The sequence below is a fragment of the Mustela nivalis genome (genome assembly GCF_964662115.1).
Source record: "Mustela nivalis genome assembly, chromosome: 16".
Taxonomy (NCBI): Eukaryota; Metazoa; Chordata; class Mammalia; order Carnivora; family Mustelidae; genus Mustela; species Mustela nivalis.
This window is the reverse complement of record NC_139035.1, coordinates 63936152-64219922: the sequence shown is the minus strand read 5'-3', so window position 1 is coordinate 64219922 and position 283771 is coordinate 63936152. Positions and strand designations below refer to the sequence as shown.

At 46.1% G+C, this 283771-nt stretch overlaps 7 protein-coding genes, 5 long non-coding RNA genes and 3 pseudogenes across 32 annotated transcripts in view; 7 read left to right on the top strand and 8 right to left on the bottom strand.

Moving 5' to 3' along the window:
• The window catches only part of NHLH1 (nescient helix-loop-helix 1), a 5562-nt gene extending 1146 nt beyond the window's left edge, over positions 1-4416 (top strand). Inside the window, exon 2 of the mRNA XM_082703852.1 lies at positions 2107-4416. Within this exon, the coding sequence (XP_082559978.1) occupies positions 2279-2680 (402 nt within the window). The 5' untranslated portion in view covers positions 2107-2278 and the 3' untranslated portion in view covers positions 2681-4416. The remainder of the gene's footprint in view (positions 1-2106) is intronic.
• Positions 4417-12660: 8244 nt separating this feature from the next.
• On the top strand, positions 12661-12871 carry LOC309849726 (large ribosomal subunit protein eL38 pseudogene; annotated as a pseudogene). The gene has a single exon. The product of its transcript is annotated as a large ribosomal subunit protein eL38 pseudogene (transcript).
• Positions 12872-18654: 5783 nt separating this feature from the next.
• Positions 18655-20972, top strand: LOC309849971 (cytochrome c oxidase subunit 6B1 pseudogene; annotated as a pseudogene). The gene is made up of 2 exons: positions 18655-18667; positions 19848-20972. The product of its transcript is annotated as a cytochrome c oxidase subunit 6B1 pseudogene (transcript).
• Positions 20973-26390: 5418 nt separating this feature from the next.
• On the top strand, positions 26391-50913 carry VANGL2 (VANGL planar cell polarity protein 2). 10 transcript variants are annotated; one of them, XM_082704324.1, is made up of 12 exons: positions 26419-26741; positions 30298-30436; positions 31057-31169; positions 31264-31353; positions 31958-32145; positions 40158-40418; positions 40559-40679; positions 43038-43645; positions 44325-44461; positions 44937-45072; positions 46583-46814; positions 47511-50913. In XM_082704324.1, the coding sequence occupies exons 6-12, from the start codon at positions 40348-40350 to the stop codon at positions 47769-47771; spliced, it is 1566 nt and encodes a 521-aa protein (XP_082560450.1). In that variant the 5' UTR covers positions 26419-26741; positions 30298-30436; positions 31057-31169; positions 31264-31353; positions 31958-32145; positions 40158-40347; the 3' UTR covers positions 47772-50913. The 10 variants fall into 10 exon arrangements, with proteins under 10 accessions (XP_082560448.1, XP_082560450.1, XP_082560453.1 ...); XM_082704325.1 differs by lacking the exon at positions 26419-26741 and adding an exon at positions 26957-27131; XM_082704327.1 differs by lacking the exon at positions 30298-30436.
• On the bottom strand, positions 33374-36251 carry LOC309850416. Its single transcript, XR_014304227.1, has 3 exons — positions 35259-36251; positions 34680-34915; positions 33374-33448 (listed from the first exon to the last, which is right to left on the bottom strand). It is a non-coding gene; the product is annotated as an uncharacterized lncRNA (long non-coding RNA).
• Positions 50914-55010: 4097 nt separating the features above from the next.
• LOC309850408 lies at positions 55011-78957 on the bottom strand. The gene is made up of 3 exons (XR_014304220.1): positions 78659-78957; positions 57075-57293; positions 55011-56168 (listed from the first exon to the last, which is right to left on the bottom strand). It is a non-coding gene; the product is annotated as an uncharacterized lncRNA (long non-coding RNA).
• Positions 68134-68833, bottom strand: LOC309849737. The gene is made up of 2 exons (XR_014303869.1): positions 68460-68833; positions 68134-68352 (listed from the first exon to the last, which is right to left on the bottom strand). It is a non-coding gene; the product is annotated as an uncharacterized lncRNA (long non-coding RNA).
• Positions 78958-93789: 14832 nt separating the features above from the next.
• SLAMF6 (SLAM family member 6) lies at positions 93790-129634 on the bottom strand. 9 transcript variants are annotated; one of them, XM_082704305.1, is made up of 8 exons: positions 129126-129634; positions 106461-106793; positions 102231-102491; positions 101693-101815; positions 101412-101450; positions 100281-100360; positions 98636-98710; positions 93790-98264 (listed from the first exon to the last, which is right to left on the bottom strand). In XM_082704305.1, the coding sequence occupies exons 1-8, from the start codon at positions 129169-129171 to the stop codon at positions 98217-98219; spliced, it is 1005 nt and encodes a 334-aa protein (XP_082560431.1). In that variant the 5' UTR covers positions 129172-129634; the 3' UTR covers positions 93790-98216. The 9 variants fall into 9 exon arrangements, with proteins under 9 accessions (XP_082560431.1, XP_082560432.1, XP_082560434.1 ...); XM_082704306.1 differs by having other exon boundaries at positions 100281-100357; XM_082704307.1 differs by having other exon boundaries at positions 96978-98244.
• A 9200-nt stretch (positions 129635-138834) lies between these two features.
• Positions 138835-164624, bottom strand: CD84 (CD84 molecule). Its single transcript, XM_082704312.1, has 8 exons — positions 164433-164624; positions 150768-151118; positions 146565-146816; positions 146111-146230; positions 145446-145478; positions 143144-143241; positions 142092-142151; positions 138835-140504 (listed from the first exon to the last, which is right to left on the bottom strand). Exons 1-8 carry the CDS (start codon positions 164476-164478, stop codon positions 140439-140441), a joined length of 1026 nt encoding a protein of 341 aa, XP_082560438.1. The 5' UTR covers positions 164479-164624; the 3' UTR covers positions 138835-140438.
• On the top strand, positions 149639-161362 carry LOC309850411. Its single transcript, XR_014304223.1, has 5 exons — positions 149639-150025; positions 151539-151665; positions 156125-156219; positions 156842-157654; positions 160468-161362. It is a non-coding gene; the product is annotated as an uncharacterized lncRNA (long non-coding RNA).
• An 8425-nt stretch (positions 164625-173049) lies between the features above and the next one.
• SLAMF1 (signaling lymphocytic activation molecule family member 1) lies at positions 173050-206001 on the bottom strand. The gene is made up of 7 exons (XM_082704313.1): positions 205331-206001; positions 197903-198241; positions 195817-196104; positions 186678-186776; positions 184027-184100; positions 176882-176974; positions 173050-175475 (listed from the first exon to the last, which is right to left on the bottom strand). Exons 1-7 carry the CDS (start codon positions 205404-205406, stop codon positions 175425-175427), a joined length of 1020 nt encoding a protein of 339 aa, XP_082560439.1. The 5' UTR covers positions 205407-206001; the 3' UTR covers positions 173050-175424.
• A 2187-nt stretch (positions 206002-208188) lies between these two features.
• Positions 208189-208347, top strand: LOC309849713 (ATP synthase subunit epsilon, mitochondrial pseudogene; annotated as a pseudogene). The gene has a single exon. The product of its transcript is annotated as an ATP synthase subunit epsilon, mitochondrial pseudogene (transcript).
• A 22312-nt stretch (positions 208348-230659) lies between these two features.
• CD48 (CD48 molecule) lies at positions 230660-254790 on the bottom strand. The gene is made up of 4 exons (XM_082703091.1): positions 254314-254790; positions 235985-236281; positions 232718-232984; positions 230660-231034 (listed from the first exon to the last, which is right to left on the bottom strand). The coding sequence occupies exons 1-4, from the start codon at positions 254393-254395 to the stop codon at positions 230955-230957; spliced, it is 726 nt and encodes a 241-aa protein (XP_082559217.1). The 5' UTR covers positions 254396-254790; the 3' UTR covers positions 230660-230954.
• Positions 252808-254204, bottom strand: LOC309849994. The gene is made up of 2 exons (XR_014304007.1): positions 253890-254204; positions 252808-253017 (listed from the first exon to the last, which is right to left on the bottom strand). It is a non-coding gene; the product is annotated as an uncharacterized lncRNA (long non-coding RNA).
• Positions 254791-262830: 8040 nt separating the features above from the next.
• Positions 262831-280000, top strand: SLAMF7 (SLAM family member 7). The gene is made up of 7 exons (XM_082704319.1): positions 262831-262934; positions 273234-273566; positions 274986-275258; positions 275471-275587; positions 276508-276611; positions 278014-278082; positions 279028-280000. Exons 1-7 carry the CDS (start codon positions 262880-262882, stop codon positions 279097-279099), a joined length of 1023 nt encoding a protein of 340 aa, XP_082560445.1. The 5' UTR covers positions 262831-262879; the 3' UTR covers positions 279100-280000.
• The last annotated feature ends 3771 nt before the right edge of the window (positions 280001-283771 follow it).

Genomic DNA, 283771 nt, shown 5'->3' with positions numbered 1-283771 from the left:
CCCCTTAACACTCCTCATAAGCAAAGCTTTTCCCAGACCTTTCTCTGCTGCCTCACCCTGACCTCCTCTGGTCCGAGGGACAAACCAACCTCACCCAAGTCCTATAATAGGGTCCCCAGGAAGCTGTCAATGCCTCCCTCCGCAGCAGACCATATCCGATCAGAGGGTGGGCTATGGGAGGACTTGGAGTGGGAAGCTGACTGTCATCCCTTCCCCTCTTCTTCTTTGTGGTGTCACTGAAAGCACCAGGGAAAGGCACCCACCGCCGAGGGTGTTGGAGGCAGAGCTAGAGGAAGGCGCTGGTCCTGAGCAGGGCCATCATGGCCAGAAGAGATAGAAGCCCCTGACTCTAGGGGACGGGAGGTAGAATCAGGTGTCTTTGGGGGTCACGGTGGGCTGTGGGGGGCCAGCAGGGACTGAGCTGGGGCAGCTGTGCCGGGCTCCATATGTCCCAGTCCACTCTACAATGGGTAATCTGCGTGTGTACCCCTCCCCCGCCCCCCCCCCCAGGGGGCAGCAAGGCTGGAGAGGGGCCCGGGGAGAGAGAATATGGCAAGGCCAGGGCTTGGAGCTCTCTCACAGCTGGGGAAGGCTTCGAGCCATGGCCATCCTCTCCTGAAGATGTGACCACAGTCATGCTCAGTTTTCTTTTTCTTCCTCCTTATTATTACAAAAATGTTTTTATGGTTAAAAAAAAACCAGGTAACATAAACATTTACCATTTTCAGTGTACAGTGTGGTAGTGTTAAGTCTATGCATACAATGGTGAAACAGATCTCCAGAACTTTTCCAGCTTTCAAATCTGAAACTCTACGCCTTTGAACCACACCTCCTCTTCTCCCCCGACCCCGCTCTTGCCCCAGACCCTGGCCAAGTGCCACTACACATTCTGTTTCTCTCAAGTTGAGTCCTTAGATCCCTTGTATAAGCGGCATCATACAATAGTGGTCTTTTGGGGACGGACAGACAGGCTTATTTCATTTAGCATAATGCCTCAAGTGTCATCTGTGCTCCAGTTCCTTTTGAGGGCCAAATAGTGTTCCACTGACGGTAGAGGCCACATCTTTACCTGACCATCTGCCGCCGGACGTCTGGCTTGTGTCCATATCTTCACTCCGGGGACGAGTGCTAGAGCGAACGTGGAAGGGCAGAGAGCGGTTCGAGATCCTGATTTCCATTTTGGGGGGCTACCACCCAGAAGTGGGATTGCTAGATCATCTGGTAGTTCTGGTTTTAATTTTGGAGGGGTTTTCCACGGTGGCTGCACCATTTTGCAATCCCACCAACACACCGCACGGTCCAAGGGACTCAGTGTCTCCACATCCTCACCCCACCTGTTCCTCGGTTTTTGTTTTGAAAGTAGCCGTCCTCCTGGGGGGTGAGATTTTAGCTCGTTGTGGTTTTGATTTTCTTTTCTCTGATGACGAGGGATGAGAGGCATCTTTTCATCCTGCTGGCCATCTGTCTATCATCTCGGGAGACATGTCTGTTCAAGTTTTTTGCCCTTTTTTAATTGCTCTGATGTTTTGTTGTTGTCGGGGTTCTTTCTAATCCTCCGGATATTCACCCCTCATCAGATACAAGATGTGCAGGGTTTCTCCCGTACCTTGCCTTTTCACTCTCCTCGTGATATCCTTTAACTTACAGAAGTTTTCAAGTTCCACGTGGTCCCGTTAGTCTGGTTTTGCTCTCCCGTCTTCCTGCCGGCTCATACGCAAGAGATCACTGCCAAGTCCAGTCCAATGTCACGAAGCTTCCCCTTGTGTTTTGTTCTAAGAGCTGTCTAGTTTTCCGTGTTTAATTCTTCTGCTGGGTTATAGCCTGCAGTCCTTACCCCTTCTCACCCTGCTCCTTTCCTGTTGCTCCCTTCCGGGATTCTCTTCCCTTCTTCCCATCTTCCCTCTACTCCTGTACTTGGGTCCACCTGCCTGTCTCTCCCAGACGTCACCCCTCCCACGTTTCTGGCGTTCTCCCCGCCCCCCTTACAGTACCTCCCTGCTCCCAACACCTGTCCCACCTTCCTCTTGCCCTCCCGACCTCGGAGCTGTCCCCTAATTACCCTAATAACTCCTTCTGCCCCAGTCAATTTCCCCTTCTCTCCTCCAGGCTCCGGACTGGAACTCTGACCATGGGACCTTGAAGTGGCTCCGACCTCCTCAGCTCAGTGGCAGACCCCACTCCCCCAGGCCCTTCCTGCCCCTCCCACCACCAGCTTGCGGGCTCCCAGAGGGAGGGGTGGGGAGGGGACCGCGATCTCACGGGGCAGGGGGCTTCCATCATGATGCTCAACTCAGACACGGTGGAGCTGGACCTGCCTCCCTCCCACTCAGAGACCGAGTCAGGCTTCAGCGACTGCGGGGGCGGGGCGGGCCCCGACGGGGCTGGGCCTGGGGTTCCAGGAGGGGGCCAGGCCCGGGGCCTGGAGCCGGGAGAGCCCGGCCGGAAAGACCTGCAGCACCTGAGCCGGGAGGAGCGGCGGCGCCGGCGCCGGGCCACAGCCAAGTACCGCACGGCCCACGCCACGCGGGAACGGATCCGCGTGGAAGCCTTCAACCTGGCCTTCGCGGAGCTGCGCAAGCTGCTGCCCACGCTGCCCCCCGACAAGAAGCTGTCCAAGATCGAGATCCTGCGCCTGGCCATCTGCTACATCTCCTACCTGAACCACGTGCTGGACGTCTGACGGGGCCTGCCTCCAGCCTCGCAGGGGTGGGGGTGTCCCCTGGCCCCTCCTCCCCCTGCATCCCAGCAAGGCATGGAGTCCCGCAAGCCCCAGGCAGGGTGACCCTGCTCCCCCCACCCTTCATCCCCCCCGCAGATGCCCCCCCCCCACCGGTGGCTAACAAAAGCCTGACCTCCTCTTTCCGACCCCTGGGTGGGGGCCCCTCCCCCACGGAGGGCGATTCTCCCGCACCTCCTCCGGGGCGTTTGTGGTTGGGGCCCAGCTGTTCAGAAATATTTGCCTGGATGGTCCGTGTAGGGTTCTTAATGGGGTTCCTAAGCCGTCTCCCTAGCTCTCTCAAGGTCTGCTGCCTGTTCTAACCCCAGGACCAAATTTCCAGAGACCCCAGACTCTGTCTGTCTGTCTCCCATCCTCCTCCTCCTGCCTCTGGGAGGGAGGGTCATAGGCAAGGGGAGGGGGAAGGCTGGGCTCCAAGTACATCTCGGACATCTCTGCCTGGCCCTGTTGGCCAGAGGGACAGGCCCGGGGCAGCTCGGGGTCTCCTGAGAGGGCTCCTGCCAGGGGAGTCTCAGAGCAGGAAATTAGGGGAAAAGCTGTGCCCGTTTTCTCTCGTGTTCCTGAGGCTCAGCGCAGACAGACCTCGGATCTTACTCGGTAGTGCGTGCCTTGCCCTCTCTGAGCCCCCTGCCTGCTCCCACCCAGCCTCCCGATTTTCTCCCTTCCTGTGTGCAGCCGGAGAGGGGGAAACCTAGATCCCCGAGGAGGGGATGATGGCCCCAGACTCAGCCCAGAGACTCCGCAGAGGGCCCAGGCAGTGGGTGGGCCAGATCTCACATCTGCTCCCTCCATCCCAGCCATCTAGGAAGATGTGCAAAACCCACCCGCCTTCCTCCCTCAGGTGCAGGGGGGAGGTTCTCTTACTGCCCCCTGGGAATGCTCAGCTCTCGGGGATCTAGGGCCAGTTCATTATAGCTCTATTTTTTCTCCTTTCTTAAGCTTGTCTTCAGCAAGGGAAGTCACCCCGCCCCACTCCCCACTCCCAGGCTCTCTGCGCCTCCCTACCAGGTGGCTTGGCCCCCTCTGCTCCCGCAGCCCAGGATCAGTGGGGAATGAAGGGCAGGAGGGCGGGTGCAGAAGCAGCAGCTCACAGCCCTTCCCACGCCCCCTCCTCCCCAACACCAGACTCCACGCTCTACAAGGATATTATTTATTTACGTATTTATTTATTTATTCATCTATTTATTTACTTATTTATTTATAAATATTACTATTTATTGCCGAGTTATGCACTTTGGGGTAGAGCAAGGGGGGTCCCGGCGGTTCTAGCTGGGTCTCTCTTGCTTCCTCCCTGGTTACTCCTTTCCCTTTCTTACTCCTTCTACAAACTCCAGGTGTGGGGTTTGTGTGCAAACTCCAGCTGCGAACTCTCTGCTCACCAAACTCATATGCATTCCTCAGATCCGTCTGTCCGGACACTGAGTCCTCTGGGACGGTACCCTCCCCTCAGCTCCCCGGCTCCTGGACTCTTCTGTAGCTTTCTCTACCCCCGGACAGTTGCGCCCCGTCCCGCCTGCCTCTTACCTCGCTCTAGCCCTCTCCCGCGACCTCTCACTTCTTCCTAATGCCCCCAGCTGCAGGCCCCCAGGGTCTGTGCCCTGAGTCCTTCGTGTGATCCCCCTCCCATTGCATTTCTGATTTCATATGAAAAGAAAAATTAAAGTGACCTCGTTCTAGTACCAGGTATGACTGTGGGTCATTCGACTAGCTTGAGAAGCTGGCGTAAGCATGGAGGGTCCTAGGCTTTGAAAGCTTTTCTGATGGGGCCATGAGAGCTCAGTATGATGGGCACAGGGCCACAGAGTAAAGGGGTGCAGTGAAGGGTATCAGACACAGGTCCCAGACCTCCGCACTGTGAGTCCCATGTTCCTCCATCTTGGTATTCATTGAGTGACACTTTCTGACCCCTCTGACATTGTGCTTCTGCTCTGCTCTCTCTGAGCCTGAAGAAGAGCTCACGTTCTCAGGGGAACCCAAGTCACACATGTGTCTGTAGGTCCACACTACTGGGGAAAGCCATGGCATGAAGTCTGTCTCTCCTCATTGTTGTCTCTGAACTGGGTCAGTGTTCACTGCAGTTTGTTCTTGGCCCGGTTTGTGTTCCCCAACCTGAAGATATGGGGGAGAACGTAGCAGAGGACCTGGGATTCCGAAAGGAATAGGAAAAGGGATAAAAAGGAGCTCTGAGAGAATATCAGAGGAATCCTGGAAGAGACCCTCCAGTCAATTTACAGATGAGGACACTAAAGCCCGGAGAGGAGGCGGGGCCTTGCCCAAGGTCACACAGCCAGTTGGGGTACAGAAATGAAGTTCAAACCTAGGTTCTTTATGTCCTGTCCTGCCAACGCCCTGCTTCCCTGAAATGACCCAGACTGCGAGGGGGATTTCTGGGGGCCTCATATGTTAAAAAGAACCCCAATAAATCAGAGAGTATTCCGTTTTGTGGCCAAGAAGGCCAAAGGTCTGGAGAAAAATTTGCAGTAGGAATAGCTGAAAAACTGAGGCTATGTGTCTCCACAAGAGCACGTTGGGGGCCACATGGTCCTTATGTTTACATATTGAGAGAAGAAAGGAAAGTAGGACATGCTGGGTGGCCCCGGGAAGCAGAACTGGAACCAGTAGGGGGAAGTTAGAGGAAACAGATTCAACCCCGCAGCTGGAGCTGTCCAGCAAAGGAAGTGCCTGCCTCGACTAGGGCGAGTCCAGACAGCCCCGGGGGAGCGCGGAGCACAGGCAGAAGCCCTCGAATACTTTCCTGCCTCCGTGGACCATTGCCTAGGGAAACTCAAGGATCCTTTCCAAACTGGAGGTCCCCTGGGAAGTCTGAAGGCAAGCAAGGGGACGGAAATGCTGAGACACGTCCGGACCCTGAAGGTGCCCTTTTCCTCCCTGACATCGGCAGCAGGAGGGGGTTAAGTAAGTTCGACTGGGGGAGAAACCGCCACACACCTTCCCTTCCCTATTTGCATTAGACGAAATGTGCTCTGCCCAGAGCCTAGCAAGAGGGAGGATTGAACAGAGACCAGGGAGAGTCTGAGGACTCTAGGGCAGGAGCTGGAGGAGAGCATGCCGTCACTAAATGGCCATCACTCAATTCAACACCTTCGTTCTGAAGGCAGGTAAGCTGCAGTCTACAAAGGCCATGGGACTCACCCATGCCAGTGGGCTGGTGTAGAACCTGTGTCCTCCATTCCTGGCCCTGGAGCCTGGTGCCTTCCCCTGCATAGCAGCATGGCGCTCTGAGTTCCCTGCCTCTCTGCTTGTCACTCTGCCCCGCTGGAAGGCAGAAGGAGGTTCCTGGGCCCCTCTGCTCCGGGATCCCTCAGGGCCGGGGGGTGGGGAGAGGGGGCAGCTGCAGCTGTTTGGCTAGCTCCAAATTTCTTCAGATAATCAATTGGCCTCGGCTGCCGCTCTGCTCCACAGGACTGGAAGCTGGAGGTGGGGAGTGGGAGGGGGAAGGGGCAGGGGGCCAGGCGCTGGGAGAGGGGACTCTTCTGGGAAACCCAAGTCCCCAGGCTGAGGTTGGAGGGAAAGTGGGAGCTTGGGGCTAACACCCAGGGAAGGAGGGAGGGAATGTCAGAAGAGGAGACAGCTGGGGCCCTCATTCCCTGTGCACCCCCCGCCCCTCTAAACCCAGCAGGTGGGCCCGGGGGATGGGCCAGGGGCAGGTGGGGGCACTAAGCCAGTGGGACTTGAGCACCTCACCCCTTCTTTCCTCCTCCAGCCCCTTCCCAACACTGTCGGCCTCTTCCAGCTGTCCATGCCTTCCTTCCAATTACGCAGGCGCTGCCCCACCAGTGCTCTGCCCCTTCCTCAAGCAACCCCCACCCCTGTGGCAGAGCCCAGCAGGCCCAAGGGGCTTGAAAGTGGAGGAAAGGCTCCTAGCCTCTCCTCCCCCTACACCTACACATACACACACACACACACACACACACACACACTCACTCTCTGGGTAAGCTGCCAGGCATATGGCCCTTTGTGCCACATAATGGAGGCCCTGCCTGTGCCCCTTTCTAGGCTGGGCACGGGGGCTCCTCTCCCTCCCCTCGCTCACCTCCCTTCCTTCTCCATCCTTACCGCAGGGCCCGCCTGCCTGCGCATCCTCTTCTTCCTCTAGCTGGACCTCCCCTTCCTCCAGCTCCCTGCCTCTTGTTTGCTCACTTGCTTGTGTCCTTTCCTGGGCCCCTGAAGTGTGGGTGAGGCCTGGGTACAGAAGAAAGAAGGGGAAGGCAGGTCACTGTCCTTGAAGGCTGGTTCAGAGAAGGAAGCCAGAGGATTGGCGGGGGAGAAGGGAGGCAGTGCTGGGGTCGAGGGGACAGAGAGCCCGTGGCGGGCAGACAGAGGACCTGAGTCCAAGCTCCAGACTCACCTGTGCTCTTTGTGCCACAACAAGCAAACCCCAGGTACTCCCTGCATCAGTCTCCTCAGCTGTAAGATGGGGACTCTATCAAGATCTGCCTCACAGGGGTATTCCAAGGATGAAACGAGGTCATCCCGGCAGGGTTCAGCATGACAAGTGCCCCCTAAATGACACGGTGAGGGGCAGAAAGTAGCAGGGACAACCTGTACCGTTGTACAGTCTGTGCACTGTACAAGGTGCCAGGCCAAGACGGCGAAGGGGCCTGACACCTAGCCGGAGCCACCGGTCATGCCAAGGGTGTCAGTAAGGACGTCCGGGGATGAACTTATAGGAGTCCAACCGCAAACTCGGAGTGCTGACAACCTTGGAAACCGAGACAGAGTGGGGAGGGCTCGAGAAGGTTTTGGGGAGACCCCCGAAGGGGCGCTCCCTTCCCTCGTCTTCTCTGGAAAGCAGGGAAAGGCTGAACTATTAACAGGCTACCCCCATCAAGGAGACACAACGGCCCTGGAAAGCCGGGAGGAGGGAGAGCTGGGGCGGGGGCGGTGGGTGGAGACGGGACCCGGTGCGGGAGGAGGGACCTCTGGCTCTTGCCCCGCCCCCGGGGTCCCCGCGCGTCGGCGTCGCGGAGCCGCCCTGACGATCGCTTGTAGAACACCGCCCCCTGCCGGCCGGCCGCGGCGCCGCCTCGTGTCCGTCTCGGGCCGGAGCCGCCCGCCCGCGGGGAGAGGTGCGCCCGGACGCCGGCGCGGGGGAGTCGGGTGCGGTGGGGCTGCGACCGGGGACTCTGCTGTGGTCAGAGTTTCTGGGAGGAGGATGGGACGTGGCTGCTGCCCCGGGAGGACGAGGTCTGGGATTCGTGGGTGGTTCGCGGACGTGTGTTACCCACGTGCGGGCGGGTTCTCCCTGCCGGTGTCCACTTCATTCGCTGCGTGTCCGCGCGTGGCGCGCTGTCCCCGGGGCCGTGCTCGCTCCTCTGCGCTCCCGGCTGTGCGGACACACGTGGGCTTGCTTCTCCGTCCTTTCCTGGGGGGCCGTCTGAGTGTCGGCTTGCAGGAACGGGGAGCTGGCGGTGGCTTCATGCTCTCCCCTGACCCCCACTGTAGACCCCTGCCTCCCACCAGCCGCTCGGCCGCCTACAGCGGACAGTCCTCGGACGGCTCCTGCCCCGTTTGGGCCAAGCTCAGAGCCTTGCTCTGTCTTTCCCCGAGGTTCTTGAGCCTCCTAAGCGGGGCGTCGGGCTTGGTGCCCAAGTGAATGAAGGACCCTGAGCCCAGAGCCACACCTCCTTCTTGTCCTCACTGGCGTGGAACCTCCAGCCTTCTTTTATTACCGTGTGGCTGTCCCCTTCGTCATCAGTCTCCTTCTACTCACTGCAGCCTATGTTTATGAAAGAGCCAGCGTGGGCCAGGCACTGTGCCAGTCCTGAAATACCAGGCCGTGGCCGGGGAGGGGTGTGGGGAGACAGACGTGTGAACACACACTCCTGAGAGTGAAAAGCACAGGCGAGGACTGGAGTCCGGCCAAGGAGAAGGATGGACTCAGAGGCGGGGCTGGTGAGGGACGGAGCAGGTCCGCAGGTCCGAGACCAATTTTGAAAACGGTAAGGGCGTGTCAGGTCTGCGCAAGGGCTTGAAGACAAATCTGGGATGGCTGGCAAGACCCCTTCACAAATCGCCTCCTCTGAGTGGGGACACTCACTCGGCAGCTCATTGCCCAGGCCCTCCTCAGGAATTCCCTTGGAGGAAGACAGCTGCCTTGTCTCAGGTTGTGCTCCCTCCCTAGGGCAGCCTGCGTGCAAGGACTGGTGGGTGCGGGTTACAGAGTCCCTGTCCAGGGGCAGCCAAGAAAGGCCAGCTGTGCTTGCACACCCCCCCACCCCCGCCCACGATGGCCAGAGGATCACATTTCAGCTCCTCCTTCTGCTCCCTGCAGCATCTCTTACACCTAACAGGTGTTCCCGAGAGCGCACCTGAGAGGGCTGTCCTGCCCAAGAATCCCTTTCCCAGAGACCCCTACCTAAGCCGGGACAGTCCAGGTAGAAGGCACGGAGGCCCGAGGAGGTTTTGTGAGCTAGAGTGCACTCTAAGCAGTGTGGTTTGTTGGGACATAAAACGCAAGGGGCTAGTGGGACAGGAGAGTGGTGGAGAGTGACCTGGAGAGGTAAGCAGGGACGTGTCCGGAGAGGTCGCCGTGGTCATGCTTCTATGGGGCCACGTAGCAGTGGGAAACGGGGAGCTGTTCCCTAGTAGGGCAGATACACACCATCAGATGGACAATGTAGACACGTCACTGTAAGAGTGGTTGTGAAGAGAGTCGAGCTAGGGCTCAGATCTGTGCAGGGACAGTTTTGGGAGGCTATGACAAGGTCACAGGCAAGGTCACAGGCAAGGCTATGGCAAGGTCAGCAAGTGAAGACAAGAGTCTGTATTGAAGCAGTGGGAGGGAATGGAGAAGAGAGGACAGACTGAGGAAAGCTGTTTAACCTGGGTTCAGTAGGGCTGGGTGATGGCTTAAACACAGTGGGCTAGCAGGGCACCCCAGGTGTCCAGTGTGGAAGTCTGGATGGACAGAGATGCTCCCTTCCAAAATAGACTACAGAGGAGGGGAGACGTGCTGGGAATTGTTGGGGCATGTGGCCGTGGTGGCGACATTCCAGGGAGAGTGGGACAAACGTATGGAGGAGCCTTCCATGGTGTGGCCGGGGAGGAAGCTGCTCTCGGCGGTTTTGCCGAACAGCTGGACCTCTTTACCGGGACGCCTCCCAGAGATCTGCGGCTCCCTGTACCCCAGCCAGGCGTCCCTCTCCTCTCCTTCCTCAGCCCCACGTCTCCCCGGGTGTCCCTCACATGAATAAATGACACCCTCCACATTCCGCTGCCCGGGCTGTCCCATTTCCGTCCCTCCTGCACTATCTCTGCGCAGGAAACAGATGTTCAGAGATTCAGGCCATTCAGTCCCGCTGCGACGGACTTGCCCCAGTGCTAGTGCATAATAGTGTTCAATAAATGGTGCTTATATTAGGGTAATCATTGCTTTTAGTACCTTCCTCTTTAATTTGCTGAATTGTCCTCCCAACATCCACGTTGTCATTTTATTTTATTTTATTTTATTTTGAAAGATTTTATTTTTAAGTAATCTCTGCACCCAACGTGGGGCTGAAACTCACAACCCAAAGTTTAAGACTCACACGCTCTACTGGCTGAGCTGGCCAGGACACCCAGTGCCTGTTACCATTTTATCTCGAGAATATGTAATTGTTCACATAGTCTAGCCCGTTTGACACTTCAGACGGGGTTCTCATGAGTTATTTCCCTCCAGAAACTTTGTCTTATCTTTTCACTTCACTGGAAATCATAGGATTTCTTATTTTATCTCTCTATCATCTATCTATCTATCTATCTATCTGGAGATGGAGAGAAAGGGGGGGGAGAGCACCCCAGATTTCTCATTTTATTTTTTTAAATTCTATTTATTTTTAAAAAAATTTTATGTATTTATTTGACAGAGAGAAAGAGAGAGGGACAACACAAGCAGGGAGAGCGGGAGAGGGAAAAAGCAGGATCAGGAGCTCGATCCCAGGATCCGGGCATCATGACCTGAGCCAAAGGCAGACTCTCAACCAACTGAGCTCCTCAGGAGTCCCAGGTTTCTCTTTTTTTTTTTTTTTTCTCCAGGTTTCTCATTTTTTTTTTTTTCTCCAGGTTTCTCATTTTTAAAAAGTGTTTCAAAAAGTACCAAAGTAAGATATGCCTATCATAACACATTCAACCTATACTAAATTGTCTGGACTTAAGGAGTCCCTGGGTGGTTCAGTCAGTTAAGCATCCAACTTTTGATCTCAGCTCAGGTGTTGATCTCAGGGTAATGAGTTCGAGCCCTGCCTTGGGCTCCATGCTGGGTGTGGCTCCTACTTAAAAAAAAAAAGAAGGGTAAATGTATGACCCCTACGTACTAATTGTGTAAGTCTGAATTGCACTTCCCTCCCCAAAAGTAATTCATATTAACCATTTGGTCTGTATTCTTTCAGACTTTTGCAATTTTTGCAAATACATATATAAACATGTAGATGCATGCATTTAAAATTATACTCTACATTTACCACTACACTTTAACTTAGTATGCACTGCTGCTTACTTTTTCTTTAACGATACATTATAAATATATTTTTATATCTATATATATAGACTAACTTTACTTTTTAAACTTCTACCTAGGACATACGTATTATAATTCATATAACCCTCCTCCTGCTGACATTTAAGTTCATTCCAATCTCTTGTTAGGAATAATACGGCAGTGCACCACACTGCTCTCTGCATATGTAATTGGGCACTTATGTGAGCACTTTTGGAGGGTAGATTCTTAGAAATGGAACTGCTGGATTAAAGAGAATATACCTTTTAATTTAAAAAATTTTTATTTATTTAACTGAGAGAGCACAAGCAGGGGGAGCAGCAGGCAGAGGGAGAAGCAGACTTCCCGCTGAACAAGGATCCGGGGTGGTGTGATGGAGGGTCGTGGGGCTGGATTCCAGCACCCCAGGATCATGACCTGAGCTGAAGGCAGACGCTTAACTGACTGAGCCACCCAGGTGGTTCCCCCATCTTTAAAATTTTGATAGATACTTCCAAACTGCCCTCCCAAAAGTCCTTATCAGTACAATTCTTCCAAACAAACATGAGAAACTACTTTTCTTCACACACTTCATAGCAATGATTAGTGTCATTCTTTTAAATATTTTTCCAATTCAATGCACAAAAGCATATTGAGTTTTTCTTAATTAAGGTTTTCTTTATTTGAGATTGATGATAATAGTTTCATATTCTTATTGGATGTTTGTATTTCTTCTGCAAATCGCCTATTCTTTTCCTTGGCCTCTTGAAAAAAACTGTTTAATTCGTTTTCTTCATTTTATGCTACATGTTTTTCTCTAAATAATACAATGTATTTTAAGTAAAACGGGGGTTTTTGTTCTACTTTTGTTAAGCTGGTATAATCAATTAAATCCCTCAGTTTATGGCACACTAAATAATTGGTCCACGTCTTCCTTTTAGTTGCCTCTTTTCCCATCCTTGCTCCCTTTTTCCTTGCCACCCCTGACACAGATTTATTTATGCACTCATTTATGTAGTCATTCGACTCTCCTTTCACTCCTATATCCACATATATAGGTGTCCCTGATCAATACATTGTATTATTTTGTGTGTTTTGCATCTCAGGACAATCGTGTTGAATAACATCTCATTCTGTTTTCCTTTTCTTTTCACAAACATTGTGTTTTAAAATCCTGTTCTGCTTTTGCTGTGGAATGGTTAGATCCTGGGATGGAGGGCAGAGCACAAGGAACAGAGTTAAAAGGATTGCAACAGAGCTGTAAGGTGATGGACAGAGGGCAGCTCCACTTGAACACAGTGTAACATCGAGACTTGTAGCACTATGTTGCACACTTGAAACTAATGTAACATTGTGCATCAACCATACTTCAATAAAAATAAATAGGTAAGATTGAAATGTCAAAAACTTCTATTCTGGCTTTCGGTCCCCTATGCCCCTCATAGCCATGCATTGCAAGATTGAAGAACTCAAGGACTTTCTTCTCAGGGCCAGGTGAAAGGATGTCAAATCTGTCAAGATCAAGAAAAATACGGATAATGTGATGTTTAAAGTTTCATGCAGCGGATACCTTTATACCTTGGTTATCACAGACAAAGAGAAGGCAGAGAAACAAGCAGTCCCTGCCCCCAGGTTTGGTTGTGAAGGCGCTGAAATGAACATGGCTCACTGATTTTGTGGCAGGGTTTCACAGTTCTTGTCTCACGGAGTCCAAGAATGAATCTTGGGGACAAAAAGGTGAAGTGAAGTGGAAGCTTATTAAGTGAGGGTGAGAACAGAAAGGAAAGAAAAGAGTTCTCTAGAGCCAGAGGGGTCCAGAAGGAGCTGCCACCGAGGGCTTTAATGATAGGTCTTTTATAGGATACAGACCAGGGAACCTGGTAAATTTCTTATGAATAGCCTGGCAGATTTGTGACTATCATGTCTATTTAGAACACCAAGGTGGACTTGTAACTATCACCAGCAAACAACATGTTCTTGTAAGTATCATGGGAATTTCTCCACATCTGGGATTTCTGTGAGCCTGGTTACCTATGCCCCTGAGGGACCCTAATCATGGCTCCCCCTACCTGTCTCTCACTACCTAGCCTCACCTGTCCCTTACTCAATTTGAACTGTATCAAAATTTTAAAAATTTAAAGCACACCCACACCCACACCCAACTTCTATTCTGCTTTTATATATGAGATGGTATTTAAAAATAATATATGGTGAACTAGTTCATTCTTTTTTTTTTTTTTTTTTTTAAGATTTTATTTATTTATTTGACAGAGAGAGACCACAAGCAGGCAGAGAGGCAGGCAGAGAGAGAGAGAGAGGAGGAAGCAGTCTCCCTGCTGAGCAGAAAGTCCGATGCGGGGCTCGATCCCAGGACCCTGAGATCATGACCTGAGCCGAAAGCAACGGCTTAACCCACTGAGCCACCCAGGCGCCCCATAGTTCATTCTTTAAAAAAAAAAAAAAACTTTATTTATTTAACAGCACAAACAGGGGGAGCAGCAGACGGAGAAACAGACTCCCTGCTGAGTGTGGAGCCCCATGTTGGGCTGGATCCCAGGACCCTGGGATCATGACCTGAGTCAAAGGCAGAGGCTTAACTCACCGAGACAGCCAGACGCCCCATGCTTGTTTATGATTTTGCCATAGTTCACATGTCCTGAATTTCAATTCTCTGTTATTAGATAAAGACTTTTTTTTTGCTGGTAATATTACTGACTTTTATTTTTTAAGACGAATGATCTTTTCCTTGGCCTCTTGAAAAATACTGTTTAATTTGTTTTCTTCATTTTATGCTACATGTTTTTCTCTAAATAATACAATGTATTTTAAGTAAAACAGTGTTTTACTTAAATTAATTATATTTAATTACTTAATATAATTACATAAATACTTAAATTAATAAATTAAACAGTGTTTTACAAAAATTTTTGGACTCCTTTTTTTTTTTTTTTAAAGATTTTATTTATTTGACACAGAGAGAGACAGCACAAGCAGAGGGAGAGGCAGAAGAAAGGGAGTAGCCGGTCATGACCTGAGTTGAAGGCAGATAATTACCCAGCAGAGCCACCCAGGCACCCCATGGATCATGCCATTAGTGTCATAGCTGAGAAATCTTTGCCTAGCTGAAAGTTGCAAAGATTTTCTCTTATGTGTTCTTCTGGAAGTGATGTTTTACATCCAGGTTTGTGGTCAATTTTGAGTTAATTTTTGTGTATGATGCCAGGTATAGATTGATGTTCTCCTCCTCCTCTCTTCCTCCTTCTTCTTCTTCTTCTTCTTTTTTTTTTTTTTTTTTAAGATTTTTATTTATTTGACAGACAGAGGTCACAAGTAGGCAGAGAGGTAGGGAGAGGAGAGGGGGAAGCAGGCTCCCTGCTGAGCAGAGAGCCCGCTGTGGGGCTCGAGCCCAGGACCCTGAGATCATGACCTGAGCCGAAGGCAGAGGCTTAACCCACTGAGCCACCCAGGCGCCCCTCTCCTCCTTCTTTTGTTTTATTTTTTTGGCATGTAGTTATCCAACTGTTCTATATTGAAAATACCATCCCTTCTCTACTGCATTGCCTTGGAACATTGGTCAAAAATCTATTGACCATGTGTATGTAGATGTACTTATGAACTCTCTATTTTGTTCCAGTGATCTGTCTTTTTTTATGCCTATAACTATACTATCTTAATTACTTGAATTAATAAATAAATCTTGAATTTTTTCAAGTCTTTCAGCTGTATTCTTCTTTCTTTTTTTTTTTTTTTAAAGATTTTATTTATTTATTTGACAGACAGAGACCACAAGTAAGCAGAGAGGCAGGCAGAGAGAGAGGAGGAAGCAGGCTCCCTGTTGAGCAGAGAACCCGATGTGGGGCTCGATCCCAGGACGCTGGGATCATGACCTGAGCTGAAGGCAGAGGCTTTAACCCACTGAGCCACCCAGGCGCCCCGTGTATTCTTCTTTCTTAAAGTTGTTTTGGGTGATCTAGGCCCTTTGCATTTCCATATGACACTTAGAATCAGATTGTCAGTTTCAATAAACATTGCTGTTATTTTGCTTGGGACTATATTAAATGTTTAGATCAATCTGGGGGAATCGAAGGCTTAATAATATTGAGTCTTTCAATCCATGGGCAATATGTATCTTGCCATTTATTTATGTCCTTTTCTTTCTAAGGTTTTGTTGTTGTTGTTTATTTTTTTGTTTTTGTTTTTGTTTTGAGAGAGCACAAGCAGGGGCGGGGAGGGACAGAGGGAGAGGGAGAGAGAGAATCCCAACCAGACTCCCTGCTCAGCATAGAGCCAGAGGCAGGGCTCAGTCTCCTAAAACTGAGATCATGACCTGAGCTGAAATCAAGTCTGATATTCCACTGACTGAGCACCCAGGCACCCCTCTTTAGGGCTTTTTTCATTTATCTGAGCAATGTTTTGTAGTTTTTGGTGCACATCTTTTGTCAGATTTATCCCTAAGGATTTTATGGGGTTTTTTGATGCTATAATCAATAGTATTTTTAAATTTAACTTTTGAGTGTTCATTGCTAGTGTTTGGGGTTAAATTGTGTGTCCCCAAGAGATATATTGAAGCCCTAATCTTTGGTACCTGTGAATGTCATCTAATCTGGAAGTAGGGTCTTTGCCGATCTAATCAGAGTTAAGATGAGGTCAGACTGGAGTAGGGTGGGCCCTCCATCCAATATGATTGGTGACCTTTTCAGAAAGAAACTTGGACACAGACATGCAGAGAGGGAAAATGACAGGAAAACCCAAGGGGAAAAGACAGCCGTGTGAAGATGGAGGCAGAAACGGGAGCGACACATTTGTAAGCCGAGGAACACATGGATTGCTAGAAGACGCCAGAAGCTCAAAGAGGAAGGAGGGTGTGTCCCCTAGACCCTTCATTGAGAGTGTGGTCCTACCAATACCTTAGTATCTGACTTCTAATATCAGAACTGTGAGAGAACTAAGTTCCTCTGTGTTAAGCCGTCCCAGCTGTGACGCTTTGTTATGGCAGCCAAGGGAAATTAATTCAACTAGTACGCAGGGACACGATTGATTTCTGCGAATTGATCTTATAGACTGAAAACCTGCCAAACTCAGTTGTTCGACCTAGTAACTTTTTGTAGATTCCATTGAATTTTCCATATAGATGACTATGTCATCTCTGAATAAAAACAAGTTTTCTTCAGGGTGCCTGGGAGCTCAGTCAGTTAAGCATCTGCCTTCAGTTCAGGTCACAATCCCAGATCCTGGAACTGAGGTCCACGTCAGGTTCCCGCTCACTGGGGAGCCTGCTTCTCCCTCTCCCTCTGCTGATCCCCCTGCTTGTGCTTTTTCTTGCTCTCTCTCCTGCTATCTGTTGAATAAATAAATAAAATCTTTAAAAAAATAAAGTAAAAGACAATTTTACTTCTTCCTTTCCAGTCTGGATGCCATTAATCTTTCTTGCTGTATTGCGCTGGTTAAAGCCTCCAGTATAATTCTGAAGAACAGTGGTGAGAGCAGATATCTTTGCCTTGTTCCTGATCTTAGGAGGAAAGTATTCAATCTTTTACCATGATGTTTTTATATGATCTTATTGTAGGGGCGTGTGTGTGTGTGTGTGTGTGTGTGTGTGTGTAGAAGCCTTTATCTGGTTGAAGAAGTTTCCATCTTTTCCAAATTTGTTGAGAAGTTTTTAAAATCAGAACTTTACATTGGATTTTTGTCAAATGTGTTTTTGATAGGTATTAAGATGATCATATGTTTTCTTGTCTTTTCTTTTTGGTTTTTCTTTTTTTAAGTTAGAAATGTTTCAATGTTTCAGGTGTTTACTGTACCTTGCATTTTTGGTCATGATGTGTTATCCTTTTTATATAATATTGGATTTGACCTACTAAAATGTTGTTAAGGGTTTTTGCATCTGTGTTCATATGCAACACTGGACTATAGTTTTCTTATAACGGCTTTGTCTCATTCTGGTGTTAGAATAACGTCAGCTTTATATAATGAGTTGGGACATATTCCCTATGCTTCAATTTTCTGAAAGAGTGTGTGCAATTGGTATTATTCTTTTTTTTTCTTAAACATTTGGTAGAGTTTGCCAATAACACTATTCAGGTCTGGTGTTTCCTTTGTAGGAAGGTGTTTGTTTGGTTTTGTTTTTTAAGATTTTATTTATTTATTTGAGAGGGCATGAGCAACAGAGCACAAGCAGGGGGATGGAGAGGCAGAGCCACAGGGAGAAGCAGATTTCCTGCTGAGCAGGGATGCCTGATATAGGGCTTGATCCCATGACCCTAATGATGTCATCACATGAGCCTAAGGCTGACTGAGCCACGCAGGTGCCCCCTTGTGCCCTTGTGGGAAGTTTTTATTTTTTATTTTTATTTTTATTTTTTAAAATATTTTATTTATTCATTTGACAGACAGAGATCACAAGTAGGCAGAGAGGCAGGCAGAGAGAGAGTAAGAAGCAGGCTCCCTGCTAAGCAGAGAGCCCGATGCGGGGCTCTATCCCAGGACCCTGGGATCATGACCTGAGCTGAAGGCAGAGGCTTTAACCCACTGAGCCACCCAGGCACCCCTTGGGAAGTTTTTAAACTATAATTCAACCTGCTTAATAGCTTATAGGGTGATTCAGGGGATCTATTAGTTTTTGAGTGAGTTTGATATTTTATCATTTTATTTTTATTTTTTAAAAGATTTTATTTATTTATTTGACAGACAGAGATCACAAGTAGGCAGAGGTAGGCAGAGAGAGTGGGGTGGGGGAGGAAGCAGGCTCCCCCCCTGAGCAGAGAGCCCGATGTGGGGCTCGATTCCAGAACCCTGGGATCATGACCTCAGCCGAAGGCAGAGGCTTTAACCAACTGAGCCACCCAGGCGCCCTGATATTTTATCATTTTTAAGGAACTTTTACGTTCAACTAAGCTGTCAAATGTTTTGCATAAATTCTCCTATTATTCTTTTAATATCTTTAGAATCTGTAGTGACATTATCTCTCTCATTCCTGATATTAATCATCTGTGTGTGTGTGTATGTGTTTCTTGTTTGCTGATAAGTCTGGGTAGATTTATCTATTTTTCCTATCTTCTCAGTGAACCAGCTTTTCGTTCTTAGTTTTCATTCAGTTCAAAAATTTAAATTTTCTCTTTGATTTCTTCTTTTACCCATGAATTATTTAGAACAGTGTTGTTTAGTTTCCGAGTATTTGGGGATTTTCTGGATAGTGTTCTATTATTGACATATAATTTAATACCTCTGTGATCAGAGAATATATTTTGTATGATCTCATTCCATTTATGTATGTAAGTATGTATTTATAAATATGTAATTTTTAAGTAGTATCTACATCCAGTGTGGGGCTCAAACTCACAGCTCTGAGATCAAGAGTTACATACTCTACCAACTGAGCCAACCAGGCACCCCAGATCTCATCGCTTTAAAATTTACCAAGACTTCTTTTACAGTCTAAGATATGGTCTATCTTGGTAAATGTTCCATGCACACTTGGAAAGCATGTGTATCCTGCTGTTATTGAGTGGAATGTTCCATAAATATCAATTAAGTCAAGATAATTGATGGAGTTGGTCAAGTCTTTACTGATTTTCCGCTTACTTGTCCTATCAATTATTGAGACACAAGTATTGTCATTTCTGATTATAACCGCAGATTCATTCATTTCTCCTTACATTTCTATCGATTTTTGCTTCATGTACTTTAAATCTCTGTTATTAGGTACATAAATACCTAAAATTTATTGTTTTCTTCTTCTATTTTTTTTAAAGGTTTTATTTTCAAACAATCTCTACATCCAATGTGAGACTTGAACTCATAACCTCAGCCAACTCAGCCAGCCAGGTGTCCCTCAAATTGTTATGTCTTCTTGATGAATTGACCTGTTTATCATTATGAAGTGATCCTCTTTATTCCTAGTAATACTCTTTGCCCTGAAATCTATTCCATCTAGTTTTAATATAGCCATTCCAACTTTATTTTGACTGGTGTTAGCATGGTATATATTTCTCCATTCTTTTACCTTTAACTTATTCATGTTTTTATATAATGATAGGGATTTCTTGTAGGCTGTATATAGTTAGATATTACTTTACAATCCAATCTGACAAGCTCCTCCTTTAATTGGTGTGTTTATTTTTTTAAAGATTTTATTTATTTATTTGAGAGAGAGAGTGAGTGAATGAGAGAGAGAGAGAGCGAGCGAGCACAAGCCAGGGGGAGAGGCAGAGGGAGAAGCAGACTCACTGCTGAGTGGGAGTCTGCTATGGGCTTGATTCCAGGACCCTGGGATCATGACCTGAGCCAAAGGCAGATACAACCTACTGAGCCACCCAGGTACCTCTAACTGGTGTGTTTAGATCATTTACATTTAATGTGATTATTGACATAGTTGGATTTAAATTTTCCGTCTTGTTATTTGTTATCTATTTGTACCATCTGTCCTTTATTTCTTTTCCCCTTCTTTTCTGTCTTTTTCTTAATAATGTAAATAAGTGAAATCCAAAATAGAAAATATGGCACGAGAATTTCAGAGAAAGATTTGGGATTTTACAGATCACACTGATGGTGTCAGGAGCGGCTTAATAGAGAAAATATCAGGTCTTAATTCCACTCTGGGCTGACCCTGGCATCCTTGCTGAGGGTCACATTGAGCTGCGAGGGGCTGTAAGGGTGTCTTTAGAGTCAGCACCAGGACAGAAGACATCAAGACCAAAATCAAGAACCACCAGACTTCCCCTTTTGACAGCTGCTTCCCCAACCAGAACCAGACAAGGAACTGCTGGCAGAACTACGTGGACTTCCCTGCTGAGAGGACACAATGACTACTAAAGGGGTGATGTCTCTGTGTGTGAATGTACCGGCATGAATACAAGTCCTTGTGTCCCACATTCTGGGTATAAGCCTGGGACGACTGCTGGGAACAAGGCACGTTTCCTGGAAATATCTGAACTGGCTCCATCACCTCTCCTCTCTCCTCCATCGTTCTCTCAAGGTGGTGAAAGGGGACCTGGACATTTGGTGATCCCCAACCTGGGATCCTGAGCCAAGGCTTAACTAATAATAAATACTCCTTGGAAAAGTGTAAAACTGTGTATGACCAGGAAGAGTGCTTCAGGATGATTTTTTTTTTTCTGTTTTGTTTTCTTTTATGTTTTTAAACAGACCACATTCTCTATAAAAAGAATAGGGAAAATATCATTTGAACTGGGTCGGGGTGATGGTGGATGGAAGGCACACCATGTTGAGGGAATAGGACGAGCAAAGGGGATAGAGACCAGAAAGTAGGTGTTTGGATCAGGAGAGAATGGATTATCCAGATGGTCAGAGGAAGAGTGGCAGCAGAAGATGTGGAAGGTACTTGTGTTATTGCCAGCTTCCTGTGGACATCCCCACCCTGATGGCCTGCAGATAGCTAAGACACCTGTCAAAGCAACCACATTATCTGCCTTCGAACCTACTCACTCTCAGTAGCCCATAATTTGATGTATGGCATCACCATTTTCTTTAATATCTATACCAGAAGCCTCTGAGTCATCTTAAATGCCTCTTTGTTCCTCAACTCTAACCATCCCACCCATAGGTCACCTCTCAAATTTGAACTTTCCTTTCTCTTCCCCTGGTCTTGAACCCAGCACATGCTTGCTCTCATTCTTGTGCTCTCCCTCTTTCTCTCTCTCTCTCTCCCCTCAACTACCGCATTAGCCTTCTGTCTCGCCACTTCTAGATTCTTCTACCTTCCCACCATCTTTCACACAGGCAATAATTCCCTGTACCCCCTGAAAATGGATATGAAATTCTATGTGTGTTTTTCCTGGGGGAAACCTATAGCTTTCATTAAAGTGTCAAAGACAGCGACAGTCCACAAAAAGCTAAGAGTGACTGCCTTGTGTCTTTATTTCAAATGAAATTATTGATGCTCAGTTAATATAGTGCAGTCGACAGACTACTGAATGAGAAGTCAGGAGACCTAAGGTGCCTGGGGGGTTCTGTTGGTTAAGGGTCCAACTCTTGATTCTGGCTCAGGTCATGATCTCAGGGTGGTGAGCTTAATCCCTGCATCAGGCTCTGTGCTGGGTGTGAAGCTTGCTTAAGATTCTCTCTCTCCCTCTCCCTCTGCCCCTCCCCATTCCTCTCTCTATCTAAAAAAAATCAGGAGACCTAGGTTCTAGCTCTGGTGTTACCACTAACTTCCTGTTTGATTTGGGGGCAATGTGTTATGCCCTCTGCATCCTTTCCTCACTTGTAAAATAGAGAACGATCTCTGCCAGTCTCAAAATGTTATTATTTTATGACTTACAAGTAGATTCCTTTAACATCAAATATTCCACAGTGTATCTCCTCTCAGGCTCTTCTCCTCTGTTCTGTTTCACTAGACAAACATTTACTGTCTTGTGCTGTTACTGAGCAAAGCTCTGCATTTAGAAAATAAATAAAGCACTGTTTCTCCCACTTCAGAAACTCATAGACCAGCTGGGCAGATGGATATGTAAATAAGAAATTACCATACAATGTCATAAAATGCAGAGCTCTGGAAGCACAAAGGAGGCCCTTTGGGGGAGGGGCATCTAACTTTGCTTGGGAACATTGGGAGGCCTCAAAGAGGAGACCACAGCTGAGTCTTGGGGGAGGGACAGAAATTTCTGAGCAGAGAAGGTGGGGGAGGACATTTCAGGCCCAGGAAACACCACCTGAAGGTAGAGGGAGGCAGTAACCAGTAACAGCGTCCCAAGTTGGCAAAACCACCCACACATGAGGCTAGTTTGAATGTCCGCGTGTTGAAGGCTTGGGCTGTGAGTGCACAGGAGTAACAGGACAGAGGGCTGGAGGACAGAGTGAGTCGAGTACTCGAGGCCCTTACACAGAGTGCCAAGAAGTTTTGACCTCATTGTGGGGAACTATTGGATTTTTTGAAGCAAGGGAATGACCATCTGATTTCTCTTTCTCAGAGAAAGCACGCTGGCCACGGAGGGGAAGGTACATTGGAAGGGAACAACACAAGTTTGGAAGTGGCAAAGGTCTGAAGAGCCAAGGGGATGGGGGATGGTGGGGGAAGACCATGTGTTCCCTTTATCCTATCACCCCCAAAGAAGAGCCAAGTTAAAATGTCCAACAGGGTGTTGGAAATAGGAGTCTGATGCTCAGAAAAGGGATCTGGATTTAGGAGCAGGAATAAGTAAGCACTGATGGAAGGCACGAGAAAGACAATGACAGTACTTTGGAAGAGCCTTGTAAGGTGAGGTGTAAAGGGGCCAAAGGCTGAATCCTGGGAAATATCCGTGTCTAAAGTCAGGAGGAGGAAAGATTGAGAGGTTGGGTGAGAAGCAGGAAGCCAAGAAGCCAAGGGAGGAGGGCGGGTGGTGATGAGGAATCTGCTCCTTCCAGAGGGTTCGATGAGAAGGAGAGAAGTGGGAGGCCTGCAGCAAAGGGAGCCTGCCGGGGGGGGGGTGGTGGTATCTGATGTTGTTGTGCCAGCTAGGCAAGGATGAGCCAGGAGGCCCAAGTGAGAAACAGGAGAGACGGGGAAAACAGGTAGACGCAGGAAGGGACAGTATCTAAGGCGAACCTGGGGATTGTCGTCCTCGGCAAGGACATGGGGCTTTCATTCTGCCAAGGAAGGAAGAAAGCCATCAAGAGTTTGATTCAGAGGTTCTCACGGTAGAATCACCGAGATAACACAGACACACACACAAAAAGCCAATAGTTGGGTGCACCTCAGAAATTTCTGGTTTAATTACGCTGGGATGGGTCCTGGGCATTGGTATGTTTTCAGAGCTTCCCAGGTGATTAAAATCTGCAGTCAAGGTTGAGAACCACTGGTTTAATTGTAGGTAACTTTTTAGATTGGTGATAACAGGATGGGGTTTGAGGAACCTCGCACTTGATAAAGGTTGGATGATAGGGGACGGTAAAGGTTTGGGAAGGTGAGAACTAGAGAAAGAGAAGGAAGTTAGAAGGGAAGGGAACATAAAACTTAGTGACTTACGTGCCATCCATGTAGCAATGAATGAGGCTCAGTCCTTGTTCCCAAAGACACCAGGAGCTTAGGGAAGAGAGAGAGACACTTCGCAACAACCCTAGGATATCACTGAGTTTTTAACCAGTTAAGATGTTTTGCTGTTTTGTTCCCTTTCTCGCTAAAAGTGAAAAAAAAAAAAATCCAGCTGTTTTACAGTATAGACTGGATCCAGAAATACTTCTGTAAGCACTGAGAGTTGCCTTTCTAGGAAAGTGGGTGCTCGTGAAAGAGCTCTAATTATCCCGGGAGATAGAACTGTGCCCGGTTTTATCAGCAGGGCTCCAAGAAGATGATGGTTCTGGCTAGGATGTGGGCATTGCTGGGGTCACCTGTACCTGGGAGTGGGCTGAAATCGCTCATCACTCAACAGTGAAAGGCTCTGACGGCCATCCTGCTAGGATGGGAAGCTTGTGTTTAAGCAAGGTCCTAAAGATACCCCTTTTTCAACAGTGGTGCTGGGAAAGGGCCCTGCTTTTCACCAGAGTGGAAGACCAAACATTTGCCACTGTGGTCTGTGCCTGACTTCTGGGAAGAGCTTTGTCCTCACTGGAAGCAGGCCCTTCCCCCAGCTGGGACTTCCCTTTAGAGAGTGTCCATTGCCACGGCTCGAGCCTTTGGGTATCCTCTCTGGACATGCAGACTTCACGGCTCCTGAGAGGCCTCCGGTCAGCCTGTTCCAACCGTCCCAACTGCTTGAGGCCCATGATGGGGGGAGGGGCTGAAAGAACTTCTGCTGAGAGCTCTGGTTTGGCTAGGAGCCCCTTCCTTGAGCAAGATTCTAGAAAGCACTAGGAATCTTATAAGGTACATAACAAAGAGGGGAAGTTTGAGAATTGAGGGCGGCATGATGGGTATACAGAGGGGGTTCCTTCTGTTACCTTATTCGTCCCATTTTCTATAAACAGGAATTGAGCAGCTGCCCATGTCCTCAAAGCTAGGAGCTGTGCTTTTGAAGTTGTTGATAATCATCATCATCATCATCATCATCATCGGTTCCACTCTATTGTCCTTCTGGCTCCTGACCTCCCTCTGTCACTGTGGGTTGGGCCTCTTGGGACAATTCCAGCTGGATGTCACCTCAGTGTCCTCTTCCCTCCTAGAGTTAGGCTAGGTCCCTTGGGCCCCAGGATACATGGACCTTCTCTTTGGCTCTACACTTCTTCCCTCTGTGAATCCAGATGGGTTTCCATTCCAGGGGTGAGCAAGGAACGTAGCACAGAGAAGGGCCACATGGGACACATCACACTGCTTAGACTGAATGTTGGGCTTCTCCTGTGGGAGCCAGGGCTTTCCATGCACAAGTAGAATTGGAAGCCTCCAACCTCGCCCTTGCAGAGGAGAAAGGAGACCCCGAGTTTATTCCGGCTGACCTGATCTGTTGACATCCCGACTTAGGTTTTGGCTGTAGGTGGGGTCCGTACACAGAATGATCTGTAATTCCCATGCTAGAAGCCCTGTTTCCGATTCATTGGGCCTTTTTGAGGCTTGTGAATCAGGCTACCGTCATATGAACATATTCACGCTGAAGCTAGTGCAGCCTCAACACTGGGTCAAATTATACACCCGCTGCCTTGCACTGGGGGCGTGCTCGGGGCCGGGCTGGGAGCTCCTACACCGGCTCTGCCTCACTTTCCCTTTCCCAGCTCTTCTGCCACATGTCCCTCATACCGTGCCAGGACCGCGGGTACAGCCTGGTGCCGGGCGCGTGACAGGCCGGGAGCACCGGGGCTCGCACAGGGACTTGGGTACCAGAATGATGATCCTGCATATGGCAAGCAGTCTTGGTACTGAGTCACTTGCTCACGCGTGGCGTAGGATGGAGAGGCGGTGGAGAGGAGAGGCAAGGGCTAAGAAGAAGGTGCGTGTTTCCGAAGGTCTTCCAGCTTTGAGCGCTAGCAGTGCAGAGAAAGGTGGCTCTGTGCTTGCGGTTAGTTAAGCTAGAATGGGCAACTGTGAAGGATGGGCTTCAGTGTCAGAGAAAAAAAAATCTCATCAGGGAGGAGCAGAAATCCCAAGTAAGTGAGGAACCAAGGCTGAGAAACTTCTTCCCTTGGGACTTCTTGATCACAGGGTTGGGTGAGAAGGTATCAGGACTGAAAGTCCGAAGATGTTGATATGCTGAGAGGACCCTCAAGCGAGAAGCACACGAAGGTACTTTTGAAACATTACTATTCTAGGTAAGCGCAGGGTTGCACAGCAGTAATAGGATAATATAATAATACTTAAAGCTTTTGCTCACTCCAAAGGGAATAGGGACTTCCCACAACCCAGGCTTTCATGATGGGGGAGACTGTTGGTGGGTTCGGAGCTCCTGGCCCGCTTCATGAAGCCCAACTGGTTCCTTGAAATGCTCCAAGGCAGAAATGCCCCAGTTGTGTGGGATATTTTGTGATACCTACAGTCTCTGTCTAGTACCCCAACTCCAAGGTATCTGAATCCCCCAGGGTCCAGAGCTTGTGTGATTGGGCTTAAGGACCTGATAGGCCTTTGGAGGTTTCCTGGGAGGAGCGCCCCTCTCCCCTCCATACAAGTTCCCTGTCCTCGCGCCTCCCCCGCCCTCGCTCCCCGAGGGCAGGGTTCCCTTTGTAATTAATCCCTACGCTCAAACCAGAGGGGAGGAAAAAAGTGTTAATGAGGGAGCGTCCCATACTGCCTGGGCGGTCGCCGCTCGCAGCTAGAACACCGAGTAATTAAATTATTTTTGGAAGGGGGGGTGGGATGCGGTGGTGCTGGTGTCAGGGAAATCCCCGTATGCACGGGAAGCGGGGAGCTTCTCCTGCCACTAATTAAAATCAGAAATGACTCTCCCTTCTCGCAGCCCTGGGGGGGGGGTGGGGGAGGAAATCAATCTTCCCACGTCCCAGATTGGACTCTGTGTCGCCGGGTCTGTGGCCCGCAAGAACGCACACCTCCATCCCCGGGGGGCCCGGGGGCTCCGTCTCTCACCGGCGGGTCGGAAAAAGGCGCCCCGGGAGGGAGGGGCTGTGGCTGGGCCTTGGCCGGGGATGGAGGCCTCCCGGGTCACCGCTCGGGGCAGGGGTCGCCGGGCCGCGGCCTTCCTCCGGGGTCGGGAGGACCCCGCGCGTCCGGGGCGGCCCGCCGGCCGGGGAGCGGCGGCTCCGGGAAGAGCCGGGCCGCAGACAATGGGCGCGGCGGCGGGAGGGGCGCGGCGGCGGGAACAGCCAGGAGGCGGCGCCCGGGAGCGCGCGCCCCCCGCCCCCGCCCCCCGCCCGCTCCCCTGCCCGTCCCCTCCCAGCTCCGCCCGCGGCTCCGGTGCGATTCCCGGTCCCCGCTTCCGTGCTCCTGGGCCCCGCCATGGGAGCCTGAGCGCCCCCATCCCCGGCCCCTGCCCCCGGGGCCCCGAGGGGGACAGGCAGCGGTCTGGGACGCAGAGGGGGTGGCCGGCTCCGGAGCCCCCTCCGCGCCGCCCTCGCCCGCGCTGCCGGTCCGCGAGCACGGAGTTCGCCGCGACCCGGAGCGCTGCGGATACAAAGGCGCCGGGCCGAGCCCACCGGCACTTGGCGGCGGCGGTGAGTGCGGGGCCGCGGGGGCGCGGGCAAAGTTTGCCAGAAAAAGAAAGGAGGACGAGAAACAGGAAAGGAAGACGATCGTGCGGGGGCCCCGGGGGTGCCCGGCCCGTGGGCGGGCGGGATGGCTGCTGGGGGACGGGGCGGGGGCTCGGGGCACCCCCTTCCGGTCGGTTTTCCCACCGCACGGCGGAGTGGCCCCCCCCCCCAACTTTGCGGACGGCGGGGGGCTCGTGGGGAGGGGGCGGAGCCCGGGCCTGGAGAGCCAGGGACTTTCCTGGGCCCGGGGCCCCGGCGGGGGCCTTGATGATCCCGGGGGAGCCGGCTGAAGCCCGAGACCGGGAGTGTGTGTGGAGGTGAGGGGAGAGGCAGTGCGAGGATCGGAGTCTGGAGGTACTGGGGGGGGGGTGTTTAGGGGTGCAGACACACCTTCAGGAGTGTGGGAGGGTCGGGGCAGGTATGCATTCAGGGTGTAGTGTGGAGCCTGGGACCGACCGAAGGAGAGCAGAGGGGGCGTGTGTTGCTCGAGGCCAGGGCTGGCGGGCACCGTGGAAGGGGGGCCCAGGGACAGGGGCCGGCGACCCTCTGCCCACTCAGATGGACCCATTTGGGGGGCCTGGGGGCTCTGCATTAGTGAGTCTTAAAGCATCGGTGGAGGCCCAGTGTGCGTGATTGTGTGTGAGTGTGCGTGTGCGTGCGCCGGAATGTGCTGCGTGTTTCTGCAGGTGGGCCCCTGGGTCTGGAGGTGTCGGCGTTTTCGGCGTTTTTCTGTGGCGGCGTGTGCACCCGGGTGGTGGCATGTGCACCCGGAGAGCGGCGGACCACGGATCGGCCTGTGCCTGGCTGTGCATTTATGTGGATACTCGGGCGAAGGGGCGTGTGTCTGTGTGTGTGAACTGCACAGGGGTTTCTGGGAAAGAAGGGTGTAGGTACTGAGGAAGGTGGGTGTTTGAGAGCAGAATGGGGCACACCTGGGTAGGTAGGTGTGCGTGCACCTGTGCAGCGGAAGGGGGGCGAGCGAATCCGTTCTCTAGTGTGGACCCTGCCTTGATGGGTACGTAGCAGTCTGGGTACTGTCTTAGGCGTGTGTGGGTTTCTGAGTGTGTTTTGGGGGTATATCCTCCTGCCTCTGCAGGCAGATTTTCCTGGGAGAAAGCCCGAAGGGACAGCTGTCTGGATGCTTCTGAAGCTTCTCGGATGTGGCTTTCTCGGGGGTGCGAGGGGAGAGCTTTAAGTATCCAAGAACAAGTAGGAGTGAGTGGGCCGTCGGAAGAGGTGCCTGTTTGGGGAGGTGGGTTTTTCTAGAAAAGGGCGTATATTGTTGGGCATAGAGAGCAGGGGTTCTGGCTGTAGTCCTAGAGGAATCGGAGGCCCTGGAGGGGTCCGGGAGAGAAGGAAGAGGGGCCCCCCTCACCACATTCTTGGTTCTCCAGAGCCCAGGCTCAGCCCCCTAGGCCACAGTTGTCTTGGAAAGCGCCCTGCCGTGGAGTCCTTGACTTCAGAGCCCACGAACTCTGCCCTGCCTCCAGGACCCTACGGTTCCTGAGGACCTGGGATTTTGGTACGGGCTAGAGGCCAGAGGAGGCCAGAGCAGACAGCCTGCTGGAGGGATGAACAACTGGGGGAGGAACGGGGGGCGGGGGGTCTGTCCATGGGGTTGAGAAGGTGGCGTGGGAGCTTCGGGGAGCCTGGGGTGGGGGGATGGGGGTTCCTCAAGCGTTTCTGCAGGTGCGTCTGTGTGGAGCCCTTAGTTTCCCTTTTCCCTGGTGAGAAGCGTGGCGGGGGTGGGGCTGTGGTCTGGGGCCCGGTCCGAGGGTGAGGACCAGGAGCTGAGGCAGTGAGGGGGCGAATGACTGTGTGTCGGGGAGAGAGAGGGTGGGCACCCCTTGGAGGCCGTCCTCACCATCCTGGTAGTGTGGCGGGGGGTCACCACTGGGAAGTGGGTGTACCTCTCCCCACAGAAGCAGTGTGTACCCCTTCTGCCTCTCCTCTCTCTTGTCCTTTCTCTTTTGGGGTGAAGGGAAGGGGCGGATCAAGCACGCTTTGTTCTGCCCTGCCCTCCCAGACGCTGCCCTGTCGCCCGCAGCAGTGAGGGGGAGCCGCCCAGTTTTAGGGGCTAAGGTGGTGACCACGCAAGTTTATCAGGGTCTCTGAGGAACTACACTATTGGAATGTCTGACTCCCTAAAGGGCATGTACCATTGGAATGTTCTTTCTCTAGTCCCCGGGGCTCCCTAGCTTCCCTAAAACTCCGGGATGAGGGTAGTGGGAGTTAGAACATGTTGGGACTAGGGCTGTGGGCAGAGCAGGAAGGACCAGATGCGTGATACCCCCAAGCCGGACACCTGACGGGGCGGGCTCCTGTGGTGAGCAGGGCTCTTAAATCTAGGATGGGGGGTTCAGGCTCTCTGCGTGCCGGTGGGGCGTCCTCCCAAGGAGGCGGTGTTGTGCTCAGAGGCTGGCAGGGGCCTCTCTGGGACCAGTGGCCACACTGGCTCCTCCTGCCCCCTTGTCTTGCTCCTGCACAGTCATTCCGCCGATTCCTCCAAGACAGGCCTCTCTGGTGTGGCCCTCAGCAAATTCTGCTCCTTCAGAGTCTGAGGAAGGGCCCCCTTTCCTGGCCCTAGAGCAGGACAGACTTTTTATCTGTTTATCTGGCTTCCCAGAGGCCCTTCTGGCTAGAGGAGGGGTGTGTACTTGGCTACCAGAAGCGTTGGGGGGAGAAGAGGGATGAGCTCGGGGACTCTCCTCCTCCCCTCTGAGTTGTAGGGACTCCTCTCTGCTCTGCTGTGCCTTCTGCCCCCAGCAGCTCCCTACACCCTCACGGCGTTGCTTGGAATTAGTCCTTCATGGTGCCCTAATGTGGGGCAAGTTCTTAAACCCCACTCTTTAGCCTGTTATGTATCTTAGGACACCGTCCTCCAACCCCAGATGGGGCGTTCCTGTAGGAACCCCAGGCCCCCAGTGATGTCCTTGCCTGGCTCTCGGCTTGCTTCTGCTTTCTCAGTTTTGCCCCTTCCTAGTTCTGAGACCTCAGACAGAGGAGGTAACTTTTTGAAGCCTCACCCGTAAAACGGAGTTAATAGTACACCCTACCTCTTTGGTTTACGAGGCTAAGTGAAGGCACGGAGAGCCTCCGCACGGCGCCTGGCTCCTAGGGAGCGCTCGGTGGAGTGGTTTGGGGTCTCGCTGATCATGGTGGGGGGCAGCGCTGAGTTGGGGAGCAGAGCGAGGTGTTGGCCCGGCTCTCCTGGCCGACCACGTTGGGCACTGCCCGCTGTCTGCCCGGCGCCGTGGGAAGCGCCGCGGAGAGGGGCGGATGAAACGGGCTTTCACAGGGAGACATGCGGAAACACGTCGAGCTGCTGCAGCCCCGTGAGTGCCGTGTGGAGGTGTGTTCCGGAGGCCGCCGGAGCCTGGAGCCAGAGTGCTCGGCCCTGCGGTGGGTGTCCGGGAAGGCCCTGGAAGGAGATGTGCCATTTGCTGGCTGTTTTTTTGAACAGGTGAAACTCACATAACATAAATTAACCATTTAAAAAACAAAAGATTTTATTTGCTAGAGATAGCGAGAGCGAGAGTGCACAAGCAGTAGAGGGAGAGGGAGACGCAGGCTCCCTGCTGAGCAGGAAGCCCGACGCGGGGCTGGATCCCAGGACCCTGAGATCGTGACCTGGATGCTTCGCGGACGGAGCTCTTCAGGTACCCCTGAAATTGACCATTTTAAAGTGCGCGTTGGCATTTAGTACGTTGGCAGTGTTGTCCAAGCGTGGCCTCTGTCTGAAAGCCTTTCCCCCACGCCGAACGGAGACTTGTCTGCAAAGCGGTTGCGCCCCTGCTCCCGGCAACCACCGGTCTTCATTCATTCAGAACATTTACCTGTTCTGATGTTCCATAGAAATGAAATTATACAACGTGTGACCTCTTCTGTCTGTCTGTCTGCCTTCGCTGGGCTCCTCCCTGTGAGAACAGGTGTCAGAACCTTAGTCCTTTTCACGGCTGAATCGTATTCCATGGTGTGGATGGACTTTAGCAGGATGGATAGTATGAGCCGGGCAGACGGGGCGGGGCCCGCGGGGGCTCTGCAGGTCCACGCTGTGCGTGCCGAAGGATCGGGGGTGTTGCTGAGCGGCACGCAGCATGATACTGTTGGATCTTAGGTTACGGTGGGGACCTGGCCTCAGTTTCCCTGCCTGTAGAAGGAAGTCCCCTGAGGTTGGTGGCGTTGGAAGCAATAGGGAGGGAGAGTCTGGGATCCTGTTGCCCTTCGCAGGGTCTGCGTGGAGGACGGGACTTCCTTGCCCTCTCCTCATCTTTCCCAGGTGGCTCCGTCCTGTTCACATCTGCCCTCGTCCCTACCTGTCCTTCAGCTCTACCGGACGCCAACTTCCCCATCTCTGAATTGACCTGATATTTCTTCTCTCACCGTCTCCAGGTTGGGAGCCTTGTTCACGGGGAGGTTTTAGTAGCGGAGGTCAGGGAAAAGCCTGGGGGTGAATCCTACTCAAAACACCCCCCACCCACTGCAGACCCCCCCGCCCCCTCCAGCCTTCCCTGCTCTGGCCGGCCTCCTGGTGACCTGACCCAGACGGCCCTCCTGTGATCCGGAGAGAAGGGAGGTGGGTCCAGGAGAATCTCCGTCCCTTGCTCCACGCTGCTTGGTTCGGAGTAGGAGGCAGAGGCCTTGTGTGGCGGGGCCCTTTGGAAATGAGGTGTTGCTGTGTCTGTCTGGTGCCCCTGGCGAGGCTGGTAATTACAGACAGGACGGCCGGGAATGGGTTTGGGAGAAGCAGGCTTGGAATCAGCAGAGTCAAGGACCTCGTGGTAATCAGGGTGGGCCGTGAGGGGAGAGGAGGGAGAAGCTGGGGGCTGGGGTGGGGTGGCAGACGTGGGGTCCCCTTCCCCAGCCCCTGCACACACAGCCGGGCTTGGCACCTATGGGAGAGTGGGGGGCGGGGTGACTGGAGCCCGGCCCGGTCTCTGCAACCCGGTCTCTGTAAGTGTGGAAGGAGGGAGGAGAAGAGGGGGATGGGGGGACCTGGGCCAGCCCCGCACCCTCAACCCAGGAAGGAGACAGAGCATGGGAAGAGGGGTTCTGGCTGCTCTCTCAGTCAGTGCTTGGCTGTGGTGGAATTAGGGTGAGGTCCGGGTCCCCGGGGGCTGGGGCCAGTGCTCTAGCCAGAGGAGATTCCGGCTTATTCTGGCTGGGGTCTTTCTCACAAGGAGGCCATGGGAACCGGAAGTGGGACCATGGCAGGTGCACCCTTGTAAAGGATGAAGAGGTGGGAACTGACGTTTTATTGTTCCCGACTCCGTGATGTTCTGTATACGTTATTTTGTGGAAAACTCTTCACCTTCTGCAGTAGGAGCTCTTCCTCCATTTCACTGGCCTGAACACGGGTTTAGAGAAGGTGAGCGGCACGTCCCCGGGGGCTGCGCTGTGTCCGCCACACTCGGCTCTTCCGTTTTCCACAGCGCCCCTTCGCCCCTGCCTCCTTCCGGTGGAATCTGACTTGCTCGTTATTGCCTTTAATCTTGAACTTGAATAGCTGGCCCGTCTCCTGGAGGGTGGACACGAGTTTCCGTGGCAGCTCCAGGAGAGACGGCTGCGCCTGAGGCTGGGCCTGGGGGGTCTCCTGGAGGAGCAGCACCTCCTGGTCACGAGCCGGGGGCCGGGCTGCAGCCTGGGCAGAACCTGTCCAGGGGCCGGCCTCTTCCTCTCTGCGGGCCCCTTCACACGTGGCGGGCGCTGGCTGCTCCAGCCCGGGGGGTCTTGTCTGTGATTGGGAGGGTCCTGGCCCTTGTTGTCTGTAGTGTTTTCCAGCAACCCCCAAAATATCCCTCGGACCTCCACTTTCACCAGAGGGCTCCTGGCTCCCCGACCCTGGGCGGAAGATAGTGTGAGTCTGGGGAGGGGCCTCTGGCTTTTTAGGGTAACTGGGGGTTGGACGGGAACAGGTGCAGAGCCCGAGGTGTGAATGCGGTAACTTAAAAAACAACCGAGTGTGAACAGAGACACTTGTTTTGTCACGTGCTTTGTTCCAGGACGGGAGGTGGCAGATAGAAGGGCTGGGGTCCACGTGAGTTCCTCTGACCCCGGCTCCTTCGGAAGAGGGAGACCTCAGGTGGTGACTTAGTCAAGATGGTGGAGGTCGGTTGGTACGCAGGCCTGTCAGCTGGCCTGGTTTTCCTCTACAGGAGCTGGGTCATTTGCCGGATCTCGGCCCCTGGGTGTGTGTGAGGGGAGGGTTTCCAGAGTGGGGAGAGCCAGGCCTGCCGCCCGCGCCCTCTGTCCCGCCGCGTCACACCGTAGGCCCGCCCTGCTGCTTCTCCCGTACAAACCAGCTTTCGGGGTCTGTGGCCCTCGCTCCCAGCTCCCCCACCACATGTCAGCCCGAGGGCCGCTGGATTCCCCTCCCCAAGTAGCTGCTTGCCACCTCCTGCTCCATGGCAGAGGCTGGGCGAGCAGGCTGGGGGCCTCCTGGAGTCAGGGTCACGGGGGGCCTACCTGAGACGGTAGGCTACGGAGAGCAGCGTTTTGTGTTCCGCAAGGCTGGGGGTGTGGAGCGCCCAGGAGCTGATCTGTGAGTAGCCTGCTCACCTCCCGGGGTCCGCCTTCTCCTGTCCCTGAGGACAACTCGAGGTGCCTGTTTTTCTTCTTGGCTCTTCCACAGCTCACCTGCTGGGCAGGTAGGGGCCAGTCCTTCGCCCCAGCTGAGGGAGGGAGGAAGAAGTTTGGAGCCTGGCGGGTGGGAATTGTGGGGCCAGCCCGTTGGGTGGAAATGAAACCGTGATCCGGGCACCTAGAAGCCCTGGCTCCCTTCTCCCCGTGCCTGGCACCCTGTCTCCCCTCTGGCCCCCAACCTGGGACAGGTGCCAGAGTGATTACTCACCCTTTCTGCAGTCTGCCCTCCCCCGGCCCAGGGTACCCTTCTCTGCTGGCTGAGGCTAGGGAACGGGGTGCTGGGGTGTGGGTGCATGGTGTGTTGGGGGACAGAGACTTTCTGCGAGCAGGGTTGGGGGTGGGGGAGCCAGAGAGGAAGCCAAGCAGGTCTCTGCAGAACCTGCCTGGCCAGGGCGGGTGGAGCTGGGTGGGGCAGGCAGGAGCCCGTTGAGGTTTCAAAGGGGGCTAGGAGTGTGGGTGTATGTGTGTGTGCGTGGCAGTGTGTCTGTGGATATGGGAGGGTGCCTACCTCTCCCCTGCCTGAGATGGAGGAAAACTGAGGAAGTAGAGGAGCAGCGCTTGGCTCTGGCTGCCCCAGCTCCTCTTCCGTGAGATGCAGCCTCAGGTGTCCTGGCCAGGAGCCCGGTGTGTGGGCTCTCCCCAGTGGGGCTCCTTGCACGGGGTCTGGCCGTGTGCATCTGCGCGAGAAGCACAGTCGCCACGGGGACCCAAGCACAACCGTCCCTGCTTTTCAGCCCAGGGAGGAGAAGGGTCCTGCCCCCGCCCTGGGGCTGGGAGGATGGTGAGCTCATGTCTGGGGCCGTCCTGGGAGAGTGCCTGGTTCGTGGGGGTGCGGGGGTGCGCCCCAGGCTGGCCCTTTCCTCCGCCTCAGCCCTCTGAGATCCAGCTGCTCCCTCTGGTCTCACCCAGGGACACTGGGACCCTTTTCACGTGCAGGAATGGGGAGCAGCCATTTTTTGGTCTAGGGCCTGGGTCTGTTCCTGGCCTTTCTCGCCTTGATTCTTCTTGTGATGGGGAAACCCAGCATGGCCTCCTGGGACGGAGGGCTTGTCCACCACTGGGAACTGGCTGGGGACTGGCTGGGGGAGCGTCAGGAGCCTCAAGTGGGTGGGGGAGGGCTGGGGCAGAAACCAGCCCTTGGAGGGTAAGGGCTCTGGTCTGCGCTGTCTGGGCTTGGGCCTGTCTGGTCTGTCCCTTGTCACTGGTGAGAAGAGCGGCTGGGGCAGGGGTCCATGCGAGTTCTCCCCATCCCGGCCTTACAGACTTGGCCACTCCGAGGACCAGGCGTGTCATGGAGGAACCTGGTGTCCCTCTTGAGAGGAGCACGCAAAGCCAGAGCTTTAGTGAGGTCTGACGGGGGAGGCCAAACAGGCGTGCCCGAGATGCGGCCGAGGTGTCTTTCTCTGGGATGCGTGTTTTTATCTTGGAACATAGGGTTGCCTCTGGAAGGCCGCCTTCCTCCAGGTTAGTGCTGGATGGGTCCATGCAGTTCCCTCCTGGGAGGAGGGGAGAGAAGGGAGCCGGGTCTACATGGGCCCAGTTAGGGGTTCTCGTACCTTACTGTCCTGTGCGGCAGCCGGATAGGTCACCACATTCACTGCCACCCCACCACCAGTGGTTGCCAGGGTCTGGATTGAGCACACGGATGAGTCTCATGGCAAAGAGGAGACACCACCGGTCTGAAGACTTTGTGTCTCTGCCCTGCCCCCACGAGCCTGCTGACAGGGAGGGTGCTCTGTCTTCCTTGACAGATTTCTAGTTCTTTGGACACTGGGTGGGGAGGTAGGACCCTGTTGCCACCCAGGAGGGTGGCCAGCCGGCACTTGGCGTGGAACTCACATCGATGTCCTTGGGCAGCGGGGCTGTCGTGGGTGACGCTGAAGGGACCACGGGACCAGGGCACTCACACGTCCACACCTAGCTGTGGGTGGAAGCAGGAAGGGGGAGGCTGAGGCCGTCAGACCCAGGCTCTTGCGTGGGACCACAGCCCTTTAAGGGCCAGTGTCCACAGATTGCTCTGTAGGAGGGGTCCAAGGAGGCGATCACGCTCCTTCCTTCCGGGTCTCGGATGGAGAAGAAGAGGAGGGCCCTCTGTCTCAACAGTGGGCCTGTCGAGAGCGCTGCCCCATCAGAGTCAGGAGAGCTGTCGGCATCTGTCCTCTTGCCATCCTCTTCCCGCTGCAACGGGAAGGTCCAGCCCAAGCACCTTCCGTGGTGCAGCTGGTCTACTGCCCTGTCTTCCCTAGAGATGAGGAATAACAGGTGCGCTCTCTAGTACACGTTTGTGTTCGGTCCCCTCCGCGCGCGCACCTTTCCTTTCCAGGCTGAGTCACGCCCCCAGCCCCACCCACACTGCTGCCCCGCCTCCGTTCCCCACCCCAGGCCTGAAGGAGCTGGGATGGGGTGGTGGGGTGGCCCTGGTCCAGATGGCGGGTGGAGGAGGTCGTGAGCCTAGCCGCCTGGTGGCTGGCCGTCGGTCCCCAGCACCCGCCCCACAACGGGGTGCCTGTGTCCGTGGCCAGTGCCTTGTCCACCTGAGCTGTGCCTCTGAGGGGGGCAAAGGGGCAGGGTCCCGTCTCAGTCTCCCTTTGCCCAACACCAGCCTCCCCCTCTGTAACCCCCCTGCCCCCCCCAAGCCTTGTTCCCTCTGCCTGTTGCCAGGTTCTGAGTGTATTTTTTCCAAAGGCCTCTGATTGTTTCCTGAAGAAACCCGATCCCAGGGCTCAGACAAAAGCTGGGGCTGCCAGAGGAGAAACCCCATTCTCTCCCCTCTGTCCCTAACCGCGCCCCCCCACCTTCACAACCTCTCTCGCTTTGGATGCTGGGTATGGGTTCCAGGACCCGGCTGCCATCACCTAGGCAACAGGGGGCTTTGGTTGCCATGGTGATCAATGTGGGAGAAGCTGGGCAGCCGGGACAAAAGCCCCCACATTCCCCCCCACCCCTCCCCCCAATCCCCTTGGGATGGTACTGAGACACATTCCATTAATTTTATTTCTGAAAGGCCTTTTGGGGGGGAGAAGGGTCTTGTTTTTGTGACAGGCTCCCTTCTCTCCCTCTCTCCTCTCTGGCCTCCTTTTAACCCCAGATAATCCATGGTGGGTTTGAGCAGGGAACCGAGTGAGTGTGATGTGCGGCGGTGGTGGGGGCAAGGTGGACGCAGTGGGACACGCTTCCCTTTCCCAGCCTCCCAACCGCAAACCAGTCCCCCCCCACCCCCATCCACACCGGCTCTTGCTGCCCTCCAGGTCCACCTCTGACATTTCCACTTGTTGGTCTCATCCAGGGCTCCCCTCCCCCACCCTCTTCCCTGGGAACCCGCCCACCCGGGAGACCCTGCAGACCCCCGATTCCTGAGCTGATGAAACAAGGGCAACTTCTCCCCTCGTTCTTCCTCACCTCCCATCCCTCCCCCGGCCTCTCCAGACTCGGGTTAGTTCCCCGGGTGCCCGGGGTACAGCAGGCAAGGTTCTGAGGAACCGGGCTCGTTCGGGCCACTCTGGTAGGGGAAGGAGGAGCACGTTCGGATGCTTTCTGGGGCATCTGGAGTTGGGTTGGAAGGGGTGGGTGGAGCAGGCCAGGGGAGCAGGGCGTATGCTGGGTCTTTAATACACGGCTGGGAGGAAGGTAAGGGCTGAGGCTGAGCAGCTCCGAACAAAGGGCTGGGAGGGGCTGGCACCCTTGTCTGGTTTGAAATTTATCTGTAGGAGAAACACAATGGCATCGGCTTCCCTCCTGGGTGTGTTTGAAGTGGTCCTGGCCAGGGCTGTGTGTGTGTGTGCGTGCACGTGTGAGACTTCTTTATTTAGTAGTCCCCACAGCAGGATTTATTTATACCACCTCTCCCCCAAGTCTCAGAGGAGGTGTCTGGGGATCGAGCGTGGGCGACCCTGGAGCCAGAGCGTATTAATTCCTTAACTAATTCTAACTGAGCCGTACGGAGAAGCATTTCACCCCAGGGTCCTCACGGCAGCCCCATCAAACACGCATCCTTGTTTTCCTGTTGTACTGATGAGCCTACCAGGCTGCAGAGCACAGAGAAGTTAGGTAACTTGCCTGTGGTCACGGAGCAGGTGGCCGGGAGAGTTGGGGTTTGAATGCGGAGCCTCGGACGCGCGTCCCCGGCTCTTTGTGCCACTGGCTCCGGGAGACGTGAGCATTAAGGGCAGGATGGAGAGGGTGCGGAATCCAGACCCAGGCGAGGGCAGGTCTGTTCCCCTTCATTCTCCACCCCCTGTCTGGAGCCCACCTGTTCTCTTGAACCTCCCGGTGGAGTTCAGGTTTGGGGACGAGAGTAGGCTGCAGACGGAGGGCGGGTACCGGACGTGAGCCCGGAGGAAGGGTTCTCGGGAGCTGGGCTGCAGGAGCCCCGCGTGTCGTTTGTGGACGGGGTGCCTGTTCATGGCAACGGTACTGAGTAAGGGTTCGGCTTGGGTTGAGGCTCTGTGTCTCTGTCCCCTAAACGTGTGTCAGTCATGTGCTTGCCTTGACGTGGGGCTGTTGACAGGCATGGCGAGGCCATGGGGCTGCCTCTAGGTAGCTGGTGGGGGGCCAAGGAATGGCGGGATGGGTTTCATCTCCCACAGTCGGGGCGGGCTCCCTGGGCGTCAGAGCAGCGGGTGCATTCCCAAGGTCAGTGCCGGTTTCTTGCCGCATGCCCCTGGGAGGGGGGCGGACACAGCCGGGTCTCGGTCGTGCTTCCGTGCTCCAGTTGCCGAAGACCTGGCTTAGTTGGAGAAAAGTTAACAACGACACAAAGGCAAGCCCGTTTCGGTTCTGAACATCGTTGACTTTATGACAGCATGCGGCCTCGAAACGCCCTCCTGTGCTTGGCGCCACGGCAGCCCTTCTGGCCCTCCTGCTCCTCCGGCCGTGCCTTGTCAGCCCCTTTGCCTGCTCTTACATCCTGGGACTCGCAGATCCCCCGTACGCATTCCTCTTCCCAGGGGTCCCACCCATTCCCACCTTGTACCCCGTCAGCACCTCCAGCTCAGACTTTCCCAGGTCTGGCTCCTCAGGAACCCTACTGCCTCTCTGTCCGCCTGTCTCGTGGCCTTGAACTCAGCCCATCGGAGACGGAGCTCATGGCCTTCCTCTTCAGATTGGCTCCCCCTTCCCCACGTGACAGCACCACCATCTACTCTCTTGCCCGGGCACCCCCTGCCCTCAGCCAGACCCCAGTGGCCCTGCTGATCCTACCAGCACGTCTCCCAGCCGGCTGTTGTCACCTCCAGGCCTGCTCGCCTCCGTCCGCGTGTTCCCACGTCTGCTCTCCCCCCAGCCCCTGCCCGCACAGCTAACATCCTTCACAGGCTTCCCCTGGCGCTTGGAATAAAACGTGAGCTCCTCGCCTGGCCCAGGATCTCGGATAAGCTTGGCCCCTGGCTCCCTGTCACCACCCTTTTCCTCAGCTCCAGTCCCACTGGCCGTTGCTGGTCCTTGATAGACACCGGGCTCTGCCGCCCTCGGTCTTCCCGGGCGCGCCTCCCTACGGTTCTCCACTCTGCCTGGTTCACTGCTGCTCTCCTTGTAGGCTCAGGTGTCCCGTTCTCTGAGAAGCTTTCCAGAAGCACTCAGTTTCTGGTCGCGGCCCCCGAGCTGTCCCTCCTGGTTTTTCGCTCCTTTCCTGTCATCACTGCAGTGGTTAGTTACTCGTATTCCGGTTTCCTTGGTCAGTGTGCACCTGCCCCACCGGCCCGGGAATGCGGTGTCAGGTCCCCGCCGTACCCCCGGGGCCTCGCGGGGAGCACAGTGCACGCGGTCCCTGAGAGTGAGACCACGGGCTGGCGAGTGAGGCTGGGAAATGCGTGTGTGCGTGGCAGAGTCGTGCGTGCGCGACAGAGGAGGGACAGAGGAGGGGCAGAGGGGAGATGGCACCATGTTGACTGCTGGTCGCGGAGGGCTGGGCTCTGGGGGCCCCGCAGGATGTGGGTGGGGGTTGGGGAAGCAGGAGAAGGAAACGCTGGCTCTGCTCCGCGGAGCTTGGAGGTGACCGTGCAGAAAGAGCCCGCCGCCCGGAGCACACACAGCCAGGACCTTGCCTCGACCTTGCCGTTCACGGACGTGAGGCTTTTAGAGAATGGTTCCTGCTGCCTTCTACTCCCTGCTTGCTTCCAACGTCATCCACGGTTTCCATTCCTGACCTTGTCCCCTAGTCTGTGTGCGTGCACATGTGCGGGTGCACGCGCGTGCACACACACACCCCGTCTCTGACCCTCAGGAGGAGCCGCCAGCTTGACCTGGTTGTGTGATGTAGATGCTGGCAAGATGGTGACAGGAGCCCTCCTTCTGTGGGCATCCTTGGAAGCTGTGAGTCAGGGGACAAGGAGTTGAGGGGGAAGGAGAGGCCTGGACAGCAGCCAGCTGCTTTCTGCTCTGTGAGGTCTCTGTTGCTCCAGCCTGTCGGCTGGCCAGAACCTGCTCTTTCTGAGCCTTGGCTTTCCTGGCTGAGAATAAGGAAAGCGTTGCCCTGGCTCTTGGCCCCGGGGCGTGCAGGGTCGGGTCTTTCCTAGTGGCCTTTGCCGGCCGTCTTTCCTGTGCCCGCTGGCACAGCCAAGGAGTGCTCTTTGTAGGAGGCAAGGTCAGAGGAACTGGGCGCGCTGGACAGAGCGCGAACCTGGAGGGACTATTCTGAGGTCATGGCGAGGCCATCTGCAGCTGCCCTTTGGGGACGGTCCTCTTCTCGGCCCTGACTTCCCAGGGAGCTCCGACTGCTAACCAGCTGCTTCCTTTTCTCAGGAACGCCGCTTGATTTTCTCTGAGACAAGCCCACCCGTCCAGCAAGATAGAGTCCCTCAGGGTGACGGTTGATTTCCTGAAGGTGCCCCTTGGCCTGAAGAAGCCGGTGCTGAAGGAGGCAGCTGTGGGGCCCCCCAGAAGGCCCCAGCCCGTGGCCCTGGAGCGCTACAAGGCACGGCGTTCGGACGCCATGGACACCGAGTCCCAGTACTCGGGCTATTCCTACAAGTCGGGCCACTCCCGCAGCTCCCGCAAGCACAGGTGGGCCCGCGTGGGGGGGATGTGCGTGGTGGAGGGTGTGTTGGGGGTGCGTGAGAGGTGGGTGTGCACGGGGGCTGCTGAGAAGACCCGGGTCCCCCCTCTGATCTTCTGTGCCCCGCTCGCCTGGCCTCCTGCTGCAGGGACCGCCGGGACCGGCACCGCTCCAAGAGCCGCGATGGGAGCCGCGGTGACAAGTCCGTGACGATCCAGGCTCCAGGGGAGCCCCTGCTGGACAACGAGTCCACGCGAGGGGATGAACGGGTAAGCCTCCGTGGGCACGGGGTCCCGGCCGGGGGACTTAGGGCTGCTCCGTGAAGCGGGAGGTCCACTGATGGGGCGGGGCCTGGAAACCTGGGCTCTTCGGACAGAGGTCCTATCAGGGAGGGCATCTGGTGTCACACCTCCTTCTGCTGGTGTCCCAGGGTAGGACCCTGCTTCAGTAGAATTCAGGGAGTTTCTGTAGAGATCCCTTTGGAAGCAGCAGCCTCTGCCTCCCGGTGTCAGAGAGGTAAGGTGACCTGGGCTGTGTCCTGGGAATCGCCTGGCTCCTCTGGGCTGAGGCCGGCCAGGCGGGTGGGCTGGGAACCGCCAGCAGGAGGGCCTTGCGGGGCAGGTGGGGTCTGAAAGTGTGGGCGGAGTTTCCCTTGAGCCCGGAGGCGTGGGCACGACCGCGCCCTCTGTTGTTCACCTGCGGAATCGCGTGGCCTGGTCTGGAGGGAAACAGGTGTGGGCGGAGTCAGCGGAGAAAGGACCGGGAGGAGGGGGAGAAGGCGCTGGGAAGGACACCCCAGAGGGCCCGTGAGCGGGTTGCTCCTGCTCTAACCTCTGTGGCCCACTGTGCTCGCCAGCAGGGAGGCCAGCAGGCAGAACGCTGTGCTGGATGAGGGCAGAGGTAGGATTTGAGGTGACTCTGGGGTTGCCTGTGTCTCATGTGCCTCCCGAGCTTCCTTCTGGGGCTGGAGACTCCCAGCCCCCTTCCCCTCACAAGAAATTTGTGTCTGACATGGGGACTTCCTGGGTCTTGGGAGCAGATGAGTACCGGAGGGAAGTATTCTTTCTCCCTCTTTCCCAGTCCTGTCCTCTCCCTGAGACCTGGCCTCCCGAGTTCTTGAAGGGGCCCTGAGACATGGTCAGCTCACCTGCTGTGGGGGAGAAGGCTACAAACCCCTGATGCTTGGAGAGGGTAGGCAGCGTGTCTGCGGGTCAGCCTAGAGTGGGGGCTAGACCCAGTTCCTCGAGCTCAACGTGGTCCGTGCGCACACTTCCTTTCATCAGATCAGACTCTCCTCCCGTCCTTCGGAAGGCCCAGTCACTGACCCTGTCTGGCATCTTCTACACCCCCCAGTCGGTGTCCTGGTCCTGAGATGCTGTCCCCGTGCTGTCCAGGAGTGAAGGGTGTGGGCACTGATGGCCACTGGGGGACTGGAAGCTCCTCTGTGGGATGGTGTCTGGCTGCAGCAGAGATTGCTTGAGTGAACCCCACTCTGAAGGACACTGGGGACCTCAGCCCGTCTACCCCCTTGCGTCCAGCAACAGGCAGCTGCTGTGCTGCGGGCCGACCAGAGAACCGGGGTGGCCCTAAGTGTGTCCGTCTTCCATGCCCTACACCGATCACTTGCTTTCCCCCTCCTTGCCCCCCAGGGTCCTCTGGCCTTTGCCACGCTGCTTTGTTTCAGGTCACCCCCTTGGTCAGAAACCTAAAGTGGCTCTCAAGGTCTGGGGGGTAGGTGCTTCTAGCTTAGCCCAGTTTGCACGTGGCCTGCTCCCGCTCCAGCTGGCCGTGCCTGACTCTCCTCCTGGTACGCACACCTTGCACGTCCTTGGGGCGCCTCAGCTCCCCCTGCCAGCCCCCGAACGTTCGAGCAGTCCACGGGGGCCTTGTTAGAAAGCAGGTTCCCGCACAGTGGGCATGGGCTGGGGCCCGAGATGCGTGTTTCCAGCAGCTCCCAGGAGGTGTCCGCGCTGCTGGTCCACAGACCGTGTTATGGATATACAGGACTTAGGGATTGTTGAGTGAATTCAGTGATCCTCAGTTTTGGATGAATGTGAAAATCATCAGGTTTTTGTTTTTTTATTATTATTTTAAAGTTTCTGTTTATTTGAGAGAGAGCGTGAGCCAGCGTGAGCCGGGGGTTAGGCAGAGGGAAAGGGAGAAGCCGACTCTCCACCGTGGGGAGGGCTGGACCCCAGGATCCAGGGGTCATGACCTGAGCTGAAGTCAGATGCTTAACCGACTGAGCCACCCAGGAGCCCCCAAATCATCTGGGTTTTTTATAAAAAGGTGGTTTTCCTCTTGGGTGAGATCTGGGCATCGGTGTTCTTTCCCGAGCTCTCTGCTGTGTGCCCTTTGGTCCAGGTCTCAGAGGTCCCAGCCCTGCAGGGGCCAAGCTTGGCCAGAGTGGATCTTGGTAATGCTTGGGTGGTTGCACACTGGCTGATGGCCGTCTCTTCTCTCTTGTGCTGGCTGTCTGTCCGCCCTCCCTGCCCCTCCTTCTTTCCCCTCCCCTTCCCCATCTCCCCTGTCTCCTCTCCTTCTCCCCTCCTCCCCCCTCCATTCTCTTCTCCCTCCGGCTCCTCCTCCCCAATCCCCCTTCGATGCCTCCGCCCCTCCTGCTGTAGGATGACAACTGGGGGGAGACGACCACAGTGGTAACGGGCACCTCGGAGCACAGCATCTCCCACGATGACCTCACGCGGATCGCCAAGGACATGGAGGACAGCGTCCCGCTGGACTGCTCCCGACACCTGGGTGTGGCGGCGGGGGCCACGCTGGCACTGCTGTCCTTCCTCACGCCGCTGGCTTTCCTGCTGCTGCCCCCGCTGCTGTGGCGGGAGGAGCTGGAGCCCTGCGGGACGGCCTGTGAGGGCCTCTTCATCTCCGTGGCCTTCAAGCTGCTCATCCTGCTGCTGGGCAGCTGGGCCCTGTTCTTCCGGCGGCCCAAGGCCTCGCTGCCGCGCGTCTTCGTGCTGCGCGCGCTGCTCATGGTGCTGGTCTTCCTGCTCGTGGTGTCCTACTGGCTCTTCTACGGCGTGCGCATCCTGGACGCCCGCGAGCGCAGCTACCAGGGCGTCGTCCAGTTCGCCGTGTCGCTGGTGGACGCCCTGCTCTTCGTGCACTATCTGGCCGTCGTCCTGCTGGAGCTGCGCCAGCTGCAGCCTCAGTTCACGCTCAAGGTCGTGCGCTCCACCGACGGCGCCAGCCGCTTCTACAATGTGGGCCACCTCAGGTGTGGGCGCGGGCCTGGGGGGGAGGCTGGGGGTCTGCAGGGCGCATGGGAGAGAGCCGGGCATGGGGGCGGCGGTGAGGAGCTGGGGGGCCGCAGGCCGCAGTAGGGACTTTGCACGTGGTAGGTTTTCAGCAGCACAGGGTCCCGGGGCAGGTGGGGCTGGGAGTTGGGAACCGGGAGAGAACAAGCAGTGAGCCACTGGGGACCTTAGAGAGGGCTGGACCAAAGAGGAAAAAGGTGTGGGGCGCGAAACCAAGCCACAGCCTTGGTGAGCCCTCAAGTGCGCAGTTGCTGGGATGAAATGACCAGAGGACGGTCTCCCAGAGGGAGAGATAACGGGGAGTTCCTCTGCCCCTCCCCCTGGCCCATGCGGAGTTATCTGGAGCCCCTCCTGGTCCCGGAGGGAATCTTGGGGGACTCTTGGTGGTCCTTTGTGGGGATCCAGGTCCCGTGTCCTTTCTTCCCTGGGCTTCAGTGCAGCAGGGAAGGTCTAGCAGGCCCTGCCCCCCAGGGAAGGCTTGCGAGCCTGGGAAGTCGACCTTGGGCCCTGAGCCGGGCTTCTTGGAAGCAGCTTGTCCCTGTGCTTGTCCTTCCTGCCCCGCCGACCTGCCCTGATGTCTCCCTCCCCGCCCCCCTTGTCCGTCCCTTCTCCCTCCCCCTCCCGCCGTCTCCCCCACAGCATCCAGCGAGTGGCAGTGTGGATCCTGGAGAAGTATTACCATGACTTCCCTGTCTACAACCCCGCCCTCCTCAACCTGCCCAAGTCCGTCCTGGCCAAGAAAGTGTCTGGCTTCAAGGTGTACTCCCTCGGAGAGGGTGAGCGGCCCTGCTCCCCTGCCCTCCGGTCCGTCCGTCCCAGGCAGGGCGCGGTACCTGCTCCCCGTTTCTCTCAGCCTTTTCCCTTGCTTTCCCCGGTCCCTTTTCTTCTGTCATTTCCCCGGACTCCAGGTGGCTGCTTGCTGTCCCCCCCCCCGCCCCGTGCTGTGGCGCATTACCCCCCGTCCCCCCATTCTGACTTCTCTGCTCCCCAGCCCTGGTCCTGAGCCCTCAGCTTTCGGAGCTCCAGGTTCCCCTGCACCGGGGGAGCACGTGCAGGACTCCTGCCCTCCAGGGCCCTCCTGGTGGCCGTCCTGTGGGCCTCTCCCAGCCGTGGCCAGGAGGGTTGGGGGTGCCAGCAGTCGGGGTGGGCACGGCCTCCTGCGACGTGTCAGGTTGCCATCTCCAGACTTCCTGGGATGGGGAGCGAGCGCGCTGGGAGGTGACTGTGCCTGTCTGTCCTGCTCCTGCGCAGAAAACAGCACCAACAACTCCACGGGCCAGTCCCGGGCCGTGATCGCGGCGGCTGCTCGGAGGCGGGACAACAGCCACAACGAGTACTACTACGAGGAGGCAGAGCACGAGCGGAGGGTGCGCAAGCGGCGGGCCAGGTGGGTCTGGGCGCCGGCCGGGTGCGGCTGGGCATCTGTGCCTGGCACGAGGGCTGCAGACTGAGCGTCTGGTCCCGCGGCTGCCGGGACAGACCCCCGCGCTGTGCGCCGTAAACCCGCGCACGCTTCTCAGCTCACAGTCCCGCAGGTCAGGTCCTGGGTCTGTGGCAGGCCAAAGTCAGTAGCTCTTGGAGGCCTGCTCAGCGGATGGTACCTTTTACCCGCAAAACATGAGGTTCTGGCGCTCAGATCTGGTACATTCTGCCATTCTGCAGTACTGTCCTCACTCCTCCCTTTGTCCTGTCCGCATTATTACGTACGCTTCAGTCAGGCCTGAAGAGTCTTTCTTAAGTACCTGCTGCTGCCATGTCCCACCGCGGCTCGTTGGGATTTCCATGGGGCCTGCGGCAGGAGAGCGCCCCAGGATCTGACCACCCACTGTGCCCTCTGCCCCTCCTTCAACGGTCTCCAGGCTATAAGGGAGGAAGTTATCCCTTCTGTCCTGACATGAGGCTGGTGTCCCCTGCCATAGGTTAAAGACCAGTAGTGCCATTTCTTTTTTTTTTAAGATTTTATTTAATTATTTGACAGAGAGAGGGAGAGCGGATGAGTGGAGGGGTGGAGGCAGAGGGAGAAGCAGCCTCCACGCTGAGCAGGGAGCCCAGTGCTGGCTCGATCCCTGGACCCGGAGCTCATGACCTGAGCCAAAGGCAGATGCTTCACCAACTGAGCCACAGGGCACCCCGTATGCTTATAACGCAGATTGACTTCTTTCTGCTGCTTCCCCTTAACACAGTCCTTGAGATGCACCCCTGCTGCGGCGGGTCCGGCGTGAAGCTTCTCATCGCCGCACCCACCGTGGGTCACGGGTGACTCCCGCCTCCTCGGCCGTATTTGGATTACAGTCCTCTTCCCTCTTTGCCTGTCTCGATGGACACGGACGTTTTCATTCTCTGTCTGGTGGCCAGGTCTCTAGCCACCAGTCTAGCCACTAGTCTGTAGCCGTCCAGGTCTCTTGTGAATGGTGGGCTCACCTCGGCCATCCGGCCCTCGTGTTCTTGCCTTTCTCTCTTCCTGGTTTGTAGTCAGTTCCTTGCAAACCCACCCCCCAGACGGATGTCAGTGTTGCCCCTGCTCTGTGCCTGTTCATTTGTTGCCCAGCAAAGTGTGACGGCGGGGGGGGGGGGGGGTCTCGGACAGCACGGCGGCTGCCCGCGAGGCTTGCTGCTCTTCCTGAGCCCGGGCCCTAGCGGTCTCCAGCTCTGACACTGGACTCCCTGCGCTCCGCTCCCGGAGCTCTATAGCTCTTTCCTGCCTTGCCTCCCACCTGCCACCGCACCGTGTGTGTGCACGCCCCCCCTCCCCCGCATAGCCCAGCCCTTGGCTCAGGTGGGTTTGTGTGCTTCCGGGTCTCCACCTCGAGCCCTGACCTCACTCAGGCTGCTGGAGGGCTGGAGCCGAGGGAAAGATGGGAGGTGGGCGTGTGGTCCAGGCCCCTCCTGTCCCCCAGGCTTGTGGTGGCGGTGGAGGAGGCCTTCACGCACATTAAGCGGCTGCAGGAGGAGGAGCAGAAGAACCCCAGGGAGGTGATGGACCCCCGGGAGGCGGCGCAGGCCATCTTTGCCTCCATGGCTCGGGCCATGCAGAAGTACCTTCGCACCACCAAGCAACAGCCCTACCACACCATGGAGAGCATCCTCCAGCACCTGGAGTTCTGCATCACCCACGACATGACGCCCAAGGTAGGCCCACCCTGCCGCCAGCACCCCGCTTGCAGCACCCCGCTGCTCCCTGCTCCGCCCACCTTCCTACGGTGCTCTCACCGCACCCGCCCCACGGCCCTGCCCCCCCCCACCCCGTGGTCTCGTCTGTCATCCCTGCCCCCCCCATCTTGGCTCCGAGTCAAGTTCCCAGGTGCTGAGGAGCAGGGGTGGCTTCTGGACTCTTCCGGGGCCGCTGAGACCTGACTCCCATCTCTGCAAGTTCTGTGCGGTCGCCGCACCGAGTCCCCCTGCCCCTTCACCAGCCCCTTTGAGCTTTTTTTGAGCCATTACCCCCCACCCTCCGCTGTATGGTCAGCCCCTAGAACTGCGTCCTGAACCGCCCTCGGCGAGCAGGGTGACAGCCTCCGTGAGAGCTGATGGCAGGGGAAGGAAGAACCAGGGAGGGCTTGTGGCCTACCCTGGTGCAGGCAAGTGGCAGGGCGCAGGTCCTGACCCTGGGGCACCCCCCTCTTCTGTGGGCTCCGCTTCCCCGTGTTTCGTACGAAGGTCCGAAGCAGAGGAGCTCTGCCCCTTTCTGCTCTGTTGTAGACGGGGTGGAAGCAGAGCGTGAGCTGGGGGATGTCTTGGTTGTCTCTGGAAGCCGTGCCCCGGGCTGGGGGCATGAGGCGGTGGGGGGGTGGGACCGACGCCCATGCAGCCCCTGGCCCCCTGCAGGCCTTCCTGGAGCGGTACCTGGCGGCCGGACCCACCATCCAGTACCACAAGGAGCGCTGGCTGGCCAAACAGTGGACGCTGGTGAGCGAGGAGCCGGTGACCAATGCGCTCAAGGACGGCATCGTTTTCCTCCTGAAGCGCCAGGACTTTAGCCTGGTGGTGAGCACCAAGAAGGTCCCCTTCTTCAAACTCTCCGAGGAGTTTGTGGACCCCAAGTCGCACAAGTTCGTCATGAGGTTGCAGTCTGAGACCTCGGTGTGATGGAGCCGCAGGGCCGGGGCGCAGGTCCCGCGGACGGGGGCGCGCTCGGCCCCCGCTTCTGCCGCCCTTCGGGCCCTGCCCCCGTTTCCTTTTACTTGAATTGAGCCCCACCCATCTGCCCCCTTCCTCCTTGGTTGCCCCACGGGGGCCTCAAGAGGCCCCTGCGTCGTCAGCAGAGCCTGGGAAGCGCGCCCTCCGTCCCCAGCCCTCACTTGGTGTCATCGTGCAGGAAGCCCTGCCTCTCCCTCTCTCCCTCCCGGGTGGCGCTCTCTCCTGAGCCCCCAGCGCCCCCCCAAACCAGGTTCTGGTAGCAGTTTCCGCCTGTGGCCCCGATGAGGTGTCCCGGGGGCCCAGACATGACTCCCGAGAGCCACCGTGCCAAAACTCCTCCAGACGGGGTGTCGTCCGCGCCTCCTGCCCACTCAGCCGGCCCGGTACCATCGCTGAGTCCTCGGGACAGGGTACCTGTGCGTCCCCCAGACTCGGCCCGGGGGTCTCCCTGCCGTGGTCATTGTCGGAGCCTCCCCCGCACAGCCACACACATTTAGAGCAAGGGGGGATCTGCCCTTCACCCCTAAAGTGTCTGCCTTCCGTCTGAGTCACACGGTCTTCTGGGGCCATAGCCGGACGAGGCGGAAACCCTCTGTGACCACCTTTCCTGGGCCGTGGAGGTCGGCGCCTTCCCTCACTGGGTCGTGCTGGGCAGCCTCTGAGGGAAGGATGGGAGCGATCTGGGGAACATCGCGGGTCCCCACCCTGAACCTGCCTGTACCCTCGTTCGCGCCTCGCTGGGCCAGGCTTCCCCTTCCTGGGGCAGGATGGCGAGCAGACGCCAGCCCTGATTCAGGGGCTTGCCGCCCACGACCCGATGACCCCTGCGGTCTTAGACCAACGCTTTTCTTTCCTCCCGACCCCCCCACACCCCCGTATGTCTTCTCTCCGCGCCAGGGACCTGTTGCCTCATCTCATTTGGGGGGGAGCCGGTAGTTCCTCCTCATCCCCTGCCTTAAGCCCACTTCTTTGCCTCAGGGGTCTCTTTTCCTTGGCTGGCCAGGGTCCCCTCCTGTCTCCCTGCCTGGTTCTCTGGGCGCTCGTCTCTCTCAGTGCTGGGGGGAGGGGCCAGGATCGCTGCCTTCGTGGGTATCTGTCCCTCGCCCCGTCGAGCTTCTGTGGTCTCTACGCCCGATCTGAATTCTCTAGAGTTTAGGTCTCTCTTTGAGCAAAATTCACCGGTCTTCTAAGACATATTTTCAGTGTAAATCTGAGCCTCTCATTCAGACGTGTAGTTTTAGCCAAGGGAACTGGAACCTCCAGCCGGGATCCCTGTGGCGGACCATTGGCGGCAGGGCTGGAGGGTGGCCCCCGGGCCGGGTCTCTGAGTAACTCGCCGGGCCCCTTGCCGGCCCCATCCTCGGGCAGACTCACTGGTTCTGGACACGCGGAGTGCCCCCTGGGCTCAGATCCCCACTGGTCTCTGGCTGGGGAGGCTTCCTGCCCGTGGAGGGGCAGCCCTCGTGTTGGCCATCCTCTCTGAGAAAGCACATCTGTGCACCCACCGCCTCCCAGACCAGGGCTCTTGGGCGCGTGCTGACCGCTGTCCGCCCGGCAGTGGGTTGGAGCCTGACGCTGGCAGCACCCGAGGGAAAGGCGTCCTGTCCTGGGGGTGGCGGGAAGGTATCTTTTCTTATCTGCAAGGACCGGGTTTCCGAGGAGTCTCTCCTGGGTCGCATTTCTAAATACCTCACTATCCTGGAGAATGGGGCCTGGATGGTGGGCGGGAGCGGGGGCTGGTGCGACGGGCGGACCCAGCTGGGGCGGACCGAAGGTGTCTGGGATCCTCGTGGTGGCCCTACGTTAGCGGTGGGGGAGTGTTTCTTTTCAGAACCTGCCATGTTTTTAATCACTGTGATTTTTTCATTCCTTTTTCTGAAAACAAAAAGCAAACTTTCCCCCAACTCTCTAAGCACTAAGGGCTGTGACTGAGAACGGTAGCGTTTTGGTCCTTTGCGTCGGAACTGTGGTATCTTTGTCTTCTTTGACGATTATTATAATAATTATTATTATTTTTTAAAATGTCAGGATGAGTTGTCAAGTGTTCGGCTGTGTGTGTCTTTTGCTTCTCCGCACGGGGAGCTGTCTTCATGCTGTGAACTGCTGCGGGCCCAGCCCCAGGGGCACTGTCCCGCCTGCTCCGCCGCTCCGGCCATGCTGGGGTTTCTTCCTCTTCTCCTGTGGGGGCCGCACCTACCTGTGGCCCCTCACCGCTCCCCCAGGACCCCGGGCGGCCGTGTGGCCGGGTCTCCAACGTTCCCCAGCTGCCCCGCCCCCCCAACCAGGCCTTCCTTGTCATCACCTTGGAGCGCCCCGGGGACGCTGCTCGCCAGGCCTTCACCTACCTCGCCGCGCCGCCTGTCCCCATGGGTCCCATTTCTCTCACACGACCCTTCACGCTCCGTTGACTCGTTTTTTCTTTTTGATCCTTCTTTGTTTCTGCCCGTCTCTGTCCCATCGGAGCCTTTCATCTCGCGCTCCACATCCCAACCCCGCCACGGTACCTGTGAAGAGACAGTGGGACCCCTCAGAACCTTCTCATCCTAAATACCCCTTCCCAGAGTCTACGCTTCTCTCCTCTGTGGGACCCGAGGAGCTCCGTCACCCCTCCGCGCGGTTCGTCCATCCGTCTGTCTGTCTGTCTGTCTGTCTTCTCTTTCCCCTGCCCTTCCCCCAGGGCAGCATCTGCTGATGGATTCGGTCCTGGTGTGTGACTGTTGTGGTCTGTTGTTCTGTGCGCGAAAGGAAGGGGGCTTGTTTTGGGTCCCTTCCAAGTGAGATTGTAAATGTAGAATTTGCCACTGTTGAATCTAGGTTTTTCTTTTTTTTCTTTTCTTTTTCATTTGTTTCTTTTTTCTTCTTCTTCTTTTTCTTTCTTGTTTTTCTTTTTTTGGGTTACAGAGACCTTGTGCATGCATGTAGAAAATTGTAAAATGTAAATTTTTTTTTAATATATAAAAAGCTTGTTTTTACAGTTTGCAGTGGATCGAAACATAATGGCAATTTTAGGTTTTTTTTTCTTAAACATAGGAACTAAAACTGTACAAATTTTTTTTATATAAAATAAAGACATTTGACTTTTGTGGGGGCATTCTGCTGTTTTTCTTTTTCTACTGGAGCAGAAGTTGTTGGGCAAGTATGTGCTCCGCGTCGGGGGAGAGCGGCCAGCAGGGGGCAGTGTGAACTCACCATTGCTCTGCTGTCCCCCCCACCCCTCGCACCCCTCCCCCCGCACCCCCCCAGGCTCTTGAGACTGGAAACTACCCGCTCCAAACCCAGATTCCAAGAAGGGAAGATTCGGCTCCTCCCTGGGGGTGGGTAATCAGGATAGGGAGGAAGGAAAGATTACCTTCCGGGTGGACCCGGAGTATTTTCAGGAAGTTGGTGATTTCAGTCAACAGTGATATCTCGTCAAATCTCACTGGGAAAAATTCCTGAAGTATCTCTCTTCTAAATATCTTCTCTCTCTCTCTCTTTTTTCTTTAATGATTTTTTTTTTTTTTTTTAATTTGAGAGAGAGAGAGAGCACAAGAGGGAGGAGGAGGGTCAGAAGCACTCCCCACTGAGTAGGAAGCCCAATGGGGGGCTCCATCCCAGGATCCTGGGATCATGACCTGAGCCCAAGGCAGACGCTGAGCCCACTGAGCCCCCCAGGTGCCCCTCTTCTAAGCGTCTTCTTGTTCCTGCCATTCTCTAATCTTTCAGGCATGGCACAAAAAGAATCTTACAGCAATAGTCATTTATTTAAGATGGAAGCATTCAGTTGGCAGGATGCTTATAGCCAAGCACCAGAGTCGCTATTAGGAGATCAGGGTCCTTCTCTCAGCTCTGCCCAGGCCCCCGCTTCTCTGGGACTTTGGGCGCCAGGCTTCGCCCACGAGCAGCCTTCCGGGATTAACAAAAAGCAAGCAAGCAATTGTAAGCTCTCTTGGGAATTGACCCATTTCCCAGATTCCGTCTTCTTCTCCCCCATGCACACTTTGCCAGGCTGAGGATGCAAAGACAGAAGACTCGGGCCTTGTTCTGCAGGAAGAGCCAAGTGCACACGCGGCCCCAGGCTAGATCGCTCAAAGTACCGGTCCAAATGCTGCGTGCCTCGTTCACTGGCAAAGCACACACAGGCGCTTGCTGGACTCCGAGCAGCTCAGGGAGCCTTCCTCCAAGAAATTTCCGGAGTTTGCTGAAGAATCAAGTTTGGGTGACACAGTCTCCTTGAGCGAAGGGGCTTTCTCTGTTTCTTTCACCAAAGTATTCCTGGGATCGACAGCGTTCCTCACGTACGGTTCACGCTCAATAAAAAGAAAATTATTGAATGAGTAATGAATTCAAAAAGCTAACCAAATGGTGGGTCCCATGACAGGGGTCGTCTTTTTCTTCTCCCTTTAAAGTTGTGCTCCCATCTTTCTCGTGGGAAAATGAATAAAAACACTCGCCTAGAACTGCCATCCCCGGCCTCGTGACTGTCCTTCGGGGAATTAGACTTGTACTTTCACTTACGGTTTCCAGTTCACTTCGAAGCCAACTTTTGACTTACCGTGACCAAATTTCTGCCCTTTCCCGCTTCTGAAATTATTCTCGCTCTTCGAGGCGAAGCACAGCAAACACCTTGGTCTAGTGAGGCTTTATTCAGCGCCGGTGATGCCCCCAGCCGTGTCTTTAACCTCCCAGACCTCCTCCTCCACTAACATTGGCCCCAGGAATGAAGAGATTTAAGGCCAGGTCTCAGCACTTGATCTGCGGGATCCTATCTTCTCTTGGGGTTTGCTGAATGAGGAAGTGATAGCCCTGACCATTCTCAGGGCGCAAAGGGCTTTTGTAACTGCTTAGAGGACACACTTTTTCCATAGAAGTGCTTTCCAAATCACTCAAGACAGAGTCAGCTTGGGCGCTGTCGGGATAATACCGGACTTCTGGACATTTCTGGCCAGACGTGGTTTTCCAGCCTTTGCCCCTGAAATGAGGCCAAAGGGAAAACCCAGGGCTGGGGCTCTGGGCGGGGGAAGACATGAGAATCTTTAGATACAGTTGTCTGCAAAACCTTATATACATTTTTTGTTTGGGTTCATTTAAATGTCTTCTAAAGAACTAAAAACCAGCAGCCTCACAGAGCTCCTGACTTTTTATATGTTACTTTAAGCACGGATGGAAATACTCCTCCAGTTGGTGGGAAGGCTGGGTGGAGGAAGTGAGCCTCTGGAAAACGATCACAGCGTAGTGCACAAGCGGTCATGGAAGATGCTAGAGAGAGTAGAGGACCTCCCGCATTGTAGAAAGAACTTGGGGACCAGTTATCCCTGTACTAGCTCTCCATTTTCTCTGTAGATGGAGAATGGGGTCTGTTTCCCTCATTACACAGCTCAGGGCGGACGTGATATCCCAAGAACCCATAACAAGAATTGCGGAACTGAATTACGTGTGGAAAAGGAAGCAGAGGTACTGGCCATGTTGGGAAACCCGGGAAGGCACTGGCTTCTCTCATTCCCGTCCGAGCAAGTTTGGGGGACATACTGTATGCTCGGCAATGACATACAAAGATAAATAAAGCCTTGCCCCTCCTCTAGTTCATGGGACTTTGCCTAGTAAAACCACAGAAATTTTATTATTTTGTCACCTGTTTTCAGCAACCCAAGGAAGTCAACTTTACCTGCAGATGGGACACACTGAAGCCAAGATTTGGGGAGAGTGTTGAGCCTGGTGGGTAAGCCGCTGGATGTCATCACTGAAAAAGAGCCATCTGTACCCTCCGGTGTCCCGTAATGGGGACCGCTTAGGCAGAACAGGGTTAGAGGACTAGGAGATCTTCTGGGTCCTGTCTTTCCTGCTTGCTTTATGGGCACAGTCCATTCTGCTCCCTCACCCAGGACACTGTGGTTGCAAGTGAAGGAATTTTTAAGTGAAATTACTCTGTATGAGACTCTAGTCATGGATATGTGTCCGTATAAACGTGTCCAGATCCACAGAAAATCCCAACACCAGGAGTAATATCTAATGGAAGCTGGGGGACTTTGGGTAATGATGTGTCACTATAAGTTCAGCAGTTGTTATAAATGTGCTGCTGTGGTGGGGTGAGTGGATATGGGGGGGCGCCTCTACCTGTGTGGGAGGCAGGATGCCTTTGGCAACTCTGTACCTCACCAGTTATGTTACTGGCAAAAGATGAGTCTGAGAAGAGCAGAGAATTGCAATCCAGGACTAGCGAGCTGTGGTGAAAACCATAGGCGAGTCCAACAAACCTAGGGGAAAAGCATTATTTTTATAGAGAAGAGGGAGGAGTTGGGAGGGATTGTTTTGAACAAAAGTCCATTGGAGAGAAACAAGAGTTTAGGATAATGATGGCTTCTCATTGGCTGAGTTGCCGGGGTGGTCGATTTCTTGGAGATGCAAGTCATTTTTCCCATTGAGGCCTGTCATTGATAATTCTTTCCAATTTTTTTTTAAAGGTTTTATTTATCAATTAGAGAGAGAGAGAGAGGGGCAGAGGGAGAGGGAAAGGGAGAAGCCGCTCTCTGCTGAGCAGAGAGCCCACTGTGGGATTTGATCCCAGAATCCTGAGATCATGACCTGAGACGCTTAACTGACGGAGCCACCCAGGAGCCCCTCCAATGAGATTCTTCTGTTAGGGTCTGTGAGTGACAATTTTTCCCATATTTGACATTGAGTGGTAGGGCTCCCCCACCACACCCTCCTTCTAGCCCCCAGAGTCCACTTCAGTGAGGTATCTCTTTATTAATTTTCACACTGTGAACCTTAGACTGCTCTGGACAATAAAGTCTGGCCAAAAGGTAAAATGTCCAGTTGTAAGATATGTAGGGGCATCTAATCCCAGCATGATGACTACGGACAACACTGCTGTATGATGTACTTGAAAACTGCTAAGGAAGCAGATCTTAAAAGTTTCCATCCCAAAGAAAAAGTCATTTTTCTTTTTTTTCCTTTTTTCTTTATTCTTGTGTCTGTGTGAGTTGATGACGGGGGTTGACTAGACTCCCTGCAATCATCATTTCACAATACACTGTGGGTCAAGCAGTTACGCCGGGCACATTAAACTCACATAGGGCCACAGGTCCACTATATCTCAGCAAAATGGAAAGGAGAAGAAATAAGATTAAAAAAACCCAAAGCAAGCCTACCGTAATTTAGTTCCAGATATGGATCTAGTAATAAAAGTAGTAGTATGGGCTCTTGTGATTCAGGAAAAAAAACGTGAAAGTGTCTGCTGTTTCCGCGGGATCCCTGGAGGTGTGCTGTGCGTGCGAGGAGCTTGGAACTCCGATAAAACCTCCGGGAAAGGAGGGTCTGGTGTTCCATCCACACATTGACAGCTGGAAATTTGCATGAATGGGCTTGAATGTGTCAAGGAACAGGTGGTTTCTCTTAAGGGCAGTTTTTGTTCCTTTCAAGTTCCCGTTAGTGTTTGTTCTGTTTAACACAGAATGTGTGATTTTAGGGTGAGATTACTGCCTTAAGGAGGTGCTGCTGCAGGAATAAGCTTTTGTTATCAGATGAGTAAGCCCCGGGGGTCTGCTGCTCTGCCTGGTGACTACAGTTGACAACACTGTGTTGAGTACCTGAAATTTGCTAAGAGAGTAGACCTTCCGCGTTCTCACCACTCTTGTGCGCGTGCGCGTGCACACACCCACGCGCGCGCGCACACCCACATACCCACACACCCACGCGCGCGAGGTAACAGTGTGGTGACCGATGTGTTAATTTGATTGCAGTCATCATTTCACAAAGTATACATGTGTCAAAACCTGCTGTACACTAGAATACAAAGAATTTTGTTTGCAATGATAAGTGCGAGATGGAGCACAAAACAACCTCGCCGTCAAAGGACTAGTTTTTGGAATCTTTTTAAAAATTATTTTTGAAATTTAAAATCAATTTAAGTAACATAGAGTGTATTATTAGTTTCAGAGGGAGATTTCAGGGATTCGTCAGTTGCATATAATACCCAGGGCCCATTACATCACGAGACCTCCTTGACGCCCATCCCCCAGTCCCCCAGTCCCCCGCCACCTCCCCTCCAGCACCCTCCATTTGCTTCCTAGAGTTAAGATCAAAGGACTGCTGGTTTACATTCTAATATGGAACCTGAGACCTCAAAATGAGACCCAGTTAAAACGGAAGTGTTCCCTGAAGATGTTCTTTTCAAGGACTGGTCAGCAGTTGGGCCCTTCTGGTTGGGAGCATCTTGAAGAGTCTGATACCAGTGAACCAGTTGGCTGGGCTGGAAATGTTCCGGTGATTTTTATTCTGTCTTGAAGTAGGTTCTGATGCCGATTCTGATTCAACAGGTTTGGGATCAGGTGTGAGATTCAGCACTTCTAACAAGCTCCTTGGTGTCTTAGACACCAGGTTATCAGAAAAAAAAAAAAATAAATAAATGAAATAGACTGGTGGCTAAAACAACAGAAACCTATTTTCTCAGAGTTCTGAAGATGAGAGGAGGGTGCTGGTGAGGACTCTCTTCCTGGCTTACAGACGGCCACCCTTTCTCTCTCTTCTCACTTGGCGGTGACAGGAAGCTCTGGTCTCTTTCTTAGGAGGACACTAATCTCATGTGGGCTCTAGCCTCATGACCTCAGCTAAACCTCAGCTAAACGTCTCCTGGATGTTCCAGTCCAAAACCATCACAGATGCTTCAACATAGGAGTTTGGTCCCAACACCAGATGCTGCCTGGTGATGTTCCACAGAACTTCTCTGACTGATAAGGCCCTCAGAGACACCGTATTCCTGTGACATTTTGAGGGGCCCAAACTTGCCTTACTTAACACTCAGGTACTTGATCCAAGAGATCAAAATTGTTAAGTGACCTAAATTTCATGGATGTAGTAAATAGTTTGGTAAAGTCGTTGTTGTGCCTATTGTAAGATGGCACTCTGTGTCTCAAGTTGTCACTTGTGAGATTCTCAGATGTTGTGAGATGGCCTTCTGTGTAGAGTTTACACATGAGTGGTCCCATGGATCTCTTACTGATTCAATGAGATGATCATAATGACATAAACAAGGGCCAATCTGGTGAGATTTTAACATTAAAGCTCACAGAAATGAAGGGAGCAGCTTCCAATATTAATTATCTTTGACCTCAGATTTCTTGCCAACATGATCAACAGAACAGAGGAAATTCAGTTTTACCAAATATAGAGAGCTTCAGATAAGATGCCCTAATGTGTTACAGTATTTATATTAATTGCAAAGGCTATAGGATGAAAGTAAACTGTCATCCTATATCAATAAATTGGAAATACCTTCTCGAGTTTCTTTGTCAAAGTCTTTGTGATTGTGACACAAACTTCAAGATCATCGATCACAGTTGATGCTGCTGCCTCATCTGTGTCCAGTGTTTTTCACTCACTGAGCCATTCAACGAAGACTTGCTGAGTGCTTTATGTGCTCAGGGCTATGCTAGGTGTTAGTGATAGGGCAATGAAAAGTACAGATGTGGTCTTCATTCACAGACATGGTACCTGAAATAAAAGTTATAAGTGAATCTATTGTTCTAAGAATAAAAAAAGAAAGAGAGAGGAGGAGTTGGAGCATCAAATGCATCCTGCTGATATACACACCAATTAGTCAATACTAGGGAAAGGATAAACTTTGTGGCAATGCCCCATGTAAGACCATGGAGTCCATCCCTGTCTTGGCTCCTGCTCAGTGGCCATGGTTCGTCCTGAAAGCACGGTCTCCGCCTTGCCAAAGCTTGTGCATAGCTGAAACATATTTGACCTGTACCATTTGAGGAAAATTCTCAAATGTACCATTTGAGGAAAATTCTGAGTTACCCATTTGCAATTCAGAATTTTTTTCCCCTTGAATTTTTCAGCAAGCCACATGGAAACCCTTCTTCCCAGAATTCCTGGCATGGCACGTATGGTGGCTAAGGAGATGCCCAGGAAAGCCTGCTGGGTGCTGCTGGTAGGACCCCCACAGAGTGTTAGCAGCTTGGAAGGTCATTGTTTGTCCAGACATTCTACTTCTATCAGTGAATCAAAGGGAGACAAGGTTTGGGGGATAGAATCAAGCCAGCCACAGGAGAGCAGTTACAGATAAGAATGGGATTCTATTCATTTCTAGCACCCAGTAGATCTGGTTTGGGGACTGAGGGTGGTCATCTGTATGGGAATATTCCTTTTTAAAAATATTTTAATTCAATTTAGCTAACATATACTGTATTATTAGTTATTATTAAGGGTAAAGTTCTGTGATACATCAGTTGCATATAACAGCCTCCTCAATGCCCATTCCCCAATTACTCCATCCCCCACCTCCCCCGCTCCAGCAACCCTCAGTTTGTTTCCTCAAGTTAAGAGTCTCTTATGGTTTGTCTCCCTCTCCGTTTCTATCTTATTTCATTTTTCCTTCTCTTCCCCTATGTTCATCTGTTTTGCTTCTTAAATTCTACATGAGTAAAATCATATGGTATTTGTCTTTCCCTGACTTATTTCCTTTAGCATAATACCCTCTAGTTCCATCCACATCATTGCAAATGGCAAGATTTCATCTTTTAAAATATTTTATTTATTTACTGTGTGAGAGAGAGAGAGAGAGCAAGCAGAGGGAAGGGCAGAGGGAGAGAGAGAATCACAAGTAGACTCCACCCTCAATGCAGAGCCCAATGCAGGCTTTAATCCCACAACCTTGAGATCATGGCCTGGGCTGAAATCAAGAGTTGGTCACTTAACTAACTGAGGGGCAACCAGCTGCCCCAAGGTTTCATTCTTTTTGATGGCTGAGTAATATTCCATGATGTGTGTACGTGCGCGCGTGTGTGTGTGTACCCCATCTTCTTTATCCATTCATCTGCCAATGGACATCTGGGCTCTTTCCATAATTCGACTATTGTGGGTTTTGCTGCTATAAACATTGGGGTGCAGATGCCCCTTTGAATCACTATGTTTGTATTTGTATCGTTTGGATAAATACCTAGGAGTACATAGGCTGGGTCATAAGTTAGCTCTATTTTCAGTTTTCTGAGGAGCCTCCATACTGTTTTCCAGAGTGGCTGCACTTCCCACCAACAGTGTAGGAAGATTCCCCTTTCTCCATATCCTCGCCAACATCTGTCATTTCCCAACTTGTTAATTTGAGCCATTCTGACTGGTGTGAGGTGGTATCTCATTGTGGTTTTGATTTGTATTTCCCTGATGCCGAGTCATGTTGAATACTTTTTCATGTGTCTATTCGCCATTTGGATGTCTTCTTTGGAGAAATGTCTGTTCATGTCCTCTGCCCATTTCTTGATTGGATTATTTGTTCTTTGGGTGTTGAGTTTGATAAGTTCTTCATAGATTTTGGATACTAGTCCTTTATCTGATCAGACATTTGCAAATATCTTCTCCCATTCTATAGGTTGCTGAGACAGGTCAAACAAATAAATTAGCACCCTGTCTGTTAAGTACAGAAGTAGATCGAGGAAACTGGGAGTTCTGAAGAGACAGAACCAGATGTTGTCCCTTCCCCCTTATCTACATACTGTCCCTGGGGAACCTCATCTGGTCCTTTAGCTTTAAATGCCATCCTACACCAGGTAGCCCAGCCAGGTGATAAAGAGCTTGGGCTCTGGGGTCAGCCTGTCTGGGGTTTTCTTCTGCTTTTACCACTACTGGTTGAACAAACATGGGGAAATTTTCTGTTTCCTCATCATTAAAATGAAGACAATAGTACAGTGCCAACCGCATAGGGATTTTGAGAATATAACTAAGGAAACATTCATAAATTGCTTAGAGAGTGTCCAGCACCTTATAAACATCCGATAGATGTTCATTGTATGCCAAGTCCTCCCAAATCTCTATTTCTTGTCCTGATTTCTCCCCAGAACCTGGATCCATAAATCTTAGTCACAAAGACATCAAAGAGTTGTTTCAAACTCAATATGGCCAAACAGACTGGTTCCCTGCTTACCTCTGCTTCTTCCCTGGTGATCCTGTCTCATTCAACACACCTCTGTCCATCTCCTCACTCCATCTAAAAACAGAGGAATGATCCTTGACTCCTGTCCTGTCTTCTTTCCCCACATTCATGTCTCTGGAACACGCCACACTCATTTTCAGTGAAGGGCCTTCCCATTAGGCATTCTCTGCCTGGAATGCTTACCACTTGATCTTTACTTACAAGGCTCTTGTCATTCAGCTGTCAGCTTAATGTCACCTCATAGAGAAGCTTCCTTTAAACAACTGTCAGAACTGTGAAAGATAAAGATAGTGTTTCTCTCTGGGGCAGACTGCAATGACTCAACCAGACTCTTGAGGATGGTTCTGTGCCAGGAAGCAAGGCTTTGCACTTATTTTAGCTTTAAGTGACTGCTGGTGGCCCAGGCTCAAGGAGCCAGACTTCCAGTTTTGTCTACCCAAAGCTTGATTTCTCTGCTCCTGATACCATGACTTTGAGCTCTGGGGGTATCTCGGCTAAGTGGCTGCTGCTGGGGGGCTGCTGGGACACTGCCACCAGCACACCCTTCTTCCTCCCACTCAGAGGAAGATGAACAGCAGCTAAATGCCGTCCGGCACCTTGCTTCAATCTTAACTCTTGACCCTCAGCCCCACTGACAGGATAGTGGGGACCCGTGCTCCCCACCTCTTGCCCATCAATGGGGTGAGAGCGTTTGCTTCCAGATCCCAGGGAGCCTCTCTTAGCTCCTGACCCAGCCCACAGTGGGCCCTCGGACTTCCTCCTCCAGGAAGCCATATTTCTGTCAGTGTCTTGTCCTCTTTGCCGAAACTGTTAACAGCTGTCAGGATCTGAGACTTTTTTCCGCTCACAAGCTAACGAGTTTGCCTGCCACTGTTTCACAGACGCTGACAGAAGATACAAGTGTCCTGGATCAGAGACAAAGGACTTGATCACTCATGGCCCAGCTGGAGGCAGGAATGCACGTTTGCATTGGCTCCCCTTGCCTCTGGGGCCCACGGGCTGATGCTGAGATGTCCCGGCAAGTACTCTGCTTGTCGTCGTCGCAGGTGACAGCTGAGGAATCCCAGTGTTGTCAACCACATGTATATGAGAGGGTCTCCCTACTCTGACCATTTCACATAGTTTCCTAGTCTTTCTTTTTACCAGTCTTCAAGGTTCTTCTTTGACGTCTCCAACCAGAGGGCCCACCTGTTAGATGTTACTCATGGCTCGTGCAGATAAGGACCTCAGGCGGTCTCCTTCCAAACACCGGACTGTCCGGTGTGCTAGCTGGGGTGCTTCCCAGCGGAGAGGTTTTCTCTCATGCCTGACCTCGAAGCTGTCCCCGAGTGGGCTGGAGCAGAGCGGCCGTTCTCGTCCCTCGGGTCGGGCACGGAGTTCAGTCAGCCCCGCGCATCTGCTTCCTGCGTTAGCCCATACTCACCAGGAGCCTGTCGGTGTGCGGGAAGGGCAGAGCCGGACAAGTGGACGGAACCCTCGCTAAGCCGCCTGCTGATGCGGCTCGCCCCGGCCCTCCGCACCTGTTCCACTTCTGGTTTATAATGGATGATGTGAGGCACATTCACGTGGATCCTCAGTGGGGAACGTTCGCGAGGGGCAGTTTGTGTCATGGGACACAGCCCGCAATGGGCCCTCGCACTTCCTCCTCCAGGAAGCCATATTTCTGTCCCAGGGCGGATACCCAGTGTCCAGCAGCTCCCAGAAGCAAGCCTGCCACGGCTTTGCACCGCAGAGGGGATGTCAGCACGAGGGGCCAGCAGTTCACAGCAAACCTCTAGGGATTTCAGACTTCTAAGGGGGGGGGGGGGATCAATCTAAATTCGATTACAAATTAATTGAGAGACTTCAGGCCCAACTTTTTATTTTGTAAAAAAGGCAACAGAGACCAAAAGTTTTAGTTATCATTTAAAAAGTTGGAAGAAATGATTTTGTATTCTCCACAAAGTTTTTTTTTTTTTTTTGGAAGATTTATTTATTTATTTATTTTGAGAGAAAGGGCAGGAGAGCACAAGCAAGAGGGAAGAACAGAGGGAGAAGGAGAAGCAGGCTAGCAGGCTGCGCGGTGGGATGGACGCGGGGCTCCATCCCAGGACCCTGGGATCACTACCTGAGTCAAAGGCAGACGCTTAACCAACTGAGCTACCCAGGAGCCCCGAAACCCCACAAAGTTTTAATATTACTCGGTAAAATAAAAACAGGAGAGCCAAATTTAAATTCAATTTCACTTACACTTCTAGAATTAAAATGGACTTTATAATAAATACAATTATTTTGTGAGTTTGGGGTTATATTATGACTCCTTCTTTTTCTTGTGTTTGCCACAGTGTGAAACACAAACACACAGCATGTTAATTAATTCAAAACTTTGTGTGTCTATTTTAACAAAAAACTAGATTGTATGGAACGATCTAAATTTCTTACCCTTGTCCTCTAGGTCAAGTACCCATTATTTAAAAGTATGTAAATATAAACATAGTTATAAGAGACTACATTGGGTTACAATTTAAATAAGCGATATCTCTTTTTAAAAGATTTATTCATTTATTTGAGAGATAGAGAACATGGCAGAGGGGCGGCAGAGAGAGAGGGAGAGAGAATCCCAAGCAGATTCCATGCTGAGTGTGGAGCCTGGTATGGGACTTGACCCCAGGACGCTGAGGCCACCACCCAAGGTGAAACCAAGAGTCAGGTGCTCAAGCGACTCTGCCCCCCAGGATCTTCTAAATAAGTGGTATTCATATATATTGGTTCTTTTATATAAATCTTAGACAACATTGTCATGACCTGAGCCGAAAGCAGAGGCTTAATCCACTGAGTCACCCAGGTGCCCCATTTTTTATTTTTTAAAATATTACTTATTTATTTATTTGACAGAGATTGCAAGTAGGCAGAGAGGCAGGCAGATAGAAAGGGGGAAGCAGGCTCCCTGCTGAGCAGAAAGCCTGATGCAGGACCCTGGGATCATGACCTGAGCCGAAGGCAGAGGCTTTAACCCACTGAGCCACCCAGGCACCCCTTTAGCAACTTTTAAAGAAATTAAAATTGAGAGAGATTCAAAAGAAAATAGTGCCTAGCCAGCACCCAGTGCTTGTGTGTGTTTTTAGCCTCTACATTCTTATCTACTAGAAGCACTTCTGCAAAACATTCACATTAAGAGTATCAGTCACTGTATTTTCTTCTAAAACACTTGATAAGATTATATTTTGTAAGTGAGAATTTGAAAGGTTTAAATAAATAGTCATTAAAAATATTGCTTTGGGGGTACAGTCGGTGCTCAGTCGGTTAAGTGTCTGCCTTTAGCTCAGGTCATGATCTTGAGGTCCTGGGATCGAGCCCCATGTCTGTCCTGTCTGGGCTCCCCGCTCAGTGGGGTGTCTGCTTTTCCCTCTGCCTCCCTGACACAACTCAGGCTCTGTCTCTCACTCTCAAATAAATAAATAAAAACTTTAAAAACTGTATTGTTTGGACTACCAGATAATGTGACAGTCGTACAAAGGTTGTGAAGTAATAGAGAAAATTGTGTATATTTACACAGGTCTTGCCCCTGGTTCCTGACCCAGAACTCCTAAATCCCTTGGAATTTCCTGGGTGACAGGAGTGTCTGTTCTAATGAGGTGCTTGGTGGGGGGGGGGGCTCCTGGATGGGGCCTGTCACCAGGAAGACAGAGCCCTTGGTCAGCCCCACTCCCATTCTCTGGAGCAGGGAGAGAAGCTGGCCCATGATGCCTCTGTGATGAAGTTTCTGTAAAAATCCTGAAGATACGGGGTTCACAGAGCTTCTGGGTCGGTGAACACGTTCGTGCGTCGGGAAGGTGGTTCCCTCAAACTCCACGTTCACAGAAACCGCCCCCCACCTCGGTCCCATAGATCTTCATTGGGCTGTTTTCATCTATATCTTTTAGGATCATCTGTATTCCCTAATAAAGTGGTAAATGTAAGCAAGTGTTTCCTGAATTCTAGCAAATTCTTGAACCCCGAGAAGGAGTCCCGAGAACCCTGACTTACAGTCGACGGGTCAGAAACAGGGCTGAAATCCCAGGACTCGGCGGGCCGTCTTGTGGCCTCTGCCCCTAACGTGGGGCACCTAGAGCTGCCCTCGGGTAGACAGAGCCAGACCTGGGCTCCATCTGGAAGCTTCTTCGCTCAGCTGCTGTCGGGGAGGACTGCCCCGCGGTGGGGAACCCCACATGCCTGGTGTCAGAGGTGAAGGACTGTGAATGTGGCGGTTTGGGGAGTGACAGATAAACGGAAGGACTGGGGTTTTTTCCTTTACAAAGTTCACTGAAATTTTTTTAATGCATAAAATTAAGTGCTTTTTAAAACAATTTTTTTTAATTTAATTTTTTTAATGTGTGAAATTAGGACTAGCCGCTGAAGAAAATTCCCCTGTGGTGTGTGGTTTGTGCTCTTGGGAGGTGGTTCAAAAGAGTCGTTGTGATTGTTTGTGCCTCTGGATTCTTCCCTGGGGGGCAAAACACGGCCTCACTGGCCCCAGTGCTTTTGAGACAGACTCTGGCTACGGGTCGGGGCACCTCGTGAATTGTGAAAAATGGGCATTTCTCATTTCTGGGTGAACGAATGTGGCTCAGGCTCCTTTTTGACTTTCTGTTTAGGTTGTTATGAAGCAGTTAGTTTGGTTAAGGACACCTCCGGGGCTGTGGCCATTTCTCTTCACAGTTACCGTCGCACTTAGCGTGACAGCGCGCTCCGTTCCCGTCACCACGCTGTCAGATACTGCTCTCCTCCAAAGCCAGATGCCGTATTCAGAATTCCTGGAGGTTAATATGGTGTTTGGTTTCATTTATTTTATTTTTTAAAGACTTTATTCCTTTATTTGAGAGAAAGAGAGCACAAGCAAGGGGAGTGGGAGAGGGAGAAGCAGGCCTCCTGCTAAGCAGGGAGCCCTGTGCGGGGCTCGATCCCAGGACGCCAGGATCATGACCTGAGCTGGAGGCAGAGGCTTCACTGACTGAGCCCCCCAGGCTTCCCTCCCTGCCTGTTTCTCAAAGGAAGGCACCAAATCATCGACACAGAATTTGAAAAAATGAGCTGGCCAAAGGTCGTGCCAGTTTCCTTATCCAAACGACAGAGGCCGGATGTTCCGCCCGTCATCTTAAGAAGCATGAGTGTTAGAACGCCTAGAAGGCTCGGCCTCTTTCCGCACCAAGTATGAATGGGTAGGCCCATGACCAGTGTGGTCAGTAAAGGCCAGACACTGTGAAACATCCAGGGGATGGATAATATGAGGGTCAATTATTAACAGCCGTTTAGGGCAATTCATGCACAGGGTCAGGAAGCCCTGATTCGGCGCTTTCAAATCCATTTGCATTCCCAGAAAATACTGCTAAGGTTCTGCAGGGAGGGAGGGAGGGGGTCTAATCAAGTCAAGCTTTAACACGGCCTCTGTTTTAATCCATGCCTGTTGTCCTAAGGCTATTAATAGCATCCCTAGCCATCTAAGCAACTGATTGTTACTCATTTCATTTTTTCTTTCAATGCTGAGATTAACAACCCATCCACATTTTCCCTGAGATTCAGACCCGTGGGGAACTTAGAGGAATCTGGAAGAGTGTCCCGAGACCCAAGGACAGCTGGGAGACGTCCTCTAATCCTACCAATAAAATCCAAACACTTTCCAGACTCGTTCCAAGTAAGTACCATCCTACAACAGCTGCAGTAAGAAATCCGCAGCAGGACAGCACTCCCCTGCCCATTGGCTTAAAAGAAAGTCTTGTTTCTGACTTCATTTTTGTGTCCCTAAAAATCTTTTTTTTAAGATTTTATTTATTCATCAGAGAGAAAGAGAGAGCACAAGCAAGGGGAGCTGCAGGCAGAGGGAAGAGACCGCCTGCTGGGCAGGAAGCCCAATGCGGGACTCGATCCCAGGACCCTTGGATCATGTCTGAGCTGAAGGCAGTTGGTTACCTGACTGAGCCCCCCAGGTGCCCCAGTGTCCTTAATTGTAACCTTGAGTTCAAGAGTCTCAGGGTCGTGCTAGGAGGCTGGGCCTAGGAAGACCGTGGTTTAATTCCTTGTTGAGAAGTCGCGGTGCTGTGTTCGCAGCTGACGTGTGTGAAAGGAGGTGCTGATTCTGTCCCAATTCCTGGTGGCTGCTCGGCCTCCCAGGCTGTCCTGGTGCTCAGTGAGGACAGACAGACGTAGACACGGAAGAAGATGAAATAGCTGTAGGGCTTTGCATAGAATCATGTGCATTTTCAGAACATGCTCAGATAATTTTCCTTTTGCCCCTTTCTGGAACTCTGTGAAGAAATGTGGAGGAAGAGGAGGAGACCAAATCACGTGACTAATGCAGACCGTTATTTACAAGGGCCAGGCATGGTTCTAAGCTATTTCTGTAGTTACGGCGGCTTCATTTAAATTCACAGATGCTCTTTACGACAACTCTGCAAAGTAGGAACCACCCCCCCGGCTGCTTTACAGATGAGGAGACCGATGGGCCAATAAATTATTTAATCAGGTCACAGAGGCGCCGCTCCTAAGTGGCAAGGCTGGGATTCAAACCCAGAGCCCACCTGTCTTCGGGCCCTGGCACGGAACAACCGGTCGACGCTGGGTCTATAGAGACAGGGGTAAAAGTCTTAGAACACAGTTTAGAACCCAATGAGTTATCTTAGAATCTAGGTTTCCCAACTCCTATTCAATAACTTCTTTCTTTCTTCTTTTCATTTTTTAAAAAAATTATTTATTTATTTTAGAGGAATAGAGAGAGAGAGAGAGAGCGCGTGGCAGGGGTGGGCAGGGGCAAAGGGAGGGGGAGAGAATCCCCTGCAGACTCCCCGCTGAGCACAGAGCCTGATGTGCCGCTCCATCCTCACGCCCCTGGGATCACCCCCTGAGTCCAAATCAAGAGCCCGAGACTCAACCAGCTGGGCCACCCGGGCGTCGCCCCTTCTTTTCGTTTTTTTTTTAAATTATGAAATATGTCGTACACAGATCATACTGTATAAACACATATAATTTTATATCGAAGCATTTGAAATTGTCAATATTTGCTTAGATTTGACACATAAAAATGGCAATGTCATGATTTGATATGCTGTACGCTATTTAATGACTCCAGTGACCCTTTCTCTGCTGGAAAAAGTTAAAGCAAAGAGGAGTATAAACACCGTCCAGTTCAAAGAGAGCATTGCCTCCACGTACGCCCCTCCCCGGGACACGTCCCTCCTGTCCGTCTGGGTAACACTGCGTGAGTTTTGTGGTAAGCATTTCTTTTCCTCGTGAAGACAACCTTAAGGCACGTCGCTTGTTTGTGCTCCCTCCGTCTTTATATAACTGGATCGCACCACACGTGTTCTTTTGAGACTTGCGTTTCTCATTCATTACTATGTTGGTGCAAATGAGCTAGATTGCTCGCGCAATTATAGTTTTTTTTGGGTTGTTGTGTAATATTACATTATATGACTAAATGACTGTTTATTTATCCAGTCGGCTGTTGAAAAGCATTTGAGCTGTTCCTGGGTTGGAGCTAATAAGCGTGGAGTTTCTGTGTACATTCTTGCATCCGGCTCCCGGTGCACTTGGCAGGAATCCGTTCAAGTGTACACTTATGGATGGAATTACCAAGTGCAAGAAAAGACTAAACGATTTATACCGAATTGTTTTGCACTCAGCAGGTATAACTGCTCTGAGTTTCCACTGCTCTGTGTTCTCTCTTCCATGCAGTATGGTCAGACTTTAATATTTCATTTTTGTTATCCGGGGGTGTGTAATGGCACTTTCTTGCGGTTTTACTTTGCATTTCTCTAGTTATTAAAGAGGCTGAGCAATATCTTGTGTCTTTATCGACCATTTGGATTTCCCCTTAGCCCTTTGGGAAATGCCTGTTCATGTCTTTGCCACTATTATTTAATTTAATTTAATTTAATTTCTCTCTCTTTATGTACATCTGTGTTCACAGGAATTCATTAAATGTTTCCAGATGTCAGTCTTTTGTCAGTTACATATGTTAAAAATATTTGTCCCCAGGTTGTGTCTTGGCTTTTCACTTTCTTTATAATGTCTTTAAGTGAACAAATTAAAAAAATTTTAACAGGGGAGTATGATTAATACTTTTTGTGTCTTGTTTAAGAAATCCTTTCCTGCATCAAGATCATGAAGCTACTCTACTATATTGTCCTTTAAGATCTTATATTGTTGTGTCTCATGTCCAAGCCTTTAATAATCATGGAAGTGAGTTTTGTGTCTGGTGTGAGGTGGCTGCTTGTCTTGCCCCAGTGTGATTCCTTTAAAAAACCCTTCCTTACCCCACTGATACACACCATCACCTCTTTTATATATCCGTTTTCCGTTGTTTTTCTCTCCTACGGGTAAAAAATTTGCTCCCCGTACAAATTTGAGAGCAATGGAATGAACCACTTTGTATACCCTTTCTTCCCTCTTCCCACTGATTGTTTGCACGGTGGCGGTTTCACGGACGTGGAATCGTGAAAACACTGCAGTATCACCCGTATCGACTATGGCTTGGGTGGATTCTAGGCAGACTGGCACATTGACGACCTCTACGTTCCCCAGGATCTCGTGGCCCCAGTACTGCCTTGCTCAGGGCCCCGAGGTGGCTGCCGCTGTTGATAGCCGATTCTCAAGGTTTTGATGCTTTGGGGAAACAAAAGGATCATTTGAGTCAGCAGGGGAAGAACTGGGCAAGTGAACTGGTGGAGATCCCCCTGCACGAGTTGGATACTGGGCAGGAGGCAGATTACCTGAGTCCTTTGGGTGCTAGTCTCTGCTCTCAGGCTGACCTGCTTTCTGAGTCGTTGAACTACGTGAATCCAGTGACTCTTTCTCTGCTGGGACGCAACGGACTCCATCGTCTTCTTTCTCTGTGACCGTGTGTATCACACATCTATGGACTCCAGTTTCTTCTCTGCCTCCAGTGTCTCTTACAGTGCCCATCTGGAAGACGCCGTGCTTCATGGATAACTGAGTCCTTACTCTTGAGGAGGAACCGGAAAGAAGGTGCCCCGCGTGGGGAGACTTGGTGAGAAGTTGGTGGTGAAGGCTGGAGGTCCATCCAGTCTTCCTGTAAACCCTGTAACAATACCTGTGCCCCTTCGAAATGGTTTCCTTCACTACCGACCTCATTTACTCTCTACACGTGTCAGGAAGACCAAACGAAATAACATAGATCCAAATGATAAAGTGTTTTTTTTTTTTTGTTACAAATAATAAAGTACTTTTAACAATTTTATTTGTTTATTTTAGAGAGGGAAAGAGTGAGAGAGTGGGAGGATAAGCACGAGTGGACGGAGCAGAGGGAGAGGGAGAGGGTCTCTCCAGCAGACTCTGTGATGAGCACAGACCTTGAGCTCATGACTCTGAGATCACGACTTGAGCCGAAATCAAGAGTCTGTTGCTTAACCAACTGAGCCACCCAGGTGCCCCACAATTCTGTAAATTTACTAAAACCCATTGAACTGTACACTTAAAATGGATGAATTTATGGTATGAGTATTATACCTAGAAAAATCTGTTTCTTAAAAGTCTCTTAAGACCATACACTGTCCTATTTTTAAAAACAATGTATTTCTATAGGGGAAGAGAAGATAAAATGAAACAAGATGAAATCAGAGAGGGAGACAAACCATGAGAGACTTAGTGATGGGAAACAAACTGAGGGTTGCTGGAGGAGTGGGGGTGGAGGGATGGGGTAACTGGCGGGTGGGCACTAGGGAGGGCACCGGATGGAACGCGCACCGGGTGGTGATGAATCACTGACCTCTACCTCTGAAACTAATAATACATTATATGTTAATTGAAGTTAAATTTTAAAAGTTAAAATAAAATAATTATTTGACATTGCACATTAAATGGTTTAAAGTATATGCTAAGAATTGGGATATTTTCAAGAGACTTTAAGAGATTTTAGGAATCAAATAAGAAGTTAAATCAATGCCTGGAAAATGACCTAGGCTGTATTAAAATGATGTAAACTTTAAACACCATGAATCAACTCTGAAGCTATTAGCTTATTCTTTTAGAAACTATTTAGTTTTAAATTAACAAAGAGTAAAGTTCATTTTGGGGTGTACCATTCCATGGGTTTTCACAAATGAATACACTGTCATATAAGCACCACCAAAATCCAGATATGAAACAGTCCTGTCACTCCCAAATTTCCCCTGTGCCACCCAATTATAGTGAACCCTTCTCCCCACCCACAAATCCTAGTGATCACTCACTTGCTTTCTGTCTGGAGGTGTCTCTGCAAGGACATTATATGATGTGTAAATTTTGAGAAGATTTTCAAACCTACCATTATCCTTTTTTTTTTTTTAAAGATCTTATTTATTTATTTGACTCACAGAAAGAGATCACAAGTAGGCAGAGCAGCAGCAGAGAGAGAGGAAGCAGGTTCCCCACTGAGCAGAGAGCCCGATGTGGGGCTTGATCCCAGGACCCTGAGATCACGACCTGAGCCGAAGACAGAGGCTTAATCCACTGAACCACCCAGGCGTCCTTCCATTTTACTTTTTAAAATTGAAATATAATTTACAGACATTATGTTCATTTCAGGTGTGCACCATAGTGAATTAATATTTGTATATACTGTGAAATGATCACCACGAAAAGTCTAGTTAACATCCATCACCACACACAGTTATACAACTTTTCCTTGTGATGAGAACTTTTAAGATCTACTCTCTTAACAACTGTCAAATATGCATTAAATATAAATTAAATACATTGATGCTGTACATTACATCTCAGTGACTTCCTTATTTTATAACAGAGTTTGTGCCTTTGGATTGCCCCCACCCATTTTGCCCACCCTTGTCTCTGCGGCCGCCACTCTGTCCTCTGCAGCCACCTGCTTGTTTGTTTTGGTTTGGGTTTTTTAGAGGGAGTTGTTCAGATTTCATATATAAGTGAAATCTGGTGGTATCTGTCTCTCTCTGGCTGACTTATTTTACTTGGCATAATAAGCTCAAGGTCCATTTATACCGTGGGATTCGAACTTCTGAATGATAAAAGTAATGGTTATTTTGGGGTGGCAGGAATTTCCCTGCTCATAATTAGTCAGATCGAGAATGGTAAGACAGTGACAGGATGAGACTGGTCTGAATTCAGTTACACTCACAGGCTCACAGGCAGTCGGGACCAGAAGGAACTTCAGGGTCATTTAACCAAAATCTCACTTATAAATACAGAGAAACTGAGTCTCAAGCTTGGGTCCCTCCTTGCACCATGGGCCCAGCGCTCAGCCCGCCGCTGCACACCGTGCTTGGGCTGTGGCTTTGTCCGTCAGTTCTAGCACAAATCCTGCCTCTCTGACCCATCCCTGACTGCCAACAACCCAGGTAACGCTGGTATCCGTCATCAGCAGCAGAAGAAAGGCTGGTTCTGAGAATCGTCTCATGAAGTTAATTTCTGATGCTGCAACATGGAACTGTCACATACTCACTAGTATTAATCTGATGGCTGTTCATTCTGTTATTAGGCAAAATGCCCAAGAGAACACATAATCTGGAATCAAAATCAAGTCTTTTTAAAAGGCAAGAACTGGAAGGGTCTTCATAAATCATTTGAGGTGGTTCTGAGGTGTCCTTAGGCATCTCCAGAGTTCCTGCAGGGAGAGAGCGTCTCAGTGGAGGGGCGGGGAGGGGCTCAGCGTTAACTGTGCTACCTCCTCTGATTAAACTATTATTCTTCTCGAAGGTCTTTTTAAAACATTTCTTGTGGCACTGATCTGCTGGTAATAAATTCTTTCAGTTTTTTTATGTTTGAAAAAGTCCTCATTTTTATCTTTGTTTTTGAAGACTATTTTCACTGGGTATAGAATTCTAGGTTAACCCTTTTTGTTCCTCACTCTCAAGATGTTGCTGCGCCGCATTCTGGCTGGCACGGTTCTCCCCAAGAAGCCTGCTGTCATTTTATCTTAATCCCTCTGTACTTTTTTTTTTTTTTTTTGGTAAACATTTTATCTATTTATTTGAGGTGGAGAGAGAAAGCATAAGCATGGGTGAGAGGCAGAGGGAGAGGGAGAAGCTGACTCCCTGATGAACAAGGAGCCCAAGGCAGGACTCGATTCCAGGACCCTGAGATCATGACATGAGCCGAAGGCAGACGGCCCCACTGACTGAACCACCCAGGTGCCCTATTCCTCTGTGCTTAATGTGTCTTTTATCTCTGGCTGCTTTTAAGCTCTCCTCTTTATCACCGGTTTTAAGTAACTTGATTATGATGGATCTTAGCATAGTTTTCTGAAGTTTCTTGAGGCTGGGATTTATTGAGCTTGGATCTTATTCTTGGATTTTTTTTTATAAGATTATTTATTTATTTATTTGACAGACAGAGATCACAAGTAGGCAGAGAGGCAGCAGAGAGAGAGGAGGAAGCAGGCTTCCTGCAGAGCAGAGAGCCCGATGCGGGGCTCAATCCCAGGACCCTGGGATCACGACCTGAGCTGAAGGCAGAGGCTTTAACCCACTGAGCCACCCAGGCGCTCCTTATTCTTGGGTCTTATTCTTGGATCTATCTTTGATAATTTCATCAAGCTTGGGAAATTTGACCCTTATTTTTTCAAACCTTTCACTTTCCCATCTCTTTTCTTGGACTCCCGTGAAATGTATGTTGGTCCATGTGAAGTGCCCCCAGAAGTCAGTGCTTCCAAGTTATCTTGTTTTCAGTTTTTCTTTATGTGTTATTTTGAATAGTTTCTATCACTGTGTCTTCCAGTTCATGTCTTTTTAAAAAATGCAGTGTTTAATCAGTTCTTAATTCTACCTAGTATATATTTTGATGAGAGACATTGAATTTTTTTATTCTCCAGAAGTTCAGGTTGGGCTGTTTTATATCTTCCAAGCTTCTCCTTAATATGCTCTTATTTTCTTTTAGCTTCTTGGAAAAATAGAATGTGTCTATAGTCATGGTTTAAATGTCTTTTTCTATGACTTCTGTCATCTGTCTCTTTTTCGGCTTCGGTTTCTATTTAATTTCTTTTTGTCCTCATTATGGGTCATATTTTCCTGCTTCTTTATGTTGCCTGGTAATTTTCTAAAAAGATTGTATTTATTTATTTGACAGAGATCACAAGCAGGCAGAGAGGCAGGCAGAGAGAGAGGGGGAAGCAGGCTCCCTCCTGAGCAGAGAGCCCGATGTCAGGCTCGATCCCAGGACCCTGGGACCATGACCTGAGCAGAAGTCAGAGGCTTTGACGCACTGAGCCACCCAGGCGCCCTGCCTGGTAATTTTTTTATTGGATTCCAATGATTGTGAATTTTAGGTTATTGAGATTCTTTGAATTCTTTTAAATAATTTAGAGTTGTCTGTGCAGTTAATTTGTTAGGGAAATTTGATATTTGAGGCATATTTTCAAGTTTTGTTAAATGAGATGAGAGCCATTCTTCTTTATTCTTTTGTACGTATCTAGGCTTCCATTTGGAATCTTGGTATTTTGATCTGGTCACGAGTTCTTTGAATCTTTTGTTCTTCTTTAAAGGTTTTTATTTTGCTTCCTTTCCCTGAATAGAATTCTAGATTTTGTGTTTTTTTTTTTTTTTCCCTTTCTTTCTTTTAACACTTTAAAGATGTTTGTCTGCTGGCTTGCATTTTTTTGTTTGTTTTTACTAGAAGATTGCCATAAATCTTATCTTTCTTTTCATGTATATAATGTTCCTTTTCCTCTGCCTACTTTAGTATTTTCTTTTTATCACTGGTTTCCAACAATTTGGTTATGATATTACTTGAGTAGTTTTTATATTTATCTTGCCTGTGGTTTGTTGAACTTCCTGGGTCTGTAAGTTTATAGTTGTATCAAATTTAGAATACTTCTGGTCATTTTCCTTGAAATAGTTCTCCGCTGTCCCTTTCTCTGGTACCTGACAACATTTGCATTATACTGTTTAACAATGCCACCCTTTACTGATGTACTTCCTTTTCTCTCTTTTTCTTTTTTTTAAAGAGTTTCTTCCTCCTACTTCTGTTAGGATGGTTTCTATTACTATGTCATCAAGTTTGTTTATCATTTCTTTTGCATCTGTTTAGCTCAGCTAGTGAACTATCATACCAGGTATTGTATTTTTCAACTCTATAACTTCTCTCTGGTTCCTTTCTGTATCTTCCATTTATTTCCACATAAACACAATAAAGAGAGAAGTAGAAGATACAGAAAAGAACCCCGTTTGCATCTTCTGTTAATTTTTTTTTTTGAGGTTGCCATGAAGTACACCACTCATGTCTTTTGTTGCAGGAAACCTAACTGATTGATGACTCTGGCAGTGTTCTCTGAATCCACCATTGTATCTGCATGAAAGCCTCCCTTTTCATGGGCTGCCTGTAGTCGTTGATTGAATGTGGTATGAATACTAATGTAGGTCTTTTCCTGCAAGGTACAGATTCCTCTGATGGGTGACTCTGGTTTGAGGACACATCAACCCAGATGAAACTTTCTTAGAACTGCACAGCTGTCTGAGACTCTATTCTTCCAGTCCTTCTTTTCGTCTTTTTCCCAAGGGTCGGAGCCACATCATGGTCTGAAGAGTCCACTTCTCCAGCTTATCCTCTTTTTTTTTCATAGGCATTTCCTCCAGTAAACCTTTGGCGTCTTGTTTCTTGAACTATCCTAATTAATATATTTATTATTATTGATATATATTTGGTTCTTATTTGCAGTCAGTATAGAATTTCATTTACATAAAAGTGTTTGAGAACTATGGTCTGTTTTATGTCATTTATGATTGAGGGACTGAAACTCAGAGGTTCTTCTGAACATTGAGTTTGCGAACTTAAACCTACCTATATTATGGCATTAATCAAGGTCATAAAGGCTTGTCCTTTCGCCCTGGACAAAGAATCAGGAGCCCCAATAATACTACTAACTCCTTTTTGCCTTGGACAAACTACTTGACTTCTCTAAGCTTATTAAAGGTGTTACGGTAGTTCATCTATATAGCCTCCTTAATTTTAAAATGTAACTTTACAGATAATAAAATTGATATAATTTACCTCACCAATTATCCAAAAAGTTGTTAGGGAATATCTAGATTGGATTTTTTTTTCCCAAATAGACAACAAATGGCTCAAAACTTTGTGTGTGTGCGTACTGACCTGTATTTAGGAAAATACCTTGATAAGCCACTTATGGTAAAGGATATGATCTGAGGACATGGATTTCAGGACCAATATAGTAAAAAAGGTGGCCGAACTGTTTGACATATAGAAGGGAAGAAATTTACTTTTCATTCTAGGAAGCAACAGAAAAGAGAAGACAGAAGGGGAAGAGCAAGGAAAGAGAGTGGAACCCCCGTAAGAGTAGAAAACGAGAGATAGGCATGGGTGAACATTTCTAGAGGCAGAGTAGGGAAAGGGCATTTAAAGCCAGAGATACCCATCATTTAATTGGAAGTTTTCTGCTCTATTAATCAGGCTTGTTATGTTTGAAAGTGACACAAATCCAATGCAAAGAATCTAAAAAAAAAAAAAAAAAAAAAAAAGGATCTTAATGGGTCACAAAGTTTGGTGAGATACTGGGAACTAAGCAACCAAGGAAGAACTGCAGACACCAGTGCTGCAGGCACCCGAAGTAGCAACTTGGGATAGCAGTGCTAGATCTCTCTTTCTCTTTTCCTTCTTCCCTACTTTCCTTTTGGTCTGGCCTTGCTCGTTTCTGTTTGGCTCTGCTTTTCTTTGACTTCATTCTTTCCTGCAGCAGGCTGGTCTTGGCCATGTGTCAGGAAACATGGCTGCTGTCAGACCTAGCTCAGCAACCATAAAGAGAGTTTGTTGAGAGAGGAGGGAAAGGAGTGCTGGTGTGCATGTAACAATTCCAGGGACATGTTCTAACTAGCCTTGGTTGGATTCTGTGTTCATCCCTTGCGCCCGTCATCAGCGTCAGTGAAATAGGGCCCTATGGTCAACTAAGGTCGTGTGACTACATTTTTGCCCGGGGTGAGGGAAGGGTCTAGTACTAGAAAAATGAGGATAGAAATACTTCCTGTAAAGATAAAAATAATAGCTGATTCTGTGTTGTTTTGGTGTAAACCAACCTTTCTTCTAAGAACCTTTCTTTTTTAAAGATTTAGTTTTTTAAAGAAATCTCTATACCCAACTTGGGGCTCAAACTCACAACTCCAAGATCAGAAGCCACATCCTTGATGGCTGAGCCAGCCAGGTGCCCCCCAAAACCTTTCTTACAATTGGAATGTTGTATCTATGTGACAGCTTTGTGTAAATGAGACTTGGTGGCAGACATTTCGGGAGTGATCTGAATCCTCCTTGGATTTAAGGTAGCAAAGAACAGGGAAATACACATGGGTGGTCAAATGATCCATAAACTGAATTTGGCAGAAACAAGAATTTGGAGCCAAAAGTGACTTTGAGAGCAATGCAATAAAAGAGGGCATTGCCTTGATGAAGGCTTCAGGATGGAGGTTTGAGCCCATTTTTATATCTCTGTGATCTGGATTGGGGCAGATTAACATTATTGGCCGTTTTGTAAGTTCTTCAAAGATACCCCTACTGGGAATATTTAACTATAATTCCTGAGATGTGAATGATGCTTCTTATCAGATTGGCTGGTTTTAACTTCAGCTCTCAGGACTGAGCTTCCCCAAGTTGGTCTTGGGGGACCTCTGTGGAGCAATGAGCTTTCAGATTGGCTCCAGGTCAGCTCCACCTTCGAAAACCCGTGTTTGGTCTGGGGAGACACTCCTGGATCTGTCCCCCACATCTGCAGTTGGTCACCTGTCCTCTGCTCTGTGGCCTTAGGCCTGTCTGTCCACACACAGCCTCTCTTCACAGCCCTTACTCCCGAGGACACATGTCGCTCTGAATGACCTGCCACTTATGATTCCATTGGAGTCTAGCCAATCGGCTTGAGGGGAGGGGACATCCCCTGCCCCATGCTGTGTAGAACGCAACATTCCCACAACGTTTTGCAGAGAAAGTCTGTCCTTTTCTCTTCAGCCTCAACTTCTGCTGGAAGTGAAGTGTTAAGGGCCACAAAACCAGCTTTTTCTCATCATCTTTGTAGATTCCTGAAAAAGTGGGCCAGCCCTGTCATGTGGGAAGAACTTAGCATCTATTGTCTTATTTATGGTTTTTGGAGGCTTAGCCCAAATTTAAAAAGAGAGAATCTCATTTTAAGCTCCTTTTACACATACACTATCCCACTGAAACCTTTAGATATGTTATTTCCATTTTACAGATGAGGAGACAGGTTTAGTGAGGTTATATGACTTTTTCAAGGTCATACAGGCAGTAAGTGACAAGGATAGAATCTGAACCCAGATTTTTCTGACTCTAAATTTCACACTCTTTCCACTTTAAAACTGTTAACTGATGACCAGACAGACCTCGATTCTTGCTATTAAACACTCTGAATTGGGCGTGAGGAGCTTTGATCAAGTGTTGGTGGCTCTGACTGATTGTTGTGATCTTAACCCACTCACCTCTGTGTCTATGTTTTCTGTTACGTAAGCTGTGGAACATAATAGTAATATATAAATAGATAGATTTTTACTGTTTCCTTCCACAACTGTGTCGGTGACAATATTTGGGGGTGGGCGGGTAGGAAAAGAATTGCCAGAACTAAAATTTACTGAACATCCTGGACTATGTTCCAGTCACTCTTTGATCGGTTCCTCATGTACACTGTTCAGTCAGGATTGACTAAAAACATTTAGCAATGGGTAAGCAGAGTCAGCCACCAACCAGGACGCTGGCGGTTAACAGTCAGTAGGCTGTGCCCATGAGGTCAGCCCAAGTGTGGGCCTTGGGGACGCAGGCTTCGCACCTACACAGGTCACACAGCCAGTGAGGGGGCCCGGCCTGCCTCCCGGCCTGCCCCCCGAGCGACTCCACAACAAAGTCCATGCTCTTTCCAGCCACTACAGCAAATACTTCAGAAGAAAGTCGCCACACAGTGGAACTATTATTATTCTCAGATGTAAGTACTCTGATGTTATTTAGAAAAAGCTAAACAAGGCCTTTAAGTTTCATTTTTACGGTTCCTCTTTCAAATGAACACTGTTTTGCTCCTTTGTCTTATCTGTCTGTCTCTTTCTCATGCCTCCTGCGGACCAAGCGTAGTTCAGTTATGAGCCTCAAAATCATACGCTCAGACTCCTTTTTTCCTGTCCTCGTGATAGTACCCCCCAAACAAGATGCATCTGAAGTACTGAGAGTAACACTGAAGAAGGAAGAAAGGAGGAGGGGGAGGAAGGGGTGGGGGGCGGGTGACAAGAGGTTGTGGGGGGAGCAGGTCAGAGAGAGAGAGGGAGGGAGAAGGAAAGAAAGAGGGAGACAGAGAGAAGCCAGGATGAAAGAATGAAAGGGAGAAAGAAAGAGAAAAAGGAAGAAAAAGAAAAGAGATGGAGACAAAAAGAAACAGAAGGCATTCAGGCAGAAGCTCCCTCGGAGCTCATATCTACATAGTCAATCAGAGAGGCTCACAGCCACCGGAAAGTTTGCAAATTTAGATGTCATTTTAACAGCTTTGAACATCAAAGTGCCCCAGAGTCCCTGCCATTCGCCCAAACACCAGGACTGCAGTAATCATGACGCTGGAGGGGTGGGGAGGGTGGAAGGTCGAGCCCACTGGGTACTTGTGGAAAAACCAAGGACAAACAGGAAGAATTAAACCAGGAAATGACTCATAAACCCTACAAGGGGGTGCGCCCCTCCTTTTTCTTATCCCCCTCACAGAAAAACCTGTTTCCATTCGCTTTGTTTTTAGGATTTTTCCCTCAACAACAACTCTGTCTCTCCTGACTCCTTCCTGGGAGGGAGATTCAGTTTTTCCAAGAGAAAACTTCTCTCACTGATTTCTCATAAGCCCTTGTGATACTGAACACTTGTGCTCTCGATCTGCTATTGAAGAAACAGGGTTAGGCAGATTTGTGAGTGCACGATTTAGAAAACCCACAGCAGCAGATGCAAATTTTACGGATGGCAAACTCACCTTAGGAAGTCTTCTCAGGAGGTCTTTCTTGTTCAGCTCTTGGCCCCAGAGCCTGCTCAGAAAAGGGAACTTTGGGGACATGGGGTTGAAACTGGTCTTCAGGTAGAATAACAGGTGTGTTTCAGTTTTCCTGTGGGAGAGGGGAGGGGAGCCCTGGCAGGTTTAACAACCTCCTCTCCAATAAGAACAACAAACAACCCTGCCCCCCAACCCACAACACCCTAACTTGCAGCACTTGCCCGAGTCTGTGGCGGTATTTGCATAGAGATCAGCACTAATATAAAATATTTCCACCGTATGAGAGCAATAGATGTAAATCATCTCAGGGGCATAGAATGTCACATGTAGTCAAATAATTAGGAAGTGATGTATTTTGAGTACTTATTACCTTTTTAAAAACCAGCCTATTTACATGTAAGCTTATACAATTCAGTTTTTTATAATGGCTGCATTTAACAACAGGTTAGCAAAATTCCTGAAACGTGAACAGTTGACTTGTGTGAACCTGTATGAGCAGCTTGTGGCTTGTGGGCCCGGGGACTCGGAGAGGATGAGCGAGACCACAGGACGGGCACATGCTGGAACCCATGGAGGGCGACCCCAGTGGGAACGTCTCTCTATGTGACTGGCCCAGGGACCTCAAAGGTGGTGATTTGAAGGATTCCATTTTTTTTTTTTTAAAAATTTTACTCATTTATTTGACAGAGAAAGAGAGGTTACAAGTAGGCAGAGAGGCAGGCAGAGGGAGAGGGAGAACTAGGCTCCCCGCTGAGCAGAGAGCCCGATGCGGGGCTTGATCCCAGGACCCTGGGATCATGACCTGAGCCGAAGGCAGAGGCTTAGCCCACTGAGCCACCCAGGTGCCCCGAAGAATTCCATTTTCATTTGTTTTTTATTCTGCATCATGCACTCTGGCCCTTTCCTTCAAGGTTTTTTTGTTTTGTTTTAAGATTTTATTTATTTATTTATTTGACAGAGAGAGAGAGAGAGACAGTGCACAACTGTACAAGCCGGGAGGTGGGGTGGAGAATCAGAGGAAGAAGCAGGCTCCCTGCTCAGCAGGCTCAGTCCCAGAACCCTGGGATCATGAGATCATGAACTTAGGGGAAGGCAGACGCTTAACCGACTGAGCCACCCAGGCGCCCCTCCCTCAAATCTTTAAGTGTTTTGAAAAAGGATTAAAGAAGACCATGTAGGTGACCCAAACTCTGTCTAACACTTCATGAGGCAGACTGTTTCCATTCAGAGCACTGCAAAATGGGGCAGGAGGCAGGACACTTTTCTAGGACAAAGAATGAAGAGCAAGAAAGCAGACACAGAGCCCATGGGTGGCCTGGGAGATGGGGCTTGGCTGACTGGACATACCGTGTTTCTGGTCAAGCAGAGCCTTTATAGGGTGTGAGCATTGTCTGTTTCAGCTTACTGCCATGGCACTGTAGGCAGGGTGGCCCACCTTGGGCCTAGAAAGTAATTTCAACAAGTGAAGGAGCGATAGACACACAGACTTGTGTTTGGTGGTACTTTGTAGGTCAGGGGTCACACTGGTGACAAAGTGGCCTGAAGCCTCAATTTCTTTATCTGTAAAGTAGAAATAATAATAGTGCCTAAACCATAGAGCAGTTGTGAGTATTAAATGAGATCGTTTGTCTACAATATGAGCCTGATGCCTGGCACATAAGCGGTTTCCATCCCTCCTCCTCTGACCATTCCTCGTCAGATTCCTTTATTAGGTCTTCCTCTTCCAGAGGCAACCGTCTGTTTTACATTTCCTCTGCTCACTCTGTATGAACTCTTCATGGGACCACATTTGGTCTCATGCTTTTAAAAATTACCCATGTGTTGGTGGTTTCCAGGTATAAGTTGTCTACAACCACTGGCATTTTTAGACTGCTGACTTCTTCAGCTCCAAGTTTAGGATATATGAAGCAAAAACAGAATCTTGGGAACTCAGCACTGGGCCTTTCCTTGGGTCCTGAGTTCCCTGGCCTGTTTGTCTTCTTCTCTCCACCTTCAGCATCTTCTTATGTTTGTTCTATATATAATGTCTAGGGTTTTACATTGCTCTCAGTGAGAAGAATAGAAAAGCATAGCAACTTTATCTTGGTGGGTGTGTTTATTGAGTTTTTTTTTTAGTTTAAAAATTTTTAAATGTGGTAAAGACACAATATGAAATGTACCCGTTTCACCACTTTTAAATATACAATTCAGTAGTGTTAACTATATTCATATTGTTGTGTAACAGATCTTTAGAACTTTTTCATCTTGCAAAATTGAAAATATACCCATCGAACAACTTCCTGTTTTTCCCTTGATGGGGAATTCAAAGCACACAAGAGTGTTTAAAAAGGCAGCATATTTAAAAAAGGAAAAATTGAGCCCTCAAGCACTTAAAATAATAGGTTGGCATAATTTTCTAGAAAGTAAAATATTTATGCTTAAAATTATTAAAAACATAAAAACAAAAAACAAGATTTTACAAAATTTAGTTTCCAGAAATAAGGCATATAATTGCTGTAATTAAAAACTCAGTAGACATTCAGCCTCAGAAAGGGAGGAAATTCTGTCACATGCTACCACATGGAGGAGCTTTGAGGATATTTTGCTGAGTAAAGTGAACCAGTCACAAGAGAATAAATATTGTATGATTCCACTTACAAGAAGTATCTGAGATCATTGAAATCAAGGAAACAGAAAGTAGAATGGTGGTTTCCAAGGGTAACTTGTTACATAGCCATCGGTAATTAACACAGGTATCATAAATATCTTACTAGTTTAAGACCTTGAAGATATAAATCTATCCTTGATAATCTTGACCTAGTACCTTAATCTTCTCGACTCAGATCTTTATTTTTACCACCTTCATCTACATGTACAAACTAGACCTTGCCAATTATCTAGAATGTTCTGCCTGTCTGAAATACTGAATTACTGTATCCTACTGCTTGACCACAAATTTTTATCCTTCCATGTCTTGCATCATTTCTCAATAGAAATTATAAACCTCATCAATATTTCCAGTTCAGGGGCGCCTGGGTGGCTCAGTGGGTTGAAGCCTCTGCCTTCGGCTCAGGTCATGATCCCAGGGTCCTGGGATCGAGCCCCGAGTCGGGCTCTCTGCTCGGCGATGAGACTGCTTCTCTTCCTCTCTCTGCCTGCCTCTTTGCCTACTTGTGATCTCTGCCTGTCAAATAAATAAATAAAGTCTTTTAAAAAAATTTCCAGTTCAATAACCCACTCATTTCTCCCAGTTTATTTGTCTCCTTCCTAGCCTCAATTTGTTTTCCCAGCAGCATCTGCCTATTGTTTCTCTGTATGCCGAATGTTGGACCACCCAGGAACTCTTCTTGCATTCCATGTGGAAGTGGTAGGGCAGTTGGGTCTTGTGGCTTAACCCTCCACCATAGGTGTGGGCCAATGACCCAGGCCATCCAAGCAATCCTTGTTGGGGATTGATATGTACACTGTAAGAGAAAGGGTCAGGGTCAGCCTATGGGGCCATGAGCTCTAAAGAATATGTAAAAACAGAGCTGCTGTAAACTTGGAGAGATTTGGGAATGAATAAAGAGAGAGAATTTTTCTAGTGATATTATTTGAACTATGGATCCTGCTGGACCTGAAGCCAATTTTATCTCTTGGATGTTTTCTTCCATATGAGTCAGTAAATCCTCTCCCACGTATTTTCCTTAAATTACTTTATAATTACCCCCCCCCCCCCCGGTTTGGTTTTATTTTGCAGTACAGAGATGATCTGGAGACATTTTGAGACAGACATCATTGAGGTAGAGGATCTGTCAAGTCAAAAACTGCATTGTAGCTGGGTCTATTTTGTATCCCACACATGGGATACAAAAGAAGCTTCTACATTTACCTAACATTTTTGTTTTTTACACCCAAAAGCATCGTGACTAACATATTTACGTAGCCCGGAGCTCTGTTTCAGGTATGAACACATTTGGTTGCAAACCACCAGAAAACACAAAAACAAGAAACCTGAGGCAAGTCAGTCCAGAGCTGATAACAACAGCGCTGAACACAGTCAGGAATGCATGTTCTTTCTCTCTTTCTGCTCTGACGTCTTTACTGTGTGACTTAATCCACCTACTTGCGGCCTCAAGGTCACCAAGTGGCTGCTGCTTCTCCAAGCATCATGACTGAGCTGTAAACACTAGAAAAGAGAAACAGAAGGGCATTATTTGTAGACTTATGCTTATGTCTCATCGCTGCATGGCTTCCTCTAGCTGCAGGGTTGCTGGGGAAGTAAGTGTTTACCTTTCACCATCTCACTATTAGAGGCAGGCAAAGAAAAGACGAGTTGGAAATAGACAAACCCAAGCTGATTGTTTTCAGGATCTTACCACTACACGTGACCTCTTTCCCTGCCCTGGAAGCCACCAGCCATCTGTGAGTTCTGCAAGTCATTCTGTACCTGAGTGTTGAAGTTTAGTGAATAGAAATCACATAATTGCAGAGAATAAAACCTCTACGAATTAACAGCATTTAAAATCATGTAGGTATTTACAGCTATTTTAAAAAAAAGATTTTATTTATTTATTTTGAGAGAGAGAGAGATCGTGCATGTACAAGCAGGGGGAGGGGCAGAGGCAGAGGAAGAAGCAGGTTCCCCACTGAGCAGGGAGCCTGATGTGGGGCTTCAACCTGGGATCCTGACCTGAGCTGAAGGCAGACTCCCAACCAACTGAGCCACCGTGGTGTCCCAGAGCTGTTTGATGGTTCTTTTTAATTTTGGTTTTTTTTTTTTTTTAAAGATTTTATTTATTTATTTGACAGAGAGAAATCACAAGTAGAGGGAGAGGCAGGCAGAGAGAGAGAGGGAAGCAGGCTCTCCGCTGAGCAGAGAGCCCGATGCGGGACTCGATCCCAGGACCCCGAGACCATGACCTGAGCTGAAGGCAGCGGCTAAACCCACTGAGCCACCCAGGCGCCCCTAATTTTGGTTTTATTAGATTTCCCTCCTATTCCCTTTAATTATTATTACAAATCTTTAACTGAAATACCTTCTTTATGTCCCATTCTCATATTCCTTTCACCATCAACAGATTGCAGTCTCTTGCTTGCTGAGAAAATAGAGGCCATAAAAATAGGAAGTCCTTCAATTTTCTGTAACCAATCCTTTCCTCCTTCCTTTATTCCTTTTGGCTTTAAAATCAGAATCTGTGGTTGTGGTTTTAACCTTGCCCACATGCATTATGCTACACTGTATTTCTTTTATTCGTTGATTCTCAACACTTGATATCACTTGGTTGTGGGCCCACCATAAATATTTGTGGGATGCTACTGAATCCTCTTTGCCGGACTTTGGTGTGTCCATTACCCTCTACTGGATCTTTCACTTCTCCTTTTTGTCTATCAATAAACTCGAGCTTTTTTCTTCCAAAGGACTAAGACTTTCCTTCTCATGTACCTTCATTTACCCCTTGGCTACCATCTAATCTCTTTCTCTACTGAACCAAGATTCTCAAAATAGTAATCTCTCCAATTTCAGTCTCTACTTCTACATTTTCCAGATATTTCTCAACCCCTTGCTCAGTAGCTTCGACCCACCCTGTCAAGGAAACTGGCCTTGCTGAGGTCCCTGATGACTTCCTAAGGGCCACATTTACATATTACTTAAGTTTTCTGCAGAATTCATTTACATGCCTCCTATTTCCTGTGTCTCTCCCTTTCCTTGAATTTTGCAACACTAGGGTTTTCTGGGTTTTGTTTGTTTGTTTGTTTATTTGTTTGTTTTTCTAGTTCTCGGTTAATTCCTTTTTTGCTCTTCTGTTGCAAATGCAACAAATGCAAATGGTTCCCAAATCTTTCTCTCCAGAAAATGACATTTGAGCAAAACCAGAAGGAGGTGAGAAAGTAAGCCATGGAAATATCTGGAAGAATATCATTCCAAAGAGTGGAAATAGACAAGGGTCAAGGTCTGAGGTAGGAAGGTTTGGCATGTTTCAAGAATGGCCAGAAAGCCAGTGTGACTGCAGCTGAGAGTGAGGGGAAAATTTAGTAGGAATTGAGGTCAGAGACGTAGTGGAAGATAGGAGAATCAAGCCACATCAGGCCTGTTGGGCCATTTTAATGACCCTAACGTCTACTGTGAGTGAACTAAAAAGCTATTGGAGAGGTTTGAGCTGAGGAGTGATACATTCTGACTGAAGTTTTAAAAAGATCACTCTGTTGATAGTAGATTGAAAAGAGCAAGATAGGAAGAAGGCCCACCTGGTTGGGAGGCTATTGCAGTAATTTAGCTGAGAGATGATGGTGATCTGGATCGGGGAAGTCACAGTGAAGGAGCTGTTACGGATCTATTTAAAAGAGAGAACCAATAGTATATGATGACAGATGGGATGGGGGTTTGAGAAATAAAGACTCACAGATTTTTGTCCTTAGAAACTAGAAGGATGGAGTTGCAGTTTACTGAGCTGAGGAGTACGATGGGAAAAGCTGGTTGGAGGAAAGATTAGGAGATTGGGTTTGTACCAATTAAACATGAGATGATGGTTAGAAGACATTCAAGTGTAGAAGTCTTGAGACAGCTGGATAAAGGATGGAGTTTAGTTGTCAAAGGGACTGGAGATATGCATCTGTCAGTCATTATCCTGTGGGTAGATGTTAAACTTATGAGGATACATGAGATCATCAACAGAATGAGAATAAGTAGAAAATATTCGTGTTCTAAGAGCTGAACCTTGGCATAATCTAATGTTAATAGGCAGAGAAGGTGAGCATGAACAGTGAGAGAGACAAAGGAGTGGCAGGAGATGGGAAGAAAATCAGAAGAGTGTGGTGGCCTGGAAAATGACTGAAGAAATGTTTCAAGAAGGAGGAAGGAATTGACCAAATCAAATAATACTGATAGCTCGTGTAATTGGAGGACTGAGTATTTCAATGGGTCAAGAGGGTGGGAGAAGAGAAGTAGGAATTTCTCTGTGAATGGAAGGAGCAATAGAGCAGTAGCTAGGGAGAGAAGTAGGATCAAGAGAATCTTGTTTTGTTTATTAGATGGGAGAAATAATATGTCTGCAATCTGATTGTCATCTGATGGGAAAGATCTAGTGGAGAGGAAATTTGTTAAAATTTAAAAGAGGATTTAAAAGGGGAGGTTTAAAGGGGGAGAACTACTAGAACAATGTCCTTGAGCAGGCAAGAAGAGTTGGTTCTAGTGCACAAGTAGAGGAGCTGTCCCTCACTTGACACAGTTAATTAAATTCATCCATAGTAACAGGAAGATGAAGATAGATACAGAGAGGAAGAGAAGACAGAGTAGGATACAAATGAAGGTGGGTGGCTGGTTGTTATAATGGAAGCATGTGGAAATGCTCTTCATATACCTTCTGTTTTATCAGTAAGGAACTTGAGAATGAAGACATTCTTAAGTTAAGACATTCTTAATTTAAGTATTGAAAGGTGGTGCCCCTTATGACTTCTCTGCCCTCACCTCGTAGTTGTTTAAGAGAGTGAGAGAATGAATGACAGAAATAAAGTATAATTGCTTGGTAGCATTGAAGTTAGGAATCATAAATTTAAGTGAGACTAATCATAGCATGGTTGTATACTCTTTTTCCAGATAGTTGTACAAATTCAGGCATGAATAAGCCCAAGTTGGAATTAAGCAGTATTGAATTTTTATTTATTTATTTGCCAGGTGATACGACTCAAAATGGAACAAGGGACTTGAGGGTGTGTGACAGGGAGTGATGACAATGACTTACTGTAGTTATTAAACTGGGTAAGGAGGAAAGTGATGTCATGAGGGGCAGGAGGGACAGTGAAAGGTAGTTGGATCAATGGACTATTGGCTGGGGCATGGAAATGAAAGGATTATTGGAGCTGGGGCTAAAGAAGGAGTGAAATAGAAAGATAGAAGGTGAGATTAGAAAGAGTAGAATGCTTGAAACTAAGATTACAGAAAGATTATAGCTTTTGGTACTCGGTATGACTACAGAAGATGGCTAATCAGCAGAATCTAGAGAAACAAATCAGGGTATGGGACAGGAATCACAAGAGGAAGCAAGCCAAGGAGCAGTAAGGAAGAGACAGAAAGACAGAGGAGAAGACCAGGATGGACCAACTGAAAAGCTAATCAAGTGAAAGGAGTGGAAGACAAGGTAATTGGAGGACAGGAGGTCAGGGATCTGGAAAACAAGGTTAAGGGAAGGACCATGTGCATGGATAGAAGTTCAAAAGGAGCAGTGTCGAAGAGCGTACAAGTTAGCCAGCCGGGAGTTAAACTCAAGGAGTTGGAGGACAATGACTCGAGGAATGCATGCGACTCTAACAGAAAGACTGGTGGTGTTACAGTCTTATAGCATGAGATTCAAAGCTAAAACTGTTCATTGTATGGTCATGCATGATCTCCTGCTTAGCAAACTTTTTACTTAAGTTTTCTGCAGAATTTGTCATCATTTCCACTTCCTTGAACCTCTTTTATCTTGAACTGTTGTGATTCTAGATCTGCTGGTTCTCTTACCTCTCTGTCAACTCTCTTTGTTGTTTTTTCTTGGATTTTCTTTCTCATGGGTAACTTCTCAGTTACCCAGGGCTCCCTACATGTTCTTTTCTCTTCTCACTGGGTGATCCCACCAATCTCATGGCTTCAGCTGCCACCCAAATGCATGTGGTTTCCAGATCTGTAGCTCCAGCCCCAAATGGGCTCTCTTGCTCTAGTCTTCTATTTCTTCTTCTTCTTTTTTTAAAAATATTTTATTTATTTATTTGTCAGAGAGAGGGAGAGCGAGAGAGCAAGCACAGTCAGGCAGAGGCAGAGGGAGAAGTAGGCTCTCTGCTGAGCAAGGAGCCCGATGTGGGGCTCCATCCCAGGACGCTGGGATCATGACCTGAGCCGAAGGCAGCTGCTTAACCAACTGAGCCACCCAGGCATCCCTCTAGTCTTCTATTTCTGATGATCAGTGCAGAGAATTTGGATGTCCTTCAGGTGGCTTAAATTCATTCAAGACCATGTTAATTATCTTCTCCAAACTTCCTCCTCTTCATTTTTGAATTTCAGCCAATCATCGATATATTTGACTCATCATAGTCATATGTCTCATCCTCATCTCCCATATATAGTCAAGTCACTGATTTCTGTGAATCCCATTTCCAAGCTCTGAGTCTTATATCTGAATGTCAACACTGATTAAGTCTGACACTTTGCTTCCTTCAAACCTCTATCTGTGCAACAAAAAGTTGGTGAGGAAAAACAGAAAGGTACTGCCCAACTGCATAGAGGTCTAGGATATGTAGTTTATTAGATGTTCTCTTTCTATAGCCCAGGAAGACCCATAGAAGGAAGATGGGATGGGTGTTGAATGCCAGCCCACTGCCTTGACAAGTCATCCTGAGATTCAGGAGAGGGAATGTTCTAGGTTGAGAACTGGTGTGTGTGTGTGTGTGTGTGTGCATGTGTATCCACACCAGATAAGAAGTTTTGGTCTCAGATTATTATTTGTAAATTTTTTTTAGAAGTCACTAACTCAGAGAAGCCTTCCTTGATCCCTTTGTCTGAGTAGGCTTCTCCTCGTTATTCTATAATTGTTCCTTCATCAGTTTACCAAAAGTTTAGAGTATCTATTTCTTTTCACACACTATTTTTTAAAAAGATTTTATTTATTTATTTGATAGAGAGAGTCACAGTGAGAGAGGGAATACAAGCAGGGAGAGTGGGAGAGGTAGAAACAGGCTTCCCACCAAGTAGGGAGTCCACAATGCGGGGCTCCATCCCAGCATTGACCTGAGCTGAGGCAGACGCTTAATGACTGAGCCACTCAGGCACCCTTCGTCTCACACACTATTTTGAGTGCTAAGAATACAGTGAAGAAAAAGGACAAAATCCATACCATCACAGAACTTAGACTCTAATTGGGGAGCTAGGCAAGAAACCTGTATAGAAATAAATAATGTATCTATATGTGGTATGAGAAAACAAAGGGTACAGGACAGAATGAGTGGGGGTAGGGAGGCTGGGAGAAATTTTAGGTAGGAAAATCAGAGAAATCTTTGATATGATTGGTGAGAAGAAACTGGCCATACAAGGATATGGGGAGAGAGATGTGAACTGAGAGTGGCAAGTATAAAGCCCTGAGGCCGTAGAGCCTGGCAGGTTCAACATGCCTGTACCTCTGAAGGACTCATATAGCACTTACCACGGAGGTAATTTTGTATTTATTTGTGTTTACTCACCCGGATCTGTTGCATATTTGTATAGTGTCCGTTATCCCCATGATTTCTGAGGACTGAGGCCCTGTCTATCTTTTTAAATGTTAATACCTAGTACCTAGCACGTAGGGAGCAGTTAAATGTTTACCAAATTAATGAATAGCTAAATGTCAACTGCTTAATAAATGCAATTATTCATAGGATTAACTGTTGAAGAGGTGCATTTTGTTTTCTAAATATAAGCCTGTGACACTGACTAGGTCTCTTCAAACTGCACGTTCTGCCCTCTGTCATAAGCAGGCTCCTGTCCCTTCCTTTCTTGAAAGTCTCTGTTGTAAGAAGTTAAAAACTTAAGTTACCTTCCCTTTTGTCTTAAATTGCTGTGAACTCACCCTATGACTTGGATTGTTATCATATCCCAGGAGGGTCTTTTGTAGGGAGTTTCTCCTTTGAGTCACTAGAAGTATTAATGACATATAGTCCATGGAAATGAGTAAAAAGAGAGAGAAAGGGGCAGAGTTTAAGGTGATTATGGGACATCCAGTCAGCAGAATCATGAGAAACAAATCTATTTATGAGAAAAGAATCCTAAGAGAAGCCAAGCCAAAGAAAGGGAAGAAGGACCAGAAAGAGAGAGGAGAGGGCTAGGCTGGCACAACGTACTGAGAACTAAGAAGTGGGAAACTTTTGGAGTGGAGAGGACTCTGTAATGTCAAATGCCCCAGAAGGCACCGGCATACTGATGCTTTTAAGAAGGAGGCTTCAGAAGAGTGGTACGACGAGGTATGAAGAAGTGAAATCTGGGGACATAAGTCATTCCTTTTAGTGGTCTGGTAGAGGTCAATGACAATGGCCTCTTCCTTCTTTCCCACAGAAAGTGTCTTCAGGCAACATCTGGGAAGAGGAGAATCAGGAGTTCAGCCTTCCCCCCTTCTCAACTTGAGAAGTCATTTCTCAGCTCATTGTCATCACAGTGAAATTCAGCATGAAAGGTCTGCCCAGGGACTCTGGAGCAGGGTTGCCTTCTCTCTGCTCTGCCTCCATCAGTGGCAATCTTCCTCCTAGAAACATATACATTGGACCCGGATGGGGGCTCTGTGGGTCTTGACTAAAAGCTTTGGAGAAATGTTCTAAAGCCGCACAGGATCCAACTATTGGTTTAGGGGTAGATGGGAGTGAGGAAGGGAGGTCAGGCCTTTTGCCTGACTTACTAATCTGCTTCTTGGACCAGTATGGAGTGGGGCAAAGCTTCATGGCTTAATCTAGAGGTTGGAGATTTAAATCTTTATAGATATCAGGCATATCAAATAAGTCAGTGAGGTGGGTGGGCCAGGCCAGGGATGAAGTGTAGAGTGTGAGCCCCATTTAGAATAGGACAAATGTCCCTTAACACCAGATATTGCTGCCCTATAGAAATGTGCTCCTAGTATGGTAAGGGATCTGGAAACCATTTTTAAAGAAGGTAAATTGTCTCAATTTTTCATGTTCCTCTATAAAAAATTAAGGTGAAGGGGACTGGGAGATATAGGCCTTCAGTTATGGAATGAATAAGTCATGGGGAGGAAAGGCACAGCATAGGAAGCTAGTCGATGGTATTGTAATAGCGTTGTCTGTGACAGATGGCAGCTACACTTGTAGTGAGCACAGGGTAATAACAACAACAAAATTAAAGCACTGTGGGGCCAGATATCTGTAGATAGGATCTTCATCTTCAGCTGCCAGTTTGTGATTTCTGGTTTAGGACTTAAGAAAGTATGCCAACGGAATCCTTTGCTCATTCCTCACTTCATTACTGACTCCCCAGCCCCACAACACCTCCATCATCGATCCCAAACCCCTTTTCCCAGCCATTCACTGACTCTGATTGTTTTCTCCTCCACCCTTATGTGCTAACTCTGAGGGAGGCAGCAGGTGGGCAGCAGCCTGTGGAGAGGAATGGGGAAGAGCTGGGGAAGCTTCATCTCCAGCTTGGTTTCTCGAGTCTGCAAGCGCGCCATCTATGTTCTATTAAAGTACCTGAAGATCAACACATTACCTCGCCAAGGAGATCAGTCTCCTCTCAAAGACCACACCGTGTAGTCTATGTGTGCAAAAGAATGTTTCTGCCAGTACGTAGACCCGAGTCTACTCCCTCGGAGTCAGCGAGGGAGTTCAGAAAGGCTGCACCTGAATCCCAGCCTAGAATAATTAGATCAGTATCTTTGGATGTCAGATCCTACATTGGTGGGTTTACAAGCTCCTCTTGTGGTTTGGATGAGCAGTCAAGGGCTGAGAACCACTGTATAGGTGATTACTGAAAATATAGAAAGGGTGAAGGGGTTTGGATTAGCAAAGGTCCAACGAGAAATTGCATGGACTTGTGGCGTGTCCATTGGTCATTGGCTTTCTCCTATGGATGTCGGAAGTTGCACTGGGAAATTAGGATGGGACAGGGCAAGCCTTTGGGTTGGATGCTGGCTCAGCAAAATGGAAAGCGAAGGAAGAGAGCACAGAGTGTTAATAATGACTTTATTGATGTGTGGACAGGCAGTGAAAGCTATCAGATAGGGACTAAGGGTCTGGATGACTTCAAATGAGTGAGGGAGGGAGGAAACATCAGTGAGTAGAGGGGGCATGTAAGGAAGAGGGGTAATTTCGTATTTCAGATTCCAGAGGCCATTGTGATGAGACAGTTTGGGGTTTGCCATCCTGGTGTGATTCCACTGAAGAGCTGTCTCTCTTTATACCAGGAATCCCCTCTTGTGTTCCCAGCATTCACATACACTGGTTGTATTCTAACAATCTTAATGTCACTCATTCTGTACCCTGGTCCTTCCTCCAGTCTTTAAATTCCCCATCTACCAAATTACTTCTGATCTATTGTTTGCTCCTTTATTCAACCCGTAGGTATTGAATGTCTACTTTGATAGACTAGGTACCATGTGAGGTTCTGGGGACACAGTCACTATTCTCTTGAAACTCAGAATGCAGTATGGTAGATATATCAGACATAAAATTACATAAATGCTTATTAAATTACAATTTGTGTACGTGTTTGGAGAGACAGAGGGAGCTATAAAACCACAGTTCAGGAATAGTGAGGGTCAATTTGTCAGAGAAGGCTTCTCTAGAGAAATGATATAGAAGCTGAGTCCTGAAGGATGACCAGGAGCTGGCTGGCCTGTGTGTGTGTGTGTGTGTGTGTGTGTGTGTGTGTGTGTGCATGCATGTGTGTGTGTAGAACCTATCACAAAGGGAACTGAATATGCAAAGGCACAGAAGCAGAGTTTGCACTCTTCCAGGACTGAAATGAAAATGTGATGGGGTGCTGTGGAAGGAGTGGAGATGTAAGTAGGGGTCTTGCAGGTCATGCCAAAGGTTTGGGACTGCCAGGGGTTGGACTGGGCTGCTTAAAAGGGGACAGGACTTCTCTTTCATGACTCTCCCAGAACAGCCAACCACAGTCTCCTTCCCTCAATCAAAGCAGTTTAATGGTGGTGCAGTTTCCTCCATTCTGCAAGGAAAACATTGAAGAACAAGCTTATTTTCTGGACAAAGCAAGGTTTTTGTTTTTGCTTTATAGGAATTTTGTAGGCATAGAATGGTTTCTTCACTGGCTGCAAAATGCATTTTCTATGTCTTGGGAATGGGGCATCCAAGTCTTAATGTGTTTACCTTCATAACAATAGATTACTTACAGTTGGCTAACTCCTTTTGTTTCCCACAAGAAAGGGAATAAAATGATTAATTATATGGTGAACATTGGGTGGTCTTCAGGCCTGTAAAGGAGGTTTCTCATTAACAATGGTTCCACTTATTGATATGAGAAAGAGTAGTAGAAGAGCCTTGGAGAGCGAAATCCAAAGGTTTTTTTTTTCTTTTTCTTTTTCAGCATTCTAAATTTGATATGTGTGTTAGACATCTAAGTGGAGATGCCAAGGAGTGATGTAAGCCAACAGGACAGGCTAAAGATTTAAATTTGGGAACCATTAGCATATAAATCATATTAAGACGATGGAAATGGTTGATATCATGTAAGAACATGGAGATGGAGAAGTGAAAGGGGCCCAGGTTTGAAGCTTAAGTCCAGTCTTTACTGGTCCTGCAGAGGAGAAAGAAGTTCAGAAGGAAACCGAGAAGCAGCTGGTAAAGAAGAAGAAAACTTGGGACAACGTGGTTTCACAGAAGCCAACAGAAGAGAGTGTGACACTGATAATAAATATGGAAGATGTTTAAAGATTTAAGAAAATGTAAGAATTAAGAAATCTATATTTTATTACCTGGTCTATGGTGAAGTGGTAGCTTAGTTTTTCTTAAAACTTGTTTCTTACTCACTTCTTAGATATTCATGGACACATTTCTAGTTCCCATTTTAGTAGTGATCCTGTCCAGGGCTGTCCAGGCTCAGGGTGGGTTCTTGTAGATTTCCTGCTCTAGATAGATTAGTATCCCTTTCCATGACTTGATCTCCAATTCTCTGGCATCCTAGATGTTGAAAACGTTTCTCTGCCTGCCCTGATTTCACAGATTATTCCTTCTTCCTCTCTGCCTTCAAAAGTCTTCCTTTTTGTTGGTTGATCCTCTCAGTGTAGAAGGCACAATTTTACCCAAAGAGATTTCCTCTGAGCTTGACGCCATCTTGTAGGGCATGGCAGTAAACTTCTCTTTCCTTGATGCCTCCACAACTCTGTTCCTAGAAGTTCTTCCTTCTTCCTGATCAAATTTTCTCAGTCCTTTCCTATTCCACTGACTGAGCATATAGTTGATGGCCAATATGTGAGATTAATTTAACTTTGATGAGTTTTGTTTGGCTCATCTATTGTTTGCAACCACTGTTTTGGCCATTCCCTATTCAAGCTGGCTCACCCTTTCCCACTGAATCTTTTCCACTGAATCTTAAAAGCTGGTCTCCATCACATAGTTTCCATCCCATGGGCTCTCCCCAACAGTCCTGGCCTGTTTAAAATTTTGCATTTAACTTTAAAAATGGATTTAAATTTTAAGAAGAATTTTATTCATTTAAAATCACAAAACCAATACACTATTACTATAGTTATTTAAATGGTTCAGAAATATATAAAGGAAATCATAGATACAAAAGTTGGAATATCTCACAGAAGAGACAGATAAACGTTTTAATGAGGTGATAGCAAAGGTAGTTCCCAAGACAATGGCTGTGCATCAGGCATAGAAAATAACCAGCTCAGCCTGGAGTAGGAGGTCAGATGCTCCAGTAGGGATGCCTCTAGAAGAACATAAAGCTAATAAGTTATTTAACAGATTTAACTAGGTAGAGAATTATATTGAGAATCGCTTTTACAGAGCTAACGGAGGGCATGGGAATCTAGATGTTTCATGAAAACAGAGCAAAGAGGGAAATGAGACAATTAGCTCCAAGAAAAACTAAAAACTGTGCAAGAAGAGACATGTAATCATAGTCACTTCTTGGCTCAGTAACCAACAATATTTTACATGGTCGTAATGATGAAAGCATTTAAATATGTATTTGGCCCAAACTGAGACGTCTTCATATTAGGAGGATGTAGTTTAGAATGAATGTAAACAGGTAAGAAGTCAGTAGACAACAGGTGGTACGCGCATCTGAGAGGCGAGTAGGAAACAAGACACTGTAGTTAGTTGTTAAATACATTTTATTTTTTTAAAGATATTACTTATTTGAGAGAGAGTGTGCACAAGGGGGGCATGAGGAGGGGGCAAGCAGACTCCTTACTGATCAGGGACCCCCATGAGGGGCAGCTGAAGGCAGACACTTAACCAACTGGGCCACCAAGAAGCCCCCTTGTTATACACATTTTAAAGCACTATTTGACTTTAAACTATTTGTGGATAAAACTGGATTAAAAAATCCACAACTGGATTTGTGGATAAAACTGATAAAAATTAATCAAAAAATAAAACTGATACAAATTAATCAAAAGCAAAAACAAATGTAGGACAACGACAGGTTCTAACATTGGGATATTGTTCAAGAGATATTCTTTTTTTTTTTTTTAAAAGAATTTTTAAAATGTTGGGACACCTGCAGGGCTCAGTAGGTTAAATGACTGATTCTTGGTTTTGCCTCAAGTCATGATCTCTTGGAGTCTGGGATTGAGCCCTGCCTGGGCTCTGTGCTCAGTGAGTAGTCTGCTGGAAATCGTCTCCTCCTCCCTCGCCCTCGGCTCCTCCCCCGCTCACATACTATTTCTCTCTAAAATAAATAAATAAAAACTCTATAAAAAAAAAAAGATTTAAGAAAAAGTTTAAGTAATCTCCATACCCAATATGGGGCTTGAAGCCCTAACCCTGAGATCCGGAGTCACAGGCTCCACCTACTGAGCCAACCACAGGCCCCTGGAGAGAAATTCTTAAGAAAAAAAAAAAAAAGGCAATCTAAAAAATAGTTCATTCTGGTAAAAAAAAAAAAAAAAAAAGTTGTTCTTTAATAGGAAACCATTTGTGGTATTTATCTTGGGGATTGGAGGGGATTTTTGCTTGTGGAATGTTTGAATTATTTATGATGAGGATTATTTGTTTTTGTGATCAGAAAAAGACACACCAAGGAAAGATGTAGCAGAGTGACGTCAGCTAGATGGTGGGATAAGAGGGCCCCAGCCTTGCCCTCCCACAGGAATACCGATGGAAGAGCCATTCATGGACAAATACACTTTTACTAGAGGTCCAGGGTCTCGTTGAGAGGTCCTAGGAACCAGCGGAACCCAAAATCGGAGAACAGCCATGTCGCAAAGGGTGAGAACAGTCTCACTTTACGGACATCCGCCAGCCCCAGGCTGGCACAGCCCAGTGCTCGGAGAGACTCCCTCAGTCTGTGGTTCCTCTCACAGGAGACACAGAAAGTGAAGCGAGTGTGCCGGTTTCCCCAGCCTTTCCAAACGGGCCTGGGAATGTGCATTTCTGCCTCATGGAGGGGCAGTTAAGAACAAAGAAAAGGGGATGGGGCTCATGGCGACTGACATGTGAATCTCCAAAACCAGCCCATGGGCCCTGCCCATCAGCTGGTCCAATGGTGGAGCCCAGCAGCTGGCCTGTGTCGGCCCTTGCAGAGGTCACCCCATTGGGCACGCTCCACCCCACCATGCACGGCCCTACAAACAGCACCCAGCTTGCAGCAGTCAGCAGGGATGCCAGCAGCTGGTTGGCTCTGCAGGACTGGGAGAAAGTGCACAACCTCCCCCGCCCCCAGCCCCCCACGACTGCTCCTTCAGCAGGGAAGGAGAATAATGGAGCTTGTACCCATTATCCTGCGATGCTGAGTACTACTCTGGGGAAGATGGACTGGTGACTCAGCCCTTAGTCTGGTTCTGCAGAGTAAGGAGAGAGGGTGTACAATTTCAGTCCTGCATGAGGAGTAAGTCCCAGAGAGGCACTGTGCCTCGCTGAGCCTATAATGAACAATATCGTACTTTACACCTAAAAATTTGCTTCTCAAATAGGTCTTATGTTAAGTGTTCTTATCACATAAAAAACTGAAAATTAAAGAGATTAGAGGAAACTTCTTGTGGTGCCAGATATGTTTATTGTACCAGTTGTGGTCATGGTTTCACGAATGTGTTCTTATCTCCAGACTCATCAGGTTGTGTGCATTAAGTATGGACAGCTTTTTGTGTGTCGATCCTACCTCAATAAAGTGTTGAAAAATAATTTGTTTAAAGATCTCCATCTTGGGGTGCCTGAGTGGCTCAGTTCTTGGGCATCTGCCTTTGGCTCAGTTCATGATCTCAGGGTCCTGGGATCCCAGCTCCGCATCAAGCTCCCTGCTCAGCGGGGAGCCTGCTTCTCCCTCTCCCACTGCCCCTGCTTATGCTCCCTCTCTCGTTCTGACTCTCTGTGTCAAATAAATAAATAAAATCTAAAAAAAAAAAATTTCAAACTCACACAAAAAATTAGAAAATTCTTTCCTAGAGATGAAAGAATGAAATTTTAAAATCTGATCAGAGGAAAAAGGTAGGAAATGATGTGGAACCAGGACACGGAGGATGTATCCTATCTCCTCTCTTGTGCTGAGAGTTTGCGAGAAGGTTCTGTCAGCTCAGGAGGGATGCAGTTTCATAATGGAAACAACAGCAGCAGAAGAGATGCTCACACTCACCGAGCTGTTCCGTGTGCTAAGCCCCAACACAGGGAGCTGCAGGTAGCTCGCCTTTAATTCTCACAAAACTCTACCACACATTCATTTATTTATTAAAAAGTATCTGTTGAACATTTTCTATGTGCCAGAGGCTCTGGATACAGAGATAAAATCATCATGGTCCCTTTCCTGGAGAGGGTACAGTAGAGTAGAAGAAATAGTCCTTAAATAAAAATAAATATTTAATGGCATATGATAAATGACACATAAGGTGTGGCAGCATAACAGGGTTTAGGGTTAGGTCCAGTGGCCTGAAGGTCTTTCTTGGAGGGTAACATGTATATATTGAGACCTGTAGAGTAAGGAGGCAGGCAGAAAGGGTCTTGAGGCAGATGTGAGGAAACTCTCTCCTCTGATGGAGGGGCTGAAAGAGAATCAGAGAAGCCAAATCAGAGCAGGGCAGGGAGGGAGGCGTGATGGCTAAGGCTGCAGGTGGGCCAAGCCATCCAGAGCTACGGAGACTCGGTTTCTTTCTGAGTGCCTGGGAAGCCTTGCAAGGCCAATTTTAAACAGTCAAGTGAAGGATCTGGTTTATATTAAAAATATTTCTCCAGCTGTCTTGTAGATCAGAGGGAGATAAGAGCAAAAACTGGGGAAATTTGAAATGTGCTTACTGTCACATTTCATGTTGGAGATGATCATGGGTTAATACAGGGTGGTGGATAAGGTTTGGAGAGAACTGGGTCCGTCTACAGTACATATTTGGGCCTGGTGATGGAACAGCTGAAGTCAAGGCTAACTCTGGTTCCTGGTTTGAGTAACAGGCTGATCCCCATTTTTCAGTCTAGGAGACCAGAGCTCAAGAGGTTGCAGAACATGTCCCAGGAGGTATGTCTATAAACCACATGTGAGGGTTTGGAAATAGGCCCAGCCAGTTCCAGAGACAACATACATAACAAATCCACTGTACTCCCTCCCAGTGAATCACAATCCAGCTTTCTAAAAGGGGAGGAGTGGTTGTCCTTGAATTATAACTCTCTGTCAAACACAACTCTGTCAGTTCCCAAAGAGAAAGTCAATGTCCAGGCTTGTTCACGGAAGCAGATTAGAACATGTTATTTGGATCACACGCTGGAAATGACGTTATTCCCAAGATGTTTGACGTACTTGAGCAGGTTCTAGTCCGAGGAACTGGAAGGGATAATCCTAAATATTCAAATTCTGTTGCCAGGCAGAAACCAAGCTGTGATCTCCCCGATGGGATCGGGAGAAGCTGTGTCACTCTGAGTCTGAGAAGAAGCTGAGTTCCTTTTGAGACCTCTCAACAACTTAAATGACATTATTGAGGGCAGTTGTCCTGGAAGAAATAGGTTTACTCTAATGGAAAAAAGGAAAATGAAGTAGGTTAGTTGAGACCAGAGCCTCCCAGGCTACCTCTCATGCCTGTAGAGAAGGTCTGGAGAACACTAACTGGCGGATAAGGATATTGATAGCTAAGGCAAAGTTAAATTAAAATTTGAATTAAAAAAAACTCATTAAATTCAGGTACATTGAAAACCTACTTATGGGTGGAGATCCTGAAATACAAGATAACTTCCTGGATATGTTTTGGTGATGTCCTGAGGCTTTCTATACCCTGCTGGTATTCTTGCATTTATAGAATGACCCCTTTACTTGTACTTTGACTGTAAACTTACAAGTCTGGGAGAGAGGTAAGATGTGAGAACAGGGGGCAATCATGGGCTTACCTCTTTGGACTGATGAACTGTGGAGTAAATGGTGGAGAAATCACTGCTTTTCACAGGTGTTGGGCTATTTATTTGCTGCAAAAAATAACCACACACATTTGTCTCACACAGACGAAGAGATGTTCATGCACAGATGCATTCTGAGGGAAGACAATGTGATATAGAGGCATGATGTTGAAGTTCTTCAGGAGGAAAAGGCTAGAGACTGTGTGGCCGGAGGAGCTGGAGACCAAACACCATGAGCTCTCCAACCTGAGAAGTTTACTGACACTTCCTGAGGCCTACACAGAAGCACAACAGCCCAGCAAACCAGTAGCTCAAGAGCCAGAAAGGCGCAGAAGGGTGACCTTGTTGGTAGGTGGTGTGAACAAAAGGAAGGATTCTTTCCTGCCTCCAACTCTGCTCTCCTTCCTCCATTTTAAGAACGGATTCTATAGCTGAGGTGTACAAAAATATTGGGTCTTTTGTCTTAGATCTTTGCTCATTACAACTGGAGGTATTGCCTGCTCTAGTGTGTCCCTTGACTCGAATTGCGTTGTCCTCATGACGTTGGGTTCTCCTCAAGCCCAGGGAATGGAAAAGTAGGAGGAACCCCCCAGTCCGAAGAATGGTTCTGCTTGGAATACGAACACAGAAGTAACAGCAGAAGTGCCTGTGCTCACACGTTTTGACATTTAAAACTAATTAAGGAATATTTAAGATATTTATTAAAACCTCTGGGACACTGCAAAGTATAATTATTGCTAAAGAAAAAGTTAGAAAATTTGCTGGAGATTCATGTATTGGTTTGTTGAGGGCGATTCATCTTGTCTTCAGGATGACCTTGAAAGAAATGTCTGAATAAGCGAGAGTACCCCTTCTTGTTACCTGTCTTCAAGGGGCCTACCTTGCAAGTAACAGTGAGGGGCTGTGTGACATTTGACACTCACTTGGGGAATCTAAGACTTCTAGCTGGACCATTGCTCCCATGAGTTGGCGAATGCTGAGGTATCTTGGCTTACTTTCCAGAAGACGTATAGTATTATTCAGAAATGTTCACCTCCAGGTGCTTCACTTGGGTGGGGGGGGGGGCTGTGAAATTGCTGATGTGTGGCGGGAGAGTTCCTGGTGGCTGACCAAGGCCATCTGTTATGTTGCAGCGGGGGGAGAGGGTTGAAGCCTGCTCATGCCTTACCGTCTTCTACTGTTGCAAATCCTTGCCCCACTTCCTCTCTTGAGAGACTGTTTCTGAGTTCCCCTATTTCCACTGCATCCAGGGTGAGAAATCCCCTGCGACCGAATTGTCTGCTCTGGAAACTCTGACTTAAGTGAACTCTGATCCATTCAGCAAGTATTTACTATGCATTGTGCTCCGGGAAGAGAGAGGAAGACGTAATTTTCACTTCAGGTAGCTTGTAATTAAGCTGAAAAGGGACAAGACTTGCTGATGCATCAGCAGTTAGAGGACCATGTGAAGCAGGGTATGAGCAAACACACCATGGGACTGAGCCCTGGGGGCTAGCTACGTCCCACATACAATGCCACTGCCTCTCCTCTCCTTCACGGTGTGCGTCATTGGATTAGTCAGATGATTGTGGTGACAAGTTTGTGAATAAAGGCTATACAAATCATGGCAATGATGGAGAATAAAGCTGAAAAGACTCACCCTGTTTGGATGTGTGACATGAGCGTACACGGTATTCCCTGGAGAGACGGAGACATAGTCTATGTTCCTTATGGTCTCTGCTGTTAACATAGGAAGGTGCAGTCAGTGTCCTGCTCTCCTGGGACCTTTGCCTACACCAGGGCACTTTTTGGCTCTAAAGAGGCAGTTGCTCAAGGCAATGCCCTTCCCTAGGGTTCATTCATTTTTGACAGTCTTTGAAGTTCTGGGTTGAATCAGAACCTTCTAAGCCATGTGTTCTATTTCTGACCTTACCTCTTAGAGGTACCCTAAAGCTTCGGAGTCTACCTCTGGGTTTGCACTGGGCCAGGGAGCTCCTGGACCAAATAGCACTGCCTATACAAGGGCTAGAGAACCTCCTTGGCTCCTTTAATGGAGCCAGATTAGGTCACATATATAATACTGTTAAACTTCTCAGATTATATTGTAAGTGATTATACTCTAGAGGACTGTATTATATTCTATTATTTATATTATATTCTATTATAGAAACTGGAGGCTCAGAAAGTTCAATTAACTTGGTACAAAGTCCAACAGGAAGTGATGGAACAGAAGGTGCTGCCTGCCTTCTGACTGTGAACCTCATGTTTGTCCTCTACACACAGTGTCATATCTCTCAGCCAGGAAATGAGACTCACAGCCAATCTGAAGCCAGAACCTGTGTTCCTGACTCTATATCATACTTTCTTTTTAGACTGCATCTACTCAGTGTTCAAACCTTGGCTGAAAGAGTGATGGGTCAAGCAGTTTGTCTTTGGACCTTTGATGCTCTAACCTTGTCCCTGCCCTAGGCTTGTTGGTTGATAATGGACAGGCCATGAACATTTCACTGGCACCTGGTTTCTCATCAGCAGGGCGGGGAATGACCTTAATCCCGCTCAAAGAAACTGAGTGAGTGACTGGTTTGCATGCTTGTAAGGGGTCCTTTAGGTCCCAGAGGGGAGAGACACGCGTAGTAACAGGTCATATCCTTTTGCACCATCTGGTCCATCTCAATAATGACATTCCGTCTCCCTCCTCTCTCATTACGCAGCCCTCTGACTAGCCCTTTCCTCCTCCATTAGGCTCTCCCCATCCGTTCTATGATTGGGAGCTAAGATTGTGCAAGCTCACCAGGACTCTGGGTGTGTGGAGTAGAGAAATGAAAGATGCCTGAAAAATAAAATCAGGTAAATTGAAATTTGTGAGTGTAGTGAGAGAGGCTCCCACACCCTACCCCATGCCCACAGGTGTGTCTCTAGAGGATGTGGGGGAGGTGGGCTGCACGGGAAGTGCAGCTAGACCTTGAAGCTTGGTTGGGCATTTGCCGGTCGGACCCACTCCCCTTAGAAACTTAGCAGGTCTTTGGTCGCATCCCAGGGGTTGTCCCAGTGGACGAGCCTCCCTCCTTTTACCTGTCCTCCACAAACAATCTTTTTTCCTCCAAACAACCACAGAGATGGCTGTGCACATCAAAATAACCACAACCACAGTTACAATCCACTTGGCATCAGGCTGATTTTTCGTACTCAAAACACCTGAAAAAGGAAAAAGGAAGTTGCATTTGAGACACAGGGAGCGTTTTCCTCCGAGCCTCTGCTGAGCCCCTTTTAGGCCCCCTTTTGGGGGCTGGCTAGGCTCTGGCTCTGGGTAGATTTTCGGAGAGTGGGAGTCCTGTGGCAGACAGGACAGGAGCCTGCTAGAGCCAGAGTGGGGAGCAGTTCTGACTCCCCAGGGACCTTGCCCCTGAGCTTTGAGAGAGCTGGAGGTGGGGTTGGGGGAGGGAGGGAGGAAGGCGAGGCCTCTGGAGGTGGTGAGAGGCACAGAGCGCCAGGACAGTGTTCGGCTGCCTCCCACTGGGCCACTGTTCTGAGGAATCACCTTGGGCAGGAGGGACACACCCCACCCCACAGCTGCTCAAAGCTCCCAGAGGCACCGGAGACAGACTGTTACCTTCGCAGAGTCTCTGTGTGGAGACAGAGAGGGATATGTTGCTGACAGGATTCTCAGCTATGCAGGTGAACTCCTGTTCCCCGGAATTCCTGGAGTCCCAGGAGATGGAGAGGTTTGCTTCATTTACAGATATGTTTCCTACAAGCTGCCACCTTACGAAGGTGTCGTTTGAGTTCTCCACAAAGCAGGTCAGATGGATCTCACAGGTCCCAGTCTCAGACAGCCAAGTGTGACTGGCAGTTTGGACGTTCCTCAGCCGTCCTGCGAGCAGAGAGAAGACCCGAACTAAGAACAAATGGCTTGCTTCAGCCCTCTGTGAAAAATATCCTTCCCGCCACGGCATGATTCTGCATTCCACTCAACACTCCAAGTTATGGTCTGTGTCCTCTGTAAGTCAGTCGGCTTCTATTGCTTAATTGATGACACCAAGGTCTGGGGTGACCAAATGATGAAGGGCTTCCACACGAGACAGAGCAGCTAGAGGGAGAAGCGGGTAGAGACACACCAGGGCAGCCACCGACTAGTTAGATGATTTGGGCTGCTTGATTTACTTTCTGGGCCCAGTTTATTTCTGGAGTCCTTTCTAGCCTTGCACATAGCCTCGTGTAAAGACATTTGGGAGTTCTGCTGAGGGTCGACTGTACTTGAGCCAGGGCAGAAGCCAGGAGACCAGACTCAAGAACCCTGTTTCCTCAACCATCACAATTCCCTTCCCCGGTTGGGATGGGAAATAAAAGCTTAACGTCCTTGCAGAACTGTATTTCTCACCAATCTGCAGGAATCCCGGACTCATTGTATCGGTGCTGGCTCCCACGGTGGCAAAGAGACTCTGGTGTGGAACACCAGCAAGTCACAGAGGGAAATGTTGAGAATCGGGAAACCAAGGAAAGGAGGGAAACTGAACGAGCAAGCAACTCTACGGAGCAAGAAGTACATTCAGACACGTGAGAGAACATCTGCTGTGGGAATTTCTGAGAGCAGAGGCCAGAAAATATTGGCTATTAAGAGGTCAGTAGCTGTGAATCAACAGGGAAATGGGAAAGTACAGAAAAGGCCACCGACATGGACTTGGCCGGAGGGTAATGGTGACCCAGAGGAGAACTTCATGACCCCCCTGCCCCCACTGGATCTGGTAGGAAGAGATTGAAGGATGCTCCAAGCTTTGTTAATGGAGCAGGAGGTGGGACATATTTCTAGAGGAAGGAGATTTTGTGTAATGGCAAGTGTCGGATTTGGAGTTAGGAAGACCTAGGTTAGACTCATGGCTTTGTCGCTTACTGGTTACACGACCATGGATAGGTTTTTAATCTCTCCGAACCTCAGTTTCCTTATCTGTAAAACTGGGCAATAATACCAACTCCTTAGGGAATTATGAGGATTAATTGAGACTGTGCCTAGCACAGCAATGGCAAATATTTGGCATGAATGCCACATTTCCCTCAACTTGTGTCTGCGGCTGACCTCAATCTATCTTGTTATCTTTTTCCAATTAATGAATATAAAATTGCCCACATGGCATTTCCGCTTGGATATAATGTGTGTCTCAAACCCAGCATGTTCAAAAGCATTCCGGTTTTTCTCTCTCAAGCCTGCTTAGTCCGTAGCCTTCAGCACCCTTGTTGGTAATCGCCTTTCCGGTTGCCAAAAACCCCGGAGCTGATTCACCGCTTCCTCTGATACCATATCAGGACATCCTTGTGGCTTTACCTCCTAACTATACCCAGAGTCCAGCCCCTTCTCCTTACCTCCACGGCTACCACCCTGGTGCAAAGCACCGGCAACTCTTGCTTGGCTTGTCACAGTGGCCTAATTGGGAGTTGGCTTCTACTCCTGTCCCCTGGAGCCTATTCTTAAGAGAGCAGTCAAAGGGATACATTAAACAAGTAAGCCAAATCATATTACTGCTCTTCAAAATGCTCTGATGGTCCTCAGCCTCACAGAGTAGAAGGCAAAGTATCTGTGATGGTTCTCAGAGCCTTCGCAGACATGGCCCCTATTTCTTTAGTGATCTTGTTTCCTGTTACTCTCCCCTCGCTCTGCTCCTTGGTGTTGGTCCTCCGTAGTGTTCTTTGAGCATGCTGGGCACAGGGAATGCCTATGCTAGATGGTTCTTCATTCAAACATCTACATGGCTCACTTTTTCACCTCCAACAGGTCTTGGCTCAAAAGCTATTTACTCAGAAATAGCTCCATTTAGAAATCACCCCTGTTCCCTGGCACTCCGGAGCCAAAAGGCTCTGAGAAAGGATTGGCATTGAACGTGGGGAGTATGGTTATTGTAGAGGAAGTCACGCTTGGTCTTCTGAAGAATGGCAGAAGAACATTGTCTCAACAAGTATAGTGGAGCCCAATATGGGGTCTGTTCTCAGATTTTTAACTGGATGTCTCTCTTCTCTCCAGGGTCCTAGCTCTGCCTTGATAGTCCTGGTCACCCTGAGTGATTCTGCTTGTAGTGGGTTGAATGATGACACCCTCCCTTCCCCATCCCTCTGCCAAAGATATCCCCCTGTCCTAATTCCCAAAATCTTCTTTGGAAAAGGGTCTTTGCAGATGTAATTAAGTGAGATGAGGAGAGGATTCTGGATTATCTGGAGGGGCCCTAAATCCAATGGCAAGGGTCCTTGTAAGTGGAAAACAGAGATATTTGAGACAGAAGAGGAGATCACACAGGGAAAGGAGGATGCAGAGACTGGAGTGATGCTGTCACAGACCAACAAACACCAAGGAATGCCAACAACACCCAGAAGCTGGAAGAAGCAAAGAACCGATTGCCCTCTAGGGCCTCCAGAGGGAAGGTGTGGCCCTGCCCACACCTTGATTTTGCATGTAAGGCCTCTGGAATTGTGAGAGAATAAAATTTCTGTTGTTTTAAGCCACCATATTTGTGGCGTTTTGTTTTGGCAGCCTCAAAAAACGAGTACACTGTCCCAGGGTGATTTTGCCCCTTTGGTTGGAATTCCTCTTGCAGACCTTTCTAGACAATCTCTCTTTCCCATCATATTTACATGTTCTGCGTCCTATTCTTTTAGGGACACGACTTTGACCAATCTAAAATGGTAAATCCAGCCCGGCTAGCTCAGTCGGTAGAGCATGAGACTCTTAAAATGGTAAATCCATTTGGGGGATTCTAAAGGTTCACTTGTAACCTATTTGTGGTGACATTTTATTTTAACTAAAGTGCTCTTTTTGGATTCCATGTCTTAACACAAAGGACTCTGGGTGAATTTTAGATACCATGGATTCTGGAGGAGATAAGAATTATAGAATCTTGGTGGCCTTTAAAGTTGCCAACTGAATGCTTGGATCTCCTGTACAACATCCCCACCAAGTTACTGTCTTAAAGCCATTCATGACATCTCTGAACAGCATTGATTGCCAAAAGGAGGTTTTCCCCCACCCCAATCTGATTCATAAGCTGTCTCGTAGTTTTTATAACTTTATGTTGAGGACCTGAGCCATCTAGGGGAAATATTGTTAGAAATTAAATAACCTTGAGATGCCTGGGTGGCTCAGTTGGTTAAGCATCTCCCTTCAGCTCAGGTCATGATCAAAGTGTCCTGGGATCAAGTCCCACATCGGGTTCCTTGCTAAGTGGAGAGTCTGCTTCTCCCTCTGCCTGCTGCTTCCACCGCTTGTGCTCTTTCTCTCTCTGACTAATAAATAAATAAATAAAAATCTTAAAAAAAAAAAAGTTAAACAACCTTGATAGAAAATATCTTTCTTATTATCCCCTCATCTTTATAGGGCACTATTTTCTACACTGATCACTCTGCGGGGTCAGAGCGGCCTTCGTGTAAAAGGAGGCATCATGTCAGGCACTGTCTCCATGACTGCCGGCAGGTTGCTGGCACTGACTCGAGGCCTCAGGCGTAAGGGTGGCACCTGCCTCATGACGCTGTTGTGAAGAATATACTAGAGATACAAGTAATGCACAAAGTAAGAGAGTCACAGTGACTTCATTTCTGCTACTTCCGGAGATGTGCTGGTCAAGAGGAACTGTTTTACGGTGTGAGCGAGAGTGATGGCATCTGAAGCCAGGAGTTACAAGACTTACGTTCTCTTCTCCACTCTGCCACGAACTGGTGGGCTTGCTTTTCTGCCAGACCTCAGTTTGACCACAAAGCCATGCCTTTTACCACTAGGCTACAGTGCGTCCCTGTGGTCACATAGGATCTGACCTCCGTAGTATCTTTCAGCCCATACACAATTAAACCCCACGCTTTGACTCACTGAAGACCTGCAGAGTGTAACAGGAGAACTCTTTAGAGGTCTGAATGGTCATCTGGGCGCAGTAACGTCCTGCGTCTGCCCTGGTCAGGTTGCTGAGTCGTAGGGAGTAGTTCTCCGCCGGCTGCAGTCGATCTTTCCATTCTGGGTCAGTCACGAAGAAGTTGGAATCTGAGACAGCTTTCGGCAGTATGAAGGCGATGGAGTTTCCATTGTGAAGCCACGTGGTGGACTGAATACCCGTCGGCACAGGAGGCTTCAGGGAAAGAGTTACCGCCTCCCCCAAGACCCCATTCACTCTCAGTGACTTTGAGCTGTCTTGCGAAGCTGTGTTCCCTGTAAGCACAGAAGGGAAACAGCTATGACCATCCCCTCGGCCTACCCCTGCTCCCCACACCCTTTCCCCTAACTCTACCCATCTGCGAGAGCCTTCTGATACCCAAGCCCAGAGATGCGAGGTAGACAGACAGGGGTTAGGAGAAGTGCTGAAACGGACAATCACAGAGGTTCTACCCCCAACAAAATGTGTGGCGTTCCTGGATCATGGGCAGTTGGCCCAGATGGTTCTGGCCCGCTCCACCCTCCCACACGAGCCAGTCACTCCTGGGTCATGACCACGATATCTGACTCCAGCTTCTCAGTTCTCTGGGCATGAGGCGGACGGGGACACGGAACTTCATCTATGCCCTGGCATGGGCTCTAGAAACCACCAGTCTTTGCTGATGACGTTTAACAAAAGCTCAACCCTTACCGATTACCTACTCTGCTCAACGTAGTATGTTTGTGGGGCTTAGAGGACTGATCATGAGAATTTATAGCTCTTCTTATCCATTATTTCCTTTGATGCTGGTACAATTCTGGGAGGCAGGTCGGATGGATATTACTATCCCCATTTATAGATAAAGGAACTGAGGCATGAAGAGTTTAACTCATTTCCCCAGTGAGTTGTCCAGATAAAGAATATGAGTCAGAATTCAAACCTAACTATTCTGACTGCACGACTTTGTGCTCTTTTTATGATACCAGAAGATACCTTTTCTATTCTCAAAAAGATTATAGTGTAATTGAGGAGATAAAACTGATAAAGATCAAAGTAATATATATAAGAAGCTCCTGGGTGGTTCAGTTGGTCAAGTGTCTGACTGTTGATTTTGGCTCAGGTCATGATCTTAGGGTGTGGGGATCGAACCCCGCATCGGGCTCCGTGCTCGTGTCAGTTGTCTTAGCCCTTCTACCCTCTAGTAACCACATGGGTGAGTATCACAAGCAAAATCTCGAGCAAAGATTTATTTTGCTTTTATTTTTATTATTGATTCCATTTATTGAAAGTTTAAAGCCGGGCAAAACAAATCTGCTGCTAGAAGTCAGGACAGTGGTCCCCTTTGAGGAGGCAGGAGAGAGCAGGTAGAAGAGCGTAGACAGGGAATTCTGAGCTGCCGCTAACGTTCTATTTCTTGACCTGTGACTTGATACACAGATTTATTCATTTTATGACATTTCATTGAGTTCACCCTTAGGATTTGTATAGTTTTCTCACAGTGTGTTATATTTCTTTTATTTTTTAAAAATCTAAATTCAATTAATTAACACATAATGTCTTACTAGTTTCAGAGGTATCGTGATTCACCAGCTGCATTTAACACTCAATGCTCATTACATCAAGTGGCCTCCTTAATGCCCATCACCCAGTTACCCCAGCACCTCCCCACCTCCCCTCAGCAACCCTCAGTTTGTTTCCTAGAGTTAAGGGTTTCTTATGGTTTGTCTCCCTCTCTGATTTTGTCTTATTTTATTTTTCGTTCCCTTCCCCTGTGTCCCTCTGCTTTGTTTCTTAAATTCCACATATGCGTGAACTCATATAATTGTTTTTCTCTGATTGACTTATTTCCCTTAACATAATATCCTCTAGTTCTATCCACGTCATTGCAAATGGCAAGAATTCATCGTTTTGGAAGGCTGAGTAATATTCCGTTGTGAGATATACATATATATCTATACTCACATATTTATCCACTCATCTGTTGATGGGCATCTTGTAGGAGAATGAAATTGGACCATTTTTTCACACCACACACAAAAATAAACTCAAAATGAACGAAAGACCTAAATGTGAGACAAGAATCCATCAAAATCCTAGAGGAGAACATAGGCAGCAACCTCTTTGACCTCAGCTGCAGCAGCTTTTTACTAGACACGTCTCCAAAGGCAAGGGAAATGAAAGCAAAAATGAACTCCTGGGACTTCATCAAGATAGTTGCACAGCAAAGGAAACAGTTGATAAAACTAAAAGGCATCCCACAGAATGAGAAAAGATACTTGCAAGTGTCTTATCTGATAAAGGGCTAGTATCCAAGATCTATAAAGAACTTAACAAACTCAACACCCCCAAAAAACCAAATAATCTAGTCAAGACATGGGCAGAAGATGTGAATAGACATTTCTCCAAAGAAGACATCCAAATGGCCAACAGACACATGAAAAAATACTCAACGTGACTTGCCATCAGGGAAATGCAAATCAAAACCATAGTGAGATACCACCTCACACCAGTCTGAAAGGCTAAAATTAACCAGTCAGGAAACAACAGGTGTTGGCAAGGGTGTGGAGAAAGGGGAACCCTCCTACATTATTGGTGGGAACACAAGCTGGTGTAGCCACTCTGGAAAACAGTATGGAGGGTCCTCAGAAAGTTGAAATAGAGCTACCCTACGACCCAGCAATTGCACCAGTAGATATTTACCCAAAGGATACAAACATAGTGATCAGAAGGGGCAGCTGCACCCCAGTGTTTATAGCAGCAACCTCCATAATAGCCAAACTATGGAAGGAGTCACTGTGTGTTATATTTCAGTTAAAAATGTTAGAACAATAACAACAAAAAAATCAAACCAAAAGAGTTACAATGGCCTATAAGGACCAAAATAATTTGCTCATTTTTATCTCTCCGAACTAACTTCCTATCCCTCTCCCCAGACTGGTTCACTTTGCTCCAACTCTACGGGCCTGGCTATCCTTGACTAGACTAGGGCTCACACATGTGCAGTTCCCCCCGTCTGGAAGCCCTCCCCCCAGGGGTGCATGGGGCTCACTTTTTCACCTCAAAAAGGTATTTAATGCACACATTCCCTTCCAAAGAGGACCACTCTTCCCTCATCACCAGCTGCCCTTTTTTAATATTTAAATTCAGTTTCATTACCATACACTGTATCATTGGTTTCGGGGGTAGAATTTATGATTCGTAGATTGCATATAACACCCAATGCTCATAACATCGAGTGCCCCCTTCTTAACGCCTATTCCCCCCACCCACCTCCCCTCCAGTGACCCTCAGTTTGTTTCTCAGAGTTAACTCTCTAATGTTTTGTCACCCGCTCTGTTTTCATCTGATTTTATTTCTCCTTTCTTCCTGCTATATTCATCTGCTTTGTTTCTTAAATTCCACATATGAGTGAAATCATGTGGTATTTGTCTTTCTCTAAGTGACTTATTTCCCTTAGGATAATACCTTCTAGTTTTATCCATATCACTGCAAATGGCAAGATGTCATTGTTTTTGATGGCCGAGTAATATTCCACTGCACATATATACCACATCTTCTTTATCCATTCATCTGTCAAAGGACATCTGGGCTCTTTCCATACTTTGGCTATTGTGGACATTGCTGCTATAAACATTGGGGTGCTGTGTCCCTTCGAATCACTATGTTTATATTCTTTGGGGTAAATGCCCAGTAGTGGAATTGCTGTTTGTAGGGTAGCTCTATTTTTAACATTTTCGAGGAACCTCCATGCTGTTTTTCCAGAGCGGCTGCACCAGCTTGCATTCACACCCTTATACATTCAGCTGCCCTTGAATTTATTTTCTCCATAATGCTTACCATTTAGCATACTTTATAATTTTCATTTTTTAAAAAATTCTCTCTCCCTTCCACTAGGATGTAAGGTCTATGAGAGCAAAGATTTTTGTGTGTTTTTCATTGTTGTGATCACTCTGGAACAATATTTGGCACGTTGTAGGTACAGATGACTTATTCAATGAGTATTTGTAAGGAGTTTGGGAGTACCCTGGGGCCCGAGGACTCCCCAGGAACTGTTGCCTCTCTGCCTAGCATATTCCTTGAAATCTCCTTTTTAAAAAATTGATCGCAATTATGCATTTAACAAGACATTCTTCTACTATTTGCTTAGTTCTATGGTAACTCAGTGAATGAAGCCTTAGAAATCATGGCATTCAGACCATATGTATTAGATTCCTTTTATGGACCAATTTTGGGGCTAAAGATTGGGAATGTGAATAGAAAATGTTGGTCTTCTGGGCTTACTATGTGGAAGAGGAGTCCGGTAGGTAAGGGAGTAGTTTTGGTGCAGTGAGCTAGCCCCTGAGCTAGGATGGGCTGACCTCTGCACGGCCTGGTACCGGGTACACTCAGTACCAAATCCTTCTTTCTTTTTGTTGTTATTATGAAATGGTTTCCCTCTCTTTTCCAGAATCTTGAGAATAGGGATTGTGCTTTTTCTCTCTATCCCTAGCACACAGCACCCTTTCTAGCTCAATAAATGCCGTGCTCTGTGGGGCAAAGAAGTGAGCATCAGGGGCTGGGAGAGTTGCGGGTTGTCAGGGAACACTTCACAGGGGAGATAACATTGTGGCAGGGTTTGAATAAAAACAAGAGGTTCCCAGCGCTTAATTATTTGTGATTCTTCCAAGAATGCCCTCCCTGCTCTTTCTCTGCTCTGTTATTCCTTTTGTCGGAAATGTCTTTCTTCGCCTTTTCCACCTGGCGAGTTCCTAGTTATTGCTTCAAGGATGAGCTCAAATATCTGTTGGCCTCTGCTTATATTTGTGGAGAGTTTGCTTGGGTACAAGGTAATGAGAAAGGAGTCCTTAACAGCAGAAGAGACAAAGTGGGAGAAGGTAGAGGAAGGGAAGATAGTGGTCCCTGAAGGTCTACAAATAAAGAAAAAGGCTGGAGGCACTTTGCTTGGGGAAGGTGAAGGACAGAAATTCTAGAAAAAATGTCCCAAAACCCTTCTGTGAGGCTTTGGACACAAGGAGAGAAGATTCTTCAGGGCCCAGGTGATTTTGTCCCCAGTGAACCCCACAACTCAAAAAAATCTTCAAAGCTTCTGCCTAGCTATCAATTGTGTCTTTTAGAAACTAGCTAAAGAATTGTTGGAACAGGAAAAGAAACGTTTTGAGTAGGAACCCTTCTGCCCCTCGCCCCCAGGGCAGGCCTGGGCAGATGATTCATAAAGCGCCTAACGGTTAACTCAGATTCATCACAGTTTTAAAAATCCCTGCCCTGGGAGAGCGTAAGCCTCGTGAACATAACATGCACTGTATGTATAGGCATGTTTTCTGAGTATGCGTGCGCAACTCTGTGTCTGCCCATGACGGGTGATGAGGAGCAACTCCCCCCGAATATTCATCCCAGACCCCAATGAGAGGATTCTGCTTATCTACAAATTTAATGCAATCACTGTCAAAATGCCAACAGCATTTTTCATAGAACTAGAACAAAAAATCCTAAAATTTGTATGGAACCACAAAAATCCCTGAAGAGCCAAAGCAATTCTGAAAAAGAAGAACAAAGCTGGAGAATCACAATTACAGATTTTAAGATACACTACAAAGTTGTAGCAATCAAAACAGTATGACACTGGCCCAATACAGACACAGAGATCAATGGAACAGAAGAGAAAGCCCAGAAATAAAACCAGGTTATATGGTCAGTTAATCTTCAACAAAGGAAGTAAGAATATACAATGGGAAAAAGACAGTTTCTTCAAAAAGTGATGGGAAAACTGGACAGTTACATGCAAAACAATGACACTGGACCACTTTCTTATTATACCATACACAAAAATAAACCCAAAATGGATTAAAGACCTAAATGTGAGACCTGATACCATAAAATTCCTAGAAGAAAACAAAAGCAGTAATGTCTTTGACACCAGCCATAGAAATATTTTTCTAAGTATGTCTCCTTTGGCAAGTAAAATTAAATGATTGGGGCTATACCAAAACAAAAAGCTTTTGCACAGTGAAAGACACCATCAACAAAACAAAACGACAACCTATTGAATGGGAGAAGATATTTGCAAATGACATATCTGATAAAAGATTAGTATCCAAAATCTATAAAGAACTTATACAACTCAACAGCCCCAAAACAAATAATCCAATTTTTAAATGGGCAAAAGACATGAACAGACATTTCTCCAGAGAAGACATCCAAATGGCCCACAGATACATGAAAAAATGCTCAACGTCACTCGCCATCAGGGAAATGCAAATCAAAACCACAATGAGATACCACCTCACATTTGTCAGAAGGGCTAAACTCAAAGGCACGAGAAACAAGTGTTGCTAAGATTGTGGAGAAAAAGGAGCTCTCCTGCTCTATTGGTGGGAACGCAAACGGGTGTTCCCGCTGTGGAAAACAGTATGGATATTTCAGTTCCTCAGAAAATTAAAAATAAAATTATCATATGATCCAGTCATTTCACTACTGGATATTTACATAGAGAAAATAAAAATACTAAGTCTAAAAGATATAGGCACCACTCTATCTGTTATTGCGGCATTATTCACCATAGCCATGACACAGAAGCAACCCAAGTGTCCATCCACAGATGAAGGGATTCAGATGTGGCGAATGCACACAATGGAGTATTATTCAGCTGTAAAAAAAGAATGAAATCTTACCATCTGCAACAACAGAGATGGATCTAGAGGGTATAATGCTAAGTGAAATGGGTCAGGCAGAGAAATATAAATACCATATGGTCTCACTCACATGTGGAATTTAAAGAGCAAAACAAATAAAAAAAGAGACAAACCGAAAAGCAGACTCCTAACCCTAGAGAACACACTGCTGGTTACCCAAGGGGGGGTAGGTTGGGGGGAGGGCTAACCTAGGTGAAGGGGATTAAGAATGCACTTATCCTGATGCACACGGAGTGATGTGTGCGATTGCTGAAACGCTACATTATACACCGGGAACGAATAAACACTGTATGTTAATTATACTGGAATTTTAAAAGATTGCATTAAAAGAAAGGAAAGAAGGAGGCTGCTTGCTCCTGTCTGGGGAGTCACGACTTTGGAGATTCTCCATGTTCTCTTTATTTGCTGCAAATAAAGAAGACTTCATAAGGCATCTCCAGCTAGTGTAGTCTCTCTCTATAACTCACCATGGGGCTGACCCACATGGGGCCAGTAACAAAGTCTGATGACCCAGATGGATTCTTGTCCTTTGGTGGTTCTGCCCTCTAGTTCCCTGGTTTCTGAGGAGCAGAGCAGAGGACAGTGGCATCTCGCCCTGGGCTAACCCATTCAAACTCCTGGGGACTGGCCGGGCTTGGATTCCTCAAGGGGCTTTCCCTCCTCGGTGCTTGTAACTGCCACCAGTGTTGGGACCGCCCCTGAAATCCAGTGGCCACACTGAGTGTGTTTATTCAAAATGATCGCTGCTGGCATAAGCTGGGTCGACAGCACAGGCTTTAGGGGTAAATTAGAATCACCTCACAAAGTCTGGGTCAATCGGGAAAGACAGGAAGCTGGTATCACCTGGCTCTTCAAGAGGCTTGGACGTTCCAGCCTGGTGAAACCAGAGATTTTCTTTAAAGACCAGTCCACAGGCTAAATTTGGTTGGTCCCTTTGTCAAGGACCCTGGATACTATGTTCTGATATCCGGGGCTTAGAGTCTGGGAGATTTCTAGACATCTCTGCCCTGGCTGACCTAATATCTGTGTCATATGCTTTTAGTCAATAGACCATTGCTGACTGGTTGGCTCACTCCCCTGGGGTTTGGCCTTTGTGTACCTTGTCCTTCCTTTCTCTTTCTTTACCGGCAATCTGTAAGTAGAGGTCCCCTGTTCTCTGGTTTATTTCCCTTTTTACTAACTGATAAGATAGAAATCTCAGACTCCTGGGCAGTCTCCCAACATCTTTTAAGAAGTCACTGGGGCACCTTTCTTTCTCTAGCTTTTCTCTTAAGGACAAGCCACTGGAGTCTTAAATATTCTGTGAGCAAGATGGCGTGGCATTCGCATCACCACTACTCACTGTAAGTTAGCTTTGTAGGTTAGAGGGAGACTCTAAGGAAAATTCCCAGAACATGGGACAAGTTCCATTCTGAGGGAAAGACTGTGGACTGTAACCTCCAGGACTGGAAGGTGTTTGGATACTCCCCCTGGACTTAAAAGCAAGTGATCTCCTTTTGCAACATAGCCTGACCACAACATACTGTAGAGGACTGAGAAAAATGACCAGGGAATGGAACTTTAAATTTCAATAACACATTGCAATTAAAAGTATTTTGTAGAAAGGTAAGAAAATGGGAAGGGAGCCTATATGTTCAACGCTTTATGCCACTATATTGAAATGAAGGTATACAAAGGAAATGTAAAATTTGTAAGATTAAGGTGGAACCTAAAACCTCAAAAATACTTCCCATATTAAATCTGATGAAGAACTAGTCCTTTAAGTCAGAGGACATAAAAGCTAGAAACAGTTAGCCTCAAATCCCTCTTACATTTCCAAGTCAGCCATGAAGTCGTAATAAACCTCTGCCTTATTTCCCTGGTACCCAGATCCTTAGTGACACCTAGACCCCAGTTCTGCCAACCCTGTTAGTGCCAACCCCTGGTTTCCCATTAACTGCCCCCCCCCCAAGCAGGTCCCAATATCTCCTCCCTTACTAGATAGGACTACTAGATTAAGGACCCACTTCCAGAATATTCCATTTGGACAAGTTCCTAATGGTCACAGGCGTCTCATTAATGTCCTCTTTTCAACATCACACCTGTGCGACTGGAAGACACACCTGGGGACTACGAGCTCATCTAGTTGAATCATAAATTGGCTGCATATTTTCTATGCACAGCCCCGTCTGGGCGGACATCCAAGCTTTACCAACCATCCTCCTAAAGCCAGAAGAACAGTCGGTGGGAGTGACAAAAGCCAGAGAAGGGGCTGAAAGGGACTATCGGCCTGGGTCGTGGTCCCAGAGAGAGTGAAGAGGGAGTGCCAGGAGTTGTCCCTCAGTGGGATCCTGACTCCTTAGATGGGAGAGAGGATTTATATGGCTTTTTCTGGAGCCTGCTTTTGAAATATATGCAAGAAGTGGGTAGACCTCCTATAAATCATCCAAATTGAGGGAGATTCACCAGGGAAAAAATGCAAAATCACCAGCCTTCTCAGGCTCCAGAATTAGTCTGAGATAACCTACAAATTGGGCCCTCAAGGCACAAGATAGCCAAAGTGGTCCTTAATACCTATTTCATATCTCAAAAGCACTCCAGAAATCTGTAGAAAACTTCAAAAACTGACCATAGGTCCCCAAACTGACTCCGCTCAGCTAGCAGAAGCAGCCTTTGGGGTGTTCAATGCGGATGCGGGCGGGGTGGGGGGAGTTAGCGGGAGAGCGGTCCAGAAAGCTGAAAAGTGAGCTGCCTTCTGAAGGTGGTGCTCCAGGCCACTCGAGGTAACCCAGGGTCAGGAAGGAAGACGTTGTGGGTGACTGTCCCCGGCCCCTCTGCCAACCTGCGCCCCACCCGTGGGATCAAGAGGCGGCTGACAGAGTTGGGTTACGGTCAGGGGGCCTCCTGTAAACGGAAGGGCAATGGAGACAGAAGTGCTCACTCCACCCCCAATAGGAGGATGGGCAAAACGGAATCAGCCCAGCTGCCCCTCAGTGAAGATGGGAGGAGACGGCGCCATGGGGCTCCCTGGCCAGCTTCAAATAACCAGATCCTCCCTTCCCATGAGGAGCCCTGAGTGACCCTCTCAGTGGGGAGGAGAGTGGGTTGAATTTTTGCCCAATACTGGAGCCAGTTTCTCTGTGTTGAGCACCCAAAAGAGTAGCTTTTCTAACACAAAATGTAGTATAAAAGGAGTCTCGGGAGGAGGAGAAACTGAAAGATTTCTGGAGACTCTGACCAGCAGCATAGGGTCAAGATGACTCAAACACTCTTTTCTTTATGCACCAGAACGTCCTATTCCTCTTTTAGGAGGAGACATTTTATCCTAATTGAGAGCCTTACTCAGTTAGGAGCAGGACAGGAGAGAGATTCAAGTGTCCAGGTCCCAGGGAGCTAAAGCCACAGCTCTACTACGTGGTCTGCTAGCGTCTGCAGGAGAGAAGGCTGCACAGACTGTAAGCCAGGTTAACCCAGAGGTCTGGGCACAAGGATGAGTGAGATGTGCCCACAGTGCCACACTCGTGATGATGGAATTGAAACAGATTGATTGGGCACCTGGGTGGTTCAGTCAGTTGAGCGTCTGCCTTCAGCTCATGTCATGACCCCAAAGTCCTGGGATCAAGTCCCACATCGGGCTCCCTGCTCAGCAGGGAACTTGCTTCTCCCTCTGCCTTTTCCGCTGCTTGTGCTCTTTCTCTCTCTTTCTTTTATATAAATAAATAAAATCTTGAAAAATAAAAGAAGACAGATCGATCATTGGCCAGGGGTAAGGCAACACCCGTTAAAGCCAGAAGCTATACAAGGGAAGTTCTGGGTAATAGATTCTCAGAGCAAACGTTGATCAGGCCATGTAGATCCCCACGCAATACCTGTTAAAAAGCCAGGAACCAGGGACGCCTGGGTGGCTCAGTGAGTTAAGCCGCTGCCTTCGGCTCAGGTCATGATCCCAGGGTCCGGGGATCAAGTCCTGCATCGGGCTCCTTACTCAGCAGGGAGCCTGCCTCTCTCTCTGCCTCTGCCTGCCTCTCTGCCTGCTTGTGTGCTTTCTCTCTCTCTCTTTCTGACAAATAAATAAATAAAATCTTAAAAAAGAAAGAAAGAAAGAAAGAAAGCCAGGGACCAAGGAACAGATTTGTTCAAGGTCTCCAAGCTATTGATGAGTCTATTTGAGACTTATATCCTGTAATACCTGATCTATATACCCTATCCGCCAATTTGCCAAGTGATAGTACATATTACACTGTGTTAGATTTAAAGAAGGCCTTTTTCTACTTCCCACTAGATTCTGAATCCCAAGAATTTTTTGCTTTGAGTGGGAAGACCTCGCCCCCCACCCCCAAGAAAACAATACTGCTGGACTGGTTTATCTTGGGGATTTAAAAAAATTCCCCCACTATCTCTGTAAAAATCCTAGAACAAGCTTTAAACGAGTTAACTCTAGAAGAGAGCTCTCAGACCATGCATAGATGTATTCTAATAGCCAGCCTCACTCAAGATATTCTGAACAAAAATAAGTATATTTATGTTAAATGTCTTGTTTAGCAAGGGGTATAAGGTATCAAAAGAAAAAGCTCAAATTTCTAAAGAAACTGTAAAATGCTTGGGGCTCATTATTTCTAAGGCGGCGGAGCGGGTGGCAACAAGGTTTTCCTCAAGAGAGAAAAAGCAGTATGTCCGGCAGCTCCACCAAGAACCCGCAAGCAATGTTGTGGGGTTTGGGGAATGGCTGGGTTTTGCACACCTGTGTTCCTAACTTTGGGCTAACCGTGAAACGCTTTTATGGTCAGCTTCAGGGACATGAGACCAACCTGTCTGAGCGGGATAAAGCATGGGATCAAGAGTTCACTAGACTTAAAGCCCCTCTTTCAGAAGGGGGATAAGAAGAAGTGGTAACAAGAAGTGGCTAGGGGGCTGTTAACCCAAATGCTGGGGCGCCTGGAGAGAACAGTAGTTTATTTCTCTAAACAGCTGGACGTGGTGGCCAGCGGTCGGACTCCCTGCCTGAGGGCTGCGGCGGCCACATGCTTTTCGATCAAAGAGGCAGAGAAAAACTACAAGTCAGCCTATTAGTCGGGACCCCATGCCCGGCCTCTGGTCTCTTGGAAGCCGAGAGGCCTCTGGGGCTGTCCTAACGGAGACTACTGCGATGGCCATGCTGCTAGAAGCCCCCCTCAGGGACAGCTGAAACCATGTCACACTTCCAACCCAGCCACCCTACTTCCTGATCTTCATCCACGCACACCCCACAGTCGCCCAGAAGTAAAGGGTCAAGTATGCTCTAGTCTCAGAGATCTCCAAAGTGGAGCCCTGTCCAGTGCCCAGGAAGGCTGATTTGCAGGCGGTGGCGGTTTCATAGAGAATGGGCAGGACAGGCATGTTGTGTGGTTTCGTCCCTCAACACTCTGGTGGAGGCTCAGAGGCTGGCCCCGGGCAGACATGATTGTGCAAAGCAGAGCTTTAGAATTGGGTCAAGATCGAGTGCTACCTATTCATACTGATTCTAAATACACCTTCTCTGTAACCTACGCTCATGGAGCCATATGGAAAGGAAGAGGGTTCTTAAATGCTGGAAATAAAGAAATCAGATACGGCAAAGAAATCCAAACAGGCTGTTAGAAGCAGGGCACAAGCCACCAAAGGTGGCAGTGGGTCATTCACTGTAAGGGCCACCAGGAAGGAAATTCAGAAGTGATACAGGGAGGTTGTTTGGCTGACACAGGCATGGAAAGGCCTAGATCAGGGGAGAATTTGCTGAGGCCATTAATCTCTCCCTTGCCACTTTATCAGTCCATCCCAACCTACTCCTGTGATGAAACAAAAGAGGCAGCAAAAATGGGCTCCCTGTAGTCCCTGATAATCAGAGACTGGATGACAAAAGAGCAGTGGGAAAGTCCGGGCACCTGGCAAACTGTATGGGGTGGGGGTGGGGTCCTAAGAGTGCACGTGATCCAACTCCTTACGGCCAAGAAGCTTTATGCCTATGTAAGCTTTAGCAAAGATTACAGACATTCGGGGGATGAGAAAGGTTATTAAAAATAGCAAACCGGTGTGTCTACTGTCAGACAAATAAGCGATAATGGGTCGGCTTTCGTCTCAAAGGTTATTTCTGGGGTAGTCAGAGCTTTGGACATCAAATGGAGGCTGTACTCTGTGCCTGGAGACCTCAGTCCTCTAGAAAGTCAGGGGAAACTAAAAGAACCCCTTGGGAAAGATCCGGTGAAGTTGTGTCCAGAAACACAGCAAAACTGTTTAAAATTATTACTGATAGCTCCCACCAAGGTAAGAGCTGCCCCAAAGGGTAAACCAAAATCAGGCCCGTTCAAAGCAACTTACGGGAAGCTCTTTCCTAAGGTCTCTCACTCCTCCTCACCACCAAACCCAGAGGGTTCTCTGCCCATTAAATATATAATTAATAGCATTAATAATTTATCATAATTTATAATAATAATTACTAATTAAGCCTCCAATTAATCTCCAACACAATCCTTGGGACTTTCCCCTTCACCTACCTACTGAAATCAGGGTTCACCCGACCAACCTGGCACTGGGTGTACCTCCAAACTTGGAAAAGTGGGTCACTCCGGGATTAAGCACACCCAATAAGCACGGGGACCCACCTAGTGCTGTTGGCCATGCATTCCCCTGTAAAATGAAAAGGAATGGTGCCTTGGATCCCCGACTCTGGAGTGGAAAGGTCACCGGCACTCAAGAGACCAGGTGCTCCAAGCAACAGATGACAACAAGCACACCCGTGAGCCACTCTCTGGTCTGAGACTTCTGTTCCAGGGACATGCAGAAAAGTAAAACCCCAGTGGGCAGGACGCTCAGATCTGAACTACAGTAATTTCAGTCCACACTGTGCTAACCGCTGTGCAGCTTTGCTGCCTTTGAGAGCTTAACCCATTTCCCCTATGACTGCTCAGTAAGACATGCAGCCGCTCATTGCTAATACATGGTGGTTTTCAATCCTCTTGACCCTGCTCACCAGTCTCCAGAGGCCGGGTACCATGTTTTAGCCCTTAAGATCTTAGTGTGAACACTTTCCTGATATTGTTTATTGTCATAGAAGCTCTAGGAACATCTCAGGCTACAGACACACTAGGGCACCTTGGGATTGGAACTCCCAAGGGAAACTAAGTAAACTCATAGCAGAAGGAGCTAAACCAAAAGCTGTGGGATTTGTCACCAGTGCCCACAGACTGAAACTGGACGGCTTCTGTACCATCCAGTCCAGAGGGACCCGAATGTAATTTTTGTCACTTCAAGAAATAACTTTACCCAATGGGAATTCAAATGGAAGATACATTTAACACCAATTCATATATTAGTAACTTATACACTTATTATCAAGTATGACTTCATTAAAGTGCAAAGTAGTCTCTTCCGATCTCAACCCAACTTTTGGCCTCCCTTATGTCTCGTTCCCATGACTACCAGCCGCACGCCTAAAGAGACTAGGGAAAATTTACTGCAGATGGTTTTCCAGGAAATGGATAAAATTGAAAGGCAATATATGTCAAATGTAGCATAAACACCAATAGGGCCCAGAATTTACTCTGGGAAGGCTGCCTCAGGCATTACCGAAACCACGGTTGTAAATCCCTGATCTGACTTAGTAATTTTATGATCTTAAAAATTTCAGTTTGAAGCACAAGTTGACATGGCCATGCTCATTGGTATATTATTTTCTCAGTAAGGGCATATGTGAGAAAGAGTATGTCTTTCTCGGATGCTGTCTCCCTAGTTCGTGTTTGTAACACCAGTGATTATATAAGGTGTGAAAGTCAACTTGGTTATTTTTCTGTAATGCATTTTAAGAACTGATGACACAATGAGGAAAGGACTGTTTTTACACAAAACAATATTAAATCCACCTGTGATGAGGTGAAATAGTGAGGCTCTAAGAATTTTACAAAATAATAATTTAGAAATTGTAAATGCTTTTATTCAGACGGCAAAAAGGGCATCAGTTCTCCTCATTTGCTGGAATCACTGTTCTTACAAATAACAGCGTCTACTGATGAGCCTGATTAAGAATGAGTAAAAAGAATTAATTGGAAAACTGGAACGAAAAATAAGATGCAATTTGGGATGATTCCGGTTGAAACCAGAATACAAAATGATGAAGACCAGATCAGTTTGACACAGGGGACAGCGGTACTGCTATCTGGCTAAGGAGAATAAGGAATGTTCCTGACCAGTGTTTTCCAAGTGCCCTGTGCAGGGGACCTGGGTGGCGTCAGAAGCTGGCTGAGAGTGAGGCGGGCGCCTGGGGAGTACAGCTCCACTCTGGACCTCGAGATGTTACTTCTGTCTGTTTTACCATACATTGAGAATGTGTGAATATCCTTTTTTTTCAAGGCTTCAATATGTTTTTTTTTAAAAAGTCCTGAAAAACCATATATATATATATTAGCATATGTGTGTGTGTGTATACTTTTTCCAAGCACACCAAGAGAGTGGAAATCAGGACATCCGAGACCAAAACTTTTAACATTAAATTATTAGAGGGGACTACCTAAGATAGGAATATACACAGTACTTAGCACACAAGTCCTTTAATAAAATGTTACTGAATCTATTCTAAAAATGTCCTGTTTGGGCAGCAACCTCTTTGACCTCAGCCGCAACAACTTCTTCCTAGGAATATAGCCAAAGGCAAGGGAAGCAAGGGCAAAAATGAACTGTTGGGATTTCATTAAGATTAAAGCTTTTGTACAGCAAAGGAAACAGTTAACAAAACCAAAAGACAACTGATAGAATGGAAGAAGATATTTGCAAATGACATATCAGATAAAGGGCTAGTGTCCAGAATCTATGAAGAGCTTAGCAAACTCAACACCCAAAGAACAAATAATCCAATCAAGAAATGGGCAGAGGACATGAACAGACATTTCTGCAAAGAAGACATCCAGATGGCCAACAGACACATGAAAAAGTGCTCCATATCACTCGGCATCAGGGAAATACAAATCAAAACCACAATAAGATACCACCTCACACTAGTCAGAATGGCTAAAATTAACAAGTCAAGAAATGACAGATGCTGGCGAGGATGCGGAGAATGGGGAACCCTCCTACATTGTTGGTGGGAATGCAAGCTGGTGCAGCCACTCTGGAAAACAGCGTGGAGGTTCCTCAAAAAGCTGAAAATAGAGCTACCCTATGACCCAGCGATTGCACTACTGGGTATTTACCCTAAAGATACAAATGTAGTGATCCAAAGGGGCACGTGCACCCAAATGTTTATAGCAGCAATGTCTACAGTAGCCAAACTATGGAAAGAACCTAGATGTCCATCAACAGATGAATGGATAAAGATGTGAGATATATATATATATATATATATATATATATTATGCAGCCATCAAAAGAAATGAAACCTTGCCATTTGTGATGACATGGATGGAACTAGAAGGTGTTATTCTTAGCAAAATAAGTCAATCAGAGAAAGACAACTATCATATGATCTCCCTGATATGAGGAAGTGGAGATGCAACATGGGAGCTTGGGGGGTTGGAAAAGAAAAAATGAAAGAAGGTGGGATTGGGAGGGAGACAAAGCATAAAAGACTCAATTTCACAAAACAGGCTGAGGATTGTTGGGGGGAGGGGGGGTTGGGAGACAGTGGTGGCGTTATGGACATTGGGGAGGGTATGTGCTATGGTGAGTGCTATGAAATGTGTAAGCCTGGTGATTCACAGACCTGTACCCCTGGGGATAAAAATACATTATATTTTTATAAAAGAATTAAAAAATTAATTAAAAAAGATTTTAAAAAATGTCCTGTTTGCTAGTAGTATGTTCTGAAGGATAAAAATCAGGAAAAAAAAAATCTACTCTAAAAAAAAGGATGTAGTGGGAGCTTGGGTGGCTCAGTCGTTAAGCATCTGCCTTCAGCTCAGGCCATGATTCCAGGGTCCTGGGATCGAGCCCCAAATTGGGCTCACTGCTCAGGAAGAAGCTTGCTTCTCCCTCTCCCACTCTCCCTGGTGTGTTTCCTCTCTCACTGTGTCTCTCTCTGTCGAATAAATAAATAAAATCTTTTTTTTTTTTAAGATTTTATTTATTTATTCGACAGAGAGAGATCACAAGTAGGCAGAGAGGCAGGCAGAGATTGAGAGGAGGAAGCAGGCTTCCCACCAAGGAGAGAGCCTGATGCGGGGCTCAATGCCAGGACCCTGGGATCATGACCTGAGCCGAAGGCAGAGGCTTTAACCCTCTGAGCCACCCAGGCGCCCCAATAAATAAAATCTTTTAATAAAAATTTTAAAAAAGGATGTAAGGTCCACTCTATCCTAATGCTGCCATTAGAATTTTTTTTTTAAGTTATAACAGGTTTTATGCTTAATGCATACATTTTGGGCTTAGGAAATAACACATATTTACAAGGCAAAATTTGATTTTGATTAACACATAAAAGTATGGAACACTTCAGGAATTTGCACATCATCTTTGAGCAGGGGCCATGCTCATCTTCCCTGTATGTGCTGTCGAAGAGAGCACTAATGTAAGTTTTTTTATGGGCTCCCTGAATTCCTCTAAAAATTCTCCTTCCAGGGGTCCCTGGGTGACTCAGTGGGCTGAGCGTCTGACTCTCGGTTTCAGCTCAGGTCATGATCTCAGGGTTGTGGGACTGAGCCCAGAGTCAGGCTCTGTGCTCAGTGGGGAGCCTGCTTGAGCTTTTCTCTTCCTCTCCCTCTGCCCCTCGCATTCATGGCTGCACTCTTTCAAATAAATACATAAATTTTTAAAAATAAAGGAAAATAAAAAATTTCCTTCCCTCGTTGTATGGCTGAGTCATTCCCATTGAGAAATTCTCTGTGTAAATCTTACCCTCATTGTTAATGATACTGGGAGAAGAGGGGTGTGAGACCTATGTTGCACCTCAGCACCAGAGGCCTGCTTGTGGGTATACCCCTGAAACAGCCACAGCCCCTCTTACTGTCAAGGTCACTGAGGATTGCTGTCCAAGAGAAGCTCATCGGTGCCATTGAAGGGCTGCGAAAGCACTACAAGGACATAGGAAAGTCAATGGAAGGCAAGGACAAGACTGACCAAGCCTAAGGGGTGCTGGAGACAGACCTATTTATGTAATCAGGCCCCTGGAAAGGCAGCCTCAGGTCCAAGCCATTACACAGTCTTGTGGAGCGGACCTTTGTTGTCTCCTGCATGCAAGGGTGTCCCCCAGCTGGGGCCCCGAACTGCTTCACTGGTTTAACTCAGTGCAGCTCCCTGAGCCTGTGCATCCAGGATGTGCTTTTATTGGTGGGTCACCTCACCACCGGCTCCCAAGGACACATCTCCAGTTGGGATTCTTATCTCCCCACGTCTCGCTGATGCTCATGTGTCTGTTGACGATGACCAGCTCACTGGACAATGTACCGTAGGCTTCGTGAGTCCCGTGTGAATGATCTTCCATAATCCTACTCAACCTTCATTGGTAAAAGAGAGCCTTGGGACTGATTCTGGCCAGCACTGGACTGACCATCAGATTAACCGCCCCTTGGGAGGTTTTATATCATGAAGCCACCCTAAAGAATTGGCACAACAGAAATATTGGATAGAAATACAGGCAGTGCCCTCAAGAATTTAAAAGTTGTCCTTGACTCCTTAGCTAATGTAGTGTGTGATAATAGACCAGCTCTGAACTACTTGTTAGCAGAAGGAGGGGGCATCTGTGTAGAAACTAATACATCACGTTGTACCTGCGGGTGAAGTAGAAGTGAATATTAAAAAACTCTGATCAGGAGTCCTGACTGCATACCTTCAACCAGAGAAAGATCTCCCAGTTAAGACTGACCAACTATCAAACGGCATAACCCAGTATCACAGATTTCCTCTCTTTCCTGCGGCCACTAATAATCCTGCCACTCATCACTTCTCGGACCTGCATACCCACCAGTTTGGTACAGTTTGTGACCGAGCATGTGGAAGCCATACAGTTGCAGATGGTGATAACACAAGGGTATGAAGAGCTCAGAGCTGAGCCCAGTGACCCACATATCTCCGACTAGCTGGAAAGAGCTCCACTGAGCCCCCAGAGGATGCCCGCATCCAGCAGGAAGTAGCTACAAAAGACGATCTCTTTTCCCATTCACCTCAAGAATGAGAAGCTGGAGGACGGATTTTGTCACCAGAGAGACCTCCTAGACTCAGGAAACTTCTAGAAGCTCCTGCCCAACTGTGAATTTTATCTTTTAGAAACTAATTAATTAATTGCTGGAACAGGAAAAGAAACCTTTTGAATACCAACTCCAGGACAGTGACCATCGCCATCAGCATCATCAGAAAGTAAGTGCTCTTAAGAATTCATAAGATAGGATGCCTGGGTGGCTCAGTTGGTTGAGCGACTGCCTTCAGCTCAGGTCATGATCCTGGAGTCCTGGGATGGAGTCCTGCATTGGACTCCCTGCTCCGCTGGGAGTCTGCTTCTCCTTCTGACACTCCCCCTCTCTCGCTCACTCACTCTCATTCTCTCCCTCTCTCAAATATACAAATAAAATCTTTAAAAAAAGAATTAGTAAGGGCTGGAGAAAGTAGAACCCTATATACTGCTGGTCGGAATACAAACCGGACCAGCCACTGTAGAAAATTATTTAGTGATTCCTCAGATTAATCCTAGAATTATTGTATGACGCAGAATCGGATCACAATTGAAAACAGGTGCTCAAGCAAATACCTGCATGAAAATCCTCATTTACAAGGGCCAAAAGGTAGAAATACCCAAGTGCTCATCTCTGTAGATGAGTGGGTCAATAAAATCTGCTACATGTATACAATGGAATGTTACTGAACAATAAGAAGAAATGAAAGGCTGGTACATGGTACGGTATGAATGAACCTTGTAAACATTATACGACGTGGAAGAAGTCAGACAGAAAGATCTCATATCTTACTATTTCACTGATATGAAATGTCCAGTATAGGTAAACCCACAGAGACAAAAAGCTCGTTGGTATTTGCCAGGGGGGCGTGGGGCTTGGGGGAAGGGGCAAGCGGGAAATCACTGCTTAATGGACATCCAGTCATCTTTCGAGGTGTTACAATGGTTTGGGATGATAAAGGAGGTTGCACACCACCGTGAACGTACCAAATGCTACTGAATTATACACTTGAGAGTTATTTTATGTTTTGTGAATTTTACCTTCATGGAAGAAAGAAAGAAAAGCTGCCTGCCCACGGAGGCCCCGCTGAGGGTAGACGGAGCCTGGGAGGCTGGAGGTCACATGGGGACAGACGGCGGTCACATGGGGACAGACGGCGGACTCTGAGAGCTGGAAAGGCACGGCCGTCCCTGAGGGTAATGTCAAAATGCAAAACAACTCTTTGCCCGTGGTGAGCAATGACAATGAGCAATGATAATTCCTGGCAGCTGTGCACGGTTGGTAAGAGAAGTTGCTCAAGGGCTGGGAGCCATCTCTGAGCAGGAAAGTCTTCAAGTTTTGGACTCAGGAGACCTCAGAATCACAGGGCCAGCTCCCATGTATTGGCTCTACCTACGCCAGCGACCACTTCTCTCCGGAGCATCCGCATACCTGTATCTGCTTCTGGCAAACATAAGCAAAGACTCAGTCCCTATTTCTCCCTCCCTTCAGCCGCAACATGACTAAAGTCCCACGAAATCTAGAGCCTTGCCACTCATGGTGTGGCCCACGGAGCCTCACTGGGGTTACCAGAGAACCTCATATAAATGCAGAGTGTTTGTCTGCGTTCAGAATCAGTATTATACGATTCCCTAGGAACCTGTATGCCTATCAATGTTTGGTAAGTTCTCATCTAGAAAGAACAAAATGGAGAAACGAGTGAAATTCATTTTCTCGAGGGCACAAAGATGCCCGATTTTAGTTATACCTACTGGGATTATTTCCTAACATGGTTTATCTTTTCAGTGAACTTTAAAAAAAAGTAGCAAGTCACAGTGTCTGACCAACTGGAAAGTAGGTTGATGGTATGAGTCACCTTCCTTCACGCGTCTTTTCAAAATTGACTTGATTTGTGCCAGATCTTTGCCACAACAGATTTCTTTTCCTTCCTCAAACTTTTCCCAGCAGCGGGCTTTTGCACACTTCTGGCCCCACGCAAAGTAGATACCCCTGTTTTTCTGTTTCATGACAACCTGCTGATTTTCTTCCCAGTGTCACATTTTATATGCATTATAGCTGCATGTAAACCGAGTAGCACAGCCAGGTGATTCTGAGCACCGACTCTGGAGCAGGGCTCCCTGACGTCCGACCTTGGCAACCTTCGCTCCTCTCCTGGGCTCCAGAACACCAGCAAGTGCATTCACAAGTGTTTCTTTTTCTACAGGGCCCACGGCGCTACCCCAGCCCATAACCGTGTGACACAGAGTAAGTTACTTAAGGGTCCTGTGCCTGCTTTCCTCTTCCCTGGATCTATTTCACAGGGTCTTTACAAGAGGTATTGATGGAAATGGGGAGGAGCAGGGGAATTTTAACCTGAGGATACTCAGCATATTGCATTTTAGGGTGGGTTCAATTTTGCAAGGAGGGAAAAGTGCAGCAAAGATGCAGGGCTTTGCTCTCGGGCCAGGGAGCGGCTCTCGACTATACAAACAAATTCTCCCTCTTTTCTGCGTCTTACACATACTGCCCAGGGCTCTGTCTTCCTTGAACTTTCTCCTTAGCTTTGTTTATCAGTTCGGTGCCATGACTTCCAAGCCTCCAGCCCCTAGTCCTCAATTTCCAGCTGCTCTTCGGAAATCTTCTCATGGATATTGATGTCTTAAAATCAGCAGGTCCTGAACTAGGCTCCCCTTCTCCATGGCGGCTCCCTCCTCCGCTCCCCGTTGTCACCCAACTTCGCCACCGTTGGTTACTCTGTCTGAAATTTCCCTGCCCCTTCCACGGCACTTCATACCCTCTTTCTCTGCTCGACTTAGTTGTCCTTTATCTCTGTGCAATTTGCCATTTCACTCATTCGTTTCCCCTGCTCAAATGTGAACTCCACAAGGAGGGAAGGTTTTGCCTGCTTTGATCCTGGTACGTCCCCGGAACGTGGAAAACCAGCGCGTTCCCCTCACTCCTGCTGCCAAGTCACTCCAGTTCATTCTACGTCTGTGTGATGCTCTCACTTCTGTCTTTTGGTTGTCACTATTTCTCAAAACTTTTGCAACTATTTCAAGAGTTTGCCACCTGCTGGCTAATGAAATTTGGACAAGTTATTTAAATCATCTTGGCTCCTCAAAGTGGGTCAATACAGTTCCAACTCACAGGCCTGTCCTGGGGCTTATGCATATATTGTGTGTGCAGCACTTAGCCCAGGGCCTGGAACAGAGTCCCTTCCTGTTTTCCAAGTAGCAGACAGCAGGGAACCAGGAGGCAGGATCAGCTCCTGTTCCTTTCTCTGTGGCACGTACAGTCCTGCTGGGCTGCCTAGACCCTGATTTGCATCAGAGGAAGGGAGATGTCTTTTTTTACAGTGAGCAGAAACGAATACGACTATTTCTAGGTCTTCATTATGCCCAGAAATTCTGGCTACACGGAGCCATAGGTTTTCAGTCTTTTTGATGAGGACAGTGAGGTTCAGGCACACTCAGTAACCTACCTAAGGTTCCAGAGCAAGACAGCAGCTAATTTGGGAGGAGAACTCACTCTCCTCATCCTAGTACTCTTTCTTCCAGAACATGATGGTTGTAAACGCCACATTGTCTGGTCTTAGAAACAGCTCACCTCCCGTGCTCCGCAGAGACCCCCTCACAGCCCCACGCAGGTGAAGCCGTGAACTCTGAAGGAACTTGGGCACTTAGTGTGCCAAGTTGAGAGGAGGTGGCACTTTCTCGGGCACCACCAAGAACCTCCCCGCCCTACCCCCCACCCGGCCCCGGTCCACAGCAGACAGACAGACAGACACACAATACGCATAAGTGATTCAGATTGAGCAAGCAGCACAGAACGCGGGAGTCCGTCCGTGGCTACGCCAGTCTGCTGCGGCATTTACCTGGGCTGGAGAAGACAAGCACGAGGGGCGGGAGCAGCCAGAACATGCCGTCGGCGGCAGGGGCTGGTGCCGGTGGCCTCCGATGCCTGGCATCTGCCCTTCAGTGCTCTGTCACAGATTGAAATTGGTTCTCACGAAGACTTCCCCTTCCTCTGAGAGGTGTGGTAAGCCCTCTTCCTGCATACTGCATTCCCGATTTTATTGCTATTCTGCTCACTTTTTCTTCTGAGCATAGGGCAAAGATCTGAAGAATGAAATGTAAATTGGCATTTTCATTTTTCATCTAGATCCTTTTTTCATTTTTCGGTATTTTTTAAAAAATTGTGGTGAAATGGCCTAAGTGACATGTGGTGAGGTTGTAAGCTGAAAGTTACTGTTGTAGGGACACCTGGGTGGCTCAGATGGTTGAGTGTCTGTCTTTGGCTCTCAGGTCACGATCTCCGGGTCGTGGGGTCGAGCCCCACGTCGGGAGTCTGCCTGTCCCCCGACCCCTGCCATGCTCATTCTCTTTCTCTCTCTCTCTCTCAAGTGAATAAATAAAATCTCAAAAAAAAAAAAAGTTCCTGTTTTAACCGTTCAATTCAGGGGTGTTAATTACACTCACGGTGTTGTGTAACCACCAACATCACAATCATACCTTGCACTCCACTTTACGGAGTGTTGCAGACATGCTGCTTTTTACAAGTTGAAGCTTTTAGGAACCCTGGGTCGAGCAAGTCTACTGGCGCCATTTCCCCAACACTTACTTGCTTTGTGCCAAGTTTTGGCACTTCTCGCAATATTTCGAATATTTTTATTATTATATTTTTATGAGGATCTGTGATTACTGATCTTTGATGTCACTATTTTTTTTAAGATTTTTATTTATTTATTTGAGAGAGAGAGAACATGAAAGGGGGGAGAGGCAGAGGGAGAAGCAGGCTCCCGGCTCAGTGGGGAGCCCTACTCGGGGGCTCGATCTCAGGACCCCGGGATCATGACCTGAGCTGAAGGTAGAGGCTTTAACCCGCTGAGCCACCCAGGCGCCCCTCTTGGCAAAACTTTAACGAATGAGGGGTTGCTCCTTACAGATGAGCAGAGGAAAAAACCTTTTTTTTTGGGAGATGGATTCTATGCCTGGTGAGGGTGCTGTGAAGATTGTCAAAATGGCAACAAAGGGTTTAGAATATGATGTAGACATAGTTGGGTAAAATGTTATCAAAGGGCATCACCTAATACAGAGAAACCATTCCTGTGGCAAACTTTAGTATGGTCTTCTTTTGAGAAATTCCCACAACCGCACCCAAGCTTCAGTCACCACTGCCCCGATCAGTCAGCAGTCCCCAACATCGAGGCAAGATCCCCCACCAGCAAAAAAGATTGCTACTTTCTGAGAACTCAGCCTTTTTTTAGCAGTAAAACATCTTAAGAGTCTTATTGTATCTGATATATGAGTGTTAAGAGATAAAGAGATAGGATTTCATGTTTCCATTGCTCAGATTTAAAGATGCTGGTGTAAGGGTGTTTGCAGGAGAAAAGAATTAGGTCTCCACTCACAGAGGAGCAGAGATCACGAGAGTCAAGGAGTGGAGAAAGAGAGAGTGCACCTGGAATGATGTCATTTGTCTCTGGGTATAAATGTCCCTCATGCTTGAAAGACACACTCATGAACTCCCCACAGATGTAAGCCATGGCAGTCCTGTTCCCCACTTACCTAGAATTTGGTAAGTGACATTATTGGCCACTCCCCAGCTCTGGAATTTTTAAAGATTTTATTTATTTATTTGACAGACAGAGATCACAAGTAGGCAGAGAGGCAGGCAGAGAGAGAGGAGGAAGCAGGCTCCCCGCCGAGCAGAGAGCCCGATGCGAGACTCCATCCTAGGACCCCGAGATCATGATCTGAGCTGAAGGCAGAGGCTTAACCCACTGAGCCACCCAGGCGCCCCTCAAATAAATAAATAATCTTTAAAAAAAATCAAACTAGTATTACTAGTTTCGGGTGTAAAACACAATGATTCAACATTTATAGGCATTTTGAAATGCTCACCACTATAAGTATAGTTACTGCCTGTCATCGTACAAGGTTACCACAATTTATTGACGATATTTCTTCTTTTTAAAGTGTATTTGAGAGAGAGGGAGAGAGAGAGAGAGAGAGCACAAGTGAGAAAGGAGCAGAGGAAGAGGGAGAAGGAGAGAGGAGAACTTCCCACTGAGTGCAGAGCCGGAGGCAGGGCTTGATCCCACGACATTGAGACAATAACCTGAGCCAAAATCGAGAGTCGGACGCTCTGCTGGCTGAGCCGCACGGACGTCCCACTGGTATTTCTTGTGTTGTACTTTCACCCCCATGACTTGTTTTGTAACTGGAAGTTTGTATGTCTTGGTCTCTTCCCCTATTTCACTCATGCCCCTACCCCCTTCCCTCCGGCAACCACCAGTTTGTTCTCTGTATGTATCAGCCTGTTTTTGTTTGTTTGTTTGTTTTTTAGAGTGCGTGTGTAAGTGAAATCATCTAGTATTTATCCCTCCCTGCCTGACTTATTTCACTGAGCCTAATACCGTCTTGGTTATTCATCTTCTTGCAAATGGCAAGATTTCCTTCGTCTCTATGGTGGAGTCATCGTCCATTACATCTCTCGTATTTTTTATCCATTCATCTGTCAGTGGATGCTCACTTCTGTATCCTGGATATAGTAAGTAATTCTGCAATAAGTGTGGAAATGCATATATCTTGTTAAATTAGTGTTTTCATTTCCTTTGGATCAATATCCAGAAGTGGAACATCCTGATCATATGGTAGTTCTCTTCTCGATTTTTTTAGGAACTCCAAACTGTTTTCCATGGTGGCTGCACCAGTCCACACTCCCACCAAGTCATGAGGGTTCCCTTTTCTCCGCATCCTCACCAATACTTGCTATTTCTTGTCTTTTTGATACTAGCCACTCTGACTGATGTGAGGCGACATCTATTGTGGTTTTGATTTGCTTTTCCCTGCTAATTAGTGATGTTGACCATCTCTTCATGTGCCCAATGGCTATCTGTATGTCTTCTTCAGAGAAATGTCTAGCTGGGTTCTCGTCTCATTTTTAATTTATTTGACAGACAGAGATCACAAGTAGGCAGAGAGGCAGGCAGAGAGAGAGGAAGGGAAGCAGGCTCCCTGCCGAGCAGAGAGCCCGATGCGGGGCTCGATCCCAGGACCCTGGGATCATGACCTGAGCAGGAAGCAGAGGCTTAACCCACTGAGCTACCCAGGCACCCCTCGTCTCATTTTTAAATTGGATTTATTTTTTGGGGGGGAGGTATAGAGTGTTATGAGCTCTTTGTTTTGTTACAAAGTATTTTTAAATGAAGGTGTGTGTTTTTGAGACATATTGCCATTGCACACTTAATAGACTACAATTTGGTATCAACGTAACTTTAAAAAAATTTACTTATTTATTTGAGGGGGGGTGCATGTGTGTGAACGGGGGGAGGGGCTGAGAGAGTGGGAGAAAGAGAATCTCCAGCAGATTCCCCGCTGAACAGGGAGCCCAACTCAAGGCTCAGTCCCATGACCCTGAGATCATGACCTGAGCTGAAATCAAGAGTCAGACGCTTAACTGACTGAGCCACCTAGGTGCCCCACTATAAACATAAGGTTTATATGCACTTGGAAACCAAAAAATTCACTTGACTTGCTTTATTGCGATATTTACTTTATTGCAGTGCTCTGGAGGTACACTTACAATGTCTCTGAGATATGCCCGTATCTACTTCCAAAATGATTTCATTACCTGTGATACTGTGATTCATGAGAAATATATATTTGGTCACTCATTTCTTATATATATTTGGTCTTTGTCCAGCGTTTCTGTCTCACAGCTTCCATGACCCTTGGAATTTCCTCAGTGCTTTGATATTCATGGGAATATCTTTTGTTATAATATTTGGTCTCTTGTCCTCAGTTCCTAAAAATCTCTTCAGAGCCTTAAAAGAGAAATGGGTGTCTTGTTCATAACAAACCTTTTCAATCACAACCGGATTTATGTTAATGAGTGGCTTTTGGACTTCACCTTAAGATGAAGGCTGGTTGCCAGGGGAACCAACCATGTGATTAGAGGGTTGGAAATTTTAATTCCACTTCCTGACCTTCTGGGAGGGGAGGGGGCTGGGGGTTGAATCAGTTGCCAATGGTCAGTGAATTTTTCAGTCATGCCTACATAACAAAATCTCCATGAAAACACAAAAGAGGGTTCAGAGAACTTCTGGGTTGGTGACCATGTGGAGATTTGGGAGAACGGTGACCTCAGAGAGGACATGGAAGCTCCTTGCCCTTTCCCATACCTTGACCTGTGCATCGCTTCCATTTGGCTGTTCCTGAGTCACACCCTTTTATAATAAACTGGTAATCTAGTAAATGAAGAGTTTCCTTGAATTCTGCGGGCTGCTCTAGCAAAGTAATTGAACCTAAGGAGGTGTTGTAGGAACTTTCAGTCTATAGCCCATGGGCCAGAAGCCCTGACGGTAACCTGCATTTGTGACTGGCATCTGGAATGGGGGTGCAGGGAAGACTTGTGGGACTAAACACTTAATTTGTAGAACCTGATGTTATCTCCAGGTAGAGGGTTTCAGAATTCAGTTGAATTATAGGACACCCAACTGGTGCTGGAAAATTCCTTGTTTGTTTGGATACCCACCCCCTACCAGAGCACACAGTGGGATTGGGTGGAGAAGGTTTTATTATCCCCAAAAGACTCTCTATAACCGTTAACCAATGTATCCCTATTTCTCCTTTCCTTCAGCCTCTAGTAACCTAATCTACTTTCTCTCTCTCTAACTTTGCTAATTCTAGATACCTCTTATAAGTGGAATTATACCATATTTGCCCTTTAGTTTCTGTTTTATTTTAATAGCATAATGTTTTCAAGGTATATCCATATTATAGGATGTATCAGAATTTCACTCTATTTTTTATGGCTAAATAACATTCCATTGTTTTTATATAGCACGTTTTCTTTATTCATTCATCTATATGTGGACTCTGGAGTGTTTCCACTTTTTGCATATCGTGAATAATTTTACAATGAACATTGGAGCACATGTATCTGTTTGAAGCCCTGCTTTTGATTCCCTTGGGTAGATACCTAGGATTGGAATTGCTGGGTCATATGAAATTCTGTGGTTAGCTTTTTGAGGACCCACTAAATTATTCCCCATTGTGACTGCACCATTTTACATTTGTACCAGCAACGTGTGAACATTCCAGGTTCTGTACATCTGTCGGTTTTTTTTTTTTTTTTGATAACAAAAAATTTGATAGCAACATTTGTCATTTTGTTTTTTTGATAATAGTCATCCTCATCTATGTTAAGTAGCATCTCATTGGTGGTTTTGATTTGCATTTCTTCAATGATTAGTGATGCTGAGCATCTTTTCATGTGCTTATGGGTCATTTGTTTATCTTCTTTGGAGAAATACCTATTCAAGTCCTTTGCCCCTTCTAAAATTTGTTTGTTTGGGTTTTATTGTGGGTTTTATTGTGCTATTGTAGGAGTTCTCTATAATTTCATTTAGTAATGTTTTATAATTTTCTGTGTTTAAGATTTTTTACCTCCTGGTTAATTTTATTCCTAAGTATTTAATTCTTTTTAATGTTATTGTAAGTGGAATTGTTTTCACAATTCCATTTGTATGGTTCATTGTTAGTGTATGAAAACAGCTCTGTTTTGTGTGTTCATTTTGTGTATTGCTATTTTGCTTAACTCATTTATTAGCTCTAATAGTTTTTTTTTTTTTTTAAGATTTTGATTTCTTTATTTGACAGAGAAAGAGATCACAAGTAGGCAGAGAGGCAGGCAGAGGGAGAGGGGGAAGCAGGCTCCCCGCTGAGCAGAGAGCCCAACGTGGGGCTTGATTCCAGGACCCTGAGACCATGACCTGAGCTGAAGGCAGAGGCTTAACCCACTGAGCCACCCAGGCACCCCTGGTAGTTTTTTTTATTAAGATTTTATTTATTTATTTGACAGACAGAGATCACAAGTAGGCAGAGAGGCAGGCAGAGCAGGCAGAAGCAGGCTCTCTGCTCAGCAGGGTTCAATTCCAGAACCCTGGGATCATGATCTGAGTTGAAGGCAGATGCTTTTTAACCCACTGAGCCATCCAGGCACCCTCTACTGGTGTGTGTGTGTGTGTGTGTGTGTGTGTGTGTGTATGATTTTTAGGGTTTTTTATATATAAGATCATGTCATCTATGAACAGAGATCATTTCACTTCTTCTTTTCCAATTTGGATACCTTTTATTTCTTTTTCTTGCCTAATTGCTCTGGCTAGAACTTCAAATACTATGTTGAATAGAAATGGTAAAAACTAACATCCTTGATTTCTTCCTTATCTTAGGGCGAAAGCTTTTAGTTTTTTACCTTTGAGTATAATATTAGCTGTGACTTTTTCATATATGGCCTATTATGGGGCTGAATTATAGGTTTGTGACTTAGGGATACAATTAGTCATTTCGGTGGAAGCCAAGAATAGACATGGAGTTATCCAGGAATGACCTGGGGAGGACTCTCTTCTCTGAATGGTATAGACCTCTGTGAATTGCACGGGAGACTGGCAAGGCTTTTGGGGATTTTGTACCAGCAGAAATGCTGTCAGCTTGGACTGAAGGAGACAGGGACAGGACTAGATGAAGGACGGCCACGGTATTTCTGGAATTCTACAGGACAGACCAATGAAGTTATCCAGTGACAAAAGTGTGTTATCCTTCCAGAAAAGAGAAAAAAGGCAGGGCTGATACTACCACTATGGGCCCTAGGGCACAGCTCAGGGGTCAGGACTGCTTTCAGTTACAGAGGGGTGGGACCATTGGTGAAGGTGGAGAGGATGAACCTCGTTGTCCCAGAAGGCAGGGCCACCCAGGGGGACCAAAGAGCAGAGCATAGAGCCAAAGAAGATTACTCCCATGTCTTAAAATCTAATAAAATCTGCCTTGCTACGTTTTAGACTTGCTTGGGACTTGTGACCCCTTTTCTTTTTTCTATATAATTATATTAGCTTCAGGTATACAACATGACTCCGTATTTGTATATAATGGGAAATAATGGCCACAACAAGTCTAGTTATCATTGGTCACCATACACAGTTACAATTTTTTTCTTGTGTTGAGAACTTTTAAGATTTATTCTTAGCAACTTTCAAATATGCAATACAGTATTATTAACTACAGTTTCCCTAAGTACATCCCCATGACTTCTTTATTTTGTAACTGGAAGTTTTTGTCTTTTGAGCTTCTCCCACTTCACGCTCTCCTCATGCTCCCACCCCAACCCCAACAACCACTAGTTTGTTATCTATATCCATGAGTATTGTCATAATTTCAAAGTCTGTTAACATCATAATTTGTTTGTTTGTTGTGTTTTAGATTCCACATATAAGGGAAATCACAGCGACATCATTGGTCCTTGAGGGCGTTATGCTAAATGAAATAAGTTAGACAGAGAAGGACAAACTCCATGTGATTTCGCTTATGTATGGAAATGAAAAAAACAAAACAAAAAATGTGACTCCTTTTTTCTCTTTCTCCCTTGGGAGTGGGCGTGTCTATCCTTTGTTTGTCTCACCATTATATTGGGAAAGCACATAGCTTGTCCAGTTTTACAGATTCACGACTGGAGTTAAATATTCCCTCAGGATAAATCATACCTTGAGATTCCCACCTACCTGATTTAGATGATATTTAAATGAGATTTTGGATTAAGAATTGATATTGGAATGGGTTAAGACTTTGGGGCTATTGGGACAGAGTAAACACATTTTACTTGTTAAAAGGACAGGGATTTGGGGGGATGCAGAAGGCAGAATGTTATAGGTTGAAATGTGTCTTTCCAAAATCTATATGTTGAAGTCCTAACCCCCAGTATCTCAGAATGTGACTGTATTTAGAGATAAGGTATTTAAAGAGGTAACTAAGTTAAAATAAGGTCATATGGGTTGGCCCTAATTCGATAAGCTTGATGTCTTTATAAGAAGAAGAGATTAGAACACAGACCTGCACAGAGAGACCGTGGGAAGACACAGGGAGAAGAAAGCAACCTGCAAGCCAGTGAGCGAGGCGCGAGGCCTCACAATAACCTGACCTTGCTGACATCTTAATTGCAGACTTCTAGCCTCTAGGATTGTGAGTAAATACATTTCTCTTATTTAAACCACCCAGCCCATTGTACCTTGTTATGGCAAACTAATACATGTGAAAGAAATTTCCTTGTATTCCTATTCTGTTCACTATTTTTAATCATGACAAGGGTATTGAATTTGGTCAAACATTTTTTTTGCATCAGTTGAGATGATCATATGGGTTTTTTTTTTCACCCTTCATTCTATTAATCTGTTCTATTGCATTCATTTTTTTTTTTTTTTTAATGTTGAACCATCTTTGCCTCCCAGGAGGAAATCCAAATTGGTCATGATATATAGTCATTTTCATGTGCTGCTGCATTTGGTTTGCTGGTATTTTGTTGTTAGTACCTTAGGGGCTCCTGGGTGGCTCAGTGGGTTAAGTGCCTGCCTTCAGCTCAGGTCATAATCTAAGGGTCCTGGGATGGAGGCCCATGTAGGCTCCCTTCTCAGCGGAGAGTCTGTTTCTCCCACACACCCCCACCCCAGCCCCCTCCTTGCGCGCGCGCTCTCTCTCTCTCACTCATTCTCAAATAATAAGATCTTTAAAAAAAAAAAAGAAAAAAAACCCCACCACACCCACCAGACCAATCAGGCTCCTTCCTTCCTTTGCCTGGTTTCCAGAGTGGCCCAGACAAGCTCCTCTCTTGTGGGCGGTGCAATTTAGAGCGTTCTATAGCTTTTCAAAAAGCATCACATTTTAATTCAGCTTCGCTTTCTTTTTCCGAGAGGCATTTGCTGCGCGGATCCTTCCTCCCGTTCTCTGTTCCCTGTTCTCCGTGGCAAGCTCACGTGCACCTGCCGGTGCCGGGTTTGTGCTGCCTTACCGGTACTTGCCACTAGAGGGCCCTGCCCCTCGAGATTGCAATTTCAATGAAACTTCGTAAAAACGGACCCATCTTGGTGTGGTCCATAAGAACACACATCCATTTTGCAGAAGGAGAATCTGAGAACCAAGCCCTTAGGGGACGGGGTGAGTAGCTTATATCTTCATTAAATCAGAAGACTAGGGAAGAAAGTGAGAGATGGGAGCTTGGTGGTCCCAAGTCCCAAAGGCCACATGAAGAATTCCTGGGCACTGGTTCCCTTCCAGGTTTGTTCTCGTGCAAGACCCAAGGAACACTTGCCTCTGGTCCTATTCCTTCTCCACTTGCCATCGGGACTGTAGGAAACTAGCAATCTGACTGGGTGAGCGCACCAGGAAGGAGTAGGGGCAAGCTAGAGAAGGACCGTGTTCAGGAGTGGTCCCTCAGCTCACATGAAGGTGAGGAGCCACGCTTTTAAAGGGGAAACCCAGCCTGTTCAGTGTCCCTTTGGAGCTTCTCCATCCTTATGATGTGTCTCTTTGTTTCTTCCCTGGTGTTCCTCCCCGGGTGACTGCCTTTCACTCACAGGTGGTTCATTGCTTCCGGTGATGTCTCCACCGGTCTTAACTCTGAAAGTCTTTTCCCTCCAAAGTGTCCTTACGCTGACGTCTGCGTTCTGACATTGAAGGCTTGCCGTAAGGGGATTCCGCTATGCATCTGTCTATCAGCGCTTGAAACATAGACCTTCTGTTTGAGCTGGCTGGTCATTTTCAATTCTATTCAAAGAATTTATTGCTCACAAGCCTGGTGCAGGGCACGACGTTGGCTGGTGGTGGGTGCACAGGGGAACAAAACTCTCATCGTTCAGGGTCAGTCTCGATGGGTTTGAAGTCACGGACCTTGCCCTTCAGCATGCACAGTATGGAGGGATGCAAGTAGCCTCTGTACTGTGAGGCAGAAGGAAATGAGTTGCAGTGATTGATATAAGGACAAAGTGGGGGAAGGGAGGGCAAAAAAGCCATAATTAATTTGACCCATGATGCCAGGGAGAGCTTCACAGAGGAGGTGACATTTGAGCTGAGCATTGATGTGTGTGCAAAGGGCTGGGGCCGGGGGCACACACTGAAGCAGAGGCGCTCTGCCGTCAAAGACAAGGGACGGTGAGTGTGCCCCGTGCATCTGGGGCAGTGCCCTGAGCACATCACACAGATCCAGCCTCCGCTTCTTTCTTGGGCTTTCCTCAGTGGGATGCCACCTGTCCATTTCATTTATGGCCAAATCCTACTCTTCCTCCAGAGCCCAGTTTCAACCCACCTCCAACCCTCCAAGCCCCACCTCCTTCAGGAAGCTTTCCCTGATTTTGCTAGCTCCTGCCACTCCCTGAAACGTGTAATTCAGCATTGAACACGAGTGCCCATGCTTGCCTTGCACAGAGCAGCTAGACCAGAGCGGACATTATGCTCATCTGATACTTTGGGGGTCTTGCAGCCCCCAACACAGTGCTAATGGTGGTCAGGGCTAGACGGTGCTATGGACCCATTCACTGGGACTAACACTTCCCTTCTACCTACATACAGCTCATTTCTGCTGCCCAGTCTGGGATCGTTGATGGGGATTTGGGATTTAGCTGGCCGTGGGGGCTCACACATACGGGAAACAGTTCTTCATATGATCACTTGAAAGTTCTGCTCAGCCGCGGGCGATTCCTCCTCAACGCTGGTAGGAAGGGCATGGACATCTAACCAGAGTGTGAAGTCCATGATTCTTTTATGAGAATCTTACGAGGCTTCTGAAGTAGAGCCTGAAGAAAAATGCCCCAGCTGTCTAGTCCCTATGGAAAGAGCATTTTCCAACGCTCCATTTGGAGAGTGTGTCCACACAGCTGAGAGCCACACCACCAATGGCTTCCTATGCGACCCCGTCAGGCACGGGTGGGCTGGTCCAGCCAGCTGTCCCCTACACAAAAGTTCCTGGGCAAAGGGGCACAGAGAGGCTGAAATGCAGCCCACACTCCATTCGTCAAGCCATGTGCTTGGGAGGCGCTGCATCTGCCTCAGGGAAAGGGTGCTTTTGTCTCATTTGTCGCTGGGGCTGTGTAGAGTTTGGAGGCTCTGCATCAGGGCTCCTCACAGACATTGAGTGTGATAAGAGCATCTCAGGCGGTGTGCCGCCACGTAGCACAGGTGTGCAAAGTATCAGTCTTTCTTACATCGGGGGTTGCTGGGAAGGGTCATCACCTCCAGTCACAAAAAGTGATGGCTTCAGTCTCCATGTAAGACATGCGCAAAGAAAGCCTGGGTCCGGGGCATCTGCTGGGCTGTCGATGGTGGCTGAAGCTCTGTCCGCAGGGAGAAGGCTGCCCGGGAGCCTAGACCACATTTTCATAGGCTGAAATCCCAGGAGGTTTGCCGTCCTGAGTGCTGGTTTTCCCCATCTGTGCACAAGAGGGAGTTGGAGCGGCAGCTTAATTGAGAGATGCTGCATGGGAAGCCGGGCCCCGGGCAGTACCGGGACAGAGAGACAGCCCGGGCCCCGGGGAGATGCTCCGGTTGCCCACTTGCAAGCGCTTGGGGAGTCAGCAGTGGAGCCCAGGGAAAAGGCAGCAGAAGGGAATGGGGGTGTTTGCATTGATTTGATGACGGGCTTGGGCAACACCAGGCTCAATCCACCCGCCTTCCTTGCTCCTGGCTGAGCCTCAGCTCCTTCTGAACCCCCACAAGGGCACCCCACGTACTAGGGAGCTAACTCCACCCATGTCCTCTGTTCTAGTTATGCGGACAGACCTAGAGCCCTCCCCACACCCCACTCCCAAGCAAAGTGAACCCGACAGGACAGGGAAAAAATTCTTCTCAAATCACCTAATGAGCAATCAATAATTGCTACCCACCTCATCTAGAGGATGTGCTTTGAGATGCCGCAACCTGCGCCGCCCTGGTGAATCCCTCCCGTGGAATCCTCGCTAATGTCTCCTCCTGTGTCCTTCCCCAACCTGCAGATCCCGGCTCACACCTGCGGCCCTGCCCCTCCCTTCTTCCTTCCCCTTCGCCTGTTCGTTGTCCCTCCGTTGTCCCTCGGTCTCCTTCTCCCTCCTTCCCTGTCCTGAGCACGGAGGGAGCGAAGACCCTTCTGTCTTGTGCTCCAGGACGCGGGCTTAGCCCCACACCCCAACCACCCGAGCACGCGTTCTCTTGCAAGCCTCCTGCTTCTGCAGCTCACAGATGCCCTCTACCGAACCAGCTCTTCATTCTCATTCCCCACCCATCAGCGGCCCATTTCCTAATGTCCTCTCCCGCTCTTCATCTGTTCTCTCGACTTTCCCTTCCCCCAGGCCCCCGGGTTCCTGTTTATCTTTCACAATGATTTTGCTCAGCTATCACACAGGAACACTGACAAAACATTTGATTCCCCAAGACACCCCAAAGCTGTCCTTCGGACTGCAGCAGAAATGAGGATCCTCACAGACAGTGAGCGATGCCCCAAACGGAAAGTCTCACCTGCCCTCTATGCATAGTCCAGAGCAGGACATCGAGGCACAGGGCACTGTGCGTGTCGCTGCTCCATTTCAAACTGTGGTGCAGGTTGTACACTGTGCAAGTCAGCTGGCAGAGGAAGTGGGAACTGAAATTCAGCCTGTGTTCTATCTACTTCCCCGGGCTAGGCACCTGATGTGGGCCTGTGTCTGTCCAGAGGGGGGCACCTGGTTGTCTGATTTTATTCTCTGAGCCCACATGGCCCCAGCCGCTTGAGAGGCTAGAGTTGGAACCCCGCAGTTCAGAGGCCCTGGGGCTCCTGCATTTAGAGGCAGGCTCAACACCCCAAGTGAGCCAGCTTTTGGATGGCCACAGACCTGGAGCTAGGTTCTGTGCAGGGGTGGAACACTGTGGGCCAAGGTCCTCACCAGTTAGTCCTGAGAGGGACAGAAAGAAGCACCAGGAGAACCAGTTGGCCCCTGCTCGGATGGACAGGGCACGGCAGAATGGCTGGAACAGACAGGCTGGGATAAAAAATCAAAAGGATTTACCTTATCCATCTGCAGTGTGGCGTAAACCCTGTTCACTGGGTCTTCGTTGGCAGGGAGCTCCTGTAAAACACCCGTCTTCCCCTCAGTGAGGGGCCCAGGCAAAACCTCATGAGGCCTCTGCCTGGCCTGCTGCCCCCTGCTCCCACTCCCACCAGGTCACCTCCGCTCCCCGCCTCCGCTCTGGTTCCATCCAGCCTCGAGAGGCCCAGGGCAGGGTGTGGGGCGGGAGGAGTGGGTAGCAGTTGGGTAAAACCCTCAGGAGCCAAGAGGAGGGGTTTGCGTGGTTCACGCTGGGTCTTGCCCACTGAAGATTTTGGCTCTGGACACCTAGTCGCCCATCAGCACAAGCTCAGTGCTGGCTGGACCAGGCGGACCTCCGCGCCCTTCCACTCCTGTCGGCTTTGGGGGAGCAGGCCAGGGCCTGGGAGCACAGAGGAAAGTGGTTCAGGGTAGAGATGAGGGCAGGACAGGCAGGTGCGGGGCAGGTGGGAGGAGGGGGTGTCGCTGCCAGACCACGAAGTTCAAGGGGACCTCTCTTGGGGCTCCTGGGTGGCTCAGTCATTAAGCGTCCGCCTTCAGCTCAGGTCATGATCTCAGGGTCCTGGGATCGAGCCCCGCATCGGGCCCCCTGCTCAGTGGGGAGCCTCTCCCTCTGCCTCTCCACTCTATTGGTGCTCTCTCTCAAATAAACTAAATCTTAAAAAAGGAGGGAATCTCTCTCAGTTCTGTTCCCATGTTGGTGGCCACCCAGCAGCCCTCACCTCTCACCTAAACAGTCCCCCTGCTGTTTGTCCCTCGTGGAGGGCACCCCACTCCTACCTAGTCAGGCCTCTCACGTCACCCAGAACCAGACCCCCGTGTGGAAGCTGACGGCCTCTACCCCTGGAGGTTGCTGTGCAGGGACGACCCTGTTCCTGTCCCCACAGGGGGACTCCTGGCATCATTTCCCTGACATGACGGTGCTTTGTCAGACCCTCTGGATCCCTGGCCTGCTGCCCCCAACCCCCTTTCCCTGGGGGTGGTGTGAGGACCGGTGAGTGGCATTAGCTCACCTTGGACGGGGGGATTTCATCGTAGATTCTGCCCTCTGCTGGGGGGGCAGCTCTGGTCACCATGACGTAGGTGTATATTGTTTTCTTCGAGGCCGCATCTGCGCCACCCAGAAACATAGAAACACAGCGTGTGAGAGGCGGATGGGATTTAGAGATGACTTCTTCTGAGGTTCTCTTTCTAAGGTAAAGAAATGAAGCCCTAAAAGGTCAGAGGGCTAACATCGCCTTGAGACGGATGCTCGGGTCCTGGGACGGCCTCTCCCTCTTGTCGGGATTTCACGCGGTGTGGGAGGCCCGAGCTCAGGCCTGGCTCACCCAGGGCTCTACTCCAGAAGCCACAGGAGGCTGACGAGGCTCTCCCGGCCCGGGCGGGCAGTCAGAGGCAGCCCCGCCCCGCAGGGTCTCGCATGGCACCTCTGGCACATGGAGCTGACGGCCTCCCCTGGGCTCACTGTCCTCGCATGTGAGGGTCTTGGTTTTTCTGTGAGGTTGATTCTCTCTAGTTACACACTGTGTCGGGCTCCTTTGCTCCCTACCTTCCTGTGACTATCTCCAGGGAGAAGCACAGAACAGATACTCTACAGACATTCGTTGTCTGCTCGATTGAGCCACATGGTAAAACTCTGATGAGAAGCTTCCTCTGTGCGCCGGGCTCCGTGGGAGGCAAAGGCCACAGAGACAAGTCTCTACTCTGAGGAGTTCCTGGGCTGACGTTAGCCAAACTATGGAAAGAACCTAGATGTCTATCAGCAGATGAATGGATAAAGAAGATGTGGTGTACACACACATACACACACACACACACACACACATACACACAGTGGAATATTATGCAGCCATCAAACCCCCAAATCCTGCCATTTGCAACAACATGGAAGGAACTAGAGGGTATTAGGTTAAGCAAAATAAGTCCATCAGAGAAAGACAATTATCACATGATCTCTCTGTTATGAGGAATTTGAGAGCAGAGTAGAGGGTCTTGGGGGGTAGGGAAGAACAAAATGAAACAAGATGGGACCAGGGAGGGAGACAAACCATAAGAGACTCTTAATCTCAGGAAACAAACTGAGGCTTGCTGGGGGTGGGGGGTTGGGATAGGGTGGCTGGGTGATGGACATTGGGGAGGGTATGTGCTATGGCGAGTGCTGTGAAATGTGTAAGCCTGATGATTCACAGACCTGGGGCAAATAATACATTATATGTTAAAAAAAAGAATTCCTGAGCTGAGGCAGCTGGGTGGCTCAGTCGGTTAAGCATCTGCCTTCGACTCAGGTCATGATCTCAGGTGTCCTGGGATCAAGTCCTGCATCGGGTTCCCTGCTCAGCAGGAAGTCTGCTTCTCCCTCTCCCATTCCCCCTGCTTGTATTCCCCCCCCCTGTTATTTCTCTCTCTCTCTGTCAAATAAATAGATAAAATCTTAAAAAAAAAAAAAAAGAATTCCTGGGCTGGTAAAGGCATCCGTCCCAGTGTGCCCCTCTTTTTGTTCCTAGCATGCAACATTTTAGGGCAAAGTCAAAAAGAGCTGTTTCAGGGATGCCTGGGTGGCTCAGTTGGTTGAGCAGCTGCCTTCGGCTCGGGTCATGGTCCCGGCGTCCTGGGATCGGGTCCCGCATCGGGCTCCTTGCTCAGCGGGGAGCCTGCTTCTCCCTCTGCCTCTGCCTGCCATTCTGTCTGCCTGTGCTCGCTCTCTCCCCCTCCCCCTGATAAATAAATAAAAACTTTAAAAAATAAAAATAAATAAATAAAAGAGCTGTTTCAGGGCAGCAACATATCCACAAATAGCAGCGAGCTGAGTGGCACTACCTCCGACTCGCCAAGAGAGTCAGCCCGGGCACTCTCTGTCATCTCATTGGTAGATGAAAAAAGTAGCATTGCTTCCTTCCCAAGAGACCGTGAGGGATTGGAGACAGAGGTCTCTTGGAGGAACCCTGAAGATACCTACGGCCTCCCCATCGGTCGCATTTGAGTTAAATTCTCTGCCCTGGAAAGCCTCCTTCCGTGCCAAAGCTGGATGGTCCGTTGTACGCATCGTGCTGATATTTACTGAGTTCTTACTATGCACCAGGCTCCAGGCCAAGTACTTAATGTGGGTGATTCCATTTAATCCCGAATACGTATGTATGTCTGTTTTACCACCCACAAAACTGAGGCTTGTGGTGACAGATCACTCATAGCAGATAAATGGTCAAGCTGGGACCTTCGGCCCAGACCTCCACGAAACAGAAGCTGAGTCTTAACCCATCTGCCGTGAACTCATCACTCTCAGTTGTCATCCGTGGAAACTCGTGGCTGAGAACTTACCAGAGTTCTTACTGAAGGGCTTCAAGAAGGAACCTGAGGAATCAGACCCAAAGGAGAGTCAGGAACATGGAAACAGATGTGGAGCTCTCTACACCCAGGCTTGTTACTGTGACTGGGGGGAAAGGAAGATTTGGGGAGATCGTGGGGGTAGGAGGAATAGGAGGGCATAATGATCCTTGAGGGGGCCCAAGATTAGGTTTTCTGCATTGCAAATAGCACAATTACAGAAGGATCCAGAGGGATCTAGTGACGTCCATGGAATGAAAAGTTAGTACATGTCCGTCAGGGACTCTCCAAAGTCAAAATGTGGAGGAATTAGAAGGGACTCAGGATACCCTATAATTCGAATCTCATTTTACATGTGAGAGCACTGAGCTAGAGAAGGAAAGACACAGTCGTGAAGCACAGCTCCTCCGTGGCAGTAGTGAACTCACACCCACATTCTGGGCCCACCAGATACTGATGGCAGCAGGAGCGGATTCCGGAGCCCACTCAGAGCACTGGCGTCCAGGGGTCAGCACTCCGGAGAGGGTGCGGGAGTGCGGATTGGAGGAAGGCAGACTCCCCAGAACAAGGCACCTCTCTACCCCACCTTGGATAGATGACTCCCGTCCCGGGAAGAAGGAAGGTGTATTTCCACATTTTACCTTCTGGAGAAATCCTACCTTCTCCTCGTTTGCGCAAAAGGAACAAAAGCACCAAAGGCACGATGAGTATCAACAGAAAGAGCCCGGCCAGCGCGCTCAGCAGCCCGATGCGGCGAGAACGGAGGCCTGTTGCAGTGTCTGGAAACAGAAGAGACAGTGAGACTTGGCCACACTCAGGGACACTGTCAAAAGGGGTGCCCGCCGGGGGGTGCCACAGCTCCAAGGGAAACTGGACTTTCTGGTATTCAAAGTCAGCGTTAGAAACAGTCAGAGGGCCAAGCAGGGGCTGCCTCAGAACACCGCAAACACCCGGCCGATCTCAGACAGCTCTGGCCTCTTTTCCAGGCCCCTGCGGACCAGGCCTGGCCTAAGGGAGGGGCACCCCCCGGGGAAACAAGGAAACAAGGCCCAGTTGAGGCCGCTCTTCCAAGTGGGTCTTGGAGACTTCAGCGGAGCCGACGGCGCCGGTCACCTGCACAGAGCTGCTGGGCAGAGATGGAGTCCGAGCTGTTGCTGATGGGGTTCTGGGCTGTGCACGTGTAAGTCAGCTCCTGGCTGTCGGGGGTCCGGGAGATCCGAATGACATTCCCCGTCTCCCCCAGAGGACTCCAACTGTATGTGACGTTCCCTTCTTCTTTCTCCACGGAGCACGTCAAGGTGACATAGCAGGTGCTGTTCAGAGACGTCATTAAACTCTGCGTGATTTGTGGCTTCCCAAGCCGACCTAGGACAGGGAGACACAGGTGTCCGGGCTGAGCGGGAGCTAACCTCTCTCAGGAGAGCCAGCTGTTGGGTTCTCAGAAATTCTTTCAAGAGGGTTGTTAAGTGCAGCCATTGTGAAAAATGAAATGATAACAACTTACAATAAAATAAATCACGTTTTAAAAAAGCTAATACGGACTCAAAATTCACTGCCTTCTATTTTTTTGGCCAGTTTGCTGTTACCTACGCTCTAAGTGATTTACATCTCTCAGATCTGTCTTGTGTAATGATACACACAAAGTCTTCCCAGTTGTGCAAGCTTTAAAACATAGTAGGAGTCTTTACACCACAGAAATGGACAAATCAGGGGGTGCTCGGGTGGTTCTGTCGGTGAAGCGTCCGACTCTTGATTTCGGCTCAGTTCCTGATCTCAGGGTCGTGAGATGGAGCCTCGCGTGGGCTCCGCACGGGGCATGGAGCCTGCTTGGGATTCCCTCCTTTCTCCCTCTGTCCCTCTTTACCCTCCCCTCAAATAAAAGAAATTGGCAAATGCTCAGACCTGGGCTGGGTTGACTGGTCTACAGATTGTCACTCTAGACTGGAGAACACAAGAAGAAACATTAAAGATGAAGAAACCTTAAGAACATTAAAGATGGTCAAAGTCGATTAGACTTCAACCTGCCTCCTGTCTGTGGCCGTTACATTGTGAGGAGCGCCAAAGAAACTAGGAAATATTCTTCCAGTGTTTGAAAACCATTATCCGAGCCAGCAAAGAAGTCTCTTGCATTGACTTGCAAGGTCAGGTCTGAAGTATATGTTTGTTGGGTTACTTTTTCCTTATTAGCTCAGTTCACAAAACTATCTGCCAGTATTCCCGTTGGCTTCTTCTTCGACACCTGAAGCCTGGGAAGGAGAAACGTTCAGCAAAATTCAATGAAAACGTTCTGTGCATATGGCTAGCTCTATGGGATACACAATAAAGATCGGTGTATATTTACAACCATTTATGAAATCATGTGCCTCACGCCCTTGGGGTCACCCATGCCATCAAGAACCAGTGCACCGCTGCATGAAAGTCTCTACGAAAAATGTTTTGGCTGTGTTTTCTGGTGTGTTTTCATGGAGTTGTTTTGTGTTGTTCTAAAGTGCCACAGTAAAAAGTTAAAATCCCTTCAAAAGTTCATTTAAAAAGATGTTTTTACAAAAGCAATCAAAAGGTTAACTGTCCAAATGGTAAGCTGAGCAATTACGGAAGAGCAATTATATTTAGGTTGAAGTTAAGAGCTATCTGGGGCTGGCAGAAGGAAAGGGAAGTTCTTCCCTTTACTGGCAGATAAGAAAGTGCCCATGTTGCGAGTTGGTAAATTTAGTTAATTCTTGGCCAGGCTGCTGTGCTGGGCTTTGTTCCCTCTATCCTAGCCACGTGGGGAGGGCTCAGAGGGAGGGGGCATGTGGCTTTCTGGTTCATGTAGTATTTTTAAAGTTGTCTGTGCCTGTAAGGAAGTAGAATATGGTAAGGAAGAATCTATAAATGTTTTTCATTCCAACCGCACCAGAAAGCCTGGTCCTGTGAGTCTCTTGGAGGGATCTACTCCAGACCAGAATTAGTGGTGACTTGTGAAAAAACTCCTAAAGAAGTTTGGAGTGACCTTGATGTGCTACAACAGTGATCAATACAGAACATCTACAGCAAAAACCAGCCAAAGTGTGTGTGTGTGTGTGTGTGTGCGCGTGCGTGTGTGCGCACGCTCGTGTGCTTTTCTTTAGAAACTGGACTTACAGGAATATTCAAGTCTCTGCTTGATATTTACTTATTTTTAGAGAAACTCTTTTGCTGAGTGTCAAGGTGGGGGATAGTGGGAAAGATAGGATCCCATCTCATTCTTGTCAGCAGGAACAGAGATGTTACCTGCATCAGGCTACTGGGCAGAGAAGAAGGTCAAGGCTGTGGCTCAGAGTGGGGAAGCCCCTGGGGACCTAGATCCGACCAGGCTCTGCTGCTTTCCAGAAAGGGGACACACGCAGCCTCACTGAGGTTTAGCTCCACCCCTTAAGCACTGATAGAATTTGCTCCTGCTAGGGTTGTTTGTTGTGAGGACTAAATGAGCTGTTGTGTTTAAAGAGCACCGAATACCCGTCTCCGTCCATCTGCCCATCATCTGTCTAGACATATTAATTATCTATGGGAAAGACAAAACAAGCCAGCAACAGGGACTGCCTCTGAGAAGGGAGAGTTGCAATGCGCTGTGTATTGTCTTTGACTCTGTGCATGTGTTGTGTAAATGTATGTGATCTCTACATATTTTTTAAAATTAGGTGGTAAAATGGCAGACACACAGAGTTCAGTAAGTGTCAGTTCTGTCTCATTATCTTCTCCACTAACTCCCCCAGAGGTACAGATTGTGTTAGCTAGGCGATCTGGCTTTCTCTGAGACTTTCCGGTGGTCTGCTCTACCTGCACATGGTATAACACCTCCCAGAGATTGAGTGGGGAAAACTGAACATATAAAGGGATGAAAGCAGGGGCGCCTGTGTGGCTCAGTTGGCGAAGCATTCCACTCTTGATTTCAGCTTGGGTCATGATGTTGGAGTCCTAGGATTGAGCCCCATGTGGGAGCTCTATGCTCAGCAGGAAGTCTGCTTCTCTCTCTCTCTCTTCCTCTCTTTCTGCCCCTCCCCCCTGCTCACATGCACTCTCTCTAAAATAAATAAATAAATCTTTTAAAGAATGGTTAAAGTGTTTAATGTTGTGTTACATATATTTTTATCACAATAAAAATTTTTAAACAAATAAATGAAAAAATGAATTTACCACGTGTTTTCCTTCTTGGGCATTTATCCTGCAGAAGCTTGTACATGAATGTGCATAGCAGCTTTATTTGTAATACTCCCAAGCTGGAACTAACTAAAATATCCCCTCATCAGTGAATGGTTAAACAGACTGGTCCGTCTACACCATGGAATACTACTATCCAGCCATAAAAAGATAAAAACTACGGATACTTGCAATAATTAGGATGACTCTGAAATTATGCTGCGTGAGAAGAGCCAGTCTCAAAAGCATATGCATATGCATGAGTCCATATATGTGACACGTGTGAAATGACGTAATGTTGGGCGTGAAGAACGGAGTAAGGTCTTCCAGGAGCTGGGGAGGGAGACGGTGGCTCTGAACGGCTGAGGGACTCTTGCAGCAGTGGTGCTGTGGTTCAGGACCTTGATCGCATGCAGGTGAGTAAACTCTGCAAGCTACGCGTACACTTACACATAGAGGAGACCCCGTACACCTGCTGACGTCTGAATCCGCTTCCTAGGGATGCCTGTGCTGGCTTCCTGGCTTTGATACTGTCCTATAGTTACACAAGATGCCACCACTGGGGGGACTGGAGAACGTGCACACAGAACCTCTTCTTTTTTTTAAAGATCTTATGTATGAGAGAGAGAGACAGAGAGAGAGCATGAGCAGAGTGAGGGGGAGAGAGAGAGGGAGAAGCAGATTCCCCACTAAGCAAGGAGCCCGACGTGGGGCTCCATCCCGGGACTCCAGGATCCTGACCTGAGCCCAAAGCAGACGCTTAACCGACTGAGCCACCCAGACGCCCCTCCCTGCCTGGCTTTTTACACCTCTCTATGCATCTACACTTATTTTAAAATAAAATGGATTTTGGTTGTTTTTTTTTTTTAAAGAAGTGCTTTCCATACACTATCTCACTGGATCCTCTCAGTGACCAAGGGAAGTGATTGATTATTCACATTTTATAGAAAAGAAAAACCAGACACATGGAACAACCTGCTGACTGAAGGTTACATTGCTAAAAACAAGCGAAATCACAAGCTCTTCATTAGTAGTGATGTATTTACGTATGGATCTACAGGTACAGAAAGAATTAGGGACATCAACAAAGAGATAAAGGCGTTCTGTAGATAGCAAATTTGCAAAACAAAGCAAGCCCTTTATCCTTGCACTACTTACGGAAGACCTGAAGGTTGAAGCGCCTGGTGGTGGTGATGAACACCCCTTCAAAGGTCTTTGTATTTATGTCAGCTTTGTAGATGCCGGAATCTTCCATCCTCAGATTACTGATCTCCAGGTTGTAGTTCTGAGAGGAGACATTTATTCGGTCATTATAATTTTGGTGGGTCACAGTAACTTTGGGTGCTGCTCCTGCATCTCCTGGCGTTATGAAAGCAACAGATGTCTCAGAGTTCCAAACGATGTTGACAACTTGCTGTGATTTTTCGATATTTAAGGGGAAAGTGACCAACTCCCCCTGTATCCCAATCAATGTGACGACATCTGTGTCACTTCTGTCTGCTCCCAGACCTGGGGACATAAAGAGAAAACCATTGCCGTTTCCCTGTTGCACTTTTTAGAGTCTCCTGTCTCCCAGGCCTGAGTCTCCCTGAAGAGCTGCCCAGATGCAGCTCATCCAACCTCTGGAGGGGTTTTTTTGTTTTTCTTTTGTATTTTTGTGGGGTTTTTGTTTGTTTGTTTTTTAGGTTTTGTTTTGTTTCATTTCGTTTTTTGTTTTTGGTATTCTACTCTACATATAATATGTTATGATGGCTAAATTTTCTAAGGGATTCTCATTAAAAAAAAAATGAAATTTCCAGTGAATTTCAAGGGGTCTATTTCATTAAAAACATTTATCTGGACTTACAGACCAAAGGGTCTACGAGATTGGGGGGGCAAAGACCATACACCTCCAGAAGGTTTGAGAATTAAGGGTCTTTCTTTCCCAAGATCATATTGCCAAGCGACGGAAGAACTGGAACAAGAGCCTGGCTGCTGTGGTCTTTGCAAAAAGAAAGCTACTTTTATACCTTTATTTCCGGAAGATACAGGCCTATAGTGCTTTGGAGGTTCTAGAGTAAGTATTTCCCAAGTTAATGATTTGGGGAGGTCTTTTTTGTTCCCTACTCTGTCTCCAGCCTCTAGACTAGTCCATGACATGTAGTGGTTGCTTAATAAATATTTGTGGAATGAATTAATAAATGGAATTCACTTACGTGTTGCCTAGAATCTCTTGGAACAGCTTCTGATGTAAGCAAAATTCATTTATTCATTCATACATTTATGAATGAATGCATGAATTTTTTTCAAGGTCAGCCTTGTCCCAGATACTACAGCAGGTAATTATTAATCAAATGTCCAATACAAATGTTTGCTGAGCATCTACTCTTTTAAGTGCGATGCAAGGAGCTGTGGGATACAGAGGTGAGTGAAAATGGATACAAATTTCCTGCTCTTTGGAACTTCACAGTTAAAGGAAGAGATCAATAGTGAGCAGATCATCACAGATGTACAGATATGATATATATAGTTGACTCTTGAACAACACAGACTTGAACTGCGTGGGTCCACTTATACATGAAAATTTCCTGTAAATACAATGCAATATTGTCAACGTGTTTTCTCTTCTTTATGATTTTCTTAATAACATTTTCTTTTCTCTAGTTTACTTTATTGTAAGAATGAGGTCTGTAACACAATAAAGCATACAAAATATGTGTTAACTGACTATTATCAGTAAGGCTTCTGGTCCAGAGTAGGCTGTAAGTGAAGTTTTAGGGGAGCCTGAAGTTATACATGAATTTTCAAGTGCATGAGGGGTCAGTACCCTCAACCCCTGCATCGTTCAAGGTCAACTGTGTAAGTATTATGGTGCTTTGAGAGACAATAACAAGGAGACTTGACCTGTTACTTTCTAGTAAAAGCTGAAGGATGAATGCTTTTAAAATCCAATGTGAGGGGAATGAGAAGTTTATTTTTCCTCTCGTCTCCTCTTTCACCTTATGAAGATAAACTGACTTGATACCTAGTTTGTAAAATGAAAGGCAATATAATTATAAAATGGCCGCCCTTGCCCTCCAGCCTAGTAGCTCCTGAATGAGACTAGAGATTGCTAATAAAAATCTCTTTCCTTTCAGACCAACCAAGATTTTGCCTTAGGAGGACCATCCCAGGTCATGCATGATGACTTAGTTGGGGTGGGTTAAGTACAGAAGAAGATGTAACGGGATCTTGGGGGAGGGAGAGACTAAGGACCTGCACCTACAAACATTTATTAGGTGCTAACTATGTGCCATATGCTATGCTAGAGGCTCAGGGAAGAATAGGATGTGGCTGCGGTGCTGAGGAGCTCACACCCTGGAGAATAAGACAAATGTGTATGCAAGTAAAAAATAACACAATCTGATGAGTGCTAAATGGTAAAAGCAAAAGAAACAAACCACTGGGAACCAAAGGAGAGACTAAGGCTGCCTTCAGGGCAAGAGTCATAGTTTACAAAAATCCAGCTTCTTGAATATTCTCTCCAGATAAACTGTTCCATTGGGCTATGGGGTGTGGTAAGGTGCCCTTGGTGTGTGCCAGCCTGAGTCCCTCTCAGACATGGGCATGCCACCTGGGCCTTGAGCTCAGAAGGACTCTGAGGTGGCTTTAAGGCTGCTGTGCCATCTTGAAAGACTTACTATTGTTTGGACAAGGACTCCTCTCCCCCGCCCATTTTCATGTTGCCATGGCTTCTGCAAATTACACAGCTGATCCTGGTGCCAGGTAGCCTGTGTCTTGCGGAACTTTTTAAAATCAGACCCTGGCACCTAACTGCCATTCTGTTCTGTAGATAAAAGTTAAATGTGTAAAGAGGATGTGGGTTCTCTCCTCAAGCCCCAGGAAGTGTGTAGGCGAGTTGTGAAAACAGAACTTCTTGGGGTTCATGGCAGTTGGGTAGCCACAAGGCAAAGTGTGTGTCGTGTTGTTGTGACTTATCCCCCATAGCAAGTCTTTCAGGGAGTGATGTGGTGCATCAAAGGGCGAGGGAGAGGAGCACTGGCAGGTAGATCGGACTGGGGAAAGTCCTGCAGCCCCTCTTGCTGCTTGCATTGTTGGTGAGAATCCTGGACTTACTGAGGAAAGGCTAGGGATCACCCATGTACCAGATGCAGCCTTGGTCACCTCCAGACCCTCTGACTGTGGTCTGAGTCAGGTGGCTGGGAAGACAAGGAGCCTGGAGGTGTGGGTGATAGCACTTCTGATTAGAAGCTGACTACCTTCATAAAGCTACAAAACCTTTCTGAGTCTCAGTGGCTCCATCCATAGAATGGAAATAATAACCATAAAGTTTGTTCTACCTAAGTAGTAACCAGAAAATCATACAATAGGAGTGGAATGTCTTGTGGCCATTAAGGCACCATGCATGTCAGTTGTTTCTGGAGTTAATGATGACAATGACTCTCATCTTCATCATTTGCTTCATCATCATCCTCATAACTGCTACATGCCTTTGAAGGCTTCCTAGGCCACCCCCATGATGGCCCGGGGCGGGGCTGGGGGGTAGCAGGACCATACTGAAGAATGTATAAAGGGCCATTATTAAGGGCTAATTCAAGAAAAGCCTAGAGAGATAGTTTTAGGTACCACTCCACTTGATGGACTTTATGCTTAAGACTTCAGGTTTTAAAAGAGAATCTCCATATTGAGCTACCTCAATATTTATTTTTCTAGGTGCTGTAATATAATGCAAGTGCTGTAATAAAATGTAGGTGCAGGGTATATATAATATACTAATGACATAATATATATTATGTATTAGTTTATATGTTTTATATTTGTATATTATGTTAATTATATATAATAATATATAACATAAGAGTAATATAATCCATAAAATCCAGTAATATAATATAAATGTAAACATTATATTAATATTGGAAGGACCTAAGGAAAACCCATCTTCAGAGAGAACTTGTAGCACAAAAATGTCTTGAGGACTTAACACATAATGGACTAGGCAAGTCTATGAGAAAACCAGTTCTCTGACATTTTTTAGGAATTTCATAATTGCTTAGGAAATAAGATACACACACATTCACATAACTCTTCTTTGAGAAATGAGGTAGTAAATGGTAAATTCATGTAATGGTAGAGACAGTAGTTACAGTACAAATACGAAGAAAGGAGAGATCACTTTGAATTATAGTGGTTAGGGGAAACTTCTTCTTCTTCTTTTTTTTTTTTTAAGATTTTATTTATTTATTTGACAGAGATCACAGGTAGGCAGAGAGGCAGGCAGAGAGAGGAAGGAAAGCAGGCTCCCTGCTGAGCAGAGAGCCCGATGTGGGGCTCCATCCAAGGACCCTGGGATCATGACCTGAGCCAAAGGCAGAGGCTTTAACCCACTGAGCCACCCCGGCGCCCCTAGGGGAAACTTCTTAAAGAAAGTAGAATTTGAGGAGGATTTTGAAAGAGTGAATAGAATTTTACTGAAGAGAAAGGGAAAGGATGAGTGTCTCAGGTCCTGAGTAAAAATTTAGAAGCGGGAGAACATGGGATGTGGGTTGAATAAATATAGATTTGCATAACAGAGTAGAAAAAGATAAGGTGGAGATACAAATCTGGTTTAGGTCTGAGACAGCCTTGAGTTTGAGATCTATATCACAGGCAGAGGGGAGCTATTGAAGTTCTTGAGGATGAAGATGAAAATGATATTTTAGGGTCATAGTAATATAGTAATGTTGGGTAGGAAGAATAAAAAAAGAGAAACTGGACTTGAGAGACCATTTTGGAAGCTTCTATAAGCATCTGGGCATGAACCAGAGGATGATAAGATGAATGGAATGGAAGTGCTGAATTTGAGACACAGTATAAAGAAAGAGAGGGAGTAAGGAGGAACCTGATAGAATTCAGTTGTTCAACAATATATTTTGAGCATCTACTTTGTGTCAGTGAAAACTGATAGATACTGGAAAACTGGCTAAGATTATGCTGAAAAAAAGTCCCAAGGAGAAAATAGGTTTAGTGTTAGAAATATTGAATTTGAGGGGCGCCTAGGTGGCTCAGCTGGTTAGGGGTCCAACTTGTGATTTGGGGCTCAGGTCGTGATCTCAGGGTTGTGAGATTGAGCTCCACATCAGGATCTGTGCTGGGCACAGAGCCTGCTTAAGATTTTCTCTCTCCTCTCCCTCTCCAATGTAAAAAAAGAAATACTGATTTTAAGATTATGTTGGACCATCCTGGTAAGTAGTTGGAAGGATGGAAGATAAGGAAAGAGAATGGTCTGAAAATATTGCTTGGGGGTTGCAGCCAAATCTGTTGGTTATTTTCCAATGTTTGTTCTCTCCTTTATTCTTGGTAAGAGAATGCCTAATTTTTAGCAAGGCATATGGTCACCCAGGATAAAGACTACATTGTCCAGCTCTTTGCTAGCTAACTTTGGTTATATGACGAGATTCAGGTCAATGGGATGAAAGCAAAAGTGTTGCATATGACTACTGTGTCTTCAAGAAGAGGGTATTTTGCTTTCTTCATCTCTTTCTTGCTTCTTGCAGGCTGAAATGCTACGACAGCTAGATCTCAGACACACATTTTGGATCGAGAAGAGGAAGCCAATACTGAAAATGGTGGAACCGAAAGACAGAAAAAAGTATGTATCTCTCACTGCCTTGTCAACTATTCAATCAATGGAACTGCCGACTCCAGACTTCTTCACATGGGCAAGAGTTCTTCTTCTTCTTCTTTAGACTATTCTCATTTTTGAGAACTGTCGCTTGCCTTTGAACTGAAATCCAAGTAGATTATGAATCCTCCCTCCGCAGAGAAGAGGTGATGGAGGGAGAGATGAGTTATTCAGGAAGCTTAAGGCTAAAGTCCAAGGCTTCTTTGTGAACGGTCACAGGGAGGCATTATCAAAAGAAACGAAATAGAACAAGTGGCAAGAGAGGCACCAGTAGTGGACAATATCATGGGACCCAAGATGAGAAAGAGTCTCGAGAAGGAGATTGTCACAGATGTTTAGTGATTCCCAGTGTTCAAGTGGAATAAAGACTGAAAATGGACCCTAGGTTTGTCCATTAGATGGTTATTGATGACCCATGAGAATATGGTGCAAGTGAGATGATTTCAGTGGAGGCTAGAGTCTAGAGGATTGAGAATAGAATAAGTGCTAAGTAAGTTGAAACTCCTGACAGTGAAAGAAAGGGGATGAAATAGAATGGTAGTTAGAGAAGCTGGCAAAACTAATTTATTTTATTTTTGTCTTAATACAGAAGAGATTGCCTGCATATCTATGAACAATTAATTTATGACAGAGAAACCAAGGACATCTAATGGGTAAAGGACAGTCTCTTCAAAAAATAGTTCTAGAAAAACTGGATAGCCACATGCCAAAGAATGAAACTAGGCCGTTACTTCATACTGTAAACAAAGATGAACTCAAAATGGATTGATGACTTGAATGTAAGACCTGAAACCATAAAACTCCTGGAAGAAAACAGAGGTGGCAAGTTCCATGACATTAATCTGAGTGATGTATTTGTAGATCAACACTAAAGAGAAAGGAAACAAAAGGAAAAATAAACAAGTGGGACAACATCAAATTAAAAAGCTTCTGCACAGTGAAAGAAACCGTCACAAAACAAAAAGGGAACACACTGAATGGGAGAAGAATTTACAAATCATATATTTGATAAGGAGTTGGTATCTGGTATATACAAAAGAACTCATACAACTCAACAATGAAAAAACAAATGACCTGACTAAAAAATGGTCAGAAGATCTTATTTTCCAAAGAAGACATATAAATGTCCAATCTCACTAATCATCAGGAAAAAGTAAATCAAAACCACAATAAGATATCATTTTATACCTGCTGGAACAACTATTATCAAAAAGGCAATCATATGTGTTGAAAAAGAAGTGAAGAAAAAGGAACCCTCTTATACCATTGGTGGGAATGTAAATTGGTGCAGTCATATTGAAAATAGTATAGAGAATCCTCAAAAAATTAAGACTAGAACTACCATATGATCCAGCTATTCTGGGTAATTAACTGAAGAATATGAAAACATGAGTTCAAAAAGGTATATATATCCCTATGTTCATTGCAACATTATTTACAATAGCCAAGATAAGGAAATAATCTAATTGTTCATCAATAGATGAATGGATAAGTGGACACGGTATACACACACACACACACACACACACACACACACACACACACAGGAATATGTATATATATAATTTATAATATAGTATATATAATGGAATACTATTCAGCCATAAAGAAGAATGAAATCTTGTCACTTGCAGCAGATGGGCCTTGAGGCTATTATGCTGATTGAAATACATCAGAGGAAGACAAATACTGTATGATTTCACTCATATCTGGAATACAAACAAACAAACAAATACTACAAAAACAAACTCATAAATACAGAGAACAGATTGATGGTTACCAGAAGGGGTTAGAGGGTGGGTAGGCAAAATGGGTAAAGGTCAACCATATGGTGATAAATAGTAACTAGACTTTTGTTGGCGATCACTTTGTAGGGTATACAGATGTCAAATAATAGTGTTGTACACCTGCAACTTAAATACTGTTATATACCAGTTTTACCTGAGAGAGAGAGGGAAGAGGTTAGTTGGGGTAGGTGGTAGGGAAGAAGACCGTGTAGAAATTTCCCTGATCAGCCCTACTCTAGGTTAGGTGCTCTTACTCATGGGATCTCTGGAACTCTGTTTTTCCTTCACGGTACTTGCGATGTTATGTGGTGGTCATGAGCCCCTATGTCTGCTTCCAGACATCGTGAGTGACTTGAGTCCAGGGTCTATACCTTTCAATCCCCAGACCCAGAACAGTGCAGGAACACAGACCACCAATGCTTGTCATGGAACAAAAGATGGAGGCAGGCAGTGGAAGGCATAGGTTTTCAATCAGAAGATGTTCATGCCTTGTCTGAGGTGGAAGGGGATAATGAGATGATGAGCAAAAGGACAGAGTATTTTTAGGTATTGTTGGGGCTGGGGATAGAAGAAAGGCTGCTTTCTGAGGTGAGGCAACACAGGTTTGAGCCAGGTGGGCCTATGCTCAAGTTCAACCCCTGACATTTACTGAGGTCCTTGTCTTACTTTACTACAAGATGAGATGTAATAATACCCACCCCACAGGAATGTCTGAGGGCATCTCGAGGTGCTTAATACACAATGGATATTTTGGAGTAGAGAGAATGAAATAGAAGACAGTCATGCTTGAGGACCTGTATCTGCTCAGTAATGCAGAAGGTGAAGCTCTGCTAAGAGTGAAGGGATGAGCGTGGGGTGAGGTAGGACGCGGAAGGTTGAGGAGCACACGTGTCGAACCCAGGTATATTTGAATCCAGCTGTGCTATTTTGAGAAAATTATTGAAATTCTCTGATTCTCAGGTTCCTCACCTCTCAAATGCGGATAATTATTAAAATTCAGTTATGAGGCTGTGCAGTTAACACAACGCCTGGCACATATACATGGTAGTCCTTGTTATTATTTTGATGCATGTAAAAATTCTGAGGAAATGCTACTGTAAGGAACATCCTAGGGAGTCAACAAGATATCGACTAAGGGGAAGAAGCGGTTGAGGAAGACGTGACCCACTTTTACCACATCTCCCAGTGACTGTGATTTCCCGACTTCATACACCAGACCGGAGAAGGGAGCGGTGAAAAAGACAACACTAGAGGAGAAGTAAAGCAAGAAAGGGCCGGCACCTCAGGGTGTGGGTTTGGGTTCACTTAGTGAAGAAGAACCTAACTGCATGAGCTTGAGACCTTAGGAAAGTTAGCAACCTCTCTGCGCTCAGTTTTATCAGTTTTAAAATGAAGTTAATAGTGGCACTTACCTCATGGATGTATTATAAGAGTTAAAGGCGTTAATATTTATAAATTTCTTAGAATGATGCCTGGCGTTTACTAGGCACTTGTAACGTGTGTGCTATATAAAACAAGACCCATGGTTAGAGAGATGAAAATAATACCCCAGTCAACTCTGGGGGAAAAAGGAGAGTCAGAGCCCTGGAGTCCAGAGCAGAGATGAGGAAGAATGTGTTGCTAATTACAGCCACCTGACCGCTCCCCTCCCCCAGCTTCCTTAGGATCCTTCAAGTAAGCATTTCTTGGGCTTTGGGGACACTAGCTCACCATTCCTCCTCTCCTTCCACCCACTACTTCCGAGATCAGTAAGTGGGGGGAGAACCTCCCCAGATACGGCAGGCACGGAAGGGTGGATGGAGATGATTGCATCCTGCACTCCTCAGGGTAGAATGGGTTACAGCACGTTATACTGAGTGAAAGGGAGTTGCGAGCAAAGAGGAAGCAAAGAGTTGAGCAGCCAGTTTTGTGTCGTTCTCCATGAGGGTGGAAAGTCCTTTGTCATGAGTTTTTAAGAAAAGGAACCCACCACCCCACACAATAGTACACTATTATCTACTAGATTTTTTTTGCTTTCTTTTTATTTTTTTCCCCTAAAGGTTTATTTATTTATTTGGAGAAGAGGGGCAGAGATAAGAGAGACCATCCTGAAGCAGATTCCCCGCTGAGTGCAGAGCACAGTGTGGGGCTCCATCCCAGGACCCTGAGCCTACATCAACAGTTGGCTATTTAACTGACTCCGCCACCAAGGCGCCCCAACTTTTATCACCGTTTTTGAGATCTGAGTTGACTTGAATCTGTTTCTTCAAAACAAAAAGAAACACACAAGTTCTCAAAACCAAGATGGGATCCTGGCCAGCCACTGTTCTATTACTATTTCCTTCTACTGTTATATAAACAAAAATTGAGTATGACAAAGAAAATATGGGTACATAGCGCCACCAACATCAGTCTCCCAACTGATTGCTCATACCTCTTTCTTTTCCAGCTTCCCCACAGGTGAGCTTAGTAACCCCAAACTTGCAGGTTCATTCTTCTCCAAGGTTCAAGACAAGAAAGATTTGATTCAGGAAGCACTTGAACAGCCTATATCCACCACAGAATCTTGAAGCCCCTTTGAAGGCATGCTGTCCACTTGGCCAATCACCATGCTGACCTCCAGAGAAGCTTCAGTGCACCAAGCTGACGAGGTGTGTCTCTCCTGCCTCCTACAAGTCTTGTGTTAGCACACTGATGCTTCTTCCCACCCTCTATTTGGGAACTGGATTTTTGAGCTGATGTCTTGATATCCAGTTTCCCCATACATAATGTATTTTTCCATTTCTATAACTGGGCTTCTGCTTTTGAGACCTTTCTGAATATCTGTGGTAAGAGTCTTCTCAAACCTCTTTCTAGAACAAAGGCTTTATCTTTATCTCAAAGGCTCCTCTTTACAAAGACTTTGGACTAGTGGCAAATTGGATCTCACCAGGACCCTTTTCAGCCATGAAATCCTGTGTCTAACGCCCAGGACAGGACTTACCTATCAATGGACAGACATCCACGTGGGCCTACTCACCTCTTGGACTTCTGATTATCAACTTGATTATCCAGAATGCTTCTACTGTGCTACACATTCAACAGGATACCAAGACCTTGTTGATATTGGACATTTGCTTATTTTGAAGAAGCTAATTCAAGTCAACCCACATCATATTGATATGATGGGGTACTTGAACTATATCTGGATATGCTCCTTTTCTTGGATATTCTGCTTTGGGGGCCTCTTAAGCTTCTATTATTGGCAAAGACCTGCCCACGAGTCCCATTCTCTATCTGAATAATCCTGTCTTTATGGGAATAAATAAATAAATAAATAATAAATCCAGTGACAAATCTCAAAATGTGATCATGGTTGATAGCAGGGGCAGTATTTTTATTCCATTTCAGCATCAAAGACAGCAAAGGCAAAGACAGCTTTGTTCAGTGGTTAAGTCTAAAGGCATTGGCATTCAAATCTTATCTCCTCCACTTTTTGGCTAATTGACCTCTAGTTTTCTGTGTTTCATCTGTTAAACTGGGGTCTTGGTAGTGTTCATCTCATATGATATTGTGAGGAGTAAGGTTAATAATAAATATGACTACTTAGAGTAATGCCAAACATGTCATCATTGCTTCATAAAATGGTTGGTTATTACCATTATTGCTGGGGGAGAGGAGACAGGAGCCAGGTGAAGGGTTGAAGAAACCGAAGAAAGAAAAGCATAGAGAAAAGGAAGAATTAAAAGAGTGTGAGAAAGAACATATAGAATGGGCATGGAAAAAAAGTGGTGGATTCTTCCATCTTTCACCCTAGAGGGTGGGTGGCTCTGCCCTTGCAGAGGCAGTCAGAATCATAATCACAAGTCAGGATAAGAAAGCAGAATTTGGAGTGTATGACTATGAGTCTTAGTTCTTTGAGAAAACTTTTCCAATGTGGAAGAGTCATGAGTTTGAGTACCCAGACTTCTCTTATCTCAGTGATTTCAGAGGAATTCTATTGGATATGTCTCTTGCAAATATCTTCTCCCATTCAGTTGGTTGTCATTTAGTTTTATGGACTCTTTCCTTCACTGTGCAGAAGTCTTTTATTCTGATGTAGTCCCAATAGTTTATTTTGTTTTTTGTTGCCTAGTCTCAGGAGACACATCTAAAAAAATGTTGGTAGGGCCAATGTTATAGACAAATTATTGCCTCTGCTCTCTTCTAGGGTTTCTATGGTTTCATGTCTCGCTTTTAGGTCTTTGACCCATTTTGAGTTTATTTTTGTGTATGGTGTAAGAAAATGGTCCTGTTTCATTGTTTTGCACAGAGCTGTCCAGTTTCCCCAACACCATTTGTTGAAGAGACAGTCTTTTTCCCATTGCATATTCTTGCCTCCTTTGTTGAAGATTAATTGGCCATATAACCCTGGGTTTATTTCTGGGTGCTCTATTCTGTTCCACGGATCTATGTGTCTATTTTTGTGCCAGTGCCATACTGTTTTGATCACTCTAGCTTTGTAGTATAACTTGAAGTCTGGGATTGGGATGTCTCCAGTTTTCTTTTTCTTTTTTAAGACTTCTTTGTTTATTTAGGGTCTTTTGTGGTTCCATATACATTTTAGGATTGTTTGTTCTAGTTTGGTGGAAAAAATGCCGTTGGTATTTTAATAGGAATCACATTCGATCTGCATGTGCTAGCACTCTGCAGAGCATCAAGAAACTGAAAACCTAATGAGAGGAAGGCAGGAAGGGTGGAGCAGAAAGAGCTCGACCCTTGGCATCGAGGAACTGTACAAATTTCCAGCCATACACATATCAGGTTGTGAAACTTCAGGCGAACTGTTTAACGTGAATCTTAGTTCATACGTTTTCTGTGTATAATGGGATTAATATCTATTTTTGCTTACTTCAATGGTCTTAGTGTGGCTCAAGTAAGAATATAGGCATAAAAGTTGCAGAATGCTTTGCAAATTAAGGGGCATCAAATGTCACCCTCCAGCCCTTCTCTGGAAGACTGGGGACATCCTTAGATTTTTCACTTAGCTTCTGTCCAACTCTCTTCCCCTCTACTTGCATTTTTGTCCGTCACGTCAGGGTGGTCAGCACAAGATCCAGAAAGCTGTCATGCATAGTTGGTGCAATCTCCATGAACCTCAAATTAAAGGAGTCACAGTCATGGGACTTAATTAGTCACATGTGACTATTAATTAAATAGTCAAGTCAATTAAATAGTCAACTATTAACGAGTCAAATTAAATAGTCCAATTAATGAATTAATGAGACTTAATTAATCAAATAGTCACATGTGACTATTAATTAAATAGTCAAGGGAACCAGAGAGACAAAGGTGTATTGATTCTACCTTTTTAGGAAGTCCCAACCCACTAGATTCTCTGTGTTCTAACACATTCCAGGAATTTGCTAGTGAGTTTCTCAGAATGGATAGGAGAGACTATAAGTAGATTTAGAAATGCCAAGCATAGCAGTGCCTGGGTGGCTCAATCAGTTAAGTGTCTGCTTTTGGCTCTGGTCATGATCTTGGGGCTCTGGGATCGAGCCCCACATCAGGCTCCGGGCTCAGTGGGGAGACTGCTTCTCCCTTTAACCTCTGCCTGTTACTCCCCCTGCTTGTGCGCTCTCTGTGTCTGTCAAATGAATAAATAAAACCTTAAAAAGAGCCTACTATAAATAAATAAATAAAATCTAAAAAAAAAGAAATGTCAAGCATAGTCAACTTTTATATAGAGAATATAATTGTTTGGATTTAGCAAGAAACTGCAAAGACAAACCCCTCCTAGATCTGTGTTGATGTTATACAGTTTTCTTCATACTAACAACAACCAATATCCATGTGTCCTTATAGTTTACTGTTCAGCTCTAAGAAAAACAAAATTTCAAGTTCATTTCTTTTGTGAGAGCTAACTTACTTATGAAATGGAGATAACAGTTTCTTCCTCATTTACTTTGGAGAGTTTCTGAAGAATAGAAGCAGAGTAATAACTCTGTGCTTTGAAAATAAAGGGGACTTAGAGAGATGAAGATCTTACAATGATAATTAAAGGTAAGCATTACTCTAACCTGATAGAGTAATGAAATATAATTTGGAAGGGCGTATCCCTGTCAAAAACTATGCACCCAAAAAGAAATGATTTTAAGTTATTCATAGTTTTAGATGATACATTCTTTTGCTGGGCTTTCTGGGTGGGCCTCCCAAGTGCGGACTATTCCGGACAGGGTTTGCAGACTGGGCACAGACAAATTCAGAAACAAACTTGAAAGCTGAAAAGCAGTTAGGTTTGGATCCTGTCTCTCCCCAGACCGTTGAACACTTTTTGAGACCTAGGGTGTACTGGTTAAAGTACACGAAGAGGGCATTTCAATGTCTTCTTTACAGGCAATTTCTAAATCTTAACAGGAAACTAGGAGAGCATCGACAAGGGTCAGAACTCACAGGTTTGCAGGCAAAGGAGCAAGATCCACAGGTAGCGCTGAGCCATGTCCTTCTAGACTGTAATCCTGGGTGAACAAGAAGATGTTCCTCCAACAGAAAGCCTGTTGCAAGTAAGCTTCCCTGCTCAGTTTATAGCAACCACTAAGAAAGGAAGTGTGAGCGAGCCGATTGGAGAAACATTGGTCTATGTGTTACGATGATAATTTTTTTCCCATTATATAATACACAATGCTTAGCATTAATTAATTATTTATTCGGGAACTATTTGTTGAACGCCTTCTGCACACCAAGCACTCGTCTGCAAATGGACACTAGACAGAGCAACAGGACGACTCTTCCCTCTCCTGTCATGGAGCTCATGTTCTTGCTTTTAATTTAATTGCAATTAAATAGACAATTCCCATATGTCTGCTAAGCGTTGCAAGAAAGAAAAATACTGGGAACTGGGAGAGCAGCAGGGGACTCTAACCCAGGCACGGGGAGTGTGGGGAAGCCTCTCTGAAGGAACTGACAGCCCAGCTGAGACTTGAAGAGCAAGTTAGCATTATTAGGTGAAAGGTGAGGGGACAGGAAATAAGAAGAATGTGTTGACACAATATGCACCCAATAAATGGTAGCGACTCACATTATGGAATTACAGTTATATAATTATATTACATATAATTCTACTATACATAATTGTATTATGTGATTATATTGATTATATAAATTACATATTATGGGTATGCTATATAACATAATGAATACAATTATATTATGATTAAACTACATGTAATACAGGAACGTTCTCTAGTAGAAGCCTGCACTCCCTGTTAGAAGAATGACAGGGGCCTTGTACGGGTGGGGGGGGGGTGTCAGAGGTGATGTGAATAAATATTTGGGCCCATAAGCCAAGCAGTTTAAAAATTTGAACCCAGCTGTTTCAGGAAGTGCTGGAAGAAACTGAGGACATGGCCCCTGAGACCTAACGGTAGTAAGACTGTGCAAAGGTTTTCCCCCTGAGGAGTGTCCTTTGCCAGCTCCTGGGCCTCCAGAGTCATTCATGAAACTATCATGCTCATCATTCTTCTTGTATACTTGCTCAAAATTGAGTAGAGGAATACATTTATCTACATAAAGGTAGTATATGGGCAACATAGGCATCTGTTCGGGACCAAAGAAACATTGGAAATAGAAATGAAATTTCCCAAATTAATTCATTCATTTCATAAGATTGAACCATATTACTTTCATACTTCTAGCAAGATGTCTTCCTGAAATATGTAATTGCTACGGGTGTATTACCACACATCTACCATCTAGTCATTGCCCAGAGAAGGAAGAAAGAAGAAAGAATATGAAGTTGCCAAGAGCTGCTGAAAACCCAACTTTGTATTTTCTCTCTTCCTTTTTCTTTCTCTTTAGGAATGTTCAATCCTCTCTGGCCATTTACAAGTGTTGCTGGGTCTCATGTCTATGTCTTCAGAAATTCTAGATTGGCATCTTACTCAAAGACATACCTCCTGTTGAACCCGGACCAGTGTCATATGTCTTCTGTCTTTCGGCCTTAGATCACCAGACCCAACTAGTAAGTTTTTATCAAGACGTTACTAATTTTTGACACCTCTTCTTTTAATACAATGCAAAAAGATAAAAAAGTCCTCACATGGGGCACCTGGGTGGCTCAGTGGGTTAAAGCCTCTGCCTTCGGCTCAGGTCATGATCCCAGGGCCCTGGGATCAAGCCCCGCATTGGGTTCTCTGCTCAGCAGGGAGCCTGCTTCCCCTTCTCTCTCTGCCTGCTGCTCTGTCTACTTGTGATCTCTGTCTGTCAAATAAATAAATAAAGTCTGTAAGAAAAAAAAAGTTTAAAACAAGTCTTCCCATTTCATAATAACACAAAAACAAAACAAAAATCATACTTTTCTATGGGACCTACAATGAGTAGTGCATGCAAAAAACCCTTGATGTATTGAATTCCAGTAAAAAATGTGCCCTTTCTAATTGAGCAAAGACCTAAATAGCTCAAGAATTGGGGTAGGAGGCTGGTCTGGGGTCCAGGCCAGAAAAGCAAGCCTGCCATAGACAGAGACTTTGAGAAGAAGGACAAGTTTGGATGAAACTTAAATGACAATGTGCACTGGCAAGAAAGGATGGAATTTGAAAGCCTCCGATGCAAAACCAAATCATTTTGCCCAGCAATTCCCATCCCCTCCAGAATTTTGCTGAGAAAGTGGTACTGAGGAGGGACTGGAAATCAGAGACCCATTGTAAGGTACCACAGATTTCATAATAGTTGGATTCTAGAGTTTTAATATAAAAGCAGATCAAAAAATACTGAAACTACAGCCCAACACTGTCCCACCTCAAACAGTAGCAAGATCTAAAAGGCACTGATGGTGAAGGAAGTAACGGGTTAGGTTAATTACAGATGAATTTAATCTAACACCGTGACCCTATTCCAGCTCAGTTTCATTCTCGGGAAAATATTAATGATCAGCTTCTCCCTCAAACAGCCATGCAGAGGGAAGGGTTACATGCCCAAGAAAATAAATAAAGCAAAACAGAATAAAAAGTATTATCCTTGGATACATATTATCCTTTGTTTCAAATTCTATTTTGTCTGATATAAGTGTAGCTGATTCAGCTTTCTTCTGGTTTCCATTTGTATGGAATATCTTTTTCCATTCCTTCCCCTCAGTCTGTGTGTGTCCTTACATCTAAAGTTATGTACACTCAATTACATAATGATAAGGGGATCAATTTGACAGGAGGATGTAACATTGTAAATATTTATGTACCCAACACAGGAGCACATAAAAACATAAAGCAAATGTGAATAGACACAAAAGGGAGAAACTGACAACAAGGCAATAATAGGGACCTCTAGTGCCCCATTTACATCAATGCATAGACCATCCAGACAGAAAACGATTAGGAGACATCAGCCTTAAATGACCCATTAGACCAAATGGAGTTTAACAGACAGATACACAGAACATTCCATCCCCAAACAATAGAATATACATTCTTCCCAAGTACACATGGAATATTTTCCAGGATAGGTCATATGTTAGGCCACAAAACAAGTCTTAATAAATTGAAGAGAATTGAATTTGTATCAAGCATCTTTTCTGATCCCAATAGTAGGAAACTAAAAATTATGCAAAGAAAACTGGAAAAGTCTCAAATATGTGGAGATTCAATAACATGCTGCTAAATAATCAATGGGTCAAAGAAGAAAACAAAAATGTTAAGGTATCTTGAGAAAAATTAAAATGGAAATATACCAAAATTTGTGGGATGCAGCAAAAGCAGTTCTAAGAGGAAAGTTCGTAACCATAAATGTCTATCTCAAAAAAGCAGGTAAATAACGTTCTACCCCAAGGAACTCGACAAAGAAGAACAAGTGATGCCTAAGGTTAGTAGAAGGAAGGAAATAATAAAGTCTAGAACAGAAATAAGAGAAATAGGTGGGGCGCCTGGGTGGCTCAGTGGGTTAAGCCGCTGCCTTCGGCTCAGGTCATGATCTCAGGGTCCTGGGATCGAGTCCCACATCGGGCTCTCTGCTCAGCAGGGAGCCTGCTTCCTCCTCTCTCTCTGCCTGCCTCTCTGCCTACTTGTGATCTCTCTCTGTCAAATAAATAAATAAAATCTTTAAAAAAAAAAGAAAGAGAAATAGGGATGAAAAAGAAAATAGAGAAGAAGATCAACTAAGAGTTGGTTCTTTGAAAAGATAAACAGAACTGAAAAGACTCTCGCCAATCAAAAAAAAAGAGAGAGGGGTCAAATAAATAAAATTGGAAATAAACCTACACATATATGGTCACATAACTTATAACAAAGGAGCCAAGAATCTACAATGGGGAAAGACAGTCTCTTCAATAAATGGTGCTATGAAAACTGAATATTCACATGCAAAAACTGAAACAGACCTCTATCTTACACCAGAGACAGACTAACTCAAAATATATTAAAGATTTGAATATTAAACCCGAAACCATAAGACGTGCAGAAAAAGACAAAGGCAGTGAGCTTCTTGACATAAGTCTTGGTGGTGTTATTTATTTTTTTTAATCTGGCACCAAAATCAAAAGCAACAAAAACAAAAACAAATGGGACCACATTAAACTAAAAAGCTTCTGTGCAGCAAAGGAAACCATCAGCAAAATGTAAAAGCAACTGATTGAATGGAGAAAATATTTACAAATTATACATCTGATAAGGTGCTAATATCCAAAATATATAAAGAACTCATAAAACTCCTTAGCAAAAATAAATTCAATTAAAAAATGGGCAGAAGGGCGCCTGGGTGGCTCAGTGGGTTAAGCCGCTGCCTTCGGCTCAGGTCATGATCTCAGAGTCCTGGGATGGAGTCCCACATCGGGCTCTCTGCTCAGCAGGGAGCCTGCTTCCTCCTCTCTCTCTGCCTGCCTCTCTGCCTACTTGTGATCTCTCTCTGTCAAATAAATAAATAAAATCTTTTAAAAAAAATGGGCAGAAGATCTGAATGAACGTTTTTCTAAAGAAGACATACAGATGGCCAACAGGTATATGAAAAGATGCTCAACATCATTAGCCATTAGGAAATCAAATTAGAGCCAAACGAGGTACTTCTACACATCCTTTAAAATAGATAAAACTAAAAAGACTCACTTTTATATGTCAACTTGACTAAGCTGAAGAATACCCAGATAGTTGGTAAAACATTATTTCTGAGGGTGTTTCTAGAAGAGGTTAGCATTTGAACTGGTGCACTGAGTAAATCAGAGGAAGGTTGAGTTGGCTCTCTGTGCCTAACTGCCCAGGCTGAGACATCATCTTTGCCCTTTGCCTGGGAATTACACAGTCTATGCTCTGGGTTCTCAGACCTTTGAACTCTGACTGGAAGTCACCCCAGCAGCCCTCCAGGTCCTCCAGCTTGCAGACGGCAGACTGTAGGACTTTCAGCTCCATCAACATCATGAGCCAATTCCTTATAATAAACCTCATTCTAGCTACCCAGGGAGATAGCCAATTGGTTCTGTTTCTTGGGAGAAATCTGGATCCCTGTAAGCAAATGTTGGCAAGGTTGTGGAGGAACTGGAACTCTTACACACTGCTGTATATATGTTCCTAAAATGATTTCTGTAGACTGAATGTTTGTGTCCCTCTAAAATTAGTATGTTGAAACCTAACCCTCAATGTGATGGTATCAGGGGGTGGGGGCTTTGGGAAGTAGTTTGATCATGAGAATGGAGCCTTCCTGAATGGGATTAATGCCCTTATAAAAAGGGTGCAGAGGCGCACCTGGGTGGCTCAGTGGGTTAAGCCGCTGCCTTAGGCTCAGGTCACGATCTCAGGGTCCTGGGATTGAGTCCCACATCGGGCTCTCTGCTCAGCAGGGAGCCTGCTTTCTCCTCTCTCTCTGCCTGCTTCTCTGCCTACTTGTGATCTCTGTCAAATAAATAAAAATCTTTAAAAAATAAAAAATATTAAAAAAAAAAGTGCAGAGAGCCTCTTCTTCTTTCCACCATCTGAAGACACAGCATGCAGACAGCCATCGACAAACGAGGAACTGGGTCATGCTGGCACTGAATCTGCTGACACCATGACCTTGCACTTTCTAACCTCCAGAATCGTGACAAGTAAATTTCTGTTGCTTATAAGCCACTTGGCTTACAGTTTTTTTGTCATAGCAGCCTGAATGGACTAAGACAATATTACAAACACTTTAGAAACCAGTGACAATTTCTTAACAAGTTTAACTTTACGTACCACATAATTCAGCTCTTCTACTTCTAGACATTTACTAAAAAGAAATGACAGGATATGTCCATACAAAGACTTGTACTGGAATGTTTGTCGCAACTTTATCTGGTATAGCCAAGAACTAGAAAAAAACCCAAATGCAATCAATAGGTGAATGGATAAATGAATAGTGTTATATTGATACAAGAGAAGACCACTCAGTAGTGAAACAGAGTGGTCTATTAACGCACATGCCGGCATGCAGGAATCGGGAATCGCAGCGTAACCATGCCAAGTGAAAGAAGCCAGATACAAAGTATACTCTGAGTTCCAGCTAGAAAAAAATTTTAGAAAATGCAAACTAATCTATAGGGACAGAAAGCACATCAAATTTACCTGGTTGGGGGACAGGTGAGTAGGATCACAAAAGGCACAAAATAACTTTTAGCAGTGATGGATGTGCTCATTATTTTGGGTACGGTAGTTGTTTTGCAGAATATAGATACATATATATATACATATTTAAAAATATGTATATAAATATGAATATATTTTAAAATATACATACACACACTTAAGCATATTTTGGAGTTTCCTACACATGTTTTCTTGAGTAGAGAGCGCTCTGGGAACCTGGAACTCAAATTACACTGTGTTCAATTTTGGTTGCAAGGTTGCAGATTGACCGAATATCCCCAAATGTCAGACTCTCAATATTACTGTTAGACATTTTATGTAATTGGTGTCCTTGGAAAATGGTGGATCACTAGTGTGTCATCTAGTGAGTCCTAGTCCTGGAGCTTCTATCAACCAGTCGTTACACCTGATGCCATCAAGCCTCCCACATAATTCCTGAATTTCTTTTTCATGTGAGCTCTGTGCACTAAGCACATTGTAGGTGTGCTTCGAGTGAGAGCGTGCGTCATGATAAAAGGGAGGCGCAATCTGCTTAAAGGACGTCGTGTTCATAAAACTTGCAGGCACCTAACAGCATAGTATTTACATTCACGAAACAAAAATTGCTTGAAACACAATTAGAATTTGTCAGAAGGATGGCCATGTTTCTTTTTATTCAAATTGACCTGGCCCCTTGACATTTTCATGATGATGCCCGTGGGCCCACTCACTGTGGTATGTCCTTCTGATTCCTTCTTGGTGGGGCATTACACCTACAAACAGGTCTGCCAGAAGCCACTTTTCCTATGGCCTCGTTCCCTCTCTCGCCAATATGTCATAATGCCTTAATTGACTGGCCTACATCTGGAAACCAATCCATTCTATTAGTGATTACACATTACATGTTAAGAAACATATACAAGTTGGGACGCCTGGTGGCTCAGTGGGTTAAGCCGCTGCCTTCAGCTCAGGTCATGATCTCAGGGTCTTGGGATTGAGCTCCACAACGGGCTCTCTGCTCAGCGTGGAGCCTGCTTCCTCCTCTCTCTGCCTGCCTCTCTGCCTACTTGTGATCTCTGTCTGTCAAATAAATAAATAAAATTAAAAAAAAAAAGAAACATATACAAGTCTGTATTTTTCCACCAGTAATAAGAATTAATTAGTATTGATATCCCTACCTCCTAACAAAGTGAATTAGCATTTACTTCTCTCAGTAGGCTGGAATGATCACATTGTGAACTCTATGGGTCAATTCCTTGTTCTCTTCTTTCTAGAATAATCACATCATTTATCATCCAAACCAAAGGATGTTTGAGATTTAAAAGGGCACTTACCTAATTAATACTATTTGGTTTTCTGAAATATTAATATATGGGATGACAAATTGATTTTTATTATAATGGTGAACTGGAAAAAGAGTTTCATAAAATATTTTCAAAACATTTTGTCTACAAATAGACATAAATTTATGTCAAAAAATTGGACATAATTTTAGTGAAAAATAAAATAACTGTGCTACATCACATACTTGATTGGCCAAGAAAATCAGCTAATACCAAGTGTTATTGAGGAATGGCTAAAGGAGGGGCTCTAATGTGCTCAACAGGAGTATAAATTGTGCAGAACAATTGCATACATTTAGAGAGTTGAATATTTGCATAAATATTTGCATAGATATTTACATAAATCATGCTTCTCTTTCCCCCCCTCCCCTCCTCCTATTCTCAGGTCGGGAGAGTGACTGCAGTAAAAGTCAATGTTATCTTGGTTCAATTTTTTTTTTTTTTTTTTAAATTCTGAGCTGCAGGGTCTTGTCTTTGGCTGGGAACGTTCTAGTTCATTTCCGTTGTTACTTCCAACTTCTTGCGTAAAGTAAACCTGCTCTCCTCCTTCCCGAAGCCAGAGTTCGACGCGCGTCCCAGCTGCTTCCTGAGCATGCAGGAATGCTAGCATGTCCGCTCTCCTCAGCCGGTCGGTGCGGAGCTGACGAGAGTCCAGCCGCCGCTGGCGGGAGTCGGGACTCAGCCCTGCGGGTCCCGACCGAGGAGCGGCGCTGGTGACGCGGGCGCGGCGGGGACCGCATCGCTCCATCTCCCTCTAGCGACTGCCGCAGGGAGCGCGTCACAAAACCCTCTCGGGCTCTCGGGGCTGCTTTTAGGGGCCTGGTTCTGAAGACGTCCACCCAGACTTCGTTCGGGTTGGAGGTAGGGTTTGGGCATCAGTGTTTATTTTAAAGGTACCCTGGAAACTCTACTATTCATATCACCTTGGGAATATTGGCATATATACAGCTCTCTTCTCTGGGGGAGAGTGGCTCCCAACTTCGGTGACTTGGGGGCACAGAGCTAACCCTTGCCCACACCCTAGGAAAGGGACAACGTCACACCTTATCAGACCCAATCAGCCACCCTCTGGGTTTCACAGCTGCAAAGACACCAGGCAGTGGGACGTGTCTTTGTCATATTGCCATCTTAGGAAACTTCTAGGTAACACAAGACAAAAGGGCAAATTCCTTGATCGATTATCCAAATTTTATTCATTTCCAGGAGGTAGAAACAAAAACTCAGGAAGAGACGTAGCTTACTGTCATCAGGGCTTCTCCAGTGTGCCGAGGCCCCGTTGACCAATCACATGGGTTGGTAGGACCAGAGCCCTGTCCTCAGGAGGGACTCCGCCCAGCTGCATTTTGGAGCCCAGCCCCTTAATACCGGGAATGGCCTGTTCCTCTTGAGTTCTCTAAAATTCAGAAATGCTCAATCAAAAGAAGACATTAGAAAAGAAACATGGGGAAGCTGGACTCTATAGTATCAGTTTCATTTTTTAGGCCTGAGGAAAAGGAACACTCCGGCCCCACCAGCAGTGTCTTGGGGGGGAAGGGTGTGAGCCGAGGGGTGCGTGCTTTCCCACGTGACCCTGAAGCTGATGGTGCAGAACCTGACATCAAACGTCATTTGAAGGACCGTCTGAAAGTCCACAAGACGCAGCCATCCTCCTCAGTGAGGTCTGGAGCCTCTGCTGGGGAATTTTGAGGGGAGAGCCTCCTCTCTCCTCCTTCCTTTCTTTCCTTCCATTGGGCAGAATTCGGCCACAAGGAAAAGCCAAGCGTGAGAACTAAGGGGCTAGAACAAGCCGAGCTGTGGTAAAGGTCTGAGGGTTCATCACCCGAAGGCTTACCGACCCTCGCTAGTAGCTTCCTCGGTTTCTGAGAACAGACTGTGAGCCTACGTTTATACGACATACAGTGATTTATTTTTCGCCTGCTCGGCTTTCCGCCTCACTTGCTTGTGTTTGTAGAATTCCCTAACTTGTAAAAGGCAGATCCCACCAACCATGTGAACGGGGAACCTGTCAGATATTCAATTCCCAGCCCCCCTGGGAGGCAGAACGTGGTTGCGTGACCTCGCCCTGGCCACTCAGTCCCAGAGTCCGAATTAGAAACTAGAAAGCAGGAGATGAAGGGACGCGGGGAGAGGTCACTCTGGCGCAGACAGCGCGCCCGCGACCCTGAGTTTCCAGGTCCAGAGGAGGCAGGGTAGGGGTGGAGGGGCCGCGGTCTGGATCCAGGAAGACGACAGTCGAGCAGCTGGGCCGGCGTCCTTGCGCTGGCAAGTTGATGGCCTCACACGGCTGCGACATGGCTGGTGATTTCCGAACCAGGGTTCACCAAGGTCTTCCAAGAACCGACTTAACAGGTTTCACTAAGAGCTTACCTTGAAGCGGGCCTGCCTGAGAGCAGAGAATAGGGAATAAAAGAGGACTTTGCCAAAGAGGCTCTTTCTGTCTGCAACCTGCAATTGAAGTTACCCAGCATGCAATTATCGGATGCTGTTCGGTCACCATATGTTAATTTTCTAGATCAGGTTACATTTTGTGTGAGAAGGGGAGGGCAGGTGCCCCGGTAAAGACCCGGAGGACGGTGAGGCCATGGGTGTGAGCGGATTCCGAGCGTGGTGAGAGCATTTTAGTGGATGTTCCGCAGGCGCTGTTCAACCGAGTAAACAGAGAAGTAGGGATTGAAAGATCACTTTGAGAAGTAGAAGTAAAAGGTCAGCCTGGGACAAGTCCTGAAGGTGCCACGTTCCTCGGCAACAGCGCCCCCAAACGCTTGTCACATCCCTTTAAACCTCAGTGGAATACCTTTCCGTATTCTTAAATCCTTAAATATTACATATGTAAGTATATGTGTTATATAATATTAAACTTAAATATTCTAGAATTTTTTAAGAATCTTGGGTGATTTTGTTTCCATTATTCAGAGCTCAAAGACTTCACAGTCACATTGTCAGTTTATTGACCCTTCAGCTTCCGGGTTTCACAAATAAAATACTGACTCTATTAGCTTCTTTCATAGAAGAATCTGAGAGCGCTCCACCTGTGATGAGGAGTTCACCCTTCACTGCCCGTCCGGAGAGAGAGCGAGGCACAGAGCCCTGGTCAGGTCTGTGCGGAGCGGGGTCAGCTCCCGGGACCGAGCACCGCCAGCCGAGACGTAAAATGTTCCAGATGTTGCGGCTGGTGGGTCAGCTGTCAGAGGTCCTGGAGGTCCCAGCTTCCTGCCTTTGGCTCTTATTGTCCAGTCCCAGCAAGAAGCAAGAACCGGGAGGTCTGGGCTCCCTGGACCCACGTTACTCATTCCGTCTGCTACACCGCAGAGCTGGCAAGTGATCCTACAGCTCTCTCTTCCTGAGGAGCAGGCTGAGGGCTCGGAAAGCCTCAGTCCCTTGTCCATCCCGCAGGTGGCTGCGGACAAAGCATCACCGAGGAGTTGATCTGAGAAGAGTACAGGTGTGCAGAGAGTCACGGGGAGCTTGGGACCTGGAGCCAAGTTCAGTGTTTATTGTGGTCCCTCCAGATTCCTTCAGAAAGTCCCTTCGTTGAGTCTGTGGTGTCAGCTCTCAGGAAGTGTCACACTGGCATAGACTGTCATGGAATTTGATTCCTGGGGGCAAAACAGAAGTCTGTGAGGAGAGGCACCACCTTCACAGGCTACAGATGGGAACTGCGCTGCTGACTAAAGGGAAAGAGTCTCAGATTTCAGGGGGTGCAGTGACCTGCTGGGAGGCGCACCCCAGGGCTCCAGATCCCGTCCAGGTGTGTGCACCCCATCACTCCCCGTCAGTCAGGGAGACCCGGGAGATGTTTCTCTTTGCTTTCTTCCCTGACCTTGCCTTATAAGGAAAACTATTTGTTTTGCTACTGGGCATGGGGCACAGTTGGGGAAGCCAAGAGAACCCTAATTCGCTGAACTTTGGAAGGGGATAGTGAGACCCAAAGAGAGAAGGAAGAATTGGAGCAGAGAGGGAGGGGAGAGAGACAGGACTGCAGGCAAAGGTGTCTTCTAGGTAGAGTAGATTCAAGAGTCAGAGAAAGACGGGAATGGAGGAATTCAGGAGGTTTTGCTGTGAAATGTGAAATACAACAGGCTGTTTTTTGATGAAGAAAGCATCACTAAAAATCTGCATTATTTCTTAAAGCTTTTTAAAGTTGGATTCACATGTTTACTTCCCCATAGGAGAGGACAGTGCTCTGAGACCAGACCTCCAGATGCTGACAGGACATCCTCTCCAGGCATTCCCAGGCGTCTGTCCAGGAAGCGCTTTCAGGCGGAGGGGTCCATGCAGGCATTTCTGTGGACTTTTGACCCTCAATTATCTTCTAAAATGCTTTCTTTAACAGAACCCCACTGGAGGCAAGATAGCAGCCCCGAATTTACGTCTGTCCCTTTAGGAAAAGGAACAGTTGCTGTCGGAAACCGGACCCATGCTGAGCTTGCAGTGGGCGTAGATGGCAAGGCTCCGCCCGGCCGCGCACCGCACTGTCTTCGGGCTCATGCCAGGCACCGATGCGGCTGGGCTGGATGGAGCCCCCGCATGAGCCTTTTGTACAAAGCTGTCCTGCGATGCTGTTATGCAGCTGAAGTCAGGAGCTCTTGGAATCAAGATGCACATCGCAAAGGTAAACATGCTCTGGGACTCCTTGGGGAGGTTGCTTTTTAATGTGTAGATGCCTGGTTGCTCACCATGGACATTCTGACTGAACAGAATCCTGGGAGAAAGCTCCAGAAATCTTTATTTTTAGCAAATATGCCAGCTGATTCTGATGACAGCTTTTTGGACAGCTCTCAGAGAAACACTAGCGAACAGAGAGCTGTGTCCCCGTGTGAGCAGCCAGGAGGGGCTCCCGGAAGTCCCCCAGCCGAGGCCACGGAGGACCCCTGTGACCCACTTGCTAGGGCCTGCCTTCTCCACTTCAGGACTGTTGGATCGTGGCTCTCCCCAGGACCCACCACTCCCTCCCTCCACCTCTTCCCTCCCCGTGGAGAGGAGCCTCCGAGGGATGCCTCACCTGGACAGGGTCTGGGACAGGCTCTGCCGCAGCGACGTAAATGGTGGTGCAGGGGTCCTGAGCCGGCAGGGGGTCGGCTTTCTTCTGAACAGACTAGAAGAGACGCAAAGAGGAGGAAATCAGCTGAGCAGAGTCATTCCCATCCGAGTCTGCCCACGGAGAAGCACAAGATCCAGAAACTTGGAGCCAGAAAGCCCCTCCGAGTCCACGGGCCCAGCCTCCTTCTCAGGTGGAAATGCTCCTGCAGATTCCCCAGAATTCGATTCCCAGGGTTTTGCTTGGACTCCCCAAGTGGCCTCGCGGAGCTCACAGCCTCGAGAGGCAGCCCACGGCACCAAGAACACTCCCCAGATGTTTTAAGTCTTCCTCGCAGTGCACCGGAACTGGTGTGGCTGTCCCCAGCGCAGTGGAAGGGAACAGGATCTTCCTAACATTTGTCTGGCTCCTGTCACCCACAACACACCAAGTTCATTCCAGCGCACGCTGCCGCTCCCACTATTCCGGACTCTGACATGGTTTCCTGGGACGTCTCTCTCCTGCCCCAGTGAGGAACTTCGTAGTAAGTATACATTTCTGAGTGTTTACAGTGTTTTCCACAAGTGCCAAATTTGTCTCCCGCCAACTCTGCACCTTAAATCCCATTGTCACAGATGGACAAGCGAAGGCCCCGAAAGACTTAGTACTCTCCTGTGTGCGTGTGTACGAAGTAGCAAAGCCAGGAGTCCCCAGAGGCTTGTCAGCTTTAAGTGCCTGGTCTTCTCATCAGGCTGTTCTTCTTTCCTTACCCCAACTTGTAACGACCTCTCCTCTACCTGGATTCCCAGATATTTAAAGTCTGGCATGTAACTGTATGATATTTAAAACACTCTCACTTATTTACACGTTGTTTTTTCAAACAGACTATTCCCATATTTCTTCCCATTCCCCACAAAAGTAGTGCCCGGCACATTTTAAAAAAATCAGTTGATGTTACTTTAAATGATTTACAATCCATAATACCAAGATGAAGTCAATGTAGGGGTAAATTGAGACCCCATCCCGTAAGGCAACAAGACTTATCTCAGGGAAGTCATCCTTTCAACACACTTCAGAACTCTGGTCTAGCATAGTGCTGCCCCCCACTTCTCCTGGATGTAGAGCAAGACCAGAAACTAAAGATGGGTTTTAACATGAAGAAGCTCAGAATTATAGAATTGAAAAAGTTTATTGGAGGAAAGAAGATTCAAGGTGGGAATCTCTTTATATATTTGCTGGATTGTCTTGAAGAAGAGGAATTAGATTTGTTCTGTAGAGTCCTTCAGGTTTAAGCCAAGATTGGGATTTGGAAGAAACATTTTGTTTCAACATAGTGAAGATCTTTCTAATACTAAGAGATGCTCAGATGTGGAGTGGATTGCCTTGGGATGCAGAGAATTCCCCATTACCAGAAGTGCCTGGGGTAGACCAGGGCTTCTCACACTTGAATGTGCATATGCATTACCTGGCTGTCTTGTTAGAAGGCTGGTTCTCTTTCAGAAGACTTGGGGTAAGCCCTGAGCTTCTGCATCTCTAATAAGGTCCCAGGAGATGCTCATGCTGCTTGTTCACAGACTGTATTTTAGTAAAAAAAAGCTAGCCAACACTTTGGAAGTAATAATGAGAAGATAACTCAAGCAGCAATTGAGTGATTCAAATAGATGACTTTCAAGGTCCCATACAGCTCATAGATGCCATATTTTGGAGAAAAAAAAATGAATTTAAGGGAGAAGTACTTTTAATAATGAGATAGATGAAGATAACGTGAAACAATTTAATTAAGAGGACTTTATCCACCCCTGCCTGTCTTCCTGTCTGCAAGGACTTTGGTATGACCTGACTTAGGGGCCCAGGGGAGAAGTTAATAACTTATGCTTTTAATATTTAGTTAATAAGTTTTGGAAAGGAGGAAAAAAGCATAAAGGAAACCACTTATAGTCTTTCCACTTCAACACAACATGGTTAGCACGTGGTTAGTGCTCCCTTCAGGATTTTAACCAGGACTTAGGGAATTCTCTTAAACACAGTTGTAATAACTTAGTACATTTTTTATGCCGGTGTCTTCAGTTAAGGCATGGGTCCAGGGATCATGACTTACAAGAAGCCCCAGGGGTGTCACTCTCACATATTCTTCATAAGCCGTGTCCCCCAGAGTTGTACAAGGCAACAGTCCTGGTAAGACCTATGAGAGTTCTCTAGCGGACAGCAAATGTGTGTTACATAATTTCCCTGTTACCCGGTCTTTATAATACCACCATTATGAATAAGAGCAAGGGAAATATTAACATTTTATTATTGTCCACGTGATTAGTCTTTATATCATAACATATAGCTTTGCAAAAAGCTTTTTCTCGTTGTTCTCTTCAAACAAAGAGAACTGTAAAAACGTAGGCAAGTGTAAACGCATATTGATGTGTAAAACAATAACAACTATGTCCCCCACATTGAAAACATACATAAAATTAAAATAATGGCCAAAAAATGTACACAAATCAGAGGGTGACGTTAAAGGGAAGATGACGTATTGTCCAGGAAGAGACTAACTATTAGACTTTGGTGAGTCAAAGATGCATTTTGTAATTTCCAGGTTAGCAACCAAAAAACAGGAAAAAAGGTTGCTTAATTAACAAAAGGGAGGAGAATGGGATAATAAAAGTATAATTTAAAAGATTCCTCCCTTAGAGGAACCCCTGACTCAGATAGCTTCACCCATGAATCCTACCAAATATTTAAGGGAAAAAATAACATCAATCCTGCCCAAAGGAAATATACCCTGTAGGAAGTTGAACTGTGATCCCCAAAAGATAGATCCATCCAAAATCTATAAATGTGACCTTACTTGGAAGAGGGTCTTTGCAGATGTAATTAAGGTAAGGATTTCAAACTCAGGTTCCACTGGATTAAATCCAGAGATTTCTTGTAAGGGTTGTAAGGGTTCTTGTAAGAGACAGGAAGGGAGAAGACCCAGAGAAACAGGGAGAAGAAATGTATGTGGAGGTGGAAGCAGAAGTTCTGTAGCTACAGCCGACGGGTGTCAAAGGGTGCCTAGAACCATCAGATGCTGCGAGAGGCAAAGCAACACTTTCAGAGGGAGCATGGCCCTGCCCACACCTCTATCTCAGACTTGTGGCCTCCATGACTGTTAGAGAATGACTTTATAGCTTTAAGTCTCCTTGTCTGCAGATGTTTGTTATAGTAGCACTAGGAAATGAACCTGCGCTTCTACTCATTTTGTCAGGTTAGCATAATCTTGGTTCAAAACCTCACTGGGGCATCACAAGAGAGGAAAATTGTAGGCCAGTTGCACTTGGAAACCAAACGGTCAGTAACAGCATCCTCCCAACCAAGTATTAATAAAATAGGACCCAGCAATATTTAAAAAGGGCCAGACTAGATCATTTCTGTTCCAGGAATGCGAATGCAGTGTAGTCTTTGTAGATCACTGTGGTTCCGCGGATAAATAAAAAAGATCAATATAAAAAATCCAAAAGATTATATCAACAGATGCAGAGAGAGTGTTGATAAAATTCGACGTCTATTCCTTAGCAAACTAGGAATAGAAGAGAATGTTCTCAGTCAGGTGAAAATGTAGCTATAAAAGCTTTCAGCAAAAAACCATACTTGATGATCAGATGTTGAGTTTCCCTTTTGGGTTTGGAACCATCCAAGGATGCCTCTTTTAACACTTCCATTCAGCACTGGGTAGGGAATCTCAGCCAGTAAAAACAAGAAGAGAAGTTATGTGACTTGAAAATGAAGAAATGTACTGTAATTTCTTTTTACAGATGATACGATTGTGTGCAGAGAGAATCCAAGTCATCTCTAGATAAATGACTAGAATTTATAAGTGAGTTTAGCAATGTTGCAAATATAAGGTTAAAATACAAAAATTAATTGTATTTCTATGTATCAGTAACATATAGAAACTCAAGATTTTTAAAAAGATAATGTTGATGATAGTATTCCAGAAATCTCAAATGCTCAAATTCCAAGTAATAAATTATGATGGACAAGTCCTCTTATGCAAAAAACGATAAAACATCATTTAGAGAATTTAAGAAGACCGACATGAAGGAAAAGATGTCTTTTTCTGTGAATGGAAAGGCTCATTACTGTAAGTAATTATAGTCTTCTCAAAGTGATCAGTGCAGTTCTGATTAAAATGCCAGCAGGATTTTTAGGTGGAACTTGACAAACTGAATCTAAAATATATATGAAATGCAAATGAATGAAAATGGCCAAGAACGCTTGATGAAGAACAAGAACAAATGAGAAGACATTTTGCCGGACATCAAACTTGTGATGAATCTGTAATCTACGATGGATTTGTAAAGGCTGCGTGGCACCAGCACAAGCACAAACACACAGGGAAAGGGTGCAGGACGGAGAACCAAACAATACAGAGATCCTCACGTATACGGACCCTTGGTTTGTGATGAAGGCAGCACTGACAGAGGCAAGGGGGGTCTTTTCAATATGTGGTTGATAGGACAACCAGATGAAGAAAAATGAAACCTGACCCATCTCACACCCTACTCCAAAAGTCATTTCAGGTACATAACAGATATAAATGTGGAAGATAAACAACACAGCTTTTAGAAAATGATAGGATATCTTCATTACCCAGGAGTACAGAACGATTTCTCAAATAGGACACAAAAAGCATTATCTGTAAAGGAAGAGATTACTGAATTGCTCTACACTGCAGTTAAGAACCTTTCTTTATCAGGTGTCACTGACAAATTGCAAAGGCAAATCACAGAATGGGTGAAGGTCTCTGCTAAAATGTAACTGCCAAAAAAATTTTTTTTATTAAAAAAGAAAACAAAATGTAACTGCCAAAAAGCTAAAAACACTTAAAGAACTCATACTAATCACTTTTTAAAAAGCCTGAAATTCAGGGCGCCTGGGTGGCTCAGTGGGTTAAAGTCTCTGCCGTCAGCTCAGGTTGAGATCTCAGGGTCCTGGGATCAAGCCCCATGTCAGCTCTCTGCTTAGCAGGGAGCCTGCTTCCTCCTCTCTCTCTGCCTGTCTCTCTGCCTACTTGTGATCTCTGTCAAATAAATAAATAAAATCTTTTTTTTTTCTTAAAAGCATGAAATCCAAAGGAAAATGGGCAAAAGATTGAACAGGAACTTGAAGACAGAGGATATTAAGATGACCAATAAATAAAAGAAGCATTGTCCAACTTCCTTAATAATTAGGGGAATGCAAAATAAAACTATAAAAAGACACATCCCGGGGCACCTGGGTGGCTCAGTGGTTTAAAGCCTCTGTCTTTGGCTCAAGTCATGATCCCAGGGTCCTAGGATCAAGCCCCACATCGGGCTCTCTGCTCAGCAGGGAGCCTGCTTCCCTTCTTCTTTCTCTGCCTGCCTCTCTGCCTACTTGTGATATCTATCAAATGAATAAATAAAATCTTAAAAAAAAAGACACATCCCACAGAATGACTAAAATTTAAAAGGCTGATAACACCTAGTTTTGATTAGAATGTGTAGCTGGCCTAAAGGTAAATTGGTGTGCTCACTTTGAAAAGCAGTTTGGCCTTATCTAGCTAATTTGAGAATACGCACACTGTGATTCAACAATTCTACTTCTAGGTGCATACCCAACAAAATAGTGCACTTATCTACCAAGAGACACACATGTGAATGTTCATAGTTTGAATTTTTATAATAGTCTCAAACTGGAAATAACCCAAATGTCCATCAGTAGTCAACTACATAAGCGAACTCCAGTATATTCATGCACTGATGTTCTATAAAGTAGTGAAAATGAATGCATTATATCCAAGCACAAAGACATACAAATCTCATGAAAGTACTATTGGGGGGGGGAAACAGACCCAAGAGGAAAAATACTATAGAATCCTATTTTTATAAAGTTAAAGAGAGAGAGAGAGCATGCACTAAAATATATTTTTAGAAGTCAAGATAGTGATATGTCTGGTGAGGAGAGATAGAATAGAGATGAAGGGGTGGGCACAGGAGGTCTTGTGGGGGTTGCTGTCAATGTTCTGTTCCTTGATCTGGGTGGTATTTCTATGGTATTAGAGTACTCAGTACCGAAAGAGGTAATTTCCCCTCAACTAGATCTGTAGATTCCATGCAATCTTAATAGGAATTTTTTCTTTTTCTGATACTTGAAAAGCTGATTCTGAAATATGTACAGAAGTATAAAGGGACAAGATGAAAAGTGTTGGAGAAAAACAAGGTGGGAAGATCTGCTTTAGTAGATAACACGATAGGGTAACTCATTGAGTTGACATTTATACCTGGTGCACTGCTGGGATATACGTCATAGTTTACAGTAAAAAGAACAGCATGGGATAGAGTAGACAGGGAAGGCACTATGCTAAAGTTGAAACTGGTTACCTAAATGTGCAATTGCAAAGGTGGAGCTCGCTCTTGGGACTCCTATATTTAAATGGAGCTTGGTTCTCAGAGGTGGTGATGGCTTAGGCATTAAATCCTCCAAGCCACTAGGGGGCAGCAGAAATAAGAGATTTGTCCTAGAGTCTTCTGAATGGCCATATTCTGGCCTATGCCGTTACCTAGAATTGCCTTCGTGTCTGAAGAACTGGAATATCTTCCCATCTAACCATATTCCTTTAGCCTCCCTCTTCCTCTAACAGCTCTGCTCCTCAGCTTCACCATGGCTAGTTTTTCATCCCTCTCCCCTGGTCCAGTCGCTTTCGGTCAAGCTTTGCCTTCTTTCTTCTCCGCCTGTATATCACCTTCCATCTCCCCAGCCAAAGTCCTCTGTCTCCATGGTGCTTTGCAAACTCCTGCACTTCCAGACCAGCACATCAGACAGCAGTCTTTCTGGGCCTTCCCTCTGCCCTCAAGCCTGCACCCCTGTCTCTAGAGAGGAGAGAGGTTGGTAACAGAGAACCACAGACATTTGGAACGCCCGGGCTGGAGGAGTCATGTGTCATGTGCTTCTTGCTTCCTCATTTTTCCCTTATGAAGACAAGAATGACCAGAAGATTACCCCGTGATTTCCACTATTTCAAGTAACAAATAGTCCCATCTGGCACTGAAATTTAATGCATTTTGCAAGGTGGACTGGCCAGGAATCCCACGGGAAACAGGACAGGCCCACCCCACAAAAGAAAATATACAACTTACCCCTGATTTCTGGACTTGGGCATAAATAGTAAGGCTTTTTGCTTCCATTGTTGGCTGGTATTGATTTGCTTTACCTGAGGAAAAGAAACCACAGTGGTTATCTCTGCCTGACCTGCCCGCAAACTCTGCTCGGACCTGTGTGGTCTATACCCCCCTCCACATACCCACCTTCCCCAAGCAATCCCAAAGGAACGAATGCCAAGTCCAAGTCCCAACCTGGCCCCACCTCCATATGTGTCACATGACCTTAGGTTAGTTACTCCATCTCTCTACTTCAACTTCTCCATCTGTGAAATGGGACTGAAGTATCTGCCCCCCAGGGTTGCGGTGGTGATCACAGGAGATACTATTTGTAAAATGTTTAGAACAGTGCCTGGCACATAGTAAATTCCCTGCATATGTTACATGCAATTGGAATGCCATCCAATTATTTTGATCTTTACTGCTTAATGAGCATATCTAGTCTCCTAATAGGATTCTGAGTTCTCTGAGATAGGGCTCATTATCCTTTTGTACTCTCCCACTTACCGTGTATTGCCTCACTCGGCTTTCTCACCCCTCTGTTTCTGGGGCCCTTGATGACCTCTTATCACAACCGTAAAAGATGTAGACTGTGCATAGGACTGTGTCCTGAAGCACGAAGTTATCCTTTGTTAACAGGACGTCATGTATTTACGTCTGCCCTAACGACTATTCCCAGGTGCTCCTAGTGCCACCCCCTGCTGGCCATAGGGCTTAAACATTGATGTGTTCCTTCACTCCATTAAAAGATTTGGGTGTATGTGTCCATCACACACCTGTTCATGACCCATCGTCTAACCATGGACGCCACTGTATTGGGTACTTTCTGTGTATGGACTCATGCGTCCCCACAACACCATGTAGTCCATAATACCATCCCCATTTAGCAGAGAAGAGCTCATTCACTGAGTCACACAGCTTGTCAGGGCAAAGTCTGCATTTGAATGTATGTTTGTCTGATGCCAAACCCTATGTTTTAACGACTGTATTCTGGATATGAAACTGCCAGGGAGACCATCTGAAAACCTTCGGAGCCAGGCAGCACTTTGGAGGGGACAGCCTTAGAAGGTGCCAACAGAACCTCTTGAGCAAAGTCTTGCAGAGGGCACAGCAGTTAATACAGGTTTTCCCTCAAGTTTGAGGCAAGGCTTTCATGTTCCTGGTTTACAAGGAATACAGGGCGGCTGGAGACAAGAATGGCTATGTGTGCAGAGGAGGGTGACGGGGACTTGTGTGGAGATGGAGGGCATCATTTCCTTCAGAGCACAACCATGTGAAGGGCAGAATGTGGTTGAGGAAAGAGTGTGAGTTAGGGTACCCGCACCCACACTCGATAGGTTAGCAAGGCTGCGTTAATCTCTGTTTTCTTGATCCTGGTATCTCACTGTTTCCTTATTTTCCAAGCCAAATGTGGGTGCCCTGCCCCCACTGCCTTAGGCTCTTATCACGGTTTCTGTCTGAATCACCCTTCCCCCACCTCCCCATCTAAATCTTAGTTGGAGGAAATGAGATAAAAGTAAGCTTTGCTGTGATCTAGACTTTCTTACACAAGCAAACCCAGCGAGAGTGCTGTGGTAAGGGCTTTTTTGAGAAGGTTACACGTGAGAACACTGATCTACTTGAGAAAAAGATCAGCCGTCAGGTTGGTGGTGTAAGGACCAAGTCCTGTCCTCACCCTGAGAGGGGACACCCAGGCCGGGGACCTGTCCTTGCCTGGGGGCAGGACCTTCTGACTCTGGTGTGGGTGGGTGATGTAAGTGTGGCCGAGCATATTGCCCTGTGATGTGGAATCAGGGGACATCTTGGAGGAGAGGCCAGGAGACATATCCTGTAGGCACTTAAACTGCAAGGGGAGAACTGGGCCTTAATAGCAACCCCGGGTGATCTTTCATACTTTTTAGTTTGGCCTTAAGCAACCTCACAATTTGTACAGTTTCCCAAGATGAGTCAGAATTTGTGCAAAAATCTTGGTAAAGAGTGTTCCCTCTGCTGTGGGTCTTCCCAGGGACACGTGAGCCTTGCTGGTGGCACGTGGTCTGGTTCTTGGGAGACATAGTTACAGCTCTGGTTCTCCTATCTCAAGCTGGGTGATCTTGCACAAGTCGTGTGGCTTCTCTGTGCCTCCGTTACCCCACTGCTAACTCACATAGAAACAACTTACTATTCTCAAAAGGATAGTAGAAGAATAAAAAGAGATTGTAGAAAGGTTTCAACCCTTGGATGAAAACATCTTATTGTAACGTCTTTTTTTAGGTCCGTAATTATAACTTTTCTTGAACGAGATCCAAGGGTCCCCTGGATTCTATGTCTGGTGAACCTTGTCAGGTTGTCTTGCCGGACCCCTTCAGCATCCTGTACCTTCCCCCGTGCAGTGCTAGTGCTAGTGAATGTGAATGACCTGTGTCGTGTCTCCCACATCCAACCCCTGCGGCTCAATCCTCTTTCCAACCCCAAGGCCTAATTAGGGCTCAGGACATACCGAATTAGACTGAACTGAACAAGGTCCCAAGTATGTGCTTTTAGTGTTATTGCAAAGGTGTTTCCGGCAGAGAGCCGGAATTTGCCTGTGCGGAGAGGTTCCCCATTTACCGCAGAGTCTGATACGAATCTCTTTATTGTCAGACACATACCTCTTCTTCTCAACAGCAATATTACCACCTCGAGAATCAAGATGACACCAACGATGCCCCCTATGAACAGCCCAGCATAAAGTCCCCATTGTGTTGATTCTGAAAAAAAAAAAAAAAAAAAAGTCAAAGGGTAAACTCAACAGTACTGTAAGTTTAAAAACATCCTTCACGGAAGTGGGGAGACCAAGCCCCATGTTCTCTATCTGTATTGTCTCAGGGGACACATCCATTCTGATGGTTTCAGACAACAGCTGCAGGCCACTGATGATTTCCTGCCCCTTCTCTTATCCTAATTTCTCTCACAGTGTTGACTTTCCTAATTGCCTATGGGACTGTCCTAGCTTCCATAGGGGTTTTTCTATTCAAACGTTTGATTTGCACCTGGATGACCACATACCCCAAATCAGACTCATCTTTGTCTGTCTCAGGTCAACATCTCTTGCCCGTCTCCCTGGTTCTAAGTCTCTGGGCGGGCCTGCATCCGTTTTGGTAGAGAGAACATGACACTTCCATCTGCTCTCCCCACACTCCCACACCACGCTCATGTGATGCTGGGAGGAAGAACAACTGACTTTTGTTTTTTAAAAATAAACATAATAGTGCTATTATTGTCCTCCCATGCAAATAACTGTACTGAAACCACTGAGCCTGAACCGGAAGAAAAGCATGTATATTTTCCTCTTGGATTCCGGTGCTTAACACAGGTCCTAGAGTAGCAGTCAGCCAGGCGCAAAGTCATGGAGCCACTTTTTTTTTTTTCCTTTCTCTCCTATACCCAGTTCACCGAATCCTTCCAAGCCAGGAGCAGTACCTTGGAAAATAGTGAATGAGAACTAATGCCCCAGCAGACAAGACATTCAGCTCACTGAGTGAATAACAGACAACTACTGGAGCATCGTCACTGGCCCACGTTTTATTTTTAGTGCACTGTGTGTGATAATGGTTTTAATCCTCCTGATAATCCTACAAGGTAGTTACTCCCATTACTCCGATTTTGTGCAAAGGAAGCAGGCACGGAGACCTTCACATACTAGAGCTTGGTCTGGGGGTAGAAACGTGGCTGAATGCTGAAGACAGACTTCTTGGAGAGTCAGCAAGACTTATGGGCTTGGGGTGAGTTACCCCAGGGTAATGAACAGTGGGGTCAGTCTGAAGCACCAGGATTCTAAGTAAAGTAATAGCATTAAGGATCTAACTACAGTTGACCCTTGAATGACACAGGGGTTAGGAGTACAGAGCCCCCTAACACAGTTAAAAACCCATATATAACTTTTGATTTCCTTAAAACTTAACTGTTAATAACCTACTATTATCCAGAAACCTTCCTGATAACATAGCTGATTAACACATATTTTGTATGTTATATGATTATACACAGTATTCTTACAATAAAGTACGCTAGAGAAAAGAAAATGTTAAAGAGCCACAAGGAAGAAAAAATACATTTCCATTACTGTACTTTCTTTGTCCCCAAAAATCTGTATATAAATGGACCTGCCCAGTTCAAACCCGTGTGTTCAAGGGTCAACTGTAGCATGATAGTAGGTGTTAACATTAATGTGTCAGGATCGTTTATAAGGATGATTGTGGAATCAGCCTGCTTGTTGGGGAGCATGGGGTGGGTTTCTGAGGGAGAAGCTAAAAGGAATAGGTGGTTTACAGAAGAACAGAGTCCTTGCAGACTCAAGATATTCACAGAGTGGACCAAAGCTACAGGCTCACCCACTCACATAGACTAAAAATGACTGCGCCGCAGCCCTCTGTCGTTTCCAGGGAGTCAGGAGGATGAAAGCCATCCGCTACCTTGTCCTGTAACATAAATACCCAGCTTCTGCCTGTCGGCTGAACCTGAGAGGCAAGCTGGCCTTTGTCCTGAGACATAGTTCATAAACCCTAATGTTTCTCCTAGTCTTTGGACACAAAGTAGTATGAATCTGTTCAAGATTTAAGTGATACCTCCACAGAGGCTTTTCATTGTTAAAGGAGCTATTGCGCTTTCTCACCCTACTCACTAATTTTCTGTTGAGGAAACTGAGATTCAAAGGTGTCCCCAGAGTCACAGAGAAGCCGACGGCAGAACTGAGCAGAATGAGAACTGTAGACTCGACATTTGAGTGTTTGCCTATGGCGATGGACCCCCACAAGGAAAGCCCTGGGAGGTGCCCGAGCCATCGACGTCCTCCCTACAACGCCTGCCCGTTCTTGTCCTCTGTGCTGTGCCCCCTCCCCTTCCCCACCCCTCCGCTGCCCACCAGGCCTGTCCAGTGCTGACCCCCAGGCCAACCCTCTCCGCTCTGTGCCAGTTTCCCTGACCATTCCAGCGCTCATTCTTCCCTCGTCCTGGGACTCTGCAGCACCTTGGTTTACATCATGTGCCTTAGAACCTGACTTGCGACACTACTGATGCTGTGTAGACCATTTTCAGCGAGGTCATTTGGAACCAGATAGGTGGACTCAGATTCCGAACCCACCACTTGATAGCTCTGTGACCTCAGACAGACTGCTCATAACCTCTGGGGCCTCAGTCTTGATTGCAAAATGAGCCCAACAATATTTAGATCGCAGAGTCTTTCTAAAGAGCAAAGGAAGTGGGTGCCTGGGTGGCTCAGTTGGTTAAATGACTGTGTTTGGCTGAGGTCATGTTCCCGGCGTCCTGGGATCAAGTTCCGCACCGGGGTCCCAGCTCGATGGGGAGGCTGCTTCTCCCTCTGACCCTCTCCCCTCTCATGCTCTCTCTTACTCTCTCTCTTTCTCTTTCAAATAAATAAATAAAATCTAAAAAGAAAAAAAGGGAGCCAAGGAAGTAATGATGGGACGTGCCAAGAGCAATGCTTGGAGGACAAATGTGGTGCAGAAATGCCAGCTCCTTCCACCAGCCTCAACTCCCCCACCTAGCCGCCAGCCCCTCAGAGGCCAGAGGCCGCACCGCTATGTCTTCTGTGGCTGTCTTAGGATGTGGCGCACAGTACAGGAAGGATCGAAGATAGGTCTGATCTCACATCCAGAGAGGCCCCTCAGTGGTGTTCAGGGACACTGCAGCCCCATCTTATTTGCTTATGACTCCGTTTCCCGATCTAGTGGGTCCGGGTGGTCTGGCTCATCTGTTTGGTACTAGTATCTAGGGATAAGAAGGTTCATATCTGAAACTGAAACTGAATGTCAGAAACTCTATGCCCTTAACAAATTGGATAAATATGGACAAAATGGTACTTTATGGCTTGCTGGGGTTAGGCTGCCCATGATCCCTGCAATTTCTGGTAACAGCTTCCTTGCGGTCCTCCAAATCTTTGCTTGCGCGGCTCTGCTTGCCATAGTCCGGGCTATCCTGGGTGCAAGGCGCAGTGCCATCATCACTTTCCAAACAAAAGAGCCAAACACCGACACTACGAATGTATGGGTATGAATCCGCTACTGAAAAGCTGGAAGGTCACAGGGAGCAGATTCCATGGTGAACTGGGCAGGTGTCCACAATCTGACAGGCTCAGACCCTCTTTTTCTCTTCCTACACCTGCACAAGCCACATCTGTTCTCTTTCTCATACAGAATCATCTAACCCATGGCTGGATTCCTTGGGGAGGGTCTCACCTTCTGCCCCCTAACATTTAAAGTAAGGTACCCTGTTCCTTGCAAGAAGAATTCTAATAGACGTTTCTTAAGATGATGTTATTTTTCTACCTAGTAAGGTATAGAAGTCACACCTAGATTGTAAATGCTTGAAGGTAGACCCTGTTCCTTATGGTTTATTTTCTCTGCCACCCCCACACCTGATATGAGGTAGGGTTAGGGGGCACTTAATAAACACATGATGAAGGAAGGTAAATTTAGAAGTCGCGGAACAAAGCCGGGGGGAAGACTATCCTGTATCCTCTATCCTTCGGTTAAGAAGGATCACAGCGCTGAGCATCAGGAGGTCCCAGAAGGAATGCAGGGTCACTTCTGAAAGGCTCAAAGCAGGAATGGAAGGGAATGAGTGATGACCTACTTAGCCTATGCTTCATAACAATGAAATGGAACCAGGAAGAGAGGGAGTGCCTGTGCCCTCAGCACCACCTGTGTTCCCATTTTCAAACCACCGTTTCCTGTGACAGAAGACTCCAGCTCTCCCTCTTCTTCCTCACTGAGGACTCTCAGAATGGTGCTGCTCAGCAATCGGAGAAATGTCCTCCTGAAGCCCCTGGGCCCCATTGTTCACACACAAAGAAACCCAATCTGAATATTCCTATGCAGGAGATTGGGGCCTTTTTCCCCACTGGAGCCTCCCAGAAGCACCAAGGAGGTGGACTGAGAACTCCAGGGCCATTTACGAGGAGTCCCCACTCTTTGGTACTAAGTCCTCTTGGCTGTGGTTTAAACCGTGACAACTTGACAAGTAGCCATGCCTCCAAGAAAAATACGGGAGGGCCTGTTTTCTCTCTAAGAGTCTACTGCCACAGAAACACAAAAACTTCTCTTCCTCCTCAAGTCCCCAAAACTTATTCTTTAAGGAGATAAAGAAGTAAACAGAAAAGGCTGAGAAACAAATAAAGTTGGCTCCCAGGAGATCCGAGATGCGACCATAACGGTCTGAGAATGCCGATCTCTTTCCTGCCTTTCATGTGGTTTTGTCAGCAAGGCGGTCTGCAAGGCACGACCTGAAGAAGCCAGCCATCTTCAAAAAAGAACATCTTCTTGTTGATGATGGCTTCCACTCAGAGTTGGGGGCGGGGAAAGGATGCTCACACAAACCCTGCACTAATTTAAGATCTGGGACCATCCAAGTACACACTTTCACAGAGTTCACAGTTCCCAGAAAACCCCTTCCACCTGTCTGTCCCACCCAATGCTGTAGGGCAGAGGCTACCAGCGGTGGCATAGTTTGCCCCCATGCTTCCGCGGCCTCGCAAACCTTGTCCAGCCACATGGCTGTCCAGCTAAGGACCAGTCATCTCAGTTCCTCTCGCAGCAGCTGTGGCCCTGTGACAAGGCTCCTGAGAGGTACCAGGCTCATCCTCCTACCACTCTTGTGTTGCTTCCTGGACTGGGAGTACCACAAAGAGGGCCTTGCCTCTGTGTGTGGAACATCTAGGTGACTCTGTATCAATGGGTGCTCCCATTATTAGAAAGGCCTTGTTAGAAAGGGGGAACCCCTGGGACTCACTAGTAGGTGTCAGTTGTCTCTTCCTCTGAGCTAACCCAGACTTGCTGAGCCAACTTTCTGCTAATCTACTGAAAAGGGCCCTCTTTTCAAGATGAGCTTCCAGGGGCATTCCCTTTCAGCTGAATTACCTAAGGTTTCGTATTATTCATTCTGGCGTAGATACAACTATTTCAGAAGATGGTCAAAAGGACGGCAGCAGGTCATACACGACTGACCCACATGAACGTGCTTCTCATGACTCCCCAGGGCGCTCTGGAGAAACCAAGACTTGAACGTTGCAACAAAGATGCTTCATAGCAAGAGACATGACGAATTTTCTTCCTGTAGAATAATGACGTGCCAGCTGGAAGAAGGACCAATCTATGACTGAGAGCCTGGGCAAGTGTCATTAGAAAAATGGCGTGGCGAGGAGACCCTTAATAAATCCTCAGACCCCACCACTTCATCCCAAGGCAGGAAAGTCCCTTGTATGAAGTCTTCACTAAACTCATGGTCACCGCTTTGGTCCAGGCCTTGTCGTCTCTTGATGGATCCCTGCAGTGGGAGCTCTTCCCCACAACTAGTTTCTCTTTCTTCTGCCTCTGCCCTGCCCCCACCTATTGTCTGCACCCCTGAATTTTCTCTCTGAAAGCAAAGCTGATCATGTTACTCCTCTACCTAAGAGGCTTTATTACTTCCTGCCTATAGGATAATACAGGACAAGGCCCAGCTGCCTCTGCTTTCCCCTCTGCCTGGAATGTCTTTCTTTTACCTGCTTGGGTAATTTCTGTTTATTCTCCAAAGTCCAGTTTATGTCGCATCCTCTGTGCTGTTCTCTCTGATTCCTCCAGATAGCGTCCGTCATTGTTCCCTCTTTTTACTTCCATTTTGCCCATCACACCACACAATTTCAGGTCAGTTATTTACAGAAACTATCTTTTTCCTTCAGGGCAAGGATCCTGTCTTTTTTGGTCTTGGTGGACTCAGCTCCTAGCACAATGTTGGAATGCGGGAGAAGCTCAGTAAGAGTTTTATCAAACTAAGCACACTATTTTAAGAGTTAGTAGTATTCATCTTCAAACACAAATCAATAAACTAATAAAACTCTGCTTTCTGTCTTTAGGCAACCTAGTGTACTGGGAATGACATGCCACAGACCAGCTATGTGATTTCTGATGTGCTGTGGTCTCTCGTCCTTGCAGGCAGGGAGGAGGGATCTCTATTTGTGTTATGGATTGAATTATGTTCCTCCTAAAATTCATACGTTGAAGTCCTCAGAACGTGACCTTATTTGGAAGCAGGGTCTCTAAAGAGGCAATCAAGTTAAAATGACATCAGCAGGGTGGTGCTATGAGCTGTACTGTATCCCTCCCAAATTTATATGTTGAAGCCCTAACCCTTAGTACCTCAGAATGTGAAGATAGGATCTTAAAATATGTGATTAAGTTAAAATGAAGCCATTAGAGTAGGTCCTAATTGAATCTTACAGTGTCCCTATAAGAAAAGGAAATCTGGACACAGAAGGAGGCACCAGGATGCGTATGCACAGAGGACAGACCATGTAGAGACACAGCAAGAAGGCAGCCTTCTGCAAGCCAAAGAGAGAAGCCTCAGGGGAAGGGGAAAAACAAAAAACAAAAAACAAAAAACAACCAGCCCTGCCAACACTTGATCTTGGACTTCCAGCCTCCAGAATTGTGAGAAAATAAATTTCTGTTATTCAAGCATCTAGTCTGCCATACTCTGTTATAGCTGCCCTCGTTAGAGGGGGGCCCTAATTCAATATGATCCATGTTCTTGTAAGAAGGGGGAATTTGAACAGAGATATGCTTCAAGGGAAGACAGAGTGAAGAGACAGGAGACAGCCACCTGCCAGCCCCAGAGGGGCCTCCACAGACCCCTCCCTTACAGCCTCAGAAAAAACCAGCCCTGCCAACACCTTGATTTTGGACTTCTGGCCTCCAGACTGTGAGACCATAAGTTTTGGGTATTTCAGCCTCCCCATTTATAATGCTTTGACCCAGCAGCCCCAGCAGATTAATACTCATTGTAACCTTTGGTTAGCACTTCTTATGCACGTAGTACAAACTGAATCATAGAATATGGACTCTGGACAGAACTTCCCTAGGTCACCCTCTTCATTTTACAGACAACGGAACAGGGGCCCAAGACGGTGAAAAGGCTGCCTCATGTCAGATGCTTTCTCCTAACGACTGGCAGGAGATCCTGATGGGGTTTATCATGGGACCATGTTTCTATTCTTCATGTTCCTTCACGCCTTGTAGGAGCCTGCTCCATACTCAATAAATCTGGTCATGCTGTGTGTACTTGGTCCTTCATGTAGCCTCGGTAAGTAAGAGCATCTCCACATTTCTTTAGACTGTCCTGAGCCAAGTGCCTCTGGTGAAGCTTCATGACCTATCAAGACTTTGAAATGCACTAATTAAATTCTTCTTAAACCACACTGAGAAGCATGAAGGGAGTTCTTTTTTTGAGATAGGCCAGGGTAAAACACTGGATGACCTTTCTTTGCTCTAAGACGGTTGCTATAATCACAGAAGACTGTGCCCCCAAGAAAAAAAACCCTATGATTTTTGTGCATTATCTCTTCCACTAGCCCCTATGAGGATTCCAGGGTCAGACAGCTCAGCTCTATTACCTGCTCTATGTGTGCCTTTTTGATATCTTTCTCTCCTCAGCTATAAAGTGGTAATACTCATACTATTTGGTTGCTGTAAGGATTAAACGAGTTGCTACCTAAGTGGCACTTAGTAAATCATTAAGATCTGTCAGTTATTACTATTTTAGATAAAGAATCTAAGTCTTAGACAGGTTAAGTGACCTTATCCTTGTAAGTAAACAGAGAAGCATTGCGTCAGTGTTCCTGGAGGCCACCTTCTAAAACTCTACAAAGCCTCCTCCATGGACACCAGGTCTACACTGGGCTGAAGTCTCCTTGGAAGGATTTCTGTTCCCTATAGTGGATGCAGGGGAGAATGTCAGGGCATAAGTATGCTTTGAAGCCTAGAACCCAGGTCCTTATGTCCCTGAACCCACCTGAGGAATGGACACAGGATCTGTTATTGAAAAGAGTCAGTGGTCTGTCTATCCTGCTCCCAACCTCAGATGGTTACTTAATCAGCCTTCTGTTCCTTCTGATAGCAGAATAATGATGTTCTTCCCAGAGAATGAGCAGTCAGAAGGTCTAGGTTCAGGTGCTGATTCTACTGCTTATAATTTGAAGAAACTTGAGCTGGTGCTTAAATGCTACGACCTTCAAGTTCCTCATCTGTACAGTGAAGATGATGATAACATGTATATGGTATGGCTATTGTGAGGATCAAAAGAGATCATAGCATAGAAAGTGCTCGGCCAATAACAGAGTACTATATGATTTGTTATTATCCCCAAACTTCACAGTCCAGGTCTCAGTCCAAGAGCTGACTCCCCTGGCCTTCTGACTTGCTATGAAAGTCACAGTCCATTCCATAAAATGTGGCCCTTCATTATATCCTGCTTTTCATTATTGAGCAAATGTTTCAAGTTTTATCTTTAGAACGTGTTGCTGGAATGCAGAGATCACGTATCACATCCCTGCTCCATTTCTGTGCATGGGTGGTCAACAGTACTTATTGATGTTGCAGACCTGTCCCACCATTAGTGGAGTATGGATAAGGGAGTCGGGACTTGCCACCTACACTCTCTCACCCAGCTATCCTGGGGGCTTGGAGTCAAGACAGGAGGGGAGAGGAAGAATCACAACTGGGAGGCCTGCACTCTGGGTATGGCTCCATTATTTCTTATCGTTGTCCTCAAGTGTGAACCAAGCACAATGCCAACCTGGTGGTTATGAGCAGAGGACATTCACTGAATGCACATGAGGAGGCTTTTATCAACTATAGAGAAAACAGAAAGTGTTTTACCGAGGTGGAGGCCATGGCTATGGGAGCAGATCATTTAATCCAGGTGAGGACTGAGCCCATATCCTCAATGTGCCATGCCCACCCCCACCAGGGCACTCACCGAAAGATTCTAGTCTGCACTGGGACTTCGGGGTGAAGGTCCGTGAGCGGCTGCTGATGGGGTTGCTCACAGTGCAGACGTAGACGTTGTTGACATTCTGAGGGCCAAGGTTGAGATGCAGGAGGTGAGTACTGTTGTTGTCTGGGGTCAGTGGGTCAGTAGCCACTTCCTCACTCCAGTTGTAAACCACATAGTCCCCCTTCTCCACGTCGCAGGCCAGTGTCAAGCTGCAGCTCCCATTCCCCCGCGTCAAGTTCAACACCTTAATTTCCGGAGTGGAGACCTGCTCTGTCAAGAGGGGGAGGAAGGAAGCCATCACCAAAGTGAACCCCCTGGGATTCTAACTTGACCTTCTTGTTAGAAGAAAATACAGCCTAATGCTATTTTCCCCTCCCTGTGGGTGTGCAGGGTGATTTATTTGCTGTGGCGATCTGCTGGCTCCCCCAAATCCCTCTCTCTCTACTATACTCTTTCCCACTTGTTCTTGGTGATGCTCCCAATCTTCTGGTTTTTTTACCTGTGGCATTTTCTGCAAACTAATCTGCATGGTTTAATTATCATTGGCTAAAGTATTACCTCTAGACCTGAAAGAATGACATAGTGGTGGGGTTTTACCTGGAGTGTGTGGGTAGGTGGGTATGTGTCTGAGTTTGTGTCTATGTGTCTGTGTGTGTATAGGAGTGTATGTGTGTCTGTGTGCATCTGTGTAGGTATGCAGAGGGGATTAGGAGAGATCTCACTCTAATCTATGAAATAGCCAAGGTAAGTAAGCAAGTTGTACTTATTCAATAACTACTGTACGATGGGCATGATTCTGGAATTTTACATTTATCATAGTCTTTAGTCTCCTCAACAACTTTCTCAACAATTATAACCTTAGTTATAAGTACTCCCATTCTACAGGCAAGGAAATGGAGTCCCAGAGAGGTGGAGTGTCTCATATAGATAGTATCACTTAAGCTGAGATCAGAACCTAAGGCTGTCTGGCTCTCCTCTTTCTTGGACTTGAGAAGAATATCATGGTTGCAGAGACTGTGTCTTCCAAGGTAAGAGTTTATGTGACAAGATGTGACAAAGGCAGTGAACTGTTCTAGAAAATGCATGATGTGTCAACCCTCTGAGAGTAGTCAGAACTCTCTGTACCTGGCAGAGGGCTGAGGGGAGGCTGCATAAACTATGTGGAGGAAGGGGATGCCGGGACTAGGGGAAGAGTGAGAGGGGTATTGTCCTCTTTTCTGTAGGCACCTGAGTATTTCAAAGAAATGCTGGGTAGGTGGGGCTCTCTGTACCAGCTCAAATATAAGGAAGTCTCTCTGTGAGAAATCAGGACAACCCACATGGCTGTTGTCAGGATTCCTGGAAATTCAAAGAGTCTCTGGGTCTAAGAGATACAAAATCTGGGTGCATTCCAGAAGGGCTGGCAGCTAAAGAGGCTCATAAAAGCACTGGCCTTGGGTTCAGATGGACCTAGATTCTGGTTTAAGCTCTGCAGTTAAGTGACCTTATAACCAGAGCCTCTGTTTCAATGAGAAAAAGGTGCTTTTTCACCAGGTAGATACGGTCGCATGGGGTGTGCGGGCAGTGCATGGACTGATTCAGCCCTCCTCTTCCTGGGCCCCCATGTGGGGAACCACCCACGAGGACTCGTGAAAACACAAGCCAACCACTTCCCCCTGGATTTCAGTGTCCTTATCAACAGAAAAGAGATTGGGTTCGATCTGTAGTATTCAAACATTTTAAAAATTGGGGGGAAAAAACTTATTTTCAAACCAAGTCTTATTTGCAAATTGAAACTCTTGGGGCCACAGGCCCTGTAGTCCATTGGCAGCTGGGTTCCTTGTCTTTGAGAAATGGGGTAGGGCTAACTAGTGCTAATCAACTACCATCAGTGAGTGATTTGGATGAAAAAGACTTGAATCTCTGAAACCCCTTCCTAAAGCACAGTTTAAAGACCCCGGACTAGGTGATCTTTCAAGTTGCGCCCAACCTTGGATACCCTTGCTTCTGAGAGATGCCCAAATCTTAGGTAAGAAATGACCTCGGGTACCACCCCTCCCCGTGCAGACTGCGGAAGCCCCAGGATTACCATAGAGCTTCAGCTGCAGACAAAAGTGTCGAACTGAAAAGTTCTCCTCCAGGGTCATGAAGTACCAGCCCTCATTTTCCTTCCTGCTTTCCAGGATTCCCAGACTCAGGTTTTCCAGATGAAAGGTATAGCCATTTTCCAGATAGCGCGGAGACCCCCCTTCGGGCAGATCCAGGGAAGCTATTTTCTTTTTGACACTGTTTCCTGGCGATTCTGCTCTGGTGACAAGGACGTGGACGCTCTTGTTCATGCTCTTACTTATGCCTCCGGATGCCAAGGGCAGCAGCACACTGTTTCCCAACTGCCCAGGTATCTCTGGGCAGTTCAGCAAGCTCTCCCCTGTGCAAGGAAGAAGAAAGTCTGTGATTGCAGAGCTCTTTAAGAATCTCATCCTCTCTGTGCATCAGGAGTGACAGATTAAAGGTGCTCGCTCTTTCTCTCAGGCTCTCCTCGGGGTTGCCAGGTCCCTAGTAACCTATAGGAATGGTCATAACAATCCTACTATATTCTTAATGTTTGAAAAACTCCCATGGAAATCTTAAAATTGCTTAGAAAGGAGAGGTACAGACTAATTAGGACACTGGGGTTCTTTGATCTGGGAGAGAATGCTATCAACTCAGATTTATAGTAAAGACATGGAGAAGTTAAGACGTAGAGAAGTTAAATGACATCCCTGAAATCACATAACCAGTAACTGGACTAGAAGCCAGGTCTGCTCATTCCTTGACCAGACTTCTTACCACCGCTGGGTACCTAGTATGAAGGTCAGAGAGCAACTGGAACAGATTCTGAGCTCGCGAGCCTAGGAGACCAAGGCTACAGAGCATCATCATTTCAGAAAAAGAAGAAAAAGTCTGAGGGACGTGGACCTAGGAGCGTGGTGAGCCCAGTGTTCAAACTGTGGAACGCTTGTTCTCAAAAAGACCATAAGATCGTTTCTAATATCAAGGGTGAGAAATTATTTTATTTCTCTTTTTCAAAAGAGCTGAGCCAACAACAACCACAACCACCACCACAACAACAACACAAAACCACACACACACACAAAACCCCACCCTCTCAGATCAGGGTAAGGGATCCTACTGCTGACTATGTAACACCTCCTCTCTCCCCAAACCCATGGCCTCCGCTGATGACTCTGCTTCTCACTGAACTGAAAATGCAGAAGAAACAAGAAGAGAACTTCCTACCGCCCCAGCTGGATGGTCTGTGCCCCCATTAAGGTTAGCCTCTTCCATCATGGAGCACTCACCCACCTCAGGCCTTTGCTCTTACAATAGCCCCCACGCTTTGCACCATCAGCTTTATTACTGGTGTAGAATGTTGTGGGTTCTTTCCATCAACACACAACATACCAACCTGTAACGTTCCTCCTCGTACAAACCCCTCCCCTGACCCCAGGTTCATCCCTCGCAGCTGCCTCATTTCTCTCTTTTCCCTTATTGCAAAGTCCTTTAATGTGTGTTTATATTTTCTGTTTCTGTTTCCTGACTCATTGTTCCTGCACCCACGTTAGCAGGCGCTCTTCCCTACCGCTCACTGGAATTATCCTCATCAAGGTCACTGTGTGCGCCGTAGCGCCGAGTCTATCCTCCATCCTCGTCTTGCTTTCTCAGGAGCCCCTGACATGGTTCGTCACTGCCTCTTTGAAGCACGGCCTTCGCTCAGCCCCTGGAATACCACTCTCCTGGTTTCCCTCCTATTTCACTGGCTACTCCTTCTCAGCCTCCCCGACTGGAACCTGCTGCTCTTGAAGATCTCTAAATACGGGCGCATCCTGGGACTCAGTACTCAGAGCCCCGCTCTCCCAGCCGTGCTCATCCAGGTGCGTGGGTTCACATGCTTCTGGAATGCCTGCAGAGATGGACCTCGCACCCAAACTGCCCACATGGATCTGTGTTGGGAGGTCAAAAGGGCATTGCAAACTTAGCAAAGGAACTCTTGGCTCCATAGCCCCTCCCACCAACAACATTACAACTCCCCGGGATTCTGAGACCAAAACGTTTGGAATCATCCTTGACTCCTTTCCTTCTCTCATATGCCGTATCGAGTCTATCAACAACTCCTGTTGGCTCTTCCTTCAGGATATGTCTGCGATCCTAACGCCTCCAGCCTCCTTCATTTCTGCCACTGTCGTCACAGCCTGGCACGGCCACTGGCTTCCAACTAATCTTCTGGCATTTGTACAGTAGACCGACTCATCTTTCAAACCTACGCCAGATTTTGTCTCTCTCCTGCTTTGAAACTTCCAGGGATTTCTAGCAACCATAGAAGAAATAGCCACAGGCCTTGTTATGGCTTCAAAGACTCTGAGTAACCCCGTCCCTTCCCTGACCCTTCTACTGCCCTCTCTCTCCACTCACTGCCCTATGGTCATACTGGCTCAGACACCTCATCAAGAACATTCCCACATCAGAGCTTCTGCTTCTGCTGTCCTCTGGGTATCTTTTTCTTTATATATCTGGGTAGCTCACTCCCTCACTTTATTTTAGATTTCTGCTCAAGAAGTTATCTCCTCTGAGAAACTTGTTCTCACCATCCTATACAAAATAAGCGCCCCTTCTGATTCCACACTTACCCCTGTCTGAAGATACATCGTGTATTATTCTATTCTATTTTTGTGTCCCTGGCTAGGATGCAAACTTTTCAAAAGGAAGAATTTCATTCTGTTCGTAATTTTGTGTCTAGGACCTACAACAATAGCTGGTGTATGGTAGGCTTTTAATAAATATCTGTTCAAAATATGAGTGCAGAAAGCTATATTACCGACTCAAATCTCTCTTATTTAGCTTTGCCCAATATGTAACTGAACTTACCCATAAGCTAAATCTCATAAATGGAGCCCATGACTCAGAGAACATAGATTGCTTTAGTTGATAAGGAAGCCAGAGAAGTAAAACAAAATCACCTGCTTGAGTAGTGCGACTGCCTAGAAGGACACCATTGACTTGTGGCTCACGTGGGTTGTTGGAGAACTGGACAAACTGGTCCAGATGTTCTTGATATCAAAATGCTCTGAAATCCCAACCCAGGCCCATAAAGGGCCCAGCTAGTATCAGGCTAGAGATCCAGAAATGGGGAGAAAATCATGGGCAGTCCACTTGGGTGAAATTAGGGTGAGATTGGTGGAGACTCATAACAATGAAGAGAAGTGAGGGGAAGGGAGGATATAATATGGCATCGGGAGGGGCCCCCATACCGCCCCCAGTACCACCAAAGAAACCAATGAAATAAAATAGGAAGGGAGAGAGAAAAAAGAGAAGAAGGAACAGATGAGAGGGCAGGCTGAATGGTATCTGCACACTCACGCACGGGGAGTGGGATCGAAACTCGGTCAGCAAGCAACCCTCACACCCTGCAACCCACATGAAGAATGGTGATCTCACAACTGAGTGCGTGTGAGTGGCTGGGTCTAGAAACCAGTACCAGCTAAGCACAAGTGGAAAACAAGTGGGAACTTTAAAGTGGTTCAGAGAGCCCTTCAAGTGGAGTCCCCACTCCTGAAACATCCTACGGCCTGATGCGACTTTTCCAGCGGGGCCGTGATTCAGTCAACCCTGTTTGCTCAAGAGTCTGGAGGAAACGTTCGTAGCCATTACCACCAACTCATTTTCTTCAAGGCTAATTCTACTTAGAAAGTAGAGTGATTCACATGGGCCCATGGATATTTTCCTGAAATGAGCCCCATGTGGCCAACCCTTCTCAAGATGGGATTCTACCTAATGAGAACCACCCACTTACACTGCCAGGTCATGCGCCGCTCACAGGGGCTCACGCCATCTTGCCGTAGCTTTCAGGGAGAGGACGCGGGCAGGTCTTACCAGGCCTCACACTTCTTGCAGCAGAGCGAGGCCCCAGAAGAGACGTTTGTTCTGTTACCTGCACTCCCAAGAGCCATTCTCTCCCCACCCCCTTCCTTGATGCTACTGAGTCTTTCTGAGTCAGAGGACTTGCATCTGCATGCCCCGGGCTGACTGCCGGTCACTGCCCTCTATGTCCCTGACTAACTCCTTCCGTCCCGTCTCTGCCTCTGAACCCTAGCCTCCTCGAGGCCTCCCTGCTTTGTGCCTCCAGTGCCTTACTATGTCCCCTTCATATCACTCCTTGCCCTTTTAACTCTGATTTTTTGCCTGTCACCCTTACTCAAGAATAAGCTTCTGTGAGTAGCGACTGTGTCTGCTTGTCCACTTAGAGTCCTTACACCCACTTGGGACACAGTAGAAACTCAGTAAAACCATGCTGCGCAAGAGAATGAAAAACTGAATGAGCGAGCAACACAGAACCTCAGAACCCTTCTCTCCAAAATCAGAATGTACTCTGTTTCGTCGTTCTAACGTCCCTGAGAAGGACAGTGTGTCTGGGAAATGATGGTGACCCTTCTCCCCGCTTGCCAGGGGAGCGGATGGAAAACGCTTGGCTATGGAGCCCAGGCTTCAAGCTCAGCAGATCACTTGCCATCCCCCTGAACCCTCGCAACACCTCATCTCGACACTGACATCTTCATCAGGAATACTCTCATCAAGTCTTATAAATAATCCAGTGTATATATTTGGGAAGACACACAAGGAACTGGTGATAGCTGCTGTCCTGTCTCCATCGCATCCCCTTCTGTGCTGCTGAAGTTTTAAGTAGACGTATGTGTGATCCTCTTGCAATAAACTAACTAGGTAACAAAAAAACCTAAATGAAAACTTAGGTGATGAAAGGAGTTCCTATCCAGATCAAATACTTCCATGTGCCTGTATTTCCTTCTATAGTTTTATCAGCTTCTCTCACCTTTTGAAGATTCCTACACTTCATTTCAATTCAATTAAAGTCAACTTACATGCTCCAATTACAGATAGCATATTCTAATTTTTACCATGGGACCTGGAGACAAATTTTAACATCCCTCCCACCCCCACCAACCACAAGTTTATCCAGGCTCATTTACTGAGGTCTCTGAAGTCAGGCTGTGTAACTACAGAGAAACTGCTAAACTTCTCTGTGGCTCTCATTCCTTCTTCTATAAAATTGTAATGGTAACAATAATAACATATCCCCTAGGGGTGGTGTGAGAATTAAGTGAATACACATAGCACTTAGAACAGTGCCTAATATAGCAAACAAGGCTTTGCATACTATTATTATTCATTCAACAATCATTTGTGGAAGGGCTCTGATATACCAGATACTGGGGCAGGTCCTGGGCAGAGGCTGTGGATGCTCCTTGTGCTTCCCCCACCCCTCGCACAATGCCTGCCGCATCAGGGGTCCTTAATAGATAGTTACTCAATGAGATTGTCCAAAGTCAACCAACCCATGGATAAAACCAATCAGCCCTGACATTATGGTTTCCAGTCTGGTGCTGGAGATGCAAAGGTGATGGCTTTATAGCCCAGTATTAAATCTTTAGAGAAAAAAGTATCCCAGTATTAAATCTTTTGAGAAGCTTCAATCGGCACCTTGGGAGAGAATGGCCCAGTGAGCAAAGATGGGCCAAGTCTGAAGCCCACACACTTATCCTTCATGTGTGTGAATGAGGTGGACCCACCTGGAGGAATACAAGATCCCCTTGGGGCAATTCATCAGTTGTAAGAGACGCGTCGCTCTGGTGAGGGATGCTCATAATGGGGAAGTATGTATGTGGGGGAGTGGGGGAAATCTTGGTACCTTCTGCTCATTTTTGCTGTGAGCCCAAAATTTCTCCAAAAATAAAGTCTATTTCTTTTAAATGCCATTGAGGGAATGGAAAATTCACTTTATTGGGGGAAGGGACATGTGGACTTTTGATTCTACAATTCTGACGGAATTGGGAGGCAAGCTGAGTAGAGATAAGAAGGAGAGTGGCTCCTGATTTTACAAGAATTGCACTTCTTGGTTGAGTAACTGTCATGGTTGACCTGTCCCACTTGCAAAGCATTTCCATCTGTGTTTAATCGGGGTTTCACAAAAGAGTGTGTATTTAAAAATAAAAACACTAAAAATTTTGTGCGTGTTTCAGAGAAAACGGAATGCAAGGAAGACAGGCACTGCAGGTTGGGTAGACACACCCCACGGAGCTGGGCTGCTTCTTGCTGACCAGGGACTGTCAAGCCTCCAGCGGAGCAGCTGCCAGCACCTGGTGCCATGGGAGCACCGTGGGCCAGGCTGGCTAGCTGGCAAGTAAACACAGAGATTTAAAAAGTCCAACCCACTGTTCAACCCCATCACTCCTGATAGTCACTAAGAAATATCCCCAAGTGGTAGCCACATATGAAGTGCATCTGGGATGGTTTGGCTTTCTCTGTGGTGGCTTAAAGTGGTTCAGTCTGGCTTTCTGAACCTTGAGCTCAATCACCCTAGACCTCAGAAAGCAAGAGCTCTAGGTCTCCCTGATTCTGAGGGAAATGGGGGTCAAGAAAGGTCCTCTTTATCTAGGAGTCTAGTAAAAGATAGATCCCATGCACAGCCTCTCCGACATCCATAGAGTATCTCTGGACTTTTCCTGTAAAAGTCCTTAATGGATTTGCGGTCTTGAAAACCCCAAGTGCAAAACACCCAGAGCCTCAGGATTTCCCCCCTTCCTTAATACCGCTTCCACTCCGGGCTGCCTCCCCTAGTCTAACCAGCCTCCAGGCTCTGAAACATTCCCAGTGAGCCCAAAGTCCACTTCTTGTATGGCTTTTCTTTCTCAAATACCTTTTCTCATAGCCCTGATACTACTACAGAGCACCCCAGCTCACCTCCAGGAGGGACACAAACCAGAAAGACAAGAGCAGAGCTCAGCCCCAAACCCTGTGTTGTGTGTCTGGCCCTACTGCCAGAGCTCCCCAGACCCTTGAGAGTTCCCAATTTGCATTTCCAGAAATCCTGGCCTCTCCCCCATCTCACTGCCTTGGGAGGTTCTCTTCCAGGAAAGTAGCCACCAGCATGACCACACTGGAGCCACTGTCTGATCGCAACTGATGCCTGAGGTTTTCACTTCACTTCTACACTATAGCCCTTCCTCCCTTCCTTGTTGTTGGACCGTGGTTCTGGCTGGGCTGCTCACATGTGTGAGGATCCACTTCAAGGGCAGGGAAGTAGGAGTCATCGTCTCCCAAGCTCCATCGGTCCACCTCAGCCCCTTAGCCTGGGTATTTGCCAGATGCAAAAACAACCACTCAACCAGAACCTTGACCAGAGTGTCCCATCCTGAGACCCTGGTCTGCAATGTTACCTGTGCCTTTGGCTGAGGGCTCCTGGTTTCCTTGGAAACTAGGATTGGTGGGGCTGAGCCTTGGCATCCAGGAACCCACAATATTCCTTCCTCTTTGAAAGAGTCAGAAGGAACTCAGAGCCAGTCCCTGAGAGAGAGAGGCAGCCAAACCACAGCCCCCAGCCCCTGTGACTTTTCTCCAACCATGGTCTGGCTGACTCCTGGCAGGTAATGGTGGGACTCACGTCCTCAAACAGATGAACACTCACCTGTTCCACAGCTCAGCTCAAAAGCCAGGGAGAGAAACAGCAGGAAGTTCAAGGAGAGAAGCCTCTTGGGATCCATCAGCTGGCGAAGAGAGGGAAGGGAGCCCGTGAGGAGCCCTACAACTGCTTGCAGACGCCACGCCGGAATGAGGTCCGTGTCAGGCAGAGGTGCCTCTGCCGCCTAGTTATGCATCAGGAACCAGATGGCTTCCTGTATCACTGGGACTTTTTCTGCCTGAGTGTCGGAGATTGCTCATCTCCTTTTAGGCTTCAAATCACTTTGCTGTTCCCAAGAAGTCCGTGTCAAATGCTCAGACTGCCTAAGACGGGAAAGTAGTTCAGCAAACCCAGCCCTGAGCAGAAATTGACCCCCCCTCCTCCCAACCCCAGCCTTCCCTGGTAGCTCTGTCTGGTAACCCTTCTTAGAGTGGAAAGAAGGCTTGTCAGATCTGGGTCAGTTAGTTCAAGGCTGAACTTGGATGACTAAACTTTGAAGAGTTCTTGTGTTTCATGTCTGATTTGTTCCATAACTTCATTGAACCCCTCCACACGCAGTCGGGTCCTGATGTCAAAGCCCCAGAGACATGGGGAAGGCAAGGGCGGATCAGCTGGCACAAATCCAACTTCCCAGATGGTGCAGGGTGGTAGAATTTAGTGAGCTCTCGGTTGTGTTTGAGGGGGTACCTTTATTTCAGAGCTTGTGTCTAACTTTTTGTAGAGGGGAAGGGACTAAAGTAGGCAGAAGAAAGACATACTTTTCCACGAGTTAAGCTGTAAAAATGAAAATACTGGAAAGATACTTTTACCAGTGTTCAGGAAGAGATTTTGAAAGGTCAGCTTCTTGTTTTTAAAGTCCATTTTAGGGATATCTGGTTGGCTCAGATAGTTGAACATCTGTCTTTGGCTCAAGTCATGATCTCCACATCTAGAATTGAGCCCCCCATCTGGCTCCTGGCTCAACAGGGCGTCTGCTTCTCCCTCTGCTGCTCCCCCAGCTTGTGCTCTCTCTGTCTCTCCCTCTCTCAAATGAATAAATGAAAAAAAAAAATCTAAAAAAAAAAAAAAAACATTTTTTAACAGATCTGAGGCACTCTCCAGTGGGCCTTCCTGAGGAAATTAAGGTTACAAGACCTGGCGATATATGGGAACTTACCCTTTCTCTTCACTGCTTTTCTCCTTCCCTCATCTAACACCCAAGCATCCTTCTCAAATACTACCTGGTGGGGTGTGGGAGCCAGCATGTACCAACTACTGAGAGCTGATTGTTAAATTTTCGGAATCTTACAAGCTGGGTGATTGATAAATATTACCATTATTAAGAATTCGATTTATATGAATTTACTATATTTATTTAATTGTAGATGAGGGAATAATAACTAAGGGGAAAACTCAAAATGAATTACTTCCTAATTAGTTCACAACATTTTATTATTATCTATGGTCTTGAGTACATTTACACCTATTGTATCTCTATGGTGGAAATAAAATACCAGGTATCATATGGGCTCTGTATTACTTTCAATGACAGCATGTTTGTAGCTTGAAATCAGCCTATTGGCAAATGATAGAATCAGAGCTCTGGTTTAATGTTATGTTGGTTTTCTGGATGTAAGAAAATGATAAAGAAAAGGTGATAATTCAGATTAAACTTAAAAGTATATCATGACTGTAGCTTCGATGTTGTGAATAGAACACAGAATTTGAGGAAGTAGTATTCCAGGATTTAACAACTACGGTCTTATTCAGCAAAAAGTCACTAATGTCACTGACCAGTAAATGAGGTTGCTATATATGTCTTTGATGTTGCATATTTCTTTAACCTAAATAAAAAAAAAAAAGTGACTGGAAGCAAGAAGAGAATAGAGTGAGATATTTGAAGAGTTGAGAGAAAGAAAAAACCCCACCAACCTAGAATTCCAAATCCTGAGAAATTATCCTTCAAAAGTGAAGGAGAAACAAAGACTTTCTTGGACAAACAGAAGTTGAGGGAATGTTTTGTCAGTAGCTCTGCCTTGTTAAAGATAGTCAAAGAAGTTCTTTAGGGAGAAAGAAAATTATATATGTCAGAAACTCAGATATACATAAGGAAAGAAAGAGCATGAGACAAGGAATAAGTGAAGATAAAAATAAAAGCTTATTTTTATTACTCTTAATCGATCTAAGAGATAACACATTATTCAAAATAATAATAACAATAACGATGTATTCAATTATGTGTGCTTATGTATATTTCTTATGTATATATGTGCTTCTGAATGCTTATATATAAGTGAAATGAATGACAATGATACAAGGGATAGGAAAGAAGAATTAGGATTATTTTCTTACATAAGATCCCACACTACCCGTGAAACAGTATAGTGTTATTTGAAAATGTGCTTGGATTGGTTGTAAATGTATATTGCAAAATCTAGAGCAACCACTAAAAAAAAGTTTTAAAAAAAAGTATGATTATGTACTAAGGAGAGAAAATGAAATCCTCAATTAAACCACAAAGGGCAGAAAAAGAGGGAAGGCAATAATAGAAACAAAGAAGAAGGGCAACAAATAGAAAAGAGTAACAGATATGGTAATGTTATTCTAACAATATCAAGAAACATTTTGAATGTTAATGGTCTTACTGAACCAATTAAAACACAGAGACTGTCAGAATGGATCAAAAAACAAGATCCTATTGGCTTTTGGTGGACAGCAGGGGCCATTAGAGAGGTAGACCAGGGCAAGAAGTGGCAGGATTGGCAGGTCCAGAGCCTTGTCCTTTCTGCTGCTCAGGCCTGATCTTCCTGTAGCTGGGCTGCCCACGATGCTCCCCATAGATATGTCCTTACAAGTTGGCCAGAGGCACTCACTCTTGAAACATCATGATGGTGTACTGGTGACAGACTGGACTCGGCTACATTTGAAACTCCCAGATCTGTGCAAAAGCAGTGAGAGATGCACTGACTACAGAATTCGAAACAAATGACAAGAAGACTTCCGGCAGCGGCAAAAAAAAAGTTGTGAAAGTGAAAAAGGAATAATCTACTCTGACTGAAGCTTGAAATGCTGCATTTTCCAGGTGAAGATATGTGGGCACATGTTAGGGCAGATTGAAAACTAGCTGCTCTAAATACATGTCTTATTCACAGACTAACCATGACAATAAATTGAAATATTATTCAAAAAAACAAAGCAAAACAAAAATAAAACCCAACTATGTCATCTATAAAAAACCACTTTAAGTATAAAGACACATAAAGATTAAAAGTGAATGGATAAAGAGAAAACATGCTAACATTAATTAAAAGAAAGCAGAGGTTGCCATATTAATTTCAGACAGAGCAAAATTATTATATAACGACAAAGGGGTCAATTCTCCAAGAAAACATAACAATTTTTAACGTATATGTGTCTAACAACAGAGCTTCAAATACATAAGGCAAAGACTGGTAGAACTATGATGAGAAATAGATAAATCTGCTATCATCATTGGAGACTTGAACATCCCCCTATCAGAAATGGACAGATCCAACAGGCAGAAAATCAGGACACTACTAAATTCACACCACCACAAATCAGCTGACACCTATAGACTACTTCACCCAGTAACAGCAGAATACACATTCTTCTCAAGTTCATATGGAACATTCACCAAGATAATCCACCTTCTGGGCTGTAAGACACATCTTAATACATTTGGAAAAATGGAAATCATACATTGTCTGCTCTCAGGCCACAGAGAGATTAAAATAGAAGTCCAAAACAACAACTGGAAAATCCCAAAACATGTGGAGATTAAACAATTCACTTCCAAATAACATATGGGCCAAAGAAGAAATCTCAAGAGAAAATTTTAAATATTTTGAACAAAATAAAAATAAAAACACAACTTATCAAAATTTGTAGGATTCAGGAAAAAAAAAGATGGTGCCTAAAGGAAAATTGATAGCATTGAATGCATATAATAGAAAAGAAAAAAGATCTAAAATCAATATAAGCCTTCACTTTAGGAAACTAGAAAAAGAAGAGCAAGTTAGGGGCGTTTGGATGGCTCAGTGTGTTAAAACCTCGCCTTCGGCTCAGGTCATAATCCCAGGGTCTTGGGATTGAGCCTTGCATCAGGCTTTCTGCTTGGCAGGGACCCTGCTTCCTCCTCTCTCTCTGCCTGCCTCTATGCCTACTTGTGAGTTCTGTCTGCCAAATAAATAAATAGAATCTTAAAAAAAAAAAAAGAGCAAATTAAGTGCAGAGTAAGCAGAAGAAAAGAAATAATAAAAACTAGAGTAGAAAGCAATGAAATTGAAAACAAGATATTAATAGGGAAAAATCAATGAAAGCAAAAGCTTGTTCTTTGCAAAGACCAGAAAATTGGTAAACCTCTAGCCAGGCTAAATAAATTAAAAAAAAAAAAAAAAAAAAAGAGGACACAGATTACTAATATCAGAAATGTAAGAGGGGGCATCACTACCAAACCCATGGACAAAAAAAGGACAATAAAAGAATACTATGAACAACTTCAAGCCCACAAATTTGATAACATCGGTAAAATGGATCAATCCTTGAAAGACATAATTTGCCAGAACTCACAGATGAAATAGACAATCTAAATAAGTCTATTTCTATTAACAAATTGAACCAACAATTAAATAACCTTCCAAATCAGAATGCATACTAACTCACTCACTCTATCCTATCTTTCTAGCTTATTCTATTCAATATATAACTTATTCTGATATCAAAACTGGACAAAAATATCACAAGAAAAAAACTAGAGGCCAATATCTCTCATGAGCATAGGTACACAAATCCTCTACAAAGTATTGTCCAATCAAATTCAATAATGTATAAAAAGTGTTATGTTTCAACGACGTGGAACGTATCCCAGGCATGCCAGGCTGGTTCAACATTCAAAAATCAGTTTATCCTGTACTGTATCTGGTACATCAAGCTGTTTCCATCAGCTATAAAGAGCAGATTTGAACAAACTCACAACTAAAGGTGTACAAGTGATAAAGTCTCACACTCATAAGTCCATTCTCAAAATCCTTTATATTCACTACCTTATTTGATGTTTGTAACAGTTTTATGAAGGAAGCAGATCTGGTGGTGATGGAAAGCAGGGACTGGACAAAACTTGGGAACCCTGTCTCCAGGTCAAAACCTCTTTCTCTTTCTCTGGAGTATATTCATTATCCCCATGAATACTCAAGAAAGTAAGGAGGAAAAAAATCCTCCTAATTAAACTCCCTGGATGCCTGTAGCTTCCACTTATGTTATTTCATTAATTTTTATAATTTAAAAAAAAGCAGGTATAGTTATCACTATTTTACAAATTGAGGTACAGACCTGCTAAATAACTTGTCTAATGGCTCAGAGTGCCCAAAATGGAAGAACTAGATTCAAATCCTGCATTACCTGACTCCAGAGTCTCTGCTCTCTCCATTCACCATACTACTTCCATTACACTTGGCAAGAACATTAACTAATCCTTGGGCTCATGTTAGTCAATTGCCTGTTATCCATGGAACATCTGGCACAGATGAAGGTATGGGCGACAGGGGAACCCTGTCCAGTATTTCCTCCCCCTGACTTCCATCACTGGTGACAAAGCTGCACTTCCTTCCCTTTGGCTTTATGGAACTCCTTTCTAAGATTGAGGAAGACCATATGTCTATGGAAAAGAGCCTTCCCCCGATCTAAGGTAGGCTGCACATTGAGATTATCTCCTAAACAGAAGGGTGTAACATCCCCCTAAGATTTGCTACTTTCCCTCCTGACCCTTTATGGCAAGGGTTGCAGAGTGACCTGCCTGAAAGTGCCTGTGTCTGGGCTGCCCCTGAACATCTTGGCATCCCAGCTTAAGACTATGCTTATCAAGGCTTCTGACCAAAGAGGCCCCTATAACATGAGCCAGCAACTCAAGGAGGGATCTCACAAGGGCAGAGCACACTACCTGGCTGCTTGGAGCCCATAATAAGCATCTCCATTGGAATAAGAAAAATTAAAAACAAGTAAATAAATAAATAAATAAATAAAACAATTAAAAAACAATAAAAACCCCACAAAACCAAAATGAAAATAAAAAATTCCCCCAAAATCTGAAACATCTCCTAGGAGACCTGATTGCAAAGTCTAAAATCAGCCCGGGGAAATCACTGGAAAAAACACCGTAGCTCAGCTCTGTTGGGTGAGATGAGGAAGCCCATGGGACAGGTGTCTGTTACAGAGACTGAGCAGACCAGTGGAGCAGACAGCCCTCCTGGGTAGGGCCTGTAGGGGTTGAAGGGCATTGGGGGTTGGGGGAGTGGGGAAACCAGGTTATGAGGTGGCTTTATCCCAGACCATGACCCAGGTTTTGCCCAACATGTTCATGCCAGTAGCCACCCGTCTGAGCAAATGGATGTACTGAGTGACCAAGGCTCAGAAAGGGAAGCTGGGGACGTCGCCCAGTGTGGCTTGTGAAGATGCCACTGGAAGTGCCTTCTGGCCTTTACCTAGCCTGTAAGGCTGAAATTGCTATCTTCGAGGTCTTCCACATGTTTCCTACATCAGCACCTTCTCCAGGGTTCAGATCCAGGTCAGAACACTAGAATCTAGAGGTTGAGGAGAGATATCCACGGGCATCTGTAATCTGAGGTTACCTCCCCAAACTCTTGTCACTTCCACTGATGCTCCTGCCCTCCTTCCAGACCTCAGAGTCAATATGTGGGGATCTCTTCCTTCTGGGCCTGCCCTGGACAGACTAAGTCTCTCTTGTCCCACAGTCCCCATAGCTCTTTGAGACACATTCTTGGTAGGGTTGGGGGTCCTTCCTAGTATCCCCCAAATTATCCTACATGACAGCCATATAGTTTTCTGGCCTGCTTTCTACTGGCATAAGCTGCTACAGAGAGGGAAATGCCCACGCAATTCCACTCCTTCTAGGAAGGAACCGAGTTTAGGAACCAGCAACAGTGCTGTTGAGTCACCAACCTCAAACTTTTTCTGTGTGCCAAAAGCTGCCTCCCATAGCTCTGATCTCCCTTCTTAGATAGAGTTATAAACATGACAATAACTTGCAAAGCATGCTACAAATTCTGGATGACTGTGGTCAGCCTTCTTCTTTCCTTCATACAAAGCTCAAACTAAGGGCTCGTCGTTGGCAGTTCTAGAAGGCTCTTGGTCAAGTCCACTGAGCACTCATCTTGCAAAGCTGATGAGGAAAAGGATTCATTCCTTTTCATCAGGGAAAAGGATTCATTCCTTTCTGAGTAGTCCCAGTCCCTAACCAGTGATCACATTCCTGAGAGACAAAGACAGATGGGGAGGAGGACTGAATGCCCCATGGGTCACTGAATGAACTTCTGAGATGCTCACAAGCCATTAATGTAGTGGGATTCTGGCACTGACATGCCAATGATGTAGGCTGACCTGAAATAAGTCCAGGGAAGAAGGAAAAGCTAGGACACTTGAGCAGCTTGGAAAATGGAGCTGTAGACTAGGGGACTCGAGTGAAGAACTCTAGTTGGCATAACTGAAGAGAGGGACAGTATGGGGATACCCTGGAATGACACACAGAAAGGAAGTCCAATATCTTCCTCTTCTCCATGCACTTGCCTGACCCCATGCTAACCACGAGGAAAACATTCTATCAGTTTTAAATATAATGATTCTCAACATCCCTTAATGATGGAACCATAACAAGGACTTACACATTTAGTTATCAACCACCTGAATAAATTTATCAAATAATATTTCTAGTTAAGAGTGGGAAATGTAGGAAGTGGGATTTTTAAAAATTAGGGTTCTGTCTCTTCTTTTTAAAATTGCGAATATAATACAGTATTGAACATTTTAAAAGAAGAAAGAGGGGCGCCTGGGCGGCTCAATCAGTTAAGCATCTGACTCTCGATTTCTGCTCAGGTCATGATCTTAGGGTCCTGGGTTGGAGCCCCGGGTCAGGCTCTGAACTCTTCGGAGGGTCTTCTGGAGATTCTCTCTCTCCCTCTCCCCCTACTCCTCACCCTGCTCTCTATCTAAAATAAATAATTTTTTTAAAGGAGAAAGCAAGTAAAATCTTCCATAATCTTCTACCTTTTTCGCAACTGCTTTCAAGTTTGTAGATCTCCAACTCCTTGTTTAGGAGGCCCTAGAGTAGTCTGGCTCAGAACTCCACTTGTGGTCAGAGACATTTGGGTTCAAGTCCCCAGTCTGTTAATTATAAGTCGGGTGACCTTGGGCAAGTTGCACAATCTCTCTGAACCTTTCTTTCCTCATCAGTGACCTCAAGATAAGGAAACACCTCACAGGGTTGTGGGAAACTAAATGACATCAGTGCAAGTAAGGCACTCAGCTCGGAGCTTGACGTGTGGTGGCCATTTTGAATTTGGTATCTCTTGGTTTCATCATTTCCTGAAAGTAGGGATGAGTGATTCGATGATGAACCCCATATAGCTGCAGCAGGTGATGCACAGGAAGTACTACCTTATGGTCAAGATCAGGGACAATCCTCAGAGACTGGACCAGAATGCTATGGGCACTCTGGTAATGGATGTCTTTCCTGGGCTTCCCCATGAGAGACAACAGTAGCTTTGTGGCATAAATTAGAGATGAAGTACATTATAGGCCATTAAAAACTTTTAGCAATTTAAGGCAGAGAAGTGAATTTTCTGCAACAAGTATTTAAAAACTCTGTTATAAAGGAATTGAACACCTCAGTACAGAAAATCACATTTCATAAAGAAAAACATCAGCATGTAAAGCCTAACAGGAACTGTACCATTACACAAAAATCAGAAGAGAAAATGTGAAACAGAATGAAAATGTGAACTGAACCATTAGCCACACCTGGTTCAGTTTCGCAAAATCTACGTGTGGAAGGATTTGAAGTCGAGATCAAAATTACACACCATAGTAATTAGTTATTGTTTAATTTAACCGTGACTATAAAAATACCTGTAGAGTTCTCTGTGAGATGGGTTGGACACCTCAATTTATTCTGCTGTATTATGAAGTTTCAAGTAAAAAATGCCTCTTGGGGGTCATCCTACCCAACACCCGGTAGTTGGGCTCGTTGTAAGTAACAGTCATGGTCAAGACGCTGGAGCCCGCCATGGAAGCCATGATCCCTCCTGAGCAACGGCTGGCCTGAGTTTCCCTCTTGCCTCAGTAGGCTACCCCTTCCACAAGCATGTGTGTAACTAAAATCACAGTTCTGCACACACTTTTGTGTTCTTTGTTATTTAACATAATACATAAAAATGTAGGATTATATGCTATTTCCTAGTTTAATGAACAAGGATTTCTTAAAGAATATTGTATGAATAATTATCTTGACTTAAAAAGAGAGCAAAAGAAGATCATGAAATTGTTCAAAACATTAAAGTGTAGAAGGCCTTCCATGGGGTGACAGTACAGACCATACCTGGACACAGAGGCTTCTTTCCTTAGTTTAACTGTTTGCTTTGTTAAGCAACATAACAGAGTTAAAATGGCAAGCCCTGGGTTCCACCCTGAGATCCTTTTCTAGGAATGAATAAGTCAGTTGAGAGCAGGCTTCTGTTTCTGTTGTACAGCCTTTAAGAAGGATGGCTCCCAGCTCCCTGTTCTGATGATAGAACCAGGGTTAAGGCCATTAAAATGCTAAATTCTGATCTTGTCTGGGTGCAAGCAGCTGGAATATAAAACCCTGCAGGCTCAGGTGGTACCCTGATACCTAGCTATCCTTCTCAGCTTTCCTTCCAGCTAGTACCTGCCATGTGTACCCGCATCCCAGAGTGTCCACCATTCCGCACTGAGATAGAAGCTGGGAGAAAGAGGGGCAATCACAGTGCTTCCTATGTTGCTTACTGAACTTTTCAAAATACAAGAATTTACTTTAAGAGCCTGGGTTCTAAAGTTGGCTTGTTCACATAAGTATGCTATGTCATGGGCATGGAAGAATATGAGAATTCCACAACAGAAACAGCTTCTCTTTCCCATGCGCTCACACTGGATCTAGACCTTACTACCCCCAATTCACAGATGAGGAAGCACAGTCGTAGACAGCTAATAACTTGTCTGAGGTCCCACAGTAAATAAGGAACAGGAATAGCACTTGGATATAAGCTCCATCACCTCCTGCCACACTGGCCTGGGAGACATGTTGCTTAGCAAAGCCTTCATCATTCTTTCTGAGTTCTGCACACCATATCCCAATATATTTATCATTAAGTATCTATGACCCTTGACTGCTTTGGTATTTTCTGTCTTCTTAGGAACTGCCTCCATCTGCCCTTTCCACCCTCTCCTTGGTCCCACTATCATCAGTCTTTTGAGCTCTCTAGCTTGCCGTTCACTTCTGGTCACCAGCTCCCACGTCTGTGATTGCTGCCTTGATGGCTCTTCCAGCTACCAGTCCTCTACAAAGACCCATGCTGGGCTTTCCATAAGCATGGTCCTGCTCTGCAGGTCCTGGCTTTCACCTGGAGGCCCCGCAGATCTTGAAACTTACACTGTCTGTTCTCAGAAATCTCTAAGTCCTTAAATACTTGGCCCCACTATGGGTTGGCTCTAATTCTTCCTCTAATGATTAATGTGTGTGATAGCTTATGGTGCCATACAAAGTCCCTAAGGGTTCAGGTTTGACCTGATGCCAATGAAGGCTTTTCTAATTGCAGAAATATTTGTAGTCAAAGGAGCATGGGGTCAGAAAAATATGAAGTGTAACTACAGGGATTTCATTCACTAATTGCATGACCTGGCATAAGTCACATTCTTGGTGACACTAAGTTTTCCCATCTATAAAATAGTGCACTACAAGTTTATTCATGTAATGGATTTTAGGGTATGTTGCTCGGGACTGAGAACCAAAACAACCATTCCCAGTTGCCAGAAGCATCAGGGCCTGATGGCTTGCAGTCAAGTCTCTCCTTGGGAGACACCCTCAGGCAGTTCCATCTATGAACACCACCTGCATCTAACACTTGGTCATCTGGACACTGAACGGGTATAAAAGTCTAGTCCCCATGCCTCAATTTGGAGCAGCCATTAGGGGCCATCCCGGCTCTGGAACACCTCAAATAGTCAGCTGAGGCCTTTGTTCCCACTGCTTCCAGAGTTCAACTTCTCCCTCTGCTCAGTCCTTTGTCCTTCACTTCTCACAGGTGATTTCACAAGTATTCCTCAGTGCACTTACTGCTCACAAATCTCCATCTCAGAGCCTGCTTCGGAGGGAACCTGACCTTAAATGTCTCATATATTTTCCTAGGGGTAAAACAACATCGTGTATATAATGTACAGTATTTGATAGAGCATGGGCATCAATATTTGCTAGTTCCCTTCTCTTCCTCATTGTTTTGTCTTTCATTCATTCCTAAGGATACTCTACCAAGGGAACTGAGACCTTCCAGCAACAGATAATGTCCCTCCTTCCACCTAATCAAAACTCTTTTTCAGACATAAACAATTAAATACATTCTTGGAAAGTTGTTCATCCTCTTGATGGGAACCACCAAAAGTTTTAAGCGGGTGAGTAACCATATTTCTCCTTCAGTAAGATCACTTCAGGCACAGTATGGGAGAGATTTAGGTAAAACTACAGATAGGAAGATGATTAGAAGAGATAATAATCTTCATCAAAGAAGTGGCAGTGAGGTAGGGGAGAAGGAGGTCCACTGGAGACTCATTTCATAGGTGGATTTGGTAAAGTTTGGCAACTGATTGAACATGGGGTGTGACAGAGAAGAACCCATATACAATGGCCTTTAGATTTGTGGTATAGTCTTCAAGAGTATAACAATATCAGTCTCTAAGATGGGAAGTATAGGAGGTAAAGATAACTTTGGGTCAAAACTGGGAGCAAGAGTATAAGATTAGTTTGTCGGCTTGGGATATGTTCAATTGAAGTGTTTATGGTTCTTCCAGATAGAAATTTCCAGAGAGTACTTGAATATACAGAGCTCAATTTCAGAGAAGTTATAAATCTGCGGAAACACACACACACACACACACACACAAAACCTTAGAAGCTATTTTTCCATGTCCTTCATCTCACTATCAGAAAGCCATATTTTAGAGGTTAACACTTACTACTGAGGGACTTGCCAGAAGCAACATGGCCAGTTTTTATAAAGCAATGACCAGAAACCAGGTCTCTTCAGTTTAAGTCAATCTACCCACCCACCTCCCCAAGTTTCATTTTGCTCTATTTATATGCATGTTTCCCCAATCTAACAATACTCTACATACAGTAGGTGTTAAAAATATCTATAGAATAGACACACTAATTACAACCATTGTTTGAGGCAGGACTGGCCTCTCCTCTCTAGTCATCACTGGAATTATATCTCAGCAGCATCTTGGAAATCATCAGACCCAGGGAACTCCTACTTAGCCACAAATTTGCATTTCCCCAGGTACCTCCCAACTCCCCTCTACTTCCTCTGAGAGCAAAACTTCTGTCATGTAAGTCACACCCATGGGCAGGCTTTGTGCCATGTCCACAGACCTGAAGGAAAGATTGTCAAAAGTAAGAAAAATAGAAAAGAGATATTATTTGGGGTACAGAAAGCACATAATCAATTCCCTCTTATTATACACCTGCAAAAAGTGAGGCCAAGAGATCTTGTCCTCATTCAGTCAAATTAAAGTCTTGTGCCTGGGAAAGAGGAGGGAGCAGTATGAGACAAAAGAAGGCAACTAATACTAAGTACTTACTGTATGCCAGAGCTTGTGCTGAATGATCTACCAAGATCTGTCTACTATTAACCCATTTAATCTGGATGAAAAGAGCATCCAATTTTTCACAGAGGAAACTGAGTCTAGAAAGTTTACTTTTCCTGGGGTTCTAAAACTGACAATTGATGGGTGTTGGAAGTCAAACATAAGATGTCTGGCTCCAGAGTTTATACTCTTTCCCTCACATCATGCAGCCTTCCAGAGGTTTCCACTGTGGTTCTAGACATCAGGTATAAGCCTAAAAGTGGAACTCATTTCAGGGCTTTCTTGAGGTAACAACAAGTGTTCCAAAGTTGCCATCTTAGCAAGTCTTGCAAGATTCAGTGGTCTTGGATTTGAGAGAATCCCAGGATACCTATATGAACATAGAAGAGAAAATATGTCAAGTTCTACAGAGTGCCCAAGTGGGCATCAGCAAATCCCAAAAGAAGGAGAAAACATCTTTGACTTCCAGCTTCAACTTAGCAGGTAACTTGTTATATGGCCTTGGGCATTTCACTTCCCTCTCTTTGTCTTTCAAGACTGAAGAAAATATGGGGAAATACAAATTTTATGGGTTTCCCTACTGATGATTTCCAAGTCTTCTCTGTAGTAATCATCTCCATCTCACAGGGGATATAAAGAAGTAATGTATGGGGAAGGAGAGAGTGTCATCCCTAAGAAGTGGTTTTGGGGTTTTGGAGAAGCAACAATTGGTTTGAATCTTAAAAAATGAGTAGGAGTTTTTGGGCAAGGAAGGAGGGTGGAGGAGGGGAGATTCCAAGAAATACAAAAGCTTGAGCAAAAGCTGCGTGAATTTGAGGAACTACAAGTAGTTCAGGAAGCTTGCAGCATTGATGCAAAGGAGGGGCCAGGCTAGAAATTAGACAGAAGAAATTCACAGAAGCCAAGTCATGTAGGGATTAATAGTCACCTTCAGGCACGTATCCTTGAAGATTTTAAGCATGAAAATGTCACAGCCAAACTTGAGTTTTAAAAAAGACCCTTCTACTCTGTATTCATACCCTCTACCAGAGAATAGCCCAACAGAGAAAGAAGCTGCTCCTGTTGCCTGGGAACTGAAATGGAAAGACATTTGTGGGGCAGAGCCCCGCTGAATTATAGCCAACCTATAACCCCTACCTAGCTGTTATTCATGGAAGCTTTCTTCTCTTTTTTTCGATTCCACAGAAAAATAAGAATACGAGAACTGTTATCCAATACCTGAGAGAGCTGCAAAGTTAATTAGTTGCCTCTAATTGTGTTTGACAAACACCCCCAGGATAAAGGCTTTTACACTGCCATTTCCCAGTCATGTCCAATAAAGACAGCCCCACAAGTGGGTCTTTCAAAGAACCACCAGATAGATCAAACAATGACAATTCTCTGAGGGTGAAGTTTCAAAGGAGGTCCAACCCCTTTTGGCCCTGCCAGTGGCTGCCATACTGTTGGCTTTCATCATAATTGTGGGCAGTTGGTTTTAAAGGCAAGAGAGAGGCTAGACAGAGTAGGATGGGTGTAGGGCAAGTTAAAATACCACAAAGTCACTACTCTTACTGGGATTCAGCCATTCTTCTTGAATAAAGACTCTCTGAATTTCTATAAGCCTTTGATTCATTTCTAGAATTTTGAAAAAGTTGGTTCTGATTCTTTTATCCCTCTTTTCTCATTGATTTTATTGATGAGAGAGCTTTTGGAGGACCTTCCTCTGCCATTTTTGCTAACACATACCATGTGTGTGTACCATGTGTGGGTATGTGTGTATGTGTGAAATTCTATCAGGTTAAGATAATTCTCAGCTACAGAGGTTGATTTTTTTAATTGTCATAAATATTTCACCTTTTTTCTTCATTTATTGAAGTGATTTCTGCTTTCCCCCCTTTAATTAGCCAATGTGGTTAATTACATAAACAGATTTTTTTTTTATAAACATATATTTTTATCTCCAGGGGTACAAGTCTGTGAATCTCCAGGTTTACACACTTCACAGCACTCACCATAGCACATACCCTCCCCAATGTCCATAACCCCAGCCCCCTCTCCCCAGCAACCCTCAGTTTGTTTTGTGAGATTTAGAGTCACTTATGGCATAAATAGATTTTTTTAAAAGTTAAACTATCTTAGCTTTCCTGGAATAAGTTCTATAGCATATCTTACTATGTTGATGAATTCAATTTGGTGATATTTTATTTGGAATTTCTATTCAAAAGTAAGATTGGCCTGTAAAAAAGAGAACTAAAGGGAAAATAACCATCGTTTAGTTGACAGAACTCAGAGAAGACTGTATGGATGGCATGATTTCTATGTGCAAGAGTTAGCTATAACTTTTAGTTGTTTCCTTTTGGGGAGTGGGTAAATCTACTTGAAAGTCCACATGAAAACCAGTTAGGATTGAGACTAGATGAGTTAAAGAGAAATGAAAAAGAGCTCCTTAAACAAGATGCACGTTTATTGTTCTCCCAACAACAACAAAAAAAGAGGTAGGCAGTTTAGTTCAGTATAACGATATTTTGTATATTTCTAGGATATCTGGGATATCTCTAGGATATGGTGGTTCTATCATGGCCCTTATGCTCTGTTTCAAAATGGTTATTGAAACTCCATCCATGCATTTTTGTCCCAAAAAACAGGATGAAAAAAGAAATGGAAAATATCTTCCTATCCATTCCCAGAAATCCCACACAATTTCTGCTTGTATAGACATGGCTAAAATTTATCTACATGTAAAGGAATTGAGAAATGCAACCTTTAGATGAATGGCAACGTGGCCAACTAAATATCAGGTTTGTTGGTTTGAGAAAAAAAGAGATGACAGGTTTTTTTTTTTTTTTTTTTAAAGATCTTATTTATTTGTTTGAGAGAAAGAGAGAGCGCGTGTATGGGAGAGCACAAGCAGGAGGAGCTGCAGAGGGAGAGAAAGAAGCAGGCTCCCCAGGAAGCAGGGAGCTGGATCAAGGCAGACCCCAGGACCTCAGGATCCTGACCTGTGCTGAAGGCAAACACTTAACCCACTGAGCCACCCAGGCTCCCCCATTTACAAACTGTTAATCTGGCTATGCACCTTCCCTGCTGAAAGCCCATCATTTGCCTGTCAATGTTCTTGGGATAAAATTCCCAAGACCCTGTATGAAATGGGCCCCACAGTCCCATCAGTCTCATTTCCTGCCACACTTTCTCCAGCCTTCCCAGACCCACTGATCTCAGCCTATATCTCAGGAGTGGCAAAGCTTCCCTCCTTTTCCTGAGTTAGGCTTTCCTGAATTCAGTTTTTTATCTGCTGGTGCAAAGCCGGAGAGGTGGGAAGTGGGAATTAGGGCAGTGTCTCTGTAGGTCCTGACTTATGGATCTGTTACCAATAACTATCTTTGTTGATTACTTGGAGATTCACAAGGGGGGGGGGTGCTGATTCTCCTCCAGCCTTACTTCTCCCAGTCCCCTCACAAGAGATTGGAAAGGGATTACTGGCCTTTTCCAGAGTAACTCCTGTATTTCCTGTTTTTCTTAGAGAAATAATGCCCTCTCTACCATGGATGCAAATAAAGTTCTTTATTGAATCGCCTAGTAGATCTTGAAAGCCCAGGGAACTTTAGAAGAAACAGTGCTTAGTTACAGGAATTTGCACACAAAGCAGTGTCACAAGTCTGGAAAATAATTACAACTGATTCATCTTGATGGGGAACCCTAAAAATTTGCCCACTAAATCTTGCTACCTAGACACCAGGTTTTACTTTCCCCTCAATTCTCCCGGTTACTCCCAAACCCTTCAATGAAATTCTCTTTTGTTTGGGTATCTTGCACACACACACACACACACACACACACACACACTCACACACACCCCTTGCCTTTTGCAAGTACAGAGGCTCTGGCTTTAGCCTGATGTGACTGCAGTTCTCCTTTGCTGAATCAAAGTTGGTTTGGGAGTAGGGAAAAGTAAACTGTAGTCTAAAGGATGAGACCACTAATCAAGTCTCCATGCCAGTGAAATTTGGCAGCTAATTTTCTCACTAGTTTTCCTAGGAAATAAACAGGCTCAGTCCTATCAGGAAAACGGAGATTTTCTTTGGTATGACCCTGACTCTTGTGAAATTAAAGCCCCAGGATTATTATGCGAAGGAACATCCAATTCTTTGAGAACTTGTTTATTTTTCTAGGACCACCACCCAAGATGGCTCTCTCTTCTGGCATCTAGAAATATGATGGTGCATAAACAATGAATCTTGGAACACTGAGCGGGGGGGGAGCATCTTGACCACCCCTCCAAAAAAAAAAAAAAAAAAAAAAGAAAGAAAGAAAAAGAAATATAGCTTTCTTTGGATTTTTTTTTTTTTTTTCAAATCTCTCCAGCAACCAGATTGTTTTTTTCTTCCAGAGTATCCCTGTCTCATGCTCCTTTCTTCCATCCCGAGGGCTCCTCTTCCACACACACTCCCCTGACTAATCTAATGCCTGCTCATTTTCTCAGTCTCTGATTATTCCAAAGGGAATTTCTCCCTGATCCTCAAAACTAGATTCCATCTTCCTGATTCAGCTCAGGCCTTACTGGCTCTTCTGTCTGGAAGTTGTCATATCTAATTCCTGTAGCACTGTCTTAACTGAAATTAAATTACTAACTTTCCTTAGGGTAGACTTCCAGACTAGAATATCATCTGCATGAAGGCAAGAACCATGTCTCTCTTTCTGAGCACTAAATCGAAGATTGTGTTTGACTCATAGCAGCGCTTTATGAACACACACACACATCCAAAATACTACCACATTTTCAAAAATATTCTGAACTCGGTTGGGAGCTAACATCAAAGAATGATCTTTTCCCTCCTTCCACTATCAAGTCTATGTCAAATTGGCCTTCTGTCACTTAAGGATGTTTTGGGAAAATCCCTCAGTTTCATTTTTATCACTTCTAGTAATTTAATAGTACAGTTCGATGTAAAACTCCCTTTTAACTTCTTCCTGTCACTCCAGCACAGGCTTATCTCATGGTCCAGAAACTCTGTACTAGGGAGGGAAGTATGACCTAAGCTCCCCACCCTCCCATTTTACCTCATCCATTTCCAGCTTCTCAAATGGCTCAGGGCAGGGAGGAGAGAGCCCAACTGTTGCCTGGCGGCTGTCGGTCATTTCTGTTTCTCTGGCGGATACTGACCCACTGCAGAGGTACCTGAATATGATTTTTTGTGAAGCACCTGTTAGTGCTTTAAGGGGCCCAGCAAGGTTTGTGGGGGTGGGGAGCTCTTCACTGAAGACGGTGTTGCTGTGGGAGACGTTCTCTGACTTGGCCTTTCCTGGCCCTCTCTTCTCCACTCAGCTCCCACCGGTGATGTAGCTCCCTCTCGCCACTGGAATCCACCTACCTTGTGAAGCCTGGCTGCTGTCTCAGCGTCCTCTGGGGAAACAACATCCTTGCCATTCCAGTCAAGGGTGTGCTCCCATCCAATGCCACACTTCCACCGTAGGGAAGATCAGCAGACCCACTGCCTGGCCAGGAAGTGAGACATTAGTATCCACGTCTTTGGCATACGTTGAATCTCCCAAGTGGCGCTTGCAGAGGCCCCTCTCAATGGACATCATGAGAAGGGCACCTCATTTGTGAGGAGGAGAGGGAAAAGTCACAGGTCTCTCCCAAATGCAACAGCTGTGATGCTGATGGTCCCCTTTCTCTATTCCCTCCCCAGTCCTCTGTTTAGATGGAGTTGTTATGGAGTTTTTGTGTCTGAGAGACCACCAAGGAGCCCACACCGATGCAATCACACGAGGGTTTATTTGACAAGCTTAAGCTTGGGCCCAAGTATACCCGACACAGTGGAGTAGGGACTTGGACCACGAACCAGATTACAGAGTTTTTAAAGGCAGAGTAGGGGTGGACTCGGCAGTGGGTGAGGATAAAGGGGATTATGGATGATGTAAGTCTCCAAGGATTTTTGGAAGCGAGGTCTCCAGGACCTTGAGGGGCTAGGTATTGTTGGGAGAAAGGTTATTTATTACCAGTAATAAAAATCTTCTCGTGAGACCCTTTAGATGTGTATCAGTGGGCCATATGCTTGGGAATGATTCTCGATACTAGCTTGGAGGTTTAGAGATAAAGTTTCCTAAAGTAATTGTTAAAGTAGACTTACAGGATCCTCGTCGGACCTGTTGGGGTAGGGGCTTGGTCAGGCTAGGATTGTCCTTAGCAAAACTCAAGGTGAGGGCACTTAAGTCCTCAGGGGAAAGCCACTCTGTCTGTTTCAAGGGCTTGTCAGTAGGTAAGGAATTTTAATGATTTTCTTCTGCCTCTGTGTCCCACATCAGAGTGGAGAGGAGAAGTGCTGGATGGTTGCCTGGGTAGCAAAATCCGTTCAGTGCCCCCTGGAGGTGGTACCACCCCTGATTATTTGTAGCTTTCTTTAGAAGTGAAGTCTCTCTGTCCTAGCTCTGAATTTGAGGCATGAACGTCGCATTGGAATAACATTAAAATACCTGTTGAGAGAATGAGCCAGTGTGTTTGCGGTGCTGTCTGTTCCAAAGGGAGCTCTGCCTGAGCTGGGCCCCAGGCACAGAAGTCACAGCACTAGAGGGCATTTACTGGGGGGACCACACTTCCTATTTCACAAATAGGAAATAGGAAAGAAACCAGGCAAGGCATCACCTGGCAGGGCTGTGCAGACCCTCATAGGCAGATGGGACATCAGAGGCAGGAACGTCCGGGTGAAGAGCAGAAGGAATGACAGAAACAATCCCCAGGATAATGTGGACCAGAAGGATGAAAAAATGAGAGATGGGAAGATGATGGGAATAGAAAGTGAGGTGACAGAATCTTGGAAATGGAGAAGATGGGGGAGGAGAGGAGAAGAGACTAGGAGCTGAAGTCAGGGAGGAGACTGCCCAAGGAGACGGGCCACAGCGGGCTCAGCTGGACCCTGGGGTGGGGGGTGGGGGGGAGAGAGGCAGGGCAGCTGCTGAACGAGAATAGGGGCCTGTGGTTACCACTCTGCAGCTGACACAGGTGGCTCTGGACTAAATCTATCCCTTCCCCCCTCATGCAGTCTTCTGAGGGATGGGGGCGGCCAGAGCAGCAGGTAGGGGGAGGGGAAAGCACCTCTCTCTGGGTGGAGAGACTGCCCTTGAACTTAGCTCCAAGGCACTGCAGGAGGTTGATACTTACTCCTCGGTAAGAAGTAAGGATGGGAGATGGGATCTTTCTAAGATTGCTTTGGTCTTGGTAAGAATTGTGTAGAATTAACAGGGTCAAGGAAGTCATTTAAATCCAAATCCCTGGGGCACCTGGGTGGCTCAGTTGTTAAGTGTAGGGCTCAGGTTGTGATCTCAAGGCCCTGGGATTGAGCCCCACTTTAGAGTCCCTGCTCAGCGGGGAGTCTGCTTCTCCCTCTGCCCCTCCCCACTGCTGTGCCCGCGCACATGCGTGCACATGCTCACACACTCTCCCTCTCTCTCTCTCAAATAAATAAAATCTTAACTCCAAATCCCTAGGTGCCTGGGTGGCTCAGTCGGTTGGGTGTCTGCCTTTGGCCCAGGTCATGATCCCAGGGTCCTGGGATCTAGCGATGCGTGGGGCTCCATGCTTGGCAGGGGAGGGAGGGGCTGCTTCTCCCTCTCCACCTGCCTGTCTCCCCCTGCTTGTGCTCTGTCTCTAATAAATAAATAAAATCTTAAAAAAAAGCTTGGAAACATTTCTTCTTCCAATATCCATAGCCATTCCTTAAAAGAGCACATTCAGGTAAATCGCTCAGCACAGAGCCAGGCACATTGATGATGTCAGTCAACGTTAGCTCTCATTAAGCAGCTTCCAGCACCCAGTAGGGCCCAGCGCTGGGGAAATATGGAGGGCAATGAATGAGCTCATAGGTCATAGGGTCCAGGTCTAATTTAGTGGCCCAGTTCCCACCACCAGGATATGAAAACTGCGTTCTCTCACTTCTCAGGAGGTCTTTGTCTTGCAAACCTTCTGTGTGTCACTTTGGACAGCCTTCTGGGACAAGCTGGTGCCATAGTGGTGCACCTGGGGATTGTGGGAACCCGGCTGGAACCATTGGACCAAATGTCCCACTGGACATTTTAAGTTGAGAAGGGAAGGAGTGTGGTGTCCAGGAGCAGAGCAGGGCAGGAAGTGGGAGAAAACAGGCCCAGAACCAGAGAGCTCAGGGACATCTTGCACCTTCCTGCTAAAAAAAAATGGTCTGTGGACAAGGGCAACAGTATCTCCTAGAACCTTGTTTAAAATGCAAAGTCTCAGTCCTCACCTCAGACCTACTGACTGGGTCTGTATTTTAACCAGATTTGCTGCAGTTAAAGTGAAAGTTCTCATAGCCCTGACCTCATCCCCAGCTTTACGTTTTACTGAAGCTGGCTGCCATGGTACCAGCAGAGGGCGGTGCTGCAGAGCTCAGCAGAGCGTACTGAAAAGGACCACTGCCAAGATGTCCTCTTGAGACTTCCTTCTCAGGAGGCCATGCACAGTAAGAACTGGGGGCAAATGCTGGAGTATCTTTGCACAAAGACAAATGGCTCTTTCATGAACCTGGGTGGCTCAGTTGGTTGGGTGTCCAACTCCTGATTTTGGCTCAGGTCATGATCTCGGGGTCGGTCATAGAATTGAGGCCCCCATTGGGCACTGCGCTCAGTGAGGAGTCTGCTGGAGATTCTTTCTCTCCCTCTCCTTCCCCCCCCCTGCTCCTGCAGGCTCTAAATAAATAAATGAAATGTTTTTTAAAAATTCCACTGAGGGGTGTTATGCCCCAATATTGGGTCCGTGATTAAAGAAACGAGACTGATATAAAGTGAAGGTCAAGCAAAGCTTTATTTCACGCCAAGCATCAAGAATCTAACCGAACGTTCGGGGATGCACCTCTTACAAGAGAGGGCAACCCTTCTCTGTTTCACAGACTAGCTTTTAAGGGCAAAGGCCATGCGGTCGGGCCTGGCCAAGCACAGGTGGCCAATGAGATTGTAACACACACAGGAAACTCCACAGTGATGCTAGGTGACCAATTGAGTTACAATTTATCCTAGTAGACATTTGAACTAGCCTATTACACCTTGATTGGGATTGGTGCCCAAAGGCTCCCAAAGGATGGGGCCCATACTCCTTGGTAACCAGAGAGACAGTGTGCACCACCCCCCTCACTGATTGAATTCTCCACCTAGCCTGACCCACCCTTGTATCTGGGCTTTGTTACCTCGAGCTGGTTTCCAGGACTTGTTTCCAAGTAAACCCCCTGGGGGAAGGGGAGCAGGGACAGTTTCTAAATAGGTCCTTACAGAGGTGCCTGGGTGGCTTGGTGGGTTAAGCCTCTGCCTTTGGCTCTGGTCATGGTCTTGGGGTCCTGAGTTCGAGCCCTGCATTAGTCTCTCTGCTCAGCAGAGAGCTCTGCCCACCTCTGCCTGCCTCTCTGCCTACGTGTGATCTCTCTGTGTCAAATAAATAAATAAAATCTTAAAAAAAAAAATCCACCGAGTACATTTTAAAGCTCTTATTGGCCTTATTCAGGAGTCAGGCGGCATGCCATCTGCAGATACAAAGGAGCTGTGAAGAGCTATATGAAATGAGAGACTTTCATAAGCAGAAGAGAGCAGGACAAAAGTTACTAGCAAAAAGTGGATATCTCAGGCAAGGTCACTTTCCTTTAGGGGACAGCAGAGTTCTGTCAGGCAGATTACCTCGCTAGTAATGAGGTAATCTGGTAATTCCAGATTGATTGGTTCAACCTAGAAGAGATTGAAACTGTAATTAAGTTAATTATTAAGTACCGGTTTGGCAACATGGGCTTAGCACAAGTGACTCCATTTGGGAGTCTGTAGTCTTTTTTTGGTTTGTTTTAAATATTTTATTTATTTGAGAGAGAGAGAGCGGAAGCCCTGGGGGAGCAGCAGAGGGAGAGGGAGAAGCAGGCTTCCCATTGAGCAAGAGCTTAACCCAGGGCTTCATCTCAGGACCCTGGGATCATTACCTGAGCTGAAAGTAGACACTTAACCGACCGAGCCACCCAGGGGCCCTATCTTTTTCTTTTTTGAAATACTGAAAATTGCTGGACTGAGTTTTGATGTATACAAACATATGAGGGGCTGGGGAATCCATGAGAGTAAGGCGTGGTCCCTGTACTGGCCTCCCAGAGACGGTATTGGCTTGGTGTAAAGTACCAGGTCCCCTTGAGGCACACCTGGCTACAGAGGCAGGCAGCCCGGTCAGTCAAACAGAACCCTCCCGAGGGCCCTTCACTTGGTTGGATACTCTGCGGTCACCATCTTGAAATTCTTAATCCTTTCATCTTTCAACTTGTGTTGTTTAAGTAAGGTCCTTTGGGACAATGGAGCGTGCACATGAGCAGAGGAAACACAAGCAGTGTGCATACCTGTCCTCTTCTGGCTGCCTCAACCAAATGCAGCTCTCAGGGACCCACGCCCCCAATACAGAATCCAGTGGATCAATGGTCTATAGGAGTTCACAGAGACCCAAAATGACTTCAAAGGAATTGTGTCATGAAAGCTACTGGCTTCCACAGAGTGTTGGGAAAATGTGCGTCCGTCAAGGGGTAAAACAAATAGTTAAGTTAGTTTTTTGCATGATTCCTACTGTTCTAGCTAAAACAAAATGCATAGGCATGTACAGGCTACAAGATATGAATTGAGTAATTTCAATTATTTCACAAATTAAGTATTCTTTATTTTGTTCAAAACTAACATGGCACAATGTAAACAATAAAATTCGTAATAATAACTTAAATTTTAAATTTCCTTTACTTAGAACATTAAATAGGTATTTTAGAAAATCATCGCAAGTACAGAAAGGCTGCAGAATAAAGGACAAAACTTTATATTTTAGAGCATTTGATGATACTTTTTCCCTTCTTTTTGAACGGGGGGCCCCACATTTTCATTCCACACTTAGTCCAACAAATTACGTATCTGGCACTGCCTTAAGGGAAAGAGGCAGGGAACAGTTTGTGCCAGTGACCTGGGCTGGCAAAGGCAGGATTTGCCTCTGGTCTTCAAGGAACGAGATCCGATGGAAACCTGTTGCATGGGGAGGTGTGCACGTTCCTTGGCTGTGAAGGACTGTGCTTATGCTAGATAGAAAGTGACATTTCTTTCCTCTTACTGCTTGTCCCCAGAAATGCTCTTTGATTCTATTTGTGCACATTTGTGTGCATGTCCCTTCAAGAAAACCTCTTCTGCCACAAAAACAGTGAAGTAAAAGGGAAGGACATTGCATGTAGAAAAGAGACATGGACAGTCCCACCAGAAGGTGCAAGCCGACCAGAGGTGAGGCTGGGACGGAACCACAGGCTGGACTGAAGGAGATGGTGAGAGTTTTAGGGAGCCCAGGCTACCTCATGGTGACAAACAAACACCAAAATTCCTTATGTATGTTCGGTGTAGACCAGGCAACCGGCTTCCATGCAATGGCTTGGACCCAGGACCCTTGCATTATGTGGCTCCACTTCTCAGAGTCCCTCACTTCTTGTCACATCAATTCCATCCATTTTCTGTTGGCTAAAACCAGTCACATGGCCCCAGCAAAATGGAAAGGGAGCTGAGAAAGGTAGCTTTCCTTTTGGCCCATGTATTGGGATTCTCCAGCTCCAGCTCCAATAAGAGCTGCCCATACACACACACACACACACACACACACACACACACATCTATTATAAGGAATTGGCTCATGCAATTATGGACGCTGACAAGGCCCAAGATCTGAGTCATCAGACTGGAGACCCAGGACTGCAGATGGCATCTGAAGGCAGGGAAAAAATCCAGATGTCCCAGGTCAAAAGCAGTCAGGCCGAGGGAATTTTTCCGTACTCATGGGACATAAGCCTATTCACACCTTCACCTAATTGGATGAGGCCCATATACATTAGGGAAGAAAATTTGCCTTACTCAGGCTACTCATTCAAATGTTGATCTTATCCAGAAAATCCTCACAGACACACATACAGAATAATGTTGAGTCAAACATCAAAACCAGTCAAACATCTGGTCACCTCTGTGGCTCAGCCAAGTTGACACAGAAAATTAACCAGCATAGCCCAAGAGGAAAATGAGAGCACACGGCATGTTCTGGCTGGAGGAGGGCTGGATGGCAGGGAAGGCTGGTTTGCTGTAGAGGAAAAGTGATCTGTGGTGGGACCCTTCCCTGAGGGGAACACATCCTTGAGAGGCCCTCTCAGCTCCAGGCCCATGAAAGCCTTGGAGGAGTTGAAGACACAGCAGAACTCCCAGGTGTTCTATCAGTGCTGGGCCTGGGATGGGGGCTCCTACTCTCCTGTCATGGAAGACCCTAGTGAGAACATTTTGTTCATTTGTTGGTTTTATGAGATCCTGTGACACAGGTAGGACTTGAAGAGTTGCTCGCAAAGGGAGGGGGTGGTGCTTGGCTCGCCAGGAAAGGCTTGAGAGGGACCCTTTTTATGTGGCAAAGCTGCATGCTCACTCCTACTTACTCCGGAGGGGTAAGCCTAGCGCCATATTCCCAGGAAACCTAAAGAACATGCTCCTCAGAAAGGAGGCCAGAACTTGGGGGGAGGAGCTGGAACCCCAGGAGATTTGGCAGGGATGTGGGAGCAAGAGTCAGAGACAGCACAGAGTAACACCTCGGACACACGAACACATAGGAGCCTATGGTCCTAGGCTCTTCTCCTTTGTATTGCATGTGTTCAGGCCAACGGAGTAGACACGGTCTGACAGTTTGACATTGATGGTCACGTCCTTTATTTAAACAAGAAAACACGGCATCATGTGATCACATGTTTTGGTGGGAAGAATATATGAGTATCGATGCAAGTATGTTGGAAAATAAGTAGAAGATATAAAATAAAATATTACTGTAGTTTTTAAAAAGTTAACTTGAAAATCCTTGTAGATGTTTCAATAGCACACTTTCTATCATCCCATGTAGTCAGAGCTCCTGCCTTGGATAACAGCTTGGCTGCTGATGAAAGTAAGACCCGGCTGTCTTGAGTTAGAAGAGCTTGTCTCAGGTCCAGAGGAGGCCAGGAATAACGGGTACCATGACAATTAGCCATGTCACAATCCAAGCTACTGCAGAGGATCTGCCTGAAAAAGCAAGAAAACTCCAAATGCTTGAGTGTCTGGACTTTCGGGAAGGTAAGACTATCTCCCCTCTCCATTTCACCACCCACATCCCATCTATACCAAGAGGGAAAAAGACAAGGAAGGGGAAGACTGATAGGAAGGGAAGGGGAGAGAAGGAGTAAGAGGAGAGGAGAGGAAAGGAAGCAGAAAATAAAAAGAAGAAGGGAATGAGTGATACAGTAGGGAAGGGAAATGAGGGATGCTTTTCTGGGACAATTTGGGTCGCTAAAAAGTGAGAAGATTGGCCTAACCCTTCCAAAAAATGGCCTTAGTATTGTTTTCATCCTCATTGTAGATGAGCAGTCACCCTCATTTTATAAAGGACAGGGGCTGTCTCTCTTTCTTTTTCTGGATCTCAGGATGTGGTGTTGATATGAAGGTGGTCTCATGGCCAGATACCAAACTGTCACAGAGGGTCTGTGGTGGCAGGACAGTCTAGAAGAGGCATGGCAAGTCAGGTGGGAAGAATGAAGAAGAATGCCCAGGTTCCACTGTCCCTGTGTGGGAACAGAGGTGAAGAAATCAGCACAGGTAGGAGAGTAGACTAGGTCTAGGAAGACCGTGAAGAGCACTGTCCCTGGGGGCCATGGTCCCTGAGGACTGGCATGACAGGGAACTTAGGCAAATGTCGGTACCATAGGTATGAGTTATTCTGGAAGGGTATAGATCTGTATACTCAGGGATGTCGTTTCAGGGGTGTGGAAAGTACAAGACCCAGAATGCTGGGGATAGTAATCTAAATTTATTGAGGGCTCTAGTGTCTCCAGAATTGAAGAAACTGGTTTTAATTTAAGTACCATTCACTGGAGACCTGTCAGGCACTGTTCTAGAGAGGGTATCTGTACTGTCTCATTTAGTCCTCTTAACAGCATAAAGATTACTATTTTGTCTGGTATTTAAGAAGGATACAACTTAGAGAAGGGCACAACTTGGAGAAGCTAAGTCACTTGCTTAGCTATTAAGTGACAATCCCAGGATTAACCCCAGGTACCTGACTCTAAAACCTATGAGCTTTTTGCCCGATCCTGGCTATCCCACTATCAGACCCGTGTAGGCTTGATAGAGAGCCGGCAGTGATGCTCAAGTGAGTGTGTCCTCCCAAGAGACAGAGAAATCTGAAACATGAAACCCAGAGTCTGTGTTTCTAAAGAGCAGAGAGTCTCTGCCTTAGGATGAGGCCCTCACCCCTGTCCCATCCTTGTTCTTGCTCGTGCTCATCTACTTGGCCCTTCTTTCCTTTGCTGAGTTAGGCTGTCTGCCAGGAACCCTTCATGCACCTGCTCAACTGTGTCTGGTCTGCTCTTCCACTTGGACTTTTCCCCTGACAGCTCAGATAATCCTACAATCACCCAGGCCCCGGATTCTAAGACCGTGCATTGTTAGAGCAGGGTAGGAGTGCCAGCCACCCTTTGCAGGCGAGGATGATGAACTCCACAAAAGCCAGGTAAGCTTGTTGAAAGCTGGTGGAAGAGCCCGGGGTAGAACCCGAGCCTCTCAGGGTTCACAGATGCATTTGGGATCCTCCATCTGAGCAGGGGACTGAACAGGCTCCCCACACCCTTCTTCATTTCATCCAAAAGAAAACTAGTTGCCCGAGCCCCCCACCCCCACCCCACCCCCAGCTCCCTTGGGAACACTTCTTACCTAGTTTACAAGGTGGGGTGAAATAGACAGTGTCATTCTTGCTGCTCACGGGATTGCTGAGTTGGCAGGTGTAAAACGTGGAGTAGTTATTTGGCTCAACGATGATTTCAAGCACAGAATTCTGGAGCCCTGTTGGAAAGGGCTCTGAGTCCCTATACCAGGTATAGTTTATGGACTGGTTTGGCATCCTGCATGAGAGCTGCAGGTGACATCGATTGTCCACTTCCTGTGTCTTCTGGATTTCTATCTCAGGTTTAGGTACAGGATCTGAAGATCAGGAGGACGTTGCAAGATGAGACATGAGTTCATGCACTTATGAGGCAATTATGCTTTTGAGTGTTTAGCCAACAAAACACAAAGGGAGCTAGGGAGGAGCCCTGAGTGCAGCGGAAACTGGTGCCATGGAGAAGAGGCCCCTACAGGAGGAGCCAGTGAGCAGCTTGGCCCTCTGGAGGTTCAGACTGGAAGGGCTACTGCTTGGGGGTGAAGCTAAAATGGATCCAGGAGGGGGAGCTGTGCACCCAGAAACAAAATGGGGTTCTGAGTCTCTGTGGGCCAGAAAGAGCAGCAGAGAGCTCCTGGGGTCAGACTTGGTATCCCAACTGTCTAAGTTATGTGAGCCTCCTTCTTCAGCACCAGCCCACAGTTGGCACCGTGGCCCACCTGCCCATCAGAAGCTCTTGGGCTCATATTCAGAGAGAGTCCTGGAGTAAGAGATACTACCCTGCCCACGGCAAAGCTCTCTCCTGGATTCATGAGAAGAAGCTCATATAACCCCCAGCTCACATCAGCCGTGATGAACTGTATCTGCTAACTTTGGTATCTCGGGATTTAGCACAATGCTTACCTGATAGGAATCGGTAAGTATCTGATGAAAGGGTGGGTGGGTGGATGGATGGATGGATGGAGCAGTTATGATATACAAAGGACAAAGAAGCAGCTTTGGAGTGAAATCAGCCTAGGTCTTGGACTTGGAGTGACATTATCGAGATAAGTAACCCCTTGAATTTCCTTCTCATGGGTAAACTGACTGTACCCCATAGAACAATGTTAGTGAGATAAAGTGACATTGTCCATGGGGCACAAGCGTTCTGTGCATGTTGGAGGTCACATAATCATTACTGCTGTTGTCTTGCCACCAGATGGAATGAAAGATAATCCCAGCATCTGCTGCTTCCTTTGCCAGGGCCACTTTTTCTGAAACCCTCTGGGCCTTTTCATGTTGCCCATGGGTAAAACACCTGCAGAATCAGTGCTGCTTTGGTGTCAAAGGATTAGACGTGCCAAGAATTGACCAGAACAGAACTCACGTCTGGCTGCAAGTGTATGGGGGGCGATGGGAGTTCTGTCTGTCCGGCCTCCGGAACGCTGGCCCCATCTTCTCTGTGAACCCCCCTGAGACTGCTGGACTTTCCCTGCATGCTTGAACTGAGCAATTTTCATACTATTTTTTTGCCATTTCCTGCCATCTAACCTCGCCTCATACATCTTCCGCATTTCACATGGCGAGCAGCATGCACTGGGTGGTTTGTGGTGGGGTTCATTTAGCTAGCCAGGGTGGTCTGGCTCTAAGATATCTCCTTGGAGCTATCAGAAATTCAAGGACTGTACTGAAGAATGAGATTTCTGGGGATGCCTGGGTGGCTCAGTTGGTTAAGCAGCTGCCTTCGGCTCAAGTCATGATCCCAGCGTCCTGGGATCGAATCCCTTGGAGTTGGCTGTGGTGGGAGTAATTACAACAGAAATTGGTAAATGATATAAATTTGGGCTTTTCTTAACACCACTGTAAGAGACTTTGAATCTTTTCCTGTTCCCAGAACCTCCCAAATTTTCAGGCCATGTGACTTGGGGGAAGTATGTGAGAAGAGGCTTCCAGCCTCTTAGAACAGGAACCATCTAGTGGGTGGATTATAAAGACACTCTTCATTTACACTGTTTTGGGGAAGAAAGATTACAGATATGTTCTGAGTATTCTGTAGAGATTTTGTGTTTATATTTTTGGTAATCATCTGGCAGAAGGAAACTGGATGATAGAATGATCTGGTTTGGGAAAAACCCCTTATTTTCATTTTTTATGTTTCATTCCCATTATCTGCTTTGATTCTCATAACACCCTAAAAGGAAGAAGTCATTATCTTCATAAGACGAGGTTCTTGGGTAGATATCTGTTGCGGATGTCTGCCCACCCCCTTCTTTAATTTTGTCTACCTCAACACCACAGAGGTCTCCCCGGGAGCCAGGTTTCTGCCTTAAATTCTGACCCTTTGGGCCATAAGTATTTCAATCAGTACACATATTTGAATCAAGTTGGCTTAATCAGTTTCTCTCTTTTAATTTCTCTTTAAATTCTGAGAATTTAAACCCAGAGATACAAAAGTCTAGACTCTAAGAGGTAAGTCATGTACATGGCAGTGATCTGGAGGCATAGTCCACAGATTCCTGAGGCCGGGAGCTCAGAGCTGGCCCTGGTTCTCTTTCTTCCTGCTGTTCAGCCCTTCCTAACTCTTCTCAGTTCCTTGAATTACTCTAAATAGTTCTGGTTTCTTTAACAGACTTTTTTCTTTTCCTTTCTTTTTTTTTTTTTTTTTTTTTTGCTAAATTTACATCAAATTGGCTTCTTTTACTTGCCATGAAAAGAAACTTACCTAATATGGGCACAGAGATGTTAAGATCTTTCTCTAAGATCACACAGCTAGGAAGTGAGCTAGCAACGAACGTTTTTAACCCAGGTCTGTCTGATTCCAAGTATAATATCCTAGTCCTTATTCTCCACATATTGGTTAGGCTAGAGCCGTGAGTGGAAGTTTTTGTCCTATCCATTTTGAAAAATTAAAAACAAAAAACAAACAAGAACAACAACAACAACAAAAAACCCTTCCTTTAACAGCTCCTGCCCCATCCTGTGTCTCTTGTAACTTTTTCCTTAAGTCTGATGAAGTTTGTGTTCAGGTATATTATTAAGAGGAGCTCAGAACTGATTTGGGTTGATCACAGGAGAGCATCAAGAAAATAGGAAATCATTTCTATAGTTTTCCCTCTCCTCACATCTCAGATCACTAATATCAGAAGAACTTTTAAATGTCCTCAGGCTATCAACTTGGGCTCTGCTGGCCCAGGGTCACTCCCCAGAGGAAGTGGCTCCAGGGGAAATTAATGAAGCCTGTCCTGAGGTTTCTCTATCCTCCTCCCAGAGAGAGCCCCCATGAACCCTAGGAAACCTCCCAGTGGTCCCTCCGGGGTCCTGGAGTGGGACTGCCCCAAACTCACCGTATACCTCCAGTCGGGTATGCCACTCCTTCTCTGTCCCAGAATCCGTCAACACCCTGAGGATATAAGTGCTGCTGTCGTTTTTCCGGACATTATGGATGCACAGATTCTGGTTTTGACCAAGACTGACCCTGCCCTTAAATTCAGAGTCGAAGAGAAGAGTCTGGTTGGACTCCCATTCTAGAATCTTCTGATTGGTGGTGTAAAACCAGGTGAGTTGTATGTAAGCAGGCAAATTGGAGATTGGAAGACACACGTTGGTGCCAGAGATGGCAGTGACCCGATGGGCTGAATGACCTGTCAACGAGAGTGAGAGCGCTCTTAGAAAGGCAGAAGGGCCCAGCAAGAAAAACGTCTGCCTGGGACGGAGAAGAGAGAAGAAGTTTCTGCTTGGAAACAGTAAGTATGGTCTTCACCAGGGGGTCTGACCTCTGATCAGGAATGCAGTAAAAGTTGGAGCATGAAGATGAGTATGGGGGTAGGGTGTGTTGCTGACAATCCTTCTAGTTCTTCCCCAGAAGATAAAGAAAAAGGACACTGATACAGGCCCCAACTCTCTCTCTTGCTCTCATACCAGTAAATTTTCAAATAAAATGATGACAAGTCATAGCCCCTCTTCTGGGCTTGTGTTCCCTCTTGCTTTAATTTACTTCTCTAGCAGTAGGCAGGAAGTAGAGAAGAAACAAAGTTTAAAGTGGAAAAAAAAAATCTTAAAAAAAAAAAAAAAAGGTGTGGCTGGGTGGCTCAGTTGGTTGGACGACTGCCTTTGGCTCAGGTCATGATCCTGGAGTTCCGGGATCGAGTCCCGGGATCAGGCTCCCAGCTCCATGGGGAGTCTGCTTCTCTCCCTGACCTTCTCTTCGCTCATGCTCTCTCTCACTGACTCTCTCTCAAATTAAAAAAAAAAAAAAAAAAAATCTTTAAAGTGAATGGGAACCAGAGCTATTCAGTGGCAAATTATGATAGAAGCATGAAGGCATTTCATTAATGAAAGCCCTACACTATTTTTCTGGGCTTTGTAATTTTTATAGTATTTCTTAGCTTTTAAAACATGTGATACATTGGGTTTCTTTTCTCATTCTAACTAAATTCACTTTTGTTCCTATTTGTGTTTGCTGTTCTTTTTAAAAAAGTTATTCATTTATTTATTTATTATTATTATTTTTTCATGAGGGTGCCCAAACCTTGTTTGGTTAAGGCAAAGAAAAGAAAAGATAACAGCAAGAAAGATGCAAGACGAAAGGAGGTGTGTTGAATCTTTGTAGAGGGAGAAGAACAAAGGAGGTGGATATAATTAGGCTGAGAAAGAACAGTGGAAAGAAGCTACCTGTAGAAGAAAAAAAAAATACAACCTGTACTACTCTGGCCTCCCTCAAAACCTCAGTCATATTGTTCAACGTCATGTATATATATTCAGCTGTTCACTTTCCACAAATCTATCCTTTCCAAAAGCATTCTCTTCAACTGTTAAAAGACTGAAAATGCCTGTGTCCCCAGGGCTTTCAAGTTTCTGGTTATTAATCCTTCCCACCACCCGTCTCTGCCTTTAACAGTCTATTGAGCACCTACCCTGTGTCTAGTGCATAGGCAGACATACTCAGGCATTCCTGGTCACAGCGCTTCTGGTTGGTCCATTCCACACACTGTCTTCCCTGGGACATAACCAACTCAGTGCCCATAATGGTATTTGAACAAGCACTATGTGCCTGGCACTGTGAGAGGCTCTGGCATCAGCGATGCAGGCGGAGGCTTTGCCTCTCAGAGCATGCAGCCCAGCAGGACATTCTCTTCAGGATTTTAAAATCACCAGACACAGATTCTAGACTTGTTCTCATTCTGCTACTTGCTTCCATGTGAATTAATAGAAGTGATGACAATAGATAGCCCAGATCAGTGTTTTCCAACCTTAGCACTATTGATATTTTAAGCCATTATTGATATTTTAGGGTTCTCTGTTGTGGGAGCTGTCCTTGTGCACTGCAGGAGGTTCAGCAGCTTTCCTGGCTTCTGCCCACTAGAGACCAGTAGCCCTGCCCAGCTGTGACAATCAAAATGTCTCCGGATATTGCCAAATATCCCACCCCCCATTCTGGGTAAGATCTACTGGCCTAAGTCATCCTTGGCAAACTCTCCAATAAGTGTCAGACATATGCTCAGGAAGATAGAACAACTCACAACTAACCCCATCTTTATTTCTCAGTAAGAAGTGAGCGCCAACCACCAGAATGATCTTTTGGGCATCAGTACACATAGGTAGTGAAGACAAGAGGAAGGAAAGCTACAACATCCTGTGCATGTTCATATCCTAGCAATCATGTCTTATTGAAATGATGTTTGATGTCTCCTACCTGCCTCGATCACCAGAGTATACGCTTCCTAAAGAAAGGAATGAGTCCTTTGAGTCTAATTCACTTTCCATTAAAGTGTGAGAGTTGAGAACATGTGTTCTGAAATCACACTGCCTCAGTTCCAATCCTGGCTCTACCACTTGTTAGCTATGTAAACATGAGCATGTTACTTACCTTCTCTGTCTTTCTTTTAGTTATGATCTCACAGAGTTCATAATGGTTAAATTTATGTCTCACGTTGACTGGGTGCCCAGATAGCTGGTAAAACATTGTTTTTGGATGTGACTGTGAGGGTGTTACTAGAAGAGATTAGCATTTGAATAGGTAAACTGAGTAAAAATGATCTCCCTTACCAATGCGATGGGCACCATAATCCATCGAGGGCCCAAAAAGAATAAAAAAGCAGAGAAAGGGCAAATTTACTTTTTGCTTGATCTGGGACATCCATCTTCTCCTACTCTTGGACTTTAATATTCCTGGCTCTTGGGCCTTGGACTTGGACAAGGACTTACACCATTGGGTCTCCTGGTTCTTGGGCCTGCAGATTTGGACTGGAGCTCTACCAGTAGCTTCCCTGTGCCACCAGCCTATAGATGACAGGTTGTGAGACTTCTCCATACAGAGAAGTACACAGTATGGGTTATGCTTCCATAATTACATGAGACAATCCCTCATAATAAACCTCTTTCTATGTATTTATATATATATATATATATATATATATATGTATGTATACATACATATATATAATAAACCTCTTTCTATTTATATATATAGATAGATATATATATTCTGTTTCTCTGAAAAAGTCTAATACAGAGTTTCATTAATAAAATGCTTAGAATATAACAATACAAATAATCAATTAATAAAATTAAAGTACTTAGAATAATACTTGGAAGAATAGTAAGCATTCAATAAATTTAATGTATTTTTTTATTATTACTACCTACATTTTTTTGTATCCATAACACCCAGTACTATGCCCAAGTTACTAAGATGTTTAACAATTACCTGTTAAACTTATTTTATTATGCCAAAACAGTGGTAAAACAAGGACTAGACTAATGATTTTTTTTTCTAGAAATGGATGTTCATATGTGAATCTGAAAGATTGAAGAATGTGAAAGAAGGGGCCTCAAGTTAAAAAAAAAAAAAGTAGCAGCTCTTGAATCAGCTTTCACTTGTAGACTAATGGTCTAAAAATAAAGGATGTCAGTATGCACAAGAGATAACACAAAACCAGGTCACTGACGTAGGACATGTGATGAAAAAGAGGTCCCAGTACCTCCATCAGAACAGTCAACTTCCCTGAAGCTTCCTTGTGGAAGGGGAAAGAAGGATGCATCTAATGAGCAAGAATGAAGAATACACAGCACATAGACTCAAGTTATGATCCAGGTCCAGTTATATCTTCCATCCTTTCTCCTTGTGAGAATGGAATCTGCTTTATAAGGACAAAAAACTGCTTTATGAGGACAAAGAGATTATATTTGGCAAGGGTATTCCCAAGAAGATCAAAAGAACTTCAAATTTTAATGTAAGGGACAGGGAGAAGCTAGGGCAGACACACAGTCACTAATTTTGTAAGCTTCTCAAAGGCAAAGACAGTATCTGCTCAATTTTGAATCCCCACCATACTCAGTTGACATTAAGAGTTTAGTAGACAATGGCTGAATGGACGACAGTGACAAAACGTATATGTAAGTGCTCCCGGTCTTCTTTTCATAACCTCCTGCTAGTCAAAAACATTTTTCATATTTTTACTTTCCACTCAGCTTCTCCCTCTTGTTTACTTCTTAAGACCCATTTGGACTGATGAGGCAGGGAGGAAAGGAAGAGATAAGCAAATACCAAGGTTACTCAAGCTGGTTTAGGAAATAGGGCTGTTAGCACATTGGGGCTCAAAACTGTAAGACTGTCTGGGCAGCAGATGGATGGGACGGTTTGAGAAGACTAGAGAGGACAGGAAGGATGAGTGTAGGAAGTGTTGCTGTAGTTTTAAAATTGGATTTCCTTTAACATCTTTTGAGAGACTGTAAGTAGAAATCCGAGTTACTATTTAGTTACTTATAACCAATGAACTGTATTTCTTAGATATGAAAATGTGCCCAAACTGGGCCAATGGGGCCCTGTCTAATGGCTGGACCCTGATAATAATAAATGAATAAAATCAATAATGAACGAATAAAAGATGATTATTAAGACAAAGAAAGCAGAGGAGCAGTGGAAGAGGTGCCCAGGAATTCTCAAAAAAACCCAACAACATAGAAATGTATTGAATATGGCATTCAAGTTTTCAGATATCAAAAATCAATGCAAAGCACCTAAAAGAAACCTTAAAATATTAATCCAACATCCTCAGAAGGGCTGAGATCATGCCTGAAAACAGAAAATGGAAGAGTGAATTTTGTTTTGAAATATCTAATGAAAGGGTAGCCTGGAAAAGTAATAAAAACCTGAAGATAGAAGCAATAGAAAGAATGCTCAACTGACCATTTAAAAAGAGGTAATAGTCTTCTGAAAGAATTCTACAATTCATTCACAAGTTAAAGAAGAAATATGGATTAATTTTACAAGTATAGATTGCAAAATTAATGCGGAAATTAAGTACTATAATTTGAGGTATCAAGATGGTGGTTTAGTCTGCTAATTGTCTACTAAATTCAAATAAATTGATATTTATAATATATTTATGGGGTGTTTTTGTTTTTAAAGTAAATTGACAAAATTTTGATTCACCTTCCTAATAACTGCATATGTTCAAAGGCAGGAGAAGTACCTGTAAAGAAAGTTAGTTCTACCAGGAAAAAGTATTTGGTTATGTGGATGTTTAGGATAAAGTAACTGTGTTTGTGTGCAGTTTACAATTAAAAAATGAAGCAGCTCTTTCCTGTGCCTAGCCATGCTTCCTGTCCGTAGAAAACCAAAACTAAAATGGGGAAGCAAGGAAACAGAACAAAGAAAGTGATCATTTCATATCAAAGGGTCTACCCAGCAAAGCGAAAGAGGTCCTAAAGAAGTTCTCATCACTTTAAAATCAAGTCACATGGCATCTAATAGAATTATTAAGGAAGAAAAGACATGAGTTTTAAAGATATTAATATGGAGTTACCAAGAGCTCTCTGATGGTATCAACCATTTATCTAACTTGTACAACCTTTTAAGGAAGTAATATTTAAAACTGAAGTATAATTGACATACAACATTATATTAGTTATAGGTGTACACCATAATAATTCAACATTTGTGTATATTGTAAAATGGTCACCACAATAAGTCTAGTTTGATGACTTTCTGTAGTGTTATGCTTAGATTCCCTTCTCATTATCTTTTGTGGACCTATCATTGATTTTTGTTTTGTGTTTAACCTGGTTAACCATGAGGTTCACATATGACGGGCTATATATATAACAGTCTACTTTAAGTGCAAGTTAAGTTTGATTGCTTTCTAAGACCCTGCATTTTTACTCCCCTCTACCACATTTTATGTTGTTAATGTCACATTTTACATCTTTTTATTTTGTGTATCCCTTAACTAATTATTGCAGTTACAGTCATTTTTTACCACTTTTCTCTTTCAACCTTCATACTATATAAGTGATTATTCTGCTACCTTTACTATATATTTACCTTTACCAGTGGGACTTTTACTTTCATACATTTTCTTCGCATTAAAGAAGTCCCTTTCACATTTCTTTTAAGGATGGTTTAGTGAAGGTGCACTCTTTTAGCTTTTGCTTGTTGGAAAAGTATCTCTCCTTCAATTCTGAGTGGTTATCTTGCCAGGTAGTGTATTCCTGGAGGGAAATTTCTTACTTGCAACACTTTGATTTTATTATGCCACTCCCTCCTGGCAAAGTTTCCACCAATAAATCTGCTGATAGCCTTGTGGGTGTTCCCCTGTATGTAACTAGTTTTTTTCTTGCTGTATTTAGGATTCTCTTGTTACCTTTAACTTTTGACATTTTAATGTCTTGTTGTGAGTCTGTCTTGGAAATCTCCGGAATTCCTGGGTCTGATGTCTGTTTCCTTCCCCAGGTTAGAAAAGTTTTCAGTCATTATTTCTTCAAATAAGTGTTCTTACTTTTTCTCTCTCTCTTCTACTGGGAGACTTACAATGCAAATATTATTCCACTTGATGTTGTTCCATGAGTCGCTTAAGCTATCTTCACTTTTTAAAGTTCTTTTTTTCTTTTTGCTGCTCTGCTTATGTGAGTTCCACTGCCCTGTTTTCCAGTTCACCAATTATTTGTTCTGTGTCATCTAGTCTGCTACTGAACATCTCTAGTGCATTTTTCAGTTCAATTGTCACATTCTTCAGCTCTGTGACTTCTGTGTTGGGTACTTCCTCATAATTTTCTCTTTGTTGAAGTTCTCACTGTGTTCATCTGCTTTTTTTCCTGAGTTCAGTGAGCATCTTTATGACCATTCCTCAAACTCTTTCTTTATCAGGTTACTTATCTCCATTTTAGTAAGGTTTTGGGTCTTTTTTCCCCTGGGATTTTGTCTTGTTCTTTCCTTTGGAATATATTCCCCTGTTTCCTCATTTTGCTTTATTCTCTGTGTTTTTTCTATGTGTCAGGCAAAACAACTACCTCTCCTGGTATTGAAATGCTTGCCTCTGTAGGTGATGAATCTCATTATTTAACCGTGGTTAAAGTGATTGTCTCTTGCACTCTCTGATTACTTCAGACCCATGGAACCCAGAAACACAATCCCCCTGAATCACCAAAGAGGGTGTTCAAGGGGCATCCCTTGTGTGAGCTGTTTTTGCTTGCTGATTTGGAGGGACTATGGGGTGGGAAGGGAAGAAAACACCAGCCCACTGAGGAGGCAGCATGGTAGGGTAGAGCTGCATCAGCAGCACAACAGAGCAGGTGCTAGCAGTTTAGAGTGAGAGTGCAAAAATGGCACCTAACAGCACTAGCAAGCTAGAGATAGAACATAAAAATGACACCCACTGGCATCTCCATTCCTGGATAGAGTCCCAAGAGACTTTGTCTTTGTGGGAGACCCTTTAAGATCAGCAAATTAATCTCCTTCACATATGATATAGGCTCCTTTCAAACGGTGCTTTTGTGTGGAGTCATAGAATGAGCGAATCTGCATGTGAGCCCTTCCAGAGTGGAATCTCATTCCCTACAGTCCTATGGTTCTCCTGGGTATAAGCCCCACTGGTTTTCAAAGCTCAATATTTGGGGTAAGGCTTGTCTCTCCAGTGCAGGTCCCAAGTTGGAGTTCCTGATATAGGGCAAAAAACCCTTGTTCCTTCAGAAAGAAGTTCTATATTTGTGGGAACCCTTTCCAATGGTGGGTTGGCATGCCTAGGGTGGGCTTTTGGTGATACTGCCTCTCCTAACCATCTTGATGTGGCCCTTTTATCCTTTGTTCTAGAGTAGCTGTTCAGCTAGCTCACAGGTTCTTTTCAGAGAGAATTATACTGTGTGTAGTCATTGATTTGTGTCCATGGAAGGAGATGAGTTCCAGATCTTACTACGTTACCATCTTGAACTGCTTCCTACCTTAAGGAAGTAATTTGGCAATAGAGATCAGGACCCCAGATTTTGTTATGGATGACAAGAGTACTATTTCCTAAGATGGGAAAACTAATGAGTTTACTAGGCCAGACTGCAATGGGTCAAGAACTCAGTTGAAGCTGAGAGAGAAGAGAGAACAAAAGTAAACTGTTCTAAGACATTTCAGTGTGAATGGAAAGGAAACTAGCAGGACATTTTGTAGAGGGACATGGAAGGTAAAAAGAGTTTTTTTGTTTTATTTTTAAATTTTATTTAAGAAGGAAAAGATAAGCTTTGATAGGTCAAGAGATGGAGCCAGTGGAGAAGGAGACATGGAAGAGAAAGAAGGTGACCAGTGGCATTGGGCTAGAAGGGGTTTAGAGAAGAGTTAATGGCTCAGGTCTTGCCTGGAAGAGGAAATACTTCATCCTCTGAGGGAAAAGAGAAGGAGGAAAAGACAGCTGGGGATGTAGAGAGTTTGTAGTTTAGAGGTGGTAGGCAACAAGTTGAGAGGTTCTCTGCTTAATGATCTCCAGTCCCCATTTTTTTAGTGAAATAAGAGGCAAATTCTTTGCTGAGATCCCAGCCTGACAGAAACAATGATTCACAACTTCCTTTCTCCCTCCCTTTTCCCTTCCTTCTATCTATGCATATGTCCATACACATATACATATGTACATCAATTTATTCATTTATTCACTCTTCTAATAAATGTAGAACAAACACTTACTATGGACTAGGCTCTGTGGTAGGCACCATGCTAGAATGAAAGAGACATAGTTCCTTATCTTAAGGAGCTTCCATTCTTGTGGATACAGACAATTAACCACTATTGGTGATAAGTATTAGGATAAGGAAAATATGGAATACAAAGGGAGCATATCACTTGAATTTAGAGGAGTCAGGAGTGGCTTCCATAGAAAGTGTGAGTGGGAATTAGTATAAGTAGAGATTAGCCAGGGAAAGGTGAGGACTGAGAGTAATCAATGTTCCATCTAGAGGAGAAAAGTATCAAGTGTTCAGAGACCACAAAAGCAAGGTCCACTTAAGGAAGCAGAAGTAGTGCATTTGATTAGAACACCAAATGGGGGAAGGTAGTGTAAGGCCTATTTAGCCCCACCTCAATTGAACAGCCATTTTTTTGTTTATGCAGTAAAACTTAAAATGACCCTGCCCCCCACCCCCAGGAGAACTTACTTAAAAGCAAGTCTGGGAAACCAGTCTCAGGTAACAAAGCCCAAATACAAAAGTGGGTCAGGTCAGGTGGAGATAACGGCCCAAATGCAGGGATGAGTCAGCTCAGGTGTAGACATCCAATCATAAAGTGCACTTACTATCTCCCTAAATACCAAGGAGTGTGGACCCCACCTTCTGGGCGCCTTTTGGGTGCCAATTCTGACCAAGGAGATAGGCTAGTTCAAGTAACTACTATGGGGTGAATTGTAGTTCAATTGGCCACCCGTGTGTGACCTAGCATGACTGTGCAGCTTTCTCCGTGTATTACAATCTCATTGGCCACCTGTGTGTGGCCAGGCTCAACCACATGGCTGTTGCTCTATAAAAGTTGGTCTGTGAGGCAGGGAGGGTTGCCCTCTCTGTAAGGTAGGGCCCCAACTGGTCTGTTTGATGGTCAGTTTGATTCTTGATGCTTGGCATGAAATAAAGCTTTGCTTGACCTTCGCTTTATGTCAGTCTCACTCCTTTGACCATGGACCCATTATTGGGGGACCCAACATTGGGGGCTCATCCGGGATTAAACAAGGAGAATTGAGCCAGCATCAGAATTTCTGAGAAAAGCCTCTGGAGGTAAAATCTTGGGATCCTGTCTGCCTGTCTGGTTAAGGAGCTCCAGGGTATGGCCCACCGGGGAGAAACTGGATGCAGCCATGCTCCCCAGGACTGGAGTGGATGCAGGGACACTCCTTCCCTCCACTGGTAGATTGTCAGGAGGTTCAAGTTCCCCTAGGCAGCCAGGGGGTTTGAGTCCCCCTAGGCAGTCACCGGGGGTTCAAGTCCCCCTAGGTGGTCAGGAGATCAAGAAAGTCCCCACTGGTGGCAGGTTCTGGGTAAGAACTGCTGGGCCTACGGTTGTCTTTGTCTTGTCTTTTTGTTGTCTGCTGTGCTGTTTGTTGTGTTTGAAGGAATGGGGCAAGCAAAGAGTAAGGGTAAGTTAATGGCTATAACTGGAACCAACTGTGGTTAGTCTAACTCGAGACAGAGACTTTAAGGAATATTCCCAAGAAGCTGCCGAAACTCCCTTTGTTTTGGGGACATTCCTTGCCCTCTCTGGCCCGATGTGGACTGCCTAGCCCCTCCCTCTTGCTGGCAGGAAAGCATGGCGTCTGCTCCTCTCTTGGAGCTGATGAGCCCTAGAACTGGGAAACCTTTCTATGCCTTCTGGTGGCACTTTGTTCTGTTCTTCACTGTTGGGAAACAAGAAGAGCACCCCCTGGACCTAACACCCCCCACTCTGGATCTTCCCACCTGGGTCTAAGGTAAACATTCAAAGCAGAGTGGACCCAGATGGACATAAATCAGTATTTGAACTAAGTTAAGTTTGTTGGGTTAATTAGGATGAACATGTCTTTTGAGTTAACAGTAGTAAATGTGAAACTTCAGAGTTTTTACTTAAGGTCTATTAAACTCAAGTTATTTATGTTAAAATCTGTGTTAAAATCTCTTAACAAAGAGATGAATAAATTGGTTAATTGTGTGTCTCAAAGTTTTAATGGGTAATTGTTAATGTAGCTTTCAAAGTCTTTGGTAACCTGAAACTTTAAACCAAATGGGATAAAATGCTAGAGCACTTGTTGCTAGAACTAGGTTTGTGCTTTTGAAATCTGTTGGTAAACATCTTTTGTGCTTAACTGAATTCTGTTGTAACAGCTCATGATTGGTTAATAGTCATCATTAGAGATTGAGGTGTTTCCAAGAAAATGTAAATGGTTTTCTCTTCGCCCACCCAGACTCAGAAGGCTTTTCCTTGATATGCTAAGTTACTCAGGGAGTACTGCTAAGCCGATGATAAACCTTGGGTTACATTTGGGTAAATGCTGTAACTACTCTAGAGGTTCTATACATTTCCTAAAGTTTTAATGTTTTGATAAGGGTCATCGCTTGATATTTAACCATATCTATTCTGAGTTTTTGTCATTTGTAATTGTTTTAATTCTCTTGTAAGATGAATTCTGCCCTAAAGGAAATTCATATGGGAGACTTTCAGGACAAATACAGGTCTTTGATATGTTAAAATCCTGGAACTGAAATGGGTAAGAATTTATAGAAGTAAGAGCTGCATTCGGACTAAACCAGAATCAGTAACACGGGACTAGATGAACTGAAAGGTTGTAATGTTGTGTCTCTTAATATTTTGTCTTATTTTAAACATGACTGGTTCTGTAATGTTTGCTCTTCCAGACTAGGGAAACTTTTTCTTAAGTTATCTATAACTTACGGAGATTTTAAAGTATTCATTTGTAAATGAATCAAGGCATTCAACTTTTCTCTCTATCTGAACCCTCTGAAAATCAAAAGGTCTCAGTAAGTATTCTTTCTTCCATGGCAATCAGTCATTTGCATAAGTTCAATAAGAATCTGTTCTCCTTGTAACAGGACACCATCAGAAACACTGGTTATTTTACCAAGGCTTTGACTGGAATGTCATATTTGAAAAGACTCAGATATGACCAGACAGCTTAAAGGAACTAAGGTTAACTTTATAAAACCTGGAGCTGTAAAGCCCTTAGAAACTGTTGGCCTGATACCTTGCTTACAGAGTTCCCAGCAGCCTCACCAGGTGAGTAAAGAATGTCACTTCCTGGCAGGATACTTTGGGAACCTCAGGAAGAGGAATTCACCCAAATTGACAGGTATTGCAGACATGTCTTGTGGCTTGGCTTCTATATGGGTTGGCTTCTGGCCTAGAGAGGCTACTAAAATTTCAACCTAGAGATTCATTATAAGAAGTTCCAGCAAAGCAGATTCTAAAAGATCTATATGAACACTCGCTGTTCTTGCTGAGCTTATGTAAATAATTAGGCCAAGTTTGTTAAAACTGGACTTGTTTTTCAAATGAATTAGTCCTGATTTGGCTATCTCTGGAAATGAGGGTTGGGTTTTTTTTAAAGATTTTATTTATTTATTTGACAGAGATCACAAGTAGGCAGGGAGGTAGGCAGAGAGAGAGAGAGAGAGAGAGAGAAGGAAGCAGGTTCCCCGCTGAGCAGAGAGCCCCATGTGGGGCTCGATCCCAGAATCCTGAGATCGTGACCTGAGCCGAAGGCAGCAGCTTTAACCCACTGAGCCACCCAGGCGCCCTGGAAATGAGGGTTTTGAATAAGAAAGAAAGTACAGCTTTGTCAGAGCCACGCCACTTATTTAGGCTTTGATCTCCATGAGGGAGTTCCTTGGGATGGTGGGCTACTGCAGGCTGTGGACACTGTGGTTCATGGAGATGGTGCGACCTCTCTACGAACTGGCTAAGAGAGGACTCACTATGGTAGAGTGGACAGCTGAGGCAGAAGGAGCATTTCGGGAATTACAAACAGCCTTACTGCATGCCCCAGCATTGGCCATCTCAGATGTTACCAAGCTCTTCCACTTGTATGTGGATGAAAAGGCAGGGGTGGCCAAAGGAGTTTGACTTGGACTCGGGGGCCTTGGCAAAGGCCAGCAGCCTATCTTAGCAAAAAAAACACAAAAAACAAAAAACTAGATCCAGCAGTGGCTAGGTTCCCCCCCCCTTGCCTACGTAGAATTGCTGCCACAGCCCTCCTGGTCAAGGATGCAAGTAAATTGACTTTGGGTAAAAATCTCATCTTGACCACCACTCATGCTATTGAGGGCCTTCTCCAGACTCCACCAGACCAGTGGATGACAAACGCCAGAGTGATGGGGTATCAGGCCCTCCTTCTCAATGAACTGAAAGTGACTTTCTGGCCCTTGGCGGTGCTAAATCCAGCCACGTTGCAACCAGAGGAGCTGGCTGACCACCCACACGACTGTGGGGAGGTACTCACCCAGATCACAGGAATAAGGCCAGATCTCAGAGACACTCCCCTCCCAGATACAGAGATGACCCAGTTCACAGATGGGAGTAGCTACATGGTCAATGGAACAAGGTATGCGGGGGCTGCGGTGGTTTCTCCTGAGCAGGAACCTGGACAACAGCCCTGCTACACGGAACCTTGGCACAAAAAGCGGAGCTGATTGCACTCACCAAGGCACTGCAGATGGCCAAGGGTAAGAATGTCAACATCTATACAGATGGTAGATTGGGTAGAGGCTTTTTCTGCCAAACATGAGATGGCAGGAGTGGTAGCCAAAAAGCTACTACAGGTTTGGGTTACCTCTTGAGATCAGGTCAGACAACAGCTCTGCAATTGTGAGTTCAGTCTTGCAGGCATTGGCCAAGGCTGTGGGCACTAACTGGAAAATACATTGTGCCTACCGACCCCAAAGCTCTGGTCAAGTAGAGAGAGAATGAACCAGACTCTTAAAGGGACCTTGACAAAGCTAATTCTGGAGACTGGCCGTAGATGGGTGGATCTCCTTCTCTTCGCTCTCCTCAGGGTGTGATGTGCACCTTACTTAAACAAGGTGACCCCATTTGAAAAATTGTTTGGGAGACATCCCACCCCCCCCACTCTGCCTTCTGCTACAAAAGATTGCCCTAGCAGAAAAGACTGATCAGTCTGTACTCCAGTCACTGCAGGCATTGCAGTCTGTCTTGGAAGGAGCCTTCGCAGAGATCAAACTGCCTACACTGGGATGGAAACGGAGGTGGAGCCACATCCTTGCCAACCCGGGGACTTGGTTTGGCCCACCAAGTGGGAAACGTGGAGCTTGCTGGAAGGGACCCTTTGCTGTCATCCCGACCCACCCCCACGGCAGTGGAAGTTGAGGGCGTCGGGGCCTAGATTCACGCAGGTCACATCAAACGAGCCAAGGATGAGGATGCCCCCCAGAGATGGATGCCGCTGCCGATGGACCCTGCCCATCGTGGACTAAAGCTAAGACTCAAAAAACAATGAGTTCATTGAGTTCCTTGTTGCTCCTGTCGTTAAGGTATAGGTGGGAGATATAGACAATTGCAAAACAGAGGAAGGCTTGACATACTATTTCTAGGAAAAGGGAGGCTCTGCTTAGCCCTAGGAGAGGAATGCTGTTCCTGGGTAAAACACACTGGAGTCATTAAGGACAGTCTGGCAAAATAGGACAAAGAACTGGCTGAAAAGTCAAAGATTTGACTAATCTCCAAAGAAAAAGGGGGAATGTAAGGGCCTATTTAGCCAGAGCGGCCCCACCTCGGTTGAACAGCCATTTTGTTGTTTATGCAGTAAAACTTAAATTGACCCTGCCCCCCACCCCACCCCAGGGAACTTACTTAAAAGCAAGTCCAGGAAACTGGGAAACCAGTCCCAGGTAACAAAGCCCAAATACAAGGCATGAGTCGGGTCAGGTGGAGACATCCAAGCAGTAAAGTGCGCATACTGTCTTTTGGGTGCCAGTTCTGACTAAGGTGATAGGCTAGTTCAAATAGCTACTATGGGGTGAACTGTAGTTCAACTGGCCACCTGTGTGTGACCTAGCATGACTCTGCAGCTTCCTTTTTGTGTTACAATCTCATTGGCCACCTGTGTGTGGCCAGGCTCAACCACATGGCCTTTGCTCTATAGAAGTTGGTCTGTGAGGCTGGGAGGGTCGCCCTCTCTGTAAGGTGCGGCCCTGACCGGTCTGTTTGACGGTCGGTTTGATTCTTGATGCTTGGCGCGAAATAAAGCTTTGCTTGACCTTTGCTGTGTATCAGTCTCGCTCCTTTGACCATGGACCCATTATTGGGGGACCCAACAGTAGGAAGTGACCACATTATCTAGTGCAGGCTTATGCTCAGTGTCTGCTGTAATTCCTGTTCATTATGATGACCATTGATGAGTTTTTAAAAGAAGAGTAAAATAAACATCACCATATGGGGCACCTGGGTGGCTCAGTGGGTTAGGCCGCTGCCTTCGGCTCAGGTCATGATCTCAGGGTCCTGGGATCGAGTCCCGCATCGGGCTCTCTGCTCAGCAGGGAACCTGCTTCCCTCTCTCTCTCTGCCTGCCTCTCTGTCTACTTGTGATTTCTGTCGAATAAATAAATAAAATCTTTAAAAAAAAATAAACATCACCATTTAAGAAAATTTATACCAATGGCAGTATGGTAAATACTAGACAGAAGAACTGAGTTTTTTAAAAAAAAGAGCTTTTAAGCAGGATAGGAAACAATTCTAGTAATTGGATGAGAGAAAATAATGTCTTGATTTAGGACAGATGGTTTGATCAGCCAGCAGAAGTGGGTGGAATTAGATATATTTGAGAGACTTTTTGAAGGTATAATTAACAGGACTTACTCACTGGAAATGACAGGCAAGAAAACGGAAGGAGGTAAGAATGGCTTCCAGAATTCTGGCTTCAGTAATTGGACACAGAGATGTCATTTGTTGAGAAAGCAAACAGCAGAGGAACAGCAGATTATAAAAATGTTTTTAAGTCAGTAAATTTTTGATATTCTTTCCATCAAGAGGTGGTACCTCCATCCTCTCTCCTTGGTGATGGCCTCAATGAGTGGGAGACAGCAGAAGTATGACTCACAAAGTGAGGTTAGAAAAGACCATGTGAAGTCTGCCTACTTCTGTCAGGATACTCACCCTACGAGGTTTGGCTACCATGTAAGAAGATCAGACAAACGGTTAGTGTAGTATTACTCAGCCTAGGCACCAACCATGTGACTGAAGAAACCTCAAAGATGACCTTACACCCCACCATGATCTGGCCACACACACAGGAGATACTGAGCGTAGTCTGCCCCCTCATTCGTACGCAAAATAAGTGATTATTATTATTTTAAGCTACAGAGATGTGATGGCTTATTTCACAGCAATAGATAGCCAGAACAAAGATGATGAATCAGATTTGGGGCATATGTTTGGAGAATCTGGAGATGTTTTAAAATCAATTAAAAATTCAGATCTGAGGGTAATGAGAGAACTTGGGGCTCTGAAGTTTACTTATGTCCTTCCCAGGCCCTTGTCTGTCTCAGATTATGTGTGTCACATTTTCAAAGCAATTCCACCTTCTTCATTTGATTTGATCCTAATAATAACCTCTTGAAGAAACAGGAATCATAAGGGGCTCCTGGGTGGCTCAGTCATTAAGTGTCTGCCTTCGACTCAGGTCATGATCTCAGGGTCCTGAGATCAAGCCCCGAGTCAGGCTTTTGGGGGAAGCCTGCTTCTCTCTCTCACTCTCCCTGCTTGTATTCTCTTTCTCTCGCTATATCTCTCTGTCAAATAAATAAATAAAATATTTTTAAAAAAGAAAGAAAGAAAGAAATGGGAAGTATATTATTATACCCATTATAGAGTTGAGAAAGCAGAGGCCCAGGAAGCATTTATGATTTATAGAGAATCCCATAGCCCGGAACCCAGACAAAACAAAGGTCTTCTGATGCAGTACATGCTTCTTCCACTACACTCTGCTAAGTGCTATGAGCAGAAGGAGAAGATGCCCAGTAGTGGAGGGAACCTAAAATCAGAGCGCTGAGAGACAAGCCTGAGGAGGGATGAAAGAGGAGATTTAAAAACTCTTCTCCGATTTTTCCACAAAAGCACCCTTTAGGGGCGCCTGGGTGGCTCAGTGGGTTAAGCCGCTGCCTTCGGCTCAGGTCATGATCTCAGAGTCCTGGGATCGAGTCCCGCATCGGGCTCTCTGTTCAGCGGAGAGCCTGCTTCCCTCTCTCTCTCTCTCTGCCTGCCTCTCCATCTACTTGTGATTTCTCTCTGTCAAATAAATAAATAAAATCTTTAAAAAAAAAAAAAAAAAAAAGCACCCTTTACCAGGGAGGAGAGTACCACTAAGACCCCCAGGAAGATCTAAACATAGAGACCGAAAGAAAGTTCTTTGAAGTCTTTCATTCATATATTCAATAATTATTTATTGAGCCCAGGCTAGGTTCCAGGCACTCTGCTAAGTTTAGCACTGTATGTACATGGTCTCTGTCCTCACGTCCGCTCAAGGAGACACTCAAACAAGCAATTCACCATCATAACCTGGAGGCTTAAACGAGGAAGTCTCATAAAGATGGAAGCCTACAGAAGGGGCAGAAGGAGAGGATGGTGCAGTGAATCCTGGGCAGAAGGAAAAACCGAGCCATAACAGAGAAAGCACCTGCTTCAAGGCAAACAGCAATTAATAGGGGGGAAGTCCTAAACTGGGGATAAGATGACCATCTGTGGGCATTATCTATGCATGAAGAGATTTAGACACATGCCCTATGTCTAGACAAAGTCCTGAAATACTCCAGTTCTCTTAGCAGTACTATCTTTCCCCAACAGTTGGATTAATATTTCACATCAGCCCCCACTCGCAAGGCCATATCCGTGTTCTGAGTTGAGTCAGTGCCATGGAGCCCATACAGCTAGGAATGTCCTGAAGACATCGTGTATCTAGATGTACACAGTCATCAACCAGACCCAAAGTACTGTCACCCGGAGAGTTCCTACAGCAGTGGTCAACAGGGCATGACTGAGCATGACTGTCTCCTCTTCCCAAAAGTTACTCCGTAATTTTATGATGCTGTGTTGGTTCCCCATGCTTGTTCATTTTTACTCTTTTTTTTCCCCCGTAGTGGTGAGCACTAAAGCCTTCGACATGAAAAAGACCTGAGTATCTCTTAAAGGGAGTAGTGAGAAAGGCAATAGCTTAGCTCCCACTTCTCCTCTGACGTGAAAAAAAAAAAAAAAAGGTACTGGAAGGTGAACGGCTGTAACAAAACAGAGAGCTAACTCAGTCCCTGGGTACATGAGGGGGACCAGGACAGCCCATGGCAGAGGAATGACCCTCAACGCTTAACAACTAGATGCTGAGAGCTCCTTTGATACTGAGGTGCCTCGGGCTTCTGCTCAGACCCTCATTCAGAGACTCTAGAGAAAGCAATCCTCTCTGGGTTTTCTTTCCTACAGTTTAGGTGTCTCTTTGGGATCATGACAACATCATTTACCTTTGTTCAGGACATAAGCCCTTGCATCAACAGAGGTCTGAAGAATGCTTCAGGGAGCACAGCAGACCGAGCAGAGCAGAAAACGTGGCAGCCATCAATGGGCAGCTTCCTCTTAATCAAAATGCAAAACAAAACGAAACATCTTCCCGGACCACAAAGCATGGAACAAAAGCAGAGGGGCTTCCTTCCCCGTCTCCCTGAGGTCCTGTTTTTTGTCATGATCCCTTGAGGAAAGAGAGAGGCTGATTTTCCAAGGCTCAGAAAGTTTCCCCAACTCGCCATAGCCCTCCTACCGGCACAGAAGTATCTGCTGCCTGGAGCCCACACTCCCCTTTGAGGACTAAGCCCCACCCCAGAGCCCCTTTCCCACCTCACCCGAGAGCCTTCGGTGCACAATCACATGCACACAACTTGTGTGAAGTACCTTGAGTGCTGGTTGGTGAGACCAAATGAAACAGCAGTAGAAGTTCCAGAGCCAGACACAGCTTCCGCCTTTGGGAGCACATGTTACTTCCCAGGAACGCTGGAGACAGGTGGGAATCAGGCTAAGAAGAGACCAAAGGCTCCAGAGCCATTGAAGTCACAGTCCAAGGTGAGAGGAAATCTCACTGACCTTTCTGATGCTCAGCAGCTCATGGGTGGAGCCTGGAGGCAGAAAACAGGAAGGCCCCCGTATCTCAGAGCCCAAAATGAAATTAACTATTTTGTTTGAATATGCGTCGGTTCTGTTTTCTGGAGAGAGGATCCGTAGCTTCTGTTGGATTCTCGGAAGGGTCAGTGCTCAGAAAAGATTGAAGTCCAAAAAAGAAAAGAAAAGATTAAAGTCCCCCCCGTAGAGAATATCTAATTTTGGTTTCCCAGGCAGGAGTCACCCTGATTAATGCAGAACTTAAAATTGGAAGGTACCCACTGAGCCTTGGGCTCCTCCTCCTTCATGATAAAGTCACTGCTTTGGACCCTTACACTGGCAGAGCTACTGAACATTAACAGAAAAAGCAAGATTACTTGGCCCAGAAGAACGGATTTCCCAGTCTTGTGGTCTAAGAAATTTCAGGCCCATCCCTCTTGAATCTAAATGAATTATCTGCCCACCCAGGCCACTTTGGGGGCCCATAAGGCAAGACACAGTCCCTAATACAGCATATTCGTAACTGTTTTCAAATTGGAGACATTTCTGATTCGACATAGAGGAGCCCAGTAAAGACACTGCTCTCTTCAACCTCTGAACTCCTGTCATAGTAGATACCCTTCCCAAAAGGACCAGCATGGGGAAACTGAGTCAGCTCAGTGCCTTAAATTGCACTTGACACCCCATTCATTCGAACACATTGGAGCCCCGGGAAGTGAGAACGGCAGGCATTATTGCCTTCACTTTTTAACTGAATCTCAGAGTCAGACCAAGGTTCTGCTCCAATCCACCCCCGTCTTCAGCTCTCCCCACAGCGTGGGCTACTGTCAATCTTTGGACTAGAAGAGAAGACAAAACAGGACTAGAATGAGCTAAGCTGAGATGCAGTTAGCTTGGGAAGATTTTCTTTTTTCTTTTTTTTTTAAAAGATTTTATCTATGTATTTGACAGGCAGAGATCACAAGTAGCAGAGAGGCAGGCAGAGAGAGAGGGGGGAAGCAGGGTCCCCGCCGAGCAGAGTGCCCGAAGCGGGGCTCCATCCCAGGACCCTGAGATCATGACCTGAGCCGAAGGCAGAGGCTTTAACCCACTGAGCCACCCAGGCGCCAGCTTGAGGAGGTTTTAAAGAAAGCAAAAACCAGAAGCTGAGGAGGGGGAAGAAGCAGAGTCACAAGGGCAGAGAAAGAGGAAAGGAAGTGAAGTAAACTGTGGGTGGGCTTTACCCAGACCTTGACTCCTCCGGGGAGTTTTCAAAATGGTTTCAGGAGGGTTGCGGCCCGTGAAACCCTCCCGCGCAGGGAAAGCTTCAAGGTTAGCCGCCCGGAGTGTAATGAAGCCTATTTCCCACCAAAGCAGGAAGGCACCTACTCTCCCGGGCTGGTCTCTCTCTCTGGCTCCCGCAGGGGGCAGCGCAACACTGCAGGTGTCAGAGCAACACTGCAGGCGTCAGACACACCTGGGAGCCTGAAAGAGCCCGACCGCGGGTTGATACCCTGGAGGCAGGCCTAACCTTTAAGAGTTGAGCAGAAGAAAAGGACGCTAAGGAGGAAAAGGAGAAGCAGCATCTGACAGTCTAGGAGAAAGTGAGGTTTCAAAAAACTGAATCCAGAGTAGCAGAAAGTTACATTTTTTTTTCTTTTTTTAATTTATATTGGCATTTCTTTTATGCAGAATTTACTCCCGGGCCATGAACTTTTGCTTCTTCAGTTTCTTGTGGGATATCTTTTCCTTTGGTGCAAGCCCCTCTTCTGATGTAGGAGCAATCTGCTCCTTTCCAGTAAGGATCACCTCTATGTGGCAGGGAGAGCTCAGGTAGGGGTGAGTTCCACCACGAGCCCTCTGAGTTCTGGGCCACATCTTGGGGACTTTGTTCACCTGATGTGCTCAATGACCAGAGAATCTACATCTCAATCCTTAAATTCAGCACTATGCATTTTTATTTTATTTTATTTATTTATTTGACAGAAGGATCACAAGTAGCAGAGAGGCAGGCAGAGAGAGAGGGGGGAAGCAGGCTCCCCGCTGAGCAGAGAGCCCGATGCGGGGCTCCATCCCAGGACCCTGAGATCATGACCCAAGCCGAAGGCAGAGGCTTAACCCACTGAGCCACCCAGGCACCCCAGCCCTATGCATTTTTAAGCGTGTGCAGTAAAAATTCAGCACTCTTCTTGGGCCACCAACCCTGTGTCCAGCTCCGCTGTCTGGCCTGGGCGCACTTCCCAACTCCACCACTGTAGTGACGAAGTGACACACATTGCTGCTGCAAAGTGACATCCTTCAGATACGTGGTGGCTTTTTAGATCTGCATACCCCTGATGGCCCGGGCAGTTTCTTGGGTGCTCTTTTAGTGAATCAAGATGTGAACCTCTTGATTTTCATGATTTTTGTAGGGTTTTCTGGGTCATGTGACTAACAAACATTTTCAGAGTTCACCTCAGGCTGCTGGGGGGGGGGGGGGGAGCCGTCCATTGCATTTAGTAACTGTGTGGTCAGTCATGACCTTAATCTTCGTAAGAGCCGTTTTGTGGAAGCAGAAACCAGAGCCTCCCCTCCCCTTCTCCTTTCTCCTCCCTCCCTGTATCAACGAGGTATGTCCTGAGCTCTACATCATTTCTGAAGACGTAGAAATGAAACCTACACTCTTGCCTGCTCTTATGTGGCTCACAGTCTTGTTAAAATGCGGAATTATGGGGCCGCGTGGAAGGACCACCCAACACAAACAGTGTGGTGGCGGGAGGCTGCTGGGAAACAGTGAATACGTGTGACTCCTTCCTTTGAAGAGTAAGGAACGTGTGTTACGTTATGGAAGATGAACATGGTAATATCTGAGAAGCCAGAGAACAGGCTAGTTCAGGAAACTGAGGATATTTTGTGTGGCTAAAATCAAAGGAAAGGAAAAGAAACCAGCTCCAGCCCTAAGGCTTTGGTGTATGCCCTTACGAGTTTGGATTTCCGCTGATCCCTTTTAAGGGGAGGTAAATAAAGGACTTTTTTTTTTTTTTAAGATTTTATTTATTTATTTGAGAGAAAGAGAACATGCAGGATTGGGGGCAGAGGCAGAAGGAAAGAGAAAAGCAGCCTCCCCGCGAGCGGGGAGCCACATGCAGACCGATCCCAGGACTCTGGTATCAGGACCCAAGCCAAAGGGAGAAACTTACTCAACGGAGCCACTCAGGCACCCCAAGTGAAGGATTTTGAGCAGATCGGTGATAGGCTTCATTTCCCAGGCTAGAAAGAAAGTTGATGAAGAGAAGGATGAGACTAGCAGCACGAAGATGCTACAAGAATCCAGCTACACAATAACGAAGTATCAGCAGCAGCAATGGTAGAGAGGCGGCAGGATGAGTCGGGGTCAGCAGGCCTCCATACTTGGCTTTGTTGGGGGGGGGGGGTGGAAATGAGAAAAAGAAAAGCCTCCTTGCTGATTTGGGTGGCCAGATCAGTGGATGGGGACATGAGGGATAATCTCAGTTTGGGATATGTTAAGTTTAAGATGTCTGAGGACTCCTGGGTGGCTCAGTCGCTAAGTGTCTGCCTTCAGCTCAGGTCATGGTCCCAGGGTCTGGGCTTCGAGCCCCACATCAGGCTCCCTGCTCAGCAGGAAGCCTGCTTCTCCCTCTCCAGCTCCCCCTTGCTTGTGTTCCCTCTTTCTCTGTGTCTCTCTCTGTCTGATAAATAAATAAATAACATCTTTAAAAAAAAAAAAAAAAAGACGTGTCGAAACTGGAATGTACAATAGACATGTGAGACATAATAATAATTCTTTCACCTCTGCCCACTTAGAAGTGACTCTCAGAAACTGGGGCAGTTACAGGAAAGCACAGCCACAGAGGCAAAGCTCGCTGATCTAACAGGACATGACAATCAGCAGAGTCCGAGCTTGTGAGCAGTCAGCAGGGGAACCAGGGCCCACAGAGGAAAGTCATATGCTCCCAGCTTCCCACACTGGGCTTGAGAACTTGCGTGTGTAGTTCTGCTCTGCCAACGGGAGTGTAGACTCCATGGCTATACTACAGAGAGGCCAGCAGCCAATGAGAAAGGAATATTCTCACTGGACTACAGCTGGTTTCTATGAAGTCTCCAAGTATTAATGTGCATTTCCAGGGAAGTTTTAACACTAATTTAAATATTTCAGAGTGAGTTGGAAAAGCATTCAACTGAAGATGTGCAAAAATTTGGTCAAATTATGATGAAAGTATATTAGTGAGAAAGATACCAAAAAGTTCCTGTATATTTTTTAGCTTAAAATTTATAGTTCTCTATTTTACATTTTAATGTCATGCTTAGTTATTTTACAAAGAAAAAAAAATGTAAATGATAATTGAGTACAAAATCACATCATAAGAAAAGTGACTGCTGTTCTTACTATATGGCTATTTTGCCTAATATATTCTAATTATTGGTGTTTTAAAAAGGAAATAACTATCGAAAGAGATATTTTTAAGTTAGATGAGTTGTAACTGTTATGGTTTAGACCAACAAACGTTTCTCACTTTGAGATGACACAGATTTCCCCCTAGAAATACAAGAACATTATTTTCCTTGCAAATTTTCTTTCATCCCCTAGAGTTTTTGAATCTACCCCCCCACCCCATATTCTGCTCTGCTCTGCACCCCATATTCTGCTCTGCTCTGCACCCCATATTCTGCTCTGCTCAATCTCACAGGAAATGGGACCCTGAGACCCTAAGAAATCCCACCCCTTTTCTGCTCCCAATTTTCCTCTCCAAATAGAAAAAAAAGGAATGATGAGTGTTATTCATAATCCCTCCCCTTTTATTACTCGAGACAATCACTCATTCATTTAACACATGTGTTGAGGATCTGCTATGTATCAGGCACTATTCTAGTCGCTGAGAATGGAGGCGTGAACACAACAAAGTCTTTCCTCTTATGGTTCTTGGATTTCAGTATGGTACATATTATGGAAAATAATAATAACAACAACAATAATAATAGCTAAGGGAATAGAAAGTAAAAGATCAGGGAGTGATATTTTAACAAGGGGACAAGAAGGCCCCCTCTAATAAGTAACCGGAGTAAAAAAATTTTTTTTAAACAAGGATTTTTTTTTTTTTAAGATTTTATTTATTTGATGGAGAAAGACACAGCAAGAGAGGGAATATGAGCACGGGGAGTGAAAGAGAGAGAAGCAGGCTTCCGGCAGAGTAGGGAGGCCGATGTGGGTCTTAATCCCAGGACCCTGGGACCATGACCTGAGTCAAAGGCAGACACTTAACAACTGAGCCACCCAGGCACCCCACACTGAGTAAATCGTAAGAAAGAGATAGCCATGTGGATATCCGAGGGAAGAGCTTTCCTGTAGTGTAAAGGCCTTGAGGGTGTGCTTGGGGTATTCAGAAACAGTGAGTTGATAGTTTAACAGATGTGGAACAGGATAGGGGGAAAGAGTTAGGAGATGACATCAGAAAAGTAGCTAAGAGCCATCATGCAGGGTTGGAGGCCCTGGAAAGTACTTTGCGTTTAATCCTAAGTGTTATGGGAAAAAATTGGCAAGCTGAGGAATAACATGATTTGGTTTACACGTTAAAAGTATCTCTCTAGTGGGGCACCTGGGTGGCTCAGTTGTTAGATGTCTACCTTCAGCTCTGGTCATGATCCCATGGTCCTGAGATCAAGTCCTGCATTAGGCTCCTAGCTCAGTGGGGAGCCTGCTTCTCCCTTTTCCTCTGTCTGCCACTCCCCATGCTTGTGCTTGTTCTCTCTTTCTCTCTTGTCAGCTTAATAAATAAAATCTTAAAAAAAAAAAAAGTATTTCTCTAGTGGCCAATGAAGAACAGGTTATAGGGGACTGAGGTAGAAGCAAAGATATTAAATAGCCACTGCAATAGGGCTGGCGAGAGATGGTAGTGCTGAAGGCTGGTAAGGGTGATAAGAAAGGTCAGATTCTGGGCATAGTCCAAGGTAGAAACAGTAGAATTTGCTGATATATGAGACATGAGATATAAGAAAGTAAATCAAGGATAATTATAATTTTCTGGCATGAAAACTTAATGACTAGAGCTACAATTTACTGAAAGGAAGACAAGTAGAGGAGTTAAAAGGTAGGGAAGCAAGAGTTTGATTTAGCACATGTGGAGTTTTGGATTCCTGTTATACATTCAAATGGAGATGCTGTGTAGGTGACCAGATATACAGACCTGGAATTCAGGAAAGAGTTCAGAATTTAAAACAAAATCAGGGTATTTCAAACCAAGAGACTAGATGAGACTCACTCAAGAATTGGAATAAATACAATGGTGAGTGTTGTGAAGTGTAAACCTGGCGATTCACAGACCTGTACCCCTGGGGCTAATAATACATTGTGTGTTAATAAAAATTAAAAAAAATATTTTTAAACAACAACAAAAAAGAATTGGGATTAAATAAATAAATGAGTTAAGTGTAAGGACCAAACTCAGACACTTTTCAATGTTTATAGATGGGAGAAATTTGCATCATTGAGCAAAAGAAAATGAGAAGGCTTGGGTAGGAAAAAACCAAAAGACTAATGAATCACTGACCTCTAGCTCTGAAACCTCTGAAAATATATAATGCTTTATATATAAATTGAATTTAAATAACTTTTTTAAGAAGGAAAGAAAGGAAGTAAGGAAGGAAGGAAGGAAGGAAGGAAGGAAGGATCAAGAGAGTGTAGATCCTCATGGGCCAAAATGTCTTTAAAAAGACGAAATGATTAACAAATGTTGCTGATATCTTTAATGTTACAAAAGCAATTACTTTGTTTCAGCATATGCTTTCTTTTTTGGTTTCTCTCTCCACATATATCTTGATGGGGTGCCCCAGGACTTTTCAGTGATGTCATTCTGGCCAATTTGGCCTCTTCCCATATCAAAATAGTTTATTTCCCCATCTTCCCAGAAACCTTGGTTTGGTCATCTCTAGGACAAGGAAAGCCATGACAGGAATCACCAAAGTGAAATTAAATGAGAATAAAGCAACTGCATCAAAACCATGGCTGGGTAGGTTTCAATAAAACACCTCCTCTCCAACCTCATTCTCTTTGCCAGGAATGTCAGAATCAAAATCACAACATTTCAAAGCTCCTGTTTCTACCATTGCCACGTTTGTAGTACCATGGTTTACAAATGGGTGATCCCTCACAATGGAAAAATCACTGCCTAGAAGTCACAGTATTTATGTTCTCCCCAGACTCTGCTAATAAAACATTGGGGAAAATATCTCTCTATCTCTTAATCAGACTAGGTCAAGGTTGGTAAACAAGTGTCAACCTGTAAGCCCAAATAGAAAAATATGGTTGGAGTCCTTGTTTACTCTTATTAATTCTCATAATTTGTCTGCATATTCTTTTGGATTTCCTATGTCAACAGTGATATGTTCAAAAAATAATAATAATTTGTCTCTCCTTTTCTAATCCACATACATCTTATTTATTTTTCTTGTCTCATTGCTTTGGCCAAGACACTAGTTAATTAATGAATAGTAACAGTAACTGGAGCAATTCTTATCTTATTCCTTACTTTGATAGTATTGCTTCTCAAGGCTCAGCTTTTATATGTGATGTTTGCTATAGTTTTTCTTTTTACCAATTTTTTACATATTTTTAAAATTATGAGTAAATACTAAATTTTACCAAATCTTTTATTATATAATCTGAAATGATCATATGTCGTGTTGTTTTCAGTCAATGTGATGGTTTACTAGTGAATGCTTATAATATTGGTCCATTGTCACATTCCTAGGATAAGTGATATTCGATCATGATGTATTTTTAACACACCACTGGTTTTGATTTGTTAATATTTCATTTGTAACTATGTTCATAAGTGATACTGGTCTATAATTCTTTTCCTGTTTTTGTATGGTTTTTAGTATCAAGGTTCCTTTTAGATGTATATCTTCTCATGTGTTGTGGGTCTCTTCATTGTTTCCCATTCACAGAGATTGATATTGTTATATCTCCTGCCACTTAGCAAAACTCAGTAAATATTATTATTTTATCCCTAATGCCTCCCTTTCCCCTCCTTCTAATCTTCTATTTCCTAACATTTCTTGTGTTCTGAGTATCTGAGAAGTCATATAATGTTATAGAAAAGACTGATCATATGGCTTTGATCAATTCTTAGCATCTCTGAGCCAGTGTTTCCTTATCTGTAAAATGGAGGGCTTCATCACTTTTGAGATTCCGCTCAATTTTTCCATCCTTTATTGACCACCTACAATTAACAAGTGAGGTAAACGTTGGAAAAAATTATAGACCATTCACTTTGACTTGTGATTTCATGACCCCTCCTACTTAGCAAAAATGCTACTTGTGAAAGATATGTGAGTACTGTGAGAGGAAGTAACACATTTTAGTGACTGTCGTCTAGAGAACAACATGCCTGGTCCCCGAGCATGCTTCCTTCTCATCCTTCTCCTCTGCCAGTTCACAGGTGAGTCCAGATTTCCCTGTTCTCCTGACTGCCTTCCCCATCTTGAGGCATATCTCCAGGCTTCTGGGTCCACTCTGGGACTCTGACCCAACTCAAGAAGCTCTGCTACTTCGTATCTTTTTATAATCTGTGGTTTCTAAATCAAATGACATAAAGAAACTAGGAGAGATAAAGAATGAATCTGAAGACAGACTTCCATTCCGATTGTCCTAGGAAAGGAAGGGCTGAAAGAAAGGGTGTTGGGAAGCAGACTGACCTGTGTTCTAATCTAGATTCTGTCATGAATTAAATAAAGAATGCTATCTTCCCTGAGCCTTAGCCCTCCTTTCCTTTGAACTTTAAAACCAAAATGAGATCATACAGGTGCATATTTATTTATTTATAAATATACATTTTAAATATTTCTGCTTAAACATATTTGTAAGTATTTATTTAGAAATATATTAGAAAAATATTTTAAATGATTATGTGTAACAATGATATTAGTGGAAGGAAACATTTGAACTTTCTCTCTTAGTCTGAACAATTCAGTTAGTCTCTACTTAGAAAACCACCTTATACTCTAGGTACTTTATGTCTAATACTATGAAGGACTGAGGAATTTTCTGTTCCTGTCACAAAGATTTTAGTCTTTGAAGGTTTTACTGCCCTCCTGGCTCTCAGATAGGACCTGGAGCCCTGTAAATTGGGAATTCTCTCTGTTCTTCAAACTCATGGGTACCACCATGAGATCTCCCTCTGAGGACTTGGTTGGTATGTTTATGTGTGCCCCAGCCTGCCTGAAGTGACCTGCCCAAGACCACACAGTCAGTCAATACTCCTAACCCTTTCCTTCCCACAACCTGGCCTCACTGAGTGTTCAGCAAGACTGTTGCCCTTCCTGAGTTCATTAGAACTTTGCATATTTAGGAAGCACCTGGTTCTAAGCAGGTGGTCCTAGAATAGGTTTCTCATTTTAAAAATCACTCCCTGAATAGAAATAGTGATCAGAAGTGGAACTTCATGGTGAAGTGGGGGAGTACACAGCAGAGCTCTTGAAAATCCCAGCTGTCTCCTGAAACCTCAACTATGAGCAGCAGGCACACATGTGTGTGCCCTGCTCCATGGAGAGGCTACGCAGTTCACTTCCCATGGATGAAAGGAGTCCAAGATTGCCCTTTATCTTTTCTTTATTGTGTTTCTATTGTGCTTCTGAAGAGCTTAAAGAAAGTATAGGGGGCGAGAGATGGGGATGGGTGATTGGGCAGAAGCTAGGGGACTCCTTTTCCATCAGAGAGGCTTTGATGCTATACAGTAACGTGTTTGATTCTGCATAGAGTTCATTTCATCAAAACTAACTCTTGCTTAAGAAAGAAAAAACCAGGGGCGCCTGGGTGGCTCAGTGGGTTGGGCAGCTGCTTTCGGCTCAGGTCATGATCTCAGGGTCCTGGGATCGAGTCCCGCATCGGGCTCTCTGCTCAGCAGGGAGCCTGCTTCCCTCTCTCTCTCTCTCTCTGCCTGCCTCTCCATCTACTTGTGATCTCTCTCTGTCAAATAAATAAATAAAATCTTAAAAAAAAAATTTAAAAAAAATAAAGAAAGAAAGAAAAAACCAGTTTTGGAAACTACTGTGCCACAGAAAGAGAAGTTTAAATCAGTACCAAAACTGATACACAGGGAACAGAGGTTTGCAAACCTTCCCAATATGCCACATGCCTTTGCCAACACTCATGCCCTAACACAACACATTCACATTCAAACTCCCTACTGTTCTGCCTCTCACTCATCTCCCCCTGCTCCTTCTTAAGCTCTTCAGAAATACACTGAGGCAGTGTTACAGATCTCAGGGGTGTTGGGGGCATAGCTTAGGAAGCTCTGCCTTAGGAGTCCTGGCTCCACTGACTTAGAGCATGTCACCATGACCTTTGGAGTATCAGTCTCTTCCTCTGTGAAGTGGGATGGGACTAAGTAGTCCCTAAGACCTCTTCCAGCTCTGAGGTGCTCTTGTTTCCATGAAGAGGATGCTATGATATGCTGGTACATTCTAATGGAGACACTGCATCTTTGGAGACTTGTTTGGGGACCAGGCCACCAAGCAGGAAGTGAGTTTTACACCTTCCCTTACCCTGAAGTCTTCCTCCTTGGTACCATCCCTTAATTCTTGCTGTACTGATGATGTCCCTTCCTCTTAATATGGATCCTTACCTCCAATCAACTCTTGAGTTTTGTTGGGTGGGGGGGAGCAGGTGAGGGAAAGAGGTGATAACCCAGAGGAAAAGGAGGTGGTAAAGGGGAGGAGGTGTTTACCTTCCTGTTATGAAGGGTATCTTAGGATTGACTCTTTTAATACCAAAATATCTGAGTCTTGGGTGGGGCAGAAGACAGAGGGTCTCCAGCTCCAGGTCCCTCCACCTCCAAAGGCAGGTTGGCAGGGAATGCTTGCTGCAGGAGATCTCACCATGCATGGTGACTGGACAGTGTTTTGCCATGAATTAGCCAGTGAATGGTTTGTAGGCATTAGGTTCCAGACCACCTTCTGAAAATCTCATCCTGCTGAGAAGCCATCCAAAGAAATTTTGGGAAATCTGTTTCTCACTTCTAGCCCTCCTTGGGGAAATGAGAATTAAAAATGAGAAGCCGTCACAAGGCCTGTCTCATAACACTGTTCCTCACCCTTCCCCCCCCACCTCCTACTGTGTGGCAGAAAGCTCTGTACTTCTCGAAATGCTTTCAAATCCGTATTCGCCCTTCATCCACCCCAAGTCCTCACAAATGAAGGTTATTTTTCTTTTTGAGACTTGAGAACACTGTAACTCAGTGTGGTAAATAAGTAGTAGAAAGAATGTGAGCCTCTGACACAAAAGACCCAACTAGCTCCACATCCCAAGTCTACCATTTCCCAGTTTGGGACCTTGGGGGAAATCACTCAGCATCTTAGAGCCCCAGTGTCTGCATTAATAAAATGGAGCTTAATTAACCTCTATCCCATGGAATTACTTTGAGGGTAAAAACATGATGGCCCTTAAATCAGTTTATGAGCCAAGGAGTGATTTCAAGGGTTTGTTGTTTATTACGGAGGAACCAGAATGAACCCAGGTCTCCTGACTCTCAATTAAGCCAGAGCACTACCTCTTTACACTGTTCCATGCTGCCTGGAGGAGAGGCCAACCCCACCCTTCTCTGGGTGCAACCCCAGAGCCTACCACCAGGTAATCTGGAACCTAATGTCTTTATATCAACTATTGGTCTACAAAGGGTATGTCCAATCACCACCCAGGACAATAACTCCTTCTGGGGAATTTAAAGTGGAAAAAGAAGGGACATTTGAGGTAGAATTTCAGGGAGTGGGTGTAAGGAAAAGGTGGAGACTTATTCAGGGAAGGGCTTTGAACTAGGTTTTAGGGGTCTTGAATATGATTTGGATAGGCAGAGAGTAGGATAAAGCACAAACAAAAATGTGAGGTACAAAGGAAACTGGGGGTCAGGTGAAGGAGACCTGGCTGCTTGTCTGGTGAGAGCAAGTGGATGCTGGTCCTCAGCTTCACGTCTTAGAGCAAAAGCCCAGGGTTTTTCAGGTAAGTCAGCCCAGGTCATGTGATACTGCTGAGCTGATTACCATGCCAGAGGTAGTCTACCACCGGAACTGGGTTCCTGTCAGTCTTACCCAACCCAGTTGGCTGCTATTAAATGAAGAAAGGATGGAGTGGATGCAGAAAAGGCAAGTTAGGACATTCACTACACTGATCTAAGTGGGAGGGTAGCTGAGTTTCATGGGGTCCAATCCTCCCAGGCCTCGTAGTTGGGTGTTAGTAGCCACTCATTCTCTAGAGTCTTCCAATCTTACAAATCATGCTCAATTTTGGTATTGTAGGTTCTCCAAATGCCTACTACATCCCCTTTCATATCCCATACAGCCATTTATTTAATGGCTGTCTCCTAGCTCTGAGAGCACATGGGTCAGGATGGTATCCCTCCCTAGTTATGTCCTCAGCGCCTAGACAGTGCCTGGCACAAATATGGAACGAAATAAATTCTTGCGAGAGGAAAGAATGACTGAGTGAAGAAAACACGACCTGCATAGACAAGGTAAAACTCAACAGGATTGCTTCAGGTGGTAAAGCCATCACAGAATGGGGGACTTCAGGCCAGCCTTGGGCAGCTGAGAGAAGTCTCTTGTTTCTGGATCCCTTTTCACAATCAAGTCTGGGAAACTCTTTCCACAGAAGAGGAAACAAAACTGGCTAGGACTGGCTAACCCTGCCTCTTATCATCTGAACTCACACTTGGGGAATAGCATGGAGCTACTTTCTTCTTTCATGACCCCTTTATTTATCCTAAAGATATAATTATGATAGAAACAATATACGCCCTCTAGGCTTGTGTTGACAACTTGCACTGGGTCATCTTCCAATTTCATCCTTACAAGGAGCAGTGAATTTGGAGACTTTTTTTATATCCTCACACAAAATTCACCTGTCTTGGCATTCGCTCAGAGAATACAGCACACCACGTGTGTGAAGAAGTGAAAACAATGATTGCCCGTGTCTAAATGTGTGCACACCAGCTATAGTACTAAAGTCATATTCTTGCTGTCTCCCTGATTTCAACATCTCTCCCAAACCTTGTGTGAAAATTCAGGGTTGCAGCTACTTGGAGCCAAGTAATAACTGCTTTCTTTGACTGCAAAATATTCACCTTATTGTTGATGTAAAAGGATACATACATTATAGGATCCGTCGAAAATTCAAACTGACACTGATTTTGTAGCATGGACTAGGACTACTTTCATACCATGGAGATGATCAAAGACAGAGCAACTAGAAATCATCCTGCCTTAGTATTTAGGGATGCAAGGGAGAGGGGTTTTGAAAAATCAGATTATTTAACAGATTGATTTAATAAAGACTTGAGAGATCCAAATTATATATGCACTGACTGATGGGGGTGAGGAGACAGAAATGTTTGAAAACAGGAATCAGCCCCCAGAAAAGACTTTTACCAGGGGATAAGCCAGTACTCTTGGAGACAAATTTAGCAAAAAGATTTGGTTAAGATCCAAAAACTGTAGGAGCGTCCAGGCAGCTCAGTCAGTTAAGTGGCTGCCTTTGGCTTAGGTCTTGATTGTGGTGTCCTAGGGTGAAGCCCTGAATCTGGCTCCCTGCTCAGCCAGGAGGCTGCTTCTCCCTCTACCCCTCCCCCTTGTCATGCATGTGTGTGCACTCTCTCTCTCTTTCAAATAAATAGATAAAATCTTTAAATTAAAAAAAAAATCCCAAAATTGTAATCAAGTCGCTTGGTTAACATTTGGTAGCATCAGGATTCCCTTTCTCTGGGGCACTTGTAAAGCAGCTTGTGCTTGAAGGTCACCAAAAGACACAAAGGGGTAATCAGATTCTGTGAGGTCCAAGGGCTTCAGAATTGACAGCTGAGCCCTCACTGCTGAAGAGGAGCAAGGGAGAGAGCTGGAGTTGGCAATAGTGCTCCAAGCCCCTCAAACTGAGCCAGGCTGGAAAGACCTCAAGCTCCAGAGCCAGAATGGCATTGAGTAAATCCTCAAATCATCACCTACTAGCTTTGTGCCTTTGGAAAAGTTATTTAGGTTTTCTTTGAATCTCAGTTTTCTCATCAAATCAGGAGTTAATAAGCTTGTGCTATGAAGGGTCAAATAGTAAATATTTTAGTCTTTGCAGCACAATAATTTTTGTCACAACTACTCAGCTCAGCCTTTGTAGTGGAAAACCAGCCATAAACAATATGTAAATGAAAGAACATGGCTGTCTCCTGGGGCACCTGTCTGGCTCAAGTGCCAGGAAGTTGGTTGGGCTTCCCATTCTTGGTTTCAACTCAGGTCATGATCTCGGGGTTGTGGGATAGAGCCCCTAACAGCGGCTGCACTCTGCATGAAGTCTACTTGTCTCTTCCCTTCCCCTCTGTTCCTCTTCATCCCAACTCTCTCTCTTTCTAAAATAAATAAGATCTTTAAAAAAAAAAAAAAAAAAAAAAGACCGTGGAGGTGTCCAAATAAAATCTGATTTACCAAAATAGGCAACAGGCCACATTTGGCCCATGGACTATGTAGGTGGCTGATGTCTGTGTAAAAGGAGTAAGAGTCCTGGTTTTTAGGATTGCTTTAGGTATTGGGCATAATCTTTATAATAAATGTTTGGCACAGAAACAACCTTAATATATAATATCTATATTGGGGACTATTGACGGAGTAGTTGAGTTTTAAAAGGAACTATAGAAATAAATCCCTAGTCGGGGCGCCTGGGTGGCTCAGTGGGTTAAAGCCTCTGCCTTCGGCTCAGGTCATGATCCCAGGGTCCTGGGATCGAGACCCACTTCGGGCTCTCTGCTCCGTGGGGAGCCTGCTTTCTCCTCTCTCTCTGCCTGCTTGTGATCTCTGTCAGATAAATAAATAAAATCTTTTAAAAAGAAAGAAAGAAAGAAAGAAAGAAAGAAAGAAAGAAAGAAAGAAACCCCTACTGAAGCAATTTTGGATAATTGGAGAGGCCAGGACAGGAATTTGGTCTGCTAGAAGGAGAATGAGTTGCATCAGTGCCAGGGTGGTAGAAAATATGATGGTAAGACTCAACACCAAAAACTCCCAATAATCCAATTAAAAATGGGGGCAGAGAGGGGTGCCTGGGTGGTTCAGTGGGTTAAGCCTCTGCCTTTGGCTCAGGTCATGATCTCGGGGTCCTGGGATCGAGTCCTGCATCGGGCTCTCTGCTAGGCAGGAAGCCTACTTCCTCCTTTCTTTCTCTCTCTCTCTCTCTCTCTCTCTGCCTGCCTCTCTGCCTACTTGTGATCTCTCTCTGTCAAATAAATAAAAAATCTTTAAAAAAAAAATGGGCAGAGAACCAGAATAGACTCTTTTCCAAAGAAGACATACAATGATGACCAACAAACACATGAAAAGATGCTCAACATCACTAATTAGCAGGAAAATGCAAATCGGCCACAAGGAGATATCAGTTCATACCAGTCAGAATGATTAGTATCCAAAAGACTATAACAAGTGTTGGCAAGTGTACGGAGAAAAGGGAATCCTAGCACACTGTTGGTGGGAATGTAAATTGGTGCAGCCACTGTGGAAAACAGTTTTTTCAAAAAGTTAAAAATAGAAATACCATACGATCCAGTAATTCTACCACTGGGTATTTACCCAAAGAATACAAAGACACTAATTCAAAAAGAAATATGCACCCCTGTGTTTAACGCACCATTATTTAGAATGGCCAAGATATGGAAGCAGCCCAAGTGTGTATCAGTAGATGAAGGGATAAAGAAGATATCGTATATATACACACAATGGAATATTACAACCATCACAAGGAATGAAGTCTTGCCATTTCCAACACGAATGGACCCAAGTGAAATAAGTCAGACAAAGACAACTACCATATGATTTTACTCGTACGTGGAATCCAAAAGAGACAAACAAAACCAGAAACAGACTCACAAATACAGAAAACAAACTGGTAGTTGCCAGAGGGAAGAGGTGGTGAGGGAATGAATCAAGTAGGTGAAGAGGATGAAGTGGTACAAACCTCCAGCTAGAAGAGAAATAAGTCAGTCTGGAGGAGATCCTGCTGAGTGAACTAAGTCAAGCAGAGAGAGTCAGTTATCATATGGTCTCACTCACTTGTGGAGCATACGGAATAACACAGAGGACAGTAGGAGAAGGAAAGGAAAAGTGAATGGGGGGGAAGTTGGAGGGGAGACAAACTATGAGAGACTGTGGACTCTGAGAAACAAACTGAGGGTCTTAGAAGAGAGGGGGATGGGGGATGGGTGAGCCTGGCGGTGGGTAGAAGGAGGGCACGGATCGCATGGAGCACTGGGAATGGTGCGTAAACAATGAATCTTGGAACACTGCATCCAAAACTAATGATATATTATATGGTGGTTAACATAACACAATTAAAAAAAAAAAGATAAGTGAGTCACAGAGATGAAAAGTACAGCACAGGGAATAGAGTCAGTAATGTAATAAGGGCACCTGGGTGACTCAGAGGACTGAGCCGCTGCCTTCGGCTCAGGTCATGATCTCAGGGTCCTGGGACGGAGCCCCACATCGGGCTCTCTGCTCAGCGGGGAGCCTGCTTCCCCATCCCTCTGCCTGCCTCTCTGCCTACTTGTGATCTCTCTGTCTCTGTCAAATAAATAAATAAAATCTTTGAAAAAAAAATGATGTTGTAATAACTTAGTATGGGGACTACACTTATCATGGTGAACACTGCATAATGTATAGAATTGTTGAATTACTATGTGGTACACCTAAAACCAATATAATTATTATATATCAACTGTATTTCAATTAAAAATATATGGTAACAGACCAAGATTTGACATCAAGTAGAACCAGGATGCTTGGTCAATCACACAGGGCCAATTAGCCACAGTGTCCGGGGCCCACAGTTATTTGAATTTCTTTCAGAATCCGAAGAAAAATAAATATAATAAAAATAATTAATGTGTAATAATGAATCCAGCTGGCATTACATTCATTTTTATACCAATGCAGTCATAAAGTATAATTTTTAATATCTTTTATGGATGAAGGCAAAAGTGAATACAGCCTACAAAAGTCAGAGTGCAGCCCAACAGCTGCCTCGTTATAATACAACTGTCGGGATCTTATAGCTTGGTTGCTTTATTGGATTTTAAAAAGATGTTCCAGGGTCATCTGGCTGGCTCTGTTGGTGGAGCGTGACTCTTGAACTCAGGGTTGTGAGTTTGAGCCCTACCTTGGGCATGGAAATGACTTTAAAAAGTTTTCTTTCTTTTTTTTTCTTTTTTTCCTTTCTTTCTTTCTTTCTTTCTTTCTTTCTTTCTTTCTTTCTTTCTTTCTTTCTTTCTTTCTTTCTTTCTTGTGCTTTCTTTCTTTCTTGTGCTTTCTTTCTTTCTTTCTTGTGCTTTCCATGATGGAATTAATAAAATTACTCTTAGACATTTCAGCATGACGCATTATGTTAAGAGGTAAAATGGAAAATAACTGGGTTTTGTACTTGTATGGAGAACACCTTTAAGAAGACTTGGGTTCTGGTTTTGGTTTTGCCACTATTTGTGATCCTTGAACACTTTCTCAGTTTCTGCTGTTTGGTTTTCTCATTTGTAAGCGATGATGGATGGGAACTCGATCCTGTGAGTACTGATGTGAGCTCTGCCTCTTACTGACTGTGTACCTCTAAATTTCCTTTCTGCTCTGTACTATCCCAAGTCTGTCCTTCAGATCTTAACAGGTAGAAGACTCATCCCCCACAGTTGTTCACTGGAAATGCTCCATGGGCCACTTCTGAAAGCTTTTCCCACAGCCATTCTTACTGTTTTCTGCCTGGAACCACATAACCAGTGGTGGTTGTTCATAGGTCATACTTTTTGAACTAAGATTACGGTGAGACAAAAATTTCTTGGGGAAGTGAACCCCTACTACAACTCTTAATATTTGGGGGTGAGTATCATAAGTCGGTCTAGGCATCCTACAGAGCGTCCAGTGCTCTTTTGCCTTTCCACTCAAGGAAGGACACTGAGATTCAAGTGAATGAGAACCTCACTAGGGGATATCAAATGCACTTTCATCTATCATAAAGCAGAAGATGAAACACCTACAAGCTTCCCAGCTATTGTTATCATTAAGAACTTAGAGCTCCCTTCCCAGTGTCCTGATCTCTGCTTGAGAACCACTGCTCCCCCCACCCCCTACCCTCCCTCATCAGACAAGCTGCTGTTTCTGCATCTGCAGCAAAATCACTTCTCCCAGGAGCAATCTGGGAGTCCAAAGGGGGGTTTGGACGATAACCTCACCACTTGTCTCCCGACAGGAACTTGTCCAAGATGGAGATGGGCCTCATGACTTACCTCAGAGCATGAGATCTTCCAGCCTGAGGTCTCTGGGAAAGGGCGGGTTCACCTGCAGTCCCTCCTTTCAGGCAAAGTATTCTTTTTTTTTTTTTTTTTTAAGGTTTTATTTATTTATTTATTTGACAGAGATCACAAGTAGGCAGAGAGCCAGGCAGAGAGAGTAGGAAGCAGGCTCCCTGCTAAGCAGAGAGCCCAATGCAGGGCTTGATCCCAGGACCCTGGGATCATGATCTGAGCTGAAGGCAGAGGCTTTAACCCACTGAGCCACCCAGGAGCCCCTGGGCAAAGTATTCTGACCTTATTGCCTTTGGGTGAGGTTTCAAAGGGCTTCCCAGGGCCTGGTTGGGTTGGCCCCAGAAGGTTTCTTGGGACCTTCCCAGCACCCAAAGTAGGTGAGTAATTGGTGGCAAGGGCAGAGACCTAGGTTTACTTTATGGTTCTCTGTGTCTGCAGGGCCAGTAACCTCTGGAGTTCTGAAGGACCTGGTCGGTGACCTTGGTGGGTCTGTGACTTTCCCTCTGAAGCCCCCAGGAGTTCAGATTGAAACCCTTGTCTGGATCTTCAACACAACCCCTCTCATTACCATACAGCCCAAAACACCAGAGAACCAAACCAATGTTATAGTGACCCAGAGTCATAACAAGGAAAGGATGGACTATCTACGTGGAAACTATTCCCTGAAGCTCGGCAAACTGGATAAGAGTGATTCGGGTGATTACAGCGTGTTTATCTACGGCTCTTCCATGGAAGAGCCCTTCATCCAGCAGTATAGGCTGCGTGTCTATGGTGAGCAGACTCAGTTCTAAATGTGGATGACTGACTTCATGAAGTGGTTGACTCTCTGATATTCGAGATATTCAAGCAAAGATTGGGTAAACATTTGGCAAGAATGTAGAAGAGGGAAGTCTTGCATGGATGAAGCAAATGTAGTTAATTCCTAAGGCCCCTTCCTATTCAGAGGTTCTGCCAAGAGGCAGTGCAGTGTAGAGGATGAGTGATAGGGGAAGCAGGGATCACACAAGTCAAATGTTGGCTTCTCTACCTACTAAGTGCATGGTGCTAGCCAGATTACTTAAACTCTGTGAAACTTCATTTTCATATCTATAGTGGGGAGGAAGGTGATACTTATTTTAGAAAGATTATTGCATATAAACATCAACTACACCTCTTTCCCTATGGGTAGGGAAAACACAGCAATCAAAAGGAAGATAAAAATATCAGCTTTATTTTTTTTCTGGTGAAGCTAGATAGGAGAAATATTTTCCCCCAATTCTAGACATTGGAGCCCATTCAGTTCAGATAACCTTACAAAATAATTACTCAACCAGTTACAGGAATAGCTGTCTTACACACCAAGCAGTAGGATCAGGGACAGCCAGAGATGGGCCTCCAGGTTTGCCTTTAAGAGGTAGGCCATGTACCTTGATCCAGGTGTGTCTTCCATATATACATAGTTGAAAGGAACAGAGGGCATGTGTCAGCTGGGGGGGGGGGGTAGCAAACCACATTTAAACTGCAATCTTTTTTTTTTTTAATTTTTTTTCTTTAAACAGAAATCTTAACTTTCTCAGAGTAGAGAAGGTAATAATAAAGAAAGGATGTTGGATGTCAGACTCAACATCTCATCAACGAACCAATTGCTCATCCTCTCAGGGAGAACAGTGAGCATGAGAAAGAGAGGGCCAGAAATATTATTCCCAGACTATTCTCTTCTGGAGAGTAAACTGAAAGTCTCTTCAAAGAAACCTAAAGACCAAGGAATAGGGAGCCTCTAAAAAATAAAAATTAAAAAAAAAAAAAGATAAAATTAGCTCACATCTGTGCTGTGAAGTGTGTAAACCTGGTGATTCACAGACCTGTACCCCTGGGGATAAAAATATATGTTTATAAAAAATAAAAAATTAAAAAAAAATTAGCTCACATCTAAAATACATCTGCATGAGCCTGGCTATATAGCTTTGCTTTGAAAATGGCAGCTGCATTCTTGTTGTATTATTATTATTTCTATTGCTACTGTTATTTATATATAACTGTGGGAAAGCCAACCTAGACAGTTCTTTTTTCCAGATAAGAATCAGAATTCTGTTCTGAATTGTTTCTTTCTCTCCACTCTGTAGCACCCCCAGAGATTCAGGTCCAAGGTATGCAAGAATAATTCAGAAAAGGCATAGTTTCTACCCTTGGTTGTCCAATTCTCTTCTGCAGAGCACCTGTCAAAGCCCAAAGTTACCATGGGTCTGCAGAACAACGAGAATGGCACCTGTGTGACTAATTTGACATGCTTCATGGACCAAGGAGGGGAGGATGTGACCTACAGCTGGGAGTCCCTGGGGCAGGAAGCCAATGAGTCCTATATTGGCTCCATCCTACCCATATCCTGGAGGCTGGGAGAAAGGGGCATGACCTTCATCTGTGTGGCCAGGAACCCCATCAGCAGCAATTCTTCAAACCCTGTCTTTGCCTGGAAGCTCTGTGAAGGTGACTGTTTCCCCTTTTTCTCTAGAAACTTCTGTCTGGGGACCTATACCTTCTTCAGTTCCTGGTCTGAATGGGAATAGCCCATGAAAACTGAGGGCTCCTGGGAAGTCACCAGACTGGGAGGAAGGTGGCAGTTGCTCCAAAAGCTGGGTCACTTTTCCCTCGCTGTCTCTTCTCCCTTCCCCGTGTCTCCAACTGTTCTCTCTCTAAAGGTACTCCTGATGACCCGGAACCTTCCATGTTCCTGTACCTTCTGGGGCTGGTCTTCCTGTTCAGCGCCGTTGCCTTGGTTTCAGTAATTCTAATTATGCGGAGAGAAAGAAGAAAAGGTAGACCATGCACTAGTTTTGTCTTCAGCCTCATTCCTGCATTTGCCCCCTCATTTCTTCAACAAACATATGTTAAACTGTGTGTCAGGCTTGGTACTAGGCACTAAGGGTACAGAAATGAAGAGGCCATATTCTGTGTCCTCAAGGAGAGCACAGTCATCCTGCACTCCTCAGTTCTGGAGTAAGAGAGTACTTGAGTCCATAATTTATCTCCTAAGTTCAATTCCTCCCAGTTCCCTCTCCAGGGCTAACCCTTCTCCTTTCCCCCGAGGGCCTTTCTGGTGTGGCCCTCCTACTGACACACGCCCTACACTACTGACTCCACTCCCTGACCTGGGGCATGGCCTCCAATTCTGAGGTCCCATACACCAACACACTCCTGTCAGCCCTCCAAATCCCTATCCCTTTCAGAGCCCCAACCCATACCCAGTCCTCCTCATTAGATCAACTCCAGAGACCTCTCTTTACTCCCATCTCAGTCTGGACACATTCCTCCTGGAGAAGGCTATCTCTGTCTCTCTCCATGCCAAACCCCATGCTCTGCATCCCTAAATATTGCTGCCTTTTTTTTTTTTTTCTTCTCAGATTCCCTGATACTGTCCATGTGGAGTGTTAGGGAGGGACCTAAGCAGCCGTTGTGTATAAACTGTAGGTGTTAAGATCTTTCCTCCTCTCAAACGCACTCTGAAAGGGTTTCTGACTTTCTCTGCTTCCCCTTTGGCTGCCTTGGTCCACAAATTGAGAAGTGAAGTAAACAGGGTAAACAGCTCTTTATGGGATCTCCCTGGGTTTAGCATGGAACGTCCCATGTCCCAGAAACCAGCATGGTGGTCACCCTAAGTGGGTCTTCTGAGGGGTAGGCTGGTGGGGTGGTGAATCAAAGGAGGGTCCGCTCTGATTCCCTCCCTCCTTGGTTTCAGAGTCCATTGAAGAAAAGAAGAGAATGGATACTCATCACGAAATTCTTAACTACTACCCCCCTTCTGGAGAGACCCCGGTGTATGACACAATCACCGGCATTAATGTGAGTCCTTTCCCGTCTTTCCTGGGACCTAATCTTCCTCTCAAGGCCCTCCTTGCTTTAGTTGAGATTTCTCTGTGGACTTGGACAACATGGAATATGAGGACGCATAGCCCTTGAAACCCAACACGCCTGTGTCTCCCTAAGTCCTTATGAATGCTTTCTCGTGCAGGAGTCAGTGACCTCTGGTTCTGAGCCCTGGGCTCTGACCCAGCCAGTAATGCTTGCCCTGTGATCTATAGAATTCTATTTTCCCTCCACTGTTTACAAGGGCCACTCAACAGGCCAAATTTCTTTTGCAAAGAACAGCAGATAGGGAAGTGTGTGTTTGGTCTGATGTTTGAGTTATGATGTCAGAACATGGGCTATAGAGATGCCTTTTCCATCTAGAGAAGACTCAGGGGCCCATGGTTGCTCTGGGCCCACATTCAAGCTTTCTAGGTGTGGGTCACCAAGCTGAGGTAAACAACTACATGGTCAATTCAAACAAAACTCTTCAAAAAGAAGTTCATAAGAATAAAGTTTAAAGAAACTCAAATAATAAGATAATTGTGAGGCATGACCTTGACAGACAACTTTGACGGGCCCCCAGGAATCACTGTAGCCCCAGGTGGGCCTGCTCCTTAGAGGGCATAGAACACTTTCCACATTGGCCCATTCAGTGAAGAAATAAAAGCTGCCCTTTGGGGCCTCAGAATGCCAGCTTCTTCCAGCCCTTGGTGTGTCAAGTTATATCTGATCTACCACATTTCTGAGAGGAGATATTACGCTTTCTTTTGAAGCCGTTAGTGTCCTGAGAGCTCCTTTCTGCCTCCCAGGGGTGACTGTTCTGGGCTCCACACAGCCTGGCTTATATCAAAACCAATTGCTCTATCACCAGCCTCCTTCTTCCCTGCTCAAGACACACTCTCAGGAGACCACAGGACTGTCCTGGGTGTCAGGAAGAAACTTCACTGACCCAGGATACTTTTCTCCAGCCTGGAAGTTGCTTTTGCTGTTGCTGTCATTGCAGTTTTGTTGTTTTGACCCATCGGTCGTCCTCACATATTTGCTCCAAGGGTCCTTCAGGCTAAAGCAAAGTTTACTTGCAACATTAGCCATATTACTTCAAATTATCCTTCGATCACCTTAGGCTTCTCATAGCTCATGAGACTTCTATATATTATACATGTTTTGATTTATTTAAACACAACACAATTTAGAAATCTGGCAATTGCTTCTTGGAAAAATGTTATTACTAATTATAATAGCACTTACCAACAAGAGCTCCTCCCTTTCCCACCCCTGGGCCAGAAGCTCTCTTCCGCCTTGCTCTTCCTCCCATCTCGGCTTTCCTTCCTGGATTCTGCCCGTCTCTTTGGGTTTGTCTAAGGGACCTATGATTGCTTTTTTCTTTTTTTAACAGGACACTATTCCAGAGTGTCAACAAATACTAGCAAATACACTTTACGCCTCTGTGCAAATACCCCAAAAGGTAAGAAGCTTTAGAGCCACGATTCACCTTACTTGTCTCATCCTTTTTGTTGGTTCGAGCTTAGCTGAAACTGTGTCGGGCCCCAGCGATCTTGTATTCTCTGGTATTAAAATTTCCCCGGCACATTCCCTTTCCCTTTGTTTAGGGTTATACAAGAATATATGGAATAAGTGAGAATTATGAGTCGAATGGAGTAATATGGAACAAACAGATGGAGAGAGGTTCTAGGTAGAGATGATCAAGAAAATCAGTAGGGTCCTGAGGATTTGGATGGAGAAAAGCCCATGGCTCAGGCTGTGCCTCAGAAGGGAGAGATTGCTGGGGAGACAACTCCAGCTTGCTTCTGAGCTACCAGTAAGCTGGAGGCAAGAGAGATTTTTAATACTTTTCTTTGTGATGTAGCTATGTTACGTCTGGTTTGCATCCTCTCCCCAGACTACTAATGGGCTAAGTTTTTTTTTTTTTTTAAGATTTTATTTATTTATTTGACAGACAGAGATCACAAGTAGGCAGAGAGCCTGATGCGGGGCTCGATCCCAGTACCCAGGGATCATGACCTGAGCCGAAGGCAGAGGCCCTAACCTACTGAGCCACCCAGCCGCCTCTAATGGGCGAAGTTTTAAAGCTTATTCCCTCACAGATCATACCTGGCAGAAATAGTGATACCTTCCTGTCTCCCCTTCCAACCAGGTCAGAAAAATCAAGAATGAGTAAAGCAGTTTGCATAGTAATGGGGAAAATAATAGGATTATTGGAAGTAAAGTTCAGTTCATAAAGCGTTCAAAAAAGTAAATGTGATTTAACCTTAAGTAACAGTTTCTCTACAGCGGGAGGTTTGGGTTGGATGACCTTAGCAAGGAAGGGTGTCTGGGATGGTGGGGTCTCCTGGTGGGATCCAGCGCCCTCTCACCTCCAGCAACCTGCATCTTTCTATCTGCCTAACAGACGGAGCAACCCCAGTCTCCACTCACATCACCAGACACACCAAGGTTATTTGCCTATGAGAATGTCATCTAAACAGCAGCGTGTCCCTTCTGCCTCGCCTCAAAGAAAAATAAATCACTGAATTGACTGGAAATACTGAGGAAGAATGAAGAACACTGACTTCCTTCCAGAATAACTATCCTCTATGCTCCTTCAGATTTGAGTTCCTAATTCCATTCACTCCTGAGAAATCTCCTCAACCCCCAGATGTGTAATGGTCTCTTCCTGGAAATGTTACTGTGAATTGATCAGCCAGTCCCAAGGAAGAGGCTTAAAAGTATCTCTATTGAAATGTACATTCACTGTCCAATCATAGGAATGACAACTCCCATTCCAGGGCTTGGAGATAGGACTAGACCAAGAGTCTGGTGACCAAAAGAGTGAGAACCTAGGAATGACAGATATTTCCAGAAAAAGCAGATGTAGTCCCCAGAAATGGATTCCTTAACTAACTCATTACCAATGTGCCTGGTACTGTGCTGAGTTTACACTGATTTTGCTCGGGTGTGCTCTCTGCTCTCATGAAATTGGTTCATCATGAATGAGTTCTGTGGGCATTAGCAGCGGATCTGACTGCAAATTCCCCATAACCAGAGAGGCAGGTGTGAATCCGTAGGACTTGGGAGCCAAAGTGTATGAGGACAGAGAAGCCAGGCAGAAGACTGGTTTTGTCTGGATGGATACTCCAAAGTGTGCTTGACCTGAGGACAATGAAGGACCGCAGGCCCAGCTTCATTTACACTCTGTGCTGCCAGTGAGAAGCCAGAGCCATCTCAACGGAGAAAGTGAACCTGAAGATACATTTAGAATCTATTGAAAAGACTTGGAATTAGGGGTGACCATATGTAAATATTTAAAGTCACATAAATCACTTAATGAATATTTATTGAGGATCTCTGCCAGGTCAGTCTGGCAAATAAAACAGACATAATCCTGCCTCCCTTTTTACAGTTTACCTTTTTAATGAAATGAGAAACAGGGGGAGGAGGACAGTTGCTTTTGATATGTTTCTGAACACATTTTGAATGAAAATATTGGGGAGGCATCTGATGCCCTAGGTCTGAGGGGTGTAAACTGTTAAATGAAACAGCTGAAACAGTGTTGCTTGAAGTCCTTCATTCAAAAGAAAGTAACTCATGGATTGGGGAACACACTGACTCAGAAGCACTGGGTACTCTTCTCAAGGGATTTTGGGCAAGACCAAGTTTTACAAAGCATTAGAAGAGACAACATGGAAGCAGGGCCCAATTGGCTAGGAGGGTGGGGATTTCCTGAGTAAGGCGAACCTCCCAACAACAGGTGAGTTTTCTAAGGTGTTTCCAAACGCCTTCTCCCATGCCCATTCACATCTCACAACCTTTGCAAAGGGCTGGTTGCTTTTATGTGACGTTTCATTCTGTCGTTTTGTTCTCACATGACTCCCATGAGGCAAGCTGGGCTTATGACCCTTCTACAAATGTTGAAATTGAGACAAGGAGAAACTTCAGTATGTGATCAAAGCTATTAAAAACAACAACAACAACAACAACAACAACCAGTGCACACTCTACCTACCAGCCATCATTCACCAAAGGAGGGTGAGGAAGATGGAGCTCAAAAGAGGGGTGGATCCCCCTCCCCAGGTGTAGCATGGAGAAAAGGACATAGTTTTTAGAGACATGCAGGCCTGGGTCAAAAGCCCTAACTAGCAGAATGACCTTTGCCAAAGACTTGGGTTCTGTGAACTTCTACTTTCTTATTTCTAAACCTTATAAGGTTTGCAATGTGGGATTATATGAAACAACTGTGAGTACATGGTATATAGTAGAAGATTCATACATGGCTCATGATGCTTAAGGAAGGGAATAATACGGGGGAAATGGTTAATTTCCCATGTCAACTTAGCATAAGATGCAGAAGCATTAAAATGAAGAATCAGCCCTTAAAAGAAGGTGTCTGGAGAAGAGAGGAGAAATTTTCTCTTCTTTCTTTCTAGGTTCTTTGGCTGGTATAATAATTAGATTGACAAAAGCCAGATTAATAAGTCAAAAATCTTGATCTTATATGTATGAGAGCCCCATAAAAAATATGAGACTCAAAACTTCTCAGGCAATTAAGGGTTTTATACCATCTTGAACTAAGGAAAGGGGTAGAGGTCTGAGATTTCAAAGGGGAGGAACACGATTCACAGGAGAATGAGAAGACCAAGTGTATTACATATGGTGTCTGCCCTGCCAGGCAGCTAAGTCTCTCAGATGAAAACATTACCTCTGGTAGTGGCTCTCTTTCTGGTTCAGACTCCCTTTCTAAATGTTATTAGGTAATAATGGAGAGGCAAAAATCTTTTCGTGAGTCTGCTGGGTCTTGATTGACTTCACTTCAAAATAATGCACATGCCAAAGCGTGGGTGATATATTTCGGGCTGGTGTATTCTGCTCCCCTTCAATGGTGTTAAAAAAATGACTCACAAAATGCAGATAATACAAACAAGCTTTATTAAACGCTTCATGAAGGGGGCAGTCTCCATTTGGAGATGTGCAAAATGGGGCAGAAGGCTGGAAGACTTTGTAAGATCAAAAATAAAGAATGAGGGGCGCCTGGGTGCCTTCAGCTCAGGTCATGGCCCCAGGGTCCTGGGATCGAGACCCGCATCAGGCTCTCTGCTCCACGGGGAGCCTGCTTCCCCACCCCTTCTCTGCCTGCCCCTCTGCCTACTTGTGATCACTCTCTCTGTGTCAAATAAATAAATAAATAAATAAATCTTTAAAAAAAAAAAAGACATAGTTAAAAAAACAAAAAAAGAATGAGGAAGAGAAAAACAGAAAATATCTGAATGACTAGAGCCACAAAATCGGACTCCTTTGGAATGAAAAGTTCCCAGGTTGGCTTGGCATTTGGAGATTAGTGGGCTAGAAATACCACTGGATTTCTGATCAAACAGAGCATTTGCAGGAACATAAAAGTTATGCAACTTTTGGTTTGCTTACATGGCACCTTGGACAGAAGTGGTCCGTCTTGGACCTAGAAATTTTTTTTTTAATTTTAATTTAAAATTTTTTTTTAAGATTTTATTTATTTATTTGACAGAGATCACAAGTAGGCAGAGTCAGGCAGAGAGAGAGGAGGAAGCAGGCTCCCTGCTGAGCTGAGAGCCCGATGTGGGACTCGATCCAAGGATCCTGGGATCATGACCTGAGCCGAAGGCAGAGGCTTCAACCCACTGAGCCACCCAGGCGCCCCTAAATTTTTATTTTTTATAAACATATATATTTTTATCCCCAGGGGTACAGGTCTGTGAATCACCAGGTTTACACACTTCACAGCACTCACCAAAGCACATACCCTCCCCAGTGTCCACAATCCCACCCCCTTCTCCCTTGGACCTAGAAATTTGTGTCAGCACTGGCTTATAGCAAAGGGGGCAGGAGGAGAGAGAGAAATTGGGAGTTTATTTTCTTGTGTTGAAAGAACTTAAAAACAATGCTTCCTGGGCAAGAATGGGATGGAAAATCATATTGTCTCAAAAAGACACCATGAGATTTACATACAAAAATATTTATTACTTTGCCATTTGTTATAGTGATGTTATAGTGATGTTCTATGAAACTACCTAAGACTCTAACCACAGGGAAAGGTGACGAGACGCAGATGTTAGGAATTATGGGTTATAAAGCTAGAAAGTGTAATGACTGAAGGGTAGTGGAGAGTGCCAGCCCAAAATATGCCTCTTGATCATAAGGGTTATGTTCAGTTGATTATTTTAAAGAAACAACAGATGCAGAAGATCTTTTGTCTCTTTTGTAAGGGACAATTACATTTACAAAGGAAATCTCCAAATGTACAGGTGTCTCCCTCCTATATTAGAAAGAGAAGGATGAATCTGAATTATAAAAGAATCTTCTTACTACCTGACAATGTCACTCTTTACTGTCCTTTTCCTGATAACTTCCCAGAAAAAGCTTCCCCCTCAAAACACCTTTCTTTCGCCTTTAGCTGAAGATGATATTTAAGATGGTGGCTTGGGGCATTTCAGGGAGTTGTTCCTGGGTATCTCTACATAGTATACAGGAGGCATACATGTTATTAAACTTCTGTGTTTTTTTTTTTTTCTCTTGTTAATCTTTTGTTATGGGAGGTGGAGAGTCTTAGCCACAGAATCTAGGAAGGTACAGAGAAGATTACTTTCCCTGCCCTACAATATCACGAGTGAAGGAAAGTACAAAGTGAAATTTAATGTGCTGTATGAGTCCAACCATGTTTTTAAAACATCAATGCAAAGAAAAATTTAGGAGGAAAAAACATCAAAATATGAAAGCTGGGTTTTGTGGGGCAGGTGATAACTTCAGTGGCTTGGTTTTCTTCGGCTTATCTTAATTTTCCGAAAGTTCCTTAATGAGAAAGGATGTATTACATAATGGAGCGGAAGAAATTTTAAATAAGTGTTCAGCGAGTATAAAGAGGTGCGACCCACTGTGAGGAGTTGTGGGGAAATTCTGAGACCCCCCGTCTTGGGGGTGGGAGGCGTGCAGTGGGAGAGGACGGAAAGTGACTCCTCCAGGTGAGAATGAGGTGGGAAGAAGAGTGAAGCCCCTAAAATGTGGTGATCAGAGGAAAAGATTACTCTGCCTCAGAGTGGGTGGTTTGAGGTTGGGGGAGCTTCAGAGCAGGCAAAGATCAGGAGGGGAGACTAAGGCCTGGCTGCCTGCAGGGTTTAGAACACATCTGT

Coding starts and splice junctions, on each gene's coding strand:
- SLAMF6 (XM_082704301.1), bottom strand. CDS start 129,171: ATGTTCTGGCTGCTCCCGCCCCTCGTGCTTGTCTTCTCCAGCCCAG. Junction 101,451..101,692: donor AGATTGTTTGTGGAGGACAG/GTAAAAGGAGGG, acceptor TTTATTTTTCAG/GCATCTTTCATTTCTCTACT. Junction 98,711..100,280: donor ATGTCACACATCCAAACAGG/GTGAGTCTTTTC, acceptor TATTTTTTGCAG/CAAATAAATAGCCCAACACC.
- CD84 (XM_082704312.1), bottom strand. CDS start 164,478: ATGGCTCAGCGCTACCTGTGGATCTTGCTCCTTTGCCTGCAAACCT. Junction 145,479..146,110: donor TTTGCGCAAACGAGGAGAAG/GTAGGATTTCTC, acceptor CTGATTCCTCAG/GTTCCTTCTTGAAGCCCTTC. Junction 143,242..145,445: donor GCCCTTCAGTAAGAACTCTG/GTAAGTTCTCAG, acceptor TGGGTGGCGCAG/ATGCGGCCTCGAAGAAAACA.
- CD48 (XM_082703091.1), bottom strand. CDS start 254,395: ATGTGCTCCCAAAGGCGGAAGCTGTGTCTGGCTCTGGAACTTCTACTG. Junction 236,282..254,313: donor CTCACCAACCAGCACTCAAG/GTACTTCACACA, acceptor TCTCGTTGACAG/GTCATTCAGCCCATCGGGTC. Junction 231,035..232,717: donor CACCCCACCTTGTAAACTAG/GTAAGAAGTGTT, acceptor TTGCTTTTTCAG/GCAGATCCTCTGCAGTAGCT.
- SLAMF7 (XM_082704319.1), top strand. CDS start 262,880: ATGCCTGGTCCCCGAGCATGCTTCCTTCTCATCCTTCTCCTCTGCCAG. Junction 275,588..276,507: donor GCGGAGAGAAAGAAGAAAAG/GTAGACCATGCA, acceptor CCTTGGTTTCAG/AGTCCATTGAAGAAAAGAAG. Junction 278,083..279,027: donor CTGTGCAAATACCCCAAAAG/GTAAGAAGCTTT, acceptor TCTGCCTAACAG/ACGGAGCAACCCCAGTCTCC.
- SLAMF1 (XM_082704313.1), bottom strand. CDS start 205,406: ATGGATCCCAAGAGGCTTCTCTCCTTGAACTTCCTGCTGTTTCTCTCC. Junction 198,242..205,330: donor TGAGCTGAGCTGTGGAACAG/GTGAGTGTTCAT, acceptor TTCCTTGCACAG/GGGAGAGCTTGCTGAACTGC. Junction 176,975..184,026: donor CCCAAGTCCAGAAATCAGGG/GTAAGTTGTATA, acceptor CGTCTCTTCTAG/TCTGTTCAGAAGAAAGCCGA.
- VANGL2 (XM_082704322.1), top strand. CDS start 40,348: ATGGACACCGAGTCCCAGTACTCGGGCTATTCCTACAAGTCGGGCCAC. Junction 40,419..40,558: donor CGCAGCTCCCGCAAGCACAG/GTGGGCCCGCGT, acceptor CTCCTGCTGCAG/GGACCGCCGGGACCGGCACC. Junction 44,462..44,936: donor GGTGTACTCCCTCGGAGAGG/GTGAGCGGCCCT, acceptor GCTCCTGCGCAG/AAAACAGCACCAACAACTCC.